At 37.6% G+C, this 288,358-nt stretch overlaps 1 protein-coding gene, 2 non-coding genes and 1 pseudogene across 6 annotated transcripts; 3 read left to right on the top strand and 1 right to left on the bottom strand.

Moving 5' to 3' along the window:
* Positions 1–3,920: 3,920 nt before the first annotated feature.
* On the top strand, positions 3,921–4,027 carry LOC139181850 (U6 spliceosomal RNA). Its single transcript, XR_011565578.1, has one exon. It is a non-coding gene; the product is annotated as a U6 spliceosomal RNA (small nuclear RNA).
* A 61,263-nt stretch (positions 4,028–65,290) lies between these two features.
* On the top strand, positions 65,291–65,362 carry TRNAG-CCC (transfer RNA glycine (anticodon CCC)). Its single transcript has one exon. It is a non-coding gene; the product is annotated as a tRNA-Gly (tRNA).
* Positions 65,363–68,177: 2,815 nt separating this feature from the next.
* Positions 68,178–225,034, bottom strand: BRWD3 (bromodomain and WD repeat domain containing 3). Of its 4 annotated transcripts, XM_019956005.2 has the most exons (41): positions 224,790–225,034; positions 224,596–224,654; positions 224,363–224,392; positions 223,898–223,957; positions 211,539–211,689; positions 209,766–209,864; positions 162,261–162,421; positions 160,706–160,927; positions 151,628–151,728; positions 151,042–151,112; positions 149,987–150,087; positions 147,705–147,745; positions 144,192–144,296; positions 142,489–142,642; positions 138,778–138,912; positions 137,417–137,545; positions 134,972–135,197; positions 131,845–132,012; positions 129,019–129,202; positions 125,576–125,669; positions 123,253–123,402; positions 121,256–121,332; positions 120,502–120,670; positions 118,653–118,766; positions 109,820–109,927; positions 104,656–104,780; positions 102,355–102,437; positions 101,213–101,324; positions 100,190–100,251; positions 99,931–100,086; positions 99,134–99,254; positions 97,943–98,068; positions 97,782–97,860; positions 93,026–93,082; positions 90,914–91,054; positions 89,956–90,030; positions 88,380–88,532; positions 86,885–87,048; positions 86,409–86,506; positions 82,896–83,054; positions 68,178–73,824 (listed from the first exon to the last, which is right to left on the bottom strand). In XM_019956005.2, exons 1-41 carry the CDS (start codon positions 224,818–224,820, stop codon positions 73,070–73,072), a joined length of 5,406 nt encoding a protein of 1,801 aa, XP_019811564.1. In that variant the 5' UTR covers positions 224,821–225,034; the 3' UTR covers positions 68,178–73,069. The 4 variants fall into 4 exon arrangements, with proteins under 4 accessions (XP_019811564.1, XP_070639803.1, XP_070639804.1 ...); XM_070783702.1 differs by lacking the exons at positions 224,363–224,392; positions 224,596–224,654; positions 224,790–225,034 and having other exon boundaries at positions 217,649–224,259; XM_070783703.1 differs by lacking the exons at positions 211,539–211,689; positions 223,898–223,957; positions 224,363–224,392; positions 224,596–224,654; positions 224,790–225,034 and adding an exon at positions 185,833–185,954.
* On the top strand, positions 105,361–106,887 carry LOC109555270 (tubulin alpha-1C chain-like; annotated as a pseudogene).
* Positions 225,035–288,358: the final 63,324 nt, after the last annotated feature.

Here is a 288,358-nt window from a genome sequence, read left to right as displayed (position 1 = left end):
GTGACTCAGATGGCAAAGAATCTGCCTGAAATCCTGGAGACCTGGGTTTGATTCCTGGGTTGGGAAGGTCCCCTGGAGAAGAGAATGGTTACCCATTTCAGTATTCTTGTCTGGAGAATCTCGTGGACAGAGGAGTCTGGCAGGCTACATTCCATGGTGTTGCAAAGAGTCAGACACAATTGAACAACTAACACTTTCACTTTCTACCCACTTTTTTCATAACAGCTAGACACTGTATTAGAAATATAAAACCTACCCACAAAGTAAAGCACTGGCCCAGATGCTTTGCTTCAGTGGTAAATTCTAATAAAAAAAAAAGTTTAAAAATAACTTAACTTCTCACAAAGTCTTTAAACAAATAGAATGGAGAAATCCCCGTACTGCTCTCCATAGCAGTTGTATCAGTTTACATTTCTACCAGCATTGAAAAGTGTTTCCTTTTCTTCACATCCTCTTTAGCATTTATTGTTTGTAGATTTTTTGATAATGGCCATTCTGACTCATGTGAGGTGATACCTCATTGTAGTTTTTATTTGGATTTCTCTAATTAGTAATATTCAGCATCTTTTCATGTATTTGTTGGCCCATCTGTATATCTTTGGACAAATGTCTATGTGGGTCTTCTGCGCAGTTTTTGGTTGGGTTGTTTGCTGATACTGAGCTATGTGAGCTGCTTGTACATTTTGTAGGTTAATCCTTTGTCTGTTGCATTGCTTGCAAATATTTTCTGAGGATTGCCTTTTCATATTGTTTATGATTTTCTTTGCTGTGCAAAGAAATTTAACTAGTTTATTAAATTAATTAAGCTAGTTTCAGTTTAATTAGTTCCCATTGGTTTATTTTTATTTTCATTACTCTAGGAGGTGTGTCAAATACTTTGTGATTTATGTCAAAGAATATTTTGTCTATGTTTTCCTCTAAGGGTTTTACAGTGTCTGGCCTTGCATTTAGGTCTTTAATCCATTTTGAGTTTATTTTTGTGTCTGGTGTAAATAGAAATAGAACTACCATATGACCCAGCAATCCCACTACAGGGCATATACCCTGAGAAAACCATAGTTTGAAAAGGCACATGTACCCGAATGTTCATTGCAGCACTATTTACAATAGCTAGAACATGGAAGCAACCTAAATGTCCATCAACAGATGAATGAATAAAGAAGATTTGGTGTGGAATATTACTCAGCCAAAGTAGGAATGAAATTGGATCATATATAGTGATGTGGATGAACCCAGAGTCTGTCATACAGAGTGAAATCAGAAAGAGAAAAACAAATATTGTATAGTAACATATGTATATGGAATCTAGAAGAAGGATTCTACATGAACCTATTTCAGGGCAGGAATAGAGATGCAGATGTGGACAATGGGACTTCTGACACAGCAAGGAAGAGAGTGTAGGACAAATTGATAGAGTACATTGATATATATATATATATGTATATATATATATACATATATATATATATATATATATATATATATATATATACACACACACACACACACACACACACACACACACACACACACTCCATGCTAAGTTGCTTCAGTCATGTCCAACTCTTTGAGGGCCCCATGGAATTTAGCCCTCCAGGCTCCTATGTCCATAGGATTCTAAAGGCAAGAATACTGGAGTGGGTTTCCATGCCCTCCTCCAAGGGAACTTCCTGACCCAGGGATCAAACCCACTTCTCTTATGTCTCCTGCATTGGTGGTTGGGTTCTTTAACTTAGCGCCACCTCGGATGCCCATACACCAACATATGTAAAATTGACAGCTAGTGGGAAGCTGCCATATAGCACAGGGAGCTCAGCTCTGTGCTCTCTGATGACATAGAGGGGTAGGATGGAGGGTGTCAGGGAGGCTCAAGAGGTAGGGGATATATGTATACATATAGTTTATTCATTTTGTTATACAGCAGAAACTTAACACATCATTGTAAAGCAATTATACTCTAATAATAAAAGTTTTTAAAATGATAATAAATAAGTAAACTAGAAAATAATAAAAATAATGATTTGGGGGTTGCACAACACCTACATTTACTTAATATCACAAAACTGTACACTGAAAATGTGGGATTCCTGCCCACAGTAGTAGATATAATGGTCATCTGAGTTAAATTCACCCATTCCAGTCCATTTTAGTTTGCTGATTCCTAGAATGTCAACGTTCATTCTCACCATCTCCTGTTTGACCACTTCCGATTTGCCTTGATTCATGGACCTGACATTCCAGGTTCCTATGCAATATTGCTCTTTATAGCATCGGACCTTGCTTCTATCACCAGTCACATCCACAACTGGGTATTGTTTTTGCTTTGGCTCCATCCCTTCATTCTTTCTGGAGTTATTTCTCCACTGATCTCCAGTAACATATTGGGCACCTACTGACCTGAGGAGTTCCTCTTTCAGTATCCTATCATTTTGCCTTTTCATACTGTTCATGGGGTTCTCAAGGCAAGAATACTGAAGTGGTTTGCCATTCCCTTCTCCAGTGGACCACATTCTGTCAGACTTCTCCACCATGACCCACCCGTCTTGGGTGGCCCCACAGGGCATGGCTTAGTTTCATTGAGTTAGACAAGGCTGTGGTCCTAGTGTGATTAGATTGACTAGTTTTCTGTGACTTTGCTTTCAGTGTGTTTGCCCTCTGATGCCCTCTTACAACACCTACCATCTTACTTGGGTTTCTCTTACCTTGGACGTGGGGTATCTCTTCATGGCTGCTCCAGCAAAGCACAGCCACTTCTCCTTACCTTGGACGAGGGGTATCTACTCACTGCTGCCCCTCCTGACCTTGAACGTGGAGTAGCTCCTCTAGGTCCTCCTGTGCCTGTGTAGCCACCACTCTTTGGATGTGGGGTTGCTCCTCCCAGCCACCGCCCCTGACCTCGGATGTGGGGTAGCTCCTCTTGGTCGCCGCCCCTCAGGCATGGGGTCCTCCTGGCTTCTGCCCCTGACCTCGGATGTGGGGTAGCTCCTCTCGGCCGCACTTGTGTGCCGTTGCAGCCACCCGTGCTTGTGCACTGTCGATGTTGATGAAAAACATCAACATCCTTAAATTCATTATAGGTTCTTCACAATTCCCATAAAACTATCCAGGGTCTTCTTAATTGCAAAACTAGTTCTCAAATTTATACAGTGGTTCAGTGTACTCAGAATAATAAAAATGCTCCTGAAAATAAAGGAGAAAGTTAGAAGACTCACATTTCCAAAGTTTAAAACTCACTACAAAGAAACAGTGATCAAAAAAAAAAAAAAAAAAAGAAGAAGAAGAAGAAAATTGTAGTATTGGCATAAAGGTAAACATATAGATCAATTATATTGAACTCAGAATCTAGAAATAAACTTTAACATTTATAGTCAGTTGATTTTCAACAAGGGTGCTAAGGCAATTGAATGGAGAAGGAAATTTTTTTTTTTTTTTGTATGTTTCAAAAATTTGTGCTAAGGCAACTGGATATCCACATGCAAAAGAATAAATTTCTTTTATTCACTATAAACAAGACCTACCTCACACCAAAAACAAACTCAAAATAGGACAAAGAACTAAAGGGAGAACTAAAACTAGTAAATTCTTGGAAGAAAACCCAGGTGTGAATTTTCATGACCTTGGCTTGGATAATGGTGACAGATATGATACCAAAATCACAAGTAACAAAAGAAAAAATAAATAAATTGTACTGCATCAAAATTTTTAAAAGTGTAGGCTCCAAATGATACCATGAACAATATTAAAACACAGCTCACAGATTGGGGAAAATTTTTTGCAAATTATGTCTCTGATAAGGGCACTGTATATAGAAGATAAAAAGAAATCCTAACCTCAAGAATAACAATAAAAACAGTCAACTACAAACTGGGCAACGGATATATATATAGAGAGAGAGATAGTTGATTTAAAATGTTATGATAGTGCTTGCTTTGGCAGCACATATACTAAAATTGGAATGATAGAGAGAAGATTAGCATGGACCCTGAGCAAGGATGACACGCAAATTCATGAAGGGTTCCATATTTTTTTGTGTGACTTTTTTTTCTCTTTTTCTTTACTATTGTATTTTTGAAAATCCAACTTTTACTCTAGATTTTTAATATTTGCTTTTTGGTATTTGTTATCGATTTTGTACCTTTAGGAACCCAATCTTCAGTACCCATTTTTACTTGAGAGCGAGATTACTGGCTTGACTGCTCTCTTCCCCTTTGGACTCTCCTTTGTCTCCACCAAGTCGTCTCTATCTCCTCCCTCCCCCTTCTCTTCTCTGCCCAACTCTGGGAAATCTCTTTGTATGTTCCAGATGGTGGAGAACACTTAGGGAACTGATTACTGGCTGGATCTGTCTCTCTCCTTTTTATTCCCCCCTTTATCTTCCCGGCCACCTCTGTCTCCTTCTTCCCTCTTCTCTTCTCTGTATAATTCCGTGAACATCTCTGAGCAGTCCAGACTGTGGAGCGCACATAAGGAAGTGATTACTGGCTAGCTTGCTCTCTCCTCTTTTGATTCCACCTCATCTCATCCTGGTCACCTCTATCACCCTCCTCCCTCTTCTCTTCTCTGTGTAACTCTGTGAACCTCTCTGGGTGTCCCTCACTGTGGAGGAACTTTTCATCCTTAACCTAGATGTTTTATCAACAGTGCTGTGTAGATGGAGAAGTCTTGAGACTACTGTAAAAATAAGACTGAAAACCAGAAGCAGGAAGCTTAAGTCCAAATCCTGAGAACACCAGAGAACTCCTGACTCCAGGGAACATTAATTGACAAGAGCTCATCAAATGCCTCCATACCTACACTGAAACCAAGCACCACCCAAGAGCCAACAAGTTCCAGAGCAAGACATACCATGCAAATTCTCCAGCAACACAGGAACATAGCCCTAAGCTTCAATATACAGGCTGCCCAAAGTCACTCCAAACCCACTGACATCTCACAACTCATTACTGGACACTTCATTACACTCCAGAGAGAAGTCCAGCCCCACCCACCAGAACACCTACACAAGCTTCCCTAAGCAGGAAACCTTGACAAGCCACCTGTACAACCCCACCCACAGCGAGGAAATTCCACAATAAAGAGAACTCCATAAACTGCCAGAATACAGAAAGGCTACCCCAAACACAGCAATATAAACAAGATGAAGAGACAGAAGAATAACCAGCAGGTAAAGGAACAGGATAAATACCCACCAAACCAAGCAAAACAGGAAGAGACAGGGACTCTACCTGATAAAGAATTCCTAATAATGATACTGAAAATGATCCAAAATCTTGAAAACAAAATCGAATCACAGATAAATAGCCTGCAGACAAGGATTGAGAAGATGCAAGAAAGGTTTAACAAGGACCTAGAAGAAATAAAAAAGAGTCAATATATAATGAATAATGCAATAAATGAGATAAAAAACACTCTGGAGGGAACCAACAGTAGAAAAACAGAGGCAGAAGATAGGATTAGTGAGGTAGAATGGTAGAGATAAATGAACCAGAGAGGAAAAAAGAAAAACTAATTAAAAGAAATGAGGGCAATCTCAGAGACCTCTGGAACAATGTTAAATGCCCCAAGATTCGAATCATAGTAGTCCCAGAAGAAGAAGACAAAAAGAAAGACCATGAGAAAATACTTGAGGAGATAATAGATGAAAACTTCCCTAAAATGGGAAGGGAAATTATCACCCAAGTCCAAGACACCCAGAGAGCCCCAAACAGGATAAACCCAAGGCAAAACACCTCAAGACACATATTAATCAAATTAACAAAGATAAAACACAAAGAACAAATATTAAAAGCAGCAGGGGAAAAACAACAAATAACACACAAAGGGATCCCCATAAGGATAACAGATGATCTTTCAATAGAAACTCTTCAGGCCAGGAAAGAATGGCAGGACATACTTTAAGTGATGAAAGAAAATAACCTACAGCCCAGATTACTGTACCCAGCAAGAATCTCATTCAAATATGAAGGACAAATCAAAAGCTTTACAGACAAGCAAAAGCTGAGAGAATTCAGCACCACCAAACCAGCTCTCCAACAAATGCTAAAGGATCTTCTCTAGACAGGAAACACAAAAAGGGTGTATAAACTTGAGCCCAAAACAATAAAGTAAATGGCAATGGGATCATACTTGTCAATAATTACCTTAAATGTAAATGGGTTGAATGCCCCAACCAAAAGACAAAACCTGGCTGAATGGATACAAAAAATAAGACCCCTATATATGTTGTCTACAAGAGACCCACCTCAAAACAAGGGACACATGCAGACTGAAAGTGAAGGGCTGGAAAAAGATATTCCACACAAATAGAGACCAAAAGAAAGCAGGAGTAGCAATACTCATATCAGATAAAATAGACTTTAAAACAAAGGCTGTGAAAAGAGACAAATAAGGACACTACATAATGATCAAAGCATCAATCCAAGAAGAAGATATAAAAATTATAAATATATATGCACCCAACATAGGAGCACCGCAATATGTAAGACAAATGCTAACAAGTATGATAGGGGAAATTAACAATAACACAATAATAGTGGGAGATTTCAATACCCCACTCACACCTATGGATAGATCAACTAAACAGAAAATTAACAAGGAAACACAAACTTTAAATGATACAATATTAAAAAGAATACATTTGAATCAGTTCTAATGAGGTGGATGAAACTGGAGCCTATTATACAGAGTGAAGTAAGCCAGAAGGAAAAACATAAATACAGTATACTAATGCATATATATGGAATTTAGAAAGATGATAACAATAACCCGGTGTACGAGACAGCAAAAGAGACACTGATGTATAGAACAGTCTTATGGACTCTGTGGGAGAGGGAGGGGGTGGGAAGATTTGGGAGAGTGGCACTGAAACATGTAAAATATCATGTAGGAAACGAGTTGCCAGTCCAGGTTCAATGCACGATGCTGGATGCTTGGGGCTGGTGCACTGGGACGGCCCAGAGGGATGGTATGGGGAGGGAGGAGGGAGGAGGGTTCGGGATGGGGAACACATGTATACCTGTGGCGGATTCATTTTGATATTTGGCAAAACTAATACAATTATGTAAAGTTTAAAAATAAAATAAAATTAGAAAAAAAAAATAAATGATACAATAGACTAGTTAGACCTAATTGATATCTATAGGACATTTCACCCCAAAACAATGAATTTCACCTTTTTCTCAAGCATACACGGAACCTTCTCCAGGATAGATCACATCCTGGGCCATAAATCTAGCCTTGGTAAATTCAAAAAAAATTGAAAGCATTCCAAGCATCTTTTCTGACCACAATGCAGTAAGATTAGATCTCAATTACAGGAGAAAAACTATTAAAAATCCCAACATATGGAGGCTGAACAACAATGCTGCTGAATAACCAACAAATCACAGGAGAAATCAAAAAAGAAATCAAAATATGCATAGAAACGAATGAAAATGAACACACCACAACCCAAAACCTGTGGAACACTGTAAAAGCAGTGCTAAGGGGAAGGGTCATATCCTCTCCCTTTTGAATCTCCCTCCCATCACCCTCCCCATCCCACCCCTCTAGGTTGATACAGAGCCCCTGTTTGAGTTTCCAGAGCCATACAGCAAATTCCCATGGGCTATCTATTTTACATATGGATTCATGTTGAGGTTTGACAGAAAACAACAAAATTCTGTAAAGCAATTTTCCTTCAATAAAAAAATTAATTTTAAAAAACCCTGCACTTTAGTAGTGTATATCTTACTGCACTCTACAAATCTTCTATCTTCTTCATGAGAGTGTGAGCTCCTTGAAGATGGTATATGTCTTTGCACCCAAACATACTAAACATAGACATTCAACAAATGTTTTTAGGAAGAAAGCAGAGTAAAGCTAATCTGCAGCCTTAGGTTTATTTATAGCATATTATTACAAACTGTACTGAGAAATGGTGCAGGGCGTGGCGGGGGGGGGGGGGGGGGAAGGACTATGCAAGCAGTTCAAAACTCTGTTCAATTATCAACATACTTCCTATCTAAAGTGAAAAGATCATTGGACAGAGAGGTTAGAATACCCAGATCCTTTCTTGCAATGGCATTTAGGGATAGAAAGGGATACTCAGATCAGATCAGTCACTCAGTCCTGTCTGACTCTTTGCAACCCCATGAATCGCATCACGCCAGGCCTCCCTGTCCATCACCAACTCCCAGAGTTCACCCAGACTCACGTCCATTGAGTCAGTGATGCCATCCAGCCATCTTATCCTCTGTCGTCCCCTTCTCCTCCTACCCTCAATCCTTCCCAGCATCAGAGTCTTTTCCAATGAGTCAACTCTTCGTATGAGGTGGCCAAAGTACTGGAGTTTCAGCTTTAGCATCATTCCTGCCAAAGAAATCCCAGGGCTGATCTCCTTTAGAATGGACTGGTTGGATCTCCTTGCAGTCCAAGGGACTCTCAAGTCTTCTCCAACACCACAGTTCAAAAGCATCAATTCTTTGGCGCTCAGCCTTCTTCACAGTCCAACTCTCACATCCATACATGACCACAGGAAAAACCATAGCCTTGACTAGATGAACCTTTGTTGGCAAAGTAATGTCTCTGCTTTTGAGTATGCTATCTAGGTTGGTCATAACTTTCCTTCTAAGGAGTAAGCGTCTTTTAATTTCATGGCTGCAATCACTATCTGCAGTGATTTTGGAGCCCAGAAAAATAAAGTCTGACACTGTTTCCACTGTTTCCCCATCTATTTCCCATGAAGTGATGGGACCATACTAGTTAATATTAAAAAGCTAATGCAGACAGTATAGACATAGCACTAGATGGCAGCAGAAGAAACATTGAAAAGGCAGTATTCAGTTCAGTTCAGTTCAGTAGCTCAGTTGTGTCCGACTCTTTGCGACCCCATGGCCTGCAGCATGACAGGCCTCTCTATCCATCAACAACTCCCAGAGTTTGTTCAAATTCATGTCCATCGAGTCGGTGATGCCATCTAACAATCTCATCCTCTGTCGTCCTCTTTTCCTCCTGCCCTCAATCTTTCCCAGCATCAGGGTCTTTTCAAATGAGTCAGTTCTTTGCATCAGGTGGTCAAAGTATTGGAGTTTCGCTTCAGCATCAGTCCTTCGAATGAATATTCTGGACTGATTTTTTCTAGGATGGACTGGTTGGATCTCCTTGCAGTCCAAGGGACTCTCAAGAGTCTTCTCCAGCACCACAGTTCAAAAGCATCAATACTTCGGCACTCAGCTTTCTCTATACATGACTGATGGAAAAACCATAGCTTTGACTAGATGGACCTTTGTTGGCTAAGTAATGTCTCTGCTTTTTATATGCTGTCTAGTTTGGTCATAGCTTTCCTTCCAAGGAGCAAGTGTGTTTTAATTTCATGACTGCAGTCACCACCTACAGTGATTTTGGAGCCCCCCAAAAATAAAGTCGGCCACTGTTTCCCCATCTATTTGCCATGAAGTGATGGGACCAGATGCCATGATCTTAGTTTTCTAAATGTTGAATTTTAAGCCAACTTTTTCACTCTCCTCTTTCACTTTCATCAAGATGCTCTTTAGTTCTTCTTTGCTCTCTGCCATAAAGTTTGTGTCATCTGTTTATCTGAGGTTATTGATATTTCTCCCAGCAATCTTGATTTCAGCTTGTGCTTCATCCAGCCTGGCATTCCACATGAGGTACTCTGCATATAAGTTAAATAAGCAGGGTGACAATATACAGCCTTGACATATTCCTTTCCTGATTTGAAACCAATCTGTTGTTCCATGTCTACTTTTAACTGTTGCTTCTTGACCTGCATACAGATTTCTCAGGAGGCAGGTCAGGAGGTCTAGTATTCCCATCTCTTTGAGAATTTTCCACAGTTTGCTGTGATCCACACAGTCAAAGGCTTTGGTGTAGTTAATAAAGCAAAAGTAGATATTTTTCTGGAACTCTCTTGCTTTTTTCTATGATATAACGGATGTTGGCAATTTGATCTCTGGTTCTTCTCCTTTTTCTAAATCCAGCTTGAACATCTGGAAGTTCATATTTCATGTACTGTTGAAGCCTGGCTTGGAGAATTTTGAGCTTTACTTTGCTAGGGTGTGAGATGAGTGCAATTGTGCGGCAGTTTGAGCATTCTTTGCATTGCCTTTCTTTGGGATTGGAATGAAAACTGACCTTTTACAGTCCTGTGGCCACTGCTGAGTTTTCCAGATTTGCTGGCATAATAAGTGCAGCACTTTCACAGCATCAACTTTTAGGATTTGAAATAGCTCAACTGGAATTCCATTAACTCCATCAACTCCACTAGCTTTGTTTGTAGTGATGCTTCCTAAGGCCCACTTAATTTCACATTCCAGGATGTCTGGCTCTAGGTGAGTGATCACACCATTGTGGTCATCTGGGTCATTAAGATCTTTTTTGTACAGTTCTTCTGTGTATTCTTGCCACCTCTTCTTAATATCTTTGGCCTCTGTTTGGCCTATGCCATTTCTGTCCTTTGTTGTGCTCATCTTTGCATGAAATGTTCCCTTGGAATCTCTAATTTTCTTGGTATTAGGTGATATATATTAATATTAGTCCACTGATGCTCTTCATTTGGCTACAGAGTTCAATTAACATCATCCTGGGGTGTGAAGTATATTAAAGTATGGTGCTATAGGCCTTATCCAGTTTTTATCACAACTAAAAAGCAGCCGAATCTTGGCAACTGTTTATTTAAGCGATTATTGTTCTGTCTTTTAGTTTCTACTTTAATTTGTTCCTTCTGATTATGAAATGGAGATAGATTATTATTTTAGAGTTGTTCAAATATGAAACTTTTAAAACTTAAAAATTAGCCTGATGAATATTGTTTTGTTATGAAAGTGAAGAAGAGGAGTGGACAGGGGTATGTTGTCCTTTTTTTCCCTGCTTTTCAGTCTTTCTACTGCTGCCATCTAGTGTTCTGTCTTATACTGCTTGCATTTGCTTTACCACATCAGGGATAAGATAAAGTAGAACATGATCATAACAACTGTAGCTCTCATTTGTGATGGTCCCTGTAGTTTACAAAATACTTTCACACATGTGTAATCATAGATTACTCCTAAGCAGCATTTCAATGATCCTATATAGCTAGCCCAGTGGTTTTCAAGTCATGTTTCTCTCTGTCTTGGGGAAGTGACTTGGGGGTAGAGGCAGGGGTAATGGGACTTCCTCCCTTCACTCCTACCACCATAAAATATACCTCCTTTATATATAGCACAGTTTCATTTATATGTTTTATCTATCTGGGTACTAATATGATTTTATTTTTCAGTATGAGGTTTTGTCCACTGCCATGATTCTACTACCTAAAAGTAAAAATTGATAATTCATACAGATGAGAAAACTGAAGCTCAGAGAGTTTCAGTCATAAGTCAAAGATCACATAGCTAATAAGCAGCAGAGCAAAATATGCCTGATTCCAAGGCCCAAGTTGGCTTCCTAGACTATAGAGTTGCTTATAATGAAGTAGATTAAATCCAGATTGTTAAAGGAAAGGAAAGATCAAACAGATGACTCTTTAAAAACTTTGGTAAAATATATATAACATAAAATTTACCATTTTAATCATTATTTTAAGTTTATAATTCAGTGTCATTAAGTCCATTTACAATGTGTATCCACATTGAATTCACCACTATCTATTTCCATTACTTCTTTTGTCATCCCAAAAAGAAACTCCATACCCATTAATCAATAACTCCTCATTCTCCTCTCGATCCAGTCCCTGGAGACCAACAGTTATTCACTGTGTCTATGAATTGCACTGCTCTAGGAACCACATATAAGTGGAATTATACAATATTTGTCCACCTGTGACTGACTTATTTCAGTTAGCATAATGTCTTCAAGGTTCATCCATGTTGTAGCATGTGTCGGAATTCCCTTGTTTTTTAAGCCTGAGTAATATTACATTGTATATTATATACTACATTTTGTTTAGTCATTCATCCATCAGTGGATATTGGATTGTTCTCTACTGTTGAATATTGTCAATAATACTGCTGTGAATATTGGTGTACAAATATATGTGACTCCCTGATTTCATTTACTTTGGTTATACCTGGAAAAAAAAAAAAAACACTAAATCATGCAGTATTTCTATATTTAACTTTTTACAAAACTACCAAATTGCTTTTCACATTGAAGTACATTTTTTTCTTTTATTCATTAAAAAAAAATTGTAGTATAGTTTATATACAAAGTTGTGTTAGTTTCAGGTGTATAGCAAAGCTCCCCTGATAGTTCAGTTGGTAAAGAATCCACCTGCCATGCAAGGGACCCTGGTTTGATTCCTGGATTGGGAAGATCCACTGAAGAAGGGATAAGCTACCCATTCCAGTATTCTTGGGCTTCCCTTGTGGCTCAGCTGGTAAGGAATCCGTCTGCAATGCGGGAGACCTGGGTTCGATCCTTGGGTTGGGAAAATCCCCTGGAGAAGGGAAACGCTACCCATTCCAGTATTCCAGCCTGGAGAACTCCATGGACTGTGTAGTCCATGGGGTCGCAAAGAGTTGGACATGACTGAGAAACACTCACTTTCATATATATTTATATGTATTTCCCTGGGTATATTTGATTCTTGGGTCAGGAAGATCCCCTGCAGTAGGAAATGGCAACCATCCACTCCAGTATTCTTGCCTGGAAAATTCCATGGACAGAGGAAGCTGATGAGCTACAGTACATGAGGTCGCAAAGAGTTGAACACAACTGAGAAAATACAACAGTATATGTCTCTGTATATATATATATATTCTTTTTCATTTCCCTGTGCTATGCAGTAGGTCTTTATTATCTATTTATATGATATTACTTATATGTGGAATCTAATAAAAATCATACAAATGAAATTATTTACAAAAGAGACTTACAGTTCTCAAAATCAAATTTATGGTTACCTATGGGGAAAGGTGAGGAGAAGTGATAAATTAGGAGATTAGAATTAACATATACATATTGAAGTATTTTTAAAAGCAATGGATTATAAATTCAGACAATATGTTTTCCAAATAGTTATTTACCACTGCCAATAAAGATTTTCCTTTTATGTTAAACTGTTTTTTCATAGAAGATTGTTGTCTATAATCAAGAAGACCTTATGTGTTGATGGATTAACAGATAAAAAAAAAAGTGGTATACACGTACAGTGGAATATTTTTCAGCCTTAAAAAGGAAGGAAGTTCTGGCACATCTACAACATGGGTAAACCTTGGGGACATTTTGATAAGTCAAATAAGCCAGACACAGGAGGACAAATATTGTGTGAGTCCACTCAGGTGAGGTATCTAGAGGAGTCAGATTCTTGGGACAGAAAGCACAATGATAGTTCTTGGGGTTTAGGGCATGAGAATTGTTTAGTGGGACAGTGTTTCAGTTTTGCAAGATGGAAAGAATTCACAAGGTTGGTTACACAACAACATGAATGTACTTAGTACTGAACTGTACACTTAAAAATGGTTAAAGTGGTAAATTTTAGGTTCTGTGCATTTTACCACAATTACTTCTTTAATAAAAAGAAATTTAAAAGAAAAAAAAAACACCTTATGTGGTTTTTATCATTGCTTACATGAAGATTATCTTGCTCTGCATATAGTTACAATGAATTGAATTTTTTGTTGATAATTATTGCTGAAGTTATAAGTCCTATGTTGTCTATGAAGATGCATTTCTTTACAACCTCTTCCTTTTTGTCAACCTTCCCTAACTTATTTTGGCAAGGCCCTAATCTAATAGCAAGTCTGACAATTTATCTAAGCACATCTGCCTCCAAAAGATGGAAGAATAAGACAAATATATCACGCCATTTTTTTGAAATTGCTCCAGATAAATTAAATGTCCCTTTCTCAGTGTTAAGTCTTCAGGTTTCCTAAAGCATAAATTTTTTAATTAAAAAAATTTTTTTTCACTTGGATCCATTAATTAATGAACTGAATGATCAATTTACAGTATTATGTCACAATGTCTCCTTTACCTGAAGTAACTTTATGGTACAAATAAAATGTCCTTTTTACTTTTAACCCCACCACATAATGTGAAAAGTTTCCAATGGATGCATAATATAAAATCAAGTTGACCAGGATTAATTCTATCATTATTGCTAATATCAGTGAACATGACAAAACTAAATTTGCTTGAAGGAAGTATTAGTAGACAAATTGATTCCTAAAAAATAACTCTACCAACATACTGACAGGTTCAGGCAATTAATTAACCAAATTTTTGCCCAAGATCTACTAATCTTCTGAGTTAACAAGAGAGGATGATCCCTGTTTTCATGGAGGTTCTAGTCTAGTGCCATGAGACAGACAAAGCACAAATAAGTATAAAATAGATTAAAATAGTGACAAGTACTAGCTGGAAAGAGTTATTCTTTAGGTAAGATGGCCAGGGAAGACTTTTCTGAAGAAATATTTGAGCTGAAACCTGAATGGCAAGTAGGAGGCAGCCATGCAAAATATGATCCTGGCAGAGGGAATGGAAAGTGTAAAGACCATGAGGTAGGAGAGGAAAGGTACATATTTATGAGATCATGTAGGATCTTGAAAACCACAAAAAGGAGTTTAAACTTTGATCTCGGTTCAACTTATATCAATACAGTACAATCACCAGGTATATAATCTACTATGAAAGAGTCTAAATCTTGATTCAGACTTTTACAGGAGAATTTGCAATTTCCCTCATTCCTGTGGTGGAGAACAAGTCATTAGAAGTAAATCCTAAGATCGAAAAGTGGTCATAACTTTGTACCTTTATTACTACAAATTTATGGTTGGACACTACTGATGAAAAGGTAGGAAAATAGGTCAGTGGTATTGCTGCATTTTTGTGATGCTCTCAAGTAAAGTGTGTTGCAATAAGAGAAAACAGGGGATTTGATTTTGAAGAATTTGAAAGCCACATGATTTTATGGTTCAAGCCTGAGACACTTTGGGCCAGAGGGAAATAGTAAACCAATTATGACTTTCAATGCAAACCTAAAGGGTAAAAAATTTGCAGTTAATCCTTATTCTTTAGAACAAATGAGGTTTGGAGTTGGTGAAAGGAAATATGGACAGTCATTGGAGTTTTGCTGTTTTTATGGCACTTTCCTACCTTGCCACCGAAGTCTGCTCCCTACTTCCTATACTGCTTCAGGAGAAAAGTTGATAAAAGCTAAAAGTGTTACCTTAGAAAAGGACCAGAATTCCTAGTAACCAGAGGGATGATTTTTTTTGCAGTTGAAGATGGAGAAGCTCTATACAGTCAGCAAAAACAAGGCTGGGAGCTGAATGTGGCTCAGATCATGAACTCCTTATTGCAAAATTCAGACTTAAATTGAAGAAAGTAGGGAAATCCACTAGACCACTCAGGTATGACCTAAATCAAATCCCCTATGATTATACAACAGAAGTGACAAATAGACGCAAAGGATTAGAACTGGTAGACAGAATGCTACCAGATCTGGTAGAAGAACTATGGACAGAGGTTTATGACATTGTACAGGAGGCAGTGATCAAAACCACCCCCAAGAAAAAGAAATGTGAGGAGGCAAAATGGCTATATGAGGAGACCTTACAAATAGCTGAAAAGAGAAGTGAAAGGCAAAGGTGAAAAGGAAAGATATACCCATCTGAATGCACAGTTCCAAAGAATACCAGAGAGAAATAAGAAAACCTTCCTACGTGAAAAATACAAAGAAATAGAGGAAAACAAAAGAATGGGAAAGACTAGTGATCACTTCAAGATAAATAGAGATACCAAGGGAAAATTTCATGCAAAGATGGGCACAATAAAGGACAAAAAAGGTATGGACTTAACAGAGGCAGGAGATATTAAGAAGAAGTGGCAAGAATACACAGAAGAACTATACAAAAAAAGATCTTCATGGCCCAGATAATCATGATAATGTGATCATTCACCTAGAGCCAGACATCTTGGAGTGTGAAGTCAAGTGGGCCTTAGGAAACATCACTACAGACAAAGCTAGGGGAGGTGATGGAACTCCAGCTGAACTATTTCAAATTCTAAAAGATGATGCTGTGTAAGTGCTGCACTGAATATGCCAGCAAATCTGGAAAACTCATCAGTTGCCACAGGACTGAAATGGTCAGTTTTCATTCCAATCCCAAAGAAGGGTAATGCCAAAGAATGCTCAAACTACCACACAATAACTTTCACTTCACATGCTAACAAAGAAATGCTCAAAATTCTCCAAGCTAGACTTCAAAAGTATGTGAACTGTGAATTTCCAGATGTTCAAGCTGGATTTAGAAAAAGGAGAACTGGAGATCAAATTGTCAACATCCATTGGATCACAGAAAAAGCAAGAGAGTTCCAGGAAAATATCTACTTTTGCTTTATTGACTGCACCAAAGCCTTGACTGTGTGGATTACAACAAACTGTGGAAAATTCTTCAAGAGATGGCAATACCAAACCACCTTATCTGCCTCATGAGAAACCGGCATGCAGGTCAAGAAGCAACAGTTAGAACCAGACATAGAACAACAGACTGGTTCCAAAATGGGAAAGGAGAACATCAAGGCTGTATATAGTCACCCTGCTTATTTAACTTCTATGCAGAATACATCATGCGAAATGCCAGGCTGGATGAAGCAAAATCTGGAATCAAGATTGCTGGGAGAAATATCAATAACCTCATATATGCAGATGACATCACCCTTATGGCAGAAAGTGAAGAAAAACTAAAGAGCCTCTTGATCAAAGTGAAAAAGGAGAGTAACAAAGTTGGCTTAAAACTCAGCATTCACAAAACGAAGATTATGGCATCTGGTCCCATCACTTCATGGCAAATAGATGGGAAAACAATGGGAACACTAAGAGACTTTATTGTGGGGGGCTCCAAAATCACTGCAGATGATAACTGCAGCCAATAAATTAAAATATGCTTTCTCCTTGGAAGAAAAGCTGTAACAAACATAGACAGCATATTAAAAAGCAAACACATTACTTTACCAACAGTCTGTGTAGTTAAAGCTATGGTTTTCCCAATAATCATGTATGGATGTGAGAGTTGGACCATAAAGAAGGCTAAACACTGAAGAATTAATGCTTTTGAGGTGTGGTACTAGAATTGATGCTTTTGAACTGTGGTGTTGGAGAAGACTCTTGAGAGTCCCTTGGACTGCAAGGAGATTCAACTATTCCATCCTAAAGGAGATCAGTCCTGGGTGTTCATTGGAAGGACTGTTGTTGAAACTGAAACTCCAATATTTTGGCCACCTGATGCGAAAAGCTGACTCATTTGAAAAGACCCTGATGCTGGGAAAGATTGAGAGCAGGAGGAGAAGGAGACGACAGAGGATGGGATGGTTGGATGGCATCACCGACTCAATGGACATGATTTTGAGTAGACTCTGGGAGTTGGTGATGGACAGGAGGCCTGGTGTACTCCAGTTCATCTGGTCACAAAGAGTTGGACACGACTGAGTGACTGAACTGAACTGGACTCTAGAGTCCCTTGGACTGCAAGGAGATCAAACTAGTCAATCCTAAAGGAAATCAATCTTGAATATTCACTAGAAGGACTGATTCTGAAGCTGAAGCTCTGATACTTTGGCCACTTGAAATGAAGAACTGACTCATTGGAAAATACCCTGATGCTGGGAAAAATTGAAGGCAGGAGGAGAAGGGGACGACAGATGATGAGATGGCTGGATGGCATCACTGACTCAATGGACAAGGGTTTGAGAAAGCTCTGGGTGATGGTGAAGGACAGGGAAGCCTGGCATGGTGCAGTCTATGGGGTCTCAAAGAGTTGAACACTATTGAGCAATTGAACAACAACTACAGAAGGGTGATGGAAGTGTATAGGCCTTAAAGAAATGCCACTTCATCTGATTAAGGCCTAGATGTAAGACCAGAAACTATAAAATTCTTAGAGGAAAACACAGGCAAAACAGTCTTTGACATAAATTGCAGCAAGATCCTCTATGACCTACCTACTAGAGTAATGGAGATAAAAACAAAAATACACAAATGGGACCTGCTGCTGTGCTGTGCTGCTAAGTCGCTTCAGTCGTGTCCAACTCTGTGCAACCCCATAGACGGCAGTCCACCAGGCTCCCCTGTCCCTGGGATTCTCCAGGCAAGAACACTGGAATGGGTTGCCATTTCCTTCTCCAATGCATGAAAGTGAAAAGTGAAAGTGAAGTTACTCAGTCATGTCTGACTCTTAGCGACCCCATGGACTGCAGCCTACCTAATTAAACTTAAAAGCTTTTGCACATCAAAGGAAACCACAAACAAGATGAAAAGACAACCCTTATAATGGGAGAAAATAATTGCAAATGAAGCAACTGGCAAAGATTAATCTCCAAAATATACAAGCAGTCCGTGCTGTTCAAAATGAGAAAAGCAAACAACTCAACCAAAAAAAATGGACAAAAGACCTGAACAGATATTTCTCTGAAAGATGACATATAGATGGCCAACAAACACATGAAAAGATGCTCAGCATCACTTACTGTTAGAGAAATGCAAATTAAAACTACAATGTAGTGTCACCTCACACAAGTCCAAATGGCCATCATCAAAAAAATCTACAAATAATAAATGCCACAAGTATGTGGAGAAAATGGAACCCTCCTGAACTGTTAGTAGGAATGTAAACTGACACAGCCACTATGGAAAACAATATGGTGATTCCTTTAAAAACTAGAAATAAAACTATCATATCACCCAGCAATACCACTATGGGGCATATACCCTGAGAAAATCCTAACTCAAAAAGACACATGTACCCCACTGTCCATTGCGGCAGTATATACAGTAGCCAAGACATAAAAGTAACCTAGATGTCCATCAACAGATGAATGGATAGAGGATTTCTGGTACATATATACAATGGGATAACACTGCAGTAATTGGTTGCAGTCTCAAAAGTGACAGAATGACCTCAGTTCATTTCCAAGGAAAAACATTCAACATCACAGTAATCCAAGTCTATGTCCCAACCATTAATGCTGAAGAAGATGAAGTTGAATGATTATATGAAGACCTACAAAATGTCCTAGAACTAACACCAAAAAAAAAAAAAGATGCCCCTTTCATCATAGGGGACTGGATTGCAAAAGTAGGAAGTCAAGAGATACATGGAGGAGCAGGAAAGTTTGGCCTTGGAGTACAAAATAAAGCAGGACAAAGGCTAACAGAGTTTCACCAAGAGAACACACTGGTCATAGCAAACACACTCTTGCATGAACACAAGAGATGACTGTACACAGGAACATCACCATTCATTTGGTCAATACCAAAATCAGATTGCATATATTACTCACAGAAGAAGATGGAGAAACTCTATACAGTCAGCAAAAACAAGACCTGGAGCTGACTGTGGCTCAGATCATGCGCAAAATTTAAGGCTTAATTTGAAGAAAGTAGGGAAAACCACTAGGCAATTCAGGTATGATCTAAACCAAATCCCTTATAATTATACAGTGGAGATGACAAATACATTCAAGGGACTAGATCTGGTAGACAGAGTACCTGAAGAACTTTGGATAGAGGGTCATAACATTGTACAGGCGGTGGTGACCAAAACCATCCCCAAGAAAAAGAAATGCAAAAAAGTAAAGTGGTTGTCTGGGGAGGCTTTACACATAACTGATAAGAGAAGCAAAAGGCAAAGGAGAATGGGAATGATATATCCAACTAAATGTAGAGTTCCAAAGAATAGCAAGGAGAGATAAGAAAGCCTTGTTAAGTGAACAATGCAAAGAAGTAGAGGAAAATAGAATGGGAAAGACTAGAAGTCTCAAGAAAATTGAGACACCAAGAGAATATTTCATGCAAGATGGGCACAGTAAACGACATAAACAGCAAGGACCTAACAGAAGCAGAAGAGATTAAGAAGATGTGGCAAGAATACAAAGAAGAACTATACAAAAAATCTTAATGAACTGGATAACCACATGGTGTTGCCACTCACCTAGAGCCAGACATCCTGGACTGTGAAATCAAGTGGGCCTTAGGAAGCATTACTACAAACAAAGCTAATGGAGGTGATGGAATTTCAGCTGAGCTATTTCAAATCCTAAAAGACGATGCTGTGAAAGTTCTGCACTAAATACGCCAGCAAATTTGGAAAACTCAGCAGTGGCCACAGGACTGGAAAGGGTCAGCTTTCATTCCAATCCCCAAAAAAGGCAATGCCAAAGAATGTTCAAATTACTGTACAATTGCACTCATATAGCATGCTAGAAAAGTTATGCTCAAAATCCTTCAAGCTAGGCTTCAGCAGAATGTGAATGGAGAACTTCCAGATGTTCAAGCTGGATTTAGAAAAGGCAGAGGAACCAGAGACCAAATTGCCAACATCTGCTGAACCATAGAAAAAGCAAGGGAATTAAAAAAAAAAAACAAACAAACTTTTTTTTCATTGACTCTGCTAAAGTCTTTGACTGTATGGATCACAACAATCTTGGAAAAAATTTTTTTCTTTTTCCCCAGCTTTATTAAGATATAATTGACATACAACATTGTGTAAGTTAAAAGTACATAATGTGATGATTTTATACATGTGTCCTTTGTGAAACAATTACCACAACAAGGTTAATGAACACTTCCATCACCTCACATAATTACAATATTTCATAGTGAATACATTTAAGATCTATTGTCTTAGCAACTTGAAAGTATTGTTAACTATAGTAAGCATAAAATACATTAGAGTCCTCAGAAATTATTCATCTTATATCTGGAAAGTTGTACAGTTTAATCAGTATTTCTTGATTTCCTCCACTCCTCAGCCCTTCATAACTATCATTCTATTCTCTGTTTCTATGAGTTCAACCTTTTCAGTCTCCATGTGCAAGAGAAATCATACAGTACTTTTCTTTCTCTGTTCGACTTATTTCATTTAATATAATGCCTTCAAAGTGCATCTAATTTGTTGCAAATGTCAGGATATTTTCTTTTTATGGCTATATATATAGCCATATTATATGTATACACACACTATTCAATCCATTCACGTTAACTTTTCTGAGTGATGTAAGATAGGGGTCCAATTTTAACCTTTTGCATATGACAATCCAGTTTGCCCAGAGCCATTAATTGAATAAACTATCATTTCTCCATTGAGTGTTCTTGGCTCTCTTGTCAATATTAGTTGACATATATGTATGGATCCATTTCTGGGCTCTCAATTCTGTTCCATTAGTCTACATGTCTATTTTCATGCCAGTACCATACTGTTCTAATTACTATCAATTTGTAACATGGTTTGAAATCATGAGGTGTGATACTTCTGGCTTTGCTCTTATATCTTGAGGTTGCTTGGGGTCTTTGGGATCTTTTGTGGTTCCATGTGACTTTTATGGTTGTTTGCTCTATTCCTATAAAAAATGCCTGGAATATTGACAGGAATTGCATTGACTCTATAGATGGTTTGGGGTACTACAGACATTTTAAAACTATACACTTGGTGTTAGGATACATGAGAAAGCAACTCTCTCTGCAGACAGAACAGTAACAAAACTTACCTTATACAACTATGGTTCTGGATAGGAGAAAGGAAAATATCATCCTTGTGAAATAATAACCACAAATTGGCCCTCATGTGAACGTTCAGCTAAGATTGTAGTCCAGACAAACCACAGCCAGACTTTCTTCTTTAATGTGGACCTAGGTTGATAGTGACCAGAGGGCACTGGGAAAAGGAAAGACAAATCCTCACTGGGGAATGGAATTTCAAGTTAGGCCTCAAACAGTTCCCACTAAAATGTTTCAAAGAATATACAACCACAGTCAGAAATCACCAAACACCCTCCTCTGCCCAAAACAAGCAACTATAAGTAAGCCAGTAGGAGAAAGAGAGAGAGACAATAGAATTAGACTCAGAGACTTCAGATGGTGGAGATTTAGATACTTAATACAAAATATGTATATTTAAGAAGTAAAGGGGGACTGAGAATATTAGCAAATAGTAAGAAGTTATGAAAGTGATTATGCATATTTTAAAATAGAAACAATCAGAGATTTTCTGGAAATAAAAATATAATAATTATAGTGAAATAATCATTAGATGCATTGAACAATAGAATGGGTACAGCAGACGTTTAGTGAGCTGAAAAACATGTTCATATAGTTGATCAAGAATGAAGCTTAACAAATACAATATTGTAAAGTAATTAGCCTCTAATTAAAATAAATAAATTAAAAAAAAAGAATGAAGCTTAAAGAGATAAATAGATGACAAGTATGAAATTCAATTTAAGAAACATGGAGAACAGAATATGAAAGTGTAATAAATTCTAACCAGGATTAGAGGAGATAGTGAAGGGAATAGAAACATATAACTTTCAAGAAATATAGGGTTGATAATTGTCCAGAAATGTTGAAAGTTGCTGATCCTCAGATTCAGAAACCTACAGCTTGCCTCCTTAAGGAATAAGATTCTAGAAAGAATGTTTGACTTACAAGAAGAAATTGTGAGTAAAATACTGAGAAGTATGTGAGTAAATAAAAACAAACATTGAATAATGTAGCATGATAATGTCTAATTTGAAGGTTAAATAGTTAAGTAGAACTAAAATATGGGACCATAATAATATCTAAGTTGGGATGATGGACCTTAAAGTGCTCTATGAACATCGTGTCCTTAGTATCTCCTTTGTGTCCAAATTTCCTCTTCCTATTTTTTTTAAATTTTATTATATTTTTAAACTTTACAACATTGTATTAGTTTTGCCAAATATCGAAATGAATCCACCACAGGTATACATGTGTTCCCTATCCTGAACCCTCCTCCCTCTTCCCTCCCCATACCATCCCTCTGGGTCATCCCAGTGCACCAGGCCCAATCATCCAGTATCGTGCAGTGAACCTGGACTGGCAACTCGTTTCATACATGATATTATACATGTTTCAATGCCATTCTCTCAAATCTTCCCACCCTCTCCCTTTCCAACAGAGTCCATAAGACTGTTCTATACATCAGTGACTCTTTTGCTGTCTTGTACACAGGGTTATTGTTACCATCTTTCTAAATTCCATATATATGCGTTAGTATACTGTATTGGTGTTTTTCTTTCTGGCTTACTTCACTCTGTATAATAGGCTCCAGTTTCATCCACCTCATTAGAACTGATTCAAATTTATTCTTTTTAATTGCTGAGTAATGCTCCATTGTGTATATGTACCATAGCTTTCTTATCCATTCATCTGCTGATGGACATCTAGGTTGCTTCCCTGTCCTGGCTATTCAGAATGGGAGAAAATAATAACAAATGAAGCAACTGACAAACAACTAATCTCAAAAATATACAAGCAACTCCTACAGCTCAACTCCAGAAAAATAAATGACCCAATCAAAAAATGGGCCAAAGAACTAAATAGACATTTCTCCAAAGAAGACATACAGATGGCTAACAAACACATGAAAAGATGCTCAACATCACTTATTATCAGAGAAATGCAAATCAAAACCACTATGAGGTACCATTTCACGCCAGTCAGAATGGCTGCGACCCAAAAGTCTACAAGCAATAAATGCTGGAGAGGGTGTGGAGAAAAGGGAACCTTCTTACACTGCTGGTGGGAATGCAAACAAGTACAGCCACTACGGAGAACAGTGTGGAGATTCCTTAAAAAACTGGAAATAGAACTGCCTTATGATCCAGCAATCCCACTGCTGGGCATACACACTGAGGAAACCAGAAGGGAAAGAGACACGTGTACCCCAATGCTCTTCCTATTTTTTTTAATTAAATTTATCTATTTTTTAAATGAAACAAAGATGAGTATATTAATGATGAAGAAGAAAGTTAAGTGAAAGCCACTCAGTTGTGTCCAGCTATTTGTGACCCCATATAGTCCATGGAGTTCTCCAGGGCAGAATACCAGAGTGGGTAGCCTTTCCCTTCTCCAGGGGATCTTCCCAACCCAGGGATCAAACCCGGGTCTCCCACACTGCAGGAAGATTCTTTTACCAGCTGAGCCACAAGGGAAGCCCCTATATTTCTTCTGATTTTTGCTTTATGCATCCCTAATGATACATAAAGCAAAAATCAGAAGAAATATAAAGGAAAATAAAAATATATAATCATGTGAAAGTGAAATCTGAGAATATTTTATCAAGTGTAGAAAAAATAAGAATCAGAGCATCTTGAATAATGTCATTAATAATTTAACTGTAGTAGATTTCTACTTATATTAATTTGTATTAATCTTATATCCTACACATATACACTTAAAATTTTGTATCTCGTGCAATGTCATTAGGTTTCCATAGGATATTTAGAAAAACTGGCAAAAAGATAAACTATTAAATTTCAAAATGTAGAATTCTTTTTTTTATTCAGTTATACAGATATATTATTTTTGAAATTATTTCCGTTATAGGTTATTACAAGATATTGACTATAGTTCCCTGTGGTATACAGTAAACCTTTGTTGCTTGTTGCATATCAATTTTTTAAATTAGAAATCTAGCATTCTATCCACACTAAGTCAAACAAGTAGAATCCAAATGTCATAAATTTTTATTTAGGAAAAAATTCATGTTTTCTAATATATATATATGTTATACATATTATTTATATGTATGTATAGAAGAGCTTTTCTACTATGCTTGATAAAGGTTTGAGAAAGAACATAAAAAGAAGAGATGGAGAAATTGGAAAGCATAAACTAAATGAAATGGGAGCATTGACATGAAATAGAAAAAGTGAAACAAAGTAAATGAAAGTAAAATATCCTCATATAGTCCAGTTGTTTTTAAACGTGACTGCTCTCTAGAAACATATCTGGAGCTGTAGCCAAAAAAAGCAATACTTGAGCATTTGTATTTTTCAACAAATTCCAAGATAATTCTGATATGCATTTGGATTTTTAAAAGTGATTACAGGTTTTTGTATTAAATGGTAGTTTTAGTGACACAGAATTCTATTATTTTTCTGTTGATCAATCATGATACAATGGTATTAAGTGAATAATAGTTCAGTCAGTTCAGTTCAGTTGCTCAGTCATGTCCAACTCATTGCAACCCCATGGACTGCAGCACACCAGGCTTCCCTGTCCATCACCAATTTCCGGAGCTTGCTCAAACTCATATCCATTGAGTCTGTGATGCCATCCAACCATCTCATCCTCTGCCATCCCCTTCTCCTCCTGCCTTCAGTTTTTCCAAGCATTAGGGTCTTTTCCAATGAGTCATTTCTTTGCATCAGGTGGCCAAAGTACTGAGTTTCATCTTCAGCATTAGTCCTTCCAACGAATATTCAGGACTGATTTCCTTTAGGATTGACTATTTTGATCTCCTTTCAGACCAAGGGACTCTCAAGAGTCTTCTCCAAAACCACAGTTCAAAAGCATCAATTCTTCAGTGCTCAGCTTTCTTTATGGTTCAACTCATACATCCATACATGACTACTGGAAAACCATACCTTTGACTAGACAGACATTTGTTGGCAAAGTAATGTCTCTGCTTTTTAATATGCTGTCTAGATTAGTCATAGCGTTTCTTCCAAGGAGCAAGCATCTTTTAAGTTCATGGCTGCAGTCACCAGCCAAAAAATCATTTTTGGCCTATTTTTGAAGCGATGTTTCCATCGTTTCCCTACATATTTGCCATGAAGTGAAGGGACCAGGTGCCATGATCTTAGTTTTTTGAATGTTGAGTTTTAAGCCAAGTTTTTCACTCTTCTCTTTCATTTTCATCAAGTGGCTTTTAAGTTCTTCCTCTCTTTCTGCCGAAAGTGTGGTGTCATCTGAGTATCTGAGGTTACTGATATTTCTCCTGGCAATCTTGATTCCAGCTTGTGCTTCTTCCAGCCTAGAATTTTGCATGATGTACTCTGCATATAAGTTAAATAAGCAGGGTGACAATATACAGACTTGACATACTCCTTTCCCAATTTGGAACCAGTCTGTTTTTCCATGTCCAGTTCTAACTGTTGCTTCCTGACCTGCATACAGATTTCTCAAGAGGCAGGTCAGGTGGTCTGGTATTCCCATCTCTTCAAGAATTCTACACACTGTTTGTTGTGATCCATACAGTGAAAGGCTTTGGCATAGTCAATAAAGCAGAAATAAATGTTTTTCTGGAACTCTCTTGCTTTTTGTATGATCCAGCAGATACTGGCAATTTGATCTCTGGTTCCTCTGCCTCTTACAAATCCAACTTGAGCATCTGGAAGTTCACGGTTCATGTAATAGTAACATAATCACGACAGTGAAAGGTATTTATCAGTTTTCACAATCATTAGCCAGACAAAAAATAAAAGATTATTACAATTGCAAGCCATAATGGGGACATGATTAACCTAACAATATAAAATAATTACATGCAATTTGAGGGGTCAAGCAGAGTGATGTGGTAAGTGGAAGTGCATACATGCACATGTTTTCATCTGCTCAGCCAAGCTATGTATTTTGGTTGGTGCATTTAATCCATTTACATTTAAGCTAATTATTAATACATATGATCCTCTTGCCATTTTCTTAATTGCTTTGGGTTTATTTTCTGTAAGTAGGTTTTTTCCTTTTCTTGTGTCCTACCTAGAGAAGTTCTTTAGCATTCACATGAAACTGGTTTGGCGGTGATGAATTCTTTTAACTTTTGATTGTCTGGAAAGCTTTTGATCTTTCCATCAAATCTGAAGGAGAGTCCTGCTGGGTAAAGTTATTCTTGGTTGCTGGTTCTTCCCTTTTATCACTTTAAATATATCATGCCATTCCCTTCTGACTTGTTGCTTCCTGACCTGCATACAGATTTCTCAAGAGACAGGTCAGATGGTCTGGTATTTCCATCTCCTGAAGAATTTTACACACAGTTTGTTGTGATCCACACAGTGAAAGGCTTTGGCATAGTCAATAAAGCAGAAACAAATGTTTTTCTGGAACTCTCTTGCCTTTTCAATGATCCAGCAGATGTTGGCAATTTGATCTCTGGTTCCTCTGCCTTTTCTAAAACCAGCTTGAATATCTGGATGGTCACGGTTCATGTATTTCTGAAGCCTGGCTTGGAGAATTTTTTAGCATTAATTTACTAGCTTGTGAGATGAGTGCAATTGTGCAGTACTTTGAGCATTCTTTGGCATTGCCTTTCTTTGGGATTGGAATGAAAACTGACCTTTTCCAGGCCTGTGGCCACTGCTGAGTTTTCCACATTTGCTGGCATATTGAGTGCAGCACTTCCACAGCATCATCTTTCAGGATTTGAGATACCGCCACTGGAATTCTATCCCCTCCACTAGCTTTGTTCATAACGATGCTTCCTAAGGCCCACTTGATTTCACAGTCCAGGATGTTTGGCTCTAGGTGAGTGATCATACCATCATGATTATCTGGGTCATGAAGATCTTTTTTGTACAGTTCTGTGTATTCCTGCCACCTCTTCTGAATATCTTCTGCTTCTGTTATGTCCATAACATTTCTGTCCTTTATTGAGCCCATCTTTGCATGAAATGTTCCCTTGGTATCTCTCATTTTCTTGAGGAGATCTCTAGTCTTTCCATTCTATTGTTTTCCTCTATTTCTTTGCACTGATCACAAGAGAAGGCTCTCTTATCTCTCCTTGCTATTTTTGAATACTCTGCATTCAAATGGGTATATCTTTCCTCTTCTCCTTTGCTTTTCACTTCTCTTCTTTTCACAGCTATTTGTAAGGCCTCCTCAGACAACCATTTTGCTTTTTTGCATTTCTTCTTCTTGGGGATGGTCTTGATCCCTGTTTTCTGTACAATGTCATGAACCTCTGTCCACAGTTCCTCAGGCACTCTATCAGATCTAGTCCGTTAAATCTATTTCTCACTTCCACTGTATAATCGTTAAGGATTTGATTTAGGTCATACCTGAATGGCCTAGTGCTTTTCCCTACTTTCTTCAAGTTAAGTCTGAATTTGGCAATAAGGAGTTCATGATCTGAGCCACAGTCAGGTCCCAGTCTTCTTTTTGCTGACTGTATAGAACTTCTCCATCTTTGGCTGCAAAGAATATAATCAATCTGATTTTGGTGTTGACCATCTGGTGATGTCCATATGTAGAGTGTTTTCTTGTGTTATTGGAAGAGGGTGTTTGCTATGACCAGTGCGTTCTCTTGGCAAAGCTCTATTAGCCTTTGCCCTGCTTCATTTTGTACTCCAAGGCCAAATTTTCCTGTTACTCTAGTTCTCTCTTGACTTCCTACTTTTGCATTCCAGTCCCCTATAATGAAAAGGACATCTTTTTTGGGTGTTAGTTCTAGAAGGTCTTGTAGGTCTTCATAGAGCCGGTTAACTTCAGCTTCTTCATCATTATTTGTTGGGGCATACACTTGGATTACCGTGATATTGAATCCTTTGCCTTGGAAGCGAACAAAGATCATTCTGTCGTTTTTTAGATTGTATCCAAGTATTGCATTTCGGACTCTTTTGTTGACTATGATGGCTACTCCATTTGTTCTAAGGGATTCTTGCCCACAGTAATAGATATAATGGTCATCTGAGTTAAATTCACCCATTCCAGTCCATTTTAGTTCGCTGATTCCTAAAATATCAACATTCACTCTTGCCATCTCCTGTTTGGGACTTTTGGTACGTTTAATTTTGTCCCAGTGGTCTCTTAGGATGCCTTCATTTCTTTTCATTCCTTTTTTATATTCTGTTCTGAAGCAGTGATTTCCACCATTCTGTCCTCCTGGTCATTTATCCATTCTTCTGCTTCAGTTATTCTGCTGTGGATTCCTTCTAGTGTGTTATTCATCTCTGTTTGTTCTATAGTTCTTGTAGGTCTTTGGTAAACATTTCTTGTGTCTTCTCAGTGTTTGCCTCTGTTCTTTTCCCAAGATCCTGAATCATCTTCACTATTATTATTCTGAATTCTTCTTCTGAAAGGTTGCCTATCTTCACTTCAATAATTGTTTTTCTGGGGTTTTATCTTGTCCCTTCATCTGGGACATATATTTCTGCTTTTTTTGTGCTGATTAACTTTCTGTAATGTGGTTTTTGTTTTAGTCACTCTGGGACTGTGGTTCTTCTTGCTTCTTCTCTCTCCCCTCTCATGGAGGAGGCTAAGATGCTTGTGTAAGCATCCTGATGGGAGGGACTAGTGATGGGAAAACTTGGGTCTTGCTCTGGTGGGCAGGGCCTTGCTCAGTAAAGCTTTAAATCCAATTATCTGTTGATGGGTAGGGTTCATACTCTGGTAGCGTTTTTGGCCTGAAGTGACCTAGCCCTGTGGCTCTATAGAGACCTCCAAGAGGGTTTACACCAAGGGGGCACCTTCCCAGGCTGCTGGTATCAGTGTCCCCATCCCTATGGTGAGCCCTTTCCAACCCACACTTCCACAGGAGACCCTCCAATACTAGCACGTACTTTTGGTTCAGTCTCCTATGGAGTCACTGTTCTTTCCCTCTGAGTCTTGGTGCAGGCAATGTTTTGTTTGTGCCCTCCAAGACTGGAGTTTCTTTTACCCCTAGTTCTGTGAAAGTCTTGCAATCAAATCCCACTGGTCTTCAAGTTCAGATTCCCTGGGGATTCCCAGTCCGTTTGTCAGAACCCCAGGCTGGGAAGCCTGATGTGGGGTTCATAACCTTCACAAAAGTGGGATAAATTCTTTGGTGTTATTGCTTTCCAGTTTGTGGGTCACCCACTTGGTGGGTATGGGATTTGATTTTATCGTGATTGTGTCCTTCCTACCATCTCAGTGCTGCTGCTTCTTTGTCTTTGGATGTGGGGTATCTTTTTTTGGTCAGTTCCAGTGTCCTCCTGTTGATGGTTGTTCAACAGCTAGTTGTGATTTTGGTGCTCTCACAGGAGGAGATGAGCGCACGTCCTTCTACTCCACCATCTTCAACCACAATTCTCTATGGAAAATCTTAAAGAGTTGGGAATACTGAGGAGGAAAAGTTAAATTTTTTACATAACCTCCTGCTCTTTTTGCCTCTGTAACTCAGCTTGCTCCTTACAAAGTCTAGATCACATAGGTCTTAGAAAGTGGGGACTCACTAGGAACTGGAGCTTATCTCACTCACCCTTGTCCTACTCTTTGCCCTAGCCCCTGAAAACCCACAAATCCACTTAATCATGCCTGTCCATGTATAGAAACTTTGTAAGCCCTTTTTTCAGGGTTCTGCCAGTGTACTAAACCTGAGTTCTCCAACTCTCTGAGTGTGGTGCTTGGTTTCTCAAAAACTGGTTTCTGCAGCATTTCTGGAGGCCCCAGAGGTTCCAACCATGCTGGCCCCTTGAGCCACCAGACTGGTGGCTCAGCCGGGTCAGAGCAGAGGAGCCCTTAGACAAACAAGGAGGCGTGCCACCTGACGGTATTCTGGATTCTCTTTTGGACTGGTGTTCCAACTCTCTGGATGGTCGAGCCCTGACTGGACTCATTTGAGGGATGGACCAACTCACCAATAATGTCCACAGGATAAGGTAAGGCCCCAGGGCTGGTCCCTAGGCAGGAACCTACCCCAATGGGTAGAAGAATGGACTGATCACCTCCTTGGGCTCCCAGGAAGGGAGCATCAGATAGGGAGACCTGGGGACTCGGGAAAAGGGAGGTACTGTGACAACCTCTGAGTGATTGTGTGTGCATGATTGCTGATTGAAGGAAGAGATAATGAGCTCCACAGTCCTTGGACTATGGAATCTGAGAGGGTCCAAAGCCTACTATTCCATGATGACCTTATAGGGCTGAAATGTGGTGCCAGTCTCTGGGGGATTTGATCCCTCCCTGAGAAGCTGGTCCAGGTCGGGGGTTTATACCGACTTGCCAATGCTAAGAGGCATCTTAAATCTCCCTGAGGAGAGCAGCCAGGCAGCAGAAAAATGAATGTGAATGAGTGTGTTGTCTGACTCGCTTGCGCTTCAGGCTTGACTGTGTGGCTTCACGGCCTTCATGGCTATGGAGTCCAAGTGGGCCTTAGCTTGCGGTTCCATGGTGTCCTCATATGGCTCAAGGCAATGTCCATCTTTGGGGGACCAAGTTCCTCCCTGTGAGACATATCTGGATAAGGGTTTTATACTGATCCACCAATGCTAAGAGGCACCTAAGTTCCCCCTGGGGATGTGGCCAAGTGGGCACCTGAATGGTGTCCTCTTTTAAGGGGTCACCCACCCTTGTTTGTCTTTGCACCACCAACTCAGGGAGGGATACACAGGAAGGGAGAAATTATTGGTCACTGGTTATTCTCCTGTTGACTGACTCCTTGAGCTAACATCTAAGAGATTAGGTTTTCCTCAAAATCCTGCCAGGTAGATTACATTTGTCAACGTGGGGGGAAGTTCCTCTAAGCCAATGGTTTTAGATTGCATGATAAAGAACTTTAAGAATGGTTTTGGAGAAGGCGATGGCACCCTACTCCAGTACTCTTGCCTAGAAAATCCCATGGACGGAGGAGCCTGGTAGGCTGCAGTCCATGGGGTCGCTAGGAGTCGGACACGACTGAGCGACTTCACTTTCACTTTTCACTTTCATGCATTGGAGAAGGAAATGGCAACCCACTCCAGTGTTCTTGCCTGGAGAATCCCAGGGACGGGGGAGCCTGGTGGGCTGCCATTTATGGGGTCGCACAGAGTCGGACACGACTGAAGTGACTTAGCAGTAGCAGCAGTAAGAAGAGTTTGGTAGGAGATTATGGAGTCAAGATGACCCCCAGGAAGCTTTGTAACTTATGCGAGCTTGATTGGCCATCCTTTGACATTGGATGGCCGCCGGAGGGCACTCTCGACCTGCCCACTGTTCAAGAAGTATACCAGGTAGTCACTGGGACTCCAGGACATCCAGATCAGTTTCCATACATAGACTCCTGGCTTCTAATGGCACAGACCCTGCCCCCATGGGCAAGATTTTGCATGAACAGACAGGGACAGAGTAGGGTATTTGTGGCCCATCCACTCAGAAAAAAGGAAGAAGAAGGGGGAAAAACCTATATTTCAGGGAGATCCAGTGGAAGACCCACTACTGCCCTGGCCACACATTCCCCTGATTCCACAAACCCAGGCACAGTCAGCATCAGACCTATAGCCAGGCCGTCCACCTCCCTCTGTGTCCCCTGCACCACCTCATGAGCAAGACTCCAGCCCCGAGCCAGTAGGGAAGTGGCTCTGCTTGGCCAGACAATCTAACCTGCTGGCCACAGTCCATCAGATGCCACTGCGAGAAACTCAAGGTCCTCAACAAGTGAATGAGGATGGCTCAGTCTATCCTGGTCACTCCATCCTCTATTACCAGACCTTCAGCACTACTGATCTCCTAAACTGGAAATAGCTTAGAAGCCAGCATACCCTGATAAACCACAGGCTATGATTGATCTCCTAGAATCCATTTTCCACACCCATCAGCCTACATGGGACGACTGTCACCAGTTCCTTATGTCTCTCTTCACCACTGAGGAAAGGCAATGCAGCTCAACAGAAGCCCAATAATGGCTCCAAGGACAAGCCTCCACAGAGGTCTTAGATGTGGAAGGATGGGCATAAGAAGCAATGCTGGAGATGAGACCTAATTAGGATTTCAATACCAGAGAAGGACAAGAAACCCTGGGTTGATACCGTGATGCCCTTCTACATGGACCTCGAGCAGGAGCCAAAAAGCCCACCAATATGTCCAAAATTACAAGGATAATCCAAAAAGCGGATGAGACCCTCCACCAAATTTTATGAGAGACTGTGTGAAGCATTCTGGACATACACCTCATTCAACCCTGAGACAGCCAAGAATCAACAGATGATTAACACTGCCTTTGTGGCTCAATCCTGTGTAGACATCCAATGAAAGCTCCAAAAGCTGGAAGGCTTCACTGGGATGAATGCCACATAGCTTTTGGAAGTAGCAAATAAAGTCTGGGTGAACCAAGACCATGAAGTCCAATGAGAAGTAGGTAAAAAAAAATGAAACAGAAAGCAGCCCTGTTTTTTAAGGAATCTCCACACTGTTCTCCATAGTGGCTGTACTAGTTTGCATTCCCACCAACAGTGTAAGAGGGTTCCCTTTTCTCCACACCCTCTCCAGCATTTATTATTTGTAGACTTTTGGATCACAGCCATTCTGACTGGTGTGAAATGGTACCTCATAGTGGTTTTGATTTGCATTTCTCTGATAATGAGTGATGTTGAGCATCTTTTCATGTGTTTGTTAGCCATCTGTATGTCTTCTTTGGAGAAATGTCTATTTAGTTCTTTGGCCCATTTTTTGATTGGGTCGTTTATTTTTCTGGAGTTGAGCTGTAGGAGTTGCTTGTATATTTTTGAGATTAGTTGTTTGTCGGTTGCTTCATTTGCTATTATTTTCTCCCATTCTGAAGGCTGTCTTTTCACCTTGCTAATAGTTTCCTTTGATGTGCAGAAGCTTTTAAGTTTAATTAGGTCCCATTACTGCCTTATGATCCAGCAATCCCACTGCTGGGCATACACACTGAGGAAACCAGAAGGGAAAGAGACACGTGTACCCCAGTGTTCATCGCAGCACTGTTTATAATAGCCAGGACATGGAAGCAACCTAGATGTCCATCAGCAGATGAATGGATAAGAAAGCTGTGGTACATATACACAATGGAGTATTACTCAGCCATTAAAAAGAATTCATTTGAATCAGTTCTAATGAGGTGGATGAAACTGGAGCCTATTATACAGAGTGAAGTAAGCCAGAAGGAAAAACATAAATACAGTATACTAATGCATATATATGGAATTTAGAAAGATGGTAACAATAACCTGGTGTACGAGACAGCAAAAGAGACACTGATGTATAGAGCAGTCTTATGGACTCTGTGGGAGAGGGAGAAGGTGGGAAGATTTGGGAGAATGGCATTGAAACATGTAAAATATCATGTAAGAAAAAAAAATTAAAAAAAATAAAAATAACTGCAAAAAAAAAAAAAAAAAAGAAGAAGAAGAAAGCAGCCCTGCTAGCAGCAGCATTGAGGAGCTCAGATCCAGTGAAACAGACTGTTCTCTAATGGAAAGGGGAAACTAAGAAGAGACCACCACTACACTACGACCAGTGTACCTAATGCAAAGAGACCGGAAATTGGAGGAATGAGTGCCTCCATCACAGAGGGACTTCTAAAGGATCAAAGAAGTTCAGTCAACCCAACAAAGAAAGGTACCAGCCTGAGCCGGCTGTCCAAAACCTTATCAGCCTAGCTGGAATAAAATCAGACTGGGGAAGACCAGGCTCCCTGATCCTGAGCCCCCGGGAGCCCACAGTCACGATGAAAGTAGGGGGCCAATCAATGACTTTTATGGTGGATACTGAACACTCTGTGGTAACCACACCTGTGGCTCCCCTTACAGGCCGAACAGCAACTATTGTTGGGGCCACTGGGGACATGGCAGCCCACTCATTTTGCAAGGCCCATTCATGTCAGGTAGGGGGCCATCTGGTGACTCATGAATTTCTGTACTTACCAGAATGCCCCATTCTCCTGCTGGGTAGAGGTTTACTGACAAAATTGGGGGCACAAATCAGCTTTAACCCCAGAAAGCCTGTGGGTCTCACCTTGGGGAGCCAATCAGGTCTGATGATGGCCATGACTGTGCCCAGGGAAGATGAATGGCATCTCTATTCTTCAGGGAGGGAACAAATAAATCCCCCCCGAAGTCTGGGCAGAGAAGGGGACCCCTGCTGCTGCTGCTGCTGCTAAGTCGCTTCAGTCGTGTCTGACTCTGTGTGACCCCATAGATGGCAGCCCACCAGGCTCCCCCGTCCCTGGGACTCTCCAGGCAAGAACACTGGAATGGGTTACCATTTCCTTCTCCAATGCATTAACAGCAAAAGTGAAAGTGAAGTCGCTCAGTAGTGTCCGACCCTTAGTGACCCCATGGACTGCAGCTTACCAGGCTCCTCTGCCCATGGAAGTTTCCAAGCAAGAGTACTGGAGTGGGTTGTCATTTCCTCATCTGGAAGGGAACCCCAGGTTTGGCCAAAAACCATGCCCCTATTGTAGTGGACCTGAGGCCAGGAGCCACTTCTGTTAGACAAAAACAATATCCAGTACCATGGGAGGCATGCCTGAGAATTCGGGACCACATCTGGAGCCTATAAGATGTGGAGATCCTAATCAAATGTCAGTCTCCTTGGAACACTCCACTCTTACCAGTCAAAAAGTCTGGAGGAAACGACTACTGCCCTGTCCAGGACCTCTGCGCAGTCAACAGTGCAGTGATCACAATCCATGCAATGGTCCCAAATCCCTACACTCTCCTGAGTCTCTTGCCCACTCAGGAAAGCTGGTTCACCTGCCTTAATCTCAAGGATGCATTTTTCTGCCTCCGGCTGTCATCAGCCAGCCAACCCTTGTTTGCCTTGGAATGAGAAGACACCAGGAGACAGACACAACTGACTTGAACTCGACTGCCACAAGACTTTAAAAACTCACCTACCCTGTTCAGTGAAGCCCTGGCTGTGGACCTTGCTCCCTTTCCCAGAGAAACTTTAAACTGCACCGTATTCCAGTATGTGGATGACCTGTTGCTAGCCAGTCCCACCCAAGGGGACTGCTGGAGAGGCACCAAAGCCCTACTGGCTCTACTCACCACATCAAGGTACAAGGTGCCATGGAAAAGGGCTCAGATCTGAAGACAGGAGGTCAAGTACCTGGGGTTTGTCATCTCAGAAGGTCATCAGACATTTGGATATGAGAGGAAGCAAGCTGAACACCAAGAAACAAGTCTGTGAGTTCCTTGGGGCTGCCAGATTCTGCCAGATCTGGATACTGGGTTTCTCTGAAATTGCCAAGCCTCTGTTTAAAGCCACAGCAGAGTCTGATAAGGATCCCCTAGAGTGGGGACCTGAACAGGAAAAGGCCTTCAAGAAGATAAAGAGACTCTTGACTAGCGCTCTAGCATTAGGGCTGACAGATGTGACTCGGGACTTTAACCTCTTTATACATGAGAAAAGTCACACTGCACTGGGGGGTCCTCACACAAACAGTTGGGCCATGGCAGCACCCAGTCTCATACCTGTCCAAACAACTGGATCCAGTGGCAGTGAGATGGCCGCCATACCTCTGGGCATTAGCTGCCACTGTGGTTTTGGTCAGAGAAGCAGATAAGCTTACTCTAGGACAAAATTTAAATGTAAGTGTTTCCCATGCTCTTACTGCCCTGATGAACAGCCAGGGGCATAAGTGGCTGACCAACTTCAGGATGATTCACTGTCAAGGACTGCTTTGCGAAAACCCATAGGTCCAACTTGAGACTGTGCAGATGCTGAACCCCACCACTTTTTTACCTACAGAAGCAGGAACCCCTGATCATAACTGTGAGGAGGTCATAGATGAAATTTGCTGGATCAGGTGGGACCTGACAGACATTCCCCTCCAGAACCCAGAACTTGAACTGTTCACTGATGGAAGCAGTTTCATCCAAGACAGGCAACACAAAGCAGGCTATGCCATAACAACAACTGATGAGATAGTTAAGGCTGAGGCTTTGCCACAAGGGTGGTCACCACAACGGGCTAAGCTATGGGCACTCACCCAAGCACTAAAGTATGCCAAAGGGAAACAGTCAACATCTATACTGATTCAAGGTATGCCTTTACTACTTTACTTGTACATGGAACCATTTATAAAGAAAGAGGACTATTGACAGCAGTGGGGAAGGAGATTAAAAACAAAAAATGAAATCCTTCAGCTGTTGGAAGCAGTCTGGAAGCCTTCCCAAGTGGAAATCATCCATTGTAAAGGCCATCAGCGAGGAACTGATCCAATCAGCAAAGGAAATCCATTGGCAAACCAGGCAGCCAAGGGGGTAGCAACCCAACAGAGCCCCACAGTGGGCCCCAAGTCAATCTTTAAGGTCCTCTTGGCACCAGAATTGCCTCCATCCCTGAAATACACCGAGGAAGAAGATCAATGGACAAGGAAGAGATCAATGATGGAGGAATAAAAGAAAAGAAGGGCTGGTGGAAGCTCCCAGACTAAAGACTCTTTGTCCCCAGAAATATAGCAATCCAGGTGGTAAAAAAACATCATGAGACAACTCATTTAGGAAAAACTGCACTGAAGAGTTTACTGAGCTGCTACTATTTCATTCCTAAGCTCCCATCTGTGTGTGCACAGATCAGTGCTAGATGTGTAACTTGTGTGCAAAACAATACCAGCCAAGGACCAAGACCCAACTCAGAAGTGCAGACAGTTGGGACACTGCCCTTTGAAGATCTAGAAGTGGACTTTACTGAAGTCAAGTCCGATAGGAGCTATAAGTATTTACTTGTGGTAGTCTGCACCTACTCGGAATGGGGTGAAGCCTACCCCACACACTGAATGGACATGAGAAGTGGCCAAGGCCTTATGAAGAGACATAATCTCAAGATATTGGCTGCCTCTCTCCATAGAGTCTGACAATGGGCCAGCTTTTGTGTCTGAGCTAATCCAAACTTTATCCAGTACACTGGGAATCAGATGGAAGCTTCACACTGCTTACAGGCCACAGAGCTCAGGGAAGTTGAATGCATGAATTGGACCCTCAAGACTACATTAGCTAAACTCTGTCAGGAGACCCAGTTATCTTGAGTCGACATTTTACCCCTAGCCTTACTCCAAGCCTGATGCACTTCAAGGTCCTCCAGGCTATTCTCCCTTTGAGATCTTATATGGAAGAATGCCCCCAGTGATAAGAAAACTCAAAGGAAACCCCCAACAATTAGCTGACCTGGAGATGTCCTGACACCTCCAGGCCCTAGGAAAAGTCTTCCACCATATCACCCGAGAAACCTTAGAAAGGGCACCCATTCCTCTGGGCAATTGGGTTCATCCCTGTCAGCCAGGAGATGAAGTATGGGTTAAAGATTGGAAAAAAGAACCGTTTCAGCCAGTTTTGATGGGCCCTCGCATGGTTGTCCTGGCAACCCCTACTGCTGTTAAAGTTACAGGTGTCATCCCTTGGATCCACCACACCAGCATCAAGAAGGCAGAGGCTTTCTGTAATGAGGACACCTGTAAAACAGTTCAGGATCCCCAAAACACCATCAAGGTCTGGTTCCAAAAACAACGACCCTCACCTACGAAGGATGCTGAGCCCTGCTCTAGTCACTCCAGAAGCTGGCTATTCAATGCACAGCAGAAGCTTGAGGATTCTTCAGCCTTGCTCCAGCCACATTCTGGCAGCTGGCTGGTCAATGTACAGTGGAAGCTTGAGGATCCCGCTATCAAAATATCAATGGATTTTCATTGTCAACCCTGGACTCTATCCCTGATTGGTATTGCTGCTGTGCTCTTCACTACAGGACTAGCTTCAGTCACACCCGAGGACTGGGGTTTGGGTCAGAAGCTGTGGTTAGCTCTCTATTATCTCACTGTAGTGGAAAGCCTCATTCTTATTAGATGTCACTTATGATCAATTCTCCCTACTAACTAAATTTCTCCACAGTATAGCTGACCCCCCTTCATGATAGGCTCAGTTGCTATAGCCATGACAATCCAAAGATGGGGAGAAAACCTTTTGCTAGTATTTAGTTATCTGTTATGTGCAGGCTGCTTTGCAGCCTTTTGGTGTCCCTTGCTGTAACAGATGGTGCCATTCCTTATCCATCATGTACCTGTCAACATTACAGTCTACCCTTGGAAAATCACTTACTTAACCATCAGCTAGAAGAATGTATAGATAGCCAATCCTATCACCTACTGCCTTCATAACCATATGATGTATATCCAGGGGACTTGGTGCAAAAAATGTTTTCCTGTCATGCCGCCTACTGCTGCTACCTTTCCCCCACCAGAGGATCCAAACCCCGGGTAGTATCCTGACACCATGGCATTGCCATCATGCCCCTGTGCCTCCATCTACCCCTAATGCCACTCAGATGTTACAACCCAGTAAAGGCATCTGTCAAATAAATGGAAAAACCTACTAGACAGGGAAAATAATACAGACAAACAAAATCACAGACCAACTTTGCCCTAAAAAATCAGGCTCTACCTGTTGGCAGTATAACCCAGGTTACAGAGTTAACTCCCCCTTAGACCTTAGTCTGTACCTGGTTCTCAATACAACTCATCACCTCCTTAATGACACCAACCCCCAGCTGGCCAAGGATTGCTGGCTTTGCTTATCCTTAGGAGCTTCATTGTACTTAGCTACACCAGTACTATTAATACAACAGCCACGGGAACTCCTATAGATCCATCCTTACAAGGGCCAGTCTTAAGGGCAATTGAGTTAACTCAAAAGGCTACATGAGTTAAATCAAAAGGCTACAGAATGCTTTACAAATGATGGAGGAACTGAACCTGTAGGCAATTTAGCCAGGGACCAATGCAATAAAACTTTAAAAGGTGAGTGGCCCACTCATCCTCACACAAACACAATGTGGTGCCGCTCCCAAGGCCTTTTTGTTTGTGGGGCAGATGCTTACTTATGTCTACCAGTCAATTGGATGGGTATCTGCACCTTAGCTTTCCTCACTCCCCAGATAAATATTGTCACTATCAATCAGACGGAGAAGGCAATGGCACCCCACTCCAGTACTCTTGCCTGGAAAATCCCATGGACGGAGGAGCCTGGTGGGCAGCAGTCCATGGTGTCGCTAACAGTCAGACACGACTGAGCGACTTCACTTTCACTTTTCACTTTCATGCATTGGAGAAGGAAATGGCAACCTACTCCAGTGTTCTTGCCTGGAGAATCCTAGGGACAGGGAAGCCTGGTGGGCTGCCGTCTATGGGATTGCACAGAGTCGGACATGACTGAAGCGACTTAGCAGCAGCAGCAGCACTTGGTCTAGGAATCATTGGTCTAGGACTCACGGCTGGGATAGATATAGGAATAGGAGGAATTGCTTCATCAACCACCTTTTACCATACACTATCCAAGGACTTCACAGACAACATTGAGAGAATAGCCAAATCTTTAGTGGCCTTACAGGACCAACTAGATTCCCTGGCTGAGGTGGTTTTACAGAATAGGAGAGGGCTAGACCTACTGACAGCTGAAAAGGGAGGACTCTGCCTCTTCTTAAATGAAGAATGCTGCTTTTATGTAAACCAATCAGGAATAGTCAGGGACATGGCCCAACAGCTGAGGGAACAAATCATGAAAAGGAGAGAGGAACTAGCAAATTCCTGGGGTAATTAGAACAATATCTGGAGCTGGGCATCGTGGCTTCTCCTTTTAACCGGTCCTCTCTTCATGTTCTTTGTGGTGCTCTTGTTTGGCCCTTGTATTCTGAATGCAATTACCCAGTCCATAACCTCTTGGATTGAATCCATAAAATTACAAACAGTAATAGCTCAGTATAGCCCCCTAAACAATGGGGAGCTCTAAATGTTATACTAAAACATGAAATGGTGCTTTCTACAATGAGTGATAGAAGCATCAAGAGGGGGAAATGAAGAGTAAAAGTTAAAATTTTTACATAACCTCTTGCTCTTTCTGCCTCTGTAACTCAGCTTGCTCTGAACATGTAGGCCTCAGAAAGTGGGACTAACAGTACTAGGAACTGGAGCTTATCTCACTCACCCTTGTCCTACTCTTTGCAATCACCCTAGCCCCTGCACAACCACAAACCCACTTAACCATGGCTGTTCATGTATAAAAACTCTGTAATCCCTTTGTTCAGGGCTCAGAGCTTGGAGTGTTAACTCCTCTGGGCCTGCCGGTGTAATAAACCTGAGTTCTCCAACTCTCTGAGTGTGGTGCTTGGTTTTTCGAGTACTGGTTTCTGCAACAATATAAGACCACCTTACCCGCCTCCTGAGAAATCTGTATGCAGGACAAGAAACAACAGTTAGAATTGGACATGGAACAACAGACTGGTTCAAAATTGGGAAAGGAATATGTCCAGGTTGTATATTATCACCTTGCTTATTTAAATTATATCCAGAGTAGAAAGTGGAAGTATTAGTCCCTCAGTCATGTCTGACTCTTTGCAACCCCATGGACTGTAGCCTGTCAAGCTCTTCTGTCCATGTAATTCTCCAGGCAAGGATGCTGGAGTGGGTTGTTATTCCCTTCTCCAGGTGATCTTCCTGTTCCAGTGATTGAACCCTGGTTTCCTGAATTGTAGGCAGATACTTTACAATCTGAGTCATGGCCTGGATGACTCACAACTAGAATCAAGATTGCCAGAGAAATAGCAACAGCCTCAGATATGCAGATGATACAACTTTAATGGCAGAAAGTGAAGAGGAACTACAGAGCCTCTTGATGATGCTGAAACAGGAGAATGAAAAAGCTGGCTTAAAACTCAACATTCAAAAAACGAAGATCAGGCCTTCCCTGGTGGACCAGTGGTTGGAAGTCAGCCAGCCAATGCAAGGGACATGGGTTTGATATCTGGTCCTGGAAGATCCCACATGCCTTGGAGCAACTAAGCCCCTGTGCCATGGATGTTGAGCCCATGCACCTAGAGCCAGTGCACTGCAACAAGAGAAGCCACCACAATGAGAAACCTGTGCATGGCAACTAGAGACTAGCTCCCACTCACTGCAACTAGAGAAATCCCTCATGCAGCAAAGAAGACCCAGTGCAACAAGAAAATATATAAATTAAATTAAAAGAAAAATGAAGATAATGGCATCTGGTCCCATCACTTCATAGCAAACAGATGGGAAAATGTGGAAACAGTGACAGATTTAATTTTCTTGGGCTCCAAAATCACTGTGGTTGGTAACTGCAGCCATGAAATTAAAAGACGCTGGCTCCTTGGAAGAAAAGCTATGACAAACCTACACAGCCTATTAAGAAGCAGAGACATCACTGTGGTGATGGTCCATCTAGTCAAAGCTATGGGTTTTCCAGTAGTCATGTACAGATGTGAGAGTTGGACCATAAAAAGGCTGAGCACCAAAAAATTGATGAGTTCAAACTGTGGTGGTGGAGAAGATTCTGGAGATTCTCTTGGACAGCAAGGAGATCAAATCAATCAATCCTGAAAGAAATCAACCCTGGATATTCATTGGAAGGACTGATGCTGAAGCTCCAATACTTTAGTCACCTGATGCGAATAGTTGAATCATTGGTAAAGAACCTGATACTGGGAAAGACTGAGAGCAAGAGAAAAGGGCGACAGAGGATGAGATGGTTGGATGGCATCATTGAATCAGTGGACCTGAGTTTGAGCAAACTCGGGGATATAGAGAAGGACAGAGAAGCCCCGCATGCTTCAGCTCATGGGGTTGCAAAGAACTGGACATGACTTAGAGAATGAACACAACAACAATCCTGTTGTCACAGCACTATTCTTATTCCAATTGAATTACCTTGGAACCACTGTGAAAAATCAGTTGATAATAGACGTACAGTTTATTTCTGGACCCTGAATTCTATTCCACTGATTAATATGTCTGTCTTTGCATCCATACCACAGTTTTACTTTATAGTAATTTTTAGCCATGAAATTAAAGACACTTACTCCTTGGAAGGAAAGTTATGTCCAACCTAGAAAACATATTCAAAAGCAGAGACATTACTTTGCCAACAGAGGTTCATCTAGTTAAGGCTATGGTTTTTCCTGTGGTCATGTATGGATGTGAGAGTTGGACTGTGAAGAAGGCTGAGTGCCGAAGAATTGATGCTTTTGAACTGTGGTGTTGGAGAAGATTCTTGAGAGTCCCTTGGACTGCAAGGAGATCCAACCAGTCCATTCTGAAGGAGATCAGCCCTGGGATTTCTTTGGAAGGAATGATGCTAAAGCTGAAACTCCAGTACTTTGGCCACCTCATGCGAAGAGTTGACTCATTGGAAAAGATTCTGATGCTGGGAGGGGTTGGGGGCAGGAGGAGAAGGGGAAGACAGAGGATGAGATGGCTGGATGGCAGCACCGACTTGATGGACGTCAGTCTGAGTGAACTCCAGGAGCTGGTGATGGACAGGGAGGCCTGGCGTGCTGCGATTCATGGGGTCGCAAAGAGTCGGACATGACTGAGTGACTGAACTGAACTGAACTGAATTTTTAGTAAGACTTGAAACTGAAGAGTGTGAATCCTATAACTTTGTTCTATTCAAGATTGTTTTGGCTATTCTAGGTGCTGTGCATTTCCAAATGAATTTAAGTTTCTGAAGAAAATCCAGTTAGGATTTTGCTAGAGATTGTGTTGAATCTGTAGATCATTTTGAGCATATTGCCATTTCAATATTCTGTCTTCTAAATCATGAATGCAAAATCTTTCCAATTGTTTAGATCTTTAATTTTCCTTCAACAGTATTCTGTAGTTTTCAGTGTACATCTCCTATACTTTTGTTAAACTTATTCTGAAGCATTTTATTTTGATGCTGTTGTAAATGGGATTACTTTCTCTATTTTATTTTTGAATACTTCACTGATAATCTATAGAAATATAAATATTTTAATTTTAAATTGTTTTAATTGGAAGCTAATTACTTTACAATATTGTAGTGGTTTTTGCCATACATTGACATGAATCAGCCATGGGTGTACATGTGCTCCCCATCCTGAACCCCACTACTAGTGCCCTCCGGATCCCATTCCTCAAGAACATCCCAGTGCACCGGCCCTGAGCACCCTGTCTCATACATCAAACCTGGACTGTCGATCTATTTCACATATGGTAATATACATGTTTCAATGCTATTCTCTCAAATCATCTCACGTTCACCTTCTCCCACAGAGTCCAAAAGTCTGTTCTTTACATCTGTGTCACTTTTGCTGTCTCATATATAGGGTCATTGTTACCATCTTTCTAAACTCCATATAAATGCCTTAATATACTATATTGGTATTTTTCTCTCTGACTTACTTCATTCTGTATGATAAGCTACAGTTTCATCCACCTCATTAGAACTGACTCAAATGCATTCTTTTGAATATCTAAGTAATATTCCATTGTGTATATGTACCACAGCTTTCTTATCCATTCATCTGCTGCTGGACATCTAGGTTGCTTACATGTCCTGGCTATTATAAACAGTGCTGCAATGAACAGCCAACAGTACTCAATATATTATAATAGCCAACGGTACCTAATACCTTGGGGTACACGTGTCTCTTTTAATTCTGGTTTCCTCAGTGTGTATGCCCAGCAGTGGGATTGCTGGATCATATGGCCATTCTATTTCCAGTTTTTTAAGAAATCTCCACACTGTTCTCCATAAAGGCTGTACTAGTTCGCATTCCCACCAACAGTGTAAGAGGGTTCCCTTTTCTCCACACCCTCTCCAGCATTTACTGTTTGTAAACTTTTTGATAGCAGCCATTGTGACCAGCGTGAGATGGTACCGCCTTGTGATTTTGATTTGCATTTCTCTGATAATGAGTGATGCTGAGCATCTTTTCATGTGTTCGTTAGCTGTCTCTATGTCTTCTTTGGAGAAAAGACTGTTTGGTTCTTTGGCCAATTTTTGATTGGGTCGTTTATTTCTCTTGTATTGAGCTGCATGAGCTGCCTGTATATTGTTGAGATTTATTCTTTGTCAGTTGCTTCATTTGCTATTATTTTCTCCCATTCTGAAGCCATCTTTTCACTTTGCTTATAGTTTCCTTCATTGTGCAAAAGCTTTTTAAGTTTAATTAGGTCCCATTTGTTTATTTTTGCTTTTATTTCCATTACTCTGGGAGGTGGGTCATAGAGGATCCTGCTGTGATTTATGTCAGAGAGTGCTTTGCCTATGTTTTCTTCTAGAAGTTTTATAGTTTCTGGTCTTACATTTAGATCTTTAATCCATTTTTAGTTTATTTTTGTGTATGGTGTTAACAAGTGTTCTAGTTTCATTCTTTTACACATGGTTGACCAGTTTCCCCAGCACCATTTGTTAAAGAGATTGTCTTTTCTCCATTGTCTATTCTTGCCTCCTTTGTCAAAGATAAGGTGTCCATATGTGCATAGATTTACCTCTGGGCTTTCTATTTTGTTCCAGTGATCTATATTTCTGTCTTTGTGCCAGTACCATACTGTCTTAATGACTGTAGCTTTGTAGTATAGTCTGAAGTCAGGAAGGTTGATTCCTTCAGTTCCATTCTTCTTTCTGAAGATTGCTTGGTTATTCGAAGTTTTGTATTTCCATACAAATTGAAATCATTTTTTCTAGTTCTCTGAAAAATACCATTGGTATTTTTCATATACATAGGGATTGCATTGAATCTATAGATTGCTTTGGGTAGTATATTCATTTTCACTATATTGATTCTTCTGGTCCATGAACATGGTATGTCTCTCCATCTATTTGTATCATTTTTTGTTTCTTTCATCAGTGATTTATAGTTTTATATATATAGGTCTTTTGTTTCTTTAGGTAGATTTATTTCTAAGTATTTTTTCTTTTCATTGCAATGGTGAATGGAATTGTTTCCTTAATTTCTCTTTCAGTTTTTTAATTGTTAGTGTATAGGAATACAAGGGACTTCTGTGTGTTAATTTTATATCCTGCAACTTTATTATGTTCATTGATTAGCTCTAGTAATTTTCTGGTGGTGTTTTTAGGGTTTTCAATGTAGAAGATCATGTCATCTCTAAACAGGGAGACTTTTACTTCTTCTTTTCCAATCTGGATTCCTTTCATTTCTTTTTCTTCTATGATTGCTGTGGCTAAAACTTTCAAAACTATGTTGAACAGTAGTGGTGATAGTGGGCACCCTTGTCTTGTTCCTGACTTTAGGGGAAATGTTTTCAATTTTTCACCATTGAAGATAATGTTTGCTTTGGGTTTGTCATATATGGCTTTAATCATGTTGAGGCATGTTCCTTCTATGCCTGCTTTCTGGAGTTTTTTTTTTTTAATCATAAATGGATGTTGAATTTTGTCAAAGGCTTTCTGTGCATCTATTGAGATAATAATATGGTTTTCATATTTCAATTTGTTAATGTGGTGTATCACATTGATCGATTTGCAAATATTGAAAAATCCTTGCATCCTTGGGATAAAGCCCACTTGGTCATGATGTATGATCATTTCAATGCTGTTAGATTCTGTTTGCTAGAATTTTGTTAAGGATTTTTTCATCTATGTTCATCAGTGATATTGGCCTGTAGTTTTCTTTTTTTTGTTGCCTCTTTGCCTGGTTTTGGTATTAGGGTGAAGGTGGCCTCATACAATGAGTTTGGAAGCTTACCTCCCTCTGCAGTTTTCTGGAAGAGTTTGAGTAGGATAGGTGTTAGCTCTACTCTAAATTTTTGGTAAATTCATCTGTGAAGACATCCGGTGTTTGGCTTTTGTTTGTTGGGAGACTTTTGATTACAGTTTTGATTTCTGTGCTTGTGATGGGTCTGTTAAGATTTTCTATAACTTCCTGGTTGAGTTTTGGAAAGTTATACTTTTCTAAGAATTTGTCCATTTCTTCCAAGTTGTTCATTTTATTGGCATATAGTTGCTGAGAGTTGTCTCTTATGATCCATTGTATTTCTGTTGTGTCTGTTGTGATTTCTCCATTTTCATTTCTAATTTTGTTGATTTGATTCTTCCTTTTTTTCTTGATGAGTCTGGCTAATGGTTTGTCTATTTATCTTTTCAAAGAACCAGGTTTTGCTATAGTCTCCTTTGTTTCTTTTGCAATTCTTTCTGCCCTAATTTTTAGGATTTTTTTCCTTCTACTGACCCTGGGGTTCTTCATTTCTTTTTTTTTTTTTTTTTTTTTCTAGTTGCTTTAGGTGTAAAGTTAGGTTATTTATTTGATTTTTCTCTTGTTTCTTGAGGTAAGCTTATATTGCCATGAACCTTCCCCTTAGAACTGTTTTTACAGTGTACCATAGGTTTTGGGTTGTTTTGCTTTCATTTTCACTTGTTTCTATGCATATTTTGATTTCTTCTGTGATTTTTTTGTTTATTCAGAAGCGTGTTGTTTAGCCTCCATGTTTGTATTTTTAATAGGTTTTTTTCCCCCTGTAGTTGACATCTAATCCTACTTCATTGTATTAAGAAAAGTTGCTTGAAATGATTCCAGTTTTTTTTTTTTTTTTTGGTTTGGTTTTTAATTTACCAAGGCTAGATATATGGCCCTGGATGTGACCTATCCTGGAGAATGTTCTGTGTGCACTTGAGAAAAACATGAAATTCATTGCTTTTGGGTGAAATGTCTTACAGATATAAATTAGGTCTAACTGGTCCCTTGCATCATTTAGAGTTTGTGTTTCCTTGCTAATTTTCTGTTTATTTGATCTATCCTTAGGTGTGAGTGGTGTATTAAAGTTTCCCACTATTATTGTGTTACTGTTAATTTCCCCCTTCATACTTGTTAGCATTTGCCTTATTTATTGTGGTGCTCCAACATTGGGTGCATATATATTTATAATTGTTATATCTTCTTCTTGGATTGATCCTTTGATCATTATGTAGTGTCCTACTTTGTCTCTTTTCATGGCCTTTATTTAAAAGTCTATTTTATCTGAAATGAGTATTGCTACTCCTGCTTTCTTTTGGTCTCCATTTGTGTGAAGTAACTTTTTCCAGTGCTTCACTTTCAGTCTGTATGTGTCCCTTGTTTTGAGGTGTAGACAGCATATATAGGCATCTTGTTTTGTATCCATTCAGCCTGTCTTTGTCTTTTGGTTGGGGCATTCAGCCCATTTACATTTAAGGTAATTATTGATAAGTATGATTCTGTTGCCATTTACTTTGTTGTTTGGGGTTTGACTTTATAAACCTTTTCTGCGTTTTCTGTCTAGAGAAGATCCTTTAGCATTTGTTAAAGAAATGGTTTGGTGGTGCTGAATTGTCTCAGCTTTTGCTTATCTGTAAAGCTTTTGATTTCTCCTTCACATTTGAATGAGATCCTTTCTGGGTATATTAATGTGGGTTGTGAGTTTTTCTCTTTCATCCCTTTAAGTATGTCCAGCCATTCCCTCCTGGCCTGAAGAGTTTCTATTGAAAGATCAGCTGTTATCCTTATGGGAATCCCCTTGTGTGTTATTTGTTGTTTTTCTCTTGCTGCTTTTAATATTTGTTTTTTTGTGTGTTTGATCTTTTTAATTTGATTAATATGTGTCTTGGGGTGTTTTGCCTTGGGTTTATCCTGTTTGGGACTCTCTGGGTTTCTTGGACTTGGGTGGCTATATCCTTCCCCATTTTAAGGAAGTTTTCAACTATTATCTCCTCAAGTATTTTCTCATAGCCTTTCTTTTGTCTTCTTTTTCTGGGACTCCTATATTTCGAATGTTGGGTCATTTCACAGTGTTCCAGAGGTCTCTGAGGTTGTCCTCATTTCTTTTAATTCTTTTTTCTTTTTTCCTCTCTGCTTCATTTATTTCCACCATTCTATCTTCCACCTCACTTATCCTATCTTCTGCCTCAGTTATTCTACTGTTGGTTCCCTCCAGAGTGCTTTTGACCTAGTTATTACATTATTCTTTATTGATTGACTATTTTTTTATTTCTATGTACTTGTTAAACATTTCTTGCATCTTCTCAATCCTGTATCCAAGCTATTTTTCTGTAACTCCATTTTGTTTTCAAGATTTTGGGTCATCTTTACTATCATTATTCTGAATTCTTTTTCAGGTACACTCCCTATTGCCTCCTCTTTTCTTTGGTTTTGTGGGCCTTTATCATGTTCCTTACCTGCTGAATATTTCTCTGCCATTTCATTTTGTTTAGATTGCTGTGTTTGGGGTGGCCTTTCTCTATGCTGGAAGTTTGTGGTTTCTCTTTATTGTGAAGGTTCCTCACTTTGGATGGGGTTGGACTAGTGTCTTGTCAAGGTTTCCTCGATAGGGAAACTTGCATCTGTGTTCTGGTGGAGCTGAGTCTGTTCTCTCTGGAGTGCAATGAAGTAATGAGTTTTGAGGTGTCTATGGGTTTGTTGTGACTTTGGGCAGCCTGTATTTTAATGCTCAGGGCTATGTTCCTGTGTTGCAAGAGAATTAGTATGCTCTGGAACTTGTTGGCTCTTGGGTGGAGCTCGGTTTCAGTGTAGGTATGGAGGCTTTTGGATGAACTCTTGTTGATTAATGTTCCCTGGAGTCTGAAGTTTTCTGGTGTTCTCAAGTTTTGGATTTAATCCTCCTGTCTCTGGTTTTCAGTCTTATACTTACAGTAGCCTCAAGACTTCTCCATCCATACAGCAATGATGATAAAACATCTAGGTTAATGGTAAAAAAGATTCTCCACAGTGAGAGGCACCCAGAGAGGTTCACAGAGTTAAATAGAGAAGAGAAGGGGAGGGAGGAGATAGGCTGGCCTGGGGGAGAACAGGGAGAGTCAAATGGGGAGATAGGAATCAAGCCAGTAATCACACCCCTAAATAAAAATGGGTACTGAAAATTAGATTCTTAAAGGTACAAAATTGATAACAAATATCAAAAAGCAAAAATTAGAAATCTAGAGTTTAGACTTTCAAAAATACAATATTAAAAATACAAATCAAAATCAATCACAAAAATTATAAATATATATATATATATATGCAATTTGCTTTAAAAATAGGGTCTTTTTTTGGCAAGGTAATAGTAGGTTATAAAAATGAAAATTAAAGGAGTAATAAAGAACTTAAAATTTTAAAAAAATAATAATAAAAAAATATATCTAGGAATTTCTCTGGAGCTGTTGAGGGCAATGTGGGGTCAGTTCAGTTCCAGATACTTCCCTGTTCCTTGTTCTTCTCAAGATCTACAGGCACCATCCCATGCTTGGTCTATGCTAACTACAGGGTTTTAATCTGTTGCACCTGTCACTGCCAGAGTGGTTCCCTCCTCTTTGTTTATTTTGGCCTCCTCTGCAAGTCTCTTCAGGGTCTTATTCTTACCCTGATACAAGGGGGCAAAGGTGGTCACTTATTCAGGCTCACTTGTTCAGTTGTGCTGTGGGAAAGGACGAAAACTGCAAACAAATATCACTGGTATATGTGGGAAGTACTCACAGTGTATGGTCCACACTGGGTTTGCCCCAGTTCACAGTGCATGTGCTTTCTCAGTCTACACTGATCAGGCTCCAGGTTGCTCTGCAGAGGAGCTCTCCAAAGCCAGCCCTGGATTTTGTCCACTTCCCAGGTCTAAGCTGCTCAGGTTCAGGTTCTCAGGTACTCCACAAAGGCACAGACTTGGTTGGCCATGCATTTTGTGCCCTTCCCAGGTGCGAGGAGCTCGGGTGACCAGGTGCTCAGCGAGCATACTGTCCCAGGTGGGCTGTGCATCTTAATCACCTCCCCAGTCATGGCTGCTTGATTTCCCGGGTGCACGGCAAAAGCGCCGTCTCAGGTGTGCTGTGTGTCTCCTCTGGGGAGCTGATCTCTGGCTGCAACAATCCTGGCAGATGTCAACCGTCCACAATCCCAGGAAGACTTGGTTAGCAACTGGATGCCTGCTCACAGTTGGGTGGGGGATGCCATCACTGGGACCAAGATTGCCCCTTGCCTTCCAGCTCTTGCTGTCACCCACCTACTTGTCTGCCTCCAATGAGGGAATGGACCAGTCCGCAGCCAGCTAGCTTGCCTTTGGTGTTCGCTCAATCCTTTGTTCTGAGGGGTCCCGGATGTGCCTTATGTTAGAGCTTTTCATGGGTAAGTTCTCTCTCTCTCTCTCTTTTTTTTTTTTTTTTTCCTCTCTCTCTGGCTATCCCACAGTTTGGGTTGCTATCTCATGTTAGCTCCCTCAGATTGTCCTCTGGGCATTCAGGCCTGGTCCTTACCCAAAGCATGCAACCCATGCCTCCCTGTTCAGCTCCCACTCGCTGGAGGCAGACAGGAGCATCTGGGCTACTTCTTTGCTGGGAGTTGTGGTTAGGCGTGTATTCTGTGGGTTTTCTTTTTTTCCTCCCACTTACGTTGCCCTCTTAGATTCCAAAACTCCCCACAGACCTGCTGTTTGGAAAACTCTCCTCCTTCATGACTCCCTCCCTGGGATGGGTATCCATCCCTCTTTTGCCTCTCTTTTTGGTTTTTATATTTTATCCTCCCTCTTTTCCAAGAGAATGGGCTGCCTTTTGGGGTGCTTGGTGTCCTCTGCCAGTGTTCAGAAGTTATTTTTTGGAAGTTGCTCAGCATTCAAATGACCTTTTGATGAATTTGTGGGGGAGAAATTGTTCTCCCCATCCTATTCCTCTGCCATCTTAGGACTGCCCCTCAGAAATATAACTATTTTTTAATACTTATCATGTATCATGCAAACTTGGTGTAGTCATTTGTCCTAATACTTTTTATATTCATTAGGATTTTTAATATACAGAATGATGTAATTTGCAAATGGAAATAGTTTTACTTCTTTTCCACTCTGGTTGCCTTTTTTGTTTCCTTACTCAAACACCCATGGGAGGACACAGAAGACACTGTTGAATAGAAGTGGAAGAGGAATAAATCCTTTCTTCTTGATCTTAAGTGGAATGTATTCAGTATTTCTCTATTAAGTATGATATTAACTGGGTTTTTTCATAGATATCCTTCATCAGGCTGAGGAAGTTCCCTTTTGTTTGCTGCACATTTTTGTCAAAAATTGGTGTTGAATTTTATCAAATAATTTTATTAATTCTAATGACAAGATAATGTAGTTTTCATTTTATTCTATTAATATGGTGCATTCAGTTCAGTGCAGTCGCTCAGTCGTGTCTGACCCTTTGCGACCCCATGAACCGCAGCATGCCAGGCCTCCCTATCCATTACCAACTCCTGGAGTTCACCCAAACCCATGTCCATTGAGTCGGTGATGCCATCCAACAATCTCATTCTCTGTCGTCCCCTTCTCCAGCCCTCAATCTTTCCCAGCATCAGGGTCTTCTCAAATGAGTCAGCTCTTCGCATCAGGTGGCCAAAGTACTGGAGTAGCAGCTTCAACATCAGTCCCACCAATGAACACCCAGGACTGATCTCCTTTAGGATAGACTGGTTGGATCTCCTTACAGTCCAAGGGACTCTCAAGAGACTTCTCCAACACCACAGTTCAAAAGCATCAATTCTTTGGTGCTCAGTTTTCTTTATAGTCCAACTCTCACTTCCATACATGACCACTGGAAAAACCATAGCCTTGACTAGACGGACCTCTGTTGACAAAGTAATGTCTCTGCTTTTCAGTATGCTGTCTAGGTTGGTCATAACTTCCCTTTCAAGGAGTAAGTGTCTTTTAATTTCATGGCTGCAATCACCATCTGCAGTGATTTTGGAGCCCATAAAAATAAAGTCTGACAGTGTTTCCACTGTTTCCCCATCTATTTGCCATGAAGTGATGGGACCAGATGCCATGATATTACTTTTCTCAATGTTGAGCTTTAAGCCAACTTTTTCACTCTCCTCTTTCACTTTCATCAAGAGGCTCTTTAGTTCTTTGCTTTCTGCCATAAGGGTGGTGTCATCTGCATATCTGAGGTTATTGATATTTCTCCTGGCAATCTTGATTCTATCCTGTGCTTCCTCCAGCCCAGCGTTTCTCATCATGTACTCTGCATAGAAGTTAAATAAGCAGGGTGACAATATACAGCCTTGACGTACTCCTTTTCCTACTTGGGTTCAATGTCCAGTTCTAACTGTTGCTTCCTGACCTACACACAGGTTTCTCAAGAGGCAGATCAGGTGGTTTGGTATTCCCATCTCTTTCAGAATTTTCCACAGTTTATTGTGATCCACACAGTCAAAGGCTTTGGCATAGTCAATAAAGCAAACATAGATGTTTTTCTGGAACTCTCTTGCTTTTTCAATGATCCAGTGGATATTGGCAATTTGATCTCTGGTTCCTCTGCCTGTTCTAAATACAGCTTGAACATCTGGAAGTTCACAGTTCACATACTGTTGAAGCCTGACTTAGAGAATTTTGAGCATTATTTGCTAGTGTGTGAGATGAGTGCAATTGTGCAGTAGTTTGAACATTTTTTGGCATTGCCTTTCTTTGGGATTGACAGTTCTGGAGGCTGGAAAGTCTAAGATCAATGTAATGGGAAATTCAATAGCTGGTGAGCATCATCTTCCTGGCTTGCAACAGCCATCTCTTATTGTATCCTTACATGTATATAGAGCAAGGCTCCAGTCTCTCATCTTATAAGGACACTATTTTTTAGCAGGTTAAAATTTTATTTATTTTTTTTGGCTACATCAAGTCTCAGTTGAGGCAAGTGACATCTTCACCACATCATGCAGGATCTTTTGTTGTGGCATATGAACTCTCTACTTGTAATGCATAGGTTTCAGTAGGTGTGGTGCATGAGCTTCAGTAGTTATGAAGCACAGGCTTAGTTTCTCTGAGGCACGTGGAATCTTAGTTCCTTGACCAGGGACTCAACCCATATCTTCTGCATTGCAAGGTGGAGTCTTAACCACTAGGCCACCAGAGAAGTCCCAACAGATTAAAATTTAATTGCACAGTATTCTTGCCTGAAAAATCCCATGGACAGAAGAGCCTGGCAGGCTATAGTTCATATGGTCACAGAATCAGACACGACTGAAGTGACTTAGCATGCACAAGGGGCTCCACAAAGACAATGAGACCTAAGGACAAGTTGGGCAGTTGAGGTTTATATGCCATGTTGAGGGATTCCAAAGTGACTCAGTGGTAAAGAATTCACCTGCTGATGTAGGAGACTTAGGTTCGATCCTTAGGTCAGGAAGATCGCCTGGAAGAAGAAGTGGCAACTCATTTTAATAATATTGACAGGAAAATGTCATGGACAGAGGAGCCTGGTGGGCTACATTCCATGGGATCACAAAGAGTTGGACTCAACAGAGCAACTGAGCATATTCCATGTTGAGCTAAGGAACGGGATTAGGGTCTGGACCTTCAAAGGGGAGGTGGGTGATTCACAGTACTGTATGGGAAGATGGTTGGTAACTAGATGTTTATTCTGCCATACAAATCAGTCATTCATAGAAAAAGTGATCTCTTGGAAATAAGTATTTCACAGGGCAGGCCCACTATCTAAATTACTTTAGGTACTAAGGGAGAGGTAAAATTTTTTAAGTCTTCTAGTTCTTGATTGCCTTCAGCTCAAAATAGTCTACATTCCAATGTGCCATATTTTTGGGAGGTTCATTCTGAACTCCTTCAGGCTCATTCATGTTGTTACCAGTCTTGTCTTGCATGGTAACAAAAATCATTTAAAGTAAATCCACCATCTGTTGCTGCTTTTGCTTTGGCTGATTCAAAGTTTAATTAGTCTCTCTCAAAACTTTTAAGTTCAATTTAATAAACCGAACTCAAGTCAGATGTTCTTTGAATTAAAAGATATCTAGGAGATAGGAATAACCTGAAGTAGCTTCAATTGACAGCATACTAGACAGTGTATTAAATACTAGACAATATACTAAAAAGCAGACACTACTTTGCTGACAAAGATTCATCTAGTCAAAGCTATGGTTTTTCCAGTAGTCATATAACGATGTGAGAATTGGACCATAAAGAAGGCTGAGCACCAAAGAACTGATGCTTTCAAACTGGTGCTAGAGAAGACTCTTGAGAGTTCCTTGGACAGAAAGGAGATCAAACCAGTTAATTCTAAGGGAAATCAACCCTGAATATTCATTGGAAGGACAAATGCTGAAGCTGAACCTCCAATACTTTGCCAGCTGAAGAGCTGACTCGCTGAAAAAGTCCCTGGTACTGGGAAAAATTGAAGGCAGAAGGGGGTGACAGAGGACGAGATAGTTGGACGGCATAACTGACTTGATAGTGAAGGACAGGGAAGCCTGGTGTGCTGCAGTCTATGGGGTCGCAAAGAGTCGGACATGACTGAGCAACTGAATAGCAACATGCTTCAATTGAAAAGAGATTTCAATGTATTCTGGGATTCTGACTGCTAGTGTTGGAGGGTCTCCTGTGGTGGCATGGGTTGGCAGTGACTCACTTCGGGGACAGGGGCACTGGCAGCAGCAGTCCTGGGAGGTGCCCCTTGGTTAAGTCCTCTTGGAAGGCACCACCTACTATAGAGCCTGTAGACCTGGCTCTGCTCAGGTCAAATAACTCTTCAGTTCAGTTCAGTTCAGTCGCTCAGTCATGTCTGACTCTTTGCAACCCCATGGACTGCAGCACGCCAGGCCTCCCTGTCCATCACCAACTCCCAGACCTTGCTCAAACTCATGTCCATTGAGTTGGTGATGCCATCCAACCATCTCATCCTCTGTCATCTCCTTCTCCTACTGCCTTCAATCTTTCCTAGTATCAGGGTCTTCTCAAATGAGTCAGCTCTTTGCATCAGGTGGCCAAAGTATTGGAGTTTCAGCTTCAACATCAGTCCTTCCAGTGAATATTCAGGACTGATTTCCTTTAGGATGGACTGGTTGCCGTCCAAGGGACTCTCAAGTCTTCTCCAATATCACAGTTCAAAAGCATCAATTCTTCAGTGCTAGCTTTCTTTATAGTCCAACTCTCACATCCATACATGACTACTGGAAAAACCATAGCCTTGACTAGATGGACCTTTGTTGGCAAATGTCTCTGCTTTTTAATATGCTGTCTAGGTTGGTTATAACTTTTCTTCCAAGGAGTAAGTGTCTTTTATTTCATGGCTGCACTCACCATCTGCAGTGATTTTTGGAGACCCCCAAAACAACTCTTATAAGGACCCTATTATTATCATGAGGGCCTCACCCTATTCACCTCACCTAAACCTAATTACGTCCTAAAAGCATCACATCCTAATATCACCCTGCTGGAGTTGTGGTTTCAACATGTGAATTTCTGGCAACCAGAAACATTAAGTCCATAACACTTGCTAAAGTTCTATTTGGATTTTCTATTTATTCTGTCAGTTTGGGCAGTTTGTGTCATTTTAAGAATTTGTGCATTTAATGTGTTATCTAATTTGTTGGTATGCAGTTGTTATGGACTGAATTGTGGGCTCCTGCCCTGTATGTTGAGGACCTAACCCCTAGGACGACTGTATTTTGAAAGGGTCTTTAAGGAGGCAATTAATGTCAAATGAGGTCACAAGGATGGGGCCCTAATACAGTATGATTGGTGTCCTCCTAAGATGAGAAAGAGCCACGAGGGATGCATGCTCCTCAGTGTGAGGAAAGAGCAAGAAGTCTTCCATTTGTAAGCCAAAGAGAGAGGCCTCAGAAGAAAACATATCTGCCAGCACTTTGGTCTTCTAGTCTCTACAGCTGTGAAATTTCTATTGTTTAAATCCCATGGTCTGTGGTATTTTCTTATGGCAGACATAGCAGACTAATACACCATTATTCATGGTGTATTCAGTTCAGTTCAGTTCAGTAGCTCAGTCGTGTCTGACTCTTTGTAACCCCATGAAACCCAGCATGCCAGGCCTCCCTGTCTATCACCAACTCCCGGAGTCCACTCAAACCCATGTCCATTGAGTCGGTGATGCCATCTAACCATCTCATCCTCTGTTGTCCCCTTCTCCTCCTGCCCTCAGTCTTTCACAGCATCAGGGTCTTTTTCCAATGAGTCAGCTCTTCACATCAGGTGGCCAAAGTATTGGAGTTTCAGCTTCAACATCAGTCCTTCCAATGAATACCCAGGACTGATCTCCCTTAGGATGGACTGGTTGGATATCAGTGCAGTCCAAGACACTCTTAAGAGTCTTCTCCAACACCACAGTTCAAAAGCATCAATTCTTTGGCGCTCAGCTTTCTTTATAGTCCAATTCTCACATCCGTACACGACCACTGGAAAAACCATAGCCTTGACTAGACGGACTTCTGTTGACAAAGTAATGTCACTGCTTTTTAATATGCTGTCTAGGTTGGTCATAACTTTCCTTCCAAGGAGTAAGCGTCTTTTAATTCCATGGCTGCAATCACCATTTGCAGTGATTTTGGAGCCCAGAAAAATAAAGTCAGCCACTGTTTCCACTGTTTCCCCATCTATTTGCCATGAAGTGGTGGAACCAGATGCCATGATCTTACTTTTCTCAATGTTGAGCTTTAAGCCAACTTTTTCACTCTCCTCTTTCACTTTCATCAAGAGGCTCTTTAGTTCTTTGCTAAGGGTGGTGTCATCTGCATATCTGAGGTTATTGATATTTCTCCTGGCAATCTTGATTCCAGGTTGTGCTTCTTCCAGCCCAGCATTCTCATGATATACTCTGCATAGAAGTTAAATACACAGGGTGACCATATGCAGCCTTGACATACTCCTTTTCCTATTTGGAACCAGTCTGTTTTTCCATGTCCAGTGCTAACTGTTGCTTCCTGACCTGCATATAGGTTTCTCAAGAGGCAGGTCAGGTGGTCTGGTATTCCCATCTCTTTCAGAATTTCCCACAGTTTATTGTGATCCACACAGTCAAAGGCTTTGGCATAGTCAATAAAGCAAACATAGATGTTTTTCTGGAACTCTCTTGCTTTTTCCATGATCCAGCGGATGTTGGCAATTTGATCTCTGGTTCCTCTGCCTTTTCTAAAACCAGCTTGAACATCTGGAAGTTCATGGTTCATGTATTGCTGAATCCTGGCTTGGAGAATTTTAAGCATCACTTTACTAGAGTGTGGGATGAGTGCAACTGTGCGGTAGTTTGAGCATTCTTTGGCATTGCCTTTCTTTGGGACTGAAATGAAAACTGACCTTTTTCAGGCCTGTGGCCACTGCTGAGTTTTCCAAATTTGCTGGCATATTGAGCACAGCACTTTCACAGCATCATCTTTCAGGATTTAAAATAGCTCAACTGGAATTCCATCACCTCCACTAGCTTTGTCCATAGTGATGCTTCCTAAGGCCCACTTGACTTCATATTCCAGGATGTCTGGCTGTAGGTGAATGATCACACTATCATGATTATCTGGGTCATGAAGATTTTTTTTTGTACAGTTCTGTGTATTCTTGCCACCTCTTTTTAATATCTTCTGCTTCTGTTAGGTCTATACAATTTCTGTCCTTTATTGAGCCCATCTTTGCATGAAATATTCCCTTGGTATCTCTAATTTTCTTGAACATATCTCTAGTCTTTCCCATTCTGTTGTTTCCTCTATTTCTTTGCATTGATCTCTGAGGAAGGCTTTCTTATCTCTCCTTTCTATTCTTTGGAACTCTTCATTCAAATGTGTATATCTTTCCTTTTCTCCTTTGCTTTTTGCTTCCCTTCTTTTCACAGCTATTTGTAAGGCCTCTTTAGATAGCCATTTTACTTTTTTGCATTTCTTCTTCTTGGGGATGGTCTTGATTCCTGTCTCCTGTACAATGTCATGAACCTCCGTCCATAGATCATCAGGCACTCTGTCTATCAGATCTAGTCCCTTAAAACTATTTCTCACTTCTACTGTAGAGTCATAAGGGATTTGATTTAGGTCATACCTGAATGGTCTAGTGGTTTTCTCCACTTTCTTCAATTTCAGTCTGAATTTGACAATAAGGAGCTCATGATCTGAGCCACAGTCAGCTCCCAGTCTTGTTTTTGCTGACTGCATAGAGCTTGTCCATCTTTAGCTGCAAAGAATATAATCAATCTGATTTTGGTGTCAACCATTTGGTGATGTCCATGTGTAGAGTCTTCTCTTTTGTTGTTGGAAGAGGGTGTTTGCTATGACCAGTGCACTCTCTTGGCAGAACTCTATTACTCTTTGTCCTGCTTCATTCTGTACTCCAATGCCAAATTTGCCTGTTGCTACATTTCTCTCTTGACTTCCTACTTTTGCATTCCAGTCTCCTATAATGAAAAGAACATCTTTTTTGGGTGTTAGTTCTAGAAAGTCTTGTAGTTCTTCATAGAACTGTTCAACTTCAGCTTCTTCAGCATACTGGTTGGGGCACAGACTTGGATTATCTTGATATTGAATGTCTTGCCTTGGAAATGAACAGAGATCATTCTGTTGTTTTTGAGATTGCATCCAAGTACTGCATTTTGGACTCTTTTGTTGACTATGATGGCTACTCCATTTTTTCTAAGGGATCCTACCCACAGTAGTAGATATAATGGTCGCCTGAGTTAAATTCGCCCATTCCAGTCCATCTTAGTTCGCTGATTCCTAGAATGTAGATGTTCACTCTTGTCATCTCCTGTTTGACCACTTCCAATTTGCCTTGATTCATGGACCTAACATTCCAGGTTCCTATGCAATATTGCTCTTTACAGCATCGAACATTGCTTCCATCACCAGTCCCATACACAACTGGGTTTTGTTTTTGCTTTGGCTCCATCCCTTCATTTTTTCTGGAGTTATTTGTCCACTGTTCTCCAATGGCATATTGGGCACCTACTGACCTGGGGAGTTCATCTTTCAATGTCCTATCTTTTTGCCTTTTCATACTGTTCATGGGGTTTTCAAGGCAAGAATACTAAAGTGGTTTGCCATTCCCTTCTCCAGTGGACCACATTCTGTGAGACCTCTCCACCATAACCCATCTGTCTTGGGTGGCTCCACATGGTATGGCATAGTTTCATTGAGTTAGACAAGCCTGTGGTCCATGTGATCAGATTGGCCTGTTATCTGATTGTGGTTTCAGTCTGTCTGCCCTCTGATGCCTTCTCAGTACCTACTGTCTTGGGTTTCTCTTACCTTGGATGTGGGGTATCTCTTCATGGCTGCTCCAGCAAAGTGCAGCTGTTGCTCCTTACCTTGGACTTGGGGTACCTCCTTTCTGCCACCACCCCTGGCCTCAGGCGTGGGGTAGCTATTCCCTAATAATCCTTTGGATTTCTTTACGGTAGAAGGTAAAGTCTTAAACTTTTGATTTTAGTAATTTGAGTCTATCTCATTTTTTTCTCGGATAAGACAATGGCACCCCACTCCAGTACTCTTGCTTGGAAAATCCCATGGAGGGAGGAGTCTGGTAGGCTGCAGTCCATGGGGTCGCTAAGAGTCAGACACGACTGAGCGACTTCACTTTCACTTTTCACTTTCATGCATTGGAGAAGGAAATGGCAACCCACTCCAGTGTTCTTATCTGGAGAATCCCAGGGATGGGGGAGCCTGGTGGGCTGCCGTCTATGGGGTCACACAGAGTCGGACACGACTGAAGCGACTTAGCAGCAGCAGCAGCAGCAGCATTTTTTTCTTAGTGTAGCTAAAGGTTGGTCAGTTTTGTTGATCCATTCAGAGAGTTGACTTTTTTTTTTTTTTTAATATTCTCTATTGTTTTTATATTCTCTATTTCATTTATTTCCACTCTAACCTTTACCATACCCTTCTTCCCCTTGCTTTGGGTTTATATTGTTCTTCTTCTAATTTCCTAAAGTGAAAGTTTAGGTTATTGATTTGAGAGCTTTCTTCCATTTTATATATATTTATTATTTATTATTTTTGGCCTGCTGTGCAGCATGCATGATCTTAGTCCTGCAACCTAGGATTGAATCCATGCCCTTTGCATTGGGAATATGAAGTCTTAACCACTGAACTGCCAGTAAAGTCCCTCTTCCATTTTATATAGGTATTTACAAGTATAAATTTTCCTTTGAGTACTCCTTTTGCTGGTTTTGTGTTTCATTTTTTCTCATATCAGTTATTTTCCAATTTCCCCTATAATTTCCTTTGGTCTATTGGTTATTTAAGAGTGTTGTTTTACTTCTACATAAAATTTTCAATTCCCTCCTGTTGTTTGCTTTCAATTTCATTCCACTATGGTGGGAGGACATACTTCGCATGATTTAATCCTTTAAATCTATTAAAACTTGTTTTATGGCTTTGCATATGGTATATTCTGGAGAATATCTCATGTGTTCTTGAAAATAATGCACATTCTGCTGTTTTTAGATGGTGTTCTATATATGTCTGTTAGGTCTAATTGGAGTAGAGTGTTGCTTGAGCCTTTTGTATCTTTACTTTTCTTCCTAGTTAGTCTATTCATTATTGAAGGTGGGGAACTGAGTCCCAAAATACTGTTTAACTATCCTTTAATCCCGTCACTTTTTGCTGCATGTGTTTGGGGCTGTTGTTAGGTACATGAAGATTTATAATGATCTTAAAGACTGACCCTTTTATTATTCTAAAATATACCTTTTTATTGCTAGTACGTTTTTGTCTTAAAGTCTACTTTTGCTTATATTTACTATACCCTCTCTACTTTTTGCCATCCTTCTACTTTTCATCTATTTGTATGTTTAAATCTAAAATATCTCCTGTATACAATGTATAGTTGTTTTTTTTTTTTTTTAAATCTAGTCCAGCATATCTACCTTTTGATTGTATTGTTTAATCCTTTCACTTCTAAGGTCACATATACAGGTGAGTTTACTTCTGCCATTTGCTTTCACTTTTTGTCTCATGACTGTTTTGTTGGAAACTGGACATTTAAAACAATATATTGTAGCAACTCTGGGCTTGTTAATGTTACTTGCCTATTTGTTTAGTAACTGATTAGATGATTTTAATGAGGTCTATTTCTCCTCCCACAGTCTTAAGAGTCTAATGTTGTGCCTCAGGGAGTTTGTTTCTAGTATGCCTATAATCACTCTGGGATGACAGCGATTTGAGAAGGGGTCTCTTCCTCTTTTCCTGACTGCACTCAGCTGTTAAACTCCACTAATTAGATGATTCAGTTCTTTTCAACAAAGACTATTTGCATAAATTGCTCTACAAACTAAAGGTTTTGTATTTTGTGTTTGATATTTGCCCTGACCTGAAGAATTCTCATTCCCCAGCTCTCTCCTGCAAACTAGCCTGCCTACGTATTGGCCTGATTTTTGTTTTTCACCTGAGTTCTGTTAATTTTTTATTTGAGTATAATTGCTTTACAATATAGTGTTAGTTTCTGCTGTACAACAACGTGAATCAGCTACATGTATACATATTTCTCTCCGTCTTGAGCCTCCCATGGTCATGCTAAAAATTAATCTTTTAAATTCTTTCTTTACACTTAAAATTGTATTTTATAAGCCTTCCTTTATGAAAATGGAAATATCCTAAAGTAGTTCAGATATTTGTCTTCAAATGAATAACTTTAATCCATACAATATAAGGGTTATCAAAAATCTAAGAAAATCAAGTCTCCAATGAAAGTATATTTTAGAGATTAGGAAAATGCATAAAGAATATGCAAAAAATTGAGAATAAACTCACAAAGACCTTAGAAATCATTTAGTGATCAACTTCACCCTTGTATAGCTAAAGAAAACTGGAACCAAGAAAGAAAAGGAAATTGGCCAAAGCCACTTAGTCAGTCTCTGACAGATCTAGGGTTAAAATAGACCAATGGGAAGTGGCATGTGTAATAACAGTTAAGTATATATACAGGCTTTGGAAACAGATCTGAGTGTAAACTCTGCCATTTATTAGCTGTGTGATATTGGGCAAGTTGTTTGCTTTTCTACACCTCAAGTTTCCTCATTTGCAAAATAGGGCCAATAGTACCTTCTCAATAGTGTTGAGCTCTCAAGAAATCTATCACTAATGTATCAATTCTGACATTAAAATCTCACCCATCACAAACAACCCCTTTCCAACCCACTCCCTTCAAAAAAATAAAACTCAGATGGAGCTTCCCCTAACCTGTTTCTGAGGCTGCTGTGCTTGAAGGTATCGACACTTAAATCCTAAACACTTGGTGTTCAGTTGCGAAGTCTGTCTGACTCTGTGAAACTATGGACTGTAGCATGCCAGACTCCCCTGTCCTTCACTGTCTCCTGGGGTTTGCTCAAATTCATGTCCATTGAGTTAGATAGTGATGCTATCAAATCACCTCTGCTACCCCTCATCTCCTTTTGCTTTCAATCTTTCCCAGCATCAGGGTCTTTTCCAATGAGTCAGGTATTTGCATCAGGTGGTCAAAGTATTGGAGCTTCAGCATCAGTCCTTCCAATAAATATTCAGGGTTGATTTCCTTTAAGATTGACTGGTTTGATCTCCTTGCAGTCCAAGGGAATCTCAAGAGTCTTCTCCAGTACCATAATTTGAAGACATCGATTCTTGGGTGCTTAGCCTTCTTTATGGTCCAACTCTCACATCTGTACATGACTACTAGAAAAAATATATTTTGACTAGCTAGACCTTTGTCAGCAAACTGATGTCTCTGCTTTTTAATATGCTTTCTAGATTTGTCATAGCTTTCCTTCCAAGGAGTAAGCATCTTTTTAATTTCATGGCTGCAGTCACTATCCACAGTGATGTTGGAGCCCAAGAAAATAAAATCTGTCACTGCTTCCACTTTTCCCCCTTCTATTTTTCATGAAGTGATGGGACCAGATGCCATGATCTTAGTTTTTTAATGCTGAGTTTCAAGCCAGCTTTTTCACTCTCCTCTTCCACCCCATCGAGAGGCTCTGAAGAGCTTCTAAAGTTACTCTTCACTTTCTGCAATTAGAGTGGTATTATCTGCATATTTTAGGTTGCTATCTTATCTGGTATCATTGGCAACCTGAACACTAGAGAATTTTATTCCTTATTAACACACCAAATCCCATTCCTCTCTCTCCTCTAGTTAAGATGATTTAGAAATTTCTAAGTTTCCCCTCAGCTTCCCTTTCTCCCCTTACCCTCCACCATAACCACAGTACCTGACTCTAGAGTCAGACTGTTTCCATCAAAACACATAAGCTAGGCCACAGAATGGTGTCCAACCACAGCACAAGGCCTCAACCCAGGTTTCTAGGTTATATTATCCTAATGCAAGCAAAGATTATCAAAGGTATACTAAGTTAGCCAAACCAGACTTGCTCTATTTAGCTAGAAAATAAATTATTCATTTTGATGCCCAAAATAAAGTAGAATTGACTTACTAGAAATTAGGCAGCAAGCCCGAAGAAAATTAATATATTCTATTTTTTACTCTCTTTCTGTTTGATTTTTACAGTAATCTTTGTTGACAGAAGAACTGAATAGTCAATCTGTTAGAAATCAACATTTCTGTTCCTTGAATGACAATGAATGGAATGTGGTTAGAAAAGGTGGCATGATGAAATATGAATGAGACCAATGTAAAATGCCATAACAAAATGCAACTCAGGCAGTCCTAATGGCTTTTCAAAACCCACTGAAGAATTCCATTACTTAAGAATAACAAGGGGAAATCTACTATGTAACAAAGACATTAGCTCTGAGTTTTTGAAGCTTTCCCCCCAATAACCACAAAAACAGGACTGCTATAAAAATAAAATACAAAAACTGTTCTAAAATTCAAATTAGCAGGGGTTCAAATCAGTTTTACTATACTTATACAGCTACTTGAAACCCACTAAATCATCCCTGATCCAAAGTCTTACAAAAAAATCCAAATTAAAATGGTACAAAAGAGGTATGAAAGATGGGTTAAAAACTATTTCCTTTCTGAAACAGTCTTATTTTCCCTAGACATTTTCGATTTAGGAATTTTTTTTAAATGAGGGTAAAAGAGAAGAGTGACAAAGTAAATGAGTGAAACTTAGAAGTGATTCAAGGAATGAAAAAAAAAAAAAAAAAAGAAAACACTTAACTAAATTAAACCCATGGCTTAAACCAGGAACTTCCTATATTCTCTGAGAACTGTACTTAAAACCATTCAAACTCCAAAGGAAAAAGAAAGTCTAGGTTTTGCAGCTGGAAAGAGACCACATTGTGTAAAATAGCAGTAACCAATAAATTTTGTATCATGAACTGAAAAGGATACTTGTATAGACTATTAGCAGAATTAATCCTTAAAATAAGATATAAGTAAATTCTTTGATTTTCCTTGGATATTACCTTTGTGTAAGTATGCATAAGATATGTATTTTCCTACTTATAAATCTGATATCTTTAAAATTTTTAGCTCCTAACTACCACCTCCCCAAAGTACTAAGATGCATAAAGATCCACATCTTAATGTCTCCTTTATTAAATAATCTTAGCCTTAAGCAAAAAGAAATGTGACCTTCAAAGTACACACTGTATGACTTTGCAGCCTTCATTTCATGGACAATGGAAAAGAGGAAAATGGAACCAAATATTACCCCATTAATAAGATACAAAAGTTAAGACTAGAAACCTGGAAGCAGATAGTCTGGATTAATCAAGGCTTTTCTATTTATTAGCCATGTTACCTTCAGTAAATTATTAGATTTCACTGAAACTCACTTTTTTTGATCTGAAAAACAGAATTTACTGATAGTATCATTCTGGTGCTTGAGTATATACTTAAAGATGAAATTTGTAAACTGCAAAGTTCTTTTAAAAAAATCACAATGCTTGGCACATAACAAGTAGTCAGTAAAGGCTGAAATTAATTAATACATGTTGACTGAATTAATAAAACAAATAAACAAGCCTGAGAAGGAATAAATCAGTCTTCTTTTAGCCACCTCTTATCATTGATATGAAGAATATAGGCTATAAATTCCTGGTTGTAAGTATTTCTTTTATGAAGGAGATCTTCATACATATCTGGAAAAAGAATGTAACTCATTATCTCAGATTTTTTTCCAACAACTTTTACCTGAATAATTAAGCAAAGTGATAAAAGATGAATATTTTGACAATGTTGAAACATATTTACCAGTCATATTTTTGAGGTGACTGGAGAATAGAAATATATCACTTAATAAGTATTTTCCTATATTATGATAACTACTCAACACAATTAACAATAAAAATGAATAGCATCCTTCAAAAGTGAAAGGCAATGTGACTATGATCAAGCACTTACTACTCCATACCATCAGACTAGATAAAATTAACACTTATGTTCTTGTATACAAGGTGTGCTCTAATTTATAAATTAAAATTTAACAAATAGGGACTTCCCTGGTGGTCCAGTGGTTAAGACTCTGCACTCCCAATGCAGGGGTCCGGGTTTGATCCCTGGTCAGGGAACTAGATCTCGCATGCCTCAACTAAGATCTGGAGCAGCCAAATTAAAAAAAAATATTAACAAACAGAAACAATTCAGAACGACCAGTATGTCATTAATGTTTTAGGTGAACAATACCCAACAGTTATCAAAAAAAAAAAAAAAAAAAAACTTCTAATAAATGAATTAATGTATAATTTGGGCTGAAATATCTCATTTAAGCATGATATTCTAAACTTTTTCTAAAAAGCAAAGAAAAATGAAATTAAAAAACACCTTCAGAGTTTTAATACCTTAAATTACTTGACAGAATACACAAAATACCAAATATAAATTAACATTGTGATATACAAATACTACTTAGAACTGTAACATGACAAAAATCAACCACAAAAGCATTCTTAAAAATGAATAAATTCCACCAAGTAATATTAGTAACCTAAATCAAGCAATTTAAAATGTTTTTATTTCTTCATATATTTACTATAAAACTTATTCTCTGAAGAACATAAACATGCTGAGAAGGCAATCTAACAGTATATAAAGTTTACAAATTAAAGGATACTAGTTTAAAAGTTGTTTTTAAAAGTGCTCCAATGTCAAATTAAGGTTTAATTTGTTAATAATTATAAAAGTTAGAATTATTTATTAGCTGTTTCATAATTGATAAGTGAGAGGTAACTTTATTAAGGCAACTGACATAGCTGGCAAATACTAAAGTTACAAAAATAGGAAAAAAATTTTCTTCAAAATTCAGTAAAATATTGATACCATAAAAAGTTCTTTTTATTTAATGATATATTTGGTTTACTGACAATAAGTAGCATTAAAAAAATCATTTTAAGTACTTATATAAAAGCCCTAAGAAAGCAACCATAAGTGTATAGGCTTAAGTATCCAAAGAGAACCAACCCACAGGCTTAATACATAGGTTTTAATTTATTTTGTGCATTTATGGAAAGTAGTTTTAAATTATCAGGGACATATAACTCAAGAATAGGGTAGACAGCACTCTGTCCTTGACCTTCCCAACTAGGAAAAAAATGGATCCTCTAAATACTGCTATAAAATTTTGTTACAAAAAATTTTACTTTTTCTATCTTAAAAGGGCTTCCCCGTTGGCTCAAAGGTAAAGAATTCACCTGCAACGCAGGAGAGGAGGGGCTCAATCCCTGGGTCAGGAAGATGCCCTGGAGAAGGAAATGGTAACGTACTCCAGTATTTTTGTCTGGGAAATCCCATGGACAGAGGTGATGGGCTACAGTGCATGGAGTCACAGAAGAGTCTGACAAGACTTAGTGACTTAATAACAACAATCTTAAGGACACGGAAACAACCTAGATGTCCATCAGCAGATGAATGGATAAGAAAGCTGTGGTATATATACACAATGGAATATTACTCAGCCATTAAAAATAATACATTTGAATCAGTTCTAATGAGGTGGATGAAACTGGAGCCTATTATACAGAGTGAAGTAAGCCAGAAAGAAAAACACCAATACAGTATACTAATGCATATATATGGAATTTACAAATATGGTAACAATAACCCTGTATGCGAGACAGCAAAAGAGACACAGATGTATAGAACAGTCTTTTGGATTCTGTGGGAGGGGCGGGGGGATGATTTGGGAGAATGGCACTGAAACATGTATAATATCATATAAGAAATGAATTGCCAGTCCAGGTTCGATGCAGGATACAGGAAGCTTGGGGCTGGTACACTGGGATGACCCAGAGGGATGGTATGGGGAGGGAGGTGGGAGGGGTGTTCAGGATTGGGAACATGTGTACACCCGTGGCAGACGCATGTTGATGTATGGCAAAACCAATACAATATTGTAAAGTAATTAGCCTCTAATTAAAATAAATAAATTTAAATTAAAAAAAAAAAAACTATCAGGTGAAGTCAGAAAACATCAGAGCCTGTTAATAAGTAATTTTTAAGGTACACTTCTGTATCTTTAAAGAAGACTATCTTTAACCAATCAAGCAACTACACATAAATACCAAACAATGTATCTCCACTTCAATCTCCAAATATTGCAAAAATGTGGACTACTCTCATAGCCATAGGATGATGTTGGAAGGCAAAGGTAGTAAGTTTTTCTAAATACCTTATTTCTTAATTCTAAATGCACAAAATACAGTATATGTATAAAAAATACAGTCTTTAGCCAGCTTACTTACCTTGAAGCAAATGGAGTTCTGACCATTGGGAAGAAAATTCTCAGCAACCATTTAGTTGCAGAAGTGGAATATTCTTGTTAAACAACCCTTCACTTCCTGGCTCAAAAGTTACCTCTAACCTTACTTCTCTCCCTCTTTCACGTACATTGAATCAAAGCACCATTTATAATAGAGTTAAGCCTCTGTGGGCAATTTTACTACAAATAAGAATGGTAGAGATTCATAACCTCAGCTGCTACAACTTGTAAGAAGCTTTAAACACATCAGAAATATATTCATTTCAAAGAGCTCTCTCTATAAAACAAAATGTTAAATAAAGCTTTGCAGGCTGTTTTTTAATGCACCAAGCAGCCCACATTTGAAATGTTAACATAGTTATTACCTAAAAATGACCCAAAGAATATCTGAAACAACTAAGGGAAAAAAAAAACCTTAATTCTTTGATAGGAAGAAGCACCCTAATTTCTTAGACTAAAATAATAACAATGAAATACTATATTACAAGAAACAAGAAAGGAAAGGCCTAAGAGTTACATGTTACAGTCTCTGAAGCTGGATAATGGAAAGGTAACTCCATATTTCTTTCTTCTTGTAGATTTATCTCCAGTATCTGAGTTGAAACACAAAGCAGCAAGAGTGCAACTGATTCCAAACAACTTGGAATTTTATTGTAAACATCCCATAAAGAATGGCAACAAATTAGTCCAGTTTTTTATTTCTTTGAAGATAATTGCTTATAATGACTAATAACTGCCAAACAAAACATCTTTTATAAACCAAGCCAGTTTAGTTTACCTTTCTTTACTGAATTTTAGTTTAATGGACATTTTGTCCATATACAACATCACATCAACTATTAACTGAATGATTTTCCACCTTAAAATTTACGGATACTAAGAACAAACATAAGGTACAATTTTGTTAATACTTTGTTAGGAATTACAAAAGACAAGGATGATAAGTTACAGGACAAAGAAATAAATTACTGATTGCCATCACCACAGTATTGTTTAAAGAATTAACATTTGTAGTACTGCCTAATATGTATCTGGTGACACATGTAAACCACATTTCCCAAGTGGGTTTCTAAATATTCTTGTATGTGATTTCAAAAGTCAATTACCAATGGCAATTTTAATATGTATCAATAGTTTTATTTTTTAGAAAATACTTACAATGCTTTTATGTCAAAGTATCATATTCTAAATTTAATTAAGATAGGTCTAAGAGTAACAAATGGGCACACATATAAATAAACAAACACATCTTAACTCTAAACTGCAGGGCCTTTCTACTGTACTTCTCCCATCAATGAATCATAAATTGCCAGTTTTGTTGAAGTTTGCTAAATTAGGTACAGTCTTCATTGCAGAAAGAGAAATGAAGGTAAGAGCAAGCAAGAGAGAAATGATGGAATAGGAAATAAGGATAAGACTATATGAGAAATAAATGTCAAGAAATTTGAGGACAATAGATATTATACAAAATACAGCACCATAAATATAATTTAACTTCATAATTAAAATTTAATCAAAACGTTAAATTTGGGAAAATGATCTTTGAATATTCTACTTTCAATAACTTTCATAAAGCCTCACGTAACACAAAAATGTTGGGGATGGAATTAACATTTAAAACAATGAACTTTAAATGTTAAAAGTTCCATTTCTTCCCCCAGAAGTAATTATGTATTTCCCAACTCAAAATGTTGGTTATTGTTTAAAAGGCAGGATATCAAAGTATACTGAAAATTATGTAGTTAAGTCTCCCTTCTGTGGATGTGAAAATTCCAACTTAAAAAGAAAATGCCAACTTTAAACCTAAGTACCAGTTGATAAATGTGCATAAAATAATTCCCGAGATATATAAGCAAGTAATAGATGTTTAATTTTATCACTACAAGATACAAATTTTGAAAAATTCTCCAAAAAGTTTTTATCAAAAGTTAGAAGTGGCATACACATCTTTCTATTTCAATCATTCTGTTATTATCTGATGACAATCTAGGATTACAACAAAAGCAATGACAAAGATAAATCACTCAAATTTACTTTAAAATATCAGAAGGCTGAGTTAGATATCTGAGCACACAGTTGTGCAGAATAAGATTTAATAATTTTACTCAGTTTCCTAGCCTCTGGGTGAAACAAAGTGCTGTATGGAAGAATTCTAGCACAAGCCTGATCTCTGGGAAAGGAAATGGACAAAGAAACACATGAAAGAAGGGCAAATTAAATTTTAAAAATAGGGCATATGTACACAACAAAACATAGATTGTTTATCTAGAAGGCATAATGATATGGATAATCAAGCAGTATATATACTGGGTAAGTGCTTTACAACAGAAGCAATGAATTGGTAGACAGTGAATACAGCTGTCTTCCATATAAACTTTTTTTTTTTTTTAATGTCTGAGATAAAACATGTTAAATTGAGGGAAAAAAATCTACATATAGATCTGTGCACACACACACATGAGTGCATGCGTGCACGCACACACACACAAATTTAGTCATTACACTAAGAGGCCAGTGAATGTTTTAGAGAGCATCCTGTTGCTGGAAGAGATACACACAGCAAGCCATAGAAGCAACACAATCTGCTTCATAAACAGATACACATGCTAGAATCTTAAAGCTGGGAATTTAAACATTATTAGCATTCATGAGAAACATTACAATTCATTGACTATTAATATCTAGAACGGGAATAGGCTTGTACATGTATATGCTCTCATGGACCTAAATGTAACTTTTTTCTTAGAAATTCATTTAAAATTTAGACTTTTTTTTTTTTTCAAATTTCTTAGCTCATTTCCTACTTGCTTTGCTATGGCTAAACCCAGATCTTATTTAGGTTTAAAGAACCTCTAAAAAATTAAAGTGATAAAATATCAATGCAATACAAATTACAACACATTCACAAGAGGTGATATTACAAAAAAAAAAAAAAAAAGCAAAGTATAAATTGGGGGGTGGGAATCCAGATATAAAGGTAAAAACACTGTCTTCCAAACTTTTATTTTTACACTTATTAAAATAATTTGCATGCAAACAGAAAATTATCTGTTTTGTAGTAAGTGAAAACTATGCTCATCTAACATACCCTGGTGACTAACTCTTTACATCCTAGTAACTGAAGTCAACATTACAGCAAAATGCTGTTCACTAGTATTTTCACAGTATCTCACTACATATAAAATATTCTTTAAAATGTCTTCACCCTTTTTATTCTAATTATCTAAACCTAGAAAATCTTGACATTTGGGAAATAAATGTGCCATTTTTATTTTTCAAAATAAATTATAAATAAAGCTTGAGATAGCTAAACCACACAAATGGCAATTCTTCTACATTTCAAGAGGTCAGCTCTTCATAGAAGAATGTCAAAAAAAATTTTCACACTACAACGATATACATGATACACATTTGGATATATCCATGAATTTAAGTAACTATGTTACTTTGAATAGGGTAGGCCAAAGTGTTATCAATTCCAGGAAAACACAGGCACAAATTTAGTCTAAATGTCCAAGATATGAATAACTAAAATAGTACATTTTATCAAAAATCAAATGTAGAGTTTTAAACATGAATGTTTTTAAATATATATATTATGGGTTAAAAGTGGCAGCTGAGTTACAACCAGAAGTAATTTTGGTTTAGTGAAAAGTAGACTACAACAACCAAAAATAAACTTGATCTACTGTCAGGAAATATAAATTAGTTCCATTAATAATTTGCAATACTTTCTTAAAGCCTGAACATCATTTCTACTGCAAGTGAAAATTGTTTAAAGATGTTAGTCCAAGAAAACCCTCTACCCAACCCAACCAAAAAAGCAATGCTATGTGTGTACTCCTTCCTCTGCACTTAAGGATTTTCAGATGCATGAAATGAATGAAAACATGAGACAAATACATTAGCTTATGAAATATCCTGGGATTACTAAGCATATATTAAGAAGTTCCTTTTATTCCATAAGTTTGATTTATGGGCAAACTGGTTGTTACAAAAACAGAGATCAATATTATTCTTACCTCAAAAATCTAGGTTATCTAATGAATTAGCAAATTTGCAACCCCTCAAATTTGAGGAGTAAAATTGATCTTGGGACTCAAGCTCACTTATGGAACCAATGTGCACTCTACTGCTGTAAACAAGACCATAGGGTTTATTTTTAATCTATAAAATAATGACTCAAAATATCAGTGTGCAGTGCAACCAGGTTCTATTCTGAAAGATTAACAGAAGAACCCTTTGGAATGGTATGAGCTGAACCTACATTGATTCAAAATATTAGCTAGCTAAAACATTCCAACTCAAACTAGGTGCTGTGCTACATTTTAAAATTCAATACCAGTCACTCACAGCTGTTAAATAGCAAGTGGTAGCAGGGATATATAAGCAGTAGATCAAGTCTACTTACACAAATACGCTCTAAGAAAAGCCTAATAAGGTAGAGCTTATGATACTTGAGAAAATTTAATTACAACTATTCATTTGAGAGCCAATACAATTATCAACAACCTCTCAGCTTATAACTTATGAGTATTCATTCCTACCATGCTTGTTCTATTTCTCCTTAGTTTCTCCTTATAATGAATAACAGCATCTATTTTTCTTAATGTTTCCAGTAGTTGTAGTTAATAGAGGTAGCTGAGCTACTATTCAGTTATTCTTTGTGGATGAGGATTTTTCAAATGTTTAAGTTATTCTTTAAGCTACACAAGTTCTATTAATGCAATAAAATTTAACAGAAAAAAGAAAATGGATGCAAGAAACTTTTGCATTTGGCACCTTGTCTAGATCGATACCTCAAGTATTCTTTTTTAATAAAGTTAATGCACACATCAGGACACACCACAAAGATCTGCTACATATTTACAAGGCACCAACCCTTTCTTACCTTTAACATGAATTAAGCAAATCAATGAAAAGCATATTAAGAACCCCCCACCCCCCAAAAAAAAACTGTAGTATAAATATATACTTCAGTTCAGTACAATTCATGAAAGTTTGGCCTGGGAAGAGTAAAATAATCCAGATCGTTCTTACAATATAGAAACTGTAAACATTTAATAGCTGCCTTTAGGATTGGTGTATTGTGCAAAAGTTATTATTACTGGTACAAGAATCAAAATGGCAAAAACAAACTATATAAAACTCTGTAAGAAGGTGCTATACTTCTGTGATACAAAAGCAAAAGAGGGATATTCCATTTAGATAAAAATGTCATGCTACTCTTAAGAAGCTGAATGCTCCCTTAATGTAGTAAATCTGTAGTGTGTCTGTGGTTTGTGTGTGTGTGTGTGTGTAGAATTTTTTTTAAAATTTAAGGCCTAATGAGTAAGGCTTGTTTGAACAAATGAAGTGTGGAGATCAAAAGTCTTGAAATAAATGTATACTGGCATAATGGAAAAGCACCAATGTGAAAGGAAGCAGAAGTCCCCACACAACTTGCTTTGTAGATTTCCTGGTAAATTCCCTGCAGTAGAAGGCCATTGAATTTTTTAAATTATTCTAAATTTATTAACTGCTAATAATTCCATCCCATGAGATGGCTAACCCTGGCTTTTTCTGTCATTTTACGCACTCTGCCTGATCTGGATGTACCAAGATTCAGAGGATCTTCAGTGGACACAAAATTGTCATTATCAGAATCATCATTATATAAAACAGTCCTCCTGCCTTGGTTTCTTGTTTTAATTCGAGGCAGTCTACTGAAGCGTCCTGAAAACATAGTATCAAATTCATCATCTGTAATACGTGCACGTTTGGCTCTGGTGGCTCCTCTAGAAGCACCTCTTCCGCCTCTCCCTCTTCCTCTCCCTCTCCCACCACCTCCACCTCTTCCTCGACTGCCTCGTCCCCTGCCTCCTCTTCCTCTGCCTCCTCTACTCCATCTACCCCATCTTCCCCATCTGCCCCTTCCTCCCGTGCCTCTCGTTTTCCAGTTTCTTTTGCCATTGGCATACTGCTTTCTGAGTTTTCTTTTAGGCCTAGTTTGTATGAATTTGCTATAATCATGGTCTCCATCTACATAATCTTGATCTGTTCTGGAAGTTGATTCAGAGTCAGAATCAGAACCACAGGTACTTTCAGAACTTAAACTGGATTCTAACTCTCCACTCTCTGAGGAGGATAAATGTGATTTCTCTTTTGTTTCTTTTTTTTCTTTCTCTTCTCTTCCCATGATTTCATCTTCTTCTGATGCACTAAGTAGTCTTCTCTTGATTCCTGTCCGGGGCTCTCTGCCATCACCATTTGTAAGGGGTCCATCAATGGAGTGATCTAAATCAAGATGAATAAATTTTTTTAAGTTAAGCTTTGACACTGATAAGATGATTATGTATGTTCAAAAATTAAGAAACTGTCAAAAAATATTTCGTGCCCAAATATAGATGGTGTAAAACCATACAGAGTGTTGGTGTATGAATTTAAATCTGTTTGAAATGGAAGATGTTGTTGTTTAGATGCTAAGTCATGTCTGACTCTTTTGCAACCCCGTGGACTGCAGCCTGACAGGCTCCGTTGTCCATGGGATTTCTCAAGCAAAAATACTGGAGTGAGTTGCAATTTCCTCCTCCAGAGGGTCTTCCTCACCCAGGGATCGAACCTACATCTCTTGCATTAGTAGGCAGATTCTTTATCACTAAGCCACCAGGGAAGCTCCTGAAATGGAAGATACTAAGGATTTTATTTTTGTCTGACTAATTTTAGCAGGGATGAAGGGGCTGTGTAGGGATGACAGGGGATGAAAAAGCTAGGCAAAAATTTAAGGGCTTGAACTCTAGGAGGGAACATGGGCACATGTTCAGAATAATCTTATGCATTCATTAGGCATTGCACTGGAATTGGCATTGATGGAATGCCACTGGAATACGGCAATGGACATTGGAATATGGCAATGATGAGACAAAGTATTTGCTCCTTGAATTTATATTTTATATTTTAGTGTGAAACCCTGATAGACAATGAAGCAGACAAATAAATAATTTCAAGTACTAAAATGGGTTATAAAGAAAAGGAAAAGTGGGTAAAGAAAAGAGTGTGAATGTATGTATAATAGCTAGGGAAGACTTTTCGGCTGAGGCAGTATTTTGGAAAAAAACTGAATGAGGTCATATCTGGACTAACACTGGAGGAAACAGAAACCAGTAAAATTAAGAGTAGAAGAGAAAAATAGGAAATAAGTTGGAGATGACAGCCAATGTAGGATTTTAAAGCTAGAGAATGACAGGATTCAATTTACATTAAAAGAGTGCTATGGTTGCTATCATCTGAGTTAATATTAGCCATTCCAGTTCATTTTAGTTATCTGATTCTAAAATGTTGACGTTCACTCTTGCCATCTCCTGTTTGATCACTTCCAATTTGCCTTGATTCATGGACCTAATATTCCAGGTTCCTATGCAGTACTGCTCTTTACAGCATCATACTTTGCTTCCATCACCAGTCACATCCACAACTAGGTGTTGTTTTTGCTTTGGCTCCATCTCTTAATTCTTTCTGGAGTTATTTCTCCACTGATCTCCAGTAGCATATTGGGGACCTACTGACCTGGAGAGTTCATCTTTCAGTGTTCCATCTTTTTGCCTTTTCATACTGTTCATGGGGTTCTCAAGGCAAGAATACTAAAGTGGTTTGCCATTCCCTTTGAAGTGGACCACATTTTGTCAAAACTCTCCACCATGACCCATCTGTCCTGGGTAGCCCTACATGGCATGGCTCATAGTTTCATTGAGTTAGACAAGGCTGTGGTCCATATGATTAGATTGGTTAATTTTTTGTGATTGAAGGCAAGAAACCCTTAGAAGAAATGGAGTAGCCATCATAGTCAACAAAAGAGTCCGAAATGCAGTAGTACTTGGATGAAATCTCAAAAACGACAGAATGATCTCTCTCCGTTTCCAAGCCAAACCATTCAATATCATGGTAATCCAAGTCTATACCCTGACCAGTAACGCTGAAGAAGCTGAAGCTGAATGGTTCTATGAAGACCTACAAGGCCTTCTAGAACTAACACCCAAAAAAGATGTCCTTTTCATTATAGGGGACTGGAATGCAAAAGTAGGAAGTCAAGAAACACCTGGAGTAACAGGTAAATTTGGCCTTGGAGTACAGAATGAAGCAGGGCAAAGGTTAATAGAATTTTACCAAGAGGACACATTGGTTATAGCAAACATCCTCTTCCAGTAACAAAAGAGAACACTCTACACGTGGACATCACCAGATGGTCAACACCAAAATCAGATTGATTATATTCTTTGCAGCCAAAGATGGAGAAACTCTATACAGTCAGCAAAAACAAGACTGGGAGCTGACTGTGGCTCAGATCATGAACTCCTTTTGTCAAATTCAGACTTAAATTGAAGAAAGTACAGAAAACCACTAGACCATTCAGGTATGACCTAAATCAAATCCCTAACAATTATACAGTAGAAGTGAGGAATATATTCACAGGACTAGATCTGGTAGACTGCCTGATGAACTATGGACAGAGGTTCATGACACAGTATAGAAGAGAGGGATCAAGGCCATTCACAAGAAAATGAAAAGCAAAAAAGCAAAATGGCTGTCTGAGAAGGCCTTAAAAATAACTGTGAAAAGAAGAGAAGCAAAAAGCAAAGGAGAAAAGGAAAGATACACCCACCTGAATGCAGAGTTCCAAAGAACAGCAAGGAGAGATAAGAAAGCCTTCCTCAGCGATCAATGCAAAGAAATAGAGGCAAACAATAGACTGGAAAGACTAGAGATCTCTTCAAGAAAATTAGAGATACCAAGGGAAAATTTCATACAAAGATGGACTTTTTAATAAAGGACAGAAATGGTATGGACCTAACAGAAGCAGAAGATATTAAGAAGAGGTGGCAAGAATACACAGAAAAACCATACAAAAAAGATCTTCATAAACAAGATAATCACAATGGTGTGATCACTCACCTAGAGCCAGACATCCTGGAATGTGAAGTCAAATGGGCCTTATGAAGCATCACTATGATCAAAGCTAGTGGAGGTGATGGAATTCTGGTTGAGCTATTTCAAATCCTAAAAGATGATGCTGTGAAAGTGCTGCACTCAGTGTGCCAGCAAATTTGGAAAACTCAGCAGTGGCCACAGGACTGGAAAAGGTCGGCTTTCATTCCAATCCCAAAGAAAGGCAATGCCAAAAAATGCTCAAACTACCACACAATTGCACTCATCTCACACATTAGTAAAGTAATGTTCAAAATTCTCCAAGCCAGGCTTCAACAATACTTGAACTATGAATTTCCAAATGTTTAAGCTGGTTTTACAAAATGCAGAGGAACCAGAGATCAAATTGCCAACATCCACTGGATCACTTAAAAAGCAAGAGAGTTCCAGAAAAACATCTTCGGCTTTATTGATTATGCCAAAGTAACTGTGTGGATCACAAGAAACTATGGAAAATTCTGAAAGAGATGGGAATACCAGACCACCTGACCTGCCTCTTGAGAAATCAGTATGCAGGTCAGTAAGCAACAGTTAGAATTAGACATGGAATAACAGACTGGTTCCTAATAGGAAAAGGAGTACATCAAGGCTGTATATTGTCACCTTGCTTATTTAACTTATATGCAGAGTACATCATGAGAAACACTGGGATGGATGAATCAAAAGCTGGAATCAAAATTGTGGGGAGAAATATCAGTAACCTCAGATATGCAGATGACACCACCCTTATGGCAGAAAGCGAAGAAGAACTAAAGAGCCTCTTGATGAAATTGAAAGAGGAGAGTGAAAAAGTTGGCTTAAAGCTCAACATTCAGAAAACGAAGATTATGGCATCTGGTCCCATCACTTCATGGCAAATAGATGGGGAAACAGTGGAAACGGTGGCAGACTTTTTTTACTTTTTTGGGCTCCAAAATCACTGCAGATGGTGACTGTAGTCATGAAATTAAAAGACACTTACTCCTTGGGAGAAAAATTATGACCAACCTGGAGAGCATATTAAAAAGCAGAGACATTACTTTGCCCACAAAGTTTCATCTAGTGAAGGCTATGGTTTTTCCAGTAGTCATGTATGAATGTGAGAGTTGGACTATAAAGAAAGCTGAGTGTTAAAGAATTGATGTGTTTGAACTATGGTGTTGGAGAAGACTCTTGAGAGTCCCTGAACTGCAAGAAGATCCAACCAGTCCATCCTAAAGGAAATCAGTCCTGAATATTCATTAGAAGGATGGATGTTGAAGCTGAAACTCCAATACTTTGGCCACCTGATGTGAAGAGCTGACTCATTTGAAAAGACCCTGATGCTGGGAAAGATTGAAGGTGAGAGGAGAAGGAGACGACAGAGGATGAGATGGGCTGGATGGGATCACTGACTCAATGGACATGAGTTTGGGTAAATTCCGGGAGTTGGTGATGGACAGGGAGGTCTGGCGTGCTGCAGTCCATGGGTTGCAGAGTCGGACACTACTGAGCGACTGAACTGAACTGAACTGAGGGTTGCTGTGCTATGGCAAATAGTTGTGGAAACAATGGAAAAAGTGACAGACTTTATTTTCTTGGACTGCAAAATCACTGCAGGTTGTGACTGCAGCCATGAAATTAAAAGACACTTGCTCCTTGGAAGGAAAGCTATGACTAACCTAGACAGCATATTCAAAAGCAGTGACATTACTTTGCCAACAAAGGTCCATCTAGTCAAACCTATGGTTTTTCCAGTAGCCATGTATGGATATGAGAGTTAAATCAAAAAGAAGGTTGAGTGCCTAAGAACTGATGCCTTCGAACTGTAGTGTTGGAGAAGACTTAGACAGCAAGGAGATCAAACCAGTCAATCCTAAAGGCAATCAACCCTGGAATATTCATTGGAAGGACTGATGCTGAAACTGAAATTCCATTACTGTGTCCACCTGTTTCAAAGAGCCTGATGCTGGGAAAGATTGAAGGCTGGAGGAGAAGGGGATGACAGAGGACGAGCTGGTTGGATGGCATCATCACTGAGTCAATGGACATGAGTTTGAGCAAGCTCCAGGAGATGATGAAGGACAGGGAAGCCTGGCATCCTGCAGTCCATGGGATCGCAAAGGGTTGGACATGACTGAGCATCTGAACACCAACGGTTGCTGTTCAGAGAACAGAACAGAAAAGGGGCAAGACTGGAAGCAGAGATCAATTGACAGTACACTGTAATAGACATGATATGTAATATATCATGAGAGATTTACCAATTGAGGTGGTGAGAAGTGATTGGATTTACATATTTCCTTCTGGAGGAGCTATCAGAACCAACATTTATAGTTCGAACTGACAGGATTTGTTGACTGTCTGGATATGAAATACTAAGTAAAAAGGAAAGTCAACTCCAAGGTTTTATGGCCTGAATAACTTGGTGGATGGTGGAGATATTTTGCTTGGTTAGAGAACAATGAAGGAGAATAGGTTTGGGCAAGCTGTTGAAAAAAATAGAGATTCCAGATTTAAATACTATCAGAAATCTTAAGGCATTCTAAGAAGAAAAAGAAAATCAGGTGGATATCACAGTCTAGAAATCAAGGGAGACCTGAATAGAGCTGGAGATATAGTTTTGGAAATTTTCAGTAAAAAAGTAACATTTAGGGTGAAGAGAACTGAGAAAGCTCATCGAGAGAGCAAGAAGTTGACTGAGGACTGAGACTTGATATATTTCAACATTTAAAGATAAAAAATAATTGGCAAAGATAAGCAGGGTAGGAGGAAAACAGGAGAGTGGACTGGAAAAACTGGAGAGAACAAAGAGTAGGGTTGTATGGTAATCATAACTACAAGATTGGCATAAGTGTTCTGGACTTAATTTTGTGTGCCCTCTCACCTTTTGCCAAATACATATGTTGAAGCCCTAGCCCCCAATATGACTATATTTTGAGACAAGACCCTTATAGAAATAAGTAAAATTAAAAGAAATCATAAGGGTAGATGGGCCCTAATACACTAGGACTGGCATCCTTAGAAGAGAAAGACACACCAATGCTTTCTGGCTCTCCCTGACTGTGTATATAAAGAAAAAGCCACATGAGGACACAGGGAGAAGGTAGCCATCAGCATGCGAGGAAGAAAAGTCCTCACCAGACACCAATCCTGCTGGCACCTTGATCTTGGATTTTGAGCCTGCAGAACTGTGAGAAAATAATGTCTATTGCAGATTTATGAAAAGGTGCACAACATCTCTAATCATCAGGGCAATGAAAATCAAAACCACAATCAGGTATCAGTTCACAGCTGTTAGGATGGCTAATATTGAAAAGATAAAGACTGGCAGTGGTTAAGACTACACACTTCCAATGCAGGGGGTGTAGGTTCAATTCCTGGTTGGGGAACTAAGAACCCACATGTTGCACAGCACAGCCAACAATTTCTAAAAACTAAATAATAAAATACAAAATTGAAAAAAGATAAGTGTTAGGGAGGATAAAGAGAAAAGGGAACCCTCGCACACTGCTGGAGAGAAAGTAAATCAGTACAGCCATTATGGAAATCAGTAAACATGTTCTCTAAAACAGAACTACCATTTGATTCAGCAATCCTACTTCTGGGCATATATCCAAAGAAATAGAAATCAGGATCTTGAAGATATGTCTGTATTTCCATGTTCAATATAGCAGTATTCATAAGAGGCAAGACATGGAAACAGCCAATCTTCCTACAGATGAATGGATAAAAGAAAGAAATCCTACCATTTACAACATGCATGGAACTGGAAGACATTAGGCTAAGCAAAATAAGCAACATACAGAAAAAGAAATATTGCACAATATCACTTATATGTATAATTTAAAAGAGTCATACTCATAGAGGCAAAGAGTAGGATGGTGGCTGCCAGGAGCTGGAGGGAGGAAAAATGTGGAGGTGTTGGTAAAAGGGTCCAGAGATTCAGTTATTCTGGATGAATAAATTCTGGATATCAAATATACAGCATGGTGACAACAGTTAATACTGTATTGTATACCTGAAATTCACTAAGAGTCTAGACTTTAAACCTTCTCCACACAGGCATGCGTGTACACACACACACACACACAGTGGCTATGTAGAGGTGATGGATAATGTTAGCTTGACTCTGGTGGCCATTTCTCAGTACATATATATATATATATATATATATATAACAAAATATCAAGTGGTACACTTTAAACATACAATTTTTAAATGTCAAATGGTATCTCGATAAAGCTGCTAAAAAATGAGCATCTGTTGTTTAAGCTACCCAGTCTGTAGTATCTTATTGTGACCACCCACGCTGACTACTAGACTAGGCAAAAAACTATGGGGATAGCAATATGAACTGTAGACAAGAGATTTAAGTGATATTAAAAAGTTGTAGAATTTACAAAACTTAGAATGTGACATTTATGAGGGATAAAAGGTGAGTCAAAGAACACTGTAAGATTTTAAGCAGGATGACTCAGAAGATGACGGTGTCATTAAAATAGTGAGTGCAGAGAAAGAAGCACACTTGAAACAGAAAAATGGATGCTAAGCACACAAGGCAACCTTTTTTTAGGAAGTACTATAAATTATACTGATAGAACAAACAGATGTTAGGGCTAGATACATGAATTTGGAGTTATTAGCATAAAGACCGGAGAAGGCAATGGCACCCCACTCCAGTACTCTTGCCTGGAAAATCCCATGGATGGAGGAGCCTGGTAGGCTGCAGACTGTGGGGTCGCTAAAAGTCAGACATGACTGAGTGACTTCACTTTCACTTTTCACTTTCATGCATTGGAGAAGGAAATGGCAACCCACTCCGGTGTTCTTGCCTGGAGAATCCCAGGGATGGGGGAGCCTGGTGGGCTGCCGTCTATGGGGTCGCACAGAGTCGGATACAACTGAAGCGACTTAGCAGCAGCATAAAGATGACTGATGTAGTTATTAGATTCCTTTATTTGTAAAAGACAAAAAAAAGTGAGAAACTGCAAATAGGAGGCATGAAGGGCCAAAGAAAAGAAAAAATATAGAAATATAGGCAAAACAGAGATATACAATCAGTAGAGTATAGAAGCTAAGCAGTGGAATTCCTAAAGCAGGTAGTCAATAGCATGCAAAGATATAGAGAGATCAAGGAGGTGGGGTACTAAGAAAAGGACACTGGTTGGTCACTGAAGATTACTGGTGATTCTGAGGAGAATAGCTTTTGGGGAGTGGTGGCAGCAGAGGTAAGACTACAAAGGATAAAGGGATGTTTAGATTGAAAGGAAACAGAGGTGAAAAGTAGAAGCTATACTTTCTAAAAGCTTGACAGTGGAGGAAAGGACAAAAAGAGAAGTGGCAATGAATATACAATGTATAGCAGGATCAAAGGTGAAGGTAAAGATATAGACTGGGAAAAATGAAGCCACTAATTATTTTAAAGTAATCAGATGCTTCAATATTTGTCTTATAACATAAAATATAACTTTAGAATATATATTTTAAGCTATTTAATACTTTAATAATAATAAACAATGTAATCTTTCATTAAATTTATATAAATTAGAATGTATATATTCCAAAAAAAGGTATTTGTAAAAGAATATTAATCATTCTTCCAAACTTCAAACAGATGACTACATCAGAACTTCCTTTGAACATGGTCAGGGTCTATAACAAAGTTTGCATAACGTTCAGTATTTATAACTGATGCCGCCAGACATGGTCCAAACTGGATGTACATGATAATGAATTATTAGGTCAGTGATTTCCTTTTTAGCAATGAAAATTATTCTTCAAATGAAAGCTATATGAAAGCTCAAAGCTCATACATGAAATTAAAAACAAAAAAAAGAGTTGTTCTGGTTGAACAGAGAAAGTTCTTCTGCGACTTTCTGAAGTACCTCTGTGGATTACCAAGAAATAGGTAGAGCAGTCTGAAAACCCCTTAATTATTGAGACAGCAGGCCCCGGAGAAAGATAATAATTTGAGTTATATAACTGGAAAACAAAAAGAAAGTTTCAAAAGTGGGTGTTGACTGAAAGAAGGCTCATTTCTTGACATAAACCCTTTGTAAAATACAGGTAGCCCTTAGAAATATTAGGCCTATTTAAAGATGATACTGAATTTTTTTCCCTTTTTTCTTAATGTGGTTTAATAAAATGAACAATCTTAAATATGTCAAACAGTCTGGGTTTTATATGCTCAGGGAAAGATAACTTTATTTAGTTTTTCTTCCCTACTCATTTTAAATTTTATTTTAAAAAACTAAGATATGTTTGGAAATGTACATATGAAATCCTATCTGCCTCAAATTTGACAATATTGAAATCCTCATTAATTTTAAGGACATGCTAAATTTTACTACCTAAATATATCAGCTTTTAAAGGATTTGTGATAAAGGAACAAAGAATAAATGCCCAGTTCATATTTATTTCTTACCTTGCTTAATTGGCAAAACTCTATTTCGAAATGATTTGGCTTTCCCTGGGTCATGGCTATTTCCACTTCGGTTATATCCACTGAAGCTCGATGAAGAAAATGGCCCGTCTGGTTCATCATCAAGTAAATACAGTGAAAGCCCTTCAGCAGCATCTGAAACTTAACATTTAAAAAAAGACTAATGTTAACATAATTATGCTTTCATAAAAACTAAAAAGGCTGCTTTTAAAACTATAGCTTACTCAGTTATTTCACTCTAACATCAAAATTACAAGTTGTTTGAAGGAAAAAATATGAACATTTTGAGAACAAATGGTTTATTACATCATTAAATTTTCAGGCTCCACCCATCAACACAAAATTGGATTAAAGATTTACTAAGCATAGCCCCTCACATCAGAATAAGACCCAGTTTCTCCTTCAGTCAGTCTCTCCCAGCAGGAAGCTTCCATAAGCCTCTTATCCTTCTCCATCAGAGGGCAGACAGACTGAAAACCACAATCACAGAAAACTAACCAATCTAATCACGTGGACCACAGCTTTGTTTAACTCAATCAAACTATGAGCCATGCCCTGTAGGGCCACCCAAGACGGACGGGTCATAGTGGAAAGTTATGATAAAATTTGGTCCACTGAAGGGAATGGCAAACCACTTCAGTATTCTTGCCTTGAGAACCCCATGAACAGTATGAAAAGGCAAAAAGATAGGACACTGAAAGATGAACTCCCCAGGTTGGCAGGTCCCCAGTATGCTACTGCAGATCAGTGGAGAAATAACTCCAGAAAGAATGAAGAGATGGAGCCAAAGGAAAAACAACACCAAGTTGTGGATGTGACTGGTGATAGAAGCAAAGTGTGATGCTGTAAAGAGCAATATTGCATAGGAACCTGGAATGTTAGGTCCATGAATCAGGTTAACTGGAAGTGGTCAAACAGGAGATGGCAAGAGTGAACGTCAACATTTTAGGAATCAGAGAACTAAAATGGACTAGAATGGGTGAATTTAACTCAGATGACCATTATATCTATGACTGTGGGCAAGAATCCCTTAGAAGAAATGGAGTAGCCATCATAGTCAACAAAAGAGTACGAAATGCAGTACTTGGATGCAATCTAAAAAATGACAGAATGATCTCTGTTCGTTTCCAAGGCAAACCATTCAATATCATGGTAATCCAAGTCTCTGCCCTGACCAGTAATGGTGAAGAGGCTGAAGTTGAATGGTTCTATGAAGAGATAAGAAAGCCTTCCTCAGCAATCAATGCAAAGAAATAGAGGAAAACAACAGAATGGGAAAGACTAGAGATCTCTTCAAGAAAATTAGAGATACCAAGGGAACATTTCATGCAAAGATGGGCTCGATAAAGGACAGAAATGGAATGGACCTAACAGGAGCAGAAGATATTAAGAAGAGGTGGCAATAATACACAGAAGAACTATACAGAAAGATCTTCATGACCCAGATAATCACGATGGTATGATCACTCACCTAGAGCCAGACATCGTGGAATGCGAAGTCAAGTGGGCCTTAGGAAGCATCACTATGATCAAAGCTAGTGGAGGTGATGGAATTCCAGTGGAGCTATTTCAAATCCTGAAAGATGATGCTGTGAAAGTGCTGCACTCAATATGCCAGCAAATTTGGAAAACTCAGCAGTGGCCACAGGACTGGAAAAGGTCAGTTTTCATTTCAATCCCAAAGAAAGGCAATGTCGAAGAATGCTCAAACTGCCGCACAATTGCACTCATCTCACACACTAGTAAAGCAATGTTCAAAATTCTCCAAGCCAGTACTTTCTGATGAAGTACTTCCAGATGTTCAAGCTGGATTTAGAAAAGCCAGAGGAACCGGAGATCAAATTGCCAAAATCCGTTGGATCATCAAAAAAGCAAAAGAGTTCCAGAAAAACATCTATTTCTGCTTTACTGACTATGCCAAAGCCTTTGACTATGTGGATAACAATAAACTGTGGAAAATTCTTCAAGAGATGGGAATACCAGACCACCTGACCTGCCTCTTGAGAAATCCGTATGCAAGTCAGGAAGCAATAGTTAGAACCAGATATGGAACAACAGACTGGTTCCAAATAGGAAAAGGACTACATCAAGGCTGTAAATTGACACCCTGCTTATTTAATTTATATGCAGAATACATCATGAGAAACACTGGGCTGGAAGAAGCACAAGCTAGAATCAAGATTGCCGGGAGAAATATCAATAACCTCAGATGTGCAGATGACACCACCCTTAAAGCAGAAAGCAAAGAACTAAAGAGCCTCTTGATGAAAGTGAAAGAGGAGAGTGAAAAAGTTGGTTTAAAGCTCGACATTCAGAAAACTAAGATCATGGCATCTGGTCCCATCACTTCATGGCAAATAGATGGGGAAACAGTTGAAACAGTGACAGATTTCATTTTTTCAGCTCCAAAATCACTGCAGATGGTGCCTGCAGCATGAAATTCAAAGACACTTACTCCTTGGAGGAAAAGTTATGACCAACCAAGACAGCATATTAAAAAGTAAAGACATCACTGCCAACGAAGGTACATCTAATCAAAGCTATGGTTTTTCCAGTAGTCATGTATGGATGTGAGAGTTGGACTATAAAGAAAGCTGAGCACTGAAGAATAGATGCTTTTGAACTGTGGTACTGGAGAAGACTCTTGAGAGTTCCTGGACTGCAAGAAGATCCAACCAGTCCATCCTAAAGGAAATCAGTCCTGAATATTCATTGGAAGCACTGATGCTGAAGCTAAAACTAAAACACTTTGGCGTCCTGATGCGAAGAGCTGACTCATTTGAACAGACCCTGATGCTGGCAAAGACTGAAGGCAGGAGGAGAAGGGGCCAACAGAGGATGAGATGGATGGATGCCATCACCGACTCAATGGACATGAGTTTGAGTAAACTCCAGGAGTTGGTGATGGACAGGGAGGCCTGGAGTGCCACAGTCCATGGGGTCACAAGGAGTAGGACACAACTGAGCTGAACTAAAATTGAAATTTTCAAGCACAGAATGTCAAAAATGTTTCCAAGAAAACTACTTCCTCACATAATGACTTTTCTGGAGAAGGAAATGGCAACCCACTCTAGCATTCTTGCCTGGAGAATCCCAGGGACAGAGGAGCCTAGTGGGCTGCCATCTGTGGGGTCACACAGAGTTGGACACGACTGAAGCGACTTAGCAGCAGCAGCATAATGACTTTTTAACTTTTATGTTGGAAAATATATAGCAGATGTGTGGTCTGAGATATTTCAGATGTTAAAAATCATAAAGACATAATTTTAAAGTTGTTATTTTAAAATTCACCTAGTCTTAACACCCTCACTTTAAAAATAAAGAAACTATGACCTAATATCTTACCTAGGGCCACAGAGATAGAAGCACTGAGGGTAACATGCAACTTTTCTATATCCAAATCCATTGCCCTTTGCATTTTAAACCATGCTGCCTCTTCTATATCCTTAGTATTTAGCTAAAATACAGAATACCAAAAATAAAAGACATATTTACCAGGAGATGAGAAAGGAGTGCTATTCCTGGCATAAGACACTGAGGTATTCTGGTCATTTTTAGGCTGCAGCTTCATTTGCTTCTGTTTCCCTTTTGGACTGTAAGTAAAAATATATAATAATGAGCAGTTTTTTTCTAGTAGCAATATGTTATGATAGATAGTATGTTACAAAATGCTTAAACTAAGCATAGAAGAAATGCAATATAATTTAAATGAAATACTTCAAACTAGTAATAGGACAAAGTTAAATTTCAATCATTAAAAATTTTTTAAAAAAGGTTTTGGTATAGTAAAATTCATATAAACAAAGCTTTAGGTTACCAGCTCCATCTTTATACAGGTTTAAGAGTTTTTAAAAAAAATAAAAAACCTCTTGGGTGTTGAGATTCCCTCAAAGTAGTTAATAAACTTTAAGAAGTAAGGTAATACATACAAAATGTTTTGAAAACTAAACTGCTACATTAATGTAATATACCTAGGAGCTCTGTTACTAGATAATGAACTGCTGCTGCTTCTTAGACGTTTTCTGTACCGTGGCCTTCTCCTCTTCTGACTCTGGATTGCTGACTTATATTCAGAGATGATATTTTTAATACGACTTTCAAATAAGGCAGACAATCGCAGTGTCATGCTATAGATCTGCAAAGGCAGAAATTAGTCTTGTTTTACCAACCATTTTAATTATATAAAAATAAAAGGTTATAAACATGCTTGAACAATATCAGCATCATCCTTTCAGACATAATATATGTGCTACTTCTACACTTGAAAAATTCTTCCTGAAGAATTAAAACAAGAAACCATTTTCACTTACAAATAATAAGGATTTTTAAAAGATAATATCCAGTGTTGGGAAGGGTAGGAAAAAACATTCTTATACATTGCCAGTGGATATTTTAACCTGAACAACTTTTTAAAGACAATTGGCTATACATGTCAAACCCTTAAAATATACACATCCTTTGGCTAATAATTACTTCACTAGGAATTTATCCTATGGTAACATCAGAGAATTACACATGCTCATCATATTCAAGGATGTTAAAGATGTTAGCCACAGCATTATCCATTTAAAGTGAAAAATTACAAACAACCTGTATCTCTAGCAATAGGATGCTGGTTAAACAACACAAAACCACCTGTATGGTGGAATACAATGGAGACATTAAAACCTCTGTTTTCAAAAAGTAATGATAAAATTGGAAAATGTTCATTATGTATTTTTAGAAATGCTTCAAAATGTAAAACTTACTAAAAGATATATAAACATTTATAAGTATGAATGTAAATGTAGAAAATAAATCTACATTTATTTTAGAAATATGCAGAAAATGTAGGGAAAATATGAAAAATTATGTTCAGAAATCAGTAAAAATTCATTTTATATGGAGTAGAACTGACCATGTATATACCTACTGTGCAACTGATTTAAAAGTTAATCAGATACTAGTGATAAAAAAAACATGAAAATTACCTTATTATTCTTAAGATGTGTAAGTTATGATAGAACATAAAAAACTATTACATTAAATGTGAGTATGAATAAACTTATAATTTCCCAATATAGTTCACTAATTTGTTATAATAAAAGGAACATAAATATTCATAGCTAATCTAAATACTTCATATAAATTAATCCTCCCAACCATTTTTATTAAATTATTTATTGAACATATTAAAGAATACTCAAATTTCTACTATTCCTTTCTTTGACTTCTTTTTGGCAAATATAGGTGTTATTTAAGAGAAAAGAAGAGGCAAGTAGGAGAAAGCAAGAGGGGCTGCTTAATTTCTCTTTAATGCTTGCTTGATAAACTGTTTCAGAGAAAGTACTGAGAATCAAACTTTAGAAACTACATCAGAATGATAGTACATACTTGTTTAGCAATTTTAAAACTGGTTATAGAAAACTGCCTGATATATAACTAAATGCTTAGGTAATTAATCCACCTATTAATGGTTCTTCATACCCGTGACTTTTTATTAGAGGTGTAAGCTTTGGAGTTGCTGAATATTTGGCGAACATCCTTATAAAATTCCAGAGGACTACCATAGTTTCCTGTTTCCAATGTTTCTTTCACAGTGCTGAAGTCCATAGGAGTGTCTATAACATCATGATAATCCTACAAACAAGAATGTGTTATTAAACACAAAGGCTAAGTAACAATACTACACAAAACAATGGGACTGAGATTTGCATCGCCATGAAATAAATATACTGCTCTTTAATCTGCCACTTACCTCTTCCTAGCCCCCAAATCATCTTTTTAATAGAGGTCTTTTGGTGGCTCAGGGAAATAGTAGGGTTCTGTGGAAGAGTCTTAGCCTTCACCCTTCAATGAAAAACCATTATGACTCTCTCAAGGGACAGAGCAGAAAATTCAGAGCCACTGACTTCATCACTACATAGTTTAGAGTATCTTGAAAATACGTAGCTAATTTGTGACATCAAATTATTTAATTCTGTGTGAACAATCCCATTTTCTACTTTCATTGAGCAATTTGCCAGGGAGTTGGCATGAGGGCATTCTCCCTAAACTGTCATTAGTTGAAGGTTATAATCAAATTGGTCATGTCTGTGTATTTCTCCTTTTTGTTTTTTAATAAATGTGACACTTTTGCTTCATCTAAAGTCTTCAGTCTCAGATTCATAATTAGTTTGATTTTCATTTGGTTGGCCAAAAAGTTCCTTCAAGTTTTTTGTAACACCTTATGAAAAACCCAGACAAACTTTTTGGCCAACCCAATAGTTAAAGGTGGGAGAAGATTCTCTCTATTTTAGCCTAAATATTTCAAGTTTACTTAAGATGTTCCTAGAGTTATCATACGGAACTACATCTGGAATTTATATCTTATATATACCACTACCACCAGTAATAAACATGTTTTGGAGTGAAAACCATAGCCAATATTAACTCCTTCATCCTATTTAGAATCATTAAGAAGTAAAAGCACATTTCTCTCAAAGGAGAAGCCAAAGGGCCAGAAGACGGGGAGAAGAAAGGTATTATAAAAAGAGGGGAAAAATATTTTTCTAAGTACAAGAAAACACAATTGATCTTATTGCATTAATATATTTTCAATTTTTTGGCTTAAATAAAAAAAGTGTATTCCAATATAATATGGTGTATGAAACAAAGATTTCTCATAGAGAAAAATTATAGGTAATTTGTATAACATGATGGCCAAAACTCAAAAGACCCACTCAGCCCGCTGAATGAAGTCCTACTCAGAATAATCAGCTGCAATTACAGACATAGTTCTGTTGTGTAATTGATGTTTTCTACTCTGCTACAGTAGCTTTAGACTTATAGAAACAAACACCTGCCTAGATGCTACAATGAACTCTTGAGAACATGCACTATTAAAAAAAAAAAAAAGTAACAACAACCAAAAGCTTAAGCAAAGGTAAAAAGGCAGTGAGCAAAGTTGGAAAATAGTTTTACAAATTACAAGAGGTTTATTTACAGTATGGAAATTTTAAAAAGTAAAATAATACAAAAACAATCAGAACATATATACCTTTTAAGAGATTACTATGCATACCTCACAAAGAGATGAATCTTGTTGTTGTCCTGGAATAACAGACTCAGAGGATTCACCCTCGTGCTCTTGATGGCCCTATTAGGGTAAAAAAGATATATTGTGTTTCAAGACTACCACAACAAAATATCAAAATTTATAATACAATTATGATCTAATGCACAAAGATCCATAAATTGGAATGTTTTTACTGACTATAATTTAAGATGAAGGAGGAATTCTACATTCACCATTCTCTATTATGAAAAACACAGGACTAATTTATTCTACCTAAATCCACTACAAAAAACAAATCAAGCTTTGTTGAACATAATTTTGATCCTTATTTGAATGACATTTTCCCCCAACAGAAACCAGTGTATATGGAGAAAATACTGATGCTTGCTAATTTCAGAGGATGGTCTGATGGTATTTCTGAAATATTGCTGTTATCATTTTTCTGAAAAACTTAAAACAGATTTGCTATCTGTAATAAAGGTTATTCAACATATAAATAGATACACTTCTAGAAAAGGTATCCTATAATTTAAAGATCTCACTCTTTTATCTTTGAAGAAAAGTAATATGGTATACTGGTTATTCAATAAGTGACCATATTGAATAACAGGTTTTTTTACAAATTAAATAAGGCCGACATATGTTATGAATGGACTCTAGTATGTAGGAGTGTATTAGAAGTTAGCAAAAAGCATTAAATAAATATCCAAAATAAAAGCAGGAAGGAAATGCAAAGATATTTAGATTAAAATTTGGTTTACAACTGTGTATTTATACACAAAGTACGGCAGCCGTTTTAAAAAGTCAGGACTAATCACACTATTCACTTTCACAATTCAGAGATGTACTAATAAAGAAGGAAGGAAAGAAGAAAGGGGAGGAAGAGCTCTTAACTAGACCTTAGCATAGTCATTTATGGGAAATTAAAATACATATTGGTAATTATTTAAATAACTATGCTTACTGGGTAGGAAAGAGGATCAGATGGTTGTCGAAATGGCTCTGAGTCTTCACGTTCATAAATGAGGCCCAATAGTTCTTTGCACTGTTTTCTCCAAGCATCAGGATTAAACCTTAAAGACTGTCTTCTGCCTCGGCATTTGACCTGTAGATTTTTAAAGAATTATATTTAAAAGCTCTTTCCTTAAGTCTTTATTGATTTTTCTCCTGTCTTCCTAATGTTAATATATCTATATAAGATAGAGCACCTGATAGGGGCTACATGGGGTCTCATTGATAAGATGGCTCATTATGTTGACTTCGCAAACAAAGAATAAATCACAGTGATCTGTGAGACTGACCAAATTTCCCAAATGGCATCCTGTTATCTCACTGGTGCCTATTTTCTCAAAGCTGCGAGACCACCAGATTCTAGACCTCCAGCTATGTGACCATCCCTTCAGAGAATTTTTCTTTGGTGGACTCCATCAGAAAGGGAGAATGCTGGTTCTCCTTAAGAGCCAGTCACCCTCTCTTTTCTCTCTAATAAATTTCCTTTTCTTGCCTGACTGCCTGGCTCAGTCTCTTTTTGTCTGCACTCGCCTTATAGCATCCATTTAAAAGTTTCTTAGTTTTGATTAAATATCATTCCCCCTTGCAAAAATATAAACAAAAACTAGATTATTATATTCACAGAAACAGCAAGAACACTAGTATTCTGAATTCTCATTTTGAGAATATCCAAATCTTAAATTAAACACAGAGGAACAAATTTTTCCTGAACAAGGGCAATAATTTTAACACCTTAATCTTTGCTGGTAGTTAAGAATATTTGACAATGGCACCATAATTTTCTCAAAATAACACTTGAACAATATGTATATTTTTAAAGTAAATTCTTTGTCATCAGAATATACTCTGCTGCTGCTGCTAAGTCGCTTCGGGCATGTCTGACTTTGTGCGACCCCATAGACAGCAGCCCACTAGGCTCCTCTGTCCCTGGGATTCTCCAGGCAAGAATACTGGAGTCAGTTGCCATTTCCTTCTCCAATGCATGAAAGTGAAAAGTGAAAGTGAAGTCGCTCAGTTGTGCCTGACTCAGCGACTCCATGGACTGCAGCCTACCAGGCTTCTCTGTCCATGGGATTTTCCAGGCAAGAGTACTGGAGTGGGGTGCCATTGACTTCTCCAGAATATACTCTAGCCTTTACTATTCTGATGTCTTTTGTATACATTCTCTTTCAGTATTTGAAAGGAAATATTTTCCTTATATATAACAAATGTTTGTCTAATTATCATAGAGTAGAAATGTGCAGAACAGAGTTAACATAAAAGACCTGAAGCTATCTTTAACAGGCCTTGCTTCTCAGGTTAGCCCTTGATTGATGTCTAGGAACTTGGGACTTGAACTCTTTCTTAAATGATAAAAGTAGTTTACTCTGCCCAAGTTAATACAAACAATGTTATTTGTGCTGAATATCCACTTTCCTGTAAATTTCCAGTGCTTTCCTGCTTTCTGAGAGTCTGGAATCTTGGCATGGACTAGTCAGATGAGGTAGACATAACAAGTTCCCAATAAATTCTTTGGGAACTGAGTCTCTAGTCACTCACATATTGCTACATTTTCATTGTGGGGAAAGAGCGTACTCTGTGTGGCCTTTCAGAGGAGAGAGAGTGCATAAGGAAACCTGCACATAGATTCCTCCAGGCTCTGCCAGTATCTTTTTTTCTGTGTTTCAGCTTTGTATGTTTACTTTGTCACTGTCATAAACCTTAGCAATGAGTTAACAAATATACATAGGGCTTCCCTGGTGGTTCAGTGATAAAGAATCCACCTGCCAACAGAAGAGACAAGGGCTTGATTGCTGGGTTGAGAAGATCACCTGGAAAAGGAAATGGCAACCCACTCCAGTATTCTTGCTTGGGAAATCCCATTGATAGAGGAGTCCGTCAGGCTAGAGTTCATGGGGTCGCAAAGACTCAGACACAACTTGGTAACTAAACAACAGCAACAAGTATATATACTAAGTTCTATAAGTCTTTCTAGCAACTCTCCAAATTTGTGGAGTTGGTCTTAGGGATCCTTGATGCAGGAAGCTTGAATTTTTTCTTATTAGCAGTTCATTTATCCACTCACCCTTCTTCCAGATGAAGTACCAGGTCCATCTGAATCTAAATCAACCATTTCTGTATCCTAAAATTAAAAGGGAAGAGTGGGAGAGATATTATTATATTTAGTCTTATAAACTAGATAAACATTTACAAAGAAACGGCAAATACAATCATAATTAACTGCCTCATTGAAGCAGGCAGCAGAACAGAGGTGGGAGAAAGATTCACTCTAAACTTCAGCTGCATGCTATAATCTTTTGCTACTTCAAGAAACAAACCTCTTTTCTATAGGGAAAATAAGAATATGTATTAAAAAATAAGATTCAGTGAAGTATCACCCCAAGGGATAGTTTTTTAATACAAAGAGACAAGTCCCACACATCACTACTAATCTGGTGATGGTGAAGCACATAGGTAATGCCTGCTGCTGCTAAGTCACTTCAGTCGTGTCCGACTCTGTGCGACCCCATAGACAGCAGCCCACCAGGCTCCCCTGTCCCTGGGATTCTCCAGGCAAGAACACTGGAGTGGGTTGCCATTTCCTTCTCCAATGCATGAAAGTAAAAAGTGAAAGTCAAGTCGCTCAGTCATGTCCAACTCTTAGCGACCCCATGGACTGCAGCCTACCAGGCTCCTCCGTCCATGGGAGTTTCCAGGCAAGAGTACTGGAGTGGGTCACCAGTGCCTTCTCCATAGGTAATGCCTAGGAGAATCTAAAACAATGCTACAAATACGTTTATCTACAAAACAGAAATAGAGCTATAGGTGTAGAAAATAAACTTATGGTTACCAGGGGTAAAGGGATGGGATAAATTGGAAGATTGGGATTAACATATACATACTACTATATATATAATAAATAACTAATAAGGATCTACTGTATAGCACAGGGAACTCTATTCAATACTCTGAAATGGCCTATATGGGAATATAATCTAAAAAGAGTGGGTCTATATATATATGTACAACAGATTTACTTTGTTGTATACCTGAAACTAATACAACACTGTAAATCAACTATACCTTAATGAATTTTTTTTTTCAAAAAGAAGAGAAGTAGCTCACAAGCCATTAGTTTCCCTTTCTGAAGTTGCTGAATTACATTTTAGTTTAATTTTCTATTCTAAACCAGAATGCTACTCTGAGGAGAGCAATATCCATCCATGATATAAACTCTCAATAAAATAGGTATAGAGGGACTGTATCTCAACATAAAAAAAGGCCATATAGGAAAAACTCACAACTAATTTATGGTCAATTGTAAAAAGCTGAAAACTTTTCCTCTAAGATAAGGAACAAGACACGAATACTCACTCTTTTATTTTATTTAACATAGTATTGAAAGTCTTAGCTGGAAAAATTAGTCAAGAAAAACAAAAAAATTTAAATCAAAAAGGAAAAATTGATAGTGTCTCTATTAGCAGATGACATGATATTACATATAGAAAAGTCTAAATACTCCACCATAAAACTGTTAGAACTAATCAACAAATTCAGTAAAATTGCAGGATACAAAACCATCATACAAAAATAAGTTATGTTTCTGTACACTAACAGTGGACGATCAGAAAGAAAAATTAAGAAAACAATGCCATTTATACTTACATCAAAAAGAATAAAATACTAGGAATAAATTTAACCAAGGAGTTGAAAGATCTGTACACTGAAAACTATAAGACATTGATGAAATAGAATATACAAATAAATGGAAAGATATCATATGCCACAGATATGAAAAATTAATGCTGTTAAAACATCTGTACTATTTAAAGCAATATACAGATTCAATGCAAGCCCTACCAAAATCCCAACAGTACTTTTTGCATAAGTAGAAAAACAATCTTAAAACTCATATACAACCACAAAAAAGAATTCTAATAACCATCTTGAGAAAGAATAAAGTTGGAGGCATCACACTTCCTGATACCAAACTGTATTACAAAGTTATTATAATCAAAATGTATGGTATTAACATAAAATATATAGATCAAGGGAACAGAAAGTACAGAGAAATAAACCATGCATATTGGTCGATTAATTTACAACAGAGGAACCAAGAATATAAAATGAAGAAAGGATAATTTCATCAATAAATTGTGCTGGAAAAACTGGAAAAAAAATCCACCTGCAAAAGAATGAAACTGGACCCCATCTTACACCATACATTAAACACAACTCAAAATGGATTAAAGACTTGGATATAAGACATGAAACCATAAAACTCCTAAAAGAAAACACAGGGGTAAGCTGCTTGACACTGGCCTTGGCAATGATTTTTTTGGATGTAACAAAATCCAAAAGTCATAAAAGGCAACAAAAGCAAAAAATAAAAAATTGGGACTACATCAAACTACAAAGCTCTTCACAGCAAACAATAACCATCAACAAAATTAAGGCAATATACCAAATGGGATAAAATATTTGCAAATCATATACAGAGAGTTAATACCTAAAATATATAAACAACTTGATAGCAGGAGAACACATAACCTAATGAAACATGTACAGAGAAACTGAATAGACATTTTTACAAAGGAGATATCCAAATGGCCAATAGGTACCTGAAAAGGTACTCAGTATCTCTGATCATCAGGGAAAAGCAAATAAAAACCACAATGAAATATCACCTCTCACCTATTAGAATGGTTATTATCAGAAAGACAAAGAAATAAGAAGTGTTGACGAGGATGTGGAGAAGAGAGCCTTTGTGCACTGTTGGTGGGAATATAAATTGGTACAGCCACTATGGAAAACAATATGGTAGTTCCTCAAAAAATTAAAAATAGAACTATTAACACCATATGATCCAGCAATTTCACTTCTGTAAATAATACTGCTACTGCTACTGCTAAGTCACTTCAGTCGTGTCCGACTCTGTGTGACCCCATAGATGGCAGCCGGCCAGGCTCCCCCGTCCCTGGGATTCTCCAGGCAAGAACACTGGAGTGGGTTGCCATTTCCTTCTCCAATGCATGAAAGTGAAAAGTGAAAGTCAAGTCGCTCAGTCATGTCCAACTCTTAGCGACCCCATGGACTGCAGCCTACCAGGCTCCTCTGCCCATGGGATTTTCCAGGCAAGAGTATTGGAGTGGGGTGCCATTGCCTTCTCTGCTGTAAATAACAAGATATCAAAGATATAAAGTTGCACTCCCATATTCACTGAAGCATTATTCACAATAGCCAAGATGTGGAAACAATCTAAGTGTCTGTCAACAGATAAACGGACAAAGAAAATATGGTGCATATATATACACACACACACACACACACACACGTATACACAATGGAATATTATTCAACCATAAGAAAGAAGGTAGTTCTGCCATTTGTGACAATGCAGATGGAACTTGAGGGCATTTTGTTAAGTGAACTAAGATAGAGAAAGACAAACACAGCATGGTATCACTTATATGTAATTTTTTTTTTAGGTCAAACTCAGAAACAGAATACAGAAATGTTGTTGGGTAGTGGACTGATGGTGGGAGGGGACAGGGAGAAGGTTGTAAACGGACACAAACTTCTAACTATAGGTTGAATAAAGGCTGAGAATATAAGGATCTAAGGTAAAACACAGTGACTCTAGTTGATAACACTGTATTGTATAACTGCAATTTGTTTAAAGCGTAGAACTTAAATGTTGGAAGGAAGGGAGAGAAAGAAAAAGAAAAAATAAGCTTGCTGAATTATATTTTACTTTACTTTCCTATTCTAATCCAAGTTATGTTATTTTGAGGAGAAATTCTTGCTACATCAAATTCTGAGTCAAAATGCATTTATACTAAAGGTTAGAGAAAATATCAGGTATAAGAATGATAAATTTTTTATTAGTTTCAGGAGGATAATATCTAATTGGCATATCTGAGTTGTCTTTAATATGTAAATAGCATTTAACTTCAATAATACTTAAAACATTTTACAGTCAAACACATTTTTGTGAAATTGAAAAACTATTAGAGATTTACCATTCTGAGAATTAACAGTACAGAAAATATAAACATGTAAAATACCTCTGTATAATCATACCCACTGCAATAAAATCCAGCATATTTGAGTCACTTATCCCTGGGATGAATTGTTTTCCATAAAATATTTTTGAATTGTCACTTTCCATTATTGTTTCAGCCTCTTAACCTGGTTTTTGCTTCTATCATAGCCTCTAGTCAAAAATAACTTAATATAAATTAGGGATATGACTGGGTGGGGAAATAAGACACATGAGGGTCTGCTGACAATACTAATTCACTTCATTAAGAAAAACTGGTTTATGTTTATAAATTTCCACAAAGGAAATCAAACAGCAATTCCATGAAACTACTAAAAATATAGACTTTCAAGTTTAAAATTATAAAATACTTTAATATTATATATATACATGTATATATATATATATATATACATGTATATATATGTATGTAGTATAGAAAAGTAATCCCTACTAAAATTCCCATCAACTAACCATTCTTTTAAAACGCAGTTTAGTGCTTTGTCCTGTTTTCAAGGGCTGGAAAATAAAGTATTGATTTCTCAACACTGAAAACACTGTGTCCAAAGGGTGAATGGCCACCTCTCTCTGACCAAACACTGCAGCACCACTACATTTTTGGTATACACTATCTAAATATAGGTTAAAGAGCTTAATACAAAAAGATGCAGGTGTTCAGCGAGCTTTCAGAAATCAGATTCATTGCTAATACCCAGTTACAACACTTACGTATAATACCTAATGTACTTTAAATGACAGAAAAAGAATTAATGCCTACTGGTCATGCTGTGATTCTTACCTCCTCTGCATCAGTACTGTTTAGTTCTTCTGCTTTAATTTTATTGTAAGTATCCAGTATATCAGTACAGCTCTGATCCCTGAGAAACAAGTTAAAATATACTTCAATAAATTTTAAAAACTCAGAAGTCAGCCTCTATAGAAGATAAAACTGCTTCTTACCCAATAAATCGAAGTAAGACATCAGTTACAATTTTGGCTGCTTTAACTATAGGACTGTCTGGCTCATTGAAAGTCCTAGCATTATGCTCAATATAGCGTACTTCCCACATTAATGCTGATATTCTCCTATGAAAGCAAAAATACCCTGTTACTTTTGGTCGATACATTTAAAGTCTATTCTAGAATTAGACAATATAGAACAACTAGGCATTTAATCATGAAACGTCAAAGGTGTTCAAATATATGTTTGTGACTCAATATATCTGTGTGACTAATATGCACCAATAAAAGTATATAGTTACAGTATTTGAAGCACAGGCAAGAATTCAGAACCACTGGATTATAAACTTGGATATTAAAACCTGAAAGAGAACTGACCCATGACATTATGGGTAAATAATGATTTGACCAAATACAAAGAAACAAACAGAAACAAAGAGTGCTTTGATAAAGTCAACAAAAAAATGTTTACTTTTCAGAGAAGACCAAAAATCAAGAAGCCAGGTTGTAGAAAAGAAGACATATTTTAATGTAGTTGCTGTTATAATAATACACTATTAAAGAAATTATAGGTAATGTTATAAGATACACCCACATGGTGTTATTTATAACAATTTCATGGAATAATTGTTGTTAGGATGCTGTAGACTTGAGGGTGAGAGAGAGAACAAAAGCTGCCCTCTACCGCCTCCCCATAATCACATAACTTCCAGCAAAACCAAAGAAAAAAATAACTTGATTTTTTTTTTTTTCTTTACACATTTTGGAGCTGGTGATTAAATCTAATTAACTGCTGCCTAATTTCCCAACAGGGGATTTAAAACATGCTCAAAGCTCTGGAGCACCATAATCATGATGAATCCACAAACCACTTAATCTGCCTTTAATAAACTAAGAGTTAACTGTAAAAAAAAAAAAAAAAAGAGTTAACTGTAATTATTGTTTCATTTGTGACTTTTACTAGTCATAATTTTATCCCTGTCCATACTCCTTTTTACCCTGGAAGACTGAGAATCTCCTGAAGGAAAGGAAATCAATTGTTCCAAATTTTCAAAAGAAATTTTGAGGTGGGTCTTCCGAGTGGTTATTTTACACTATGAAAACAAAGATCTCAGTGTTTCGTCATGCAAAAACGAAAGCAAAAGACATAAAGCTATAAGCTTTATAGGAAATGGTAAAAACTAAACAAACCTGTAAAAGCGATTTTCAAGTCTCCGCCTGATGGTGTTGAGGTCAGTTGGATAAGCAACTACAGTACAATACAAGGGGTAGGCACTGAGATCCACTGGAACAGCAAAAGGGCTGGCAAAATCTACAATATTTACAAAATCAGAAAAGATAGTTATAAACAACACTAACATCTCATGTTAACAAACAAAAACCACATATAATCAGGAAGTGTGGGCAATATAAAACTATATTACTAAAATGAGATGATTAAATTATGCAAAAATTAGACCAATACTATTATAATGTTATTCTTTTTATTCGGACATATTATTTATGAATCATGCATGATACACTGGTTCAAATCAGATAAAAACAAGACAAAATTATTGGAGAACTGTTTTTAACTTCAAATTTATGTCTTTTCTGGATAAATGCCAAATGTCTCATGTGACATACTTCAGAAAATATAACTAGTCATGGAGTAAAACTGATTACACACAGTCTTTACCAAAAAAATCCATCCAAAGTTAGGCTTAGGGAATAGCTAGAGAGCCAAAATGACTCACAAAAGTAAAAGACACTTATATGTCTTCACTATTATAACCCCAGAACTGAAAAGGTTTGCAAGTCATTACTTTGACCAAACATATAAAAATATTATTAAAACTAGAATCCCTGTGCCTTTTGAGTTAGAAGTATATAGTGAAAAACTGCATTTCCTTTTACAGAACTTAAAATTCTGCTGGTTTTCCTTATTCCTTCTCATCTTCCTAATATTCTTTTCTCATCTTCTTAATATTCTTTCACATTCACCATACCCAAGGAAAGAAGGTGGTTGATTCCCTGAATAACTCGTTCACATTCCTCATCTCTGGAATGAGCCCCCCACTCTCCTTCCTGAGGTTTGTATAGCAAAGCAGTCAGTTCCTCCTGGGACACAGGAACACCAGCACCAACTTCATCTGGAAAGGCAGCTATGCATAAGGTGAAAAATCAGAAATAATTAGTTTTCAGAATAATGCTATTGCCATTCTTCTTTTAGAAAAATTATAATTCATTTTTTAAAAGCATATTTACTTCCTTCTGGAATTGGCTCCATATCCCAGGGGCTCATCTTTTCTCTTTCATTATTGTCCCAGCTATTAAAAAATAACAAGATACAAATCAAATTCACATGATACTTTTACATACTAGCATAATTTGGAGGACTTCTTCGGGGTGAAATCTGGAAAGGGGCAGTACAATTTCTTTAAAGTATAACTGTGCTTATACAAAGATAATGATAACAACCCTCTAATACAGAAAACATGGTCCACTAATATGAAAGTTAGAGAGCCCTAAGCTTATTCTTAGTTCTGTTTTTTTTTTTTTTTTTTTTAATTCCAACCAAGCATACATTCATTGTTAAGCCAGGGTACAGAATAAAAAGTTCTCACTGGAAAATTCCTTTTAGGTTAAAAAATCAATTTAATATATCACTTATTTCTGTGAGACAACCTACTTTTTTCTATCAGGTTGACTATTATACCTTCTCCAAAAGTTTACTATTCCCTTTTGATCTACAATATGAAGACTAAAAGTCAATCTTCACAGAATAAACATATGTTTTATCATTCTTAAGAAGAAAGTTGTATTTATTAGGAATCTTACAACTCTGGTATTTCATGAAGAACAAAAGTAAATGTAGACAAATAGTATCAATATATCCAAAAGTAATGCACTCACCCTTGACTAGAACTTATACCATCAAATAAAAGACTATATAAATATTCACTATTATATTCCAGCTGAAACAATTACTTTAAACACTGAATTAATTTCAGTATTCTTTATGAAATACTAGTTGTAATTCTTATCTAAAGTAGAAATATTTAAGAGAAAACACAGTAATTAAGGAGGCAGAAATAAGTATTCAGTTTCTGCTTTGTTTTAGCATGCATATTGCACCAGAAAGTTTATCATCAAATTTCTTCCTTAAAAGTACTATGATTCCTTCCTTACAGGTACAGGTCTTATAAGACTAGGTAAGGCAGGGTTTATAGAAAGTCCATATAGTACTAAAGTATTTTATCAGGTGTAAAAGACCATAACTGTACTTACTGAACACTGTAACACTGGAAAGAACTATCAGGATACTCTGGTTGAAAAGGTTGCTGACTTTCCACAGTCCCAAACCACCAGGCATCATCTATTATACTGCGGAATCTATCACCTACAATGTTTTTAAAAAAATTCTTAAAAGAGTGCTCTTGAGAATAATTGCTATGTTCCCAGTCTAAACTATACATTTTGATGAATACAATAGCATCATTGTATCCAGTATTATTACAGATTTCAATCTGAGTATTCCATATTACTCTCTTCAAGGATTTTGATTTCCAAGTGCTAATAATTATTATGAAATAAAATCACAGATTACCATATATAATTTAACTTCTTTCAATTACTTGGAATCATCATTAGACAGTCTGCTTTTTGTACTGCACATATAATACCACAGTTGTTTCTTATTTTTTTTCCTTCCTCTTATTTTTTGTTTTACCATTTTGTTTCTAAAAATCTCTTCATACTAGTTTTGTGCCTCTAAATGGCTAAGGAATATAAAACCAACCATGTGGATAAAAATGTTTCTTTCACATTAGAAAAGATAGAAGATACTAATAGAAAAAAAAAAAACTACTAATAGCAGATAACTATACAGTGTTTGCTCTGTGGTACATTTTAAGTTCTTTCTACATATTATTTATCATTCGTATCAACCTTATAGGTATGTTCAGATGTGATTCCCATTTTACAGATAATGGAAGTGAGGCACAGAGAGGTTAAAATTGTGCCCAAGATTAAATAGCTAGAGAAGGTGGAAGGAATAGACAGGGAGACAACAGGAGGGGTAAAGAGAGAAAGGGAGAAAAAGGGAGAGAGGTGGAAGAGGTGAGAGAGAGAGTCAAAGCCACAATCAGTAAAGGTCTGTTAAGAGCCCAAGTGGTAAGTACTCCATGTGAAGGCAATGAAACTTCAGATTTTCATTTTAATTTAGATTTGTATTCTAATAGAATAGATAGTCACAGAAAAGGTTTTATAACACATACAAAGTACATAAAATCACCTAAACATAACTGAAAATAAAAATTTAATTTTTCTAATTTGGCTAACAGCTTTTTCAGTCTAAAGTTTCTCAATGTTAATTCAGTTTAAAAGTTACTCTGCTTCAAACAATATTTAAGTGGGAATTCTATATTTACCTATCTGCCAGTTCCTTTCTTTGGCTTCATTATAAAACTGATGTAGCACAAGGAAGTCAATGACATCTGGCATGTCATGATATCTGAAGAGAAAATAAAGTACATGTGATTCCGTATACAGATACAACAGTATATGTCACTTTCTAAATATCCAGGGATATATATGCTTAATGCGGAGCTACTGAGCAAACTGTTTCAAACCTCAAGGTCCTTACAAATGCTTTTAATTAAATTAAACCCCATGTGTTTGATCTGTTTGTCTTAAATATTTACTTATGACCTTAAATCACTGACTATATTACTTTTATCCTATCTTGTAAGACTGTTATTTCTTACATTATCCAATGTGTAAGTATATCTCCAACAAAACTAATGATGCCTAAATGTCTTGAGACAATTGATCATATACTGTGTTGGCCAAAATCCTCCTTTGGTTTTAAAGTAAAAATTAAAGGCCCATTTTTCATTTTCACCAAGAACTTTAAGTGTATCACCATTTTGTTCCACTACCTTCTGCCATTTTTCAGGCAAATTGATAATTCCATCTTCCCAAAACTTTTCATTTTTTTTGAACAAAAAAATGTTTCAGATGCCTTTTACGGTATTCCAGGGAACTGAAATATTTTCCATTCAGGTAATTTTGTAAAGACAGAAATAAATGGACATCTGAAGGTGCAATGTCTGGTGAACACAGTGGATGAATCAGAACTTTCCAGCGAAGCTGTTAACAGTTTTTGCCTGGTCATCAATGGAACATGTGGTCTTGAGTTATCCTGATGGAAAATTATGCATTTTCGGCTGACTAATTCTGGAAGCTTTTTGTCACGTGCTGCTTTCAGTTGGTCTAACTGGAAGTAGTACCTGTTGGAATTAATCAGTTGGTTTTCTGGAAGGAGCTCATAAGTCCCTTCCAATTCCACTATATGTACATAACCTTCTTTGGAATGAAGACCAGCCTTTGGTGCGGTTGTGTGATAGTTCATTTCACTTGCCCCATGATCTCTTCCATTCCACATTATTGTACAATATTCACTTTTCATCATCTGTCCCAATTTGTTTAAAAAACAGAGCATTTTTGCCTTGTTTCAGTAGAGAATCACACACAGAAGTACAGTTAAGAAGATTTTTTTCACTTATGTGGAACCCAAACATCAGAGTGATTAACATTACCAAGCTGGTGCAAACAATTTTCAACACTTGATTTGGATATTTTGAGAATGTCTGCTATTTCCTGTATGGTATAACTTTGATTGTTCTCAATTAATGTCTCAATTTGACCACTATCAACTTCAACTGGTCTAACTGACCACGGAGCATTGTCCAACAAGAAATCTTCAAAACAAAACTTCGCAAACCACATTTGATATGTTTGATCAGTCACAGCACCTTCTTCATATATTGCACAAATCACTTTTTTTGCCTTTCTTGAAACAATAAAGTATCATATGCCAAAAATGTTCCTCTTTTTCTTCCATCTTCAATATTATAATGGCTACACAAAAATTCATCAGTTTGATGTGTTTTTTTTTTTTTTAATGCTCACTGATATGACAGCTGTCACAATACAACCTAACAAAACCATTCTGAATGAAGTTAAAGACAATGAGAGTCATATTATGGGAAAAACAAAAAAAAAAACAAAAAAAAAAACAAAAGAACTCTGGCTATGCCAATAAAAGAATCAAGTCATTAGCCACTGTAGTTGTTGACCTACAGTTCACCCTGAAAGGAATTCAAGATGAAGCATTCTGTGTTTTGGATATATGGACTCTTAGATAGTTAAGATGCATATGTAAGGAAGAATTTCAATGACCCTGGACTCTTGCATCTTTCCATATATAGAACACTAAAATCACTGAGATATTTGATCCTCGTGACTACCAATAACTAGCGAGATGTATGCTTGACTACATGTATTTCACAGCCAAAAAAATTTCAAATATACCCTGGCTCTGCCCCTGCTACCTCTTGAGAACATCTTGTCAGAGTTGTCTAAGGCTATCTCCCAGACTATAGTCCTCAGCAAGCTCCCAAATAAAACTGAAACCTATAGGTCTCATGCTGTATGTTTTTATTTCAGTTAATCTATCTATCTATCTATAGTATGCGTGCTAAGTCGCTTCAGTCGTGTCCCACTCTTTGTGACCCTATTAAGTGGAAAAACAAAACAAGAATTAAATATTAAACCATGGTCTTTAAAACTCTAAAGCCCGTAGTGCTGTCATGTTTTCTTTACCATCAAGAATACACGTTAGGAATTAAAATACACACACACACACACGAGCCAACATAGATACTCACTTAATGGAAAAAGATTCTCCAGTCATTTTGCCTGAAATGGGGTCCAGAAATGCAAGCTTCAAGCAGCATAGTGTAGGTGGTCCAATCTCATATTTGATTCCTACAATCTTAACAAACTCTTGTTCCTATTCATGAGAATACCAAAAAATTATTAATTTCAATATAAATAATTGCCTAATATTTGCATATTATTTTATTATTATTTGAACAATTTAAAAATTATCTGAAACGTATTGTAAATCAACTATACTCCATTAAATTTTTTAAATTATCTGATAAATTTTATTTTAAAATTATTAAATTTTAAAATTATCTGAATATCCACCAGATTTGAGGCATTCCACTAAGCGTTAAAGGTAATAAGACATGGCTCTTGACCCCTTAACAGCAATTTGTAGTTTAGTGCATGGCTCTAAACTGAGGATAAGCAGAAGAATCCCCTTGGTAATCTTTTTTAAAATTCATGTTCCTAAACCATACTACTATGGAACTGAGTTCACTATATCTAGGGTAAAGCTCAGTCATATGTATTTTGAACAAACTCCCCAGGTTTTCCTCTGGAGAGTTAAGAAGTTTTCTGCTGGTTAAGAATCACTCCTCTAGTCACTACTTCTCCCTTGGACTCCTTGGTAGTCTGTTGGTGTGAAATCTTTGTGGCCTTCCCCTCACCTCCTCAAGTCCCACAGAACCCTACAAGTTTCATTCATGCGTGAGTACATCTTAATCCACATTAGCCAGGCTGTGGACAGACTGGCAGTGCCTAATGGGAGCTCTACTGCTTGGAACATGGCATTTTTGGCATATGATACTTTATTGTTTCAAGAAAGGCAAAAAAAATGATTTGTGCAATATATGAAGAAGGTGCTGTGACTGATCAAACATATCAAATGTGGTTTGCGAAGTTTTGTTTTGAAGATTTCTTGTTGGACAATGCTCCGTGGTCAGTTAGACCAGTTGAAGTTGATAGTGGTCAAATTGAGACATTAATTGAAATCACACAGGCTCAAGTGATAAGACCACTGGAGGAGGAAAAGACTCCTTCAACACCTTGTTCAGTGAGACAGACACTGGCAAGCATTTGCCCAGGGCAGTGTTTGTAGACCTGGAACCCACGATCACTGATGAAGTTGGTACTGGCACCTATCACCAGTTCCTCCACACAAAGAAGCTCATCAGGGCAAGGAAGATGCTGCCAATAATTATGTTCGCAGTCACTACATGATTGGCAAGAAGATCATTGACCTCGTCTTGGACTGAATTCAGAAACTGGCTGACCAATGCACAGGTCTTTAGGGCTTCTTGCTTTTCCACAGCTGTGGTGGGGGAACTGGTTCTGGGTTTACCTTCCTGCCATTGGAACATCTCTCTGTCAATTATGGCAAGAAGTCCATGCTGGAGTTCTCCATTTACCCAGCCCCCAGGTTTCCGCAGCTATAGTTCACTAACCCTACAACTCCACCCTCACCAACCACACCACCCTGGAGCACCCTGTATCTTCATGATAGACAATGAGGCTGTCTATGACATCTGTCATAGAAACCCCGATATTGAGTGCCCAATCTATACTAGTCTTAATTGTCTCATAAGCCAACAAGTAGTGTCTTCCATCATTAGTTCCCTGAGATCTGATGGAGCCCTGAATGTAGATCTGACAGAATTACAGACCAACCTGTAATTCTGTACAGTACCCTTTCCCTGCATCCACTTCTCTCTGGCCACATATGCTCCTGCCATCTCTGAGAAAGCCTAAAATGAACAGCTTTCTGTAGCAGAGATCACCAATGCTTGCTTTGAGCCAGCAAACCAGATGGTGAAATGTAACCCTCACCAAGGTAAATACATGGCTTGCTACCTGTTGTACTGTGGTGATATGATTCCAAAAGATATCAGTGCCACCACTGCCACAATCAAGACCAAGTGCAGCATCCAGTTTGTGGACCAGTGCCCCACGGGATTCAAAGTTGGCATTAATTACCAGTCTCCCACTGTGCTACCTGCTGGAGACCAAGCCAAAGCACAATGAGCTTTGAGCATGCTGAGGCCTAGGCTCACCTGGATCACAAATTTGACCTGATATATGCCAAGCTTGCCTTTGTTCACTGGTATGTGGGTGAGGACATGAAGAAAGAAGAGTTTTCTGAGGCCCATGAGGACATGGCTGCCTTTGAGAAGGATTATGAGGAGGTTGCAGTGCATAAGGCTGAGGGAGAGGATGAGGTTAGAAAATATTAACCTATTACAACTTTAAACTCTTGGGATTGTCTAATTTGTATTCTATGGAGCTGCCCATTGTGGCCCTATCTTGTCATAATATTAAATTCTATTGATAACTCTATTAAAAAAATCATTCCTCTAGCAGAAATACAGTCTGTAATTAGGCAGGTGGACATATTATGTATATGTTTGGGAAAAGGACTTACAATTTTGAGTGCTACAATATTATTTTAAATACCATCCTTAAACACTGTTATTAATCACATTTAATGATGACAAAACAGAGCCTCATGGGTACAGTGATGTTTTTAGAGTTACACACTTGTATACAGCAGAGCTGGGATTGGAATTCAGATCTTATTCCAAAGTCCAGGGTCTTATACCACAAGTAAGTTGACTTCTAAAATTTACTATAAACACAGGGTTAGAATTTAAAATAAGAAATCACACAGGCTCAGTGAACTGCTGCTAGATGCCCAGTAGGCCAGGCTGAGCACTCAGAAATGGCCTTCCTTGGGAGTCAGCATGATCCTGACTCCACCACGACCTTGGTGACCCGAGGCATCTGACTTGCAGGCACTGTGTCCAATGCCACCCAGTCCGAGGATGTGGCTTCATGAGGCTGTGGGCTCTGGGCTGTGAAGACAAACCCCACACATCCTGGTGACAGAAACACCCCATGAGGGCACGTTCTCTCTGATGATTAGTATTTATTTCAGCACTTTGTTAATGTGGTTGTTTTATTTTCTACCTATTGCACTGTTGTGACTTGTTCACCATTATTTGATTTTTGTATGAATAAAAGCTTTGTTACAGGAATCAGCATACTATTTTTTAAACCTAGAGAGAAGGTATTATGGTGACTGAAAGTTGTAAAGTAATTAGCCTCCAATTAAAATAAATAAATTTAAAAAATAATAATAAAAAAAAAAAGAAAATGTGATCAGGTGTCAAATATAAATGTATAAAAGCCAAAAAAAAAGAAAAGAAAACATATGGTTTATTCATTCCTATAATTCTAAAAAAAATCTTATTTTTCACCTAATTCACAATAGATGTTAGCACCCCTATTTCCCAGGAGATGATTATGTAAAGCTCACTTTATATTTTAGTAACTTATAGCCTTAATACAATTTTTAGAAGTGCCTAAATCTTTATTTCAATAAATACACACATTGTCTCTTCTATCCTTCCTGTTAAGCATCATTACAAAACAACTAAAGAATGTGCTAATCATTATAATTGCACTCATCTCCCATACTAGTACGGTCATGCTTAAAATCTTGCATGCTAGGCTTCAGCATTACGTGAACCAAGAATTTCCAGATGTTCAAGCTGGATTTAGAAAAGGAAGAGGAACCAGAGACCAAATTGCCAGCATTCACTGGATTATAGAGAAAGCCAGGGAATTACAAAAAAAAACCATCTACCTCTGTTTCAATGACTATGTCAAAGCTTTTGACTGTGTGGATCATAATAAACTGTGGAAAGCTCTTAAAGAGATGGGAATACCAAACCATCTCACCTGTCTCCTGAGAAACCTATATGCATGTCAAGAAGCAACAGTTGGAATCCTGTATGGAACAACTGATAGGTTCAAGATTGAAAAAGGAGTACAACAGGGCTGTCTGCTGTTACCCTGTTGGAGTAATCTATATGCTGAGCACATCATGAGAAATACCAGGCTGGATGAGTTACAAGCTGGAATCAAGATGGGCAGGAGAAACATCAACAACTTCAGATATGCGGATGATATCACTCTAATGGCAGAAAGTGAAGAGAAACTAATGAGCCTCTTGATGAGGGTGAAGGAAGAGAGTGAAAGAGCTGGCTTAAAAATAAATATTAAAAAAACTAAGATCATAGAATCTAGCCCCATTACTTCATGGCAAATATAGAGGGAAAGGTGGAAGTAGTGACAGATTTCCCCTTCTTGGGCTCTAAAATGATTGCAGATGATGACTGCAGCCATGAAATCAGAAGAAATTTGCTTCTTGACAGGAAAGCTATGACAAACCTAGACAGTACGTTGAAAAGCAGAGACATTACTCTGCTGACAAAGGTCTGTACAGTCAAGGCTATGATCTTCCCAGTGGTCATGTACAGTTATGAGAGCTGGACCATAAAGAAGATGGAGCATCAAAAAAATTGATGCCTTCGAACTACAGTCCTGGGGAAGACTCCTGAGAGTCCCATGGACAGCAAGGAGATCAAACCAGTCAATCTTAAGGGAAATCAACCCTGAATACTCATTAGAAGGATTGATGCTGAAATTGAAATTCCACTATTTTGGTCATCTGATGTGAATAGCTGTCTCACTGGAAAAGTCCCTGATGCTGGGAAAGATCAAGAGCAGAATGAAAAGAGGTCATCAGAGGATGACATGGTTGGATGGTATCACCAGTGCAATGGACTTGAACTTGGGCAAACTTTGGGAGATGGTGAGGGATAGAGAGCCCTGGCATGCTGCCATCATCCATGAGGTCACAAAATGTTGGACACAACTGGGTGACAGAACAACAATAACCACAAAGTTATAGGTTTCTTAGGATTTATGATATTTACTATATCCTAAAGCTGCCAGAATCTTGAGGGTGTCTGTGGTCCACACATGCAGTCAATTTATAGAGCCTTCAGAAAGCACAAAGCTGCTAAGGAAAATATCCACATCATGGAACTACTGCACTGCTCGAAGTACATGGTATACACCAGAGAACCTGAAGCCTGAAGGAAATTAGGTCAGATAAAGACAACAGGTGACATACAAATTCCAGGAAACAAAATGCGGCCCACAACATTCAGCTGTACAGGAGTATGGTACAGTATAGTACACCTTATCCTGGGCATACAATCAACACTGAAATATCCAGAAACTGAGAATAAGCATACAGGAAAGTAACTTAATTCCAAGATACTTCAAGTACACAGCTTATTAATTTGGCAAACTTACCCTGAGATCCATTTTATTCCATGGCTGTTTTTGTAAATTAACGCTGTATGTTTTTGATTTTCTTACAGCCCGTACATAAGCTTCATGTCCTTGCCTAAAATATATAAGCTAAAACAAAAAAGAATGAGTTATTAAACAGCAGCATCCCATTTAGCCACTCTATACATCCCAATATATTCCCACAAATGTCCTCTTTGATTAACAAAATATGTAATTCTAATTTTGAAAAAAAAAAATATACAATAAAGTTACTTGTCAGCGTCAAATAATGTCCATTCAGTACTTACACCTATGCAGCCCTGCACTAAGCACTGCATAATAAAAACAGAGAGAAAGTGAAAGTTGCTCAGTCGTGCCCAACTCTTTGAAACCCTGTGGACTATACAGTCTACGGAATTCTCTAGGTCAGAATACTGGAGTGGGTAACCTTTCCCTTCTCCAGGGGATCTTCCCAACCCAGGGATCGAACCTAGGTCTCCTGCATTTTAGGTGGATTCTTTACCAGCTGAGCCACGAGAGAAGCCCAAGAATACTGGAGTGGGTAGCCTATCCCTTCTCCAGGGGATCTTCCCGACCCAGGAATTGAACTGGGGTCTCCATTGCAGGTGGATTCTTTACCAACTGAGCTTTCAGGGAAGCCCCAAAACACAGTTCTCCTCCATAAATTTCTGAAGAAACAGACTAATGACAAATGTACACAAAAGCAGTCATCTTTTAAAATAATATATTTCAAACTATAACTGACATTCTAAAACATCAACATATTAATAGTGAGCCCATGTATGTGTGTGAACACACACATTTGTTATTGCTGTTCAGTCGTTAAGTTTTGTCTGATTCTTTTGCCACCCCATGGACTGTAGCCCACCAGACTTCTCTCTCCATGTGATCTTCCTGGCAAGAATACTGGAGTAGGTTGCCATTTCTTCTTCCAGGGAATGTTCCCAACTCAGGGATTAAACCTGTGTCTCTTTTGTCTTCTGCACTGACACAGGGGGAGTTCTTTACCACTGAGCCACCTAGGAAGTGTATATATATATATAAAAGTATGTGTGTGTGTGTGTGTGTGTGTGTGTTAGTCATTCAGTCGTGTCCAACTCTTTGTGATCCCATGGTCTGTAGCCCATCAGGCTCCTCTGTTCATGGAATTCTCCAGGCAAGAATACTAGAGTGGAAAAAATAGAAAGAGAAAAGGAAACAGTCCCATTCACCATTGCAACAAAAAGAATAAAATACTTAGGAATAAAGGTACATAAAGAAACAAAAGATGATGAAAGAAAGAAAGAAATCAAAGAAATCAAAGATGACAAAAATAGATGGAGAAATATACCATGTTTGTGGATTGGAAGAATCAATATAGTGAAAGTGAATATACTACACAAAGCAATCTATAGTTTCAATGCAATTCCTATCAAGCTACCAGTAGTATTTTTCACAGAACTACAACAAATAATTTCACAATTTGTATGGAAACACAAACAACCTTGAATAGCCAAAGCAATCTTGAGGAAAAAAGAATGGAACTGGAGGAGTCAAGCTTCCTTACTTCAGACTATATGACAAACATACAGTCATCAAGACAGTATGGTACTGGCACAAAGGCAGAACTATAGATCAATGGAACAAAATAGAAAGCCCAGAGAGAAATCCGTGCACCTATGGACTCCTTATCTTTGACAAAGGAGGGGAAAATATACAATGGAGAAAAGACAATCTCTTTAACAAGTGATGCTGGGAAAACTGGTCAACCATGTGTAGAAGAATGAAACTAGAACACTGTCTAACACCATGCAGAAAGATAAACTCAAAATTGAGTAAAGATCTAAATGTAAGGCCAGAAACTATAAAACTCCTAGAGGAAAATATAGGCAGAACACTCTCTGACATAAATCACATCAAGGTCCTCTGTGACTCACCTCCCAGAGTAATGGAAATAAAAACAAAAATAAACAAATGGGACCTAATTAAACTTAAAAGCTTTTTCACAACAAAGGAAACTATAAGCAAGGTGAAAAGACAGCCTTCAGGATGGGACAAATAGTAAATGAAACAACTGACAAAGAATTAATCTCCAAAATATACAAGTAGCTCATGCAGCTCAATACCAGAAAAATAAACAGCCCAATCAAAAAGTGGGCAAAAGACTTAGACAGACATTTCTCCAAAGAAGATACAGATGTCTAATAAACACATGAAAAGATGCTCAACATCACTCATTATTAGAGAAATGTAAATCAAAACCACAATGAGGTATCATCTCATGCTGGTCAGAATGGCCACCATCAAAAAGTCTACAAACAATAAATGCTGGAGAGGGTGTGGAGAAAAGGGAACCCTCTTACACTGTTGGTGAGAATGCAAAGTGGCAAAGCCAATATAGAGAACAGTATGGAGATTCCTTAAAAAACTGGAAATAGAACTGCCATATGAGCCAGAAATCCCACTGCTGGGCATACACATCAAGGAAACCAGAATTGAAAGAGACACGTGTACCCCAATGTTCACTGCAGCACTATTTACAATAGCTAGGACATGGAAAGCAACCTAGATGTCTATCAGCAGACAAATGGATAAGGAAGTTGTACATACATATACACAATGGAATATTACTCAGCTATAAAAAAAAAGAACACATTTGAGTCAGTTCTAATGAGGTGGATGAGACTAGAGCCTATTACACAGAGTGAAGTAAGTCAGATAGAGAAATACCAATACAGTATATTAACACATATATATGGAATTTAGAAAGATGGTAATGATGATCCTATATGCTAGGCAGCAGAAGAGACACAGATGTAAAGAACAGACTTTTGGACTATGTGGGAGAAGGAGAGGGTGGGATGATATGATAGAATAGCATTGAAACATGTATATTACCATAATGACCAGTGCACGTTTGATTCATGAAGCAGAGAAGCTGGTGCTCTGGGACAATCCAGAGGGATAGGGTGAGGAGGAAGGTGGGAGCAGGGGGGGTGGTTCAGGATGGTGGGACACATATGCACCTGTGGCTGATTCATGTTGTTGTATGGCAAAAACCGCCATAATATTGTAAAGTAATTATTCCCCAACTAAAAATTATTAAAAAAAAAAAAAAAAGAATACTAGTGTGGGTAGCTACTCCCTTCTCCAGGGGATCTTTCCAACCCAGGGATTCAACCAGGGTCTCCTGCACTGTAGGCAGATTTTTTTTTACCATCTGAGTCAACAGGGAAGCCTGTCTCTGTGTGTGTCATACCACAGTCTACTGCTAAATACAGTAATTTCCCAATTAAAATTGTTCTTTTTCAAAAATTAACATTAGAACTGGCATAGTATGAAAGAAAAATTAATCCAAGTGTTTGGTAAAACCCTTTGCCTCCTTAAGACAGCATTCACTATCATATAGATTCATTAAAAAAGTTTCTTTCCCACAATAAGTCTTTTTTCAACCTCACACCCTACTGACAGGTTTGAATCACCTCCCAACCACAAACGTCTTAGTTTCCTTTAAAGCTAGGAATACTAGATCTGACTAAACAATCAGCAAACATTTCACAAGTAAGTGCCACTCTGGATACAGTTTATTGTCCCAAGCATGTGCCCACCAGGGTAGAACAATGCCAGAGTGAATGGCCTTGCACAGTATTGGTCCTCAAATACCCCTGGGGGCACTCTGTACCTGAGAAGCTAAAGAACAGCTTGCATGTAAAATAGGTAAGTAGGGCTACCCTTCTTGTACACGTAGCTACTTCCTAACAGCAGACCCATTTTGGAGAAGTTTTTCCCATTCTACTTCATTGATTTATTATTACTCCAAACACCTCACAATCATTACACAGAGGCAACTCTAGGGACAGGGAAAAAGTCAGGAGACCTGATTGCTGTTCCTGCTACCTTTATAGGCCATGTGACTCTGGTCTTTCACATGCTCACCTATCAAATGAAGAGAACATTCTGTTGCCAGCTGTGTTTTAAAGATTGATAACAATAACAAGAGATAGAGAAGCATGCCTCAGGTATTATCCTAAATGCCTTACAAATATCCATTAATTTAATCCTTCTCAGAACCCTATAAGGTAGATACCTTTTATCCCCATTGTACAGTCGAGGAAAGTAGGGCACAGAGAGGTTAAGTAATTAGTCAAAATTTGGTCAAAATCTTATGTTTCATGAACCTCAATGTTCACTGCAGCACAATTTACAATAGTCAGAACATGGAAGCAAACTAAATGCCCATCAACATTGGGATGGATTAAGAACATGTTGTACATATATGCAATGGAATATTAATCATTTATAAAAAATAATGAAATAACGCCATTTGCAGCAACATGTATGAACCTAGAGATTATACTCAGTGAAGTAAGTCAAACAGAAAGGCAAATATCATATCACTTATTTGTGGAATCTAAAAAAGATACAAATGAACTTATTTACAAAACAGAAGTAAAGTCACAGATACAGAAAACAAACTTATGGTTATCAGGGATAAGGAGGAAATGGATAAATTGGGAAATCAAGACTGACATATACATATACTATATATAATATAGATAACTAATAAGAACCTACTGCATAGCACAGGAAATACTATTCAGTACTCTGTAATAGCCTATATGTAAAAAGAATCTGATAAGAAAAGTGGATATATGTATAACTGATTCACTTTGCTGTACACTTGAAGCTAACACAACATTGTTAATTAACTATATTCCAATAAAAATTTTTAAAAAGTAAAAAAAAAAAAACATATTTATACAATAATTTTAAAGTGGTGGTAGAGACAAACAGAAGAAAGTAACACAAAAAATACCATACTATAGAGATTTCTAAAATACTCTGACATATATCTATCAACACTAAGTCAGAATTTCTAATAGTTAAAAATAAAGGTAAAATTTTTAAAGGTTTAAATATTAGTATACAAACACAGGGGCTTCCCTGGTGGCTCAGATGGTAAAGAATCTGCCTACAGTGCCAGAACTCAGGTTCAATCCCTGGGTCAGGAAGATGCCCTGGAGAAGGGAATGGCTACCTACTCCAATATTCTTGCCTGGAGAATTCCATGGAAAGAAGAGCCTGGCAGGCTATAGTCCATGGGGTCACAAAGAGAGAGACACAACTGAATGACTAACACACATGCACACATAAACACAACCGCAGTGGTTAAGAAAAAAAATTCATTACCATGCTTACCAATAACATGATAAACATGTTATTCAGTTATCCTTTATTGTTTATTTCTGTACTCAACAAATATTGAACAAATATGTATGTATGTACAGGGCACATAATCAAAATAAAATCTTTTCCCTCAAGGATATGGACAGACGTGTAGATACACAATGCATGGCAGAAAGTAATATGTATCATGAGAGAAATAATTTAGATGCGAAAGTTCATGAAGAAGGAGTGGAAGCAAATGGAAAGTAGGGATAACACGCAGAAGAAATTGGTATTTAAGTTAAACCTTGAAAAATGAGCACTTTGAGAGGTAATGATGTGTGGGTAGGAATATTCCAGGCAAAATAATGAAGACTTAACATTTAAAAAGTAATGCTGTCATTAAGAGAATGATTATATAAAAAGTATATTTCTGCCCTTATGAGTTCTTTAAAAACAGTCTTTAATTCACACATTTCATTGTTTGATTCACTTATACACCTTTCCGATTCCCTGAACAACTGTCGTTACCTAACACACATTAATCTTGAAACATATAAGCATGTGCTAAGTTTAATAAAATAGAAGGAAAGGTAAATACATTCCTATAAAAGAGAAAGGAGTCTCAGATCACAGAGTATACAAATTCTTATTCTGTTCTAAGATTAATTCAAAAATATTTCTCCTAAGCTCCCATATAAAAGGCAATAAATACAAGAAACTTGATTTTGGATAGGCCCCTAAAAAGCTCTTCTAACTTTTTTCATACAGCATTCCTTCAGAGCAAATATTTGCTCAAAAGTCCAACACATATTAAAAAAAAAACACACTTAGGCAAGGAGACATTTTAATAAAATCAAAACATATTCAGCAAGTAATAGCTTAATTGTAAGGTTACTACTCCACAGCTGTCTCTCAAAGTACCTATAAAAGACAATTATAGAAATGTTTGGTGAAATTGTTATATGGCCCAAGACATTTAGAACCATTTCCAAGGTTTTGCTCCTTCTTTGTTACAATGATAATATTACTTTCCTATTATCTGTCTTAAGTTGAAAACTGTGGGTAAACATTTAATGATTCAAAAATGAATGATTAGTCAATGTATCTAATTGACTATACAAGAAACTATACAAGTCAACTAGGGCTCAAAATATAATAACGCTACCATAATTTTTACAAGAAAATCAAATTTTGTCACTGTATAGAATTTAAATCAATTTTTGACTGACCAATCATAAATATGGCTGTTACTCGATCACTGGTTCAGCAGGAAGGCCTTGTTTGTGAAATGACATTCTCCTGAGCACCAAAAGGGGTGATTATCCGCTATAATATTTTCTATCAGGTTGACTATCGGCTTCTTTAAAAAAAATATTAGGATTTGATTAGGATTTAAAACACACTGACGATGAAAAATCAGAAAGAAAAATTAAGGAATCAATCCCATTCAGCACTGGAACAAAAGAATAAAATATCTAGGAATAAACCTACCTAAGGAGACAAAAGAACTGTATACTGAAAACTGAAGACACTGATGCAAGAAATCAAAGACAACATAAACAGATGGAGAGATACTCCATGTTTCTGGGCTGGAAGAATCAATATTGTGAAAATGACTATAGTACCAAATGCAATCTACAGATTCAATGTAATCCCTATCAAATTACCAATGGCATTTATTATAGAACTAGAACAAAAAAATTCACAATTCATATGGAAACACAAAAGGTCCTGAACAGCCAAAGAAATCTTGAAAAAGAAGAATGGAGCTGGAGGAATCAACCTTTCTTACTTCAGACACTACCTCAAAGCTACAGCCATCAAGACAGTATGGTACTGGCACAAAAATAGAAATACAGACCAATAGAAAAAGATAGAAAGCCCAGAGATAAGCCCATGCACCTATGTGTACCTTATTTTTGACAAAGGAGGCATGAATATACAATGGGACAAAGATAGCCTCTTCAGTGAGTGGTGCTGGGAAAACTGGACAGCTATTTGTAAAAGGGTGAATTTAGAATACTTCTTAACACCATACACAAAGATAAATTCAAAATGGATTAAAGATCTAAATGTAAGACCAAAAATGATTAAACTCTTAGAGGAAAACATAGGCAGAACCCTCTATGACATAAATCACAGCAAGGTCCTCTATGACTCACCTCCAGAGTAATGGAAATATAAAACAAAAATAAACAAGTGGTACCTAATTAAACTTAAAAGCTTTTGCATAGCAAAAGAAACTATAAACAAGGTGAAAAGGCAACCCTAAGAATGGGAGAAAATAATAGCAAATGAAACAACTGACAAACAATTTCCAAAGCATACAAGCAGCTCATACAACTTAATACCAGAAAAACAAACAATCCAATAAAAAAGTGGGCAAAAGACCTAAACAGATATTTCTCCAAAGCACACATATATGTGTATGATAACAAACACATAAAAAGATGCTCAACATTGCTCATTATTAGAGAAATGCAAATCAAAACTATAAAGGGATATCACCTCACACTGATCAGAATGGCCATCATCAAAAAGTCTACAAACAACAAGTGCTGGAGAGGGTGTGGAGAAGAGGGAATCCTCTTACACTGTTGGTGGGAATGCAAACTGGTACAGCCACTATGGAGAACAGTATAGAGATTCCTTTAAAATCTAGGAATAAAACTACCATATGAGGCAGCAACACAACTACTATGCATATACCCTGAGGAAACCAAAATTGAAAAAGACACATAAACCCCAATGTTCACTGTAGCACTATTTACAATAGCTAGAACTTGGAAGCAACCTAGATGTCCATTGACATATGAATGGATAAAGAACCTGTGGTACATATATATAATGGAATATTACTCAACTATAGAAAGGAAAGAATCTGAGTCAGTTCTAATAAGGTGGATGAACCTAGGATGAACCTGTTATACAAAGTGAAGTAAGTCAGAAAGAGAAAAGCAAATATCGTATACAAAGACATATTTATGAAATCTAGAAAGATGGTACTGATGAAATTATTTACAGGGCAGCAATGGAGACTTACAGACATGGTGTAGGGGAAGGAGAGGGTGGACTCTATGGAGACAGTGACATGGAAGCTTATTATTACCATTTGTAAAAATGATACCCACTGGGAATTTGCTGTATGACTCAGGGAACTCAAACCAGGGTTCTGTAACAAACCAGAGGGGTGGGGTGGGGTGGGGAGGGAGATGGGAAGGAGGTTCAAGAGGGAGGGGATATATGTATACCTATGGCTGATTCATGTTAACATTTGGCAGAAATCAATACAATTCTATAAAGCAATTACCCTTCAATAAAAAATAAATAAATATTTAAAAAAAAAACTTAGGACTTGATTAGGATTCAAAATACCACTCAATTCAACTATGGGGCAATTAAGATAAAAACAAAGAAAATTATGTTCATGGCATCACAAGCCAATCAATTTATCTCAATGTTCATTGAGCATACATGAAATTAAAGACTCTGTGTCAGGTCCTACAAAGCACACAAAAATTAGTAAGATTCAGTCATTGTACACAAGAAATATATAATTGAGCAGCACACTTAAGATGGCATACATATAACTATGATAGAATTGAGAATATAAATAACCTAAGACTGATTAAAGTGAGTGCTCTTGAGATTACAAGATAAAAATGTTACAATAGGAAACAATTACCTCATCTCCCATCTGTGGGACAAATGGTGAACGTCGTGGTATGGTATCCAAGATCCACTGAGGGGCAAACCATTCTTCATTGGGCTCTCCTGCCATAGAAACTAGTCCTCCTTTCTAAAATAGAGTTCACAAATTTATAAACTTTAATATATGAACAGTCACAGGAAAAATCGCAAGTAGAAAATGGTAAAAAAAAAAATCAGGTTATAATAAAACAAAATATATACATTTTAAACATTTTAATTACCAATTAATTATTGACAACTTTTGTACCAATAAAACAGTCAAGTGAGTAACCTGTTGCTCAATTTTGGTTGACAGATAATATGACACTATATACTATCTAAAAACCATAAATGTCACTCTTCATGCCCCTGCTGCTGCTGTTGCTGCTAAGTCGCTTCAGTCATGTCCAACTCTGTGCGACCCCATAGACGGCAACCCACCAGGCTCCCCCGTCCCTGGGATTCTCCAGGCAAGAACACTGGAGTAGGTTGCCATTTCCTTCTCCAATGCATGAAAGTGAAAAGTGAAAGTGAAGTCGCTCAGTCGTGTCCGACTCTTAGTGATCCTGTGGACTGTAGCCTACCAAGCTCCTCTGTCCATGGGATTTTCCAGGCAAGAGTACTGGAGTGGGGTGCCATTGCCTTCTCCATCATGCCCCTAGTATATCATATAAATTCAAACACAAGTAACACAATAACTTTTTGCCAAGAAAATGGTGACCATCAAGAAGATAATTCTATCTACTAAAGCAAGAAGTTAGAGCATGCACATATGCATATTTAAATTAGTATTCAAAGAATTACGTGGATTAAGTTTTTATATCATTCAAATGAAATTATAGTGGAGAAAAATCCATCACTGGGGTGAAATAAAAACACAAAGAAATATAAGAGCCCTACAGGATTTACAACATCCTTCCATTTTATAAGTCAACAATGTATAGAAATGTATTACTCAAAACATTGACAAGAATAATCCTTTCATACTATAGTAGCTTATTTAAAACTCTACTACATTTTAATAAACTGTTAATATGTTTTAATTTATTAATTAAAATAATTAAAATATTCTAGCTTCTACTTTCAAAAATTTCAAAAGGTCTTTACATTTCAAAGTCATTATATATAATTTTACTTAGTTTCTCAGATGGGATATTATTTTTAGAGAAATGTGAAGTGTTATTGCTAAATATTTAAGTGAAAGAAAGTGAGTGTTAGTTGCTCAGTCATGCCCAACTTTTTGTGACCACATGGACTGGGGTCCAACAGGATCCTCTGTCCATGGAATTCTTCAGGCAAGAATACTGGAGTGGGTAGCCATTCCCTTCGCCAGGGTATCTTCCAGACCCAGGGATCAAACCCCGGTCTCCTGCATTGCAGGCAGATTCTTTATCATCTGGGCCACTGTGCTGTGTGCTTAGTTTGACTCTTTGTGACCCCATGGACTGTAGCCCACCAGGCTCCTCAGGCTCCTCTGTCTATAAGGATTCTCCAGGCAAGAATACTGGAGTGAGCAGCCATGCCCTCCTTCAGGGGATCTTCCCAAACCAGGGATTGAACCCAGGTCTCCTGCAGTGTAGGTAGATTCTTTACCGTCTGAGCCACCAGGGAATCCCAGGAATATTGGAGTGGGTAGACTATCCATTCTCCAGGGGATATTTCCAACTCAGGAATTGAACTGGGGTCTCCTGCATTGGAGGTGGACTCTTTACCAGCTGAGCTACCAGGGAAGCCTATATGAGCCACTAGGGAAGCCCAAATACAAATATTTAAATATCAAAGACAAAATCAACAACCAAAAAAAAAAAAAAACCACAAAACAAAAAACATGTAAACTCACAAACCTTCTTTCTAGTCTGTTTAGGCTTCTTCTGCCTTTCTTCAAGTGACTTCAAATTTTCCTCCTCAGAGCTGCTGCATATTTTCTGTGTTGCCTGTCTCGTTTGCCTTTTTGGAGGTTGCAAATTTATTCCAGCATCTGCTGTCCAATCAGAATATTCACTTGATGAATCACTGTACATAAATCAAAATTATGAATACATAAGTTTAGAAAAGGAATAGTTTTGCTTCATGATTGAAAGATGATCATTTTGTAATCAAACAGTATTATAAATGACATTGTTTGATTTTGTTCTGACCAAAGACAAAATAAATCAATACAGAATTTTGACCATTACCTAAGTGATTTTAATGAAATGATTCTTGGATAAAGTATAATGCTTAATTTCCCATAACAGTATTTAAAATTCAAAATTCCTGTCCAAACCACGAAAACTTCTTTAAATAAAGATATTCCTTATCCCGAGAAATGCTTAAATATAGTTGTTTTAACCCTGAAATAAATACAGATAGCCTGCCAAGATGTTGAATCTTGGATTTACAAAGAATCTTACTTTAGGGATGAGGGAACTAAATTCTATGTGCAAAAAGATATTGGTAGAGCCAGGATAACACAACAGATCTCTGGGCTTCCAACCTAGTACTCTTTTTACTATAAATACTATTTTAACTGGATTTACCAAATTTCTATAAGAACATACATAATTTCACATTAAAACCATCAAATAATTTTGACCAAATCAAAACCATTAAAACTACCTGGAGGAACTTTCACTTTGCCATTCAATAACAGGATCCTCTATAGAAGCATCACTTGTGCCAACCGTTTCATCTTCCTGGAAGAAAGAGCCAGCAATTGAGATATATGGTTATTATTAACTAGTATTAATTAGCATGTTCTATTTGTTTCATAAAACGTTTTGTATTCTTCCCTCCAAAAAAAAAGTTCTGGTTAAAATGTACATAATCATTATTCTATATAACTCACAACTAAGCCTACCAAGTATTTAAAGATTTCTAGCATCTACTATTTTATTGATATGAGGCATCTATTATTATTTCAAAGGTTCAGTAGATTCCTTAAGAATCCCAAATATAACTCTCTTAAATTTTGTTAAAATTTTTTTTTCAATTTAAGTATAGCTGATTTACAAGGTTGTGTTAGTTTCAGGTATACAACACAGTGATTCAGTTTTTTTTTTTTTTAGTTTTCTTTTCTTTTTTTTTTTTTATTTTTTAACCTTACAATATTGTATTGGTTTTTTACCATATATCAAAATGAATCCGCCACAGGTATACATGTGTTCCCCATCCTGAACCCTCCTCCCTGCTCCCTCCCCATACCATCCCTCTGGGTTGTCCCAGTGCACCAGCCCCAAGCATCCAGTATTGTGCATCGAACCTGGACTGGAGACTCGTTTCATACATATACACATATGTTTGTATACATATAAAAATATATTCTTGTTCAGATTCTTTTCTTATAGAAAGCCATTATTTTTTTTTAAAATCTATATAAAAAAGATAAAAATACTTATATGCCTCTACCAAGTTAGCCTAATTACTTTCTATAAAAAAGTTAATAAGCCTTTTATTATATAAGATCTCAAACATACCAAAGTAGAGAAAGTAGATAACACCCTTCTATATACAATCACTAGTTTAGACAGTATCACATTGCCTATTTTATTGTATATATACTCTTACCAACTGCCTCATATCTCAGGGATTATTTTCTGGGGAAAAAAAGCATTTCTACTATAAATATTTATTAAGACCAGGAAACATTTTTAAAGCACAACCACAATTATTATACTAAAAAGACAATATCAATTCCTGATTAAGTGATAATTCTTTGCAGATCAAGATTTTCATGAACAGGGGTAGAGAAGGAGGCATATAATTGATAAGAATTAAAGAACTGTGAATGCTGGGAGAAGAATGGGGGTACCATATATTGTCAGTACATAATGAAGCCTTCATTGTTCATTTAACAATGACAGTTGTTTAAAAGAACAAAAGCAAAGGACTGAAGAAGAGAGGAACATGAAGAAAAGAACTGCTATGGTCTTTATTCCATTACCATGAAAAGGGTTAGGTCTGAGAAAAATCATTACTCAATAATCTCCATGACGAGTAAAGTCAACAATAACAGAAAACATGTATATCATGATTACCCAGTGAACAAGTTCTGGGACTGTATAACTAGTTATCTCTGTTAATATTTACTTTTTTTCATTTCTAGGCAGATTTCCTCTCACTCTCTTTTCTGTCCCGAAGTCAAACTTTTCCTGGCATATTTGATACCCTCAACCAAGATAATATCTTAGGTACAAATAAGAGAAGATACCTAAAGGAATTCGATATAATGCTTAATTTGCCTACTAAATGCCTTATTAAAGAATAATCCTCTTATAAGAAAGTTATTTAAATAATTTTCTATTAAGGTGACCCTTAAAAGTAAATCCAGATTTTATCAAATTCCTGTTTCTTTTGTGATGTGTAGATCTTCAGCCTTCCATAGACAAAAAGAACTTTGAAAAGGAATCTAGGTATCAAATATTCATTAACTTCTTTGTGATTTTACAAGATCTCAGATATTGACTTCATTGATGGTATCATGTTATTAAATTTAATTGAAAAAGCAATATTGACAAAGCAAAAACAATAAAAAGTAAATCCAAAATGATGATATTAACTGGGAAACAAAAAATTACACTAAATAAATAATAGTAATAATAAATAAATAATCTAACCTCTGAGGAGCTATCTGAATCTTCCTGTACACCTGAATTTTGACACGATGCTCGTGAATTATGTTCTATGTTGGATCGTGTTTGGTAAGTATGTTGTCGTTTGCGTTGTGTTCTTCGTAAAGACCGCCCATAGCTAGGCTGATAATCACTCTGTACAACAGAAGGAAAACAAATTTAAAAAAATGAAAAGCTCAGTGAATATGCACAAAAGAATATATATAAAGCAAATCAATTGAGCAGGGGTAGAGTAAGAGTGGAGGTGACAGACAGGAATGAATACTCAAAAGAAAACCCAAGATATACTTTTACACTACATTTTTATATAAAATATATTTCATTTCTATATATTTAACCCATTTCCATTAATATTGATTACTTTCCTATTTTGAAAACATTGTGATCAAATTAGACAGTGCTGAAACTTTAAGCTAGAAGAATTTGCCCAGAATTTACATATACCATATTATCTACAAATTATTATAGGGTAAAGCAAGCTATCTATATATTATATATATATATATATATATATAATTTTTAATATAACATGTATTTCTTTAGTTCTATAAAAACTACATTCAGTAAACAAGTCAAAATAAAAATGTAATTTTTAACAACTAAAACATAAAACTGTTTTATTCTAAACTTTACAAGTATAAAATATTATTATTGATATATCATACGTCAAACCTATAACCCTAATATGTCATCAGAAGTAAACAATTTTAAATTTCTTATAAATCAGTATCAAGGGCCAGGTCTTTATCTTATGTGTAAATGTTTCTCATTTTCCGTATAAATAAAAATGCTTACAGAGTCAACTCCCCTGTTTATTAGTCTTAGACAAGTCTGATGTCTGATAAATCAGCTTAGCAGGAAAAAAGAATATAAATCATGGATATGAGTTATTCATAATCTCTAAGAAAATAATCTTATCAGAGAATATCAAATAAGCTAATAAAATTTGAATAGAAATTAAGAAAATGGGTATCAAAATGATCTAAGAATATTTAGAGAGTAATATACTACCTAAAACTGTGTTTATTGATACTGAAAGACATTTAAAATTCAGCATCCATCCCCTATATTTGTTTAATAAAATTAAAATCAACCTAGATTTCCCTATTTATCATACTCTTTAGGAGTTACATTTATTAGATCTGGGAACAAAACTATATACTCTTATGTGCCTAGTTTGTTCAACCTCTAAGAACTAGTAAGGGGTTTTCCTATTGTTGTTGTTCAGTTGTTAAGTTGTGTCCAACTCTTTGTGACCCCATGGGCTGTGGACCACCAGGTTTCTTTGTCCATGGGATTTCCCAGGCAAGAATACTGGAGTGGATACCAATGCCCTTCTCCAGGGTTATTTCCAACCCAGGGATGGAACCCATGTCTCCTGCATTGGAAGGTGGATTTTTTTTTTAATTTAAATTTATTTATTTTAATTGGAGGCTAATTACTTTAAAATATTGTATTGGTTTTGCCATACATCAACATGAATTGGCCACAGGTGTACACATGTTCATCCTGAACCCCCCTCCCACCTTGCTGCCCATACCATCCCTCTGGGTCATCCCAGTGCACCAGCCCCAAGCATTCTATATCCTGCATCGAACCTGGACTGGCCTACTGAGCCACTTGAGAATTGGTAAGGGGTTTACTATGTACCTAATGGAGTACAGGCTCTTACTCCCTGATTACAAGTTTCTACTGGTATATATTAATCTTGATAATGTATAGATCAGATTTTGCACCTGTTTAGGTAGGCCAGAAGTAAGCCTATAGCAGGGGTAAGCAAACTTTTTCTGTGAAGGGTCAGAGTATAAATATTACGGCTTTGCAGGTGATATGATCTCTGTGGTAACTACTCAACTCCATTGAGCATGAAAGCAGCCATAGACAATATATAAATAAATAGGTATAGCTGTGTTCCAATAAAACTTTATTAATAGGAATAGGCAGTAGACAAGATTTAGTACATGGGCAGTAGTTGGTAAACCTCTGGCCTAGGGTATCTCAGCATTTGTTTTACATTGTGATTAGTGATCAGGCAATAATTTTCAGGTTCTACTTTAACCAAATGAAAATGGTATTTTAATGCAAATATCTTATACCTACAATAACCACGTCCTAGACTTAAGGGGATAGCCCTAATGCTGTGCAATTTTATCCTTATTAATAATAATCATATCTCAATATGGGGTTCAAAAAATAGTTTCCCTATATATAGACACCTATCAAAATAATCATTTAATATAATGGCCACCTTTCAAACACTTGGTATTTGCAAATAGTGTATTGCAGAGTACTTTGTAGATAAACTTACCCTTTGGGTAGTATAAGATGGTTTTTTCTTCTTTTCAACTGTATAAAGACTGATTTCTATGTCACCTTTTACAGTTCGACATTCTTCCTGAACCCTAGTAATAAATTGAAGGTCAAAGTAATAGAAGATCATCAAAAAGCAAACCAAATGGTTTAAAATCAGATAATAAAAACATTTTTAAATGTAAAATTTTTAACCATTTTAGGTGTATAATTCAGTGGTACTGTTGACATTTACAAAGTTGTGTAACCAACTGAAATTTTTTCATCACTCCAAACATAAACTTTGTAACTATTAAGCAATAACTCTATCTCTCCTCCTACCAGTGCCTATTAACTGCCAGTCTACTTTATGCCTCTATCAATTTGTCTACTTTAGATATTTTATATAAACAGAATTATACATTATTTGCCCCTTTGTGTCTCGCTTATTTCATTTAGAATAATGTTTTTGATGTTCAAGCATGTAGCAAGTATGAGAAGTTTATACGGCTGAATTTCATTCCACTAAAGTACATTGTTGTTGTTGTTCAATCGCTCAGTCATGCCTGACTCTTTGCGACCCCATGGACTGCAGCATGACAGGCTTCCATGTCCTTCACCAACTCCTGGAGCTTGCTCAAACTTATGTCCGTTGGGAAGGTGATGCCATCCAATCATCTCATTCTCTGTCATCCCCTTCTCCTGCCTTCAATATTTCCCAGCATCAGGGTCTTTTCCAATGAGTGAGCTCTTTGCATCACGTGGCCAAAGTACTGGAGCTTGAGTTTCAGCATCAGTCCTTCCAGTGAATATTCAGGACTGATTTCCTTTAGGATTGACTGCTTTGATCTCCTTGGAGTCCAAGGGACTTTCAAAGAGTCTTCTCCAACATCACATTCAAAAGCATCAATTTTTTGGCACTCAGCCTTCTTTATGGTCCAACTCTCAAAACCATACAGGACTGCTGGAAAAACCATAGCTTTGACTAGAAGGACTTTGGCAGCAAAGTAATGTCTCTGCTTTTTAATACACTGTCTAGGTTTATCATAGCTTTTCTTCCAAGGAGCATCTTTTAATTTCATGGCTCAGTCACCGTCTGCAGTGATTTTGGGGCCCAAGAAGATAAAGTGTCTCAGTGTTTCCATTGTTTCCCCATCTATTTGCCATGAAGTGATGGGACCCGATGACACGATCTTAGTTTTTTTAAACGCTTAAGCCAGTTTTTTCACTCTCCTCTTTCACTTTCATCAAGAGGATCTTTAGTTCCTCTTCACTTTCAGCCATAAGGGTGGTGTCATCTGCATACCTGAGGTTATTGATATTTCTCCTAGCAATCTTGATTCCAGTTTGAGCTTCATCCAGCCCAGCATTTCACATGATGTACTCTGCATATAAGTTAAATAAGCAGGGTGACAATATATAGCCTTGACGTACTCCTTTGCCAATTTTAAACCATTCCGTTGTTTCATGTTTGGATCTAACTGTTGCTTCTTGACCTGCATACAGGTTTCATAGGAGACAGGTAAGGTGGTCTGGTATTCCCATCTCTTCAAGAATTTTCCACAGCTTGTTGTGATCCACACAGTCAAGGCTTTAGCGTAGTCAAAGAAGCGAAGTAGGTGTTTTTTCTGGAATTCTCTTGCTTTTTCTATGATCCAATGGATGTTGGTAATTTGATCTCTGATTCCTCGCCTTTTCTAAATCCAGCTTGAACATCTGGAAGTTCTTAGTTCACGTACTGCTGAAACCTAGCTTGGAGAATTTTGAGCATTACTTTGCTAGCAAGTGAAATGAGTGCAATTGTATGGTAGTGTGAACATTCTTTGGCACTGCCCTTCTTTGGAATTGGAATGCAAACTGAACTTTTCGTGGCCACTGCTGAGTTTTCCAAATTTGCTGGCATATTGAGTGCAGCACTTTAACAACATTTGGATTTGAAATAGCTCAACTGGAATTCCATCACCTACACTAGCTTTGTCTGTAGTGATGCTTCCTAAGGCCCACTTGACTTCACACTCCAAGATGTCTGGCTCTATGTGTGATCACACCATTGTGGTTATATGGGTCATTAAGATCTTTTTGTATAGTTTTTCTGTGTAATCTTGCCACCTCTTCTTAATATTTTCTGCTTCTGTTAGGTCCATACTGTTTCTGTCCTTTATTGTGCCATCTTTTCATGAAATGTTCCTTTGGTATCTCTAGTTTTCTTGAAGAGATCTCTAGTCTGTCCCATTCTATTGTTTTCCTCTATTTCTTTGCATTGATCACTTAGGAAGTCTTTCTTACCTCTCCTTGCTATTTTCTGGAACTACAATCAGTTGGGTATATCTTTCCTTTCCTCCTTTGCCTTTCCTTTCCTCCTTTGCCTTTCGGGTCTCTTTTCTCAGTTGTATGTTAATGACTCCTCAGACAACCATTTTGCCTTGTTGCATTTCTTTTTCTTGAGGATGGTTTTGATCACCACCTCCTGTACAATGTTACAAACCTCTATCCATAGTACTTCAGGCACTGTATCAGATCTATCACATTTTATTTATCTATTCATCTATTGACTTATATTTGAATCGTTTCTACCATTCAGGTATTATGAATAATGCTAAATAAATATTGGCATACAAATATCTGAGTCCCTGCTTTCAATTCTACTTTTAACACTTTGAGCAGAGAATTACATTAAATTGTTGTACTGCCAGGGGGTAGCATTCAGTTCATAAATTAGCCATGTCTCCCTTTTTCTTTTTACTGCTAAAGAAATATTAAGGTGAAACCAACTTAATTTTGCTACTTGTTGGCTCAGCTTGTGAAAACGTCTACTGGGACGATATCATGATTTAAATGGATTTTATAGGTCCTCTGTCAATGTACTTTCTCTTTTCCAAATATATTTCCAGTTGTTGTGCATTATTTGAAGTCAATATTATAGTAAATGTTAAGGTTTACAGATAAAGATAGGGATTCCAAGTTTGAAATCCATCCTAATGAAATCCTTTCATCCAAAGAAGTCTACTTAAATATATTTCTAAAAATACACTATGCACTGGGCTCTACTATATATCTGTACTGCACTCCCAAACTGTTCCAATTTTGAGTTTCCTCAGAACCACTGTTAAATTTTGGGGTCCATGTATCATTGACATATTACTCACATACGGCCTCATGTTCTTACTTAATAATATTTTATTCTTATCTTCTAACCTAGACTATAAACTCAAAGAAGACAGAGATCATATTTTTCACTTTTCATTATTCCCCAACCCATTTAGTAACAAGCTAAGAAAATTTAAGATAATCTTTAAATAGTTGTTATGGAATGAACGAATGGAATAATGTGGAAAAAATAATGCATGATTCAGCTAAATTAAAAAAAAAATCTTAGTTATTAGTCTAACATAGTACATTTTAATTTATTTACTAAAAAAGAAAACTCTCAATGTTCTTATGAATGTTACCATATTGACTCACCTACTAACCCCATTATTTAGCTCATTGACTACCACTCTTCTGCTCCATGCCATGAGATCTCGTTCAGTGGCCATCTGGCTTCTAGGAGCATTGTTATGCATTTGTCGGACACCTTCAATCTGACCACTACGTCGCAGTCCAATATTTGGGGAAGCAGATATGTCCATATCTGGATTTCTCAGAGCTAAAACAAAAACAAAGGAATGCTCCATGCTCTAAGCAAAGAAAAATATCAAACTTTTCCAGATCAGAGCTCTAAATAAAATAAGAGATTCAAAGATAATACTGCTAGACAATACTGCTGTTCCTTTAATATATTTTCTGTATCCCCTTTATGGTCTTTATAGTCTTATAAAGCAGGTACTCAATAAATGTTTATTGTCTCTTTTCATACCCTCCCTGGAATACAGGCAAAAAAAAAAAGTTTATTGTCTCTATAGCTCTTTTAATTTTTTTCAAAATACTTTCACATCTGTCATCTACTAAATGCTCAGTAAATACAAAAACTGTATTTAATGTATTTGGTAGATTTATACATGTTATTAGTACTAGTTCAGAAAGCAGCTTTTTAATCTAAATTCTACCTTTAGTCCATTAAAAGGTTTCTGAATAAAACCCCAATAAACTTTTCAAAAATATAAGAAAAAATTTATAGGACTTCCTGTGTGGTCCAGTGTTTGGGAATTAGCCTGCAAATGTAGGGGACATGGGTTCTATCCCTGGTACCGGAAGATTCCATATGCTGTGGAACAACTAAGCCCATAAGCCATGACTACTGAGACTGTGGGCCACAGTTTTACTGAAACCCTTATGCCTAAAGTCCATGCTCTGCAACAAGAGAAGCCATAGCAATGAGAAGCCTGAACACTGCAACAAAGAGTAGCCCCTACTCGCTGCAACTAGAGAAAACTCAAGCAAAGCAATGAAGACTTAGTGTAGCCAAGAATAAATAAATAAATAACATAAATATCATTTATTAAAAAAACAGCTGAAGGAAAAACGAGAAACTGTGCACAACTACTGAGTCTATGCTCTACAGCCCATAACCACTACTGAGCCCACACGTGGCAACTACTGAAGCCTGCACACCTAGAGGCTGTGTTCTGCAACAAAGAGAATCCACTGCAATGAGAAGTCCATGCATTGCAATGAGTAGGAGGCCCTGCTTGCTGCAACTAGAGAAAAGCCCTCCTGCAGCAATGAAGATCCAGGGCAGGCAAAGATTTTAAAATAAAACAATAAAATAAAAAATAAAATTATAAAAAAATTTAAACTATCAAAATTTCAGTTTCAAAATTGATAAGGAAGGAAAGAAAAAGGAAATAAGTAATAGAAATCTTACTTTTCTTTTTAATCCTCCACAAAAGTTTCAGATTATTTTGTTCTATTTGCAAATAAAACAAAAATGGAAACTGAAACACTAAACTGTTAAACCATGCATCACAAAAAACTCAAAACAAATGAACACTGCAAAGAGAAGACAATGAAATCTCTTTGCTTAACAGCATTCAAATCTATTCATGCAAACCTAGTAATGAAGTTACTGAACTCTAAATCAGGGTTCTAAGAAAGTTTTATGTCTTAGAAACAAAAGGCTTGGACATATAGGATCATCAGTCCATGTCTTATCTTATTCCAGGTTAAGGAAAGTTATATGAGATAGGTGCTCCAAATTACATGAACAAATAATATTTTTATTTTAATTTTATGGGATACTAAACAAATCAGAAAGTGAGTAGAAGACCCTGTGAATCACCTCAAATTTATATCGCATTTCTGTGGACTCCAAAACGCTACACTACCCAAATCAATGACCACAATTATGTAAACATAAAAAGAAACATGTGCCAAAATCCCATAAGAGGATACATTTTTAAAGTTGAACAGTTCTTAACAAAAGTAAAACTAACATAGCCTAAGATTATATAAAACTCAGATGCATAAACACATTTCATGTAAAGTGAAGGAAGACCTACAATAGATTAGAATGATACTATGAGATCAAACTTGTGAGAGTTGATTAAGAAACTGTATTCCCTAAGAAGAGGGCTTGTTGTCTGCCAGTGTTTTTGTAAACTCAAGAGAGACAGATAATATGTTGCTGTTTTGATCTCTACCATCTGAGCCACCAGGGAAGCCCACTTTTTCAATAAATGAGGGCAAATATTTCTGAAAGTAATTTTTAAATTTAAAGTGATTTTAATTTTTAAAACTTTATAGGTTGGTTCCCCTAGAAGGGACTGGATTTGTTATAGCACCTTGCTTATTAGAACAAGACTGCAAATACATTACTAAGCTAAAAGAAAATAGTATATTAAAATACACGGTCTGTATTCCTTCAGTTCAGTTCAGTTCAATTGCTCAGTCATGTCCGACTCTTTGCGACCCCATGAATCACAGCACGCCAGGCCTCCCTGTCCATCACTAACTCCTGGAGTTCACTCAAACTCATGTCCATCAAGTTGGTGATGCCATCCAGCCATCTCATCCTCTGTTGAACCCTTTTCCTCCTGCCCCCAATCCCTCCCAACATCTGAGTCTTTTCCAATGAGTCAGCTCTTCGCATGAGGTGGCCAAAGTACTGGAGCTTCAGCTTTAGCATCATTCCTTCCAAAGAACACCCAGGGCTGATCTGCTTCAAAACATGCTAAATTACTTTACTCCCAAATGATAATGAGATCATGGCACTTTGGTGTATCTGATATCAAAACTTTAACAAAATGTTGCTTTTATTTAAAAACCTAAAATGTTCCTCATGTGTAATTATTTGGTATAGATAAAATAAAGTACATTCATCATATCTTTCACAAACATATACATACTTACCACCATTAGAAGAATATGATCTATTAATTGGAAAATGTGGAGCATCTCCTTCATTAATTAGCCTCAGATCTTGTTCTCTTTGTAACTCCCTGATTATTCCATCAAGAATGCTCTCATCTTGATCATTGGTTTGTTGCCCAATTACCTGTTCTACTACTTCACCATCACCTAAATCAAGCCAAAGATATAAAGCCACAAAATTATTTACATTTTTGTATACCATAAGTAGAGTAAAATCAAGGTCAATCTATAAGTTGCTAGACAAATAATTTTTAAAGTATTAAGATGAAAATAAAGCATACAGCAAACAAAATATTTTTAAAGAACTTTTAAGTACATCATCTTGTGTGTTTAACTTAACCAGTGTCCCCAATGTCAGACATTTTGATGAGGACCTTCTCATCTTACAGAAAAAAAAAGTGATTAAATTATTAAGAATGAACTTTCTCTATGGAATATTCAAAGCTAAAAGTTGTGTGTGTGCTCATTTTCCCAGTCATGTCTGACTCTTTGTGATCCTATGGACTGAAGCCCATCAGGCTCCTCTGAAGCTAAAAGTTAGGAGTAAATATTTGAGTAAGGTTTTAATAAGTTCAACTGCAAATACCGAAAATGCTTTGCATCTTTCATGAGAACTTCCTTTCTGAAAGAAATCAAAATTACAGTCTTTATAATATTGTCTCTTTTGATAACATCTCAATAGACAGATGTGAGGGCTTCCCTGATAGCTTAGTTGGTAAAGAATCCGCCTGCAACACAGGAGGCCCTGGTTCGATTCCTGGGTTGGGAAGATTCCCCTGGAGAAGGGATAGGCTACCCACTCCAGTATTCTTGGGCTTCCCATGTGGCTCAGCTGGTATAGCATCCGCCTGCAATTCGGGAGACCTGGGTTCCATCCCTGGGTTGGGAAGATCCCCTGGAGAAGTAAAAGGCTTACCCACTCCAGTATTCTGGCCTGGAGAATTCCATGGACTGTATGGGGTCGCAAGGAGTCAGACATGACTAAGCAACATTCACTTTCACTTTTCATACATTTGAATATAAAAATTATTTCTTATAATGAAATTCAATTATTACGTCTGAACAAAAATTTTATTTATTTCTATTATCTTTTTCTTTCTTAACTACATCTTAGACCTGTTTTTCATCTTGTCTTCTAGTCAGAGTAAATGGTATCTGTTAACAGTAGCCAAGTGATCAGATCTTACAGGAAACAAAATATGATAAAGTATAGATTTTTTAATTCATATGTTTTCAGCTCTACCTCCTATTTAATATTCATATTTCCCCTTGTTTAATTAAATATGACATCAACAAAGTAACTATTATCACGTTTAACACCATTTCATTGCTCTACAAATCTTTATGAGAGAATATAAAAAGGATATGTAACATTTCATTCTATAAAGATCATCTTAATTTGTAAGTAAGGATATAAAATTCCATTTGCAAATAAATAACTCATTGCCTCATACTTGGAAGAAAACCTACAAGTAACAAACTAACATATGAAGACATTCTGCTGTCAGGGTGGGATGGAGGCAGTATACCTAAGGGAAACATGTTAACCAAAAGAGTTGTTTTTTAATGTCTTTTTCTACTATGCTCCTATCATGCATCACACTCATCACTGCATCGGCAATATCCTCCAATACTATTGTTATTTAAACACTTAGCATTCTCCTCCCGAACACTTAATAATTCCTTACATTTCAAACATGAGGGTGGTGGGTAAAGAGCCACCTTCCAGTTTATAGTTCTTTAAATTTCCTCTTCTTCAGTCCATTAACTATGTACTCTCAAATTAAAATACCAATAATAAGAGCAGTAGAATTTCACCAATTATAAAAGCTTGGCACATTAAAGTTAGTAAATTTAATCATCACTTTTGTGGTTCAGTCACTCAGTCGTGTCTGACTCTTTGCAAACCCATAGATTGCACCCACATGGACTGCAGGAAGCATAGACTTCCCTGTCCTTCACCATCTCTTGGAGTTTGCTCAAATTCATGTCCATTGAGTCAGTGATGCCATCGAACCACCTCATCTTCTGTCGCCCTCTTCTCCTCCTGCCCTCAAACTTTCCCAGCATCAGGGTTTTTTTTTTCCCATGAGTTGGTTCTTCACATCAGATGGCCAAAGTATTGGAGCTTCAGCATCAGTCCTTCCAATGAACATTTGGGACTGATTTCCTTTAGAATTGAATGGTTTGATCTCCTTACGGTCCAAGGGACTCTCAAAAGTCTTCTCCAACACTACAGTTCAAAAGCATCAATTCTTCAGCACTTGGTCTTCTTTTACGGTCCAACTCTCACATCCATACATGACTACTGGAAAAACCATAGCTTTAACTATACAGACCTTTGTAGGCAAAGTAATGTCTCTGCCTTTTAATGTGCTTTCTAGGTTTGTCATAGCTTTCCTTCCAAGGAGCAAGCATCTTTTCATTTCACAGCTGCAGTTCCTGTCCGCAGTGATTTTGGAGCCCAAGAAAATAAAGTCTGTCACTGTTTCCTTTGTTTCCCCATCTATTTGCCATGAAGTGATGGGACCATATGCCATGATCTTAGTTTTTTGAATGTTGAGTTTTAAACCAGCTTAAATTATCACTAGAAGTCAATTCTAAAAGCATCAGGATTATACACATGTTCAGGTTTCTAAGGAAGCAGGTCAATACATTCTCTGCTTCATTGTATTCTTAGTGTTTGCCCTAATCCATTTATCTGTGTCCAGATGAGATAAACAATGTAAAAAAGTACATTGGTAAGATAAAAAAGTTCTATGCCACTGAAAATTAATAAGGTATCAGATAAAATATAGGGCTTCCCTGGTGGCTCAGATGTAAAAAATCTGCCTACAAAACCCAGGTTGGGAAGATCCCCTGGAGAAGGGAATGGCAACCCACTCCAGTATTCTTGCCTGGAAAATTCCATAGACAGAGGAGCCTGGTGGGCAATAGTCCATGGGGTCACAAAGAGTTGGACATGACTGAGCGACTAACACTTTTCACTTTCAGGTAAAATATATTATAACCTACTACATAGTTTATCATGGGGATATATTATGGAGAGAAGAGTAAGTTTAACACTTTACAAAACATTTTAAATTTACTTTAGTTGATAACATACCATTAGCCACATATCCCAGCTGTGGTATAAGTTGTTCATCTTTACAATTTTCCCGTCCTGGTACCAGTCTTTGAAATTTTGTGGGATGAGGATTTCCATCAACATCCACCAAGAATGGTGGAGGCATGAGATGAGGAGCTTGTTGGGTTTGTTCATCCAATACATAGTTGTTGGCATCACGGATAAGAGGTCGATAATCAGTATGGAAGAACATCTGATCTGGAATCTTTATGATAGATTTTAGTATTTAATGTGCACAGGAAATTTATTAACAAGCATTTATTTTCATTCCTAGAGCATGTTTGTTTTTCAAATCAGACAATTTTTGCATTATCTATATACTCCTCTGTTGTCATGTGTTTTCCCTAGGTAGAAGTGAATCACCTAGATCATAATCCTATTTTTCTCCACAAAACCCTATAATATATATTTTTTTCTGGCCCATCCCTATCATATTTCTCCAATTAGGATAAGAGGAAGCAGAACAATAATGTAGTAGATAAAGTTACTTATTTTTAAGTTGCAAAAAACTGACAAAGAACTAATCTCAAAAATATACAAGCAACTCCTACAGCTCAACTCCAGAAAAATAAATGACCCAATAAAAAAATGGGCCAAAGAACTAAACAGACATTTCTCCAAAGACATACAGATGGCTAATAAACACATGAAAAGATGTTTAACATCATTCATTATCAGAGAAATGCAAATCAAAACCACAATGAGGTACCATTTCACGCCAGGCAGAATGGCTGCTTTTATCCAAAAGTCTACAAGCAATAAAAGCTGGAGAGGGTGTGGAGAAAAGGGAACTCTCTTACACTGTTGGTGGGAAGGCAAACTAGTACAGTTACTATGGAGAACAGTGTGGAGATTCCTTAAAAAACTGGAAATAGAACTGCCTTATGACCCAGCAATCCCACTGCTGGGCATACACACTGAGGAAACCAGAAATGAAAGAGACACGTGTACCCCCAATGTTCATCACAGCACTGTTTATAATAGCCAGGACCATGGAAGCAACCTAGATGTCCACAGCAGATGAATGGATAAGAAAGCTGTGGTACATATACACAATGGAGTATTACTCAGCCATAGATCAGTCTTATGGACTCTGTGGGAGAGGGAGAGGGTGGGGAGATTTGGGAGAATGGCATTGAAACATGTATAATATCATGTATGAAACGAGTCGCCAGTCCAGGTTCAATGCACGATACTGGATGCTTGGGGCTGGTGCACTGGGACGACCCAGAGGGAGGGTATGGGGAGGGAGGAGGGAGGAGGGTTCAGGATGGGGAACACATGTATACCTGTGGCGGATTCATTTTGATATTTGGCAAAACTAATACAATATTGTAAAGTTTAAAAAAAAAAAAAAAAAGGAATACATTTGAATCAGTTCTAATGAGGTGGATGAAACTGGAGCCTATTATACAGAGTGAAGTAAGCCAGAAAGAAAAACACCAATACGGTATACTAACGCATATATATGGAATTTAGAAAGATGGCAACAATAACCCTGTATGCGAGACAGCAAAACAGACGCAGATGTATAGAACAGTCTTTTGGACTCTGTGGGAGAGGGAGAGGGTGGAATGATTTGGGAGAATGGCATTGAAACATGTATAATATCATATATGAAACAAATCGCCAGTCCAGGTTTGATGCATGATACTGGATGCTTGGGGCTGGTGCACTGGGATGACCCATAGAGATGGTATGGGGAGGGAGGTGGGAGGAGGGTTCAGGACAGGGAACACATGTACATCCGTGGCAAATTCATGTTGATGTATGGCAAAACCAATACAATATTGTAAAGTAAAGAAAAAAAAAACATACAAACTTTAATAACTATTTTTCTTGCTTGTTTTTATTCAAACAAGAATAGACGGAGTATAATATAAATGGTGAGACAGGTAAATATCAATGCATGAAAGACACAAAGGTGATTAAGTATCGAGATGAACTCAAAGATTCTAGTTCTTTTCCAACTCCAAGATTCTATCATCTATCCTAAACTCACAGCTAATAAAATAAAAGAAACCAATTAAATTAGCTTCTTAAGTATTTTAACAAGATCAATAATAGGTAAAATAAACATTTAGCAACGAGCTGTTTATTCCTAATGTAGGATAAGTAAAGGATGTAACCTGGTCAAGTTATTCTCTTATTACACCTAAAAGGTAGTACAGAGAAAGAATATGTAGTAAGCAAGAGTGTTTTCCAATGAATTTTTATATCCACATCACCGTATATCTTAATAGTAATTTGAACTGCCAAGCCTTATATTCTAGCAGTGATGAAAAATTTTACAAAAAAAAAGCGACTTTGTTATTTTTTATCTATTGAAACATAGTGACCTTTATTAACCAAAAAGCTTCAAATAAGATGTATGAATGATACTATCAAAAATCACAATCTATAACAACAATTAAGTATACTAACCTTTTCATAGTATTTACTGCATCCAAATCCAAAAAGCAGCAAATGCCCATGTGAATCAGTGCAGGCAAAATGATTTCCATCTGGTGAGAATTTACAGTCAAACACTGCACCATGGCCTTGGCCTTCAATCTGAAATTTAGAAGTCACTTTAAGTCACCTTAGGAGGTAATTTTCAAATAATAAATAGTCAATAGCTTCTACTTGGTAATATCGTGGATTCTGTGATACATCAACATTCCAGTGTACTCTCTGACTTCTGTAGCCAGAATCCTACTGTAATAGTAAAGCTCTGAAAGAAATTAGGGAGATTCAATATGAAATGCATCATATCAAACATTACTAGCAATGCCCTAACTGAAGAAGGACTGCATGAATGACTGAGGAAAATAAAAAAGACCTAAACACAACCAAATTGACAAAGGTGCTACTTCAGGAAAGTCAAGATATTATCTTCATATTTAAACTGCAAATCAAACTTTAAAAAAAACCATCCTAAAATTAAAGCACACAAATCAATCTCACTGACAAAAGACAAAGGGTTATTATTAACACTCTGAATCTGTATAAAGCCTATAAAAGGGAGCTCAAAGGCCAACAATTTAGAAATATTTAGTCAGAACTATTTTTCAGAAAGGAACAATAAATATGGGAAATATGAGTATTCTCATCACCATAGGAGGGTGTTCAACTGGGAGAAGAGATACTTCAACATATTTTTCCATTGTTTGTACAAAATATATTTTAGGAGTATCCACATCTCCAATTCCATGTGTGCCAAACAACTTCCTGATTACTAACTAAGCTATATAGGATTTATCAGAGACAGATACAATACAGTCACTGTTGTGATTCATTCATTAGGATTATAGTTTAAACGTTAATTTTTGGAATTTTGTTTAGTGTTAAATCCAAATGCTTATTCAATTTGAGTTTCTAGAATTAAGAGCTGGGAAACAGAATTTGGAAAATGTTAACACCACAAAACAGAGACACCCTGAAAGGCATAGTTCTCAACTGGCCTTACTCTCAGATCTTGAGCCATTCTCTAAGTTATTATATGGATTTAAACAGAGGGCAAGAGGTTCCTTGGCACTAAGTATACTTTAATTACCAAATTATCATAGTCTGCTTTTTTATTAACTAAACATAGATTGGGCTTCCCTTGTAGCTTAACTGGTAAAGAATCTGCCTGCAATGCGGGAGACCAGGTTTGATCCTTAGGTTGGAAGATCCCCTGGAGAAAGGGAAAGGTTACCCACTCCAGTATTCTGGCCTGGAGAATTCCATGGACTGTATAGAACATGGGGTTGCAAAGAGTCGGACATGACTGAGCGACTTTCACAAGCATAGATTTCCCTTACCATGTTAAAATAATTCCGAATTTTGGTCCCCCGGTCAAGGTCCCAAACAAAAATGTTCCCATCATGACCTGCTGAAAGTATGATCCTTTGATCAAATGGATGTGCTTCCAAAACAAATACTTCATCATCATGTCCCTGTGATAAAATCAATATTAAAAATGAAAAGCAACATTGAATATCTGTCTTATTTGGTTAAAAGATCTCAGGATATCCTATCAATCTAGTTCAGATGAATTCATGTATGCAAATTTAACAGCATTTACAAACATGGACACTACAAGAAATAGTTGTTGGAGTTCCTTATATGTTTAAATGCTGATTTCATAAAATATGGCTTCCCTAATAGCTCAGTTGGTAAAGAAATCCCCTGCAATGCAGGAGACCCCAGTTCAGTTCCTGGGTTGGGACGATCCACTGGAGAAGGGATAAGCAATCCACTCCAGTATTCTTGGGCTTCCCTTGTGGCTCACATGGTAAAGAATCTGCCTACAATGTGGGAGACCTGGGTTCAATTCCTGGGTTAGGAAGATCCCCTGGAGATCTTCCCTATTCCAGTATTCTGGCCTGAAGAATTCCAGGGACTATATAGTCCAAGGGGGCTCAAAGAGTCGGACACAAGTGAGTGACTTTCACTTTCACTTCATAAAATATTCAATAGACAGAAGACCTGAAAGGTATTTGAAATACAATCCAAAATCAGGCCTCTGAAATGGTATTCATATTTCTAGGACTTTGCTATTAAAAGGTCACAGAATATGTAACAAACAAAATCTTTTATTAACACCCAATTCTGACACAGTGATAACAGAAAAACCTTCATTATTCTTCGTCCAGTACTCACTGATATTCATATTGTATCATGGGAGGACCTATGATATGTTCAAACAACAAAGTATAGTTTGTCTTTTTTACCTTTATCTACTTTATAGTTGAAGGTTTCATTTAATATTTTACCTGAAAAACAGGTATGCTGCTAAAAAAACAATAATAAGTTTGGAAACCAACATTCCTATATTTCCCCAGTAATAAATCAATATCAGCATCTCTACAGACTTTAGATCAGGAGTCTGGGAACTTTAGGCCAACTAACTCCCCAGTGTTTCTGGACAGACAGCTTAAGGAATGATTTTTACATTTTTTAAAAGGTGGTAAAAAATGAAAGAATATTCAACAGAGACCATATGTGGCTTGCAAAGCCTAAAATATTTACTATCTGGCCTCTTAAAGAAAAAGTTTGTCAACACCTAATTTAGATCACTGTTCATTTTTGTTAATTCCTGGCTAGAGAGTACAGGCTCCAAGTTTTAGAGAAGCATGCCAGACATCCTGAAATTGTATTTCACTTAGGAACATATCAGCATATTTCACATCAGGAGCTTCCAGAAATAATCACATGTTGTGAACCTAAAAAGTGCATTTTACCCCCAATCATTGCATAAAAATAGAAGAGTAACCTGCCCTACGACCATTATGTTAAAAAATGTAGCTTATTAAAAAGTAACTTTAGAATGTCTCAAAATGAAAAGTGGAAGATAAAGAGGTAAAATCCTTTTTGATAAATACCAACAAAAAACTTTTTTCCCAGTGATTATCAAAAAAAATATTTATTTGTCATAACAAAATCTGTTACTGAATATCCAATTTGATATAGTATATACTTTCTCAGGTTCCTAATCAGTAAGCAGTAAAATTACTCTGTTAAAGTCAAATGATAATGTTACAACTACATTAGCATACATTAGCAAAGAGAGATTTTTAAATAGGGGGTTCCATTTTTGGTCCTTGGTCATGGGAAACAAAACCTAGTCAGATGAAGTAATGTCTTAAGATTTATCATCTGCCCTATTTTTATTTATTAAGCACATCTCTATTTCCACCACTACCATACAAATCCAAGTTATCATTAAGGCCCATCCTATCATAGAATCCTACAGTATACTCAGAGTCATCCTTATCTCATTCCAATCTATTCTCTCTACTCTGTTGCTACAATTAGGAGGCAGTTTTCAAAAGCAAAATTCACATGCTATTCCTTTGCTTTTAAACATTTTCATGGTACCTATTGGTTTCAGGATAGATCCTACAAGATCTTGCATGGTCTGGCCCCTGCCTATTTCTCCTCCTATCAGGTGATACTCTTTCTGCTGTCTGTGCTATAGCCAAAAAATTGGCTTTCACCTCCTTTCTACTTCAAGACCTTTGTACATGTTTTTCCCTCTTCTTGGAAGGAACTTTCAACCTCCTCAACACATGTAATTTACCAAATATTTATTGATCCTCTACCATGCTGAGACAGAAAATAAACAAAGAAAAAATACAGTAAGAAAATACTAGGTAGTGATCAACACTACAGTGAAAATAAAGCAAGACGATGACTGTGAGGCTACCCAAGATTGTTTGCTCAAGGAAGGCCTTGTCAAGGAGGTGACATTTAGGATGAGAGCTGGGAAATTTTTACCTATCTTACAAATCTTAACACAAGCTTCACCTTCTCAGGAAGCTTTCTCTGACCCTTCCAGACCAAGTTTGGTTATCCTACTAGAAACTTGTGTTGTGCTCTTCTTAGCATTTATCTGATTAAATGCTTGTTTTTTGTTTTATTTAATAGGCTATAAACTCTAGGAGGATAGGGACTCTTTAATCTACTATTTAAACCCATCTCAGTGGCTGGAACAGGCTTCCCTGGTGGCTCAGAGGTTAAAGCATCTGCCTGGAATTCAGGAGACCCGAGTTTGATCCCTGGGTAGGGAAGATCCCCTGGAAAAGGAAATGGCAACCCACTCCAGTACTCTTGCCTGGAGAATCCCATGGAGGGAGGAGCCTGGTAGGCTACAGTCCATGGGGTCATAAAGAGTCGAACAGGACTGAGCGAGTTCACTTTCACTTTCCTTTCAGTGGCTGGAACAATGGGTACTCAATAAGTATTTGTTGAATTGAAGAACTTCACACCCTAGTAAGACTCTGGTACACAAATTCTTAACATACAAAATATAAATTCTATACCAAAACTAAGCAGATTTAACTGTTACAAGGACTAAAAATAGTCTGTTTTAAAATTTCTTCAGTAAAATCCACTGGAAAGATGACCCATGAATCAGCCCATGGGAAGAGTACCATTGAACAGAACTGTAAATTAAGATACTAATTAAGACAGAGTTTTACACGGATTTTATAAAAATGATGGCTACAAAATGGCCTGTGAAGTTGTGATTTTTAGAGATAAAGACCTGTAGCCACTGGCCACATGTGGCTAGTGGAAAATGAGATGGTCTGTAAACTTAAAATACACACTAGATTTCAAAGATTTAGTATGAAAAAATGTCAACAATTTCATTAATATTTCTTATATCATGTTGAAAAGCTACTATTTTGTATATACTGGGTTAAATAAAGCCAGCTCTATCCTTAAAACCAACAACAAAAAAGTCCCAACTCATGCTACAAACAAATAACTTATATACCCTTGACTTTATATGATAACATAATGGGTAAATAAATATGGGAAAAGATCCTGAAAAGTTTTCATACCTGCTTTTAGTAGCTACACCATACGCCATCCTTATTTTGTAAATATGTCAACAAAGGTACTTTGAATAATTCTCCAAGCAACAGTAAGCCATAGAAAGCAAACTAGAAAACTTAAAATTTCCTGTCTTCTAAAATAATGCCCTTTTCAATCATTTGTAATTATTCCAAAAATAGAATACTTACGGATAAAGTATGAAGAAGCTGGCCTGTGATAGAATTCCATACTTTCAAAAGGAAATTGTTCACTGCAGTAATAACTGTGGTGTCATATCGATCCCAGGCCACCATAGTCACCTTAAGTTTGGTGACCTTGTCTTCTCCAGATGGCAAATTGTTCCTAAACAAAATAATTTCAGGGTTAATAGATATTGAACAAAGGAGCATCTAAATAGCAAATTATGAAAAAAAAATCTCTCTAGAAGCATGCAACTTTTTAGATAAAAAAATCCTAAACTATCTTTAGGATTTTTTTATCTAAAAAGTTGCATGCTTCTAGAGAGATTTTTTGGGGCTGGTGCACTGGGACAACCCAGAGGGAGGGTAGAGGAGGGAGGAGGGAGGAGGGTTCAGGATGGGGAACGCGGGTATACCTGTGGTGGACTCATTTCGATATTTGGCAAAACTAATACAATATTGTAAAGTTTAAAAATAAAATAAAATTAAAAAAAAAATCCTAAACTATCTTTAACTACACATGAAATAAAATAATAAAAGTATTAATATCACATAGGGCAACATCTATAGGCTTATTTTATGGAGGAAAAAAAACACAGAATGACAAAAATTTTATAGTTAGCTAAATGAGAGCAATAAAAAAGTGAAGTTAGAAAGGAATCTTTAGATACCTTGAAAAGTAAAATACAAGGCCATGTTGGCTACCAGAAAATATGAGGAAAACATAATTAAATGGATACTTTATTCCTTTAAATATTCATTTTGTGAAACTAAAATAGGTATACAAAAAAGCAGTAAGAAATTCAGTTAATTGATTTAATCAAATGACATTATCAGTAGCTGACTATGACTACAAAGTTGATTCTATATTGTTATTAATGGGAAAATAATTAATTTCAGGATCATACCCTAAAGAAACTGTTGTATCCTAAAGAGATAGGTAATTACGTATCTTCCAGTTAACAGTGAAGATGATCAAATGTAATTCTGATTAACTGTATTTATAATGTTGAGTAGAATACTAACGGAGAAGGCAATGGCACCCCTCTCCAGTATTTTTGCCTAGAAAATCCCATGGATGGAGGAGCCTGGTAGGCTGCAGTCCATGGGGTCGCTAGAGTCGGACATGACTGAGTGACTTCACTTTCACTTTTCACTTTCATGCATTGGAGAAGGAAATGGCAACCCACTCCAGTGTTCTTGCCTGGAGAATCCCAGGGACGGGGAAGCCTGGTGGGCTGCCGTCTATGGGGTCGCACAGAGTTGGACATGACTGAAGCGACTTAGCAGCAGCAGCAGCAGCGGGAATACTAACAATATGAAACATAAAGGTATTCTCAGTAAGTCAGGGAAATATCTAAAAATATGGTGACATTTAATATGGACAACCATCAAAGCTGCCTAGTATAAAAAAATATAAAAATGACTTATAGAAAACTAGGGCAGAGAATGATTCTATAGGCATTAGTAAAGCACAGAGATCTTTGGATCACAAGAGACCAGAAGTCTGAGTGACTCAGATATGTTCCTATCACCCAATCTGTCAATCAACGGTTAAAGACAGTGTTCTTAGAGACTAAACACAGATACAAATTTCTACCAATTAACTCCAAATTAAAAATATATTTGTTTTCATTATTAAATAGAACACAATAATGTAAAAGATAGTATACTATATGAGAATTACTAAAATATCTAACATCCAATCTTACCCAGTCATTTTAGTAGCCATATCTAGTACTATACTCTTCCATTCTTGTTGCTGATATTGCCAAATTCTTGCTGTTCCATCTCTACTTCCACTAACAAATCTTAAACTGCAAAAAAACAGTTAAAATATTCTTATTGCCTTTCTCTAGAATGGAAATCACTACTTTTCTAATTATAAAAGTAATACATTCATCCTCATACACTTCTGTGGATAATGAAAATGGTACACTTTGGGAAGCAGTTTGGCAGTTCCTCAAAATGATAAACAGTACCACATGACTCAACAATTCTACTCCTCCATAAGTATACAAGAGCAATGAAAACATAAGTTCACAGAAAAACATCTACACAAATATTCATTGTATTATTCATTATATTTCAAAAGTGATGACAACCTAAATGTTGATCAACTGGTAGATGGATAAACATATTGTATAGCCATACAATTGAATTCTTGACAGCCATAAAAGGAAATCAAATTCTTATACATGCTTCAACATGGATGAATCTTGAAAACATCATGCTAAGTAAAAAAAAGTCACAAAAGACCAAATACTGTATGATTCCATTTATATTAAACATCCAGAATAGGCAAATCTGCAAAAATAAAAAGTGGATTAATGGTTGTTCAGAGCTGAGGGTAGGGGTGTAGAAAGATGGGAAATTGAAAGCTAAAGGGTATGTATATTGGAATTCTTTTGGGGGCGATGACAATGTTCTAGGGATATGGGATTAAGAGATGCAAACTACTATGTATAAAATAGATAAGCAATAAGGATATAAGAGTAAAGCATGGAGAAATATAGTGATTATAATAACTTTAAATGAAGCATAATCTATAAAAATATTGAATCACCATCTTTTATACCTGAAATTAATATAATCTTATAAATCAAAAATATTTTAATTAAAAAATAAAATAAAGGTGATCATAGTGAAGGCTGCACAGCCCTGGGGATATATTTAAAACACTGAATTTTATGTGGAATGCATCTCAATAAAACTGAATAAAAATATATTCGTTAACCTATAACTATAACGTATCACTATCTGGAACTTCGTTTCTATTCTTTCAGACTTCATATATACACATACATTTATATATTCCTACTACAGGGAATAGAATTACAATACAAAGGAAGATCCCTTGGAGGAGGGCATGGCAATCCACTCCAGTATTCTTGCCTGGAGGATCCCATGGACAGAAAAGCCTGGAGGGCTACAGTCCATAGGGTCACAAAGAGTCGAACATGACTGAAGCGACTTACCACACACACACACACACACACTGACTTATAGTGTTTTTCCAGATGCTGCAACTAGAGTTTGCATGCCACGACGAAAATGGAAGATCCCATGTCCCAATGAAAATGGAAGACCCCATATCTTATGTGTTATACATATATCTACATATATTTTATGCATTCATGGCATACCTTTCTCTTAATATTTTCAATATTTCTAAGCTATGTGATTTGTCTGAGTTTTTTCAAATTATCACAAATCTCCAAAAAGTTTTCTAATGTATTAATTTAAAAAAGTATTCATAAGTGGACCTGCACAGTTCAAATCTATGTTTTTCAAAGGTCAACTGTATTTTGTAGATATATTTCTCTGTTTACAAATATAAAAGTTATCATCCCTTTCAATAATTATTCAACAATTGGATCTATCAAAATTTAATCAACCACTTAATGAACATTTTTACTATTTCCAGTCTTTGCCATTATAAATAATGCTGTGATGAATATCTCTATACACATCTTTGTGAAACCTTATATATATCTTTGCTGAGTCAAAGGACAGGCACATTTTTTAAAAAACAAAAACCTTGTTCCAACTTCAGATTTGGCCACAGATGCGCACACTAGGAGCTGTCAAATCAAGGACATTTTCCTAGTTTAATGGTATAACGGACTCTTTCATGAAGAATTTATACTTTTTCTGCATCTTTTCTCTATAATATTCCCCCTTCAGGGTAGGCACATTTTGAAAGCTTTTGACATACTGCCAAATTATTTCCCTAAAAAGTTCTTTTTTAAAAAACAATTTACAGTTATCATCAAAGTTGTGGGACAGTGCCTATTTTTCCTAAACCCTTGTCAATACTGGATGCTATGATTCTTCAATATCTTGTCATTCTGAAAGAAAAAATTGTTATTGTTATTCTAAATTGCATTTCTCTTGATTATTAGTAAAATTAGACATCTTTTGATATATGTACTGGCCACATAATTTAGATAAAATAATGTTTTGCATTTAAGGAAAAAGGTAAAGAATTTTAAAAATTCAGATACTCCTAGTATGAAAGAATAGTAGCTATACAAACTTTTACATGTATACTCAGTATGGTACAATAAAACAACCTTAAAAATTATTTGAAGGTTTTTTCATTCCTAATAAATATATCACTCTTGGTGGATCATTATTATTTACTCTTGCATTGAATGAAGATGAACACATTTATCATAGTAATCACCCGGTGTTTGAAAAGTATTTAATAGTAAAACATGGTCACTCACATAATGTCCTTATAGACAGATAAGGATACAAATTTATGCCAAGTGGATAAATTTTAAAATCTATTCTAGGTCAATCTGTAGGCCAAGGCAGAAAGTTATCACCTTCTGGGGATGATACATTTGAGAGGGTGCAAGAATACTTGTGTATAATTTCTGAGTTAACAGACATAGGAAATGTGTATCATATGAATAGTAGAGACAGTAACCAATCTAGATATTCAGAGGAAGACAGACAGCTAAAATCTAGAGGAGTCAGGAAAGGCTTCAGGTAGGGTATGAACCTTAAAAGAAAGACAGAACTTAGAGAAGAAAAAGAGACAGGAAGGAGAAGGAAATAAAAGGAAGGAGAGCAGAAGGGAAAGGGAAGACATAGGAGGGATAGAACAGGAGTGAAAGGAAGTAGGGTATGATTATTCCTGGTATGAGGTAAAGTATAAGCAAAAGAATGGATGAGAAAATGCATATGGACTATAATAATAATGATGACTAAATCAATTGGGCTGGATCTGAGTATTTAAATAGGGAATAGTAGATGAGAAAAGAATGTAGGCCTAAGTCCAGTTGTAGAGAATTCTGAATGTCAGGCTAAAACATCTGAATTCTATCCTACAGACAAAGAGGAAACACTAAAAATTTCTGAATAGAGCAAAGTTAATCTGACAGAAATGGATAAGACACATTTAGAAGGGAGAAGAATATTGAAGGTAATGGGTCAAATAATGGAATTCTTGACCAAGGTGGATGATAACGGAAAGGGAAAAAGCAAAATAAACAAAAAAAGAAATCATTCATACAGGAAGAATTGATAGACTATGGCTACTATTTGGATGGGAGCTTAGAAGATCTGGGATGAGAATGTCATCAAAAAGAGACAACAGCTTTCAGTTTAACTAGACAGAAATAAAACATCTATAGTAGACGTAGCTTTTTCTGAAGACATAGAGGTAAAATATGTAAAACATCTGTTTATACAGATATGCACTACATAATTACCTGTCTCCATTGTTACAGAACTGAACAGCAACAACTTTGTCCTAAGACATAAAACAAAAGGTTTGTGATTAGAATTAATTTATTTTTAAAATAAAGTACTCTTTTCCTCAAATTCACATGCAAAAGTATCATTAAGTGGATTTTTTTAATGTTATAATTTTCTTTTAAAAAAATCTCTAATTTTCTTTAAAAAAATTAATAAAGACTGAAATTATTAACTAAGGAGGAATAGTTATCAGCAGTAATTTGAGACAAACTTGTTTCTAAACATAAGCAAATCTGTTTCTAAACCAAAATCTCAAGAGACAAGATAGTTCTGAATAGGTATTAGTTTATTATATTCCCCATAATAAAACAACACACTAAAATGCCACTTTAAAATAATTCATTTAATAGTAGTTGAATTAAATTTTTCACTTAACCTTTTTTTAATTTCAGAAAACAAATCAGTCATTTGCTGTTTCTCACATGGTTTATTTAATTATTTTACAATGAATTCATTTGACAGTCTTTAGGTATCTTAACTTAGATACTGTTGTTTGAATCTTCCTTTATGACTAAACTACACTTATTACAAATATAATGTGTACTGTAGTGATTATACTATAGTAATGCACCTTCAAATGTGGTGAACATTTTCACAAACCACAATTATTGAACTAAATTTGAACTTAACTTCTTTTAATTTTTTTATTTGCACTTAAATTTTAATAAAAAGCTCAGATACTAAATGTCTTCATATTTAGTTACTTTTTCATTTTAAAACACATTAAACCATCTTCATATGTTCAGACATATCTGTGATTCACACTGTTCCATGATTTCACTGAGTATTTTTATCTGATAGATTCAGGACACTCACTGTCAGTTCCAATAACTAGTTTTAGATGTTAGGAAAGGACATCTTATTTTCAATGACTAACAGCTGCCACTAATTTCAACAGGGAATGTTTAAGTTTTCTGACCTTTTTTATCTGGGCCTCTGCCAAAAACCCTCTACCAATCAATTTTTCTTCATCTTTTCTCCCTCAATTATTTCCCATTTATTTATTACTTCCTCCTTTCTCAGCTCTCAATAAATGTGACCATACTGTATATACACCTTGCCTGGGTGGTAACTGTAAAGATGCCTCCTTTGTGTGGTCTAGCACAACTGGATTTTTCCTACTGGATACTCTCAAGATTGAGATTGTTATATATTTCCTAAGTTTTTGTATTTCACAATTTAAATAATATTCCAGGATTTTAGTATCTAGGAATAAGTTACAGCAAGTTGAGAGCTCAGCTTGGTTCAGTAACTCTTCATAAGCTGAATATTCAATTATGTTCATATGATAAGACAAAAGAAGGAGGTTGTTTCCAAAAGTTCAAGGAAAAGTTTCTAACAGGGGTCTCTGTTTTACTCAAGTTTCGGGAACATGAATGATTCTGGAACTCACAAAGTATCTTTTTTAAAATTTATCTTTCAGGGAAATTTTGTGTTTTACTGATATGTACTAATACTATTCCAAATCAATTAAGCATCAAAAGTAGTAGGAACAGTAATAGTAAGACTGTAAAGCTGAGTACTTTCAGATGCAGACTATATAGCTTTGACAATGAGGAACACGAGATCCACAGTGAGTTGAAACAAATATTCCCATTTTCAACAGTAAACAACTGTCTGGAGAAGAAGGTAAGGAAATAAAGAGGAGGAAGAAGTAAAAGGTATACAGGGATATAAATAAACAATAATGGCTCCAAAATTTCTTGTAAATGTCACACAACAGTGGAGAGAGCTTAAGAAGAAAATTCCCAGGCACCAATGGCTGTCACCCTAGTATAAAACTTCCCTGTATGGAAGGCTGTTGTTGACAATTAAATGGGATTAGATTTCAGGAGTCTGATGGCATTCTGAAAATAATCAAACTAAGACCAATGAGCTAAGTTCAGTAAAAAGAATTTTCTTCCTAAGATGTACCTTAATATGTCTTTTAATAAGTAGACTTCAAAGTAACAAACACTTATATGATTAATAAAGCAGGCTAAAACATGATTTTTTTAATAAATTATTACTGTAACATATATTTTTCCCTTCTCATATAGTCAGAAATTGTCTTAAATACTATAAGCATACTAAATCAGAATTTCATACCAATCTTCACCACTAAAGAGACATCTTACCATACAGTCTCAGGACCAATCTATATTAGATTAGAGATCAGCAAAGAAGAAATAAAACCGGCTTCCCATGGGTGTTTAAAAAGAAAGCATGATATTTAAGTTTTTCATTTTGTTCTTACCGTATGTGACTCTAATTCGGCAATTTTCTCAGGGATCTCAGAACCCAAATAATATATTCTAATCACATGGTCAGTGCTACCTGTTGTAATAAACATACCACCTAGAGGATTAAAAAATAAACAAACATTTAAGAAAATTATACCAAGAAACTTTCAAAACCCTCTGATTGCTTCCTTAGTTATACTTTACCTTATTAATAAAAAAGTCTTCAACAAACACAAAGTTATCTTCTAATTAAGGCATATTAATATCTCAGAGAAAAATAAGTAAAATTCAAGAAAAACAAGAGGAATATTTAAGGAACAACTATATCACTCACCCAATAAAAACACAACTTTTACACCAAATACAGGCCTTTGGATCATAAACACTAAAAGCCTTGAGGAATTCATTTCTTTATATCTTATAAAAACATAATGTTCCAAACTTATTTATAAAATAATCTATATTTACAATTCTCTGTATAGTGGCTGTAGTGGTTAAGGGTGAAAACTAGCAGCTTTTGGGATGATGAAAAAAATTCTAGAGATGGATGGTGGTAATATATGCAGAACAATGTGAATGTACTTAATGCCATAGAACTGTACACTTAAAAATGTTTCTTAAAATGGAAAATTTAATGCTATATTTTACACCAACAAAAAATAGAAGGTTAATTAGCATACAATTCTTAACAGCAGTAGAAAAACACTGTTTACATACTGAGAACGGGTCTTCTATACGAAGCCACAGTACATGTTTTCTGAAAAGTCAGGGTAGGATTTTCATGTTGAATTATGTGTGAGTGTTGGGGGAAGGCTGTACTTTCTACCAACTAAATTCATTGTTACATAAAAACATATTAATTGTAAATAAGAAAAAAACTCAAATTCTATGATATGTTAATTAGAATTCACAAAGGTCTACTATAACATTTTTAGTATGTGTCTATTAATTCTTGAACATAGGCATTTTCTCCAAAAACCTGAAAAATATTTTACAACTGAAAAATCTTTTATAACTGGATTATTCAATATTTTAGGCACTAAAAAAAACACTCAATTTTTATACATACCAGAACTGAAAGATGAACAAGATATCTGAACTCCAGGTCTAGATCTCTCAGTAAATTTCACTGGGCGATCTCTAAGAGAAAAGTAAGATGTTTTTATTTTTCATCATGTTCTTTTAATGTACAAGAATTTTAGCACACTGCTAGACATTGACAGATTTATCATCAATATTATAGAAAGCACAAAACTGAGGTAGTCAAAAGGTACTATTTCCACTATTGAAGTTAAAAATGCATTTAAACTTACAAACATACTTTATGCCACCAGTATTATTATTTTAGCTTTACAAATAAGTTACCATGTTACTTACTACCACCATGAAAAAAAGTTCAAGGTGTTCTTACCACAGTAAGAAATGAAACAAATACTCCTTATCAAAATTTTGTGTATAGTCTCTTCAACATTGGTTTCATAAAAAATTTACTCTAAAATCTCTAACATCCAATTGAAGTCAGTATGGATGTGTACACACACATCCATGCACACATAATTTACATATTTAATACATGAACTATCAAGAATCTCTCAAGATGATAAAGAAAAATGAACATTCTTTTCATAAAATTTTTAACAAAATTCTAAACTTACTTAAACTTCATTGTTTTCACATGCCATTGCCAGAAACAGATTGTTCCATCAGCACCAGTAGAAGTGAGGTATCTGGTTGTGCCTTTAGTTGATGGACAAAACTGGAAAAAAAATTCTAATTAGAATAGAAATCTTTCATGTTTCAACTTAATTTCAGTTTCAAGAAATTAGTTATTTAAATTTCCTAGATTAATGGACATCTTATTAAAAATTAAAATATAAAAAAACTGTAGAGAAAGTCAGTCATTTAATTTAGGATGAAATATTTTAGTCCTAAAGACACTTATTTAAAAATTATTCAATACAACACTTAAAGATTATTATTTCACTGCTTTTAAAGGAGAAAACACAAAGTCATTACTAGTTAAACCATTATAAATCTGCTGAATACATGCTTATATACCAACAACATAAAATTTTTATAGTTTACCCGAAAAAGGCATCAAAAGAAAATCTAAAAATCAGTAACTAGGAAGGTACAAGTCTAAGTATTTGGGTTTTAACATTTTAAACTCTTGACTTCAATGAAGTACAATGGAAATTTTGGCATTTTAAAATCTAAATCATTTTCATGTACATGGATAATATAAGTCAAATGTCTGTATGTATCATTGTGGAAAAAAGATTTAAAAATATAAATTGAGTTGCCAATTTGAAGTATGACTACTATTCCAGATAAACCACAGATGGTCTTAGTCACGTAGGATTCTCAAGCTCTAACACTCAATATTTTAGACATCCTCAGAAGAGAATAAGGGGAAAGTTAACTGTACTCCTGATGTCTGGCACACAGGAAGACTGAAAATCAAACCAGGGTCTCGAGCATGCCCATGAGTTTTAAAAATCCCAAATGAGGAATTTCCTGGCAATCCAGTGGTTAGGACTCAGTGCTTTCACTGCCGTATCCTGGGTTCAATTTCTGGTTGGGGAACTAAGATCCTATAAGCCATGCAGCATGGCCAAATAAATAATTTTAAAAAATTAAAATTCCAAATAAACATAATGAATACCTTCCACTGAGATGAAGATTAAGGATCAAGATGAATATGACTTGAATAAATTTTAAATTCATATCAAAAGCAAAAAATCATTATAGGTATTAGAAGTCATTTATTTAGTTTTCTTGTTTGGAAGCACAGAACTTCTAAATACTACAAAGCTTAAATCAAACAAAAAATATCAATTAATATTATCCATTAAGAGCTGATAAATAGTAAAGAAACCAGTGCTCAGGTAGTACACTTATATATTCATTTCTGAGCTACAGAAGCTTGCATCAGAAAGCTTAATCCACAATCTATAGCAGAAGCCTCCAAATTATAGCCCATACACCAAATCCAGTTTCCTGCTTGTTTATGTAAATAAAGTTTTATTGGTACACAGTCAGCTTAAACTGGCTGTGGTTGCTTTGCACTACAACAGCAAAGTAGTTGCTGCTGCAGCTGTCGCTTCAGTCATGTCTGACTCTGTGCAACCCCATAGATGGCAGCCCACCAGGCTCCCCCGAACCTGGGATTCTCCAGGCAAGAACACTGGAGTGGGTTGCCATTTCCTTCTCCAAGGCATGTAAGTAAAAAGTGAAAGTGAAGTTGCTCAGTATGAAATAGAGGCCATATGGTCTGCAAAGCCTAATATATTTACTATCTGGCTGGTAAATATGCTGATCTAGGATCTACAGGAATGAGACAATAAAATATGAAATAGTATGATTTTATGCAGATGACACCACCCTTATGGCAGAAAGTAAAGAAGAACTAAAGAGCCTCTTGATGAAAGTGAAAGAGGAGAGTGAAAAAGTTGGCTTAAAGCTCAACATTCAGAAAATTAAGATTGTGGCATCCAGTCCCATCACTTCATGGCAGATAGATGGGGAAACAGTGGAAACAGTGGCCGACTTTATTTTTCTGGGCTCCAAAATCACTGCAGATGATGATTACAGCCATGAAATTAAAAGATGCTTACTCCTTGGAAGGAAAGTTATGACCAACCTAGATAGCATATTAAAAAGCAGAGACATTCTTTTGCCAACAAAGGTCCGTCTAGTCAAGGCTATGGTTTTTCTAGTGGTTATGTATGGATATGAGAGTTGGACTATAAAGAAAGCTGAGCGCCGAAGAATTGATGCTCTTGAACTCTGGTGTTAGAGAAGACTCTTGAGAGTCCCTTGGACTGCAAGGAGATCCAACCAGTCCATCCTAAAGGAGATCAGTCCTGGGTGTTCATTGGAAGGACTGATGTTGAAGCTGAAACTCCAATATTTTGGCCACCTGATATGAAGAGCTGACTCATTGGAAAAGACCCTGATGCTGGGAAAGATTGAGGGCGGGAGGAGAAAGGGACAACAGAGGATGAGATGGTTGGATGGCATCATCGACTCGATGGACATGGGTTTGGGTGGACTCCGGGAGTTGGTGATGGACAGGGAGGCCTGGCGTGCTGTGGTTCATGGGGTCACAAAGAGTCGGACACTACTGAATGACTGAACTGAACTGAACTGATTAAGTTTGAAGAAATACTAAAACCTTTATTATCCTCATTATACTTTAACTTTTTCAATCACAAAAGGGAATTCAGTTCATAAATGTATCTATTTTTGTATTTAATGTATTTTTAATTAATTAATTATTTTTGGCTGCACTGGGTCTTCATTACTATGAATGAGCTTTCTCTAGTTGCAGCAAGCGGGGACTACTCTTCATTATGGTGCATAGGCTTCTCATCATAGTGGCTTCCCTTGTACAGCATAGGATCTAGACATGTGGGTTTTAGTAGTTGCAGCTTGCCGGCTCTAGAGCATGGACTCAGTAGTTGTGGCACCTGGGCTTAGTTGCCCTGCAGAATGTGGGATCTTCTGGTACCAAGGACTGAACTCAAGTTCCCTGCATTAACAGGCAGACTCCCAACCACTGGACTACCAAGGAAGCCCCATTTTTGGGTTGTTTTTAAATGAGAAATCATGTTTAAGATTAGAAAATTAAAACACATGTGCATTTTTGAATATAATTTTTATTACATTACAATTACAATTTTAATACATAGTTATTGAATAAAAGCTAGGAAATACAGAAAAACAGAACAAAAGCTATTCATAATCCCACTATCCAGAGGCAACCACTATTAACACCATACCATGTTACTTCAATTTTATTTAAAGAAGAAAGAAACTGAAAAAATAATAATATACTACAATGTTAATAGAGATAATTAGCAAAGAATAAAACATATAGAATGCATGCTAAATGATAATTATTACTATGAACAATAGTAATAACTGTTCGGCTGCGATGGCGCAGAGCGTGGCCAAGAGACCTACCCCACATCCAAGGTCAGGGGCAGAAGCCGGGAGGACCCCATGCCCGAGGGACAGTGGCCAGGAGGAGTTACCCCACGTCCGAGGTCAGTGGCAGTGGCCAAGAGTGCCATGCTGCGACGGCGCAGGAATGGCCAAGAGGACCTACCCTACGTCTGAGATCAGGGGCGGCAGCTGAGAGGAGCTACCCCACGTCCGAGGTCAGGGGTGGCGGCCGAGAGCGCCAGGCTGCGACAGCCCAGGAGAGGCTGAGAGGAGCTACCCCACGACCGAGGTCAGGGGCGGCAGCCGGGAGGAGCAACCTCACATCCAAGGAGTAGTGGCTGCGGGGGTGGCAGGAGGGCCTACAGGAGCTATTCCACATTCAAAGCAGGAGGGGCGGCGGTAAGGAGATACCCCTCATCCAAGGTAAGGAGCAGCGGCTGCAATTTGCTGGAGCAGCAGTGAAGAGATACCCCACGTCCAAGGTAAGAGAAACCCAAGTAAGATGGTAGGTTGTTGCAAAAGGGCATCAGAGGGCAGACACACTGAAACCATAATCACAGAAAACTAGTCAAACTAATCACACTAGGACTGCAGCCTTGTCTAATTCAATGAAACTAACCCATGCACTTGGGGCCACCCAAGACGGGTGGATCATAGTGGAGAGGTCTGACAGAATGTGGTCCACTGGAGAATGGAATGGTAAACCATGTCAGTATTCTTGCCTTAAGACCCAATGAACAGTATGAAAAGGCTAAATGATAGGACACTAAAAGAGGAACTCCCCAGATCAGTAGGTGCCCAATACGCTACTGGAGATCAGTTATTTCTGGAGAAATAACTACAGAAAGAATGAAGGGATGGAGCCAAAGAAAAAAGAATACCCAGTTGTGGATGTGACTGGTGATAGAAGCAAGGTCCGATGCTTTAAAGAGCAATATTGCATAGGAACCTGGAATGTCAGGTCCATGAATCAAGGCAAATTGGAAGTGGTCAAACAAGAGATGGCAAGAGTGAATGTCGACATCTAGGAATCAATGAACTAAAATGGACTGGAATAGGTGAATTTAACTCAGATGACCATTATATCTACTACTACGGTCAGGAATCCCTCAGAAGAAAGGGTGTAGCCATCATGGTCAACAAAAGGGTCCGAAATGCAGTACTTGGATGCAATCTCAAAAACGACAGAATGATCTCTGTTCGTTTCCAAGGCAAACCATTCAATATCACAGTAATCCAAGTCTATGCCCCAACCAGTAATGCTGGAGAAGCTGAAGTTGAACGGCTCTATGAAGACCTACAAGACCTTTTAGAACTAACATCCAAAAAAGATGTCCTTTTCATTATAGGGGACTGGAATGCAAAAGTAGGAAGTCAAGAAACACCTGGAGTAACAGGCAAATTTGGCCTTGGAATACGGAATGAAGCAGGGCAAAGACGAATAGAGTTTTGCCAAGAAAATGCACTGGACATAACAAACACCCTCTTCCAACAACACAAGAGAAGACTCTACACATGGACATCACCAGATGGTCAACACCGAAATCAGACTGATTATATTCTTTGTAGCCAAAGATGGAGAAGCTCTATACAGTCAACAAAAACAAGACCAGGAGCTGACTGTGGCTCAGACCATGAACTCCTTATTGCCAAATTCAGACTTAAATTGAAGAAAGTAGGGAAAACCACTAGACCATTCAGGTATGACCTAAATCAAATCCCTTATAATTATACAGTGGAAGTGAGAAATAGATTTAAGGGCCTAGATCTGATAGATAGAGTGCCTGATGAATTATGGACGGAGACATTACATTGCACAGGAAACAGGGATCAAGACCATCCCCATGGAAAAGAAATGCAAAAAAGCAAAATGGCTGTCTGGGGGGGCCTTACAAATAGCTGTGAAAAGAAGAGAAGCGAAAAGCAAAGGAGAAAAGGAAAGATATAAGCATCTGAATGCAGAGTTCCAAAATAGCAAGGAGAGATAAGAAAGCCCCCACCTCAGTGATCAATGCAAAGAAATAGAGGAAAACAACAGAATGGGAAAGACTAGACATCTCTTCAAGAAAATTAGACATACCACGGGAACATTTCATGCAAAGATGGGCTAGATAAAGGACAGAGATGGTATGGACCGAACAGAAGAAGAAGATATTAAGAAGAGGTGGCAAGAATACACAAAAGAACTGTACAAAAAACATCTTCATGACCCAGATAATCACGATGGAATGATCACTCACCTAGAGCCAGACATCCTCGAATGTGAAATCAAGTGAGCCTTAGAAAGCATCACTACGAACAAAGCTAGTGGAGGTGATGGAATTCCAGAAGAGCTATTTCAAATCCTAAAAGATGATGCTGTGAAAGTGCTGCACTCAGTATACCAGCAAATTTGGAAAACTCAGCAGTGGCCACAGGCCTGGAAAAGGTCAGTTTTCATTCCAATCCCAAAGAAAGGCAATGCCAAAGAATGCTCAAACTACTGCACAATTGCACTCATCTCACACGCTAGTAAAGTAACGCTCAAAATTCTCCAAGCCAGGCTTCAGCAATACATCAACCGTAAACTTCCAGATGTTCAAACTGGTTTTAGAAAAGGCAGAGGAACCAGAGATCAAATTGCCAACATCTGTTGGATCATAGAAAAAGCAAAAGAGTTCCAGAAAAGCATCTATTTCTGCTTTATTGACTATGTCAAAGACTTTGACTGTGTGGATCACAAGAAACTGTGGAAAATTCTGAAAGAGATGGGAATACCAGACCACCTGACCTGCCTTTTGAGAAACCTATATGCAGGTCAGGAAGCAATAGTTAGAACTGGACATGGAACAACAGACTGGTTCCAAATAGGAAAAGGAGTACCTCAAGGCTGTATATTGTCCCCCTGCTTATTTAACTTATATGCAGAGTACATCATGAGAAATGCTGGGCTGGAAGAAGCACAAGCTGGAATCAAGATTGCCAGGAGAAATGTCAATAACCGCAGGTATGCAGATGACACCACCCTTATGGCAGAAAGTGAAGAAGAACTAAAAATCCTCTTGATGAAAGTGAAAGAGGAGAGTGAAAAAGTTGGCTTAAAGCTTAACATTCAGAAAACGAAGATCATGGCATCTGGTCCCATCACTTCATGGGAAATAGATGGGGAAACAGTGGAAACAGTGTCAGACTTTATTTTTCGGGGCTCCAAAATGACTGCAGATGGTGACTGCAACCCTGAAATTAAAAGACGTTTACTCCTTGGAAGAAAAGTTATGACTAACCTAGATAGCATGTTGAAAAGCAGAGACATTACTTTGCCAAAAAAGGTCTGTCTAGTCAAGGCTATGATTTTTCCAGTGGTCATGTATGGATGTGAGAGTTGGACTGTGACGAAAGCTGAGTGCCAAAGAATTGATGCTTCTGAACTGTGGTGTTGGAGAAGCCTCTTGAGAGTTCCTTGGACTGCAAGGAGATCCAACCAGTCCATTCTGAAGGAGATCAGCCCTGGAATTTCTTTGGAAGGAATGATGCTAAAGCTAAAACTCCAGTACTTTGGCCACCTCATGCGAAGAGTTGACTAACTGGAAAAGACTCTGATGCTGGGAGGGATTGGGTGCAGGAGGAGAAGGGGATGACAGAGGATGAGATGGCTGGATGGCATCACTGTCCCTATGGACATGAGTCTGAGTGAACTCCGGGAGTTGGTGATGGACAGGGAGGCCTGGCGTGGTGCAATTCATGGGGTCACAAATAGACATGACTGAGCAACTGAACTGAACTGAACTGAACTGACTATGAACAAAAATGAAAGAGTGCTGGTGTGGTAATGAATACAATTTTAAAATAGTAAGTTAATCAGAGGAAGTTTCCCTGGGAAAAGTGACAGGCATTTCCATCATTTGGAAAGTAAGGGAATACATCATATGACGATCCAAAGAGGACCATTTCCAAGATATAGAACAGCAAAAGCAAGGGCAGGGGTGTAGCTAGAGTGGTTTAAAGAAGCAGCTAAAGCAGAATGATAACAAGCAATAGGAGATATGTTCAAAGAGAGCAAGGGGCTGAGAATGTAAGGTTTTGTGGGTCACTGTAAAACCTTCAGCTTTAACTCTGAATTTGGAGGCTATTAAAGCTTCTGAGCACCAGTGACATGATTTAATTTCCTTTTTTTAAACCTCCGTCTTAAAATCATTTATGTATCTATGCAGAGGCTAGACGTGGGCAGGAAAGAGGGATGGGAAGAAACAGGTAGATCAGTTAGAAGTCTGTTTCAATAATGTAGGTCACAAATGATGGTGGTTTGAAATACAGTAGTAATGACAAAGGTCATGAGAATTTGTTCAGATTCTGGATATATTTTGAGGGTAGAGTCAACATGATTTGCTAACAAGTTAGATATGCAATGTGAGAAACAAAAAGTCAGGGATGATTACTCTGAGCAACTGAAAGGATGAAGTTGTCATTTGTTTATATGGGAAAAGGTTTGGGAGGAGCAAATATGAGGAAGGAAGACAGGGATTCAACTTTGAAGATGTTGAGTTTGAGATGCCTTGCAGACCTTCATGTGATGATGCTAACTAGGTAATTGAATGTACAAGTATGGAGCTAAAAGATAGGCCCCAAGATGGAAGTACACATTTGGAGTTATCAGCTTACAGATGAAATTTAAAGCCATGAGACTTGATGCGATCACTAAGGGAAAGAATGTTATAGAAAAGTGGTCCATACAAAAGCAACACAAAAAACAAAAACAAAAGAGGTCCATGGATCTCTAGGGCACTTACACACACAAATGAAATGAGATAGAAACTAGAAAATGAAACTATGATGGAGCAAAACAGTTCCATAAACATTTTCAGTAGTAACAAATATTCATATTTTTCATGTTGTATGAGACTATCTCCAAATTTCAGAAATAGTCTGTCAGATAGGATGGTGAGAACACAAGTAACTAGTAATATCCCAAAACAAAATCCAATAGATAATTTCAACCAATCAAAAATTTGACGTATAAATTTTCAAATCCAATATACATTGAACCCAATTCTTGCTAGTGCCTCATAAACAGGTGATATTATTTAAATATTAAAACAAAAATTGCCTGGCATACTTTTTAGTGACTAAAGAACAAAGAAAATTCAATGGGAGTAATTATCTCATCCACAAAAGTGGTCTCCTTGACCAAACTAAAAGACAGTGTCAAAAGGATTCCTCTGTTTTGCTGTCAACACAAAGAAGAAAACAAAGTTCTTTGAGGAGTATCCAGGACTTTCACTACCAATGTCTGGTAAAAACACTATATGGACAAATATTTAAAAAGCTGATGTACGTCAAACATCAAGTTGAAATAAGAAATTACTGAAAATAAGAATAAAAAATTCCCAAATATTAAACTACACACAACACAAAATCTGAACTGACAAGCATTTTGCATTAAATATTAACACACAGTATGCCAATATTCAAGTTAGAAACTATTCGTATCCTGCCTAAAAGGTATCAGTGTTCCTTAAGGCAATTCCAAGTCTTGTCCCTTGTTCACAAATACAAATGAGATAAATAAGATGTCTTACACTGTACTCAAAAAACCTTTTAAATAACCGTTTTACTTGTCTCTAAACAGAACAGATTTATACGAAAAAGGAACTTTAAACTGCATACCTGTCTGCAAGATAGGGACAAAGCCCTTAAGAGATGAAAATTTTTCTGTTGCCATTCTTTATATTATCCAAACAATGTAACAAAAAACAAGAAAATTCTCATTCTTATATATATTAGAGGTATCTTTGTATTTTTCTTACCTGTATGGAAGTGATAGAAGCTGAATGTCCCTGAAGGACTGCAACTGGCGCACAAGTTCGAAGACACCACACTCTCACAACTTTATCACAACTGCCTGCGGCAATGAGAGTATTTTCATAGTTAACAGCCATGTCAGAAATTTCAGCAGAGTGCCCTCGAAGTGTAGCAAGAAGGCGTCCATCATCTGTTGCCCAGATTTTCACCAAACAGTCATCGGAACCCTACATCAACACAAAAGGACAAAAGATTTACAATGAAACAGAAATTCGCCCCCTCACAAAGGGGTCCAAAAACAAAAAAGCAAAAACGAAGTGAGGATTTTATTAAGGTTGCTTCTAAGCATTTACTTTTTAGTCTATTTTCTTCATATAATATGGATCTAATAGCAAATATAAAAGATGTCCAAATAATAGCACTGACACTCTAAAATGATAATGGCATATGTGAAGAACTCCTCAAAGCTACCACCAATTCTGACAATTCAAAACATTTTTAACTCACATTTAAGTGTGGTGGCATTAAGTATATCTGCCATTATTTCTTTCCTTACACCTGACAGTCTTTTTTCTTAATTGCTTGAATATTTTGAATATTTTTTTCTCTACAAATACTTAAAACTTTAACCTAAAATCTACATGCATTTCTCAGTAAACATGAGGCTATGTTATAACCTCTGGTGAAACTATTATGAACTTCCTCATGAGAATTTCGAAAGAGCTTTAAAATATTAAAAAGCAATTTTACTCTAATGTGGTAGATAAGCTATCTGTTTATAAAAAAATTAAAATCATCATCCTCATCCTCATCATCAACAACATCCATATATTCATTTTGAAGTCAAGAAAACCTCAGTGGAAGAATCTGTAATGAACTCCAAGAAGTCGAACTACTCAAAATACAAACCACTTCCTTTGTTTTAGCATAGGAATTTAAAAAGAAAATTATGCCATTACCTACACTTTTACATTAACTTAGTACTGAAACAATGAGACTAAGCCTTAACTTGGAAACATTAGTGTGCTACAATTTTGTACAAAAAAGCATACAATATGATCTAGTTAATAAAAATCCAATTTTAAAAATAGTGCTGAATACAGAGAGAGATATATACAATATTACAATATATAATCTTTGTTACTAACTGTGTAGTTCAACTACTCAACTATAAGGATGATGTAATCATTAATTAAGCGGAACTGACACCAATTATGCTAAATGGCAAATGAAAGATGCATTTTAATGTTTGCTAAAATAGAATGAAATCAAATTAAGTAGATAAAACTTCATTCACATAAATTAACCACCTCTAGAATATAAGGCCTTCTGATGATTTAATTTTTAAAAACATTAGATTTCCCAAATGATAGAAGTCATTATAGTTCATCCATTTACTTACATAAAAAGAGAAAAGATTTTCAATTTCAATTTATTTTTTTCTTGCATTCATGTGTCTAAAAAGGAAGAGCTGCTTACAAAGCATAATTCAATGCCATGAAGCCTAGCTTCCATTGTTGTAAATCTCTAATATGCAAGTGTCATAAATTTTAAACTCACTGTAAAAATTCTTCTCCCACTTCTGTCAAATGCTACACAGTAGACAGATGACAAGTGACCCAGAATTCTCTTATGCATCTTAATGTGCTGGTAAGCAGCTGAAGGGAAAATATGGCTGAAACGACTACATCCGGTTAATTGCCTGGCTGAGGTGATATTCACTGAAAAACATAAAACAGAAGATTCACTTCTTAAAACCTAAAAGCAAAACCTACATTTAAAGTTAAATCACCAATATTATGATGAAACAAAAGAGGGTACACACACAACAGCAATTCTATGCTGTGAGAAGTCTAAATTCCATCATACATTTCACGATTTACAAACTCAAGTTCATTACCACAAAGCCCCTAAGAATACTTTGTTTTAAATCCCAGAAGTCTGATTTTCTGTTTGCTTTCCTATGGTTTCTCAAGTACAATCCCATTTTGCTTTCCTTGGTTCACTATAGTCAAAGAAACTGTAAATTTAAATATATAAATAAATCTTACTATAACATGAAAGAACTTTAGAATAAAGACAGCATTTGGTTAAGTATAACACATCTTAAAAACTATATAGGAAATTTTATGAACTCCTGTCCTACCTTCTCACACCTGTCCACACCATAAACAGTTGTCCCTAAAAATTTATTAAGAGTATTACAAGAGGTTCATACAGTAAAAAGAGGAAGAAGCCTATAACACCACATAGGTTTTCAGTAACAATGCTTTCTAGACTTATCTATAGGTTTTCCCCATTTCTGGTTTCAGAAACTATAGACTACCCCTCTAGTTATCAATGAACTTTTGAGGTTTCATCTCCTATAAGATCATCTTAGATCCTGTCTCCTTTTTTGTTTTGTGATCTAATTTTCTTAAAAAGCAGCTAGAATAAAGCATAAATCTGCACAATTCTCCAAATACTATGTGGATTCTTCTCACTTCCCTAAAACAAAGATCTTGTTCCCTATGTAAGTATATACAAGCATCTACTTGCTGGGTGAAATTCCTCCGGTATTCCACATCCCATAAACTGTATTTTAATCAAAACATAGAAACCTTCTGATCTTGAGGCAAGGCAAAATTTTACCATACTGCATAAATAAAAGTATAAATAATACCTTTATGTTGAACCAAGGCAAAATATAAGCCAAGAACTGTGATTAATACAATTAGAACCATGCCACAAATAAAAATAAAAAACCTTTCAACATCTCAATCTTTTTTCAGGCAGAGGTCAACTTAACAGTCACCTTAAATTGACAAAATTATAAAAAACGAATGATGAATGGCAAAATCCAACTTTGAATGTAAAACATAAGAACACATTGGAGATCTGAGGATTTATATCGAGATGCTAAGTAAATAATGGTAGAAAATCCATAACCATCAGTACTATGTAAGAAGATTCCTTTTTGGCAGTTGCTTCCCATCCCAAACTCTAGAAATATCCACAACTCTAAGTTGGGAAGAGCAGGCATTAAAGTCTGAAAATTATAGAAGTTATCTTCATTCTCTAGTCAAATATTTCTTACTGCTCTGAGTTCCTTGAAATAATCAACCATTACTTCTGCTTTGCTTTTCTACGTTCATATTTTGTAAGTAAATAGAGGAAAAGGTGTATTACTTTAAGGAAGGATTTCTCAACCTTGGAACTACTGGACTTAGGAACTTTGAGACTGGTGAATCTTTGTTGTAGGGGGGCTATCTGTCTATTGTAGAATGTTTAGCAGCATACCTGGCCTCTACCCAACAGATGCTATTAACACCCCATCACCAAAAACTTGTGACATGCAAAAACATCCCAGACATTGCCAAACATCTCCTTGGGGGAAAAATTGCCCCTGGTTAAAAATCCATTTGAAGTTTAAGAACTAAAAGCAACATAATCAACATGAAGAATAAACCAGAAAATCAGATGGAGAAAGAATCAGAATTATAGAATATATGATAAACTATTCTATAAAAATTAATAATTAAAATTGGAAACTACCTCAGTGTGGAACAATTATGAACTACAAAGCAAGAAATATGAACTTCAAAATATATGATGACTTAAATTATTTAAAAATACGTATATATGTGCATAAACACCAGAAAGGAAAAGAAAAATGAAACCAACCACTTTGTGATAAAAGTATAGATTTTTTTTTTTAAGTTTCATTTAAACGCTCTTCTATGGGCTTCCCTGGCGGCTCAGACAGTAAGAATACGACTGCATTGCAGGAGACCTCAGTTCAACCCCGAAGTTGGGAAGATCCCCTGGAGAAGGGAACAGCTACCCACTCCAGTATTCTTGCCTGGAGAATTCTATGGACAGAGGAGCCCGGCAGGCTACAGTCCATGGGGTTGCAAAGAATTGGACACAACTGAGCAACTTTCACTTTCACTAACCATCTTTAAACATACATTTTTATCTCAAACACAAGTTTTCTATTAGGTTCTGTAGTCCACTAACAGCTATTCAAAAAATTCCAGTATAAGGTATATTGCATATTCGACAGCATAATCATCAAATATTCCTTGTTTCCTAACTCAGCAATCTTTTTTATATATAAAATGATATATATATTATCACATGAAATGATAATATTTGTACATTTTTCTCAGACATTTGGTAATGTCAACAGGCCTTAGGTTCTATATTCAATAAGGAGTTCTGTCAACACTCTTCTGCATGTATTCTCCATTTAGCCACTATTTTTCAGCACTGATGTTTTTTGTTTTTCTCACATCTTTAAAGAGCATTTTATCAAGAACATTTTCTGAAATTTGTAATGGCTGATAAATGACTATAAAAATACAATTAAAAAGAGTTAGCTTTTGACCAATCCTTGAGTATTTTACTAGAAAGAAGTGAATCCCATTCTTCTAGCATGAATATATATAGCTCCTTTGGGAGAGAAGGATGCTTGAAGTTCCTTTCCTCAAAAGTAACAATAAAATAAAGGGACACACATACACAATTATTACTGTGTTGTATTTAAATGTCTCTATCAAGATTACTATGGAAAACTATATGCCAATAATATGGACAACCTAGAAGAAATGGACAAATTCCTAGAAATGTACAATCGCCTAAGATTAAACCAGGAGGAAATAGAAAATATGAATAGTCCATTAGCAACCAAATCAGCGGTTACCAATGAAGAGAGGAAAAGGGGTAAGAGCAACTTAGGGACAGGAGATTAAGAGATACAAACTACAATGTATATAAGCCACAAGGATATATATTGCACAGCACAGGGAAATATCACCAATATTTTATAATAACTATAAATGCAGTACAATCAATAAAAATTTTGAATCAATTATATACCTGCAAATAATATTGTAAATCAATTATATGTCAGCTAAAAATAAATAAAAATAAAACAGTCAAAAATAAAAAGTATATGCCAAATTTTTAAAAATCTTTAAAAATAAATGTCTATTAAATACGCTATTTGAACACATTAATTCTTTTGTTAAGGTTTTTAAAATAACATTTATTTCTTAAAAGTTAACATGTGCATATCAGGAAATCAAAAAACACAAGAAGCAAAAAACAAAATCATTCATAATCACAAGCAGTTTACCATCTGATGCGTTCTAGGTCTCATTTTTGCATTTTCACAACTAAGCATCCATTTTTATGTAATTAAGATCTTACAGTTAAGTATCATGCTGTTTCACACATCATAAATATTTACCATTCCAAAGTCCCAAAGCTATGAGTATTTTGATAACCAAGAATACATTACACCAACTCAATCTGGAAGGAAAAAAATGTAATCCTGCCTTTGTTGCTGACAAAAATTTCAGAAAAGATAAAAATGGCAACAGGTCTTTAGATAAAGATATTGGCAGTTATGATTAAAACACTACATTGTTTCTTCTTCTATTATAAGCACAAGATAAGAGATGAGCAATTTAAATTTTCACTCTAACAAAGTAAAATTAATGAGAAACAACTACAAATAAAAAATTCCCACAAACTCTATACCAGTATATCGAGTATTCATTATCACACTCTCAATATTTAACCTTCTATCTACAGTATTTCAAAAGCAGGTAACAGTTTTAGTATATATAATTAATTACCTTGATTAAAGTATTTTAAAAACACTATAAGAGTAAATGTTATCTCAGCCTCTATTTACTAAGGACTTTAGCTCTCAAAGTTAAAAAAGTGAGATTACAACATTCAAAACACTGGTAAGAACAGGGCAATCAAGCAACATAACTTTAGTCAGAACAAAATGTCTGCTTCTTCATCCACTGTTGTAAAGGATTTGGCAACCTTTGAAAAATAGCACACATTAATTAGGACACCTTTCTATCTAGGAAGCTAAGATAGTTATAGTCAGGTTCGAACAATCAACCACAGAGTATTTTCTCGAGTAGTGATGTGAACATGCCAACTTTATCTTGAAATTCATTAAGAATTTTTGAGAGAAACATCTTTGATGTCACAATAAAATGTTGACAAATTACTCAAATATAAATATGCATAAAATTTATTTAAGTACAAAATATTATATTCAGAATCCATTATGTCTCCTAAATTTTTTTTTAATTTTTGTAGAATAAGCTTCCAAACTGTTCTCTAAAAAAATGATATATGAACTAACTCAATAAGAGACCAAAATGCTTAAAGATTCAAGTAATAACAAGATAAGACTTACTCTACGTATTTATAAACTTATTAAGTCACAAAATTAATAAACAGCTACAAATAAAGTTATTGCTATATTTCTTAAAACATATTTGTTCACAACCTACTATGAGCTAAGCACTGTGACAGATTGAGGAAATACAACTTATAAGTCAAACAAGATCCCTATCCTTCTGGAATTTACATTATTCTACTGGGCAAAAGCTTTAATCATTTACTTAACTATAGGAATGAATAAGATATTTTAATGAAATTATCTACAGAAATATATATAGCTCTCAACATGTTTTTTTTTTTTTTTAATAATCTCTGCAAGTGATGCTGATACTGTGCCCAATTAGGGATCTACTCCAAATTCTCTCCCCACAAAAGTATCCTTTCTATAACATATCTGTTTGAAGGCCTTTCAGACTCTTCCTATACACTTCTAATAAAGAAGAGATTACTTCTCAAAAATTGCTCTAATTTTGGAAAGACTCTTTCTTTAACTAAACTCAATTGCTTTCCCCATAACTTTCAGAGAATAACAGTTTAGCCCTTGAGAGCTACACATAAAAGACAAGTCAAATCCCTTTGCTATATGGTAATTCATGAAATATTTAAACATCACTATCATTTGCACCTTAATTTTGTCCCTCAACATGTGAGGTCCCCCTTTACATTACTCACAGCAATAATTTACAAACACCTTTCTTTCCTATCATTCCCTATAGAAAAAACACTTTCACCATAAAACTACTGTGTTTGCTTTTTTTTCTGGGAAATACCTAGTTCATCAATATCTGAGCCTCTTAAAACAGTAAGAACTGAGCAAAATATCCCGGTAGTCTAATCAGCACAGAATACAGGGGATTATTTCCAGCTACACCTCTACTACATTAGATTTCTAAAACAGCTGCCTTACACTACCTTACATTAGCCAGATTAGTTTGACATTCCTTTTTAGTATACATATTTAAGTTCCAGTGACAACCTCCTTAAAGAACATATCTGAACCATTTTTCTAGATTTCACATATATGCATTAATATATGATATTTGTTTTTTTCTCTTTCTGACTTACTTCACTCTGTATGACAGACTCTAGGTCCATCCACATCTCTATAAAAGCCCCAAGTTCGTTCCTTTTTATGGCTGAATAATATTCCACTGTATTTATGTATATCTTCTTTATCCATTCATCTGTCATTGGACATTTTGATGGTTTCCATGTCCTGGCTATTGTAAATAGTGCTGCAATGAACATTGGAGTACATGTCATTTTGAATTATGTTTTATTCAGGGTATATGCCCAAAAGTGGGATTTCTGGGTCATATATAGTTCTACTTTTACTTTTTTAAGGAACCTTCATACTGTTCTCCACAATTTACATTCCCACCAACAATGCAAGAGGGTTCCCTTTTCTCCATATCCTCTCCAGCATTTATTGTTTGTAGTTATTTTTGATGATGGTCATTCTGACCCGTGTGAGGTGATACCTCATTGTAGTTTTGATTTGCATTTCTCTAATAATTAGTGATGCGGAGCCATCTTTTCATGTGACTCTTGGCCATCTGTATGTCTTCTTTGGAGAGAGGTCTATTTAGGTCTTCCGCAGAACCTATTTCCAGGGCAGGAATAGAGACACAGACATTGAGAATGGACATGGGGACACAGAGGCAGAAGGGGAAGGTGGGACAAACTGGGAGATTAAGATTGACATATATACACTACCGTGGGAACCTGCTATAAAGTAAAGGGAGCTCAGCTCAGTGCTCTTTGATGACTTAGATGGGTAGGATGGGGGACGTAGGAGGGAGGTTCAAAAGGGAGGGGATATATGTATACATACAGCTGATTCACTTTGTTGTACAGCAGAAAAACAACATGGTAAAGCAATCATACTCCAATGAAAAATTAAAATTAAAAAAAATAAAAGTACACAAAGTTATTAAATAAGCTTGTCTAAAATTTTCCTGGGGTTAAAGCTAAATTCACCCATCAATAATTTCAAGATCTATTCTTTGTTGCTTTTTGTATACTTGTTCATTGGGTATTCCCATTTCTTTTGTCTACTCTGTTTGCACAAAGAATACCTAAATTAGTTCAGTATACCAGGACTTAATTTATTTGAAACTCTTAAAGTAGCCAGGTACTCACTCATATATGAGATTTTTTTTTTCACCACACTAGCTCTACCCTCTACCCTTTACAGTTTAGAAATCTTTCTCTTGGATAGAGAAGACTAAAGCAAAATATAATTATCCCCAACAGTTAAAACTTTAGTAGTTAATTTATCCCATCTATTCCTTTTTAATAAATCTATAAATTCCTTCCCCATATGCTAACTGGAACTTTAAATGTGTTTTGAGGGTATTCTTACATGGATTAACCATATGAAATTGTTAATATGCAATCATTTTCTACAAACAAAAGTAGTAGTTTTAAATGCCTCAACATAATAACTAAATTGGACTTGGGAGGAATGGGGAACATTCATTTTTAGTTTGATCTAGATACCTGCTTTTTTACCTCTTTACTAGGAAAGCATCATTCATACTGCCCAGTCTTTAATATAATCCTATATAAATTTATCACTCAATTTCTACCCACTGTAGTACAGCCAAATTTTCGTCCATAGGTTTATAAATACATTTAACTTGCACTACTATGCCTCACCTTCACAATAGATATGTTTGTTTAGGACCAAATATAACCACTCATCACATTTTAAGCACTAATACTATTTCAAGTTTTGAATCTCTTTATGTTAAAATTTCTAGTTCACTCTGTTGCATTATATCCAATATTTAAAAATATCCTGTCTAACTTAAATGTTTTCTATTGTGAATTACTGGTTACTTTCTGCTTTATAGGTCTTTTCCTCATGTTATACCTGGAATACTTAATCACATCATTGGATAATTTTCTTACAGGTAACTTTACTAGTGTCACTAAGAAACAGTAACTTAAACTTATTTTGGCTTAATATACTGCGCTTTCTCAACATCAGTTAGAAGTGGTAATGAAGAGTAAAAGGGAGAGAACACAGTAATCCCGTAAGAAGCCTCAAATTTTATAAAGAACATATTAAAGAAATTAATTAAAACTGAATAAAATTCACATAAATGTTCTCCTGAAATCTGTCATTTTATTCTATTAACATTTTAAATGCTATTTAGTTACATTGAGAAATGGATAATGATGGCCTTTGAAAAAAGAAACAAAATCCCATAATGCAAAGCAAATAATATTCTACTGTATTATTGGATATTAATGCACCATTTAATGTAATCAAGTTCTATTTGTTTCAAAATTACAATACAGAACACTGTATTTCAAATTAATAAAGTTAGAATCACACTGACTTTTTTCATCTAGTGTTCAATAATAGCTTGAACTTCCTCATGCTGTGACATCCTGAATTTTTTATAAGGATGTGCTTCTTTTCTTATGTTACTCTTTTCTTCACTTTCCTCTCCATTAAGTGGTCATCCATCATTTCATATGAAAAAAAATTATAAAGTATCAATAGCTGGTAAAATTCTACTGTTAGAAAAAAGTGTGCATATTTTAGAACATTTGTTGAGTATAGCACAACATGTACTATTTGTTATCTTGACTTCAAAGGTCAGTGCTAGACCTTCAAATATTAAATGATTAAAAAAAAGACCTAAAAAATATTAGAAGAAGCAATAACAAGGACAGCAAATCCAAATCAAGGACTTATTACAGGGTGGTTGTATCAAGAAAACTTTCATTAGTACATCAGCTTATTTCTACAATTGTTCAAGACAACACAGTCTGTTCTCCTAAATCCAGTCAATAATATTAAAGCACCTAGATCAGTAAGCAGGAAGAAAGAGAAGGATCATTGCAATTGAAAATGCACAAATTCTGTGGGGGAAAAAGTAAACACAAAGTACATTTCCTTCTATTATCTCCATACATGAAAAATAGAATATTATTAGACCAAAAAAAAAAAAGATTAGGAAACCTCTGCTAAAACATGTTGAAACAATCATATAACAGCAGACAAAGACTACAAAGTAGCAAATAATCTTAAAATTGGGGAAATTAGTAATAAAGTATAAAATATTTATCTTATACTAAATTTAAGGTTTTGTATTTTACATACTTAATAAAAAATGTTGATTTAAAATGAACATTTCTTTAAAAATAAAATGAATATTTCTTTTAAATCTCATAGTAAACATGATTTCTTGAGAGGATACAGCTATCAATAGCAGAATCCAAACTTAAAATGCACTAGGGGATTGATGTCAGCATTGTAGCAGTTGAGTTTTTTCTTTTTTTTCTCTCCCCTTTGATGAAAAACTAATTGGACAATGATAGCTGAAAACACTGCAGTCATGGGAAAGGACATGCAAGTACATGAAGCTAATAGAAAACCCTATTACCACAATTTAAAAAGACCTTCTGTAAAACATATTATAATGAAAATTTCAGAAATCAATGATAAAGAAAGAATATTAAAGGCAGCAAAAGGAAAAAAAACAATCTACAAAGGAAATCCTATTAGGCTATCAGCAGATTTCTCAGAGAGACTCTATAGGTCAGGAGAGTGTGGAATGATACATTCAAATTATTGAAAAACAAACATTGCCAGCCAAGAATACTTTACCCAGCAACGTTATCCTTCAAAAGTGAAGGAGAAATAAAGGATTTCTAAGGCAAACAAAAGCTGAGGGAGTTCAACACCAGTATACTTGCTTTGAAAAGATATGCTATAAGGAGTTCTTCAAGTTGAGGAAAAAAAAAAAAAACACTAAAAAGCAAGATGATAACATATGAAACACTCTGGTAAAGGTTAAAAATGGACAGAGTTAGAAAACTATAATTCCATATTAGAATGGTATGTTAACTCCTTAACTTTAGTATACAGCTTAAAGGAAAAGACTATTAAAAAAGACGCTTGTTCCTTAGAAGATCATATGACAGGACACAAAACAAGTCCTAGCAAATTTAAGAAGACTAAAATCATTTTGACTATCTTTTCTGACCATAATGGTATGAAACTACAAATCAACAAAAAGAGCAAAACTGGAAAGTTTACAAACATGTGAAAACTAAACAACACACTTCTGAACAAGCAATTGTAAAAGGAAAAAACCAAAAGGAAATAGAAAACTATATGTAAATAAATGAAAATGGAAACATATCAAACCCAATGAGATGCTGCAGAATGTATCAAAAAATTAGAACAATTGGGAATAGACAACATCACTTCAAGAAACTAGAAAGAACAAAGTAAAACCCAATAGCAGAAGGACAGAAATAAGAGATCAGAGGGAAAATAAGTGAAACAGACAAGAAAAACAGTAGAAAGGTCCAACAAAACTAAGAGCTGGTTCTTTAAAAAGATAAACAAAATTGACAACTGTAGCTAGACTAAGAAAAAAAAGAGAAGACTCAAATAATACTGCAGAAATATTTGGTTGGCCAAGAAGTTCCTTCGATTTTGGATTAGAAATATTTGGTTGGCCAAGAAGTTCCTTCAATTTTGGATTAAAGACACATTTTTTTCATTTTCACTGAGAACTTTATTGCACAGTGTATCACTATTTTGTTCCACTACCTTCTGCCATTTTTCAGGCAACTTTATAATTCCATCTTTACGAAACTTTTTATTTTTAAGCAAAGAACTATTCCAGGTGCCTTTTAACAGTCTTCCAAGGAACTGAAATTTTTTCCATTAAGAGAATTTTGTCAAGATCGAAATAAATGGAAATCCAAAGGTTCAGTGTCTGATCAATATGGCAGATCAGTGAGAATTTCTCAGCCAAGCCATAACAGTTTTTGCCTGGTCATCAAAGAAACATGTGGTCTTGCATTAGCCTGGTGAAAAATTATGCATTTTCTGCTAATTCCAGATGCTTTTCATCAAGTGCTGCTTTCCATGGTCTAAATGGGAGCAGTACTTGTGGGAGTTAATATTTGGTTTTCCAGAAGGTTCTCATGATAGAGGACTCCCTTCCAATCCCACTATATGCACATCATTTTCTTTGGGTAAGACCAGCCTTTGGTCTGGTTGGTGGTAGCTTATTTCATTAGCCCCACACTCTGTTCCATTCTACATTATTATACAGTATCCACTTTTCATCATCTATCACAATTTGTTCTAAAAAACAGAACATTTCTGTTATGTTTCAGAAGAGAATAACATGCGGAAATATGGTCAAGAAAGTTTTTTCACTGAATTTATGTGGAACACAAACATCAAAATGATTAATTTACCAAGCAGGTGTAAATGATTTTCAACACTTGATTTGGATATTCTGAGTATGTCAACTATCTCCTATGTGGTATAACACTGACTTCTCAATTAACGTCCCAATTTGATCATTATTACTTTTGACTCGTCTCTGCAACCATGGAACATCATGCAGTGCGAAAAAAATCCAGGACAAAACTTCACAAATCACTTTTGACACATTTGATCAGTCACAGCACCTTCTCAATATACTGCAGAAATCTTTTTTTGTATGTTTAAGTTGCATTTTTACCTTTCTTGAAATAATAAAGCATCATATGTCAAAATGTTGCTTTTCATCTTCAATATTAAAATATTAAAATATCTTCAATATTAAAATGGCTACACAAAAATTCACCAACTTTTAGTAAGTTTTTTTCTTAATGCACGCTGATATGATAGCGTCATTATACACAATACAACCTAAGAAAACTATTTCAAACCAAGTTAAAGACAACTAAGAACCATCTCTCGGGAAAAAAAATGATAGATCTTTTTGGCCAACCCAACACAGAGGTTCGTAAGAGACTACAATGAACAATTACATGCCAACACTTAGATAGCCTAGAAGAAATGGATAAATTTCTAAAAACGCATAACCTACCAACAATGAAGCAGGAATAAACAGAAAATCTGAACAGATCAATAACGAGTAAACAGACTGAATCAGCAATCAAATAGCTCTCAAAACAGAAAACCCTAGAACAGATGATTTCACAGGCCAGTTCCACCAAAACTTTCAAGAAGAATTAATGCCATTCCTTCTCAAACTCTTTCAAATTGTAGAGAAGTGAACACTTCCAAATTCATTCTACAAGGCCAGGATTACTCTGATACTACAGTCAGATAATGACATTATAGGAAAACTGAAGATGGATATCTTAATGAACACAGATGCAAAAAATTCTCAACAAAATATCAGCAAACCTAATTCAAGAAAACATTAATAGATCAAGTGGAATTTATCCCTAGGATACAAGGATGGTCCAGCATATGCAAATCAATAGATATAATGTAAAACAATAATAGAATGAAATATAAATATCACATAATCATCTCAAAAGATGAAGAAAAAGCATTTGAAAAATCCAACATCCTTTCATGGTAAAAATTTTCAATACATTGGATATAGAAACAGCATGCCAACATAATAAAGGCCATATGCAACAAATCCACAGTTAACATCATATTCAATGGAAAATATCAAAAATTTTTCCCGCTAAGACTAGGAGCAAGACAAGGATGCCTACTCTCACTACTTTTATTCAGGTTAGTACTGAAGTCCTAGACAGAGTAATTACCTAAGAAAAAGAAATAAAAGACATCCAAATGGGAAAGAAAGAAGTATAACAGTTGCTATTAGCAGATAATAGGATTTTTCTTTTTTTTGAGATGATATGATTTTATACATGTTAGAATAAATCAACACATTCAGTAAAGTTTCAGGATGCAAAATCAACATAAAGATAAAAGTTTCACTTCTAAACACAAAAATTAATGAAACATCTGTAAACAAGCTTATTCCATTCACAACAGCATCAAAACCAACAAAATAGGAATAAATTTAACCAATAATGTAAAAGATCTATGCAAAAAAAAAAAAAATACCATAAGACTTCTTTGAAAAAAATTGAAGAACAAATGGAAAGAAATCCCATGTTCATGGATGGAAAGATTGTTAAAGTGTCCATGCCACCAAAAGCTACCTATAGATTCAATGTAACCACTAATGGCATAGTTCAAAGATATAGAAAAGACAATCCTAAAATTTGTACAGGAACCACAAAAACACAAGAATAACCAAAGCAAGCCTGAGAAAGAACAAAGCCAGATGCACCATACTTTCTGATTTCAAACTATACTACTAAGATATAGTAAAACAGTATAGCACTGGTATAAACACACACCCACATACAAATGGAACATACTGAGAATCCAGAAATAAGTCTCTATGTGATAGCTTATGGAGAATGATGTTGGATTTATGACCTCCAAAGAAGATTTAGCTTTGGGATCAGGGACCAGGCTTGATTACGCAGAGCTTTCGTGTGGCAGAATTTCTATTACAGTGAAAAAGGACAGAGAAAGCTTCTGACATAGACATCAGAAGGAGGATGGAGAGTGCCCCACTTGCTAGTCTTATCAAGGCCTTATATACTTTTACCAGACCCACTCCCACAACATAGATCTTGAGTGAACAAGATTAGAACTAACAATAGAAAGGTCTTACCAGACCCAGTCCCAAAACATTTCTTAAGAAAATAAGATTAGAGAGGTAGTCCTAAGATTGCAGAGGAATAGGACACGGAGACCATTTTCTCCCCCACAAATTCATCAAAAGAACATTTGAACCTTGAGTAAATTCCACAAAACAACTTCTGAATGCTGGCAGAGAACATCAGGCACCCAGAAAAGCAGCCCATTGTCTTCAAATGGAGGTAGGAAAAAATAGAAAAGACAAAAAGAGAGACAAAAGAGGTAGGGACGGAGCTCCATCCAGGAAGGGAGTCTCAAAAAGAGAGAAGTTTCCAAACACCAGGAAACACTCTGACTGCCAAGGCTGTGGCGAGCCTTAGAACCACAGAGGACAACATAACTGGGAAGAAAAATAAATAAATAATTAAAACCCACGAGATTACATGCCCAAGGGTAACACCTCCAGTGGACAAGCAGCACAGATGCCTGTATCCTCCACTAGCAAGCGGGGGCTGGGCAGGGAGGCTCGGGCTGCATCGCTTATAGTAAGGACTGGGCCCAAATGCCCCGAGGGCAATCTGAGGGAACTAACTTCGGCTAGCAAATCAGATTGTGGAATAATTACCATGGGAAAAGCCCTAACCTAAGACACCACCAGGCCTGCTCACAGAACAAAGGACTGAGCAGAGCTAGCTGGCTGCAGACCATCCCCCTCTGGTGACAGGCAGCCAGAGCTGGAAGGGGGCAATTGTGGCCCCAGAGAGGCATTATTTACCAAACTGCAAGCAGGCTTCCCTGCTAACTAAGACTTCCTGGGATTCTGGATGGTCAATAACCGCCTGAGAAGGTGCGCCGGTTGTACACCGAGAAAACAGCGGCAGGGACAGGTGAGGCGATAAGTCGCAGGAACCGCGCTCGCCAACACCTCATCACCTGAACTGCTCAGACCTGGGAAGGGCACAAAATGCAGGATCAACCAAGTCTGCGCCTCTGAGGACTACCCAAGTACCTGAACCTGAGCAGCTTAGACCTGGAAAATGCATACAACACAGGGCCGGTCTCAGACAGTTCCTGGCAGAGCAACCAAGAGCCTAAGCAGTGTAGACAGGGAAAGCACACACACCATGAGCGGGGTCAAACCCAATGTGGCCGAGATACTGCCAGCACGTGCCAGTGTTATTTGTTTGCAGGGTCCCTCCCTCACCACAGCACAACTGAACAAGCGAGGCTAAAAAAGTGTCCACCACTGCCCCCTTGTGGCAGGGCAGATATTAGACACTGAGTTCAGTTCAGTCGCTCAGTTGTGTCCGACTTTTTGTGACCCCATGAACTGCAGCACGCCAGTCCTCCCTGTCCATCACCAATTCCCGGAGTTCACTCAGACTCACGTCCGTCAAGTCGGTGATGCCATCCAGCAATCTCAACCTCTGTCATCCCCTTTTCCTCCTGCCCCCAATCTCTCCCAGTATCAGAGTCTTTTCCAATGAGTCAACTCTTCGCATGAGGTGGCCAAAGTACTGGAGTTTCAGCTTTAGCATCATTCTTTCCAAAGAACACCCAGGGCTTATCTCCTTTAGAATGGAAGAGACCAGCAAACAGAAGAAGCTAAAACAGAGGGATCCACCTTGGAAGTGACAGGTGTAATAGATTAAAACTCTTTGTTACTACTGACTACATAGGAAGGGGCCTATAGATCTTGAGAAATATAAGCTTAACAAGGAATTATCCGAAAATGAACTGACCCCACAATGCCCACAACAACACCAGAGAAAGTCCTAGATATATTTTTACTATTTTTACTTTCTTTTTTTTCAATTTTTTAAAATTTTTAAGTCCTCTATTACTCCTTTATTTTTCATTTTCATAACCTACAGTTACTTTGCAAAAAAAAAGATACCCTAGTTTTTAAATCAAACTTTATATATATATATATATTATAATTTTTGTGACTTTTTCTTTAATATTGTATTTTTGAAAATCCAAATTCTACTTTAGATTTTTAATCTTTGCTTTTTGGCTTTTGTTATCAATTTTGTACCATTAAAAACCCAATCTTCAGTACCCATTTTTACGTGGGAGCAAGATTACTGGCTGAACTGCTCTCTCCCTCTTTGGACTCTCCTTTGTCTACACCAGGTCGCCTCTATCTCCTCCCTCCCCCTTCTCTTCTCTATCCAACTCTGTGAATCTCTTTGTGTGTTCTGGATGGTGGAGAACACTTAGGGAACTGATTACTGGCTGGATCTGTCTCTCTCCTTTGGATTCCATCCTTTATCCTCCTGGCCACCTCTGTCTCCTTCCTCCCTCTTCTCTTCTCTGTATACCTCCATGAACATCTTTAAGTGGTCCAGACTGTGGAGTGCACATAAGGAAGAGATTACTGGCTAGCTTGCTCTCTCCTCTTTTGATTCCACCTCTTCTCATTCGGGTCACCTCTAACTCCCTCCTCCCTCATCTCTTCTCCATGTAACTCTGTGAACCTCTCCAGGTATCCCTCACTATGTAGAAACCTTTCATCATTAACCTGGATGTTTTATCATCAGTGCTATATAGATGGAGAAGTCTTGAGCCTACTGTAAAAATAAGACTGAAAACCAGAAGCAGGAGGCTTAAGTCCTAATCCTGAGAACACCAGAGAACTCCTGACTCCAGGGAACATTAATCAACAGAAGCTCATCAAACGCCTCCATACCTACACTGAAACCAAGCACCACCCAAGGGCCGACAAGTTCCAGAACAAGATATACCACACAAATTCTCCAGCAACACAGGAACACAGCCCTGAGCTTCAATATAAAGGCTGCCCAAAGTCACTCCAAAACCAATGACATTTCATAACTCATTACTCGACACTTCATTCCACTCCAGAGAGAAGAAATCCAGCTCCACCCACCAGAACACCAACACAAGCTTCCCTAAGCAAGAAACCTTGACAAGCCACCAGTACAACCCCACCGACAGTGAGGAAACTCCACAATGAAGGGAACTCCACAATCTGCCAGAATACAGAAAGACCACCCCAAACACAGCAATATAAACAAGATGAAGAGACAGAGGAATACTCAGCAGGTAAAGGAACAGGATAAATGCCCACCAAACCAAACAAAAGAGGAAGAGATAGGGAATCTACCTGATAAAGAATTCCGAATAATGATAGTGAAATTGATCCAAAATCTTGAAAACAAAATGGAATCACAGATAAATAGCCTGGAGACAAGGATTGAGAAGATGCAAGAAAGGTTTAACAAAGACCTAGAAGAAATAAAAAAGAGTCAATATGTAATGAATAATGCAATGAATGAGATCCAAAACACTCTGGAGGCAACAAATAGTAGAATAACAGAGGCAGAAGATAGGATTACTGAGGTAGAACATAGAATGGTAGAAATAAATGAATCAGAGAGGAAAAAAGAAAACCGAATAAAAAGAAATGAAGACAATCTCAGAGACCTCTGGGACAATGTTAAACGCCCCAACATTCGAATCATAGGAGTCCCAGAAGAAGAAAAAAGGAAAGGCCATGAGAAAATACTTGAGGAGAGAATAGTTGAAAACTTCCCTAAAATGGGGAAGGAATGATCACCCAAGTCCAAGAAACCCAGAGAGTCCCAAACAGGATAAACCCAAGGTGAAACACCCAAGACACATATTAATCAAATTAACAAAGATCAAACACAAAGAACAAATATTAAAAGCAGCAAGGGAAAAACAACAAACAACACACAAGGGGATTCCCATAAGGATAACAGCTGATCTTTCAATAGAAACTCTTCAGGCCAGGAGGGAATGGCAGGACATACTTAAAGTGATGAAAGAAAATAACCTACAGCCCAGATTACTGTACCCAGTAAGGATCTCATTCAAATATGAAGGAGAAATCAAAAGCTTTCCAGACCAGCAAAAGCTGAGCGAATTCAGCACCAACAAACCAGCTCTCCAACAAATGCTAAAGGATCTTCTCTAGACAGTAAACAAAAAAAGGATGTATAAATTTGAACCCAAAACAACAAAGTAAATGGCAATGGGATCATACTCATCAATAATTACCTTAAAAGTAAATGGGTTGAATGCCCCAACCAAAAGACAAACACAGGCTGATTGGATACAAAAACAAGACCCCTATATATGTTGTCTACAAGAGACCCACCTCAAAACAAGGGACACATACAGACTGAAAGTGAAGGGCTGGAAAAAGTTATTCCACGCAAATAGAGACCAAAAGAAAGCAGGAGTAGCAATGTTCATATCAGATAAAATAGACTTTAAAACACAGGCTGTGAAAAGAGACAAAGAAGGACACTACATAATGATCAAAGGATCAATCCAAGAAGAAGAGATAACAATTATAAATATATATGCACCCAACATAGGACCACCACAATGCATAAGACAAATGCTAACAAGTATGCAAGGGGAAATTAACAATAACACAATAATAGTGGGAGATTTTAATACCCCACTCACATCTATGGATAGATCAACTAAACAGAAAATTAGCAAGGAAACACAAATTTTAAATGATACAACAGACTAGTTAGACCTAATTGATATCTATAGGACATTTCACCCCAAAACAATGAATTTCACCTTTCTCTCAAGCGCACATGGAACCTTTTCCAGGATAGATCACATCCTGGGCCATAAATCTAGCCTTGGTAAATTAAAAAAAAAAAAAAAAAAACTGAAATCATTCCAAGCATCTTTTCTGACCATGATGCAGTAAGATTAGATCTCAATTACAGGAGAAAAACTATTAAAAATTCCAATATATGGAAGCTGAACAACATGCTGCTGAATGACCAACAAATCACAGAAGAAATCAAAAAAGAAATCAAAATATGCATAGAAATGATTGAAAATGAAAACATAACAACCCAAAACCTGTGAGACACTGTTAAAGCAGTGCTAAGGGGAAGGTTCATAGCAATACAGGCATACCTCAAGAAACAAGAAAAACATCAAATAAGTAACCTAACACTACACCTAAAGCAATTAGAAGTGAAGAACCCCAGGGTTAGTAGAAGGAAACAAGTCTTAAGAATTATGGCATGAATAAATGCAAAAGAAACAAAAGAAATCATAGCAAAAATCAACAAAGCCAAAAGTTGGTTCTTTGAGAGGATAAATAAAATAGACAAACCATTAGCCAGACTCAAGAAACAAAAGGAGAAAAACCAAATCAATAAAATTAGAAATGAAAATGGAGAGATCACAACAGACAATAGAGAAATACAAAAGATCATAAGAGACTACTATCAGCAATTATATGCCAATAAAATGGAAAATTTGGAAGAAATGGACAAATTCTTAGAAAAGTACAACTTGTCAAAACTGGACCAGGAAGAAATAGAAAATTTTAACAGACCCATCACAAGCACAAAAATTGAAACTGTAATCAGAAATCTTCCAGCAAACAAAAGCCCAGGGACAGACAGCTTCACAGCTGAATTCGACCAAAAATTTAGAGAGGAGCTAACACCTATCCCACTCAAATTCTCCCAGAAAATTGCAGAGGAAGGTAAACTTCCAAACTCATTCTATGAGGCCACCATCACCCTAATACCATAGATGCAAAAATCCTTAACAAAATTCTAGCAATCAGAATCCAACAACAAATTAAAAAGATCATAAACCATGACCAAGTGGGCTTTATCCCAGGGATGCAAGGATTCTTAAATATCTGCAAACCAATCAATGTAATACACAACATTAACAGATTGAAAAATAAAAGCCATATGATTATCTCAATAGATGCAGAGAAAGCCTTTAACAAAATTCAACATCCACTTATGATAAAAGCAGAAAGCAGGAATAGAAGGAACGTACCTCAACATAATAAAAGCTATATATGACAAACCCACAGCAAACATTATCCTCAATGGGGAAAAATTGAAAGCATTTCCCCTAACGTCAGGAACAAGACAAGGGTGCCCACTTTCACCACTACTATTCAACATAGTTTTGGAAGTTTTGGCCACAGCAATCAGAACAGATAAAGAAATAAAAGGAATCCAAACTGGAAAAGAAGAAGTAAAACTCTCATTGTTTGCAGATGACATGATCCTCTACATAGAAAACCCTAAAGACTCCACCTGAAAATTACTAGGGCTAATCAATGAATATAGTAAAGTTGCAGGATATAAAATCAACACACAGAAATCCCTTGCATTCCTATACACTAATAATGAGAAAATAGAAAGAGAATTAAGGAAACAATTCCATTCACCACTGCAATGAAAAGAATAAAATACTTAGGAATATATCTACCTAAAGAAACTAAAGACTTATATATAGAAAAGTATAAAACACTGGTGAAAGAAATCAGAGAGGACACTAATAGATGGAGAAATATACTGTGTTCCTGGATCGGAAGAATCAATATAGTGAAAAAGAGTATACTACCCAAAGCAATCTATAGATTCAGTGCAATCCCTATCAAACTACCAATGGTATTTTTCACAGAGCTAGAACAAATAATTTCACAATTTGTATGGAAATACAAAAAACTCGACTAGCCAAAGCTATCTTGAGAAAGAAGAATAGAACTGGAGGAATCAACTTGCCTGACTTCAGGCTCTACTACAAAGCCACAGTCATTAAGACAGTATGGTACTGGCACAAAACAGAAATATAGATCAGTGGAACAAAAGAGAAAGACCAGAGATAAACCCATGTACCTATGGACACCTTATCTTTGACAAAGTAGGCAAGAATATACAATGGAGAAAAGACAATCTCTTTAGTAAGTGGTGCTGGGAAAACTGGTCAACCACTTGTAAAAGAATGAAACTAGAACACTTTCTAACACCAAACACAAAAATAAACTAAAAATGGATTAAAGATCTAAACCTAAGACCAGAAACTATAAAACTCCTAGAGGAGAACATAGGCAAAACACTCTCCAACATACACCACAGCAGGATCCTCTATGACCCACCTCCCAGAACATTGGAAATAAAAGCAAAAATAAACAAATGGGACTGAATTAAACTTAAAAGCTTCTGGACAATAAAGGAAACTCTAAGCAAGGTGAAAAGACAGCCTACAGAATGGGAGAAAATAATAGCAAATTAAGCAACTGACAAACAACCAATCTCAAAAATATACAAGCAACTCCTGCAGCTCAATTCCAGAAAAACAAACGACCCAGTCAAAAAACAGGCCAAAGAACTAAACAGACATTTCTCCAAAGAAGACATACAGATGGCTAACAAACACATGAAAAGATGCTCAACATCACTCATTATCAGAGAAATGCAAATCAAAACCACTATGAGGTACCATCTCACACCAGTCAGAATGGCTGCGATCCAAAAGTCTACAAGCAATAAATGCTGGAGAGGGTGTGGAGAAAAGGGAACCCTCTTACACTGTTGGTGGGAATGCAAACTAGTACAGCCACTGTGGAGAACAGTGTGGAGATTCCTTAAAAAACTGAAAATAGAACTGCCTAATGACCCAGCAATCCCACTGCTGGGCATACACACTGAGGAAACCAGAATTGAAAGAGACACATGTACCCCAATGTTCATTGCAGCACTGTTTATAATAGCCAGGACATGGAAGCAACCTAGATGTCCATCAGCAAACAAATGGATAAGAAAGCTGTGGTACATATACACAATGGAGTATTACTCAGCCATTAAAAAGAATACATTTGAATCAGTTCTAATGAGATGGATGAAACTGGAGCCTATTATACAGTGAAGTAAGCCAGAAAGTGAAAGAAAAAAAAGTGAAAGTGGAGTCGTTCATTTGTGTCCAAGTCCTTGTGACCCCATGGACTGTAGCCTACCAGGGTTCTCCCTCCATGGGATTCTCCAGGCAAGAGTACTGCAGTGGGTTGCCATTTTCCTTCTCCAGGGGATCTTCCTGACCCAGGGATCAAACCCAGGTCTCCTGTAATCCAGGTGGATGCTTTAACCTCTAAGCCACCAGGGAAGCCCGAAAGAAAAACACCAATACAGTATACTAATGCGTATATATGGAATTTAGAAAGATGGTAATGATAACCCTGTATGCGAGACAGCAAAAGAGACACAGATGTATAAAACAGTGTTTTGGAGTCTGTGGGAGAGGGCGAGGATGGGATGATTTGGGAGAATGGCATTGAAACATGTATAATATCATATATGAAACGAATCACCAGTCCAGGTTCGATGCATGATACAGGATGCTCGGGGCTGGTGCACTGGAATGACCCAGAGGGATGGTATGGGGAGGGAGGTGGGAGGGGGGTTCAGGATGGGGAACATGTGTACATACATGGTGGATTCATGTTGATGTATGGCAAAACCAATACAGTATTATAAAGTAATTAGCCTCCAATTAAAATAAATTTATATTAAAAAAAAAGAAAATAAGATTAGTCAGAAGGTTCTTGTTAAGGAGAAACATGTCCTTTAGCAAGATATACTGTTGTTATATAATCAGTAATACAGAGCTTAAGGAAAAACATACCCTTGAGAAAAATGTATTGTTTTCTTGTATAATCATTAGCTCTTGGCTTAAAAAAAGTTAGTCTTAAAAATTGTTGCCATAACAACTCAAGAGTTTAAGAAAAAAATGTCTTATGTGACTAAGACAAAGCAATGTAGAAATAAAAAGTATGTCCTTTTCTCCTCCTTGAGAGCCCCATTCCACTTTCTCCTCCTTGGAGACTCAGAACTTCTTATCAACCTACCTTAGAATTAATTCTCTCACATTTAAAGTTAACTGATGTTCAAAAACAAAGTCATTGGAACCAAGGACACTCAATGGGGAAAGGACAGTTTCTTCAACAAATGGTGCTGAGAAAACTGGATAAACACAGGCGAACAACAACAACAAAAATTGAAACCAGATCCCTATCTTGCATCACTCACAAAAATTAACTCAAAATGTATCAAAAATGTGATACCATAAAACTTCTAAAAAGAAAATATAGGGAAGAAGCTCCTTGATATTGGTTGTGGCAATGATTATTCAGATGTGACACCAAAAGTATAAACAACAAAAATAAAAACAACAACAACAAAAAAAAAAACAGCTAGTACTTCAAACTTAAAAGCTCCTGCTCAGCAAAGTAATTGACAAGATGAAAAGACAAACTACAGAATGGAAAACATTTTTTGCAAGCCATATATCTGATAAGGGGTTAATATCCAATATATATAAAGAACTCAAACTCAATAACAAAAAAAAAATATTATTAAAAAGTGGGCAGAGAAAAAAAAAAAAAAAAAAGGCAGAGGAACTAAAACCAAAAAAGACACCCAAATGTGAACCAGGTAAATGAAAGGAAGTTCAACATCGTTAATCACCAGGGAAATGCAAAGCAAAACCACAATGAGATATCACCTCACACCTGTTAGAAAGGCTATCATCAAGAAGACAAGAGGTAACACGAATTGGCAAGGATGAGGAGAAAAGGGAACCCTTGTACACTGTTGGCGAGAAGTAAATTGGTTCAGTCACTATGGAAAACAATATGTAGGTTTCTCAATAAATTAAAAATACAACTACCAGGGAATTCCCTAGCAGTCCAGGGATTACAACTCTGCGCTTCCACTGCAGGGGCACAAGTTCAACTCCTGGTCCGGGAACTAAGATTCTGCATGCTGCACGGTGCAGTCAAAAAACAAGAACTACAATATGATCCAGCAGTTCCACTTCTCATTATATACTCAAAAGAAATGAAAACAGGACACTGAAGAGATTCACTCCCATGTTTACTGTGTTATTACTCACAATAGCCATAATATGGAAACAATCTATGTACCTACCTATCAACAGACAAATGGATAAAGAAGTTATGGTATATAAATATATACACAATGGAATATTATTCAGCCATGATAAAGAAGGACATCTTGCCATTTGTGACAACATGTATAGACCTTGAAGACTTTAATAAAAGTGTGATAACTCAGACAGAGAAAGATAAGTACTATATAATATCACTTATAAGTGGAATCTAAAAAAAACCAAATTCATAAAGAGAGTAAAATAGTGGTTATCAGGGGCTGGGGACTAGGGGGATAGACAGATATTTAAGGGTATAAACTTCTAATAAGTAGTAAATAAGTCCTAGGGGCAGCATAATGCACAGTACAGTGAATATGGACAACAGAATTAATTTATAATCATCAAATTTGCTAAAAGACTAGAACTTAACTATTCCAATCGCTAACATAAAATGATAATTATGTAATGTGCTAGAGGTGTTAACTATCATTACAATGCACATCGTATTACAATATGTAAATGTATCAAATCAACATGTTGCAATCCTTAAATTTACACTTTATGTGCAACAAATTACTTCAATTTTTAAAATGTGCATTAAAAATGTCCATTTTGTAAAAAGCATAGGCTCAAATAAGCATCTGATTCAACCACATGAAGAAACATTTGCCCACAAGTACAATTAGAAATTTAATATTTGTAATCATTTTCTGTCTTATGAAATTTTTCATTGAGATTTACATTTAAAAAGTAACTGACCTTTGTGCTCTTTAATTCTCGATATAGGAAATGCAGGAGAGAGGGAAAACAGCTGCCTTTTGCAATGAGAAAATGCAAACCTGCCATCTATGACAACATGGATGAATCTGGTGGACATTATGCTAAATGAAATAAGCCAGAAAAAGATAAATATTACATGAGTTCACTCATACATAGAAACTTTTTTAAAAATATTGAATTCATACTAACAATAAAGTAGAATGGTAGCTTCCAGAGACTTGGGGGAGACAGAAAAGGAGATACTATTCAAGGAGTACAAACATTCAGGTTTAAGATGAAAAAAATTCTGGAGATCTAATACATAGCTAATATATAGCTTAGTGACAATAATTAACAATAATAATCTAGTGTATACTTGAAATTTGGTAAGAAAGTGGATCTTAAGTGTTCTCATCACACACACAAATGTGGTAATCATTTCACATGACAGACATATATCAAAACACCACGTTGCACAACTTAAATGTATACAATATTTATCTGTCAAAAATAAAAAGGAAAAATGCAAACCAACACTAGTGAAGATTCTGAGAGGCTAATCACCATTTCTGAGGGCCTAGAAAGTAATCTACAAGCAACCATGCTCTACCTTTCTCTCTTTGAACTAGTGTACATTATAGAATTTTGCCAGAGCTTGAAAGGACTTTATAGATTAATTTTTAGTCCAACCACTCATTTTACATATAAATAAACTGTGATTCAGGCTGGTGAAGCAAGTTTTCCAAAGTCATACAGGTGATAATAAACAGAGAAGGAGGATACTTGATCTTGGGTCCAACATCTTTCTTCTTATATGATACCTGCCTCTTCAGTTAGTGCTTTATGTTTAAACATATCAGCAATACTTATCTCCCACCACATAAAAGATATTGATGATCAAAGCAGTGAACTCGTCTCCTTGTTTTTTTGGGTACCAAGTCACTATTCAATACAAAATGGTAAACAATGAGGACATGTGTCTGACGGGCAAGGAGAGCAGGGGTAAGGATATATACATCAGTAATCCTATGGGAAAAATCAAAGAGCCAGGCATGTACCTCAACAGGTATGGCAGAATGGGTTCTGCTAATTCCCCCTATTTTGGCAGAATGATGAAGTAAAATGGTAACACAGTATTGAGAAAAGAACAAATGACCTTTCTTCTTCCTTACCGATAAAATCTATAAACATAATACCACCTACCTTAAAAAATAACTGAAGCGAATTTTGTAGCACACCGACATTATACGTTTAACTTATATAACCCCATAATTACTATTAATATCCACCTTTTTAAGACATGGAAGCTGAGTCATAAAGGGGTTTAACAACTTCCCCCAGGTCCCAAGCTAGTAAGCAATACAGACAAGATTCACTCTGACCTCAGAGGCTGATTTCTTAACCAATATTCTATAATAGGTCTTCTGAAGAAAAGAAAAAAATTTTTTAAATTAGCATTTGACCCAATACGTAAACTATGCTAAAACGACTATAATAGGTTTCACCACAAACCTTAACTTCTAGCCCAAACCAACTCAGAACATAATCATTTCAGTTGAGTCGCTCAGTCATGTTCAACACTTTGCGACGCCATGAATTGCAGCACACCAGGCCTCCCTGGCCAGCACCAACTCCCGGAGTTCACCCAGACTCACGTCCATCGAGTGAGTGATGCCATCCAGCCATCTCATCCTCTGTCGTCTCATTCTCCTCCTGCCCCCAATCCTTTCCAGCATCAGAGTCTTTTACAATGAGTTAACTCTTCGCATGAGGTGGCCAAAGTACTGGAGTTTCAGCTTTAGCATCATTCCGTCCAAAGAAATCCCAAGGCTTATCCCCTTCAGAATGGACTGGTTGGATCTCCTCGCAGTCCAAGGGACTCTAAAGACTCTTCTCCAACACCACAGTTCAAAAGCATCAATACTTCGGCGCTCAGCCTTCCTCACAGTCCAACTCTCACATCCATACATGACCACTGGAAAAACCATAGCCTTGACTAGGGGCTTGATAAAGGACAGAAATGGTATGGACCTAACAGAAGGAGAAGATATTAAGAAGAGGTGGCAAGAATACACAGAAGAACTGTACAAAAAAGATCTTCACAATGAAGATAATGACGATGGTGTGATCACTCACCTAGAGCCAGACATCCTGGAATGTGAAGTCAAGTGGGCCTTAGAAAGCATCACTACGAACAAAGCTAGTGGAGGTGATGGAATTCCAGTTGAGCTATTTCAAATCCTGAAAGATGATGCTGTGAAAGTGCTGCACTCAATATGCCAACAAATTTGGAAAACTCAGCAGTGGCCACAGGACTGGAAAATGTCAGTTTTCATTCGAATCACAAAGAAAGGCAATACCAAAAAATGATCAAACTACCACACAATTGCACTCATCTCACACACTAGTAAAGTAATGCTCAAAATTCTCCAAGCCAGGCTTCAGCAATACGTCAACCGTGAACTTCCATATGTTCAAGCTGGTTTTAGAAAAGGCTGAGGAACCAGAGATCAAATTGCCAACATCCACTGGATCATCAAAAAAGCAAGAGAGTTCCAGAAAAACATCTATTTCTGCTTTATTGACTATGCCAAATCCTTTGACTGTGTGGATCACAATAAAGTGGAAAATTCTGAAAGAGATGGGAATACCAGACCACCTGATCTGCCTCTTGAGAAATTTCTATGCAGATGAGGAAGCAACAGTTAGAACTGGACATGGAACAACAGACTGGTTCCAAATAGGAACAGGAGTATGTCAAGGCTGTATATTGTCCCCCTGCTTATTTAACTTATATGCAGAGAAAAGAACATAATAATATCTGTCAAATCACCCAATCCCAAAACTATAGTATAAGAAAGCAAGATAGAATATGTTTAAAAAGAGATTGAAAACTCCTAGAAATAGGTGGACTCAGCAAGGTTGTAGGAAAGAAGATACACATACACAAATCAAATTCATTTCTACACACTAATAATGAATATGCAGAAACCAAATTAAAAACACAATACTATTTTTGATCATTGAAAAAATACTTAGATATATACTTAACATGTACAATATCTGTATGCTGTAAGTATAAAATCCTGATGAGAGAAAGCAAAGGAGAACTCAATCAGTTCAGTTCAGTCGCTCAGTCGTGTTCGACTTTTTTCAACCCCATGAATTGTAGCACACCAGGCCTCCCTGTCCATCACCAACTCCTGGAGTTCACCCAGACTCACGTCCATCGAGTCAGTGATGCCATACAGCCATCTCATCCTCTACTGTCGCCTTCTCCTCCTGCCTCCAATCCCTCCAGCATCAGAGTTTTTTCCAAAGAGTGAAATCTTCGCATGAGGTGGCCAAAGTACTGGAGTTTCAGCTTTAGCATCATTCCTTCCAAAGAAATCCCAGGGCTGATCTCATTCAGAATGGACTGGTTGGATCTCCTTGCAGTCCAAGGGACTCTCAAGAGTCTGCTCCAACACCACAGTTCAAAAGCATCAATTCTTTGGCGCTCAGCTTTCTTCACAGTCCAACTCTCACATCCATACATGACCACTGGGAAAACCATAGCCTTGACTAGATGAACCTTTGTTGGCAAAGTAATGTCTCTGTTTTGAATATGCTATCTAGGTTGGTCATAACTTTCCTTCCAAGGAGTAAGCGTCTTTTAATTTCATGGCTGCAGTCAACATCTGCAGTGATTTTGGAGCACAGAAAAATAAAGTCTGACACTGTTTCCACTGTTTCCCCATCTATTTCCCATGAGGTGATGGGACCAGATGCCATGATCTTCGTTTTCTGAATGTTGAGCTTTAAGCCAACTTTTTCACTCTCCTCTTTCACTTTCATCAAGAGTCTTTTTAGTTCCTCTTCACTTTCTGCCATAAGGGTGGTGTCATCTGCATATCTGAGGTTACTGATATTTCTCCCAGCAATCTTGATTCCAGCTTGTGCTTCTTCCAGCCCAGCATTTCTCATAATATATTTTGCATATAAGGTAAATAAGCAGGGGGACAATATACAGCCTTGACATACTCCTGTTCCTATTTGGAACCAGTCTGTTTTTCCATGTCCAGTTCTAACTGTTGCTTCCTGACCTGCATACAGATTTCTCAAGAGGCAGATCAGGTGGTATGGTATTCCCATCTCTTTCAGAATTTTCCAGTTTATTGTGATCCACACAGTCAAAGGCTTTGGCATAGTCAATAAAGCAGAAATAGATGTTTTTCTGGAACGCTCTTGCTTTTTCGATGATCCAGCAGATGTTGGCAATTTGATCTCTGGTTCCTCTGCCTTTTCTAAAACCAGCTTGAACATCTGGAAGTTCATGGTTGACGTATTGCTGAAGCCTGGCTTGTAGAATTTTGAGCATTATTTTATTAGCGTGTGAGATGAATGCAATTGTGTGGTAGTTTGAGCATTCTTGGCATTGCCTTTCTTTGGGATTCGAATGAAAACTGACATTTTCCAGTCCTGTGGCCACTGCTGAGTTTTCCAAATTTGCTGGCATATTGAGTGCAGCATTTTCACAGCATCATCTTTCAGGATTTGAAATAGCCCTACTGGAATTCCACCACCTCCACTAGCTTTGTTCGTAGTGATGCTTTCTAAGGCCCACTTGACTCCACATTCCAGGATGTCTGGCTCTCGGTCAGTAATCACACCATCATGATTATCTGGGTCGTGAAGATCTTTTTTGTACAGTTCTTCTGTGTATTCTTGCCACCTCTTCTTAATATCTTCTGCTTCTGTTAGGTCCATACCATTTCTGTCCTTTATTGAGCCCATCATTTGCATGAAAGTTTCCCTTGATATGTCTAATTTTCTCAAAGAGATCTCTAGTCTTTCCCATTCTGTTGTTTTCCTCTATTTCTTTGCAATGATCGCTGAAGAAGGCTTTCTTATCTCTTCTTGCTATTCTTTGGAACTCTGCATTCAAATGTTTATATCTTTCCTTTTCTCCTTTGCTTTTCACTTCTCTTCTTTCACAGCTATTTGTAAGACTTCCCCAGACAGCCATTTTGCTTTTTTGCATTTCTTTTCCATGGGGATGGCCTTGATCCCTGTCACCTGTACAATGTCACAAACCTCAGTCCATAGTTCATCAGGCACTCTATCAGATCTAGGCCCTTAAATCTATTTCTCACTTCCACTGTATAATCATAAGGGATTTGATTTAGGTCATACCTGAATGGTCTAGAGGTTTTCCCTACTTTCTTCAATTTAAGTCTGAATTTGGCAATAAGGAGTTCATGATCTGAGTCACAGTCAGCTCCTGGTCTTGTTTTTGTTGACTGTATAGAGCTTCTCCATCTTTGGCTACAAAGAATATAATCAGTCTGATTTCGGTGTTGACCATCTCGTGATGTCCATGTATAGAGTCTTCTCTTGTGTTGTTGGAAGAGGGTGTTTGTTATGACCAGTGCATTTTCTTGGCAAAACTCTATTAGTCTTTGCCCTGCTTCATTCCGTATTCCAAGGCCAAATTTGCCTGTTACTCCAGGTGTTTCTTGACTTCCTACTTTTGCATTCCAGTCCCCTATAATGAAAAGGACATCTTTTTTGGGTGTTAGTTCTAAAAGGTCTTGTAGGTCTTCAGAGAACCGTTCAACTTCAGCTTCTCCAGCGTTACTGGTTGGGGCATAGACTTGGATTACTGTGATATTGAATGGTTTGCCTTGGAAACGAACAGAGATCATTCTGTCGTTTTTGAGACTGCATCGAAGTACTGCATTTCTGACTCTTTTGTTGACCATGATGGCTACTCCATTTCTTCTGAGGGATTCCTGCCCGCAGTAGTAGACATAATGGTCATCTGAGTTAAATTCACCCATTCCAGTCCATTTTAGTTCGCTGATTCCTAGAATGTCGACATTCACTCTTGCCATCTCTTGTTTGACCACTTCCAATTTGCCTTGATTCATGGACCTGACATTCCAGGTTCCTATGCAACATTGCTCTTTGCAGCATCGGACCTTGCTTCTATCACCAGTCACATCCACAGCTGGGTATTCTTTTTGCTTTGGCTCCATCCCTTCATTCTTTCTGGAGTTATTTCTCCACTGATCTCCAGTAGCATATTGGGTACCTACTGACCTGGGGAGTTCCTCTTTCAGTATCCTATCATTTTGCCTTTTCATACTGTTCATGGGGTTCTCAAGGCAAGAATACTGAAGTGGTTTGCCATTCCCTTCTCCAGTTGACCACATTCTGTCAGACCTCTCCACCATGACCCACCCATCTTGGGTTGCCCCACGGGCATGGCTTAGTTTCACTGAGTTAGACAAAGCTGTGGTCCTAGTGCGATCAAGCGCAGGCAGGTGCGACTGGCGCCCTAAGCACAGGCGGCTGAGACTGGAGCACTAAGCGTGGCCGAGAGGAGCTACCCCATGTCCGAGGTCAGGGGCAGAAGCTGGGAGGACGCCATGCCCGAAGGGCGGCAGCCAAGAGGAGTTACCCCACGTCCGAGGTCAGGGGCAGTGGCCGAGAGTGCCAGGCTGTGACGGCGCAGGAATGGCTGAGAGGAGCTACCCTTCGTCCAAGGTCAGGGGGTGAGGCCGAGAGGAGCTACCCCGCGTCCGAGGTCAGGGGCGGTGGCCAGGAGGCCAACCCCACGCCAAAGGCCGGGGCAGCGGCCAAGAGGACCAACTCCACGCCCAAGGAGCCGTGACTGCGCGGGTGCAGGAGGGCCTGGATGAGCTATCCGACGCTGAAGGTCAGGAAGGGCAGTGATGAGGAGATACCCCTCATCCAAGGTAAGGAGCAGCAGCTGCGCTTTGCTGGAGCAGCCATGACGAGATACCCCACGCCTAAGGTAAGAGAAACCCAAGTAAGATGATAGGTGTTGCAAGAAGGCATTCAAAGGGCAGACACACTAAAACGGAGACCTCAATAGAGACATACCATGTTCATGAATTGGAAGTCTCCACAAAGTAAACATCAATTCCCTCAAAATGATCTTACTGCAATTAAGTAAGCTCTTACTGCAATTCCTTTCCAAAGGCTTCCTGCAATTCCTTTCCAAAGGCTTTTATAGACATAACGTCCTTGTCCTAAAATTTATGGAATGGCACTGGCTGGCCCTAGAAGGCCCTAGCATGCTGAAAACACTCTCAAAAAATAATAAAGTGGGAAGGATTACTCTTTCCAATGTTAAGGCTGACTTTGTATGTACAGTAATCAAAACAATACAGTACTGGTAAAGAGTTAAATACATAGGTCAATGGAACAGAACAGAGGACCAAGAAGTAGATTCAGACAAACATTTATAACTGATGTTTTAAAAAAGTACTAATCAAATGCAATGGAAGAAGCTATAATTTTAAATAAGTGGTACTGGAACAACTAGACATCTTTTGATTTAAAAAAATTAACTTTCTCCTCAACTTCAAACCTAAACTTCTCCAAGTTTTCCAACCCAGCACCTTTGCTTATGCTATTCCCTTAGTCTTATGCCACACTTCAGCCATTTCAGCTTGTCAAGATCCTTATCCTTGGAGGCACAACCTAAAACCATTCTCTTCCATGAAATATTTTTCAGTCACTTCAACCAAAAGTAAACTCTCCAGCTTCACTTATCGTAATCCTAATATTAGTTATTTGTGTACATCTCTGATCTAAGATTAATTACCAGCACTTTAAGGACAGAGATTAATGTCTACTGTATCATGTACTGATTCAGCTCAGTCCCTTGGAAGCAAAAAACAATCAAATATTTGTTTAATTAATCCAGTCCCATCTTTCCCAAAATATTCAACCATAATTCACACTACTCCAAGGTATAAATTTTCCATTTAAAATCAGACGAGCCTTTTTTTTCTGTCCTATGCAGATATACTCTCACCTGGAATGGTCCCCTCTTTCAGTTATAATTTATCCTTCAAAGTTCATTTCAAAGATCACTTATTCCTTAATATCTTTCCTTATTTCTCTTAATCAATTCAATCTCTTCTTCCTTAATGTTCATTATTGTATTTCCCTTAAATCAGTTAGTCTGTGTCTGCTTTAGACTGAACTTTTATGACAGTCCCTTGGACAGCAAAGAGATCAAACCATTCAATCCTAAAGGAAATCGATCCCGAATATTCACTGGAAGGACTGATGCTGAAGCTGAAATTCCAATATTTTGGCCACCTGATGTGAAGAGCCAACTCAATGGAAAAAAGCCTGATGCTAGGAAAGACTGACGACAGGACGAGAAGGAGGTGACAGAGGATAAGATGGTTGGATGGCACCCCCAACTCAATGGGCATGAGTTTGAGCAAATTCCAGGAGACAGTGAAGGACAGAGAAGCCTAGTGTGCTGCAGTTCATGGAGTCACAAAGAGTTGGACATGACTTAGTGACTGAACAACTGATGTGGAACCTTCAGGGAAGAAAATTAGCAGCCTTATAAAAGAGGCCTAAGAAAGTTCCCTTGCTCCTTCCTCCATGTGAGGTATCTATGAACCAGAAAACTGGTCCTAATTAGACACTAAATCTGCTAGAGCCTAATTTTAGACTTCTCAAACTCCAAAATAGTCAGAAATAAATGTTGTTTATAAATAACTTTTGTCTATACTATTTTGTTATAGCAGTCTAAAAGGACTGAGACAATGTCTTGTACTATAATCATACTCCAGAATCTGTCTAAACTTTCCCAAAAGTCAAATCCTTGAAAGCAAGTGCTGCCCTGAACACTTAGAAAAGGTTTTGTATCAATTTGGTGTTCAAGTGTATGCTGAATTGAATAAAAATTATTTCTAGTGTTAAACCTTCTAAACCATTGAGAATATAAATTTAATAGCAAATTTTATAAGGAATATTGACCAAATTTATAATTCTCTTATTATGACTTCCAAAATATAATTTCTGATTCTCCCCTGCCTCTCTAAACCTTGGCTTTTTATTTTCTTATATTGTTTTTCTTTACTCCAACTCACTCTTGATGAAATGCTTACAGTTCATTCAAATTTTATCCTGGGCTTTCTTCTCTGTTTTCATGCTGTCCCTGCAATCTTACCTACTCACATACTAATTACTGTGAAATCTTTACCTAGAACATTATCTTTCACCTTAGCTCTGGGACCACATTTTCTACCTAATAGACATCCTTCCCCTCTACCTAGAGGTGTACCACAGATGGAGAGTTCCCAAATCAAGTTCATTATTCTTTCATCACAAGTTTTCTATATTCTCCTTCTCTTCAATTTTGTTACTGATAGATTTTTTTTTTACTCTTCTCCTTTATGCCCCATATCCAATCAAACTGTATTATTCATCTCACCTCGAAAATTTAGCTTGAATCAATTTGTTAATGTCAATTTCTATTGCTACTGCCCCCACACTCATCATCTTCTGTCTACATCTACACTAACAGCCTTCTTTGATTTTCCAGCCTGCCTCCTCCAGTCTCTCTCTTCTCCAATTTACCCTATACTCTGTCTCTGTCACCTGAGTTATCTTTTCAAAATAAAAAATTCAATCATATAATTTTCCCATTCAAAAGTATCCAATATTTCCTCAGTACCTATAAGATAAAATCTAAATTCAAAATTTTAGAACGGGTTGGCAAACTGAGTCAGTAGGCCAAATTCAGCCCACCACCATGCTCATTCATTTATACATTATCTAGAGCTGTTTTTACACTACCACAGAGTCGAGTAATTTTAACAGAGACCAAATGCCAAAAAATTAGACTATCTGGCCCTTTTATCCAAAAATTTTGCTGACTCCTGACATGGACAGTTCAGAATAATTGGGTCCTAATCTCACTTTGGCTCACCAAATGGCTTAGTGGTAAAGAATCTGCCTGTCAAGCAGGAGATGTAGGTTCAATCCCTGGGTCACAAAGATCGTCTGGAGAAGGAAATGACAACCCACTCCAGTATTCTTGCCTGGGAAATCCCAGGGACAGAGGAGACTGGCAGGTTACAGTGATGGGGTCACAAAAAAGTCTAACACAATTTACTGACTAAACGACAATAAACCTCCCTTTCCCATTTCACCTCCCACCACAAACCCTAAGCTCTTACAAGGGGTTCTATTATGGCAACTAGGAAATATACATTACTTACTTTGCTGAGACTTTTGTGGAAAGGGCACTGGATTTGGAGACAAAGAACAAATCCTAAAACTTAAGTTTAGATACTAAAAAAACACCCCACTACAGCTGCACGTGAGCTAGATATTCTTTTTGTGATGATAACCTGAATACTAGATCTTTAATCTTTGAGTCATTATTATCATTTTCAACATTATAATCAACATCTGTGACCCGATATCATGGGTTTCCCCAGTGGCTCAGTGGTAAAGAATCCACCTGCCAGTGCAGGGGTTCAATTCCTGGGTCAGGAAGATCCCATGGAGTCAGAAATGGCAACCCACTCCAGTATCCTTGCCTGCAAAATTCCATAGGCAGAGGAACCTGGCGGGCTGCGGTCTATGGGTTACAAAGGATTGAACACAACTAAGCAACTGAGCCTGGAGAAGGAAATGGCAACCCACTCCAGTATTCTTTCCTGGAAAATCCCAGAGACAAAGGAACTTGGTGGGCTGCTGTCTATGGGGTCGCACAGAGTCGGACACAACTGAAACAACTTAGCAGCAGCAGCAGCAAGCAACTGAACACACACACATGACCCAAAATCTGAATTACATGTTATATTTGCATAACATTTTAAAGGTTATAAAGTAATTCTACAGACATCTCATTTGAGTTCACAGTATTTCTGTGAGATGTGAAGGCAAGCATTTTGTTCAATCTGTAAATGAGGAACTTAAAGCCCAAAGGAACTAAGTATCTTGCCTAACATCAATACATGGCAGACCCTTGGTTCAATCCAGGTCTCTTGATTCTAGTTCAATAGTCTTCATACATTTCAATGCTGTTTATTTAATGACATTATAGGAAATACAACCTAATATAATCCTGAAACAGAAAATAACTTCAACATCAAAAATTCTACATTATATTCTTCAATATTCCCTCTACCTGCAAGACAATGAACAAAAAATCAGCAGGGATTCTGGTATCTATTAAATTGGGTTTTACTGGAAAGTTTACCAAGATCCAAAGAGTATTTTGAAATGGCCATATCAGAGTTGTTAGACCACTCTTCTACTCCACTCATTCTCTATTTACATTGGAGAAAAATCTGTTTTAAAATTATTTTACATTGGCATGGAATATTGAGCTGGTGTTAGAAAATATTTCTAGGCTAAACAAAGGATTGTCGATTCAACAAACAAGAACATCCAGAAAAGCCTTTGTTGCTCACTCAGTCATGTCCAACTCTTTGCGACCCCATGGACTGTAGCCTGCCAGACTCCTCTGTCCATGTAATTCTCCAGGCAAGAATACTGGAGTGGGTTGTCATTCCCTTCTCCAGGGGATCTTCCCAATCCAGGGATCAAACCCAGGTTTCCTGCATTGTAAGCAGATTCTTTACTATCTGAGCCACTATGAGAAGCCCTTAAACAAAATAACAAATTTTTGTATGCTGACCATGTGTTTCTAAAAGACTTACAAGAACAAATGTTGAAAGAATCAAAATCTATTTGGGACTGAAAGAGCAAACTATCAGCTAGGACTGAAAAAGAAAAAAGCAGCTCTGCAATTAATCAGGCTGTGAAGACAGACACAGATAAAGCCAGCTGCAAAGTTAATAGGAAACACTGTTCCTCCCAAGGTCATGCAGCAGTTGTAAACTATCATAATGACCCCTTCTTTGGGTGATGACTGCTTTCTTACCAATGATGCCCCCATCCTCACTTTGTTATTTTCATTTCTTACTGGAATAAGATACCCAATTCCTATATTTCCTTGTTTCATGACAGCACCCAACCCCTAGTTAATCCCCACTTCTCTCAATTTGCCTCAGAAGCAGCCACCAATCCAGAACTAATCCTGGCTTCCTTCAGATTGACCTCAGAATTCTTCAGTGGTAAGCCAAAATTCACAAAAGACACTTCCCTCCTCCCTCTTGTCCAAAGGCCTTCCATGGTCCCTCAGGAGTACACTCCCTCACTATGAGTCAATAAATTTGATTTTGTCAGACTACAGGCTTGTTCCTGGTGGTCTCTGTCTGATAAGACCTTAACAAGGTAAGTCATTTTGAATTACCCCACACATTCAGCAGTTTAGTACTGACAAAAGCCCTCTCCACTCCAAAACAAAAAATTCATGAACCTAAACCTGAAAATCATTAAGCAGAAGAAACGTCACTTCCAATAAAGATGAACAACACACTGAATTCTACTCCTCATATCACAGGAAATATCAATGGTGCTAAGAGAGAATAATGTTTAACCAAAACCAGGTAACTACTCTGTGCAACCCTATGGACTGTAGCCTGCAAGGCTCCTCTGTCCATGGGCTTCTCCAGGCAGCAACACTGGTGTGAGGTGCCATGTTCTCCTCCAGGGATCTTCCTGACCCAGGAAGGGATCTTCCCGACCCAGGAATCAAACCCGTGTCTCATACATCTCCTGCATTGGCAGGCAGGTCCTTTACCACAAGGGCCATCTGGGAAGCCTGGTAACTACTATATCTGCTAGAAAAAACACTGTATCTTCAACTTGGCATTAAGTTCGAGATAGCAGACTCTAATATGATGTCCTGCTTATTTAACTTATATGCAGAGTACATCATGAGAAACGCTGGGGTGGAAGAAGCACAAGCTGGAATCAAGATTGCTGGGAGAAATATCAATAACCTCAGATATGCAGATGACACCACCCTTATGGCAGAAAGTGAACAGGAACTAAAAAGACTCTTGATGAAAGTGAAAGAGGAGAGTGAAAAAGTTGGCTTAAAGCTCAACATTCAGAAAACGAAGATCATGGCATCTGGTCCCATCACTTCATGGGAAATAGATGGGGAAACAGTGGAAACAGTGTCAGACTTTATTTTTCTGTGCTCCAAAATCACTGCAGATGGTGACTGCAGCCATGAAATTAAAAGATGCTTACTCCTTGAAAGGAAAGTTACGACCAACCTAGATAGCATATTGAAAAGCAGAGACATTACTTTGCCAACAAAGGTCCAGCTAGTCAAGGCTATGGTTTTTCCAGTGGTCATGTATGATGTGAGAGTTAGACTGTGAAGAAGGCTGAGTGCCAAAGAATTGATGCTTTTGAACTGTGGTGTTGGAGAAGACTCTTGAGAGTCCCTTGGACTGCAAGGAGATCCAACCAGTCCATTCTAAAGGAGATCAGTCCTGGGTGTTCTTTGGAAGGACTGATGCTAAAGCTGAAACTCCAATACTTTGGCCACCTCATGTGAAGAGCTGACTCATTGGAAAAGACTCTGGTGCTGGGAGGGATTGGGGGCAGGAGGAGAAGGGGACGACAGAGGATGAGATGGCTGGATGGCATCACCGACTTGATGGACATGAGTCTGGGTGAACTCCGGGAGTTGGTGATGGACGGAGGCCTGGAGTGCTGCAATTCATGGGGTCACAAAGAGTTGGACACGACTGAGCGACTGAACTGAACTGAACTGAATATTCTGCCTATAGCATCAAGAAGAAATGTTTTAAAATCCAGCAAAACTCCGTAACAGTAAAGCAAAGTTGTGACCTTCTAGGAAATAACAGCTATACATCTACCTCAAAGACAAACCTCAGGAATATGGGGGTAGGGTAGAGGATGAAACAGGGAGAAGCCTGCTTTCAGCAAAAGCTTAAGACAATCAAAACAGTACCAGGCTCAGCCAATAACTGCTAACCAAATAAAAGACTTAAGGCTTTATACACACAAGGTAGAAAAGATTATTGTTCACAGATCAGGCTCCTTATACCAGACCCATCAACAACATCTTCAAGTACAGTTTTTCAGAAAACAAGCCTTATTTAAAGAGGGCTAAAATATTCTTGGATTAGTCTTTTCTCTTTTATAAAAAAAGTCACATGATTAACATTTATAGTTATATATTTTAATTTTAATTAGAAAATAGAATAGCAGCATATATACCACTTTCTAATTGGTTAAAATGTAGTTCAACATATCATTCAGCTCCTGTAAACAGAGAGGACTATAACAAACCAAGAAAATACTCTGTCAAAAACATCAGACTTCCCTGGTTGTACAATGGATAAGAATCCACCTGCCAGTGCAGGTGACATGGGTTTGATCCGAGGACCAGGAAGGAAGATCCCACATACCATGGAACAACTGTGCCAAAACTACTAAGCCCACAAAACTCTAGAGCCTGTGAACTACCCAAATGCCACAGCTACTGAAGCCTGCACACTCTTGGGACCTGAGAGCTGCCAACTACTGAAGCCCATGTGCTTAGAGCCTCTCCTTCACAACAAGAGAAGCCACCGCAATGAAAAGTCTGTGCACTACAATGAAGAGTAGCCCCCACTCCTCACAACTAGAGAAAGCCACATACAGCAGCAGAGACCCAGCGTAATCAAAATAGATAAATAATTTTAAAATGTATACATAAAAAAAGAACATTGGAAATTGACTCATGAAATTCAGTGTTAACTCAAGATTTAAAATGACTAGTAGTGTTTTCTGTGTGAAGCTTGGCTTTGGATTTCCCAAAATAGCTCTGCATGCATGAGTGCCTACTAAGTCACTTCAGTAGAGTCCAACTCTTTTGTGACCCCATGGACTGTAGCCTGTCAGGCTCCTCTGTCCATGGAACTCTCCAGGCAAGAATACTGAAGTGGGTTGCATGACCTCCTCTAGAGTATCTTCCCAACTCAAAGATCGAATCCATGCCTCTTAGGTCTCCTGCATTGGCTGGTGGGTTCTTTACCACTAGAGCTAACTGGGAAGCAAATTAACATAAAGTCTCAAAAGAAGCCAGAAAAAAAAAAATGAATTTTAATGAAATCTGAAAACTGTAGTAGAAGCAAAACAGAACTATTTCTTTCATGTATTTGATGCTATTATGAATCAAATTAGGTCTCTGAAACCTTAATCACATAGAGTAACAGCTTTACAGTCTTTAAGGCTGAGACCATTCCAACCCCCTAAACACCCATCCACAGTACAATTTAAATAAAACTAGTAAGTCCTAAGGCTATTGGTATTCATGGTCATTGAATGTCTTATTGCTAGATAATATTAAGATATGGCAAAGAACAGTATTTCTAATTCCATTCAGCCTTTCTGCAAAGTTCACTTAATTTGAGGATAAATATTCTAAATCTTCATTTGACTATATTCTTCTAAACCATTTCATTTGATTTGGTTATTATACACAGACATTTTAGACTGCCTTTTCTTCCAACTAAACAAATCTATAACTGTTTACAGCTTCCCTTTGTGAACTATAAATATAAAATTCTATTTCTATAAGGTACTGAGTAAATATATATAACAAGTACTAAAAGATCCTTTTAGAATACTTTGATGTATGTTGAAAGAAAAAGTGAAAGAAATGACAAAGAATGATAAGGAAAGGAAAAAACTGTCCATAACAGAATTAAACAGAAACTCTTTTTTCATTATACTTTACATGATCATACTAAGACAATAAAATCTATTTTCCTTCAAATAAAGCAAATAAAATTATTTGCCCTAATATTAATACGTTGATTCCAGAAATGAATATGAGGGGCTAGAAACTCACACAAGCTATAAAAAACCATAAAAATGCCTTTAAAAGGGATGCTTCCATTTCCATGTAACAGCAATTATAGCACTTCCATTCATTTAATATTTAGTGAGGACTCACAATGTAGAACATAAAAAAAGACTGAGTTTATATTCCACTTCTAATCACTTGCAGGTGTGACAGGAATTCCTTGATCCTCTCCAGATATTAAAAAAAAAAGGTAATAACTTTAGAAGCAACTTGCTTCGTGCAGAATTATCAAGCACAAAAAGGAGGAAGGTGAAGTGGAGGGAAGAAAGCAACAAACAGCAAGGCCTAGCCGAAGACTGATCCATGGGCAAGAGATAAAAACTACATAAAATCAGAGAGGAAGGATGACAAATATTTCTGGCAGAAACCCTGTCACCTCAGCCAAATAAGGCATAAATTAGACTCCTTTCTTTCAGTTTATATTTACATTTTAACACGAGGCAGATTTCCCACCTCCAAGTGAATTCTGGCTTTAAGTGTGACATATAACCATACAGTGGCCAATAAGTCAAGAGCCAATCAATGCTAAATGGAAGCTTATGAAAACAAATAAATATTAATTTGTCTATAGAGTGGATGAGCTCGATAAAGGACAGAAATGGTATGGACCTAACAGAAGCAAAAGATATTAAGAAGAGATAGCAAGAATACACAGAAGAACTGTACAAAAAAGATCTTCACGACCCACATAATCACGATGGTGTGATCACTGACCTAGAGCCAGACATCCTGGGATGTGAAGTCCAGTGGGCCTTAGAAACCATTACTACGAATAAAGCTAGTGGAGGTGATGAAATTCCAGTTGAGCTATTCCAAATTCTGAAAGATGATGCTGTGAAAGTGATGCACTCAATGTGCCAGGAAATTTGGAAAACTCAGCAGTGGCCACAGGAATGGAAAAGCTCAGTTTTCATTCCAATCCCAAAGAAAGGCAATGCCAAAGAATGTTCAAACTACCGCACAATTGCACTCATCTCACACACTAGTAAAGTAATGCTCAAAATTCTCCAAGCCAGGCTTCAGCAATATGTGAACCGTAAACTTCCTGATGTTCAAGCTGGTTTTAGAAAAGGCAGAGGAACCAGAGATTAAATTGCCAAAATCCGCTGGATCATGGAAAAAGCAAGAGAGTTCCAGAAAAACAACTATTTCTGCTTTATTGACTATGCCAAAGCCTTTGACTGTGTGGATCACAATAAACTGTGGAAAATTCTGAAAGAGATGGGAATACCAGACCACCCGATCTGCCTCTTGAGAAATTTGTATGCAGGTCAGGAAGCAACAGTTAGAACTGGACATGGAACAACAGACTGGTTCCAAATAGGAAAAGGAGTTCATCAAGGCTGTATATTGTCACCCTGTTTATTTAACTTATATGCAGAGTATATCATGAGAAACGCTGGGCTGGAAGAAACACAAGCTGGAATCAAGATTGCCAGGAGAAATATCAATAATCTCAGATATGCAGATGACACCACCCTTATGGCAGCAAGTGGAGAGGAACTAAAACGCCTCTTGATGAAAGTGAAGGTGGAGAGTGAAAAAGTTGGCTTAAGGCTCAACATACAAAAAACGAAGATAATGGCATCCAGTCCCACCACTTCATGGGGAATGGATAGGGAAACAGTGGAGACGGTATCAGACTTTGTTTTTCTGGGCTCCAAAATCACTGCAGATGGTGACTGCAGCCATGAAATTAAAAGACGCTTACTCCTTGGAAGGAAAGTTATGACCAACCTAGATAGCATATTCAAAAGCAGAGACATTACTTTGCCAACAAAGGTCCGGCTAGTCAAGGCTATGGTTTTCCCTGTGGTCGTGTATGGATGTGAGAGTTGGACTGTGAAGAAGGCTGAGTGCCAAAAAATTGATGCTTTTGAACTGTGGTGTTGGAGAAGACTCTTGAGAGTCCCTTGGACTGCAAGGAGATCCAAACAGTCCATTCTGAAGGAGATCAGCCCTGGGATTTCTTTGGAAGGAATGATGCTAAAGCTGAAACTCCAGTACTTTGACCACCTCATGTGAAGAGTTGACTCATTGGAAAAAATTCTGATGCTGGGAGGGATTGGGGGCAGGAGGAGAAGGGGACGACGGAGGATGAGATGGCTGGATGACATCACTGACTTGATGGACGTGAGTCTGTGTGAACTCCGGGAGTTGGTGATGGATAGGGAGGCCTGGCGTGCTGCGATTCATGGGGTTGCAAAGAGTCGGACATGACTGAGCGACTGATCTGATCTGATCTGATCTGAGCTGTGCAAGGTATAAATTACAAGCCTACTATGCAAATTATAGGACACCACTATATGTCAACTATACTAAAGATAAAAGGGGTAAAACAAAAAAAGGTTTAGAGTGTTACTGCATCATACTCTTCACTCAGTTTAGAAATACAAGAATGTACATTTGTTCCTTGGGTATTACATTAAGCCACAAACTAAAATGAACAAGCTATCTTGCTGCCATTTCTATAATTTTATGAAAACTGTTCAGATTGTGATAATTAGGACAATTTCTGAAATCTTTACCATTATGGGTAATAACTATAATACTAGTTCTTCCAAATACCCATTTTGAACAGACATGAAACAGATTTTTAAAATTATTTCTGTACTGAAAAACTAGCTCATAGCAAATTTGTGTTGGTGTGAAATTATATTTTCAAATTTTAGTGTGACCACTACACAGTTTCCAAGACAACTACTAATTTTTAAAGGGATAAAGAAGTAAAAATACGTAGTGACTAGAGTGTAAGATCTCAAATAATACTACAAATATTAATTACATATGCCCCAAGATTTCTTTGAGTGGCATTAGGTATTAATACTGTTTTGAACAAAAAAGGACTCACAGACATAGGAAACTTATGAATACCTAAAGGGATAGTGGACAGGAAGGAAGAAAATTTAGGAGATTGGGATTAACCTATATACACTACTATTTATAAAATAGATTAAATAAGGACCTACTGTATAGTACAGGGAACTATATTCAGTATCTTAACCTACAATGGAAAAGAATCTGAGAAGTAGATAAATATACATATAACTGAATCACTTTGCTACACACCTGAAACTAATATATTATAAATTAACTATACTTCAATTTTAAAAAAAGGTTAAAAAAGATTAAGACACAGACTTAATATGAAAAAGGACTATTTTTAATTCAGTTCAAGTTTCTTCCTCTGATTTAATTTGACACAAAGCAAAATCAACTTGATTAGTTAAGCATACAGCTAATGAGGTAGAATGACCAGAGCTTAATAATAATATAATATACTGTAAATATAGGCACTGTCCCTGCCCTAAAGGAATTTGGAAATTTACTCCTGGTACACTTAAGTCACATACATTTAAAGTACTACAGTTGTTAGCCTGAAGAGTATGTGGGAAGTAACTCCCAAATTTCATTCCATGCTCCCTCCCCTCCATTTCATTAAATTACTAAATAATGTTGCTAACTGCACAGAAGATGGAAACATTTGAATACATAATCCAATATAGTAGAGAGTCCAGATAAGGTCAAAATTTCTTGGATTTGGCCAAAGACAACTGTAAAACTCTGACTGGAAAAAAAAGTAGCACAATGTGATTTTTAAAGGGAATTACTAAACTCATAATAGGAAAAGTTAAAGTCAGCTTTTAAGTACAAAAATTGGAAACACTCCAGGTTAAGTATGTAGAGTGAATATTAGTCAATAGATTATTAGCAAATTATGCACCTATCCAGAGGGCTGCTTACTGGTTCCCACATAGGTCTAGATATGCACTGTCCATTAGCTATATGTGCTTACAGAATGTCAAATTACTTAAAATTTCACAAAATTAAAAACTTAGGGGCTTCCCTGGTGATACAGTGGTAAAAAATTCTCCCTCTAATGCAGGGGACACTGGTTCTATACGTGGTCCAGGAAGATCCCACATGCTGCGGAGCAACTAAGCCCATGTGCTATAACTACTGAGCACTCTAGAGCCAGTGCTCCACAACAAGAGAAGCCACTGTAATGAGAAGCCTGCACATTGCAACCAGAGAAAAGCCCGCCAAAAAATAACTAAAATTAAAAAGAAAAACTTAGACCTCAGATACAATAGCCACATGTGACTAGTGGCTACTGTTTCAGATATCACAGGATAGAACATCTCCATTATCACTGAAAGTTCTATTGGACAGCACTATTCTACATAAAATGTCAGTTCAAATGAGTGCCAAGAAATGACTAGTAAAATTCTAACATTACTGAATAAAATTGTAAACGTCGGACATATCTATTTACAATAAAAATTCTAAAGAAAGTAGGAATAGAAGGGAACATTCTCAACCTGATAAAGAGCATCTATAATCATACTTAATGGTGAGATTTCCCACTTTCCCTCTAAGATCAGCAACAAGGCAAGGACATCCAGTTTCATTACTTCAATTCACCAGTGTACTTCAGGTATTAGCAGTTCAATGCAAAAAAAAAAACAAAAACAAAAACAAAACAGTATAAGGCAAACACGATTAGAAAGGATAAAGTAAACCTGTTTTTACTTGAAGATAAAATGATCATCCATGTAGAGAATCCCAAAGAATCTCAAAAAACTAGAGGCTATTTGATGTAGTTAGTGGAACTGTAGATTTAGTGATATATATATATATATATATATATATATATATACACACACACACACATATATAATATATACACACACACACACATACATATATATGTATATTTTCTACTTACTGAAAAATGAAATTTTAAAATATCATCAGAAACCCAGGAAATTCTTAGGGAAAAATTTCATCACAAAACATTGCTGTGAGAAATTTAAAAAGATTTAAATAAATGGAGAATTATACTATGTTCCTGGAATTAAAGGCTTAATGTTGCTACAATATTAATTTTCCCAAAATTCATCTATAGCTTCAAAGTAATCCCAAACAAAATCTATGTCACTTTTTTTAAATAGAAATTGATACTCTAATTCTAAAATTATACCTTGCTAGTAGAACACAGAATGAGATAGCTACTTTTGAAATAATTTGACAGTGTCTTAAACTTAAACATGCACTTACCATAGGATCCAATAATCCACTACCTAGCTATTTACCCAGAGAAATGAAAATAGATGTTCATGCAACAATGTGTACAAGTATATTTATAGGCCTTTATTTATAAAATCCAAAATACGGAACCCAAATGCCCATCAACTGATGAATGAACAAACAGACTGTAGTATATCCATACAACAGAATACAACTTGGTAAAATGATATGCATGAATCAGAAGAATTTGATCTAACCAAAATCAAACAAGCACAAAAGGCTACATACTGTATAATTGCATTAAGATAACATTCTAAATAAGGCAAAAGTACAGTGATAGAGATTAGTGGTTTCTAGGGATTGAGGAATAGGGGACTGACTCTAAGGAGGCAGGAAAGAAATTTAAGGAGTGATACAAATGTTCCATATTTGTATTGTGCTAGTGGTGGTTATATAAATGTATACATTTGTCAAAACTCATTGAACTGCACATTTAAAAAGGCAGAACTTGGGAATTCCCTGGTGGTCCAGTGGTTAGGACTCAACTTTCACTGCCAGCCAGGTTCAATCCCCGGTTGTGGAACTAAGATTCCACAAGCCTCATGGCAGGGACCAAAAGAAAAAAAGGGGAGAACTTTTTATGTGAATCGTACATACACCGTAATGTACTTGACTTAAAAAAAAAAAAAAGTAATGTGGCTAATTCTCAATCTTCTGAGTGCTGTTACAAAGTATTGGTAACATCTGTTGGTTCTGGTTTGTTTTTCGGGCTGGGATTGAACCAGGACCTTGGCAGTGACAGCACAAAGTCCTGACCACTGGACTGTCAGGGAACGCCCCATGAAATGGTTCAGAAATAAACGAAAGACAAGCAGTGTAATGTATGCCAGCCACATAAGCAGTGTAATGTATGCCAGCCACATACTTCTCTGGGCTATGGATTTTTCTTCTGTAAATAGGGGTTTTACAACCCAGTTTCCCAAATTTGTTACCAGGAAACTTTCAGAATGTTACAGGGAAAATGATTTCTACTGTCAAACTACTTAGATAATGTTTTCCCAAAGATGATTCACAATGCATTTTAGTATATGAGCAGTCCTACATGTAGTCATTTTTTCCCATATTTTTTTAAACTCAGTGTTTTTCACATTTACTTGACCAAGATAAGAAATAATATTAATAAAAGATCTTTCTAGTACTAAGATTCTTATAAAACCTTTAAGACTTACTTTCATGATTAAGCTTTATTTACATAGGGGAACTATAAAACTAACTGTTTTGGAAAACTATACCCCACCATGAGAAAACTATTTCAAAGGACAAATTTTAAAAGATCTTCTATTCATCTTATTTACTTTCCTAGTCAACTCCCTTGAGTTTTTATCAGGTTCTGAATTCTAAATATGTTGAATTTAAGTATCTTGACTAGTACATACTACATGAAAATATATCATATTTGAATTATCTCTATTCTAATAGCTCCTCCCCAAATAACATGGCAGATTTAAGAATGTGAAAGCATCAATGACAGGGACACTAAAATTCCTAAGCAATTAACATTATGATTAACAAAGTGATTAAATCAAATTATCTAAGTAATTTGACAGTAGAAATCATTCTCCCTGTGTAAAAAACCAATAAAAGTTCAAATGCATATGTGCAGTATTAGAATTTTTTAAAAGAATAAAGAAATATTGAAAACCTAATACTCTAAAGACTGTTCTTCAGCGCTTCACATGTGACCACTGAAGGAAGCATAAAGCATATAAACAATATTGATAGTGTAGCTAAAACTATTATATCATCTGAACATAAATAAATACATGAATAATAAAAGCTATCTCAATTTATTCAATCAATTATCAATAAAGCTTAAGGGAAAAGTGAACACCAGAAAAATTCTGGATGGTGAACAAACTACTCCGGAAAATGAAAAAAAGTGTTAAAAACACCATGTTAAATTAGACCGAACCTAGCAATGGCAACCACTCCAGTATTCTTGCCTGGAAAATCCCATGGACTGAGGAGCCGGGTTGGCTGCAGTCCATGGGGTCGCTAAGAGTCGGACACGACTGAGCGACTTCACTTTCACTTTTCACTTTCATGCATTGGAGAAGGAAATGGCAACCCACTCCAGTGTTCTTGCCAGGAGAATCCCAGGGACGGGGGAGCCTGGTGGGCTGCCGTCTATGGGGTCGCATAGAGTCGAACACGACTGAAGCGACTTAGCAGCAGTAGTCTACTTTTTCTGGTAAAATCCAGGCTATCAAAGAGTACTGTTGGCAATACAGATAAAAGAATCCAAAGTTATCTTAATAATGCTTATGAATCTTTTATCAATGACTTCATCTAAATATTTTAATAATTATTTCTAGTCTAAATTTATTTAACCTTTTTGGGTAAATAAGTTCTACAAGCTAATTATGTATTCTTATTTTTCAATTTGAATTTAAGGCATATTCTCTAGGCACTAGGCACTAAATAAAGTAATTTAATTTTTCAGAAGAGTGAGAAAACAGGGAAACAGAGTGGCAGTTACTCATCTATCTGCTTGGTTCTATACAGTCTTTATAAATGGTTTTGTTAGCTAGATCTTCTCAGGAACCACTACTAGCATTTCTTTATGATGTTTTGGCCAGAGATGACCCAGGATAATATGTAAAGGACATATGAATTTCAGTAAACTACATATGGGAAGGGTGATATTTCTTTCTTTTAATAAAGATAAAACTTATTACATCATTATAAGTTTGGCAAGCAGATATAAGAAAAATGTATTTTTATTTCCTTCTAAAATCTGTCTTTACATAGTTCCCTGTAAAATCTTTGAGCTTGGCACAGAAATATGTAAATACACTTCCATATGGCTAAAAACACCTGAAGTATATAAAAAAGGAAATGCTTCTGCTAAGAAAGAAAAAGACAGGAGAGGAGAGAAGTGGAAGGGGGAGGGGAGGATGGGGGAGGCAGAGAGGGGAGAGGAGGAAGGGGGATAGAGAGGGGAAGGGGAGAGGAGCAAAAAAGGAGGGGTCTTAGGGAGGGGAAGGAGAGGGGAGAGGAGGGAAAAAAGAAGGGAGGAGGATGTGGGGAGGGGAGGGGAGGAGGGGAAGAAAGAAAATGAATTAAAAAAAGTCACCTTTTACAAAACTATGATTATATTTGCTTTAAGTAAAAATGCTTTAAAAAAAATCTGGACCAACCATGAAACACCTCAAAATGTAAGCATTTACATTTCAAATTTAATTCTGGTACGTATTTTTGGCTTTATAATGAGTTCAGGAAGGAACAAATCAAGAATGTGTTTATAACTCACATGGACATTACTCACCCACATTTGGAGGTTTCACATAATTTACAGGTAGTTCTGGAGGTCTGCCTCTATGTAGAGCTGCAAAAGCAGAGCCATTCCATAGTGTACTCTTACAGTCTATACAAAAAGATTCAAAAGTTAGTCAAGGCGTAGAATATTTTTCAAACTGTACTTCAGAGGCAAATGTCTATTTTCAATTTCATTTGTTGAAATACATTTATAACTATTAAAACCACAATAAGAAAATAACATATATATGTTTAAACATGCTATAATCTATATTATGAAAGGTAAACACCAATGCCTTCATGTTATCATCAGGATATTTTATTTTCTGTGCTGATCTAGAATCAAAGCTCTTATTATACATATATTTGAGTCTTATGTAAATATGTCATGGATTAATAAGGTTTTAAGTTTATATTGGTCCCCTTCTGGATCTTTAGGCTTACACATGTCTACTCATATAAAACTGTATAAGCAAGGAAATGAATACAGCACAAGTATGCCAGGTAAAGTTCAGAAATTTATACTTTGTGTATGCTCATGTTATAGAGTGACTGCCAGTACTGTAACAGGTAACAACACTACGTATCAGGTGAAAACTGAGTAAAAATAGTTGTGTTTTTGTCTTTAATGTTTATGTCAAAATTCAAGCAAATATGAAATATTCCTAATAATTCAACTTTGAAACAAAAGTATTCTACTAATCTCCCGAAAGATGTCAAGCTACTGAATTGAAGAATTTCCTTAAATTATAAAATGAGATAATAAAAAACTGGTATCATTTATGCAACCATTTCTTTATCTTTGTGAATTAGGATTTTTAAAAACATTTGCTAAAAAAGCAAAACAGAAATAAATTGGTTGCTGGATAGACCTGAAGTATTTAATTCATTAAGGCATCCTTAACACCTAATTACACATTTTTATGTTCAGAAAATTCTATCTGTATAATTTACATACTGGGGTTCCACGTAAAACTTTGGGGAAGACTTCCCTGGTAGTCCAGTGGTTAAGAATCCATCTGCCAATACAGGGGACACAGATTCAATCCCTGGTCCAGGAAGATTCCACATGCCATAGGGCAACTAAGCCTGTGTACCACAACTACTCACATGAGCTCACATGCCACAGCTACTTAAGTCCTAGAGCCTAGAGCCTGTGCTCCACAACAAGAGAAGCCACTGTAATAAGAAGCCCAAGCACCAGAACTAGAGAGGAGCCCCTGTTCACCACAACTAGAAAAAGCCTGCACACAGCAACAAAGACCCAGTGCAGCCATAAATCAATTAATAAATTAAAAAAACAACTTTGGGGAAAATCTGTAAAAGAATGAAAAAGAGTGGAGTAGAGAAACTGTTACTGAAAAATGAAGGATTGATACTTTTGTTTAAACATCTTTAAATATAAACATCTTGACAGATAATAAATTTACTTGTTATGAAATACCCCTTGTGATTAGAATATCAAGAGTCAAAGATTAAGAACATCAAAATGTAATGAAAGAATATTTTACATATTTATACTGTACTAATCAAAGCAGTGATCTTTTGAGATCTCTATTCCACAGGATTACAAAGAGATTTTATATTCTTTACCTCTACAGTATTCACTGTTTTACAGAAAAGGGCTCCATTTAGGCCTCTAGAAATTTACTTGTACACTAGGAAAATAAAAACAAGACTGGCAAGATAAGAAACACTAGAATAAAATTAGTATTTAGAAAAGCCTAGGAACATTTCATTCACATAAAAATATTCCTTTCTCTAAAAACTGTAAAAATCTTACCTTTGGCATCCCTTAACAGAGACTGCCGACCAACACCGAGTAATGTCTGTACCCCAGGAACACTCTGAGGGATCTCCTTATCTAGTAAGGGACCAATCCGCTCACAAATTTTAAGGAGGTAGTCTGGAGGAATGTGTGCATTGGCTGCCACCTAAAAAGCATAAATAAAATACAGGAAAACAAATTTGGTTTAAAAACATTACCAAACTGCTCCAACATAGAACAAAGTACAATTTTAAAGTACACAACAAGGAAAATAACATTTACAATATTTAACACTTCAACAAAATTTAGGAAACAGCTACAAAGAATTAAGGACCATTTAAACAAATATTAACATGTAAATTAATTTTGGGCTCCAAAATCACTGCAGATGGTGATTGCAGCCATAAAATTAAAAGACGCTTACTCCTTGGAAGGAAAGTTATGACCAACCTAGATAGCATATTCAAAAGCAGAGACATTACTTTGCCAATAAAGGTCCATCTAGTCAAGACTTTGGTTTTCCCTGTGGTCGTGTATGGATGTGAGAGTTGGACTGTGAAGAAAGCTGAGCACCAAAGAATTGATGCTTTTGAACTGTGGTGTTGGAGAAGACTCTTGAGAGTCCCTTGGACTGCAAGGAGATCCAACCAGTCCATTCTGAAGGAGCTCAGCCCTGGGATTTCTTTGGAAGGAATGATGCTAAAGCTGAAACTCCAGTACTTTGGCCACCTCATGTGAAGAGTTGACTCATTGGAAAAGACTCTGATGCTAGGAGGGATTGGGAGCAGGAGCAGAAGGGGATGACAGAGGATGAGATGGCTGGATGGCATTACTGACTGGATGGACATGAGTCTGAGTGAACTCCGGGAGTTGGTGATGGACAGGGAGGCCTGGTGTGCTGCCATTCATGGGGTCGCAAAGAGTTGGACACGACTGAGCCACTGAACTGAACTGAACATGTAAATGACAAGGCAGTTTAACTTACTTTTACATGTTTTGATTAAATCATTTGCTTAGCTGTTAATCTTATACAAATAAGTGTTACAAAACAGCAAAAATGAGCATGTCTAAAACCTAAAGAAGTACAAAGAGGATGGCTTAATTCTACTAGTACTTGATCAGCAGTGATAAACTAATCAAGAATCAGAGAATCTAGATTCTATATAAATGATAATGCAAACAAAGGTAGTACATCCATAAAACTCCCACTTAAGCCCCTTTAGGATCAACAGTACATATTTGCTTAATTAAAGCAGCACTCTTTCCCTAAAAAAGCTAATTGGTTTTCAAAAGAGTATAAAATTAATGATAATTTTATATACCATGTTTTAAACAACTAAGCTATATACTCAAAATTCGATGTAACAACTCATTTTTAAAACACAGTTTTTGAAGATGGTTAACAAATGCAGACAGGAATGAGACAATAAAACAACAAAAGTGGTTTCCATTTTTTATCTAAGCTAGTGTTAAAGTTACTGATGTGTTTCATCAATACCTAATTATTAAAACAGTAAACAGAGTAAACTAGAATATTAAAAATCCTTAGACAAAAAGAACATCTACATTCTCATCTTGACAAAAGGTCCTAAAATCTATCTAGTTATATAGTTACAATGCCAATCTTTATAAGTGCTATAGAGAGAGCAACACCTATGTGTGCGTGTACCTGCCATCACATAGGACACACATCAATATATTACCACCAAATCAAGAACAATATAGTACAAAAGATAATTTTGTAACTCAACCTTAATGATCACCAGCAGAAGAGATTTTGTCTGTTCTTGATAAATATTGGTTCATTGAATCAATGAATAAATAAAAACCAAAGTCTACTTATAAGCAATATCAGAAGAATTCACAGAGGAAAAATGTTTCTCCTATCAGATTGTTTTCTTAGGAAACACAGGTTGAAGAACTACAATCCAACATGTACGTAGGATCTGAGGATAAGCGATCCACTATGACTTTTTAAAATTACTTATTGCCAATTATCTTTTACAAACCCCCTCAAAAACCTTTTTTTTTTTTTTTTTCCCACATGACATGACATGTGGGATTTTAGTTCCAGACCTGGGATAGAACCCATGCCTCCTTCAGTGGAAGTATTAACCACTGGACCATCAGAGGAGCCCCCACAAACCAATTTTGATCTACCCAAATCACTGGGGCCTGCGCAACTGTCATAATGGTCAGGAAGAATGGCAAGTTAATCTGATTACTTTTCATTTGCATCTGGATTGGGACAAAGGATCAAGCAAATTCTTTCAGTTATTTCACACAACTCTAGTTGTGTTTCTAAGCAATTAACTACATAGAACTAAAATAATACATGCAATATTGAAGTCAAAGCAGGTGATGATTCAATTTAAAAGCCATTTTTTGTTGTTGTTGTTGTTACCTAGAGACACTGATAGGCTTCCTTTAAGAATCCACCTGCAATGCATAAGACCTGGGTTGGAGACCTGGGTTCAGTCTCTGGGTTGGGAAGATCCCCTGGAGAAGAGAAAGGCTACCCACTCCAGTATACTGGCCTGGAGAATTCCATGGACTGTATAGTCCATGGGGTCACAAAGAGTCGGACACAACTGAGCAACTTTCCCTTTTCAGAGACACTGATATCCTAGAATCCTAGTTTGTAATTCATCCTCTCCACAAGAGGGCATTCCTAAATAGGCCTACACACAAATATAATTAGTACTCCCTAAAATATATACATCACAAATAAAAAAGCCTTAAAATACAGCATATTAACATCTATAATAGTCTGTGCCTTTTTCCCAAAAAAAACTGTCTTGTGTAAACTGGGCTTCTGTTAACATTTTCCACCAAGTAAATATTATAAGAAGGCTTTACACATGATGGTAGTTGATGTCTTCAGGGGCATTTTCTTTTTCTCATTTCATTACCATCTCAAGAGTTACAAAAAGCTAACTACCCTGGAACTTGTAATATACAGTAATATATACCCAGAAAATAGGAGTTCTCTGATATGAATTTTTAGAATTACTGTCTTATAGAAACCTGTCAGATTTATGTCTTTTTTATGATTATATAAATTTTATTAAGAATCAAGCTAATACAATTATGTGGAGTTTGAAAATAAAATAAAATTAATTAAAAAAAAATAAAAATAAAAAAGGTTTATGACAAAAAAAAAAAAAAGAATCAAGCAGCAAGAAAAGGACAAAAAAATAAATAAATATAATCTTACTTCAAAAAACCCTTACTACTTAAAGTTGAATATTCCAACAATTATGTCTTAAACTGAAATCTTAGGCCCCCTGGCTACTTCATTTTATAAAAACAATGATGTTTAGGGACTTCCCTGATGGTCCAGTGGCTAAGACTCCAGGTTTGACCGTTGGTCAGAGAACTAGTTCTCACATGCCACAACTAAGAGTTTGAATGCTATAACTAAAGATCCCACATGCAGCAACAAAGATCAAAGATCCTGCCTGCCACAACTAAGACGGATGTCTGTGTACACCCAAATAAATAATGAAAACAAATTTTTAAAAAAATGATGTTTGATTTTCAGGTGTGTGTGTGTATGTGTATGTGCGTGCACACACGGGTGTGCACGTGCACGCTCATTTCTGTCTGACTCTTTGTGACCCTGTGGACTGTAGCTACCGAGGCTCCTCTGTCCATGGAATTTTCCAGACAAGAATACTGGAATGAGTTGCCATTTTCTCCTCCAGGGGATCGTCCCAACCCAGGGATTGAACCTACGCCTCTTGTGTGTCTCCTGCATTGGCAGGTGGATTCTTTACCATTTGCACCAACAATCATATAAACTTTTTATCATTTCCTCAGTAATTTTAAAAAACAGAATCATTAATTGAGCAACTAAAACAAGGCTCATCTACTCTTAAATTCTCCCCCTTGAAAATCTGCATTATAAACTATTAAATTTTTTCACAAGTTTGCTTTTCACCCTATACAACAGAAACATTACTCAACTTCTAGGCTGCTGCTGCTGCTGCTAAGTCGCTTCAGTCGTGTCCGACTCTGTGCGACCCCAGAGACGGCAGCCCACCAGGCTTCCCTGTCCCTGGGATTCTCCAGGCAAGAACACTGGAGTGGGTTGCCATTTCCTTCTCCAATGTGTGAAAGTGAAAGTGAAAAATGAAAGTGAAGTCGCTCAGTCGTGTCTGACTCCTAGCGACCCCATGGACTGCAGCCTACCAGGCTCCTCTGTCCATGGGATTTTCCAGGCAAGAGTACTGGAGTGGGGTGCCATTGCCTTCTCCCAACTTCTAGGCAGTCCCATTCAAAAATTCATTCCTCTAAAATCAATAAAAATTTGATTATAAAACAGTACTAGAGGAACATAGATTCTATCAACACAATGGCAATAACAATATTTTTGAGTTTGAACATGCTCTTCTCCTTTAAATAAAATTAGCAGGCTTCCAGACTTTATCAGCACAGTTCTTGCAATAAGTTTCTTCTAAATCAAACTTCAGGACTTTTAAGTGGTATAAACGTTTACTTCAATGCATTTTCTTTGATTAAAGCTGGAATTTCTTAAAGGTGATCTTTTTAAACATAAGAACTCTTATCTACACTCAGTAATTATATTTCTAAGTTTTTAAAAAAATTCTGTATTAGAATTACAGGTGAATATAATGCAATATATAATAAAATATAATATCAAAAATATGTATTAAAATATTCTATGAAATTAATGCCTTATTAAAAGCCATTTTTTGACTAAAACTCAAAGCATTCTAATTTCAATTATTTAACCAAGTTTCTCTTTCTGGAATATAATGACCAACAAGTAACAGAACAAGTGCTTTCAGATTGGAAGAACAAAACCATTCTCTAAAAACACAGTTCAAGAGTATAATACAAACTTCTGCATTATTTTGTAAAAAAAACTCCAAGGAGTTAAATTATAAAACTTTTGAACTGGAAGGATCCTTATATATAATTAATTCCACATCTGAGTAGGAAAAACAGATTCAGAGAAGTGATGTCCAATGTCACAATGAATGGATAGCAATCTGGGTCTCTCTGCCCACTGTTATTTCTATTACTGCCCCATTAAGGCAGCTGAAAAATAATGGTAATTAACACAAAGACTGCAAAAAATTAAAACTATAAATCTAAATAAACTGAAAGAAATTAAATGAAACCTAGATTATAAATAAACCTTCATAACAGGAAGACTAGCTGACCTAAAGAGCAAATCTAACAACTGAAATTACCACACTTCAGAATCATTATGACTACTGAGAAGACCAGAGAGATCCTACTAGTCATAATTAGTTAAAAGAAATCCAGTTGGGCACTGAATAAAACACAAAGGGTCCCTAATCTCAGGGGGCCAGGCCTGCACCAAGAGCTATATTTGAAATACTAATTTTCTGATGGCCATGATAATATTTTTACTTTGGCGTTTTGAAATAATAGGATCAGACAAGTAACTAAAAAACGAAGAAAACAGAATTGTGTATTTTATTTTCTAACTAAAATCATGACTACACAGGAAAAATGAAGAATGAAACTGAGAAATATGCTCAAGAAGTAAAATGCAACATTTTATCTGAGATTTAAAATGTTCTTTTTTCTGGTGGAGGAGGGGGAAGAGAAAAAGCACATGCATAGTTTATCACAGGACTTTTTGATATATAGGTACAGAAAACGAAACAGATTTTGAAAAATACAGCAAGGCTTTAAGATAAGCATGATACTCTGAAGTCTAAGAGCCTGAATTACTCAGGTTCTAAAACTGACTAGCTGTTACTCCTTTTGGGAGTGTGACACAGTAGAAAAGACTTGGATTTGAATTTTTCCAGCATCCCCAGGCTCCTACTTATGTGACCTGCAAAGTTATTCAGCCTCTCTGACTCTGAGCTCCCTCATCTGTAAAACAGGGAATAATGATAGCTACTTAATATTATTTGTAAAACAAAACAAAACAAAAAAAAACCATTCACTTATGCGTTCATTCATTCAGATGTTTAAAGTATAGGGATATAATGAAAGATTAAATTGCTGCCCCAAGAGAATCCATAATCCGAGTTGGGAGAACTAGTAGATAGAAACAAATCAAATCTACAAGTGCCCAGAGGTTTAGTACAGAGAACTAAAGGAATAAAGTACAGTACCTCATTCACCCTGGGGTAGGGGTTCATGTCCAATTTCACACCTGGATTCAAAGTGAAAGTTAACAAGAGAGACAAAGAAAAAGCATTCCAGGCAAAAGAAAACACTTTGTATAGTGCCTAGTACATATATCTCCTCAAGGTTTAAGATGTACCTCCACAACATTAAGTTAAAAAAAAAAATCAAACCCTATCCAAAGTACCATCTGATTTTGAAGGAAAAAAATGCATATACTTGTACAAAAAAGAATGAAAGAAAACATTAAAAATTAATAGTTTATTTTCTGCTTGATACATTCCAATAAAATATAAATGTCTACAATATTGAATACCTTTATAATTTCAAAAAATTTGTTTTAATATTTAATGAATTTGAAGGAGAAATGAAAAACTGGGCAGCAAAGGAAAGAAAACAGGCCTTCCCGTTGTAGTAATAATACTGGTTAACAGGGTGGGCTACAGTGTTAAGACTTCCTATCACTTTCTTTTGAAAATATTAATCATTGTTCATAGCATCTTTTTATTAGTTTTAAGATTTCCTCAGAAATGAAACAGGCAGAGCAATCCACCTAGGGCTCAAGTATTCTCTGGGTTATACTGCCTCAAGAAAGTACTAAAAGTACTATAACCTTGAGGTCAGATGATATCAAGACAAGAACTAAGGACCCACCCACATTCTAGAAGTTTCTCAGGAGAGAAAGATCCAATGAAAAGAACTCCGTACTAGCTAGCAGATTAGCATATGTAAAAAGGCATATACCATGAAACACTTTTTTAAAAAGTTAAGAAAATTGAACAAATAAGAACTAGCTAATTATAAAGTGCCATGGTAGGTACTAAAAGGCATAAGAAAAACACTTTCAACAAGGTAATACAAAGTACAAGAAATAAATTAGCAATCATGTGTAGAAAATAAGATTAGGATAAGAAGAAATCAATCAGAAGGGTTGAGGATCCGTGCAACAAGACATGAGAAAAACAGCCCCCCACTTCTTAAAAATCAGTGAATACTGTTCCAGTATTACACTGAATTATTTTCTATAATTCATAAAAATGCAAATAACACTAAATATCTTGTGATATAATGATCATTCTTTGTTTGACTTAACACAGATGCACTTCAAAAACACTCATTTTGGGCTCAATTCTGACACTTTCTAAATGCTCTTTTTTTAATATTACTATTATATATGCCCCTTACCTTATAAAAAAAAAATTACTAGGAAAATTGGGTAGTGATAATTAGCTAGCTAAGAAAACATAAATTCTGGGGTCACAGTTCTTCAGATTTTAATGCTGGTCATTCAAACTCTCTGTTCTATTTTTAAAATATAGTAAAATGTAGTAACCAACTTATTTGTACTCATTTGCATTCTTTCATATTTAACTCATTTGGTCTACATAATAACCTTGCAAAACAGGTAGGGGTTCTTATTTTATAAATGAAGAAATTGATTCTCTGAGAGGTTAAGTAACTTGCCCAGGGTGGCTCAGCAAGTAATGACTAAATATTATGGCCTTTTCTACTACCCACAAAATTATATTTGAAAAATGTTAAAGGCATCTGTAAAATATGACATATACATTAAATTGACTTTAAATTACTATTTTAATCCTTACAAAAATTTATTAATCAATCAATAACCAACATCAGTAAAACTTTAACAAAAACACACAAACTAAATAGTCAAATGTCACAAAGGTTCTTTCGGGACAAAATTTTATAAGAAACATTCATCCAATACAAATTCTTATTCTCTTCATTTCCTTAATACCATCTCATTTGTACTGAGATACCAGTTTTCCTAGGACTAATGAGAAATCTCCAAAGGGATTTTAATCACTGAAAATGTATTCCTAGAGCCCAAGTGTGGGGGGAAAAAGCCAAAGATCAATCCAGATGAATAGCTAAAACTGATGTGGCTCAAGCAAATCAGTACCGAAGAATATCAGTTTCCAGACACTGATTGCTGTCTGCCATACCTATCAGTTAGCATTATATCCACAAGGGGGTCAAGCAGCACAAGCCTTTTGGTTTCCCACAATGCATTCTGTTCCTAACTATGGCTGTGTGTTCACATAACAGTTAATAAGTCACACATGCTTAAATTGCTTCCACACTTAGAGATGCAATAACCATGCTACTAGCACTCAAAGATCATTCTACAGTTCTACTGGACAATTTAAGCTATTACTAGTAACTAGAGAACAAGAGCTGGGTAAGAGGAGAAAAAAATACACGTATGTCTGTAATTCAAATGTGGTATTTAAAAGCAGTTGGTGAGGATCAAATGAAATAATGTGAAAACATTTTTAAACTTAAGTATGTTAAATGCAGGTGTAAATTCTTATAATGGCATATATCACCATAGATGTATTACTTTTAAAGATACGAGTGAAGATTAAAATCTTGATAAAGTTTTCTTTTTTTAATATAGCATAAAACTGCTTCAAGTCTTTTCCATATAAAACAAAGGCAATACAATCTATGCCACTCCTAATGTAAGCACTAATTGGGTGCTTTCAATTCTATGGATGAAAAATGCTGAATAAATGTAAAAATATACATCACACCTAAAGATAATTATGTCTCTGGTTCAGTCTTATGATAGAAGTACCCACAAAATGATTCAAAAATCTTAAGGTATGTCTTTAAAAATGTTCCCAAGTCATCTTTCCAATATGTAAAATTTGTGTATTAACAAAAACTATCCTCACTGCTCTGTCATTCCCAATGATCATCCCAGTAAAGCTCCAAGGAGGAAGCAATAAAATAGTGAACAATTCAACAGGGTCACCACAAATGAAAGGACATTTGTAATTATTTAAATTATCTACCTTAAGAAGAAGCAAATCTAATTCTATTATGTTGTAAATAAGTCAAGAAGAAATAAAGAAAAATACTCAGATCAAACTTCAGAAACAATCATTCTGACTTCAAATCTCTCCCTGTATTATTACAAAACTCTGAAAGTTAGTTTAGAATTTTCTAATGTCATAATCAAAAATGTTACAGTTCAACATATACTGACAAACATTCACCAAGACTCTTCTTTAAAAGGCACTTTATATTCCAATATGTTGATATTTGGCTGCAAGTAGGTTTAACAAAAAAAGCACCTTTCCTGGTGTTCCAAATTATAAGTAAAAACACTAAATCAGATTTAAGAAAGAAAAAGAGGGATTTTTAGACTATGTAATAGTAACAGTAGTAATAAGTGCTGAAGTAATCCAACATATTATCTTAATATTCTTCTGGATAAATTAAGTTAAGCGGTATAGTTTTTTACAATTCAATTAAAAATATACATATGGACAGAAAGGCAGGATTTTTGTTTCAAGTAAGTAGTATACATGACTATGCAACTTCAGTATTTTGATATCCTTGTTTATACTCCTTTGCCTCTTTATTATGCACTTATATTCTTTCCTTTTAATATCCCAGTACATTTTAAGTTTGAAATTCTGCAATATAATTTAACATATAAGGTTACACTAATTAATAACACTTTATCCTAAATTTCAATCAAAAATATGTAGCTAAATCAAAGATAACAGTTTAAATCCATTGTTCTAACAGCACTTTAAAAAATACCCCAAGAAAAAAATCCATCTCTCCTACAATGAAGCCACTCAAAATCTCACATCAGATTTGAAATCATTTTTATCAACAACTGATGAATCTAGCAGTCTAACACTACACACTCAGTTCTCAGCCATTTCTTTTCCTTCTGTTCAAATTCTCATTCAGCTCTGCTTCATCTCCCCTTACAAAGAAATCTATAGGTAGAGAACAGACATATGACTAAAAATAAAACCATATTATCAAAATGTATTATCCCTAGAAAAATTGGATCCTGGTGTAGAAAAATAAAAGCGTATATGTACAATATAAAAATTAAGTTAAAAACAAAAAAAATAACACTATCTAAACTAAGGATAATATTAATAGAGAAATTCTGTGTATATAAAAATTAAAAATGTATCAGGAATTATAAAAACAATAAATTAAAAAGATAAAGGTGAAAATCAAGTATACACAGGAATATACAAATTAACAATAATTTAAAAATAACTTGCTAAAGTAAAAGCCTCACTAACAGAAAAGAGCTAATTAAATAAATAAAATAAAGAGGATTATTTTCACCTATTAAAGCCACCAAAAGATTTTAAAAATTCATTCTAAGTATCTAGATGGTTAGATTATAAATTAGTACAATCTCCTGGAGAGCAATTTTATAATATATAAAATGGATGAGACCCCTGACCTGATAACTCCACTTCAGAAATATAGCCCAGGAAAACTGGGGAAAAAACGGGAAAAAGCAGAATGACTACTTAACTACGCAAAGATATTAGTGAAAAACTGCAAGTAACCCAAATGCTCAACTAGCAATTGAGTTCTAATCACAGCAACTTAAATAAAACTGAACCTTTCCTTGCCATTAAAATAACAATAGCTATTCAAATATAGATAAGTATATGTAAAAGTGTTAAGAAAACATAAAGCATGAAGTGGATACTTATTGCAAATACATGAAAATATGCCTTTACAATATAAGGAAAGGAAGTCTAGTAAACTGGGCTTTGTTTAGTTTTTTGTTTTTCTCTGTGTGTGTTTGTGCGTATATGTGTGTGTGGTTAGAAGACTGTATTTTTAATACTTTTGATGCTCATTTCCTTTTTACCACATCAAGTTAATTTTTAAAAAGTGTTTTCCTTTTAAAAAATGCTACTTGTTTAAAATGGTACACTTAGAGACAAATGTTAACCAAAAAATTTGTCAATACAGCTTAGTATGAAGCACTATTTTCAAAACCACATTAGTCATGAAGTGTTAGAACATATTGGTAGGCATTGTTGTTTTTGCCCTTTTTTGGCAGGACTTCAGTCCAACAAAAAGTTCTGACTACAGATTAAATAAACTGGAAATACATGCAATTTTTCAGAAATAATTTTTATCCGATAATTTTTGCCATTAATAATAGTGCAGATGATGGAGTTTATCCTTATCGCAAGTATTATACCATTTTCTGTGCTTTGCAAAACTAAAAAATTTAGATTGGGTAATTAGCATGGCTTCATTCTTGTAATTTAATACAAAGAAAAATCAAATGAACACCAAAGTAATTTAAATATTGTCTTGCTGAAAGCAAACTTTAAATTATGTTATTTATATTTAGAATCTACCATATCCCTCCAACTTTCTTTAATTTTCCTCCATTCGGATCTTATCGGAAGGAAAAGTGGCTGAATTTAGATTTTAGCAACATCATATCTTTCTCCTTCCACTTCCTTCCAACTGACTGTGCCAGTGGATAACACAAGGTAACACACCCCCCCCAAATAAAAAGGATCACCTTTTTGTGTGTGTCAATGCCAAACAGAAGATGCATTTACACTATGAATTATATCTATAAGACAAACAACAGTCAATCCAAAGCTTTTGGTCCTTAACTAAACTATATTCTATTTTAAAATTTTAAAAACCATTGTTGTCTCCTTGTAAATCCCAAACCGTGTTTCATTAATCCTCAAAAAACGCATATAGTTCTTATCTAGTGAAATTTTAACTACACAAACGCGATTTAATAATGACTAAAGCTATTTTCTAAAATCTGAGCTATACAAAGATTATGCTATTATTCCGCAGTCGATTATCTAAACCTGGCAAATTTTGGAATTGGCTCTAAGCTCCCTATTATTTTTAACTGTGCCGTTTTTCTCTAGTCCCGTGTCTGTCAATTCCCCTTCGGAAGCCCCTTCGCAGTGCCGCCCGACTGCTCCCCACTAAAAAAAGGCTAAGCCTGGCCTCAGTTCCCGTATTTTAAGCCAGGACCAACCAGAGACCAGATTTCTTCCACTAATCCGGAACTCCCGGCTGTTACCAACGCTGTCATTGGCCAGCGTCAGTCCTTGGTACGTGCCCCAAGATAACCCCCGGGTTTCTCTCCTTTTTCCCCCTACAATAGGCCTTTCCTGATGTTTGTAACATATTTATAAACCACAATACGGCATCTCTGATAACCAACTCACATTCTTCAAAGTTTTCGGGTGGAAACAAACGAGGCCAAGGGGAGGGCAAGATACCTTTTCTCCGACTCGCCAAGAGGGGGGAAGGGACGTTCATCGGCTCAGCACCGAGCTCTAGAGCCGCGTCGGTAGAAGGGTCGGGGGTATGCTGGGGGTACAAGGTGGTGGAAAGGGAGTGAAGAAAGAGTTGGGTTGAGTTGAAATGAAAACTTTACTCACCAGATCCTCGAAGCTTCTTCGGTGCTCTCTCCCCTCCCAGTCTAAGCGGCGCGGAATAAGCTGGGGGCCGGCAAAAAGAAAGGGTGGAGGGGGCAACGATAAAGGCCAAGCCTCTGCTCCGCATCAACCCGACCCAGCTTGGGTCCGGGTCCTCGACCCTTGGCGTCTTTATTTCTCTGGCCTGATAGCTGTTGTCTCAGAGCTAGACGACTGTGGGGGGGAAGGAGGCCGAGGAGGAGGAAATCCTGAAAAACCACCTCCCACAAGCATAAAATGGGGTGAGTTAGGACCCCAGAGATATCCGCCCCCTTTGAGGGAAGGAGCCGGTTCACCCCTGTAGCAAACAGCTATGAGTGCCCAGATCCGAGGCTCCCTCCCAGCCCTTGCCCTCCGCCCCTTACTTGCCCTCCCCTTCCTCCAGTCTCACCCAAACCCTACCCACCTCTTCCCGAAGGGGCTACGTACCTGATGCTCCTCGAGTTCCTGCACTAGCACCTGAGCAAAAGGGAAACACGGATTATGACGAGCAGCTCGGGCCATCACCCATTCCTCCCTCCCCAATTCGAACCCAGCCGCTGACTGTAGAGCTACTCAAGGCCGGCCTTTACCTCAACCACAACGAAACCGCACACTCTGCTGCCTCGATTTCCCCATTGGAACCATTCCCCAAGACTCCCAGATCTCCTTCCCCTTCTCACCTGAGCGGATTTGTTGCAGGGTCCGGATTGCAAGAATCTAGCGATCAGGTAATACAGCTCTGAGGAAAAGGAGAGGGGGGGGGGGTGGGAAGAGGTTGAGAGGGAGGCAAAGAGAAATAGAAGCTTTTTCAAAAGAAACTGACAGCCGCCGCGCTAAGCCCCCATCCTCTTAACCCGCGGACACAGCCACCCACCGGCTTCGATCTGGGTAGGTGCCGCCGCCATCCTTTTCCTGGGGGGGTTTGGGGGCTTCGCTCCAGAGGGGCTGGCGGGGGAGAGTGGGGGCGCTGTCTCTATTGTGGTGAAGCCCCCATGCCCAGGAGTCCCGCCGCTTCCGCCGCACTCCGCGTCCCAGTTTCGGTCTTTCTCGGATTCATCGCATCACGTTTCGACCCATAGATATTCTAGCCCAAGAGCTGAGGAGGCGGAGGAGGAAGGAGAGTAAGAGAGAGAAGAGGAGGGAGGAGCTGAAGTGTCGGAGGGGTGGGCGGGGGCAAAGGGGGTGGAGAGAGGGGAGGGTAAAAACTGTAAGAGGTAACTGCAGCGCTCGTTGTTCCCCGCCAGGGGCACTAACGCAGCCGCCAGTCCTCCTCTCTCCTAGACGGCCACGGTTGCCTAGCTACTACTCCCAAAAGGAAGGGGAGGTGCTAACTGATGGCCGACGCTCTGGCAGCCGCCGCAGAACTCGGTGGTGACGTTCCCTTCCGCGAGCGGCTGAAGCCGTTGCCCTTCCTGTGAGAGCAGTCAGGTCCTTTCCTGTTAAGGACTTTTCCCTCTGGCTGGTGATGAGGGACTTATGAGGAGCCAACTTGACTCAGCATCTTTCTTAGATTTCCTCACGGCACCAAAGTGGCTTTATTTTTTTGCCTCTCTTCCACCGAAAGGAGGTTAGCCGCTAAAGGATCTTGTGACTGAGAAAGAAAAGGATCCCCTACTTCGTGGTCACTTGTTTTTCTTTAAAATGGTTTTTGTACGGGATGAAAATGCTGTGTAGTTAGCAGTCCAGAGGGCAGGGCTCATATTGTTACAGAGAAAGAGCAGGTATCATATGTCCCCTGGTTCTGATAAATATTTCAGGAAGAATTAGCTGTCAGACATGAAGCATTTTACTTTTCCACTTCTGAATGGTTCAGTTCAGTTCAGCCGCTCAGTCCTGTCCGACTCTTTGTGACCCCATGAACTGCAGCACGCCAGGCCTCCCTGTCCATCACCAACTCCCGGAGTCCACCCAAACCCATGTCCATTGAGTCAGTGATGCCATCCAACCATCTCATCCTCTGTCGTCCCCTTCTCCTGCCCTCAGTCTTTGCCAGCGTCAGGGTCTCTTCCAGTGAGTCAGCTCTTCACATCAGGTAGCCAAAGTATTGGAGTCTCAGCTCAGCATCAGTCCTTCCAATGAACACCCAGGACTGATCTCCTTTACGATGGACTGGTTGGATCTCCTTGCAGTCCACGGGACTCTCAAGAGTCTTCTCCAACACCACAGTTCAAAAGCATCAATTCTTCGGCGCTCAGCTTTCTTTATAGTCTAACTCTCACATCCATACAGGACCGGTGGAAAAACCATAGCCTTGACTAGATGGACCTTTGTTGGCAATATAATGTCTCTGCTTTTTAATATGCTGTCTAGGTTGATCATAACTTTCCTTCCAAAGAGTAAGCGTCTTTTAATTTCATGGCTGTAATCACCATCTGCAGTGATTTTGGAGCCCAGAAAAATGAAATCAGCCACTGTTTTCACTGTTTCCCCATCTATTTGCCATGAAGTGAATGTTTAACACATGTCATATCTGTCCCTTTCCTATAGAGTAATTTTCAGTTGTGTTTTCAAATACTGCCAAAATATTTTTATGTTAACCATGGATTTTTATGCATTATTTCATATCTGTATGCAAGGTATTTTACAGGTTTGGGGCAACGTTTGTTATTTAATATAAAACGCCTAACTCTTAGTATAATACTGATTTTCAGTATTTGGTTACTGAACTCTTTAAGTGATGAAAGGATTTGTAGAGTAATTGACACATATAATGAACAGTCTTCTTCCCTATTTTCTCTTTCAGTTCAGTTCAGTTGCTCAGTCGTTTCTAACTCTTCAGGACCCCATGGACTGCAGCATGCCTGGTGTCCCTGTCCATCACCAACTCTTGGAGTTTACTCAAATTCATGTCCATTGAGTTGGTGATGCTATCCAGTCATCTCATCCTCTGTAGTCCCCTTCTCCTCCTGCCTTTAATCTTTCCCAGCATCAGGGTCTTTTCCAATGAGTCAGTTCTTTGCATCAGGTGGCCAAAGTATTGGAGTTGCAGCTCAGCATCAGTCCTTCCAATGAATATTCAGGACTGATCTCCTTTATGATAGACTGGTTGGATCTCCTTGCAGTCCAGGAGACTCTCAAGAGTCTCCTCTAACACCACAGTTCAAAAGCATCAATTCTTCAGTGCTCAGCTTTCTATATAGTCCAACTCTCACATCCATACATGACTACTGGAAAATCCATAGCTTTGACTAGACGGACCTTTGTTGGCAAAGTAACGTCTCTGCTTTTTAATACGCTGTCTAGGTTGGTCATAGCTTTTCTTCCAAGGAACAGGCATCTTTTAATTTCATGGCTGCCGTCACCATCTGCAGTGATTTTGGAACCCAAAAAAATAAAGTCTGTCACTGTTTCCATTGTTTCCCCATCTATTTGCCATGAAGTGATGGGAACAGATGCCATGATCTTGGTTTTCTGAATGTTGAGTTTTAAGCCAGCCTTTTCACCCTCCTCTTTCACTTTCATCAAGGCTCTAGTTTTCTCTTATGTAATGTCATGTTCCCACCTCAGATCAGAGCAGATCAGATCAGTCGCTCAGTCATGTCCGACTGTTTGCAACCCCATGAATTGCAGCACACCAGGCCTCCCTGTCCATCACCAACTCCCGGAGTTCACCTAGACTCACGTCCATCGAGTCAGTGATGCCATCAAGCCATCTCATCCTCTATCATCCCCTTCTCCTCCTGCCCCCAATCCCTCCCAGCATCAGAGTCTTTTCCAGTGAGTCAACTCTTCGCATGAGGTGGCCAAAGTACTGGAGTTTCAGCTTTAGCATCATTCCTTCCAAAGAAATCAAGCCCTGACCAAAAAGTTCTTAATGGAAGCTGAACCTGATGAAACCAAAAATGCTATTTAAGCTGCATGTACTGTTTAAAATGAAATATTCCGATTTGAAGGTTCACCTTTTAAGGTTAGGGCTGGATTCTTAGGAATTTGATTTCCTCCCACAGAGCTCAGCTAGTGACCACAGTGGGCCTAGAATTACATCATACTTACATAAACTTAGCATACAGTTAGCTCTCACTCTAGCCATTATTTTCCCCTCAGAGAGAACCACACAAGATATGTGATATGATAGGTCTGTCTTAGGTCATTATGCTATAGTACTTGATAAGACAAATGCCATTAACTAAAAAAAATTAGATATTGAAAATATATATAAGCCCTATATAAGTAATTGCAAGTAGCTCAGCTAAACACCAGACTGAATACATTTTACAGATCAAGTATAATATATATAACAGTTGACATTAAGCCATTACCATATACAAAGCACTTTACATAATTTATCTCATTTAATCTTTATAATGACACTAGGAGGTAGTTTCTATTGTTATCTGCATTTTACAAATGATAAAAATAATGCATGACTTTGTACAACTCACATATTCTTTGTGTATAAAATGTAATAATATTTGCCATCCCACTTCAAAGGAACTGCTGTAAAAGTAATGTGAATATATTTGTGTCATATTTCAAATTTTATAGGGCATTGTTATTTCCATGATCCTCAGTATCAATCTAGGTACACACAGGAGAGAAAAAGCACACAATAATTTGAATAGAAAAAGTTTAAGGTACAGAATTATTAACAATAACAGAAGATTGGAATAATGAGGAATTACCTAATAAGGTGTAATGAGAACTCAAAAAAAAAAATAGAAATAGAAGACATAGTATATAATATAATGTGCTCAGTCGTGTCCAGCTCGTTGCGACCTAAGGGACTGTGGCCTGCCAGGCTCTTCTGTCCATGGAATTTTCCAGGCAAGAATACTAGAGCTGGTTTTGATTTCCTACTCCAAGGGATCTTCCCAACCCAGGGATCAGGCCTGCTGTCCCCTGCTGTCTCCTATTGGCAGGCAGATTCTTTACCACTGAGCCACCTGGGAATCCCTGCATCTGTTTTTTAGAATAAGGCTAATGCTTTGAATTATTTTGTTGCAATTAAAATCACCTGTGGAGCTTTCCTGGTGGCTCAGTGGTAAAGATTCCACCTGTCAGTGAAGGAGATGGGTTCGATCCTTGATCCAAGAAGATTCCACACACCTCAGAGCAACTAAACCATGTGCCACAACTGTTGAGCCTGTGCTCTAGAGCCTGGGAGCCACAAATACTGAAGCCCACATGCCCTAGAGCCTGTGTTTTGCAAGAATACCCAGCACAGACAAAAATGAATAAATAAATAAAATTATTAAAAAATCACCTGTGGCTAAAGTCTTAACCCTGTAGCTAAAGGCTTAACTGGGAAGAGAAGGAAATTTTTATAAATTAAAGCAAATATGGATTTATGTAGAAAGAGTCAGGAATGTTTACCTGATAGGTGTGTTAGTTACAAGGGCTGCCATAACAAATTATTGGGTTGACCAAAAAGTTCCTTTGATTTTTAAGTAAAAATTAAAGACACAGCTTTCATTTTTACCAAGAAATTTATTGAATAGTGTGTCGCCATTTTGTTCCACTACCTTCTGCCATGTTTCAGGTAACTTCATAATCCCATCTTCACAAAACTTTTTATTTTTTGAGCAAATAACTGTTCCAGGTGCCTTTTTACAGTCTTCCAGGGAGTGTTCTTGCCTGGAGAATCCCAGGGACAGGGGAGCCTGGTGGGCTGCCGTCTATGGGGTTGCACAGAGTCGGACACGACTGAAGTGACTTAGCAGCAGCAGCAGCAGCAGCAGCAGCAGGGAATTGAAATTTCTTCCATTAAGAGAATTTTGTCAAGACTGAAATTAAATGGATATCTGAAGGTGCAGTGTCTGGTAAATACAGTGGATGAATCAGAACTTCCCAGCCAAACTGTAACAGTTTTTGCCTAGTCATCAATGAAACGTGCAGTCTTGCATTATCCTGATGGAAGATTATGCATTTTCTGCTAATTCCAGATGCTTATCATTAAGTGCTGCTTTCAGTTGGTCTAATTGGGAGCAGTACTTATTGGAATTAATCATTTGGTTTTCTGGAAGGGGTTTATAATAGATGGCTCCCTTTCAGTCCCACCATATGCATAACATCACCTTCTTTGGATGAAGATCAACCTTTGGTGTGGTTGATGGTAGTTCATTTCACTTTCCTCACCATCTCTTCCATTCCATATTGTTGTACAGTATCCACTTTTCATCACTGGTCACAGTTTGTTTTAAAAACAGAATGTTTTTGCTATGTTTCAGTAGAGAATCATATGATAAAATGGTCAAGAATGCCCCCCATCTCCCCTCTCCCAACTTAACTTACTGCAACCCAAGCATCAAAGCGATTAACATAACCAAGCTGGTGCAAATGATTTTTGACACTTGATTTGGATATTTTGGGTATGTCAGTTATCTCCTGCGTTGTCTAACATTGATTGCTCTCAATTAATGTCTCAATTTGATCATTATAAACTTCAACTGGTCTACCTGACTATGGAGTGTTTTCCAACCAGAAATCTCTAGCACGAAACTTTGTATACCACTTTTGACACATTTAATTAGTCACAGCACCTTCTCTATACACTGCACAAATCCTTTTTGTGTGTTTCAGTTGCATTTTTTACCTTTCTTGGAATAATAAAGCATAATATGCTGAAAATGTTGCTTTTTTCTGTTCCATCTTCAATATTAAAATGGCTACACAAAAATTCACCTATTTTGATTTTTTTTTAAAATTCATGCTGATATGACAGCCGTCAAAATACAATCTAACAAAATTGTTCCAAATGAAGTTAAAGACAACTTAAGCACTATGAGAGCCATATTAAGGAAACTACCAAACAAACCTTTTGTGGTATTTAACCCAATACTACAAACTTGGCAGCTTAAAATAACAGAAATTTGTTTTATGAGAGTTTTGGAGGCCAGAAGTCTGAAATTAAACTGTCACCAGGCCAGAATTCCTCAAAATTTCTGGTGAAGAACCCTTTTTTCAGCTTTGATGGCTCCTGGCATTCCTGGAAATTATGGTTGCCTAACTCATATATCAGGCTTCCCAGGTGGTGATAGTGTTAAAGAACCTACCTGCCAATGCCAGAGACTTAAGAAAGATGTGGGTTCGATCCCTGGGTCAGGAAGATTCCCTGGAGGAGGGTATGGCAACTCACTCCAGTATTATTGCTTGGAGAATCCCATGGACAGAAGAGCCTGGCAGGCTATCATCCATAGGGTCACAAATAGCTGGACACCACTGAAGTGACTTAGCATGCTTGAACTCAAATTTATGCCTCTGGCTTCACATGGCCTTCTTCCTTGTGTGTCCCTGGGTTAAACCTCCTTCTCTTTGTTCTCTTACAAGAATACCAGTCATTGGGGTTTGATCCCATCCCAAACCCAGAATAATCTTGAGCACTTTAACTTAGCTACATCTGTAAAGACTCTGTTTTCAAACAAGGTCATATTCACAGGTACTGGAGGATAAGGCATAGACATATTTTTTTGGATAATGCATAACTAAACCCACAAAATACTTATTTTATTCTGACTCTATAAAAATCACATTTTAAGGGAAGATCAAAGTTGAAAATTTAATAGTTCTCCCCAGGATGGCCAAAAATAAAAAACAAAAAAAAAGATAGGAAATTCTGAGATGGAGGGACAGAAGTAGTAAATAAGGAGATTAAGAGACTTTCCTGGCTTTCCAGTGGTTAGGACACCATGCTTTTACTGCTGTGGTCCAGGTTCAATCCCTGGCCAGGGAACTAAGATCCTGCAAGCAACTCAGCACTGCCAAAAATGTTTAAAAAAAAATTAATATAACAAACTTTGTAAATAAATAGTTGCTTTCTTTTCTTGTCTCCATTTCTTAAAATAACAAAATTATATATTTTGATAATTAAAATAACATGCTTTTACATTAAAAACATATCACATGCATTATAATATGTTATTAATAATTTATTTTAACACATGCATAGGTGTAATATAACAAAAATAGAGAAAAAAAGAGGGAAAAGAACTATAGAAGAGTATCATTTGTAGATCTCAAAAGAATGAATTTGGTATAAAAGCAAACTGTATTCTATTAAGAGGTACACAGTCAGCCCTACATGAACCACTAAGAAAATAACTTTAAAAATAGTGAAAAAAAATAAAAATTTTTTAAAGTTCAAAAAATAAAATCCACTAAGAAGTATTTGCTTAGTGCAAAAGAAAGGAAGAAAGTAAGAGTAGGACAAAAAAGACATGAGATGTATAGAAAAAATATTAAAATGGCAGACATAAATCTAACTACATCAATAAAAACATTACATGTGGATGGATAAGTTTCACTTTTGGCATGATAGCATGAAGAGCTTTGTAGACCAGCTCCTCAGTTAAACTAGTAAAAATTATAAAGTGTAAATAATCATTTAAAATTTCTGAAAATGGTCCTAATGGCATAAAACAATTAAAAAAAAAAACACATGTTGAAGAAATCTACTAAAACTTTAATAACAGTGAAAGTTTATGGTATTTGAACCAAGACCCACTTCCTTCCTCTACCTACTGAAGCTTATCACTGCAGAGTAGAACAGCCAAGAACACAGGGCTCCCTCTCCCCTTGCTTCTCAGTTGAAGGGCTATATTCTTGTGTGGGAAAGGACATAAGTGTTTCTCATACTTCTGCCAGCTACCTATTGCTGAGGCTAACTTCTGAATAACCAAGAGGTGGTAGCCCCCTTCTTTTACCCAACCCCCAGTCATGGGATGTAGATCTTGGACACGATGGGTAGTATTGGGAATATTGGGGTCTCAATCACCCTTGCACCAGATTGAGGCACAGGAGATATATGCTAAATAGGCAAGGCAAAGAGACCTAGGCCTGTTGCTCCCTTCCTACACAGAGCACTCATCTCCAAAAGCAGAGATGTCAGAGAGAAGTGTGCTATTGTCCTGGCCCTCAGTACCAAAGCTGTAGCTCAGATATTTTGTCCTAGGGAAAAAACTGAGCTAAGAATAGAGAGCTCTTAATCTTCACCCAGAAGAACTGATTTCATTTGCAACAGAATAAAGAAATTCAAACCTAAAAGCACTCTAAAAAACAGTGAAGATAGTGGTAAAAGAGGATTTTAAGAAAATTGGTATATTCTTTGGAATTATGGGCTAAACCATAGGCTGGTTAGCTTGCAGAAAATAAACATAGGAAAAAGACAACTGAAAAAAGCCCTCTTGGGAATTCCCTGGTGGTCCAGTGGCTAGAATTCTGCACTTTCACTGCAGAAGTCCCAGGTTAGATCCCTAGTTGGGGAACTGAGATCCCAGAAGCTGTGTGTGAGACAAAAAAAAAAAAAAAAAAACTCTCTCCAGAAGTCAGAGCAAATCTCAAACACCAGCTTAGGGAAATCCCTCTTCAAAGGAGCCCAAATTTGACTGGATCAGACTGTGAAGCAATAATACCCAAGGGTATTGTTGAAAACAGTGGAGCAAACAGCAGGAAAATAATGAAATTTAAGAGCTGGAAGTGGTCAGAGAAAGACAAAGAGAACCCTGCCAAAATTAGTGTCATCCCAGGGTGATTGTATGCATACTCAAAGCTACACCCTCTGAGGGTCAACATCAAGGTCTTCACATAGTGAAGTAAACAAGCACATAACAAAGACATGGAGGTGGAGGGAAAAAACAGTACCCAGAGTTGCTGCAATATGTCTAAAAGTCCAGTTTCCATTAAAAAAAAAAAAAAAAGACATGCCAAAAAATAGGGAAGTACGAACCATATACCAGAATAAAAAGGGGGGGGGGCAACAAAAACTTCCTGTGAAAATAATCAGATTATATTAGATTTAATAGTCAAAGCCTTCAGAGTAACCATTATAAATATGCTCAAAAAACTAAAGGAAGCCATGATTAAAGAAGGAAAGTATGGCATCAATGTCACATCAAATAAAGAGTATAAAGATAACTTATATTTATAAGCTCCATTTATAAAAAATGGAGATTTGGGGTTTCAACAGAACAATAACTAAAATGTAAAACTCACTAGAGGGAACAAGACTACATTTGAACTGGCAGAATAAAAAAATAGCAAAATAAAAATAAACCAGTAGGACTACATCAAATTAAAAAGGTTCTTCACAGCAAAGGAAGCAACAAATTAAAAAGGCAACCTACTAAATGAGAGAAAATATTTGCAAGTTATATATCTCATAATAGGTTAATATCCAAGTATATGAAGAACTCACACAATTCATTAACAAAAAACCAAACAATTTGACTTAAAAATGGCAGAGAGGGAATTCCCTAGAGATCCAGTGGTTAAGACTCAGTGGTTTCAATCCCTGGTCAGGGAACTAAGATCCCCCAAGCCACAGGATGCAGGGGGAAAAAGGGGGAGGGCAAGAATCTGAATACACATTATGCCAAAGAAAAGAAATGACAAGTGTTAGCTAGGATGTGGAGAAAAGGGAACCCCTGTGCACTGCTGTGGAGAATGTAAATTGGTGAAAACACTTTGGAAAATGATATAGAGTTTCCTTTTAAAAGCTAAACACAGAGCTAGCATATGATCCAGAAATTCTGCTTCTGGGTATTTACCTGAAGAAAATGAAACCATTGTTTCAAAAAGTTATATGCACTCCCAAGTTCATTGCTGGACTTCCCTTGTGGCTCAGCTGGTAAAGAATATGCCTGCAATGCTGGAGACCCCGTTTCGATCCCTGGGTTGGGAAGATCCCCTGGAGAAGGGAAAGGCTACCCACTCCAGTATTCTGACCTGGAGAATTCCAGGCCAATGCAGGGGACATGGATTTCATTCCTGGTCTGGGAAAATTCTACATGCCTTGGAGTAACTAAGCCTTGCGGGCCACAAGTACTGAGCCTGTGTGCCTAGACCCAGAGCTGGGCAACAAGAGAAGCCACCACAATTGCACACCACAACTAGAGGATAGCCCCCACTCACCACAACCAGAGAATGCCCTCATGCAGCACTAAAGACCCAGTGCAGCCAAATATAAATAAATAAATATTTTTTTAAAGAAGGAGTACTAACATATGTGGCTTTGGAATATTAGAAGGAAAGAAGAGTGAGAAAAGAGAGAATAAAAAAAATTAGAAAAAATGATGACTGTTTATTTAAAAACAGTACTCAAAACATGCAGGAAGCTTGGTGAACTGCAATTAGGAAAAATGCAAAGAGATCCACAAATAGTCACATTATAGTAAAAATTCTGAAAGATAAAGACAAAGAGGAAGCCTGGAAAGCAGCAAAAGAAAAATTATTTATGTCATACAAAGGATGATTAAAAGCTGATTTCTCATCAGAAACAATGGAGGACAGAAGGCAGTGGACAACATATTTAATGTGCTCAAAGAGGAAAAAAAAATTAAAGGTGAATACTATATCCATGAGAACTATCTTTTAAAATGAAGGTGAAATAAAGAAATTACCAGATAGAAAGTGAGACAATTTGTTGCTAGCAGACCCATATTACAAAAGCTATCAAGGTGTCAGGAAGCATTTAACAGGAGGCTTCCTGTGTGCTGTTTTGGATCTTTCAGGAATCCTTTGTTCCTTATTAATTCCTGAAGGAGAGGCAAAGCCTCTCTTGGGGCTGAGGGATCCAGGCATTTCCTTCGTTAGTTTTTCAATATGGTGATAAGTACCCTCTTCCTTCTTGTGAACCATATGGTAAAAGTGATTGCTTACAACTCTCTCTCTCTTTAATATGAATTGCCTATGTTTTGTAAGTCTGGAATTTTAATCTTTATCTGAAAATAACTACCTTGTAAGACAGTATATATGCCCATACCATGTTGATTAAAACACCTCTGCTCCATCAGAGCTTTGGTCCCCGTGTCTTGCTTTCTTTCACTCTCTCTTTCTCTCTCTCTCATTTTCAGGCTAATTCTCTGGAGCGCAGAGGCCCTCTGGGTTCACTTTCCTGCCCAGGCTTCTAAGACCCTCTTGAGAAGGCACTCTGCACCTTCACCTGCCTCGAGAGGGCGCCTGAGGCCTTCGTGAACAGAGCAAGCCCCATGTCAGGGACTTTATTGGTTTTCTGCATAAACCAAGGAATATCAGCCTCTTTCTCTATCCTTTACTTTCTTATCATCGACTCCGGACCACCAGGTTCAGTCCATTAAAGGACCTCAACACAAGGGAAGTTATTTTGTCTGAAAGCAACTGAATCCAGATAAAAAAAATTTCAAATCCATACAGAAAACAAAACTCAATGGCAAAGATAACTGGATGAATTACAAAAGACAGTAAAAATATATTTCTCCTATATTGTTGAATTATTTTATGATTGTATAAAATAAAATGTTTAACATATCACATATAGAAGTGTAATATATTTGCAGATAACAGCAAACAGAACGTGAGGAACAAAGCTGCATTGGGTTAAGAATGTAATACCATAGTAAGTCAGATCTGTAGGAACAAATGCAGAGTGCAAGAAATAACAAATAATCACATTAATATAACAAAAGCTATAAATATATACTAGTTCTTCTTCTCTTCACTTCTTTAAAAGATTAAATTACATAAGGTAATGGTTATAATAATATATTGTGTGGATTGAAAAATTTATAAATGTAATATGTTTAACAAAGGGGGAATGGAGTCGAGTCATATAGGAATAACATTTCTATATCTCCACAAAATTAAGTTAGTATAAACCTTAAGATGATTCTGATGATTTATAATGTACATAGTAAGCTTCAGAACCACTATGGAAATAATTCCCCAAAATGTAGTGAAAATATTATTAAATAAATTTGAATGCTGTATCATAAAATATTCACTTTAATGCAAAAGAAAGAAACAAATAAGGAGTAGAGGGACAAAAATGAACAAAAAGTAAAATGATACAACTGTTGGTAGGAATGTAAATCAATGCAGTCAGCAGGGAAAACAGTATAAGTTTCCTCAGGAAATTAAAAAAAGAACTAACATATGATCCAGAAATCCCACATCTGTGTATATATCTAAAGGAAATGAAATCACTTGTGCAGATATCTGCACTTTCATGTTCATAACATTATCCTCAATAGCCAAGACAGGGAAACATCCGAAGTGTCAATCAACAAAGGATAGAGAATATCTGGTATAGGGACTTACCTGGCTGTCCAGTAGGAAGGTTTCCCAAGCTTCCAGTGCAGGGGGTTCAGGTTCCATCCCTGGTTGGAAAACTAGGATCCTATATGGCACACTGCTGCTGCTGCTGCTAAGTCTGCTGCTAAGTCGCTTCAGTAGTGTCTGACTCTGTGTGACCCCATTGACGGCAGCCCACCAGGCTCCACTGTCCCTGGGATTCTCCAGGCAAGAACACTGGAGTGGGTTGCCATTTCTTTCTTCAATGCAGGAAAGTGAAAAGTGAAAGGGAAGTCACTCAGTCGTGTGCGACTCTTCGCAACCCCATGGACTACAGCCCACCAGGCTCCTCCATCCATGGGATTTTCCAGGCAAGAGTGTGGAGTGGGGTGCCATTGCCTTCTCTGATGCCACACAGTGCAGACAAAAAATGAAAAAAAAAAATCTGATATATACATATATATAACATTATTCATCCATAAAAAAACATTATTCATCCATAAAAAAAGGAAATTCTACCATTTGCAACAATATGAATAAAATTTCAGGGCCTTTTGCTAAGTGAAAGAAGTCAGACAAAGAAGGTCAAATACTGTATAATCTCGTATATTTTTTGATTCACATTTATATGTGAACCTAAAAAGGCTAAATATAAAAATAAGAGTGGAATGATGGCTGCCAGGAGCAAGGGAGTAGGAATACAGGGAGATGTTGATCTAAGGGTACAAACTTCTAGTTATAAGACAAAGAAGTTCTGGGAATCTAATTGTTGTGTTAAGTTATTTTTAAGTAGAGCCTCAGTGTCAGGTGGTGAGCCTCAGCTCAAGAAAAGACCACAAGAGGATTAAAATAGAAAAGTTTTGAGGGCTTCCCTGGTGGACTGTGAAGAAAGCTGAGCGCTTCTGAACTGTGGTGTTGGAGAAGATTCTTGAGAGTTCCCATGGACTGCAAGGAGATCCAACCAGTCCATTCTAAAGGAGATCAGTCCTGGGTGTTCTTCGGGAGGAATTATGCTAAAGCTGAAACTCCAGTACGCTGGCCACCTCATGCGAAGAGCTGACTCATTGGAAAAGACTCTGATGCTGGGAGGGATTGAGGGCAGAAGGAGAAGGGAACGACAGAGGATGAGATGGCTGGATGTCATCACCGACTCGATGGACGTGAGTCTGAGTGAACTCCGGGAGTTCGTGATGGACAGGGAGGCCTGGCCTGCTGTGATTCATGCGGCCGCAAAGAGTCGGACACGACTGAGCGACTGAACTGAACTGAACTGAACTTGCAGTCTATTGTTTAAGACTCTGCCCTTCCACTGCAGGGGGCACAGGTTAAATTCCTGATTGTAAACTAAGATCCCACAAGCTTTGCAATGCAAGACCATCAAATAAAAACAAAAACAAAACTAGTGAAGTTTATTCCTTACAGGCCCTGGAGGAGGTACACAACATGCCTCAAGGGACCGTGTGTAGCATGACCTAAGATCCATGCCTTTATCAGAGTCCGAGGGTGCAGTGCTTTGAGATTTCCAGGCTAAAGCCAGACTAATCAATTCAAACCAAATAAAGAAGGTGCTTGGTCTGTTTTACAAAGGTTTTATCTAAGGACTGCACAAGAGGAAGGCCCTGTGAGGTGGTGGGGACTGTTTATCACAAGTGCCTTTTGGGCAGTCATGCCAGGAACTTGTGGTTGCTTGTGACTCTGCAAGTTGTTTCTAGGGCAGGTGCTCCCAGGAAGACCGAGACCTAGTGTCAGTTCAGGAACCCTGGATGCCACTTGGCTACACAAAATGGATACCAAAGAAGCGATGTTGTAGAGTACTTTAACTAAACCCTCAACACTAATGTACAACATGGTGATTATAGTTAACAATACAGTATTGTATGCTTGAAAGTTACTAAGAAAATAAATCTGAAACGTTCTTACCATAACAACAAAAATTGTAATTATGTAAAGGATGTGTTAACTAATCTTATATGATAATCACTTCACAATACATATTTGTATCAAGTTATCACATTATACATCTTAAACTTACACAATGTTATATGCCAATAAAGCTGGGGAAAAACAAAAATGATATGTAAATCCAAATATATCAATAAAGCCATTAAATATGAAGGATTAAACAATCCAGTTTGTCATACTGGATTTAAAAAAAAAAGAAAAAAAAACATTATCCAACTATATGCAGTCTATAGGTAAAACACTTTTGATTCAAAGATACAAACAGATTAAAATGAAATGGATCAGAAAATATATATCATGCAAACAGCAGTCACAAGAAAGTTGAAGTCTATATTAATATCAGAAGAAATAAAATTAAAAATAAAAAATGTTACTAGCGATAAAGAGGGACATTGTATGATAGAAGTTTCAATACATCAGAAAGAAGTATATTCTAGGCCATTAAAAAGACCTTAATGGACATTGAGTTTAAGCAAACTCTGGGAGATAGTGAAGGACAAGGGAGCCTGGTGTGCTGCAGTCCATGGGGTCACAAAGAATCAGACATGACTGAGCGACTGAACAACAATAATTTGTAAAAGATAGAAATGCAAGCAGTCCTCAACTTAGGTTGGTACTTATGATTTTTTCAAATTTTCAGTGGTGTGAAAGAAGAAATTATACTTTGCATTCTGAATTTTGATCTTCTCCTGGGCAAGCAGTATCTAATACAATACTCTGTCGTGATGATGGGCAGCAGCAGTGAGCTGCAGCTCCGAGTCAGGCATGCAATCACCAGGGTAAACAGCTGATACATAAGGTTTTGTACCCACACAATCATCTGTTTTTCAATTCCAGTACAGTATTCAAGAAAACACATGAGATATTCAACACTTAATTGTAAATAAGCTTTGTGTTAAATAATTGTGACCAAGGCTGAGTGCCGAAGAATTGATGCTTTTGAACTGTGGTGTTGGAGCAGACTCTTGAGAGTCCCTTGGACTGCAAGGAGATCCAATCAGTCCATTCCGAAGGAGATCAGCCCTGGGATTTCTTTGGAAGGAATGATGCTAAAGCTGAAACTCCAGTACTTTGGCCACCTCATGCAAAGAGTTGACTCATTGGAAAAGACTCTGAAGCTGGGAGGGATTGGGGGCAGGAGGAGAAGGGGCCGACAGAGGCTGAGATGGCTGGATGGCATCACTGACTCGATGGACATGAGTCTGGGTGAACTCCGGGAGTTGGTGATGGACAGGGAGGCCTGGTGTGCTGCAATTCATGGGGTCGAAAAGAGTCGGACATGACTGAGTGTCTGATCTGATCTGATCTGATCTGAACTCCACCATAAGTCAAGGAAGGCCTGTAACACAAATTATGTTCTCTGACCACAATCGAACGAAATTAGAAGTCAATAACAAACAACACTGTAAAGTAATTATCCTCCAATTAAAATAGTTTAATGTGGAAATTAAACAGCACACTCCTATATTACCAAGGAAGAAAAAACCAAAAGGAAACTTTATATTCTATTTTATCTATTCATTTATTTGATGAAATCACTGAGATTGTATTTCTCCCAAACAGTATTTATCTGATGATTGTTGCGTTTAAATAAATTGGATTTCTTTTAAAAAGAAATTTAAATGTGAGCTACATTTCTCTTTTATTATGAACCAGATTTTAGGGACAGTCCTTGTCCATGTTTCAAGAGGTAATATACGTGAAATGTCAGATATTCTGATCTTTTAAGGAAACAAGTCTTTGAGGAAATCAGTACCTAATGATAAAACAAGATGTTTATAGCATGACTTCAGTTCAGTTCAGTTGCTCAGTCATGTCCGATTCTTTGTGATCCCATGGACTGCAGCATGCCAGGCTTCTCTGTCCATCACCAACTCCCGGAGCTGGCTCAAACTCATGTCCATTGAGTCAGTGATGCCATCCAACCAACTCATCCTCTGTCGTCCCCTTCTCCTGCCTTCAATCTTTCCCAGCATCAGGGTCTTTTCCGATGAGTCAGTTATTCGCATCATGTGGCCAAAGTATTGGAATTGCAGCTTCAGCATCAGTCCTTCCAATGAATATTCAAGAATGATTTCCTTTAGGATGGACTGGTTGAATCTCCTTGCAGTCCAAGGAACTCTCAAAAGTTTTCTCCAACAACTCAGTTCAAAAGCATCAATTCTTCAGCTCTCAGCTTCCTTTATATCTAACTCTCACATCCATACATATCTACTGGAAAAACCATAGCTTTGATTAGACAGACCTTTGTTGGCAAAGTAATGTCTCTGCTTTTTAATATACTGTTTAGGTTGATGATAGCTTTTCTTCCAAGGAGCAAGCCCATGAACAGTATGAGAACCCCATGAACAGTATGACTTCAAAGAACATCAACACCTTCAGTAGAAACTTTAAATTTTCTTGCATGCAGTTATAAACTCAGTAAATGATTGCTAACTAGATGAACAAGAAGATAAAATATTGATTCTTTTCATCGACTTCAGTAGTAGTCTTTGTACAAAATTTCTCAAAACTTTATTCAAATTCATTTTGTAGACATCTGAGGGTATCTGTGAAGTACAGAAATATACTTTAAATCATTGATTGACTTTAGAATTGTATTACTCTGCTTTCACAGTGTCCTCTCTATGACATAATTTTCAAATGAAAATAGTGTTACCCTCATTGTTCACTTTCTTCTTCCCATTGTAGACTTCCTTGTAGCTCAAATGGTAAAGAATCTGCCTATGATGCAGGAGACCAGGGTTTGATCCCTGGGTCAGGAAGATCCTCTGAAGAAGGGAATGTCAATCCACTCCAGTATTTTTACCCAGAGAATCCCATGGACAGAGAAGCCTGGCAGGCTACAGTCCATGGTATTGCAGAGTCAGACATGACTGAGCGACTAACACACACAAACACACATACACACACACAGTTCACTAGACTTGGTTCTGAATTACTTTTGAAATATCTCCAAAACTGGTTTCACCCTCAAAAGATAATGTTATTGTTCAGTCGCTAAGTCATGTCTAGCTCTTTGCAACTCCATGAACTGTATGCAGCATGCCAGGCTGCCCTGTCCTTCACTATTTCCAGGAGTTTGCTCAAACTCATGTCCATTGAGTTGGTGTTGCCATCTAATTTTCTCATCCTCTGTCACTCTCTTCTCCTTTTGCCTTCAATCGTTCCCAGCATCAGGGTCTTTTCCAATGAGTTGGCTCTACGCATCAGAGGGCCAAAGTATTAGAGTTTTAGCCTCACAATCAGTCCTTCCAATGAATATTCAGGGTTGATTTCCTCTAGTATTGATTGGTTTGATCTCCTTGGAGTCCAAGGGACTCTCAAGAATCTTCTCCAGCACCACAATTTGAAAGCATCAGTTCTTTGGCACTCAGCCTTCTTTATGGTCCAACTCTCACATCCATACATGACTACTGGAAAATACATAGATTTGACTATATGGGTCTTTGTTGGCAAAGTAATGTTTCTGCTTTTTAATAAGTTGTCTCTGTGCATGCTAAGTTGCTTCAGTCATGCCTGACTCTTTGCAACTCTATGCCCATCAGGCTCCCTCTGTCCATGAGATCCTCCAGGTAGCAGTACTGGAGTGGGTTGCCATGTCTTTCTCTAGGGGATATTCTTGACCCAGGGATGAAAACTGTGTGTCATGTCTCCTGAATTGACAGGTGAATTCATTACCATTAACACCTCCTGGGAAGCCTCTCCCTTTTCTAAGTCCAGCCTTTACATCTGGAAGTTCTCATTTCACAAGCTGTTGAAGTCTAGCTTGAAGGATTCTGAGCATAACCTTGCTAGCATGTGAAATGAGCACAACTGTTTGGCAGTTTGAACATTCTTTGGCATTGCCTTTCTTTGGGTTTAGAATGAAACTGACCTTGTTCAGTCCTGTGGCTGCTGCCGAGTTTCCTGACTTGCTGACATATTGAGTGCAGCCCTCTAACAGCATCATCATTTAGGATTTAAAATAGCTCAGCTAGAATTCAATTACCTCCACTAGCTTTGTTCATAGTAGTGCTTCCTAAGGCCCACTTGACTTTACACTCCAGGATGTCTGGCTCTAGGAGAGCGACCACACCATCATGATTATCCAGGACATTAAGAGCTTTTTTTTTTTTTTTTTGTATAGAGATCTCTTCAAAAAATTGGAGATACCAAGGGAAAATTTCACACAAGGATAAGAACAATTAAGGACAGAATTGGCAAACACCTAGCAGAAGGAAAAGAGATTAAGAAGTGGTGACCAGAATACACAGAACTATACTATAGATAATGTATCACCTGTCATTGAGACTGTCCAAAACTATTTAACTTAAGTTTGAAAAGCATTGTAAAAACTTTAGAATGTGTCCTAGTGGCGGTTTTACCATGCTAAGTGCATAGCCATGGTCCTGTTGCTTCTTCAATTGCATTAAAAATATTTTAGATTAACTCAATGAAGCAAAACCTTATGAAATGTATCTACAGCAGTGCTTAGAGGGAAATTTAAAGTTGTAAATGCCTATATTAAAAAAGAAGAAAACTCCAAAATCAGTAATCTAACCTTATACCACAATACACTGGAAAAAGAAAAGCAAATGAAATGCGAAACACACAAAAGGAAAGAAATGATAAAAATTCAAGAAAAATTAATGAAATGGAAAATGGGAAAATGGTAGAGAAAAACCAATGAAAGAAAAACTTGATAACGTGAAAAACCAACAAAACTGAGAAAATTAGATAGGCTGACCAAGAAAAAAATGAAAGAGGAATCACACTACTAAAATCAAGAATGAAAGATGAGGCATTATTGCCAAACTCACAGAAACAAAAAATAATCAAAAAACTTCCAAAAAATAAAGCCCAGACCCAGCTAACTTTACTCTTGAATTCTAACAAACATTTAAATTATTAATGGCAATTCTTCACAAATTCCTCAAAAAATAGTAGAGGAAACAATACTTTATAAATCATTTTATGAGGTATTACCCTGACATCAAAAGCAAAACAATACATCACAAGAAAACTATAGACAGTATCTCCTATGAATATTGTGATAGTTAATTTAATGTGTCAACTTGACCAGAAATAGGTGACCAGATTAAACAATACTGGGTTTGTTTTTGAGGCTGTTTCTGGATGAGATTAACCTGTGAATTGGTAGACTCAGTAAAGTGGACTGCCCCTCCTAATGTGGGTAGGCATCGTCCTATCCATTCACAGCTTTAAAAGGACCAAAGGCAGGGAATGGAGAAAATTGACCCCTCTTTTCCCATTTCACTCTTCAAGCTGGAATATCTCATCTCATCTTCTCCTGCCCTCTGCATAAGTATGACAACACTGTCTCCACTCATTCTCAGGGCTTCAGACTTAAGAGTGAATTATACCACAGTCTCTAAACTGGAGACAACTGGGACTTCTCAAGACTTTGTAAACATGTAAGTCATTTTATGCATCTGTTTTCTGAAGTTGTTATGAGGTTTGTTGTTCAGTCACTAAGTTGTGTCTGATTCTTTGCCACCCCATGGACTGCAGCATGCCAGGCTTCCCTGTCCTTCACCATCTCCTGAAGTTTGTTCAAACTCATGTCCATCAAGTCGGTGATGCCATTCAACCATCTCACCTTGTCATCACCTTCTCCTTCCTTCAATCTTTCCCAACATCAGGGTCATTTCCAACCAGTTGGCTCTTCCCACTTAAATGGAGCAGGATCATATGGTCCTTGTCTATACCCCCCATCCCCCACAGCACGTCCTCTACCTGGCTTTTGTCTATGGAAAAGAATAAGTTTAATCAAAGAAGTGTGAAATGCTGAAACAAAGGAAGACAGCCAAAGGAGACTAAATAATAATAATGTAGTCATTAAGCATAGTCAAGGACCTTTTGTTCTTTAAGGTCTGTAGACAATATTCTGAGTCATATCCTGTGAGCTGTCTTACAGATACTAAAACCCCAGGTGGATAGACATGACTGTGCAGTTTCTGCATGTAGCCCCCCTCTCCACTCTAAAAAAGCTCTCACCCCCCTGCTTGTCAGGTAGGGGGAGTCAGCCTTTGGACATATGTCTGCCACCCTCCCCACCCCCCACCCCCCAGTTGCCAGCATCTGAAATAAAACAAACTTTCTTTTTCACAACCTGCCTTGTTTATTGGCTTTTGAGCAGTAAGAAGCCAGACCCCACACATATATGCTCCTTCAGTAACACCATAGGTGGCCAAAGTATTGGAGTTTCAGCATCAGTCCTTCCAGTGAATATTCAGGGTTGATTTCCTTTAGGATTGACTGGTTTGATTTCCTTGCTGTTCAAGGGACTCTCAAGAGTCTTTTCCAGTGCCGCAGTTTGCAAGCATCAGTTCCTCCATGCTTGGCCTACTTTATGGTCCAACTCTGACATCCATCATGACTACTGGAAAAAACATAGCTTTGACTAGACAAAACTTTGTTAGCAAAATAATGCATCTGCTTTTTAATATGCTGTCTAGGTTTGTCATAGATTTTCTTCCAAGGAGCAAGTGTCTTTTAATTTCAAGGCTGAAGTCACCACCTGCAGTGATTTTGGAGCCGAAGAAAGTAAAGTCTGTCACTCTTTCCATTATTTCCCCCTTTGATTGCCATGAAGTGATGGGACCAGATGCCACGATCTTAATTTTCTGAATGTTGAGTTTCAAGCCAGCTTTTTCACTTTACTCTTTCACCTTCATCAAGAGGTTCTTTAGCCCCTCTTCCCTTTCTGCAATTAGTGTGGTATCATCTGAATATCTGAGGTTGTTGATATTGTTCCTGGCAATCTTGATTTCAACTTGTCACTCATGAAACCTGATATTTTGCATGATATACTCTGCATATAAGTTAAATAAATAGGATAACAGTGTACAGGCTTGACATATTCCTTACCCAGTTTTGAACCAGTCTGTTGTTCCATGTCTGGTTCTAACTGTTGCTTCTTGACCTGCATACAGGTTTCACAGGAGGCAGGTAAGGTGGTCTGATATTCCTATTTCTTAAGAATTTTCCAGGTTGTTGTGATACACACAGTCAAAGATTTTTGCATAATCAGTGAAGCAGAAGTAGATGCTTTTCTAGAATTCTCTCACTTTTTTTTTTTTTTTTTTGCAATCCAACAGATGTTGGCAATTTGATCTCTTGTTCCTCTGTCTTTTATAAATCCAGCTTGTACATTTGAAGTTCTCAATTCACATAATTATTGAAGCCTAGCCTGAAGAACTCTGAGTATAACTTTGCTAGCATATGAAATAAGTGCAATTGTGCAGTAGTTTGAACATTTTTGGCATTGCCCTTCTTTGGGATTGAGGTGAAAATTGACTTTTTTGGGTCCTGTGATCACTGCTCAGTTTTCCACATTACTGGCATATTGAGTGCAGTACTTTAACAGCATCAACTTTTAGAATTTGAAATAGCTCAGCTGGAATTCCATCATCTTTACTAGCTTTGTTCTTAGTGATGCTTCCTAAGGCCCACTTGACTTCACTCTCTGGGATGTCTGGCTCTTGGTTGTTGACCACATCACCATGGTTATCCGGATCATTTAGACTTTTTTTTTTTTTTTTTTGGTACAGTACTTCTGTGTATTCTTGTCACCTCTTCTTAATCTCCTCTGCTTCTGCTATGTCCATACCATTTCTGTCCTTTACTGTTCACATCTTTGCATGACATATTCCCTTGGTATCTCTAATTTTCTTGAAGATCTGATCTTTCCCATTCTACTGTTTTCCTTTATTTCTTTGCATTGTTCACTTAAGAAGGCTTTCTTTTTTTAAATTAAAATTTATTTGTTTTAATTAGAGGCTAATTACTTTACAATATTATGTTGGTTTTGCTATACATCAACATGAATCCACCACGGGTGTACACGTGTTCCCAATTCTGAACCCCCGTCCCACCTCCCTCCCCATACCATCTCTCTGGGTCATCCCAGTGCTCCAGCCCCAAGCTTCTTTCTTATCTCTCCTTGCTATTCTTTGGAACTCTACATTCAAATGGGTATATCTTTCCTCTTCTCCTTTGCTTTTGCTTCCCTTCTTTCTCAGCTTTAAGGCCTCCTCACAACTGAAGCGACTTAGCAGCAGCAGCAGCAGCAGCAGACAACGGTTTGCCTTCTTGCATTTATTTTTCTTGGGGATGATTTTGGTCACTACCTCCTATACAATGTTACATACCCCTTTGGTTCTAGGGTTTAAGCTTTCAAATCTCTAATCAATTACACTGAAAGATGACACTGAGCAAGAGCTAGGTAACTGGTATATGATACTTTCCAGTATTTTTGGAAAACTAGAGTATAATGATGTTGGTTTATTGCTCTTAATGTCAGTAATGGTGAAAGAAAAGGATGAGATTCAAATTCACACATTCAAGGGACACATTGGCAGGGTCACCATGATCCAAGCAACTGCCTGAACTCTACGCTCAATCTCCACTGGGACAGTGCTGCCAGAGGCTAGGAAAAAACCCCAAGATCACCATATTTCCTGCTGCCCTAGCCTCCAGCTCCCCTGAGTAACTGATGCTGCCAGGGCCTCAGTGATCCAAGCAGCTGTACCACCAAAACATCTGGTCCTCACTCGGTCAGACCCAGGTCCTCCAGGGCAGCCTCAGGAGCAAAACCTTGTGGATGACTCACATGAAGAATTGGAGTTAAAACCACAATTGGAACCCAGGGACAGTGTGGCTAAGGAAGAGGACCTAAAACCTTCCCACCAGTGGTACAAGTTGCAGATTAAATCCACATGATCAACTAGGCAGACTTTGTGTCTATGGAATAAATAAAAGGAAAATGAGAAATCCCACAAAAGAAAATGCCCTAGCCCTGGCACTTGTGGACATTGTAGGCAAGCACATGCAAGAGTAGGACCACATTAGAGTCTGAGCTGCCCTCACAGCAGGTCCACAGACCAAGGGCATCCTAGGGAGGTGAGGTGGACTGTGACTCACAGCAAAGAAAAAGGACACTGACAGCTGAGATCCAAGAAAAACATTTATTATTCTTATATTTTGGTTGTTGCTTCTGAATTTTTTTTCTTTTCTTTTTTCCCCTTCTGTTGTTGAAGTTGTTGATTTTATTAGTACTATTAAATTTATTTACACTTTAGAGAATTTTTTTAATCTCATTTTTTATTTCCTTTAAGTAGTTCTGCCTCTATGTTGGCCATTTATGAGTTTATACAGTTTTTTCTTTTTTTTTTTCTTTAATATTTTTTATTATTATTATTTTTTTATTCAATTTTAATTAAAAAAAATTATACATGTGTTCCCCATCCTGAACCCTCCTCCCTCCTCCCTCCCCATACCATCCCTCTGGGTTGTCCCAGTGCACCAGCCCCAAGCATCCAGCATCGTGCATTGAACCTGGACTGGCATCTCGTTTCATACATGACATTTCACATGTTTCAATGCCATTCTCCCAAATCTTCCCACCCTCTCCCTCTCCCACAGAGTCCATAAGCCTGTTCTATACATCAGTGTCTCTTTTGCTGTCTCGTATACAGGGTTATCGTTACCATCTTTCTAAATTCCATATATATGCGTTAGTATACTGTATTGGTGTTTGTCCTTCTGGCTTACTTCACTCTGTATAACAGGCTCCAGTTTCATCCACCTCATTAGAACTGATTCAAATGTATTCTTTTTAATGGCTGAGTAATACTCCATTGTGTATATGTACCACAGCTTTCTTATCCATTCATCTGCTGATGGACATCCAGGTTGCTTCCATGTCCTGGCTATTATAAACAGTGCTGCGATGAACATTGGGGTACACGTGTCTCTTTCCCTTCTGGTTTCCTCAGTGTGTATGCCCAGCAGTGGGATTGCTGGATCATAAGGCAGTTCTATTTCCAGTTTTTTAAGGAATCTCCACACTGTTCTCCATAGTGGCTGTACTAGTTTGCATTCCCACCAACAGTGTAAGAGGGTTCCCTTTTCTCCACACCCTCTCCAGCATTTATTATTTGTAGGCTTTTGGATCGCAGCCATTCTGACTGGTGTGAAATGGTATCTCATAGTGGTTTTGATTTGCATTTCTCTGATAATGAGTGATGTTGAGCATCTTTTCATGTGTTTGTTAACCATCTGTATGTCTTCTTTGGAGAAATGTCTATTTAGTTCTTTGGCCCATTTTTTGATTGGGTCATTTATTTTTCTAGAGTTGAGCTGTAGGAGTTGCTTGTATATTTTTGAGATTAGTTGTTTGTTGGTTGCTTCATTTGCTATTATTTTCTCCCATTCTGAAGGCTGTCTTTTCACCTTGCTAATAGTTTCCTTTGATGTGCAGAAGCTTTTAAGTTTAATTAGGTCCCATTTGTTTATTTTTGCTTTTATTTCCATTATTCTGGGAGGTGGGTCATAGAGGATCCTGCTGTGATGTATGTCAGAGAGTGTTTTGCCTATATTCTCCTCTAGGAGTTTTATAGTTTCTGGTCTTACATTGAGATCTTTAATCCATTTTGAGTTTATTTTTGTGTATGGTGTTAGAAAGTGTTCTAGTTTCATTCTTTTACAAGTGGTTGACCAGATTTCCCAGCACCACTTGTTAAAGAGATTGTCTTTAATCCATTGTATATTCTTGCCTCCTTTGTCAAAGATAAGGTGTTCATATGTACGTGGATTTATCTCTGGGCTTTCTATTTTGTTCCATTGATCTATATTTCTGTCTTTGTGCCAGTACCATACTGTCTTGATAACTGTGGCTTTGTAGTAGAGCCTGAAGTCAGGTAGGTTGATTCCTCCAGTTCCATTTTTCTTTCTCAAGATCGCTTTGGCTATTCGAGGTTTTTTGTATTTCCATACAAATTGTGAAATTATTTGTTCTAGCTCTGTGAAGAATACTGTTGGTAGCTTGATAGGGATTGCATTGAATCTATAAATTGCTTTGGGTAGTATACTCATTTTCACTATATTGATTCTTCCAATCCATGAACATGGTATATTTCTCCATCTATTAGTGTCCTCTTTGATTTCTTTCACCATACAGTTTTTTCTTTTAACTTATTTTAAAAGAATTTTTAAAATTTATTATTATTTTTCTACATATATGATTTTTTTGGCTTTTCTTATTGTTCTTTTCCTGTTGTGCCATGTGCCATGCTAAGTTGCTTTAGTCATGTCTGACTCTATGAGACCCTATGGACTGTAGCCCACCAGGCTCCTCTGTCAATGGGATTCTCCAGGCAAGAATACTGGAGTGGATTGCTATTCCCTTCTCTAGAGGATCATCCCAACCCAGAGATCAAACGGCCATCTCTTATGCCTAACTTGTATTTGCAGGTGGGTTCTTTACCACTAGCACCACCTGGGAAGCCCTTTCCTGTTGCAGTTATTCTTTAATATATATAAATCTTCATCTCTATTTAACTTTGCTCTTCTATTTTTGCTTTTTCTTGCTATGTTTATTAGTTTGTTTTGCTTGCATTGCTTTATTCCCAAGTTGGCAACTTGCTTTGGTTTTGTTTTCCAGTTTGTGCTTTAGTTAGTTTAGTTTTTAACTGGTTGATACCATTTTTGCTTTCCTTTGCTCACTGGGTCAATCACTTCTGCTTTTTTTTTTTTTTTTTGGACTGTTTTGGTTTTGTTTATGTGTGTATATATGTGTGTACATTCCATTATTTTTGTTATTATTTGCCTGATATTGTATTTCCCATGTGTCAGGGGTTTGTATTTAGTTTATTCTTTTTGTGTGTATTAATCCCCTTTGTGGAATCTCAGTTTCCCAGTCAGAGATGGGGCCTTGAGCTTTAGGAGGGGGAGCCCTGACAACAGGACTCTTTACTGCCAGAAAACTCATAACCCCAGGGAATATTAATTAGCTAGAACTCCCACAAAGGTCTCCAACTGTATACAAGACCTGACAACTGTATACAAGACCTGACATCACCCAACTGCCCAAAGCAACCGGTGCAGGAAGCCCCACCCAAACAACAAAAAAGACAAAAACACAAACCAAATCACCACCAGACAGGATTATCATGTAATACAAGTCTGCCCATCAGAGGGAAAAAACTCACTTCCTTCCAGCAAAATGCAAGCACAAGTCATACCCAACATGAAGCCTACACAAACCATTGCACAAACCTTACCCACCAAAGGCAGAAGCCAAAAGGAAGAAAGAATTCTACCTTGAATTCTGAGAAAAGGAGATTTCAAACACAATAAGTTAAAAAATGAAAAGGTAGAAAAATATTGCACAAATGAAGTGCAATATTGTATTTGTATTTGTATATTGTATTGAACTAGAAACACACAAGACCAAATAAATGAAGAGGAAATAGGCAAATTACCAGAAAAAGAATTCAGAGTAATGATAGTAAAGATGTTCCCAAACATTGAAAATAGAATGCAGAAAATGCAAGCAATTAACACAATTAACAAGGACCTAGAAGAAATAAAGAATAAACAGAGATGAATAACACAATTGCTAAAATTAAAAATACTCTAGAAGTAACCAATAGTGGAATAACCGAGACAGAAGAATGGATAAGTAAACAGGAAGATAGTGTGGTGGAAATAAATGCTGAAGAGCAGGAAAAAAAAAAAAATAATTGAGGCTAGCTTCAGAGAGCTCCTGGGCAATATTAAATGAACTGACATATGAGTTATAAGGGTCCCAGAGGAAGAAGAGAACAAGAAAGGCACTGAAAAAGTTTTTGAAGAGATTATAATCAAAAAGTTCCCCAACATGGGAAAGGAAATATTGAATCAAGTCCAAGAAGCACAAAGTCTCATACAGGATAAACCCAAGGAGAAACACATCAAGATACATACTAATCAAGCTAACAGAGACTAAACACAAAGAAATAATTTTAAGCACATCAAGGGAAAAGCAACAAGCAACATACAAGGGAAAACCCATACAATTAATAGATGATCTTTCAGCAGAAAATCTGCAGGCCAGAAGGGAATGGCATGATACATTTAAAGTACTGAAAAAAAAAAAAAAAGTCTAAAACCAAGATTACTATATATATCAAGGATCTCATTCAAAATTGACAGAGAAATAAAAACTTTACAGACAGGCAAAAGTGAAAAGAACTTAGCACCACCAAACCAGCTTTACAACAAATATTAAAGGGACTTATATAGGCAGTAAACACAAGACAAAGGAAAGACCTACAAAAACAAACCAAAAACAATTAAGAAAATTGCAATAGGAACATATATATCAATAATCATTTTAAATGTAAATGATTTAAATGCTCCAACCAAAAGGCTCAGACTGGCTGAGTGGATATAGGAACAAGACCCATATATATACTGTCTACAAGAGACCTACTTCAGACCTAGAGACACGTACAGACTGAAAGTAAAAGGATGGAAAAAGATATACCATGCAAATGGAAATAAAAAGAAAGCCAGAGTGGAAAATCTGATAGTGGACAAAATAGACCTTAAAATAAAGAACATTGTAAGAGATAAAGAAGGACACTATGTAATGATCAAGGGATCAATCCAAGAAGGTATAACAATTGTAAACATTTATGCACCCAACACAGGAGCACCTCCATATATAAGGCAAACACTAACAGACACAAAAGGGGAAATGAAACATTAGACCAAATGGACGTAATCAATATCTTTAGAACTTTCCACTTTCTCTCAAGTTCACATAGAACGTTCTCCAGGATAGACCACATCTTGGGTCAAATCATCAAGCCTCAGTAAATTTAAGAAATCTGAAATCATATCAAGCATCTTTTCTTAACACAACACTATGAGACTAGGTATTAATTATAAGAACAAAACTGTAAAAAAAAATGGAGATTAAACAATAAATTTCTAAATAGTGAATAGGTTACTGAAGAAATCAAAAAGGAAATAAAAATTCCTAGAAACAAATAACAATGAAAACATGACAACTCAAAACCTATGATATGCATCAAAAGCAGTTCTAAGAGGGAAGTTTATAGCAATAAAATCCTATCTCAAAAATCAAGAAAACCTAAATCGAATAGAAAACCTAACTTTACACCTAAAACAACTGGAAAAAGAAGAAGAAGAAGAAGAAGAAAACCCTAAAGTTTTTAGAAGGAAAACAAGTCATAAAGAGCAGAGCAGAAATAAAAGAAAAAAGAAATGAAGGATTAATACAGCTGAAAGCTGTTTCTTTGAGAAGATAAACAAAATGGAGAAACCACTTGCCAAACTCATCAAGAAAAAAAGGGAGAAGAATCAAATCAAGAAAATCGAAACGAAAAAGCAGAGGTTACAACAGACAATGAAGAAATACAAAGGATCATAAAAGAGTATTATGAGCAACTATATGCCAATAAAATGGACAACCTGGAAGAAATGGACCGATTCTTAGAAAAGTTCAACCTTCTAAAACTGAACCAGGAATAAATAGAAATTATGAAAAAGTGAATTACAAGCACTGAAATTGAAACTGTGATCAAACATCTCCCAAAAAACAAAAGCCCGGGGCCAGATGCCTTCACAGGTGAATTCTATCAAACATTTAGAGATGAGCTAATCCCTGTCCTTCTAAAATTCTTTCAAAAAATTGCAGAGGCAGGAACACTTCCAAACTCATTTTATGAAGTCACCATCACCCTGGTTTTGTTGTTTTTGAGCAGACAAAAACAACACAGGAAAAGAAAATTACAGGCCAATATCACTGACGAACAGAGATCCAAAAATCATCAACAAAATTCTAGCAAACAGAACTCAGCAACACAATAAAAAGTTCATACTCTATAATTGAGTCAGGTTTACCATAGGGATGCAAGGATTCTTCAATGTACACAAATCAATTAATGTGATACACCATATTAACATATTGAGAAGTTAAAACAATATGATAATCTCAATAGATGTGGAAAACGCTTTCAACAAAATTTAACACCCATTTATTATAAAAAGTCTTCAAAAAATGGTCATAGAATGAACATGCTAAGTCCACTCAGTTGTGTCCAACTCTTTGCAACCCCATATTGTAGCCCACAAGGTTCCTCTGTCCATGGGATTCTTCAGGCAAGAACACTGAAGTGGATGTCCATGTCCTCCTCCAGGGGATCATCTCGACCAAGGGATCAAACCTGCATCTCTTATATCTCTTGCATTGGCAGACAGATTCTTTACCACTAGCACCACCAGGGAAGCCCATAGAAGGAACATGAAGTGAAATGAAGTGTTAGTCACATAATCACTTCTGACTCTTTGCAATACCATGGACTGGGGCTTGCCAGGCTCTTCTGTCTATGGGATTCTCCAGATAAGAATACTGAAGCAGGTTGCCATTTCCTTCTCCAATAGAAGGAACATACCGCAACTTAAAAAGGCCATATATGATAAACCCACAGCAAACATTACTCTCAATGATGAAAAAATGACAGCATTCCCTTTAAGATCAGGAGCAAGGCAAGGGTGCCCACTCTCAGCACTATTATGCAACATAGTTTTGGAAGTTCTAGCTATGGGAATCAGAGAAGAATAAAAACAAAAAGTAATCCAAATTGGAAAAGAAGAAGCAAAACTCTCACTCTTTGCAGATGACATGATACTATACACAGAAAACCCTAAAGGTACTATCAGAAAATTACTAGAGCTAATCAATGAATTTAGCAAAATCACATAATACAAAATCAATACACAGAAATCACTTGCATTCCTATATACTTACAATGAAATATCAAAAAGAGAAATTAAGGAATCAATCCCATTTACCACTGCAAGTAAAAGAATAAAATATCTAGGAATAAACTTACCTAAGGAGAGAAAAGAGCTATATAAAGAAAAACTATAAGACACTGATGAAAGAAGTCAAAGATGACATAAACAGATGGAGAGATAATCTGTGTTCCTGGGTTGGAGAATCAATCTTGTGAAAATGACTATACTACCAAATGCAATCTACAGATCGAATGCAATGCCTATCAAATTATCAATGGCATTTTTCACAGAACTAGAACAACAAAACTCACAATTTATATGGAAACTCAAAAGACCCCAAATAGCCAAAGCCATCTTGAGGAAGAAGAATGGAGCTGGAAGGAATCAACCTTCTTGACTTCAGACACTACTACAAAGCTACAGTCATCAAGACAGTATGGTACTAGCACAAAAACAGAAATACAGAACAATGGAACAAGATAGAAAGCCCAGAGATAAACCAATGCACTGTGAGTACCTTATTTTTGATGAAGGAGACAGAATATACAAAGGGGCAAAGACAGCTTCTTCAATAAGTGGTGCTGGGAAAACAGGACAGCTACATGTAAAAGAATGAAATTAGAACACTTACTAATACCATATACAAAGATAAGCTCAAAATGGATTAGAGACTTAAATTTAAGACCAGAAACTATTAAATTCTTAGAGGGAAAAATAAGCTGAACACTCTATGACATAAATCATAGCAAGATCTTTATGACCCACCTCCTAGAGTAATGAAAATAAGAACAAAAATAAACAAATGGGACCTAATTAAACTTAAAAGCTTTTGCACAGCAAAGGAAACTATAAACAAGGTGAAAAGACAACTCTCAGAATGGGAAAAAATAATAGCAAATGTAACAACTGACAAAGGATTAATTTTAAAAGTATACAAGTGGCTCATACAAGTCAATACTAGAAAAGCAAACAACCTAATCAAAAAGTGGCAAAAGACCTAAACAGACATCTTTCCAAAAAAAGACATACAGAAGACTAATAAATATGAAGACTAATAAACATCTTTTCATGAACATGAAAAGATGTTCAACATCACTCATTAGAGAAATGAAAATAAAAACTACAATGAGGTATCACCTCACACTGGTCAGAATGGCCACCATCAAAAAATCTACAAACAATAAATGCTGGAGAGGGTGTGGAGCAAAGGGAATCCTCTTGCACTGTTGGAGGGGATATAAATTGATGCAACCACTATGGAAGTGAGTATGGAGGTTCCTTAAAAAACTAGGAAACCACAATATGACCCAGCAATCCCACTACTAGGCATATATCCTGAAGCAACCAAAGTTGAAAAAGACAGATGTACCCCAATGTTTATTACAATATTATTTACAATATCTAGAACATGGAAGCAACCTAGATATCCATCAGCAGATGAATGCATAAAGAAGCTGTGGTACATACATACAATGTAATATTACTCAACCATAAGAAGGAATGCATTTGAGTCAGTCCTAATTATGTGGATGAACCTAGAGCCTATTGTACAGAATGAAATCAGAAAGTGAAAAATAAATATCATACACTTTCAAAATTCCCCAAGCCAGGCTTCAGCAATACATGAACCATGAAATTCCAGATGTTCAAGCTGGTTTTAGAAAAGGCAGAGGAACCAGAGATCAAATTGCCAATATCTGCTGGATCATCGAAAAAGCAGGAGGGTTCCAGAAAAACATCTATTTCTGCTTTATTGACTATGCCAAAGCCTTTGACTGTGTGGATTACAATAAACTGTGGAAAATTCTTCAAGAGATGGGAATACCAGACCACCTGACCTGCCTCTTGAGAAACCTATATGCAGGTCAGGAAGCAACAGTTAGAACTGGACATGGAACAACAGACTGGTTCCAAATAGGAAAAGGAGTACCTCAAGGCTGAATATTGTCACCCTGCTTATTTAACTTATATGCAGAGTACATTATGAGAAACGCTGGGCTGGAATCAAGATTGCCGGGAGAAATATCAATAACCTCAGATATGCAGATGACACCACCCTTATGGCAGAAAATGAAGAGGAGCTAAAAAGCCTCTTGATAAAAGTGAAAGAGGAGAGTGAAAAATTTGGCTTAAAGCTCAACATTCAGAAAACTAAGATCATGGCATCTGGTCACATCACTTCATGGGAAATAGATGGAGAAACAGTGGAAACAGTGTCAGACTTTATTTTTCTGGGCTCCAAAATCACTGCAGATGGTGATTGCAGCCATTCAATTAAATGATGCTTACTCCTTGGAAGGAAAGGAGTAAGATAGCATATTGAAAAGCAGAGACATTACTTGGCCAACAAAGGTTCGTCTAGTCAAGGCTATGGTTTTTCCAGTGGTCATGTATGGATGTGAGAGTTGCACTGTGAAGAAAGCTGAGCACCGAAGAATTTATGCTTTTGAACTGTGGTGTTGGAGAAGACTCTTGAGAGTCCCTTGGACTGCAAGGAGATCCAACCAGTCCATTCTAAAGGAGATCAGTCCTGGGTGTTCATTGGAAGGACTGATGCTAAAGCTAAAACTCCAGTACTTTTGCCACCTCATGCGAAGAGTTGATTCACAGGAAAAGACTCTGATGCTGGGAGGGATTGAGGGCAGAAGGAGAAGGGAACGACAGAGGATGAGATGGCTGGATGTCATCACCGACTCGATGGACATGAGTTTGAGTGAACTCCGGGAGTTGGTGATGGACAGGGAGGCCTGGCGTGCTGCAATTCATGGGGTCGCAAAGAGTCGGACATGACTGAGCGCCTGAACTGAATTGAATGCATACATATGGAATATAGAAAGACAGTACTGATTAACCTTTTTGCAGGGCAGAAACAGAGACACATAGAGAACAGACTTATGGACATGGGGCTGGGGAGAAGGAAGGAGACGGTGGGATGCATGGAGAGAGTAACATGGAAACATAGACTACCATAAGTAAAAAAGATAACCAATGGGAATTTGCTGTATAATTCAGGAAATTCAAACGGGGGCTTTGTAACAAGCTAGAGGGGTGGGATGAGGAGGGAAGTGGGAGGGTTGTTCAAGAGGGAGGGGACATAAGTATGCCTATGGCTGATTCATATTGATGGTTGGCAGAAATCAACACAATACCATAAAGCAATTATCCTTTAATTAAAAATAAATAAATTTAATTTTTCAAAAAAGGCACAGAAATGACCTAAGAAGGTGTACATGTGCCATGAAAGAAATCTTATTTCTTGTAGCTGTAGAGCTGAAATTGCTGAAAATCAAATACAGAATGTCATCTTGTGACTGACTGACTTACAATGCAAGTTGAACTCCCAGCCTTGCAAGGTGTCTGTGTTAAAGTGAGGACATAGATTTTGAAAGAATGAGATCTCATAAACTGAAACGGGGAAATGTTGGAAGACCCTGAAGAAGCTGAGGACATTGGGCCCCAAAATTCTGATTAATCTTACTTACTAGTCCAAGGGACATCTTTCCACCAGTGGAAAGTGCCCTCTTCAATCCCAGCAGAATTGGCTTCTCAACTCCTGTCAGAAGTAGTCTTTTACCTCCAGCAGCAGCAACATCTCAACCTTGATTGGTTTCAGGTTTTCCATCAATAGCAGTATCAGTGTTTCCTCTTCCACGTAAAGGAGTTAATCATGCATTGCCCAAAGAAATTGTAAAGATCCCTTCTAAGGTAGTTGCCATGTAAGACAATGGTGATTCTTCCAAGGGCCCACTTCCACCACCCTTTACTTCTATACCTATAACCAGACTGGAATACCTGCAGGCCCTTAAAGATGAAGTACAATGTGTGTGGCCCATAAGGAGGTGTATGTATTCCAAAAGAACTACTTGAGTTTTCTAATTATACAAACCCAAATTCTGGGAACATGTGTGGAAATGGATAGGAAGGGTGTGGATAATAGTGGATGGAACATAATGAATCAGGACAAATTTTTTGATATGGGCTCAATAAACAGAAATTACATGTTTCATGTCACAGACCAGGGAGTTAGAAAGGACTCTTAACAGTTTGTTTAGTTTGTTGTTTGGTAGAACTAAAAGGTAGCCAGCATGAGTGAGCTGAAAATGCTAGACATGACTTGGTTTAACAGAGGAAGGGCTACAAAGACTTAGGGCTTAGGGAGGTTGGAATGGTGGAGATTGTCATTAAAGACTAACCCACCCAAACAGAGATGGTCCAAAAGATATACATTTTACCAATTTTGTGAGGCATATATTTGTGAGGAGAGCCACAGCATCCTTGAAGAGCTCTGTGGTCACTCTTCTTTGTAGGCCACACCTCACAGTGGGAACCACAGTTTATCAGAAAACCTGAATGTAGTGGGAATAATTGTATCCTTAGATGACAGAGGCCAAGTGGCTGCATTCAAACATTAAAGGCAATGTGGGCATGATTTCTGTAATGGACAATAGAATTAAAGCTGCAATTACAAAAGTGTGACTTGTCAGACCTATAGCATTGGCTAATTGATCACAGTGTTCTTAGAAGTAAAAGAGATAGGAAACCTACTAAAACCTGACTTGATCTATATGAGCAGAAAAGTTCCAAGTCAAGTAAACCAAAGTCCAACCTAAGTCATAGAAATGGAGTCATAGTCACTCAGTCAATTACCAGACAAGCCAGTTTACAGACCCAGAAACCCTCGAATAAAGGGAAGGGCACATTGCTTCAAGGAAAGACTGCTGCTGCTGCTGCTGCTGCTAGGCCCCTTCAGTGGTATCCGACTCTGTGCGACCCCATAGATGGCAGCCCACCAGGCTCCCCCTGTCCCTGGGATTCTCCAGGCAAGAACACTGGAGTGGGTTGCCATTTCCTTCTCCAATGCATGAAAGTGAAAGTGAAGTCCCTCAGTCATGTCCGACTCCTAGTGACTCCATGGACTGCAGCCCACCAGGCTCCTCCATCCATGGGATTTTCCAGGTAAGAGTACTGGAATGGGGTGCCATCGCCTTCTCTGTCAAGGAAAGACTAGTACACTACTAAAAATTATACTGTAATTCTTTATCTCAACCTTACCCAAAAGGATCTATGGCCTTTTACCACAATAACTATGTACTGAAGAAAAGGAAATAATTAGACCTTTGGGGACTACTGGGCTCTGGCTCTGAACTGATATTAATTCCAGGAGACCCAAAATGTCACTGTGGTCCTCTCATCAGAGTAGGAGCTTATGGAGGTCAATAGGAGTAGTGTTTTAGCTCAGATCCATTTCACAGTGTGTCCCAAAACATACCCTGTGGTTATTTCCCCAGCTTCAGAATGCATAATTAGAATAGACATACTTAGTAAAGGGTAGAATTCCCACATTGGTTCTCTATAATCTGTGGAATGAGGGTTATCATGATGTGAAAGCTCACATGAAAGCCCTTAGAACTGCTCCTACCTAGAAAAACAGTGTATCGAAAGCAATACCACATTCCTGGAAGGATTGCAGAGATTTGTGCCACCAACATGGAATTGAAAGACATCTGAGTGGTAAGTCCTATCATATCCCCAGTCATCTTTCCTATTTGGCTTTTGAGGAAGACAGATGGATTTTGGAGAATGACACTAGATCATGATAAGCTTAATCAGGTGATGCCTCTAATTGTAGCTGCTATACCAAATGTAGTTTCATTGCTTGAGCAAATTAACATATCTCCTGGTACCTGATATACAGCTATAGATCTGTCAAATGTCTTTTGTACATCTTTGTACATAAAAATCCACCAGAAGCATTTTGCTTTCATCTGAGAAGGCCAAATATACACTTTCACTGTTCGTCCTCTGAAGTGTATGGACTCTCCATCCCTATGTTATAATTTAGTTCTCAGTGGCCTTGATCAATTTTCCCTTCCACAAGATACTACACTATTCCATTATATTGATAACATTATGTTGATTGGACCCAGAGAGCAAGAGATAGCAACTACTATAAACTTGGTAAGACATTTGTATGTCAGAGAATGGGCAATATATCTGACTAAAATTCAAGTGACTTATGCTTCTACTGCTGCTAAGTTGCTTCAGTTGTGTCCGACTCTGTGTGACCTCACAGACGGCAGCACACCAGGCTCCCCCATCCCTGGGATTCTCCAGGCAAGAATACTGGAGTGGGTTTCCATTTCCTTCTCCAATGTATGAAAGTGAAAAGTGAAAGTGAAGTCGCTCAGTCGTGTCCGACTCTTCACGATCCCATGGACTGCAGCCTACCAGGCTCCTCCGTCCATGGGATTTTCCAGGCAAGAGTACTGGAGTGGGGTGCCATTGCCTTCTCTGCAGGTGACTTATACCTCAGTGAAATTTCTAGGAGTGTTGTGATATGAGACATGTTGAGAATTCCTTTCTAAGTAAAGGATATATTGTTGCATTTGGTCCATCCTACAACCAAGAAAGAGGCATAACACCTAGTGGGCTTCTTTGTATTGTGGAGGTAGCATATTCCTATTTTGGTGTATTTCTGTGGTCCATTTACCAAGTCAACCAAAAAGTTGCTACTTTTAAGTGGGGCCCAGAACAGGGAAGGCTCTACAACAGGTCTGGCTGCTGTGCAAACTGCTCTGCCACTTGGACTATATTATCCTGTATATTCAATGGTGCTTAAAGCAGGTAGGAATAATCTTTAAAGCCTTTGAGAGGCCTGTCTAGGTGAATTGTAGCACAGAACTTTAGGATTTTGGAACAAGATCTTGACGTCATCTGCAGATAGCTACTCTCCATTTGAGAACTAGTTCTTGACCTGCTGCTGGGCCTTAGCAGAGACTAAATGCTTTACTATGGGCCACCAAGCTACCATGTTCCCTAAGCTGCCAATAATGAACTGGGTGTTATCTGACACACCAAGCTATAAAGTTAGGAATTCACTGCAACACACCATTATCAAGTGTAAATGGTATATACAGGCTTGGACCGAAGCAGGCTTTAGAGGCACAAGTAAGTATGACCCACCTCCCAGAATATTGGAAATAAAAGCAAAAATAAACAAATGGGACCTAATTAAACTTAAAAGCTTCTGCACAACAAAGGAAACTATTAGCAAGGTGAAAAGGCAGCCTTCAGAATGGGAGAGAATAATAGCAAATGAAGCAACTGACAAACAACTAATCTCAAAAATATACAAGCAACTCCTACAGCTCAACTCCAGAAAAATAAATGACCCAATCAAAAAATGGGCCAAAGAACTAAATAGACATTTCTCCAAAGAAGACATACAGATGGCTAACAAACACATGAAAAGATGCTCAACATCACTCATTATCAGAGAAATGCAAATCAAAACCACTATGAGATACCATTTCACGCCAGTCAGAATGGCTGCAATCCAAAAGTCTACAAGCAATAAATGCTGGAGAGGGTGTGGAGAAAAGAAGTGGCCCAAAATGCCCATGGTCTCCACTCCTCTTTTTTTTTTTTTTTATAAATTTCTTTTAAATTACCTTCTCTCTCCCATTCTGGTCCATTTGGCCTTATGGGAAGTTCTATAAGATAAGTTGACAGAAAAAGAGAAGACTCCAACCTGGTTTACAAATGGTTCTGGACAACATAAAGGAACCACTTGAAAGTGAAGAAATACAGCCCTACAGGCCCTTTCTGAGACATTGCTTAAGGCCACTGATAAAGTGACATTCTCCCAGTGTAAAGAATTTTGAGCAGTGCACCTGGTTGTTCACTTCACTTGGTAGGAGTAATGGTAAATGTGTGATTATACATAAATTGATGGGCTGTAACCAATGATTTGGCTGGATTGTCTGGGACTTGGAAGGAACATGATCAGGAAAATGGTAACAAAGGCATTTGGGGAAGAGGTATGTGGAAAGAGGGCTTCCCTGGTGACTCAGACAATAAAGAATCTGTCTGCAATGCAGGACACCTAGATTTGATCCTTGGGTAGGGAAGATCCCTTAGAGAAGGGAATGGCTACCCACTCCAGTATTCTTGCCTGGATAATTCCATACAGAGGAGCCTGGCAGGCTACAGTTCATGGGGTCACTGAGAATTTGGCGACTAGCACTATGTGGATAGAACTGTCTGAATGGGCAAAAAATATGAAGATATCTGCGTTTTATATGAATTGTTACCAAATAGTAACCTTAGCAGAGCATGATTTTAATAACCTAGTTGATAGTATGATCCATTCCCTGGGTACCAGTCAGACCTATCATTGCCCAATGGGCTCGTGAACAAAACGAGCAGGGATGGAAGTTGTAGGTGTGCTAAGTAACATAGATTTCTACCCACCAAAGTCAGTCTGACTATGGCCACCATTGAATTGCCCAATCTACCAGCAACAGAGAACAACACTGAGCTCCTGCTATGAAGCCATTCCCTGGGTTGATCAGCCAGCTCCCCAGTGGCAGGTTGATTACATCAGACCACTTCTATCATGGAAGTAAAAGCATTTTGTTCTTTCTCAAATAGCGTACTGTGAATGTGGATTTGTCTTTCCAGCATACAATGCTTCTGTCATCAGTATCATCTCTTGACTTAACAGAATGCCTTATTCACCATCATGGTATACTACATAGCATTGTTTCTGATCAAGAAACAGTAAATAAGTGTGTCAGTGATCCCGTGCTCATAGAATTCACTGATCCTATCATGTTCCCTGCCATCCTGAAGCAGCTGGCTTAATGCTTGCTCAGTCACTCTGTCATGTTCAACTCTTTGAGACCTCATGGACTGTAGCCTGTGAGACTCCTTCGTCCATGGAATTTTCCAGGCAAGAATACTGGAGCAGGTTGCCATTTCCTACTCCAGGGGAACTTCTCGATTCAGGGATCAAACCCAGGGATCAAATCTCCTGCTCTGGCAGGCTAATTCTTTATCACTGTGCAAGCTGGCTTGATAGTACAGTGTAATGGCTTTTGAAAATTCAGTTACAGTGCCCATTAGATGGTGACATCTTTCAGAGCATAATATTCTCCAGAAACCTGTATATGTTTTGAATCAACATCCAATATGTGATAACTGTTGCTCCAATAGCCAGGATTTATGGATCCAAGAATCAAGGGGTAAAAATGGGAGTGGCACCACTTACGATTACCCTTAGTGGTCTGTTAGCAAGATTTTTTATTCTTGTTACTATGATATTATGCTTGTTGGGCTGGAGATCTTAGTTTCAAATGGAAGAATGCTTCCACTAGTAGACACAATGATTCTGTTGAAAAGAAAGTTAAGACAGTCACCCAGGCACTTTGGTCTCCTAATGCCTCTATTTATTTATTTGGCCATGCTGTGTGGCTTGTGGGACCTTAGTTCTCCAACCAGGGATCAAACCCAGGACCTTGGCAGTGAAAGCAGGGAATCCTAACCACTGACTGACAGGGAATTTCCCCTAATGCCTCTAAATCAACAGGCAAATAAGGGAATTATTGGAATGACTGAGGTGTTTGATCATGAATAAGAAGGAAATATTGGACTGTTACTCCAGAATGGAGGTAAAGAGGAGTATGTCTGGTATACAGGAGACCCCTTAGTGCTTCTCTTGTTTACCATGTTCTGTGATTAAGATCAATGGAAAACTACAACAAACAAATCCAGGCAAAATTAGTAATGACCCAGATCTTTCAGGAATGAAGGTTTGAATCATCCTACTAGGTAAAGAACCCTGACCAGCTTAAGTACTTACAGAAGACAAAGGGAATACAAAATGGATAGCAGAAGAAGGTAATTATAAAATACCATCTATGTCCACTGATCAGTGACAGAAACAAGAACTGTAATTATCATGGATGATTTTCTACTTACTTTGCTATGAATGCAGGTGTGTGTGTGTATGCATGTAAGGTGTATTGATTTTATATCACAGTATTTAAGTATTGTCAATTTTACATTATAATATTTAAATAATGGGAAATTAAGAGGACTAAACATCACTCAAGGACTTTATTTCCTCTTTAGGTGTCAGTATGTTTTCAGTTATTTGCAAGATATTTTTATCATGTTAGAATTAAGACCTTGTTATTGTCTTTATTTGGTAGTTAAATATGGTTTTAGATTGACAGGGGTGGGCTTCTAATGGTTAATTTTGTGTGTCAACCTGAATGGGGCTAGGGATGCCCAGATTAAACACTACTTCTAGATGTGTCAAATCTCAGTTCAGTTCAGTTAAATCACTCAGTAGTGTCTGACTCTTTGTAACCCCATGGACTGCAGCAGGCCAGGCTTCCCTGTCCATCACCAACTCCCGGACCTTGCTCAAACTTATGTCCATCGAGTCAGTGATGCCATCCAACCACCTCATCCTCTGTCACTCCATTCTCCTCCTGCCTTCACTCTTTCCCAGCATAAGGGTCTTTCCCAATGAGTCAGTTCTTCACACCAGGTGGCCAAAGTGTTGGACCTTCAGCTTCAGCATCAAGTCTTCCCAGTGAATATTCAGGACTGATTTCCTTTAGGATTGACTGGTTTGATCTTCTTGCAGTCCAAGGGACTCTCAAGAGTTTTCTCCACACCACAGTTCAAAATCATCAAATCTAGCTATGATAAATCTAGACAGCGTATTAAAAAGCAAAGATATCACTTTGCCAACAAAGGATTGTATAGTCAAAGTTATGGTCTTTCCAGGAGTCATGTACAGATGGGAGAGTTAGACCATATAGAAGGCTGAGTGCCAAAGAATTGATGCTTTTTTTTTAATTTAAATTTATTTATTTTAATTAGAGGCTAATTACTTTACAATATTGTATTGGTTTTGCCATACATCAACACGAATCCTCCATGGGTGTACACGTGTTCCCCATCCTGAACCACCCTCCCACCTCCCTCCCCATACCATCCCTCTGGGTCATCCCAGTGCAAATTTGAACCATGATGCTGGAGAAGACTTGAGAGTCCCTTAGACAGCAAGGAGATCAAAGCAGTCAATCCTTAAGGAAATCAACCCTGAAAACTCATTGGAAGGACTGATGCTAAAGCTCAAGCTCCAATACTTTGGCCACTGATGAGAAGAGCCATCTCATTGGAAAAAACCCTGATGCTGGGACAGATTGTGGGCAGGAGGGGAAAGGGGGTGACAGAGAATGAGATGGTTGAATGGCATCACTGACTCAATGGACATGAGTTTGAGCAAACTCCGGAAGACAGTGAAGGACAGGGAAACCTGGCTGCAGTCCATGGGATCACAAAGAGCCAGACATGACTTAGTGACTGAACAACAACAATAACAGCTAGGTGTGTCTGGGAGGATGTTTCTGGATGAGACTAACTTTTCAATCTGTGAACTTTAGATAGGGATTATTTAATCCCTTGAGAACCTAAATAGAACAAAAGGCAGAGGAAAGAGGAATTTATCTCTTTTTCCCTGTCTTACTGTTAATCTGGGACATCTCATCTCATCCTGACCTTGGACTGGAATTTACAGCGTTGACAAAGATGTGGAAAAATTGGAACCCTCATACCCTGCTGGTGAAAACATAAAATGTGGAATCTGTTTTGAAAAACTGATCAACAGTTCCCCAATAATCTAAACATAGAGTTAAAACAATTCTACTCCTATATATGTACTCCAAAGAACTGAAAATGTATGTCTACTCAAAAATTTGTATTTGAATGTTTATATCAGCATTAAACATGATAACCCCATAGCGAGATGGTAGCAGGGGCACAATAATGACAAAATCAATCCTGTACCTGCCAGGTGGGTGACTCCCAAACTGGAAAACAATAATACCAAACATGTTCTTTCACTGTTGTGAAGATTCTGAGCCCCACATAAGACTTCCCAGCCTGGGGACCCAAGAAAGGGACAGGCAGTCTCCCAGGGAATCTGAGTTTGAAGGCCAGTGGGATTTGATTACATGACTTCCACAAGACTAGGGGAAACAGACTCCACATTTTGAGGGCACAGACAAAATCTTGCATGGACCAAGACCCAGAGGAAAGAAGCAGAGACCCCACAGGAAACTGAACCAGATCTATTTGCTAGTGCTGGAGGGTCTCATGTGGAGGCATTGGTCAGCAGTGGCTCACTGCAGGGACAGGGGCACTGGCAGCAACAGTCCTGAAAGGGGTCCTTTGGTGTAAGTCCTCTCGGAATTCTCCACTAACCCTACCATAGAGATCATAGACCCCAGGGCTGGGTCGCCTCAGGCTAAAAAATTAACAGGGAAGGAGCACAACCCAACCCATCAGCAGATAATTACTAAGCAGACTAAAACATTACTAAGTACAGCCCTGCCCACAAGAGCAAGACCCAGTCCCCCCTCCCCCACCACAGAAGCTTATACAAGCCTCTTAGCCTCCTCCATCAGAAAGCAGATAATAGAAGTCAGAACAACCATCCAACAATAGATAGAACAGAAACACATTACAAAAGCTTAGTCAGCATGAAAAACCAGAAAGTTATGTCCTAGATGAAAAGATATGAACAGTTCAGTTCAGTTCAGTTGCTCAGTCATGTCTGACTCTTTGTGACCCCATAGGGTGCAGCACGCCAGGCTTCCCTGTCCATCACCAAGTCCTAGAGCTTGCTCAAACTCATGTCCATTGGGTCAGTGATGCCATCCAACCATCTCATCCTCTGTCATCCCCTCTTACTTGTGCCTTCAATCTTTCCCAGCATCAGGGTATTTTCCAATGAGTCAGTTCTTCATATCAGGTGGCAAAGTGTTGGAGATTCAACTTCAGCATCAGTCGTTCCAAAGAATATTCAGGATTGATTTTCTTTAGAATTGAGTAGTTTGATCTACTTGTAGTCCAAGGGACTATTAAAAGTCTTCTCCAACACTACAGTTCAAAAGCATCAATTCTTCAACGCTCAGTTTTCTTATTGTCCAATTCTCACATCCATACATGACTACTGGAAAAACCTTAGCTTTGATTAGACAGACCTTTGTTGGCAAAGTGATGTCTGTGCTTTTTAATATGTTGTCTAGGTTGGTCATAGCTTTCCTTGCAAAGAGTGATCGTCTTTTGATTTCATGGCTGTAGTCACCATCTGCAGTGACTTTTGAGCCCAAGAAAATAAAGTCTGTCACTGTTTCCATTGTTTTCCCATTTTTTTTGCCATGAAATGCTGGGACTGGAGGCCATGATCTTCTTTTTTTGAATGTTGAGCTTTAAGCCAGTTTTTCACTCTCCTCTTTCACTTTCATCAAGAGACTCTTCTGTTCTTCTTCACTTTCTGCCATAAGGGTGGTGTCATCTGTGTATCTTAGATAATTAGTATTTCTCCCAGCAATCCTGATTCCATCTTGTGCTTCATCCAGCCTGACATTCTGCATGATGTAATCTGCATATAAATTAAACAAGCAGAGTGACAATTTGGAACCAGTCCATTGTTCCATGCCCAGTTCTAACTGTTGCTTTTTGACCTGCATACAGATTTCTCAGGAGGCAGGTAAGGTGGTCTGGTATTCCCATCACTCTAAGAATCTTCCAGTTTGTTGTGATCCACACAGTCGAAGGCTTTGATGTAGTCAATGAAGCAGAACTAGATGTTTTTTCTGGAACTCTCTTTTTTTTTCTATGATCCAACAAATGTTGGAAATTTGTTCTCAGGTTGCTCTACCTTTTCTAAATCCAGCTGGAACATCTGGAAGTTCTTGGTTCGTGTACTGTTGAAGCCTCGGTTGGAGAATTTTTAGCATCATTCTGCTAGCTTGTGAGAAGAGAGCAATCATGTGGTAGTTTGAACATTCTTTGGCATTGCCTTTCTTTGGGATTAGATGAAAACTGACCTTTTTCCATTCCTGTGGTCACTGCTGAGTTTTTCAAATTTGCTGGCATATTGAGTGCAGCACTTTTGCAGCATCATCTTTTAGAACTTGAAATAGCTCAGCTGGAATTCCATCACCTCCACTATCTTTGTTCGTAGTGATGTTTCCTAAGCCCCACTTGACTTCAGATTCCAGAATGTCTGGCTCTAGGTGAGTGATCACATCATCGTGGTTATCTGAGTCATGAAGATCTTTTTAATATAGTTCTTCTGTGTATTCTTGCCACCTCTTCTAAGTATCTTCTGCTTCTGTTAGGTCCCTACCATTTCTGTCCTTTATTGAACCCATTTTTGCATAAAATGTTCCCTTGGTATTGCTAATTTTTTTTGAAGAGATGTCTAATCTTTCCCACTCTATTGTTTTCCTCTATTTCTTTGCATTGATCACTGAGAAAAGCTTTTTTATTTCTCCTTGCTATTCTTTGGAACTGTGCATTCAAACAGGTATATATTTCCTTTCCTCCAATGCCTTCTCTTCTCTCTCTCTCTCTTCTTTTTTTTTTGTTGGTTTTATTTTTATTTTTTATCTCAGTTTTATATATTTTACTTTACAATATTGTATTGGTTTTGCCATACATTGACATGAATCAGATATGCAGATGACACCACCCTTATAGCAGAAAGTGAAGAGGAACTAAAAAGCCTCTTGATGAAAGTGAAAGTGGAGAGTGAAAAAGTTGGCTTAAAGCTCAACATTCAGAAAACTAAGATCATGGCATCCGGTCCCATCACTTCATGGGAAATAGATGGCAAAACAGTGGAAACAGTGTCAGACTTTATTTTTCTGGGCTCCAAAATCACTGCAGATGGTGACAGCAGCCATGAAATTAAAAGACGCTTACTCCTTGGAAGGAAAGTTATGACCAACCTAGATAGCATATTCAAAAGCAGAGACATTGTTTTTCCAACAAAGGTTCGTCTAGTCAAGGCTATGGTTTTTCCTGTGGTCATGTATGGATGTGAGAGTTGGACTGTGAGGAAGGCTGAGCACTGAAGAATTGATGCTTTTGAACTGTGGTGTTGGAGAAGACGCTTGAGAGTCCCATGGACTACAAGGAGATCCAACCAGTCCATTCTGAAGAAGATCAGCCCTGGGATTTCTTTGGAAGGAATAATGCTAAAGCTGAAACTCCAATACTTTGGCCACCTTATGTGAAGAGTTCACTCACTGGAAAAGACTCTGATGCTGGGAGGAATTATGGGCAGAAGGAGAAGGGGACGACAGAGGATGAGATGGCTGGATGGCATCACTGACTCGATGGACGTGAGTCTCAGTGAACTCTGGGAGTTGGTGATGGACAGGGAGGCCTGGTGTGCTGCGATTCATGGGGTCGCAAAGAGTCGGACACGACTGAGGGACTGATCTGATCTGATTTGATATGAATCTGCCATGGGTGTACATGTGCTTCTTTTCTTTTCTCATCTATTTGTAGCGCCTCCTCAGACAAGCATTTTGCCTCTTTGTATTTGTTTTTCTTGGGGATGGTCTTGACCACTGCCTCTGGTACAATGTCACTAACCTCCATCCATAGTTCTTCAGGCACTTTGTCTATCAGATCTAATCTCCTGAATCTATTTGTCACTTCCACTGCATAATAGTGAGAGATTTGATTTAGGTCATACCTTAATGGTTTAGTGGTTTTCCTTACTTTCTTCAATTTAAACATGAATTTTGCAATATGGGATTCATGATCTGAGCCACAGTCAGCTCCCAGTCTTGTTTTTGCTGACTGTATAGAGTTTCTCCATCTTCGGCTGCAAAGAATATAATCAACCTGATTTAGGTATTGTCCAAGTGGTGATGGCCACGTGTAGAGTCATCTCTTGCATTGTGGAAGAGGGTGTTTGCTATGACAGTGTGTTCTCTTGGTAAAGCTTTGTTGGCCTTCACCCTGCTTCATTTTGTACTCCAAGTCCAAATTTGCCTGTTACTCCAGTTCTCTCTTGACTTTTTACTTCTGCATTCCAGTCCCCTATGATAAAACATCCATCTTTTTGTGTGTGTGTGTGTTAGAAGGTCCTGTAAGTCTTCACAGAACCGTTCAACTTCAGCTTCTTCAGCATTTGTGGTTGAGGCATAGACTTGTGATATTGAATGGTTTGCCTTGGAAACGAACAGAGATCATTCTGTCGTTTTTGAGATTGCATCCAAGTACTGCATTTTGTACTCTTTTGTTGACTATGATGGCTACTCCATTTCTTCTAAGGGATTCCTGCCCACAGTAGTAGATATAATGGTCATCTGAGTTAAATTCACCCATTCCAGTCCATTTTAGTTCGCTGATTCCTAGAATGTTGATGTTCACTCTTGTCATCTCCTGCTTGACCACTTTCAATTTGCCTTGATTCATGGACCAAATATTCCAGGTTCTTATGCAATATAGCTCTTTACAGCATCAAACCTTGCTTCTATCACCAATCCCATACACAACTGGGTGTTGTTTTTGCTTTGGCTCCATCCCTTCATTCTTTCTAGTTATTTCTCCACTGATCTCCAGTAGCATATTGGTCACCTACCGACCTGGGGTGTTTATCTTTCCATGTCCTATCTTTTTGCCTTTACAATACTGTTCATGAGGTTCTCAAGGCAAGAATACTGAAGTGGTTTGTCATTCCCTTCTCCAGTGGACCACATTCTGTCAGATCTCTCCACCATGACCCGTCCGTCTTGGGTCGCCCCACACAGCATGGCTTAGTTTCATTGAGTTAGACAAGGCTGTGATCAGTGTGATCAGATTGGCTAGTTGTCTGTGATTGTAGTTTCAGTCTATCTGCCCTCCAATGCCCTCTCTCAGTGCCTACCATCTTAGTTGGGTTTTTCTTACCTTGGACGTGGGATATTTTTTCATGGCTGCTCCAATAAAGCGCAGCTGCTGCTCCCTACCTGGGACCTGAGGTAGCTCCTCTTGGCTGTCCCCCAGACCTTGGACATGGGGTAGCTCCTCTTGGCCACTGCCCCTGATCTTCGACGTCAGGTAGCTCCTCTCAGCTGCAGACACATAGTAATCAAACTGACAACTATTAAAGACAAAGACAAAATTTTAAAAACAGAAAGGAAAAAAGACAACATACAAGGGAACTCCTGTAAGGTTGTCAGCTGATTTCTCAACAGAAACTCTATAAGCCAGAAGGGAATGGCATGATATATTTAAAGTGATAAAAGAGAAGAACCTAGAACCAATAATACTCTACCCAGAAAGACTCTCATTCAGATCTGACAGAGAAATCAAAGCTTTCCAGACAAGCAAAAGCTTAGCAAATTCAGCACCACCAAACCAGCTTTAAAACAAATGCTAAAGGAACTTTAAGCAGGAAACACAAGAGAAGGAAAAGACCTACACAAAATAAACCCTAAACAATTAAGAAAATGGTAATAGGATTATACTTATCGATAATTATCTTAAATGTAAATGGATTAAATGCTGAAACCAAAAGATATAAATTTGCTGGGCATATGAAAACATGTGCATATATCCAATTCCACTTACCACGTCACTCTAATTAACCCCCCCAAATTGTGTGTAATTATTTTATATTGTTAGGTTAATCATGTTTCCATTATGGCTTGCAATTATAATGATCTTCTATTTTTTGTTTGGATATTGATTGAGAAAATTGATAAATATCTTCTACTATTGTGATTTTGCTTAATACGATAATTGTATCATGAAAAAAATAGTGATTATGAAAATGCATGTTTAAATTTGGGAACTAATTTCATGGCAAGTGGACAATTTGTGAATCAATTGTAAAGGGAGACCTAATTTAGGAGTTAATTTCTTTTTTATTTTTAGTCAAGGCACACATCTTTGGGGATTTTAGTTTCCCAATCAGAGACTGGACCCAGACCACCACAGTGAAAGCACTGAGTCCTAACCACTGGACTGACAGAAATTCCCTAGAAGTTAATTACTGTATATTAAGCCAGGCCCAGCTTAATTAAAATAGCCTTTACAATCAACAACAGGACAAAATCTATTCTACTCTTGATGCTTCCCTCTATTGTCAATGTTAGATATTACACAGAAGTCTAAAATACCAGAAAGAAAAGATTCAGAAAAACAAAACTGAAATGTAGTATAGAAATTATTTTTGATATTTATTTGCTAATTTATTTGGCTGTGTTAGGTCTTAGTTGCAGCATGCAGAATCTTCATTGTGTCATGTGGGTTATTTCATTGTGATGTGGACTCTAGTTGTGGCTGGTGGGCTCAGTAGTTGTGGCAGGTGGGTTTAGCTGCACCATGGCATGTGGGATCTTAGTTCTCAGACCAGGGATTGAAACTGTGTCCCCTGCATTACAAAGAAGGTCTCATGCAAATATTTGTACCCAAAATTGAAGGTAAAAAAGATCATCAACTTTTCATAAATGTACTTTGAAAGCTATTGTACATTCATTTATATTTTCAAGTAAACTTGTAAACACAATACTCTGTTTAATTTTTTTAATTAAAGTGTAGCTGATTTAAATGCTATGTTAATTTCAGGTGTGAAAGCTCAGAGTCCTAACCACTGGACTGCCAGGGAATTCCTTCCAAAATGTATTAATTTATACTCCCACTAATTGTAATATTCCTAAATGTATTAATTTATACTCCCACTAATTGTAATATTCCTTTGCAGTTCGTGAAATTTCCTGTATCACTAAACTTAATTTTCTAATTTGTTAGTTACTGAAATTCTTTGGTTTAGTGAAATTAAACATTTATTATGTATTTATTAGCCTTTTATGTTGCATCCTCTATGGATTGTCTGAACCACCTATATCCTTCATTCATTTATCTACTGGATCTTTGGTATTTTTTTTATTACTTTGTATGAACCACTTGTATATTAAAAATATGACCACCTTTCTCTCATGTTTTTTGCAAGTTTTTTCCCCAAGTTTTGTTCTTTTTTTGTAATCATTTTCTTTTTTTAAACATATAACCATTTTTTTTTCTAACTGGAATTTATTTTGTGTGATGTTTACGGATTGTTTACAAATAGCTAACCAGTGTTGTATTATTATTTATTGACTAGCTTTGCTTTCAAAATTGTATCATATTGCCTTTATCATCTATTAAAACATTATAATAAAGTTTATTTATTTGCTATTTATTCTATTCCATTGATCTGTCTTGTCATTCTTGTGCCAGTATCAAGTTGATTTAATTTTTACATTATACTAAATTTTAGCATCTGACGCAACTAGCCTTCACACACTATTTTTTTTTTTTTTTCTGTTTTCCATTTTTAAGCTGTCTCTTACTTAATTTCCCAGAGGAACTTCAGGAAAAAAAATTGTCACATTTTCCCTTTTTACTCCCAAATTTTAAGTTGGGATATTGACTGGAATTGTGCTATGTATACCATTTTTATTGATTCAATTATATATACATATTTCTTAAGTAAATTTTCTTTAAGACTCTATATAATCCCTGTTAAAATTATTCAATCTAAAACCTTTTTTAAAAAATATATTTATTTTTAATTGGAGGATAATTGCTTTACAATATTGTGCCAGTTTCTGCCATACATAAACATGAATCGGCTGTAAGTATACATGTGTCCTCTTTCTTTTGAACCTCTCTCTCACCCCATTCCACCTCTCTAGGTTGTCACAGAGCACTGGATTTGAATTCCATGCGTCATGCAGCAAACTCCCACTGTCTATCTATTTTACATATGGTAATGTATATGTTCAGTGTTTCTCTCTCAATTCGTTTCACCTTAGTTCCTCTGGAATTCAGATAAATCCAGGTTAAATTTTTTGTATTGTTCCTATAATGTGCTAATAAGCACTGGGCTAGATCTTCATATGTATTATGGGTAATCCTCACAAGAACCATGCATAATAGGGATTTATCATCCCCATTTAATTAATTAAACAATTTTAATTTATTTTTGGTTGTGTTGTGTGGCATGAAGGATCCTAGTTCCCCAACTAGGGATCAAACCTGCTCCCCTGCAATAGAAGCATGGAGTCTTAACCACTGGACCACCAGTGAAGTCACTTATCACCCCCAATTTAGAGATAAGGAAATGAGGACTCTAAGAGACTAAGTGGCTTGCCAAGTACACAAAACTACTAAGTGTCAGGACTCTCTTGATTAAGTATTTAATTTTCTTGTCATTGTGAATGAGGTCTTTCCACACAAGCTTTGTACTGTTTTAATTGGTTATTACTTGAAGTTAGGAATGCTATTTTAAAAATCCTTCATCCAGCCTATCTATCTATCTATATATCTATCCATGTGCGTGCTAAGTTGTTTCAGTTGTGTCTGACTCTTTACAACCCCATGGACTGTAGCCCACGAGGGTCATTGTCCCATGGGATTCTCCAGGCAAGAACACTGGAATGGATTACCGTTTCCTCTTCCAGGGGATCTTCCCAACTCAAGGATTCAGCCTGTGTCTTCTGTGGCCCCTGTATTGTAGAAGGATTCTTTACTGCTAAGCCACCTGGGAAACCCACATAGCATATGCAAGTACTGACAAATTGTTATTTATTATTATTGTGATGTATGGATGTGAGAGTTGGACTGTGAAGAAAGCTGAGCACTGAAGAATTGATGTTTTTGAACTGTGGTGTTGGAGAAGACTCTTGAGAGTCCCATGGACTGCAAGGAGATCCAACCAGTCCATCCTGAAGGACATCAGCCCTGGGATTTCTTTGGAAGGAATGATGCTAAAGCTGAAACTCCAGTACTTTGACCACCTCATGCGAAGAGTTGACTCACTGGAAAAGACTCTGATGCTAGGAGGGATTGGGGGCAGGAGGAGAAGGGGACGACAGAGGAAAAGATGGCTGGATGGTATCACTGACTCGATGGACATGAGTCTGAGTGAACTCCAGGAGTTGGTGATGGGCAGGGAGGCTTGGCGTGCTGCGATTCATGGGGTCACAAAGAGTCGGACACGACCGAGTGACTGAACTGAATAATTTTACAATTGATGGGCTTTCTAGGTAGTTTATTTATTTGTTAATCATGACTTAATCTCCTTTTCTATCTTTATAACTTTATTTTTTTGGCCACACCATGCAGTCTGAGGGATATTAATTCCCATACCAAGGATTAAACCTGGCCAAGACAGTGAATGTCCCAAGTCCTAACCATTGGACCACGAGGGAACTCTCCATCAGTCAGTTCACTTCAGTTCAGTCACTCAGTCGTGTCCGACTCTTTGCGACCCCATGAATGGCAGCACGCCAAGCCTCCCTGTCCATCACTGTCTTCCGGAGTTCACTCAAACTCACGTTCATTGAGTCAGTGATGCCATCCAGCCATTTCATCCTCTGTCATCCCCTTTTCCTTCTGCCCCCAATCCATCCCAGCATCAGAGTCTTTTCCAATGAGTCAACTCTTCGCATGAGGTGGCAAAAGTACTGGAGTTTTAGCTTTAGCCTCATTCCTTCCAAAGAACACCCAGGGCTGATCTCCTTTAGAATGGACTGGTTGGATCTCCTTGTAGTCCAAGGGACTCTCAAGAGTCTTCTCCAACACCACAGTTCAAAAGCATCAATTCTTCGGTGCTCAGCTTTCTTCACAGTCCAGCTCTCACATCCATACATGACCACTGGAAAAACCATAGCCTTGACTAGATGGACCTTTGTTGGCAAAGTAATGTCTCTGTTTTGAATATGCTATCTAGGTTGGTCATAACTTTCCTTCCAAGTAGTAAACATCTTTTAATTTCATGGCTGCAGTCACCATCTGCAGTGATTTTGGAGCCCCCAAAAATAAAGTCTGACACTGTTTCCACTGTTTCCCCATCTATTTCCCATGAAGTGATGGGACCAGATGCCATGATCTTCATTTTCTGAATGTTGAACTTTAAGGCAACTTTTTCACTCTGCTCTTTCACTTTCATCAAGAGGTGGGCACAGGAGGGCCTAGAGGAGCTACTCCACATTCAAGTTCAGGAGGGGCAGCAGTGAGTAGATACCCCTCATCCAAGGTAAGGAGCAGCGACTGCACTTTGACAGAGCAGCCGTGAAGAGATACCCCACGTCCAAGGTAAGAGAAACCTAAGTAAGACGGTAGGTGTTGCAAGAGGGCTTCAGAGGGCAGACACACTGAAACCATAATCACAGAAAACTAGTCAATCTAATCACACTAAGACCACAGCTTTGTCTAACTCAATGAAACTAAGCCAAGCCCTGTGGGGCCACCCAAGATGGGCGGGTCATGTTGGAGAGGTCTGACAGAATGTAGTGCACTGAAGAAGGGAATGGCAAACCACTTCACTATTCTTGCCTTGAGAACCCCATGAACAGTATGAAAAGGCAAATTGATAGGATACTGAAAGAGGACCTCCTCAGGTCAGTAGGTCCCCAATATGCTACTGGAGATCAGTGGAGAAATAACTCCAGAAAGAATGAAGGGATGTTCCTGCTGCTGCCAAAGCAAAAAACAACACCCAGTTGTGGATGTGACTAGTGATAGAAGCAAGGTCCAATGCTGTAAAGAGCAATATTGTGTAGGAACCTGGAATGTTAGGTCCATGAATCAAGGCAAATTGGAAGTGGTCAAGCAGGAGATGGCAAGAGTTAATGTCTACATTCTAGGAATCAGCAAACTGAAATGGACTGGAATGGGTGAATTTAACTCAGATGACCATTATATCTACTACTGCGGGCAGGAATCAATCCCTCAGAAGAAATGGAGTAGCCATCATGGTCAACAAAAGAGTCTGAAATGCAGTACTTGAATGCAGTCTCAAAAAAGACAAAATGATCTTTGTTAGTTTCCAAGGCAAACCATTCATATCCCAGTAACCCAGGTCTATGCCCCAACCAGTAACGCTGAAGAAGCTGGAGTTGAATGGTTCTATGAAGACCTACAAGACCTTTTAGAACTAACACCTAAAAAAGATGTCCTTTTCATTATAGGGGACTGGAATGTAAAAGTAGGAAGTCAAGAAATACCTGGAGTAACAGGCAAATTTGGCCTTGGAATATGGAACGAAGCAGGGCAAAGGCTAATAGAGTTTTGCCAAGAGAACACACTGGTCATAGCAAACACCCTCTTCCAACAACACAAGAGAAGATTCTACACATGGACGTCAATAGATGGTCAATACCGAAATTAGACTGATTATATTCTTTGCAGCCAAAGATGGAGAAGCTCTATAGAGTCAGCAAAAACAAGACCGGGAGCTGACTGTGGCTCAGATCATGAGCTCCTTATCGCCAAATTCAGACTTAAATTGAAGAAAGTGGGGAAAACCACTAGACCATTCAGGTATGACCTAAATCAAATCCCTTCTGATTATACAGTGAAAGTGAGAAATAGATTTAAGGGACTAGATCTGATAGATAGAGTGCCTGATGAACTATGGACTGAGGTTCGTGACATTGTACAGGAGACAGGGATCAAGGACATTCTCATGGAAAAGAAATGCAAAAAAGAAATGGCTGTCTGGGGAGGCCTTACAAATAGCTGTGAAAAGAAGAGAAGTGAAAAGCAAAGGAGAAAAGGAAAGATATAAACATTTGAATGCAGAGTTCCAAAGAATAGCAAGAAGAGATAAGGAAACATTCCTCAGCAATCAGTGCAAAGAAATAGAGGAAAACAACAGAATGGGAAAGACTAGAGATCTCTTCAGGAAAATTAGAGATACCAAGGGAACATTTCATGCAAAGATGGGCTCGATAAAGGACAGAAATGGTAAAGGAACTCCCCATACTTACTTCTAATTCATGTTTCCCCCCTCACCCAGCGTGGCAGGTGGGATCTTAGTTCCCTGACTAGGAATCAAATCCATGCATCCTGCATTGGAAACACAGTCTTAGCCACTGGACCACCAGGGAAGTCTTTTAATTCACATCTTTTTAATACAATGATCAAAACTTTCCAAACTATCTTTTGTAATAATATGGTTATAACTGTTAAAAATTCAGTTTTATTGGGACTATTTCTAGTGTTCAATATAATATTGACTATTGATTTAAGGTTGCTATTCTTTGTCAGATTAAAAAAGCATGCTTATTCTTAATTTTCTAAGAGGGGTTTTTAGTTATTTATTTAATTGGAGGATAATTGCTTTAAAATGTTGTGTTGATTTCTGCTGTACTTCAATGCCAATCAGCCCTGAGTACATATATATATATGTATGCCCTCCCTCTTGAGCCTCCTCCCACCATCTCACCCATCTAGGTTGTCACAGAGCATCTGGCCGAGCTCTATGTGTTATATAGAAGCTTCTTACTAGTTACCTATTTTACACATGGTAGCGTATATATGTCAATGCTAGTCTCTCAACTTGTCCCACCTGCTCCTTCCCGTACTGTGTCCAGAATGGTTTGTTTTATAAATCAAGATAGATTTTTCTAGTACTTATTAAGCTGATAGTATTGGTGTCATTTTATGGCCTTTGTTTACTTTTTTTCTACTCATTTTTCATTTATCTTATCAGCTGTACTCTTTTGAGCCACATAAAAATCTTTCCATGAATAATATAGATATGGTGGTGGTGGTTTGGTTGCTAAGTCGTGTCTGACTCTTGTGACTTCATGGACTGTAGCCTACTGGGCACCTCTGTTCAAGGGATTCTCCAGGAAAGAATACTGGAGTGGGTTGCCATTTCCTTCTCCAGATATGATGTTATATATTAACGGATTTCCTAATATAAAATGATCCTTCCATTCTTGGATTAAACCCTATTTGTGAATGGCATATTATTAAATATTAAATTGCATATTATATTAGCATATAGCATAGTGTATAATATACTGTTGAATTAGGATTTTTGTACCTGTATTCTTAAGTAAGGTGGGTCTATTATATAATTGTATAATGCATGGAGGTTGAAACTCCATAACAGTAGCAAAGAAAGTGATGGGGGCTGTGATAAACAAAATAATTCATACCCTGTCTAAATGGAACAGCCATAACTCAGTGCCAGTTGATTGTTGTAAAGTAGAAATGTAGACCCAATGTGGTCAGATCTGATTTTTTGAGATGCCATAAATCCAGAATTTTATGCTAAATTTCTTAGATTTTAAGTATTGACATTTAATTGTTTTAAAACTCTGTATGGGCAAATCAAAATAAAACGACAACACAAATCCCCAGAGAATCTGAGGGCTGGGTCTGGCTTATAACTGCCAGTTTTCTGTCTCTGGAATAGAGGATTTATTTTTTTGCCTAGCTTCTTTCTTTACTTGGGGACAAATTATAAGGTGTCATCAAAAATTATAATGATGATTTAAAGACTTCTCCCTTAAAAATTGTCCACTTATTTAGCTATTAATTGATGTTGTCTACAAATATGAACAGAACAAGTCATACTAAATTTGCATTCATATCCAGCTAATTGAGAACCTTCATTATAAATATGTATTTATATAACATTTTACCTTTAGCAAAGTAAAGAAGTAATTTTCTTTTATACTTTAGGGAATGTCTGACGGTCAGGATAATATAGTTCAATCTCTGTATATGCAATGAGTCTGTAGAGTGTTCCACTAAACACAGTGATAATATAAAAGCCTAGTATAGAATTTTTAGTCTTCAAAGAAATATTGTTAATTTCAGCATTCTTATTTACTACCATAAGACAAAATTTTCACACTAAGTTTTGGATAATTCTGATTAATCAGGTACTATGAACCATAATTCCTCTTTTCTCCAGCTCTCTGATTAAACTGAAAATTCACTTTAATTAATTTTAGATGCATTAAAGTCCATATTGCCCATTCAATTTATTGTTTTACATTTTTAAATGGTATAGCCATAGTTTAATCACCTAATCCCCAAATATCTATTATTTCTTCTAAGTGCATCACAAACAAAAATTCCTGACAATGTGAATTTCTTATTCTGAGTAAACTTGTTTTCTACCTGAGCTAATGACATCAAAATAAACTTTGTCCTTTGAAATTCTTATGAATTTGCTGCTGCTGCTAAGTCGCTTCAGTCGTGTCCGACTCTGTGCGACCGACCCCAGAGACGGTAGCCCACGAGGGCCCCCCCGCCCCCCGTCCCTGGGATTCTCCAGGCAAGAACACTGAATTTGCTAGTAGCTTTATTTCTCTCCAAATACCAATAGATCTTCCCAGTATGATGCAGTTCAAACAATAATGAATAGTGTTAGTGTCAGAAAAATTTTGTTCTAATTCTGGCTCTGTCATTAACTGCGTGAACTTAGGCAAATCATTTAACTTATTTAGGCTTTAAGAAAACAACTATATAATGAGTGTATTTCTTCTAACTCTGAAATTATGTGACTATAATCTTTGCTTCTACTCCATTACTTTATCCATTTCAGTTTTCAATATCCATCCATGAAGATGAAATGTCTTATTTCTATTACCTCCTTTAAGATACAAATACTCATCCAACATATCCCTACCCTACTCCATAGTGTTCTCAATTCTGCCTTTCCCCCCTTTCCTCTCTTCTAGGGTGCTTTATGGAGACCCTGATGGTTGTAGGCAAATTCTACTTCTTTCTAAATCTTTTATCAGTCTAACAAAATCTGGTTCTCACAAGAGGATATCAGTTTCTCTCCAGATTTGCCTCATTGGAGATTTCACATGTAGACTCCAGTGCATGTGGCCTCCCGGGTGCCTAGCTTATGCAGCATATGGGCAGTTTCTCCAGTACTTGGCTCCTGTAGCACGTGTAGCTTCCCAAGTATTTAGCTCCTTCAGTGGGGATGCTTCTTCAGTGTTCAGTTCCCACAGCTTCCCTTGACCCCATCCCCCATGGGCATTTTTCTAGCTGATACTTACACATAATCAACTTTCTTAGGTAATTTAGAGGGTGGTTTCTGGTAAACCTTGGAGGGCAGATTTCTAGCAAGTTCTATCAGCATACCACCACAGTGACTTCTTTGTCATGGTAGTGCCCAGTGTAATGAGGTCTGGATCTCAACCCTGGCCAGGGGGTGGGATAGGGATGCTTTACTTTGGGTGCTCTATCTCTGCCCTCAGTAGTTATTCCTTATTTCTGCTATTCTTTAAGAATATTCTTTAAAAAGGCTTTACTTCTTACTAGCCAATCCCTTATGGAGAAGGCAATGGGACCCCACTCCAGTACTCTTGCCTGGAAAATCCCATGGATGGAGGAGCCTGGTAGGCTGCAGTCCATGGGGTTGCTGGGAGTCTGACACGACTGAGCGACTTCACTTTCACTTTTCACTTTCATGCATTGGAGAAGGAAATGGCAACCCACTCCAGTGTTCTTGACTGGAGAATCCCAGGGACAGGGGAGCCTGGTGGGCTGCTGTCTCTGGGGTCACACCGAATCAGACACGACTGAAGTGACTTAGCAGCAGCAGCAGCCAATCCCTTCATTATCATTCACTCTTATAGCTAATATTTTTTTTACTTTCAATTTTCCCTATTCAAATTACTGTGTGGGCCCAAACTGATGCAGACGATTTTATTTCTTTGTAGCTTAATTCAGTCCTTAATTATTTGCCATCAGGCTTCTATTCTGACTGCTACTGAAAAAGTGTGAAACCCAACCACCTTTCTCCATCCTCCTTTTTTGCTGCTTGTGGCAGAAACTTCTCAGAACTCCTACCTTGGCTTCCATGATGTTTTGCTGTTCCAATTGTCTTCCCAAGTTTCCAATATTTCCTTCTGTATTTTCTTTATTAACTCCAATTTCTCCTCATATTCTTAGCGGTCACTACTAAAGTCTGACTAGTCTTTGGCTACTTTCAGTTTATTTTTTTTCTTTAGGTAACTCATATTCTCATGGCTTCAGCTACCATCTCTGATATAGATACTTTCAACCTATGTTTTAGTCATTTCACTTCTTCTAACTTTAATTCTATATCATTCATTCTTTTATTCAACAAATATTTACTGAGTTCTGACTATGTGCCAGACATTGGCAGCTACTGGACATACAAAAGTGAACAAGGCACAGTTCCTGCACACAACAGGTTTATTGACTGGTGGTAAATAAAAACAGTAAACAGAATATTACTATCCAGTGTGATAAGTGCTGCAATTGAAGTAGGGAGTACTATGGGAGCATAAAAGAACATCCAATCTAATCTTGGAGGAGGTCAGGGAGGACTTTCCAGAGGAAAGATGTAATTAGAGACCTGAGGATGAATAGGAGTTATCCAAGGGAGGGTGCTTGAAAGGGAATATGAGATTAGAAAGATAGTTTCAAGCAGAATGAACAATATGTTCAAAAGCCTAAGTATCCTAGAAAGCATAGTGTTTATTTTTTTTATGGGGGGGCTTCATTTAGTTCAGATCATAAAATTGTAGATCAATGAGCCAGACTACAAAGTTTAAGGGGAGAGTGACTAAATGAAGCAGAAGTTAGAAATTCAGATTGTCTAATTCTTAGACATTTCTCTTGTGATGTTCTGCAAATGTCAAACTCACTATGTATGGATGATAAAAAACATAATTCAACATTTTTTCTTAAATGTTCATCCTTTCAACTTCTGACCTCTTATTTTTCTGTTTCTCTATGGAAATCATACCCTTTTATGCCATTTTTCTACTATCAAGATCATTGCTATTCCTTTGCCTTTGACTATATTGCCTCTATTCTGAAATGCCCACTCTCATCTTCTCTAGTAACTCAATTTAAAAAACCTTTTTGTTTTGTACTGGGGTATAGCTGATTAACAACGTTGTGATAGCTCCAGGTGAACAGCAAACGGATTCAGCCATACATATATATGCATCCATTCTCGCCCACACCCACTCCCATCCAGATTACCACATAATATTGAGCAGAGTTCCATGTGCTATACAGTAGGTTTTTGTTAGTTATCCATTTTAAATATAACAGTGTATACATGTCCTTCCAAAACTCCCTAACCATCCCTTACCCCCCCCCTCCATCCTTCCCCCTGGCAATCATAAGTTCATTCTCTAAGTCTGTGAGTCTTTTTCTGTTTTGTAAATAAGTTAATTTGCATCATTTCTTTTTAGATTCTACATATAAGGGATGTCATACAATATTTCTCCTTCTCTGACTTCTAGTGACTCAATTTTATCATTTATTTAGTATCTCCCTCTTTAAACCTTTATGACCTATTCAGTATGCAATCATGCTTATATTCTATTTTTCCCTTTTCTCAATTCTATATCATTAACTATTTATTTCACATGACCTCTTGTACCTTGTTCACTGATTGCTTTATTCATATATTTCTGGGGGCTGTGCTGAGCACAAGAGACACAGGAGTGAACAAGATAGATAGGACTCTTGCTGCCATGGAGCTGATAATATAATAGAGTTTTCTGAATGCATTTCTTACTTTTTCAGCTATACCATAAGCTCCTTGAAGTCAGGGGCTATGATCTAAGTTTGTGATAAATGTGTCTGAGCTCAAAATAATATAAATGAAAAAAAATTGAACAGCTGAAAGGCTTAAACCTAGTAATATTCCTAAAAATATCCCTAGGTAATGTGGACACATATTCTAGAAAATGGGACATTTATCTAGGACATAATGTATTCTGATTTCCAAATACTTTACAGATGAACACGTTTTTTTTTTCAAGTGAAAATCACAGCTAATATCTTAAACATTTATCAATTAAACATATATTCATCTATTAGCTTTAATAAACTCTAACTTCATTTCATTAATTCAGTTCAGTTCAGTCGCTCAGTTGTGTCTGACTCTTTGAGACCCCGTGAACCGCAGCACGCCAGGCCTCCCCATCCATCACCAACTCCTGGAGTTCACCCAAACCCATGTCCATTGAGTCGGTGATGCCATCCAACCATCTCATCCTCTGTCGTCCCTTTCTCCTCCTGCCCTCAATCTTTCCCATCATCAGGGTCTTTTCCAGTGATTCAGCTCTTTGCATCAAGTGGCCAAAGTATTGGAGTTTCAGCTTCAACATCAATCCTTCCAATGAACCCCTAGGACTGATCTCCTTTAGGATGGACTGGTTGGATCTCCTTGCAGTCCAAGGGACTCTCAAGAGTCTTCTCCAACACCACACTTCAAAAGCATCAATTCTTTGGCGCTCAGGTTTCTTCACAGTGCAACTGTCACATCCATACATCACCACTGGAAAAACCGTAGCCTTGACTAGACGGACCTCTGTTGACAAAGTAATGCCTCTGCTTTTGAATATGCTATCTAAGTTGGTCATAACTTTCCTTCCAAGGAGTAAGCGTCTTTTAATTTCGTGGCTGCAATCACCATCTGCAGTGATTTTGGAGCACAGAAAAATAAAGTGAGCCACTGTTTCCACTGTTTTCCCATCTATCTGAAGTGATGGGACCAGATGCCATGATCTTCGTTTTCTGAATGTTGAGCTTTAAGCCAACTTTTTCACTCTTCTCTTTCACTTTCATCAAGAGGCTCTTTAGTTCTTCTTCACTTTCATTAATTCAACCTCATCACTATTGACATTTTGTGCTGTGTGCTTAGTCACTCAGTTGTGTTCTACTCTTTGCAGCCCCATGGACTGCAGACTTCCAGGCCCCTCTATCCATGGGGATTCTTCAGGTAAGAATACTGAAGTAGATTGCCATGCCCTCCTCCAGGTGATCTTCCCAACCCAAGGATCAAACCCAGGTCTCCCACATTGCAGGTGGATTCTTTACCTTATAAGTTACTTAAGAAGCCCACTTTAAATTATCTGGCCCAAAGCTGACATTTGGGCCAGATAGTTCTTTGTGGTGTGTTTGTATGTTGGGTGAGGGCTGCTGGTGCATTGTAGAATGTTTAAGAGCATCTCTGCCCTCTTCCTTCTAGTTGTGTGCAACAACCCCCTAACCCAGTTGTGACAACCAAAAATGTCTCCAGATATTAACGAGTGTTCCCTATGGAGCAAAATAATCTTAGTTCAGAAACACTGCAACCTTATTCTGAGATTCATGGTAAAAAGTTATACTGTGACTTTTACTCCAATATTCAAAATAAGACCCCTGTATTTGTATTTTAGAAGAGATGTGAGAATTCCCCACACACAAATTGCAGTTCCTTTTTATATAGAGTATATTATGCACAAGAAAGGTTTATATATTTAGAAATGAATATGGAATTTACTCATTCTTCAGCATTACTTATCTTTCAGGTAAAAACTCATGTTTATTAGCTATGCACTATGACAAGTGTTATACATGTATTATCTCACTTTAATTCCTATAACAACTCTGAGAATTTGGTATTATATCTTCAGATAAAACTGAAGTTCAGGTAATTCAAATATTTTTTAAAAATTAATCAAGTATACTTGATTTACGATGTTGTACTAATTTCTGCTATACAACAGAATGGCTCAGTTATACATACATATACATTCTTTTTTATATTCTTCTCCATTATGGTTTATTCTGGAGAAGGCAATGGCACCCCACTCCAGTAGTCTTGCTTGGAAAATCCCATGGACGGAGGAGCCTGTTAGGCTGCAATCCATGGGGTCGCTAAGAGTCGGACACGACTGAGAAACTTCACTTTCACTTTCATGCATTGGAGAAGGAAATGGCAACCCACTCCAGTGTTCTTGCCTGGAGAATCCCAGGGATGGGGGAGCCTGGTGGGCTGACATCTATGGGGTCGCACAGAGTCGGACACGACTGAAGTGACTTAGCATAGCATAGCATGGTTTATTCCAGGATAGTGAATATATTTCCCTGTGCTATACAGTAGGACCTTGTTGATGATACATTCTATATGTAATATATTTGAATCTACTAACCCCAGACTCCCAGTCCATCCCTCCCTTCCTCCTCTCCCCCTGTCTCCTTCCACAGGTCTGTTCTCTATGTCTGTGAATCTGTTTCATAGATAGGTTAAGTTGTGCCATATTTTAGATTCTACATATTAGTAATATCATATGACATTTGTCTTTCTCTTTCTGACTTACTTCACAAAGTATGAAAATCTCTAGTTGCATTCATGTTGCTGCAAGTAGCATTATTTTGTTCTTTTAGTGGCTGAGTTGTATTCTATTGTATACAAGTACTTAGTTGTTTTTCAGTTGCTAAGTCATGTTCAAATCTTTGCAACCCCATTGGCTGTAGCATGCTAAGCTTCCTTGTCCTTCACAATCTCCCAGACCTGGCTCAAACCCATGTCCATTAAGTCGGTGATGCCATCCAACCATCTCATCCTCTGTCTTCCCCTCCTCCTGCCTTCAATCTTTCCCATAATTAGGGTTTTTTCCAATGAGTTGGCTCTTCACATCAGCTGGCCAAAATTTGGGGCTTCGGCTTCATCATCAATCCTTCTAATGAGTATTCAGGACTGATTTCCTTTAGGATTGACTGATTGGATCTCCTTACAGTCCAAGGGACTTTCAGGAGACTTCTCCAGTACCACAGTTTGAAAGCATCAATTCTTTGGTCCTTTTTTATGGTCCAACTATCACATACATATATGACTATTGGAAAAACCATAGCTTTGACTATATGTACCACATCTTTATCTATTCATCTGTCAATGGGCATTTAGGTTGTTTCCATGTCTTGGCTATCATGAATAGTGTTGCTGTGAACATAGGGGTCAATATACCTTTGTGAATTATGGTTTTCTCCAGATATATGCCCAGGAGTGGGATTGCTGGATCATATGGTAAATATATTTTCAGTTTTTTGAGGAACCCCCATTCTTTTTTTCATAGTGGCTGCATCGACCTACATTCCCACCAACAGTGTAGGAGAGTTCCCTTTTCTCCACATCCTTTCCAGCATTTATTTGTAGAGTTTAAAGATAGCTATTCTGATTGGTATGAAGTAGTTCCTCATTGTAGTTTTGACTTGGATTTCTCGAATAATTAACCATGTTGAACATCTTTTCATGTGACAGTATGTTTTTGTTGATGCTGAGTTGTATGAGCTGTTGTATATTTTTGAAATTAAGCCCTTGTCATATGCATTGTTTGCAAATATTTTCTCCCATTCTGTAGGTTTTTCTTAAAATCTTGTTTATGGTTTCCTTAGCTGTGCAAAAACTCATAAGTTTAAGTCCCATTTATTTATTTTGTTTTTATTTCTATTGCATTCAGAGACTGACATAAGAAAACATTGACACAATTTATGCCAGCGAATGTTTTGCTTATGATCTCTTTTAGGAGTCTCAAGGTGTTATGTTCTATGTTTAAATTGTTAAGTCATTTTGAGTTTATTTTAGTGCATGGTATGAGAATATGTTGTAACTTCATAGATTTACATGCTGTAAAATCAGCAGCACTGTTTGCTGAAGAGACTGCCTTTTCCCCATTTTGTATTCTTGCCTCTTTTGCCAAATTAAATTGACCTTAGGTTTGAAGGTTTATTTCAGAACTTTCTATGATGTTCCATTGATTTTTATTGCTGTTTTTGTGCCAGTACTACTCTGTTTTGATCAATGTATCTTTTTAGTATTGTTAGAAGTCTGGGACAGTTATGCCCACTGACTTGTCTTTTCAGCTCAGTTCAGTCACTTGGTCCTGTCCGACTCTTTTTGATGCCATGGAAAACAGCACGACAGGATTCCCTGTCCATTACCAATGCTTGGAGCTTGCTCAAACTCATAAACATTGAGTTGGTGATGCTATCCAAACATTTCATCCTCTATCGTCCCCTTCTCCTCCTGCCCTCAATCTTTCCCAGCATCAGGGTCTTTTCCAAAGAGTCAGTTCTTCACATCAGGTGGCCAAAGTATTGGAGCTTCACCTTCAGCATCAGTCCTTCCAATGAATATTCAGGACTGATTTCCTTTAGGATTTAATGGTTTGATCTCCTTGCAGTTCAAGGGACTCTCAAGAGTCTTCTCCAACATCACAGTTCAAAAGCATCAGTTCTTCAGTGCTCAGCTTTCTTTATGGTCCAACTCTCACATCCATACATAACTACTGGAAAGACCATAGATTTGACTAGATGGACCTTTGTCAGCAAAGCAATGGCTCTGCTTTTTAATATGCTGTCTAGGTTGGTCATAACTTTTCTTCCAAAGAGTAAGCGTCTTTTAATTTCGTGGCTGCAGTCACCATCTGCAGTGATTTTAGAGCCCAAAGAAATAAAGACTGTGATTGTTTCCATTGTTTCCCCATCTATTTGCCATAAAGCAATGGGACCAGATGCCATGATCTTAGTTTCCTGAATGTTGAATTTTAAACCAACTTTTCCACTCTCCTCTTTCACTTTCATCAAGAGGCTTTTATGTTTCTCTTTGCTTTCTGCCATAAGGGTGGTGTCATCTACATATGAGGTTATTGATACTTCTCCTGGCAAATTTGATTTCAGCTTGTGCTTCAT

The sequence above is a fragment of the Bos indicus genome, chromosome X, assembly GCF_029378745.1.
Source record: "Bos indicus isolate NIAB-ARS_2022 breed Sahiwal x Tharparkar chromosome X, NIAB-ARS_B.indTharparkar_mat_pri_1.0, whole genome shotgun sequence".
NCBI lineage: Eukaryota > Metazoa > Chordata > Mammalia > Artiodactyla > Bovidae > Bos > Bos indicus.
Note: the sequence above shows the minus strand (reverse complement) of the source record. Positions and strands in the feature narration are given on the sequence as shown.

Bases quoted from the DNA above. Each gene is read 5' to 3' on its own strand.
- BRWD3 (XM_019956005.2), bottom strand. From the start codon at position 224,820: ATGGCGGCGGCACCTACCCAGATCGAAGCCG. The intron at 160,928-162,260 runs GTGAGTTTAAAA...GTGTTGATGTAG, and splicing joins GTGGGAGAAGAATTTTTACA to GGTTCCGATGACTGTTTGGT. The intron at 123,403-125,575 runs GTAAGTTTATCT...TCTGTTGTACAG, and splicing joins CATCTTATACTACCCAAAGG to AGTGATTATCAGCCTAGCTA.